This window comes from Chlamydotis macqueenii, chromosome 10 (genome assembly GCF_036417535.1).
Source record: "Chlamydotis macqueenii isolate bChlMac1 chromosome 10, bChlMac1.mat, whole genome shotgun sequence".
NCBI lineage: Eukaryota > Metazoa > Chordata > Aves > Otidiformes > Otididae > Chlamydotis > Chlamydotis macqueenii.
In genome coordinates this window covers 2,749,408-2,983,404 of record NC_141565.1, presented here as the reverse complement: position 1 = coordinate 2,983,404, position 233,997 = coordinate 2,749,408, and the positions used below count along the sequence as shown (strand labels likewise).

At 41.7% G+C, this 233,997-nt stretch overlaps 2 protein-coding genes and 1 long non-coding RNA gene across 6 annotated transcripts; all 3 read left to right on the top strand.

The window, feature by feature from the left end:
- The first annotated feature begins 95,706 nt into the window (after positions 1–95,706).
- LOC147599455 (uncharacterized) lies at positions 95,707–106,771 on the top strand. The gene is made up of 3 exons (XR_015259531.1): positions 95,707–95,843; positions 96,398–96,566; positions 106,645–106,771. It is a non-coding gene; the product is annotated as an uncharacterized LOC147599455 (long non-coding RNA).
- A 1,199-nt stretch (positions 106,772–107,970) lies between these two features.
- Positions 107,971–111,274, top strand: HRH1 (histamine receptor H1). Its single transcript, XM_010116503.2, has one exon. It carries the CDS (start codon positions 108,480–108,482, stop codon positions 109,905–109,907), a length of 1,428 nt encoding a protein of 475 aa, XP_010114805.1. The 5' UTR covers positions 107,971–108,479; the 3' UTR covers positions 109,908–111,274.
- Positions 111,275–117,871: 6,597 nt separating this feature from the next.
- ATG7 (autophagy related 7) lies at positions 117,872–221,619 on the top strand. 4 transcript variants are annotated; one of them, XM_086755704.1, is made up of 19 exons: positions 117,876–118,994; positions 121,237–121,447; positions 121,674–121,728; positions 123,509–123,626; positions 124,902–124,979; positions 125,563–125,679; positions 126,440–126,589; positions 128,775–128,863; positions 129,956–130,077; positions 131,123–131,213; positions 132,636–132,780; positions 133,404–133,562; positions 139,202–139,396; positions 144,364–144,567; positions 144,803–144,918; positions 145,648–145,723; positions 148,376–148,456; positions 163,260–163,382; positions 219,394–221,619. In XM_086755704.1, the coding sequence occupies exons 2-19, from the start codon at positions 121,270–121,272 to the stop codon at positions 219,424–219,426; spliced, it is 2,130 nt and encodes a 709-aa protein (XP_086611830.1). In that variant the 5' UTR covers positions 117,876–118,994; positions 121,237–121,269; the 3' UTR covers positions 219,427–221,619. The 4 variants fall into 4 exon arrangements, with proteins under 4 accessions (XP_086611834.1, XP_086611832.1, XP_086611830.1 ...); XM_086755706.1 differs by lacking the exons at positions 163,260–163,382; positions 219,394–221,619 and adding an exon at positions 149,374–149,779 and having other exon boundaries at positions 117,873–118,994; XM_086755707.1 differs by lacking the exon at positions 117,876–118,994 and having other exon boundaries at positions 121,398–121,447; positions 121,674–121,732.
- The last annotated feature ends 12,378 nt before the right edge of the window (positions 221,620–233,997 follow it).

Here is a 233,997-nt window from a genome sequence, read left to right as displayed (position 1 = left end):
GACACTGCTGATTCCTGCACTGCCAGCTGCTCGTTGCCCTATCTTCACTGCTGCTTCCCATCCCCTCCCAGCAGCCCCAGTGCCTCTTCCAGGGAGGCTGAGCGGTCCTTTGGCCCATGCACGGACAGACAGTGATGAGGAGAAAGCACAGCCATCATGATCGTCTTCATGCCAAGTGGCGCTGACAGAGTAGAAAGATGTTTAAAATAAACCAGACAAGAATGGGGCGGGAGGGACGGGTTAATCCACATAGAGTTTTTCCTGTTATTTTCCAGAAGGGGAATTAAACAGGGTAAAGGGAAACATCCCTCCACAGAGATTAGGCTTCTTATGAATGTGGTGGCAGCATTCCCGCTTCCCAGCCCTGCCTCTACAGGCTGGGGCCAGTCAGTAACTGCCACTCCTTCCCGGAGCAATTTCAGGACAACGGGCCATTTTTCCTCTGTTTTCAGAGAAAGCCAATTAATTCTTAGGACTGCAGAGCTGTATTGTTGGGTTTTGTTCTATTCTTCTGCCCAAGCACAGAAGTCACTAACTCGAGCGCTCGCTGCACGCGTGTCCTTCAGCAGGCAGGTTCAGCACAGCGAACCAGTAACCCCCAGTGCACTCATTCAGTAATTGCCCCCTGTTTTAAGATTTAGAATCATAGAATGGTTAGGGTTGGAAGGGACCTTCAAAGGTCATCTAGTCCAACCCCCCTGCGAGGAGCAGGGACATCCGCCACGAGATCAGGTTGCTATTTATCAGTTGGTAGGGGAGAACTGACTCACACTATTTTGCAACAGAACAGCTGAGTATTTTTTTTTCCCCCAAGTCTGTAAATGGTCTCACACCAAAATCAGTGGCAGATACGCAGTTATGATTTCTGCACACCATGCTGGCTGAAGTAATCGGCTGAGTTAGTCGTGAGTCATGAGTGTGCGGCGGTGCTGTGGCCAGCACTGCCTAAGAGAAGGACAGGATGGATCAGGCACTGTCACAAAGACAAAAATTGACGTGTTTTGCCAGCTCTGGTGCTGCAGTCAAACTGGCACAGCTGCCATACGTGTCTTTGGAGATAGCAGCTGTTTAGAAACACGTTAAATAACAGTGAGTAGGAAATAGCCAAAACGTACATGTTAAATGTGTGTCTGGTCTCCTCTTCCCCTTACCAGCCTGGATACTCCCCTCATGCTGGAAGGAGGATGAAAGTGAATGGCAGCAGTCACTGCCTTGTGGCATTACATCAACGCCATTTCTGTTCATCATCATGCTTCTGGAGCAACTCAGGAACAGCTAAACAAGCTTAACATGGGGGGGAAAAAGCATAGGAGGCTGGTTTTAGTCTACAAAAGGATTTCCAGACATCTCTGGCACTACCATAAGCAAATATACAGCAACTCCTCCACCCCACTCCTCCCGGCAGAGCAACAGCCAGCCCCAGACGCAACCAGGTAAAATTAACTACAGCCACCACAGCCGGGACTGTGACCCCCGCTCAGCCGCCTGGTCTGGCACCCTGGCAGCAGCAGTAACGCCAGTGAAAACCAGTAGCTTCCAGCCAGCCAGCAACAGCAACCCCTCAGAGCACCCCAAGGTTCTGGTGTTGCCAGGGCTGATTCCCGAAAACCAGCTGCAATTCCTGCTGGGGCCGCACCTCTGGGCAGTGTCCCAGGGGCTCCTCCGGAGCTCCACCAGCAAAATGCCTCTTCCCAACACACTTGACTTCTGAAGCAGGAAGCCACTAAATATTACCCTGCATATATAAATTACCAATTGTTTATCTAAATTACCAACTACCTCGTGTACATAAAGATAGCTGGTACGGTAGGAACGGAACCAGCTCCCCTGGAATGGCTGAGGAGCGTTTTGATGAAGATCTCCTATGAGTAAAATACTAAATCTCTCTCTGAGTATAAGCCAGAGCGTCAGGTTGTGTTAGGGAATTATTTCTAGGTCGTTTCAGTTCACTGCACTGCACTGCAAATATTTCACTAAATGACTGACCAAAATAATTAATCAAACCAGAGGAGAGAAACACCAGCTCACACTGGAGGCAGCTCGCTGTGCCGCAGAAGTGGCAGAGCTCCGTGGGACAGAGCTACCCTGCTTTTCACCCACTGTCATACAGCAGCAACGCGTGACCTTTGCTGCTGGTCCTTCCCCAGAATTTGGTAGGTCTGGGGACATGGGGTGACCTTTCCCAGCCTGGGTGCTCTGCTGTGGGCAAGCTGTATTGTGACAGACCTTGCCTGTCAGGATCTGCTTCAAAATTAGACTCAGATTTTGGTTAAAGACCACTCTACAGCAACCCTCCCATGCTACTTAGAGTAAATGACTCCCTCCCTCTGTTCCACTTGCCACTGAAGACACCGAGCTTCCAACAAGTGACGCCAATGACCGATCAGGCCCAAGGTCCCATCTGAAGTAAGAAAGTGCAAGCTGGAACAAGTCAGAGACAAAAGATTTGCTCTTTGTTGTGGTTTTGTTTAGTGAGGGGGGCCTAAGGTGGCAACTTCTGTAGGAAGCTGCTGGAAGTTGTTTCCCCTTTGTTCAGTGGACTTGGCTGGGCTCAGGGCGGACCTGCTGCTGGCCGGGGCTGAGCCAATTGGTAGCAGAATGTTCCCTGATAACGCCTCTGCCATAACGGATTTAAGAAGGGGACAACCGGAGGGGGAAAAAAAAAAAAAAAAAGAGATGATGTGAAGGAGCTGAGCAGGGGCAGAGAGGGGGAGGCGCGAGCCTTGTGGGCCTTGCACCCCTCATCCTCTGGCCTCCCGCCGGGCGGCGACTGGGCCCGACTCGGCCCGGCCCGGCTGAGAGAAGTGGAGAGGAGATGAGATGTGAAGAGACCCTGAGAGGCGTCTGCCTGCCCGTTGTGAAGGATTTCTGTGAGAGGAACGGCTGCAGACGCCAAGGGCAGTGCAGAAGGAGGGGGAGCAGTAATGTGGCTCCTGGCCAGAATTCCCCTGCAGCCCCTGGTGCAGCCCATGGCGAGGCCGGCTGTGCCCCTGCAGCCCGGGGAGCCCACGGAGGAGCAGAGATCCCCCCGCAGCCCGGGGAGCCCACGGAGGAGCAGAGATCCCCCCGCAGCCCGGGGAGCCCACGGAGGAGCAGAGATCCCCCCGCAGCCCGGGGAGCCCACGGAGGAGCAGAGATCCCCCCGCAGCCCGGGGAGGACCCCACGCCGGGGCAGGCGGGTGCCTGAAGGAGGCTGTGGCCCGTGGAGGCCCCGCTGGGGCAGCCGTTCTGGAGGGGCTGCACCCCGTGGAAGAGATGACCCACGCCGGAGCAGTTTCACGAAGGACTGTGGCCCGTGGGAGGGACCCCAAGCTGGAACAGGGGAGGAATGTGAAGAGTTCTTCCCCCAGCCATGAAGCAGCAGCGTAAAACAACGTGTGATGAACTGACTGCAACCCCCATTCCCTCTTCCCCCTGTGCTGCTCGGCAGGGGAAGGTGGTAGAGATAATGTTAAGCTCGGGAAGAGGGAGGGCTGGGGGGGGAGGTTATCTTGTTCTCTGTCTCATTATCCTGCTGTTTGTAGTAATAAATGAATAGTTTTCCCCAAGTCGAGTCTGTTTTGCCCGTGACGGTAACTTTAGGGATTTTCTCCCTGTCCTTATCTCAAACCTCGAGCCTTTTTCCTTATCTCATCTCCCTCTATTCTCTCGGAGGGTGGGAGGAGTGAGAGAGAGACTGTGTAGTCTGGTCCTGAGCAGGGCTGAACTACGACACTCTTGCAGAGCTGGATCTTCACGGTTATGGCTCACTTGTGGGCGAGGTCTGGAAAAAAATTAATGCCCTGTACAATTGTTCATTTCAAGAACAATGTATTGGAAAGGATAGTTCAAGGTTTCCAACTCTGCTCAAGTAAATGAGAGTGTGAACAAGATACTGGTAATCTCAAGCAGTGAGTGAAATGCCAGGAAATGGTCCTGTTAAAATGAGAAAATAAAGGGGGGAAGGCCTTTTAATCAGCTAACAAAGGAGTTAACAAAGATTTATTACAAATCTGCAGTATCTATTATATTAGGGTATCTATTAGGATCTATTATATTTTTCTTCTTTTTTTTTTTTTTTGAAGGATTTTTGGGCTGCTTAAGATAATGCGGAGAAAAACCGGAGTGCAGCATGACAGGGTCTTTGTCCCCAAAGCACTATTCTGGGACTGTTGGTTGGGGTTTTGAGGGGAAAAAGGACCTAGGTTTGAATGTCTGCAGTTCAGTAATAAAATGCAAGTTTATAAGCACAGGGTGTAATAAAACAGCTCCAGACAACACCGAGGTACCCAGCTACCGGCATTAGGTGACAGAGAACGGCGACTGGACTCAGTTCCGTCACTCAAAGTTATTCGGCTGTCAGCGTGAAACGCTCTCTGTGTCACTTTTCAGCTTCTCACTTTCACAGAAAGCCTCCATAAATATGCCCAGAAAAGTTTTTCCCTGGTTCTTCCCAGACTGTGCATTACTGACCAGTCAATATTTGATGATACGTTCTGTTTTCAGCTCATCCCTTTCCTTCACTTCTCCCGGGCGTTCTGGCAAGCTTAGCTGGTGTTTCCACATTCTGCTTTGATTTTCTTTCTCTTATGAAAATAACTTCTCCAAGATTGTGAAACTAGGACTAGTGGACGGGGGTTATTTTTTATTTACTGCTGGCTTTTCAGGAAACATTTAATTTAACTTTTTCCAAGATAAGTTACTGCTATAGGAATAGCCTCATTAGCAGCTTAGATAACGAGCTAAACCGTTATCCCTTTGAAAAGATCTTTGTTTGCACCAAGAGCACACATTTATGTGGCCAGCCTAATCCAGCTGTTTATTGTCTCTTTTTTTAGCATGGTTGCTAGCCTAATTTCTGTAAAAGCCCCTTTTCCTTTTCCGACACTGCACGCTGCCACACGCAGATTCCCTTTGGCGAGGCGGCCGGAGCTCCTTCCCGCGCTGCCGTGGCCGGCGGCGTTGTGCTGGGGGTGCCGGGGGGTGGAGGGGAGGAGGGAGCGGCCCACGGTACATTAAGCAGGAAAGTTTGGAAAGGCACAACCCAACGGGCTGTCAGAACAATGTTCCTCCAAGGCTCTGTGCAGGCCAGCATTTTGTCAGCGTAAGTACAAATGCCAGAGCTGGCTGAGTCTTCAAACGCGCCGTGCGCATTGTTTTAGTGACTGATGTGGGTAAGAGGAGACAAAGGAGGAGGAGAATTCATTTTCCTTAAAGTCACTAATAAACACCTGTGCTGGAAAGCTGGGCGGCCCGCAGCCCGTAGCTTGTCGTCGCCTCAGCGCAGCGAGATGGGCAGTCCCAGCTCAGAGCCGGGGGACAACGGTCACCATTTGCACCGACCTCGTCCAGGCCCTTTCGGCAGGTGCTGCCCTCACAGGCCCTGGCAACGTTCTCAGGAATTTTAAAGGGAAAAAAATCCCCATAACTTGTGTGACCGTATTAGTTGTACATATTTTAATTTTGCAATCATTTCTCGTTACTAAGGCAGTTCCCTATCCCTGCTCGATGCGGTTTGCCATTGTTTCTCACTGCTGCTGGAGCAGCCCTGAGGTCTCGGCGAGGCCAAAATCTCATTATTTTGAACACTGAAAAAAAACCAAAGAGAAGAGCAGCACTTTTTCTATCACCTTAGCTTTCCAGATAGGGCAATGGGTTAATTTACCAGTGTCTATTTATCTGTTTGTGGCTGCTGTGAGTAACGGGGTGACCAGTGGATTCCCATGGCAGTTGTGACATCTCTCTCTGCAGGAGCAGAGGTTAAGGCGCCATTTTAATTTCACAAGCCTGTGCTTCAAGTTGCCCCTTAGGAGCTTCCAGTAATTCCTCATGTGCCCTATGAGGCGTGGTAACCTCCAGCAGCTCAAACCAGGCTCCGTGCTGGAAGACTCCCCTGCTATGCTGGTGTAACTTGGTGGACCTGGCCCAAAGCTGTAATGGAAACCAGATGAGACTCCGCTTCTCCATTCATAGCTGTTCTACAGCGCTGTGGAGAACTCGGCAATCTGCTCCTAACAGTCCAGGCGACCACCTCTGACTGGGTGCAGCCGCCCTTTCCCAGCCTGGGATGTGCTGGTGGACTGCCCAGGAGAGCCCAAAGGATGCAGTTTGTTAATAAACCTGGTCTGAACTTTTTCAGAGAATCATAGAATCTTCAGGTTGGATGAGACCTCCAAGATCATCAAGTCCAGCCATCAACCCAACACCACCATGTCCACTAAACCATGTCCTGCAGTGCCACGTCTGCACGTTCTGTGAACACCTCCGGGGATGGTGACTCCACCACTGCCCTGGGCAGCCTGTTCAGTGCCTGGCCACTCTTTCAGTAAAGAAGTGTTTCCTAACATCCAACCTAAACCTCCCCTGCTGCAACTTGAGGCCATTTCCTCTTGTGCTATCACAAGTCACTTGGGAGAAGGGACCAACACCCACCTCCCTTTTAAAGCATCCTGTCGTATTTTGACTCAGGCCTGTAAGGGAGCACTCAGACCAGCAGCTCCACTGGCAAATAAGTGGGACGGAAAAGCTCCAGTTGTGTGACACGCAGCCGCAGCCAAGATCCTGGGTAGTTACTCTTCCCCCAGCTCAGCTATTTGATCACTGCTTGTCTGTTTGCAAGCTTTGAGTTGACTTGATTTCCATTCCCTGCCCATCAGATAGTGCAGTCAGGTACTGAGCGTGAGGGAGGCATCATCTTCACCACCCGCCCAATAAATCTTGTGAAATCCACCAGGTTTGTGCCACCCGTAAGCGATAAATACTCAGTATCACTGCACAACTCTCAACAACGCGTCCTTCCCAGGGACATCTCTGAACTATGTCCGTGACAACTCGACTGGAGCGACCTCCTTTCTCCTTCTTGCCGTCACTCTGAAGGGAACATCAACTTCTTCTGCCCGCTCAGGCTGCCTAGCAAACTTTGTTAAAAAGTTACCAACATCTGACCCCTAAATTAAGCAATTAACAATGACTCTACAGCCTGATTATTTTGCATACAACATGAAAAAAAATTGCTTTGGGGTCAGCGATAGGAACTCTGCCAGAGGAAATAGCGAGTGCACTATGTCTGTTGGAATAATGTTAGTGTCCTCCAGAAAAGATGATTTCTAGGTAATCTTATTGATTAGACAACGGCTAAAATACACTCTGCACCAACACCTTGTGTAATCACTCTGTCCATCTCCTCTCACAACATGAAAAGGTTGGTAGCACCAGAAGATAGCTTAATTTTTAAGACAGATAATGCTTTTCATAAAGGGAAGCTGGGAACCAGAAGCAAAGAAAGAATCCATACCAGAAATCGTCAAGAAAGTAATGATAAATAAATTAGAAGTGCACTGTTCTCCCATCAAACAAGCACCTAAAACTCATCAATCCTAACCCCTGCTAAAAACATTACTGCGGCAGTTAGCATGCTTTACGCTGTCTCCCATCGGCCACGTCCCAGGTATACCTGATTAAGCCGTGATTTTAATACGCTAAATTTACTTTGCTGCTGAACATTAAGCACAATCGCCTGGCGACACAGGAGAGATTATGTTCAAAGAAAAAATATGTAGTCGTTAAAAAAGTAGAGAGGCTAAAGAAAGCTTTGCTAGAGTTGAAAGCCATCAATTTAGGCTCCCTTTTTCAAGTCTGAGACTATTTTATTTTTTGAGCAGAATTCTGCTCTATAGTAAGAGTAATTTAGAAATAATTTATTTAGATTACATTTTGTATTTTTCAGAAGAAATGTTGATATGAAGTATTTTCCTACGTGGAAAATAAATATCAGGAAAACAAGAGATCCAGCCTGGATATTCTGCACTCCAGCAGCAGCTGGGAGCCCCAGTCGTTAACCAGCCCGTCACTGGGTACGTATCAGAGGCAGACAGGCAGTTCAAACAGTTTCTGTCTGTAGCCCACAGGCTGATGAGGCAGCAGCTACTGATTTACACTGAAACCACCACAGCTGCGGTTCAGAAGGCACCTGAGGATTTTTTCCCATGTATGAGAACCTCACAGCAGAAGTCGCTTACCCGCAGACCCCTGGCACTGCTGATCTGCAACGCAGGCAATGGGAACTGAAGTGGATGTACCCACAAGCACTGCACCATGCCCAGAGAGCTGCCCACCTGGCACCATTCTGTTCCAAGACTGAGCTGCTTCAGGGCCAGGAGACAGCCCCGAACCAACTGGCGTAAAGCCAAAGCTCAGCTCTGTCGAGAGCAGTAAATGGGTGGCTACGCACTACCAGCGGTGTGCTCCCTTTCTAACGCCCGGGCACTGGAGGGAGAGGAACACCAGTGAACAGCACGTCGGTTCTCACTGGTGGAGTCTTCTCTGGAAAGCTGCTCTTCAGTTGTGTAGCACAAGATGTAGTTTGGGAATTAGAGATCCTCCAATGCTTTTCTCTGTCTATCAGTGCCGGATTTGCCGTTACCACCTTATTTTTTTTTCCCCCCACCTTTTTTTTTTTTTAATAGAAGTGCTTGGCCATGCTTTTAATCAACAAGCATGGGGAACAAAATTCAGCTGCTATAAACTTTCATGTGAAGCTAACAGTAAAGCCACATGAAACATGGGACTCTAGATTTGTGTTGGTTAAGACACACATGTCAAGAAATTCTTGAAGGAGCAGGCAGTGAAGAAAGGCAGACATCACATGAGTTATCTCCAGACATCAGTTATCCTTCTGAACATTTGTGCACCTCTCCAACTTTGAGACTCCAAGCTAGCTTCAGGTAAGTTATTTGGTCCTGAAAGCAGTAAAGGTGGAAAACATGAAACTTCTCACAAGGACTAATCCACCCTACCCAAATAGTAGTGCTGGTGTTTCTGATGTGCAGAACAATCACCTCTCGCAGGATGTTAATAGCACGTTAAAAGTCAACAAAAGAATAAACTGTCTTAAAAGCCCAGCCACTCTTCTAACCTGTAGGCACCTACTGAACTTAGGACAATGTAATGTCCACCTAAACGACCTCACGAGTCTTTAAGAGTAATAATCTTAGAGAAGCATCTCCTGCCTGCGTAGTTACCAACACAGCCTCAGAGCACACATTCCTGTGTGCTGAACACACCAGGGATGTTTTCGGTGCTTTAAAGTCAGTGGCCTTTCATATACAGTCCAAGAGGGGGGGGGGAAAGTCTTTTTTCATATTGTTACCCATATTTATCTCTTAGTTCTAAAACCTACTGCTACTAAAACTGATAAAAAATTAATGATCAAGACCAACTTCTAAGTAAACATCGGCACCGATTCCTCACGATACTGAGCTAAATAGCAGTGTTTAATTACACTGCTACCTCACCTGCCTTAAAAATGCAAATACAAAATAATGGCATGTGTTTCTGGCTCTTGCACCAAAAAGCGTGGTCCATCTTGTCTGACTTCTTTATTTGCCTGCATGCCAGGGTGAAAAATCCCATTCGCTCCCCTTAATGAGTGCCCATAACAGCTGTCAATGCCTTCATTTCCCACCGAAGGACGCCAAGTGGCAATGCCAAAGGCTTAGGGAGAAGCGCTGCCGCATTCACGTGATGAGGTTCTCCACACCTTTCCCACTGTTAGTGGTGGAGTTTTGATCTGGCCTCTGCAAATAGTACAGAGAAACAATCCATGTCCCTTCTCCCCAGGCTGAGAACATCCCCCAGGCAGCTCGATGTGAAGCGCACTTATTCCAGAGCTAAGAATGGCAGCATTTATGATTGAAAACGAAAGCTGGTTTGATACAGAAGAATGGGTATTAGATCACTTTGTACTTCTTACTAATCATTACATCATGAGCGGGTGATTTTACTTTTACATAAGCCGTAACTACAAAGATTTTCTCCTGCAACTATTCCCTCTCTAACAGCTTAGAAATTAATTATTGCAGATGGCACACATTTTTTAAGATGCATTCATGGTTAAAAAAGAGGCCCAGAAGAGCCTTCCTCCACGGTGAAGTCTTCCAGTACTCCAGCCATGAGCTGGGCCAAGCGCTTGACTCCTCCATGTCAGCCAGCCGCAGTCGGTGGCATCTCCAGTCTGCTGAGATCACGTGCCGTGAGCTTGACAATGCTAATTGCGGGAGTATTTTTTATCTCTATTAATCTGTGAAGGTGCGTTGGGGACAAAAACGGTCTGGTAGTCTTCAGATGTGATGGAGCGGTGGGATTTTCCTCTCCGCTTAGAAATGAGGAGCACTGTGAAATCATTAATTAACAAAAATTGTATTCTCAACTTCAAGCACTAGCTTACAGAGCCTGGTGTGCTTCTGGGGATACAAAACATCTAGCACTGTTTGAAGAAAAGGGGCTAAAGGAAAAATGCTGTTACAGAGTGGAGAGAAAGAGGCAGCGCTTAGTTCCGAAGTTTGTGGCAACTTTCCTCTTGACAAAGCTGACACCTGAGCTTTTTCACCCATGCTTGAAACAGAGCTCCTGAGGGTAGAGCAACGAGCAGCAATTCAAATGGGCCCCAAATTCCCCCATTCCGAGGAAGAATTTTGTCTCTGCTAAATGAAAAAGATCCACTGTGTGGGCAGGTGATGGCAGTTAAATACAAACACAGGGGAACCATCTCTCAAAAAGCCGCTTGAAAAACACGAAAGCAATGGAGCTCCTACTCAGTTCAGGGATTCTCCTGTCTGGTGACAATACTGAGGAAATGTCACTCATTCACGTAAACCGTCTTGTGCCTAGAGACTATATGCAAGCAATACTGTGTTAGGGGTTTCTTTAGGTTGAATTGTGTCTAATTAAAGAAGATTGCTCTGATTTTTTTTCCTATATCCACCAGTTTTGTTTCCTTTTAGCCTGAGTTCACACCTCAGTAGTGTTGATTGACTGCAGGAGTCCAGCAGGATATAGTGCTTGCTCCAATACACCGGGGTTGCCAAGGGTTTGCTTGAGGCCTCTGGGCCGTTCCCATCTCAGAATCAAGACGTGCCTGTTCCAGTTGTGATCCAGTGAGACCACGGACATTACAGCGTTCGGCCCGGTGGCAGAGCTGTGGTTGAACCGAGTTTGGAAAGGACACAGTTGGACAAGGACTCATTTGGTTGAGACACTTCTGCTCTTTGACAAAGTGGAACACAGTGCTGGCAGGCCGCAGCATGTACCCCTGTCATTTCAGGGCTGGGAAGTGCAGCTTTTCCACTGGGCTTGACTGAGATCCTCCTTACGATTTCAAGTCCAGGCATCTTTAGAAGTTACGAATTTCTTGTTAGAAAAACAATACTGTCTGATGCGTCTTGCTCAAGTGTGAGCAACCCTAAAACATATGTACAAACAGCAACATATGCAAACAGCATATGTACAAAAAGGCCTCTTTAGACCTAATTTACAAGGAACTTGTGAAAAGACACTGGCAGTTTTGCCATGCAAATTGTGGTCCACCAGCAGGAAGAGGGCTTAGGAACTGGTTTTTTTGAGTAGTTAGCCATGCTAGTAACAGGCCATACATTGTGCAGGGCTTGCAAGGCCTCAGAGCTGTGGTCTGGCAGGGCTGTTCTGTCTGAGCTTCTCTTGACCTGCCCACACCTTCGTTTTACTTGGTTTAGCTGTGACAGCAGTTCCTCTAAATGACCAGTTATTTATAGACAATCTGTTTTGTTTTTGTTATCTTTGTATGCTATAACCATAGTTTTACAGAGACAGCAGTAGCAAGCACTAATTCTATGTAAAATAAGATTTTAAATGACTGTAACACCATGATGTAATGTAGAGAAATACAGGCCAGTAAGTCACAGGCATCAGCTTCCTTGAGGATCCCATGTCATGCTTTGTGACTCCTTTCTGAGTTCACACTAAAGCATGGTCACAACAACACGTCACCGCCTGAAGGACAGGGATGAAAAATTCCTCAAACTGCTGGGAGCAGACAAGGTATTCCTTTCCATATTCACCCCTCCTAATGAAAAATGAGGAATGCCTGGATATTATTATTTCAAAATGTGTTATGGGTCCCTACAGGATTAAAGTTCAGAAGGAATTTGTGGGGCTGAGGGGTGGGAATTTAAGCAAAGTATAGATCTTTTCACATCACAGTCATCTCCAGATGCTGAGTGAATCCATTTCCCACAAAGTATGTTAAACTAGCCCCTGTAACATCATAATTTACTTCATTAATCTGTCTTAGAGCCATCTTGTTTTGCCTGCCAATCAAGCTAATAACCATGTCATATGAGCTTTGCAGCTGGGACAAATTTGAGGTCTTGGGAACCAGCTGGACTTGAAAACCAAACGCTACAAAAGGATCCTTAAAGTATATGCCTCCATCAATTTTGTCCTGGAGTTTAAAAAATGTCCAAAGGGTGAAGAATTTCCATTTCCTCATAATTTCTCCCAGCCTGCTACAGAAGGTTACTAGATGCAGTTGCATTCATCTCACGTTCTTGAGGGGAACAGAGAATCGTACTTTGACCATCAGATATTTTCTGGAATCCCAGTCGGTCGTGCAATATTTCCCCCCAGTCCTATCCTCCTTGGATCAGAGATGAGAGGCAGGAGTTAAGAGACGTGCTGAATAAGGTACTATAATCAGTTCCAGCAGTACATCTGGACTTCAGAATTCGAGAGATATGAAGGTATTTCCCTCAATAACATTTTGCTGCAATCTCTGATGCACAAGACGGAAGTCATCATCCATTCAGAGAGTGGAGTGGGAGTGCTGTCGTAGACAACACTAAGCATTTTTGCTATGTATGTGTCTATTCAACAGTATTTTTGTAGTAGCAACTGAGTCACGTAAACCACTGATATTGCTTTAGAGATTTCTACAACCCACACTCGCCCAGTGTTCAAACAAGATGCCGCAGTAGCTCTAATACATCAGTGACCAGCCAACTCATTGATTATCTTGGCTCTATCTTCCTCTCTGTCAAAAACCGTCACAAGTTTTTCATCTAAATTAGGAATTTTTTCCTGGTGGAGCTGCAGTTTTTCAGATAGATAACAGTGCTTTGCTATGTTGCATTGCATTTCATATTTATAATGCTGAGCAATGTGCAATACAAATATGAACGCAGAAACAATTTTCTGAGGAAGGACAAAACTACCGAGGTGCAAGATTTCTATCTGTATGCATGCGGGCTTTGCGTGAGTTTCTGAGAGCAAATATGAAGTGATGCCATCACTAAAGTTAAAGAGTGACAATTAATTGTGCCTACATAAATCTTTTCTTTACTGCTTCTTTAAAGCACCTACCTCTTCTCATTAAAGCATGGTCATGAGGACTTGGGATCCCATTTCTCTTCAGAAATTCTTTTTGCTTCTCTTCAGAGATTTTTACTTGCCGAGCTTGAAACTGAGAAAGTAGAAAAAAACACTGGTCAACATGTTTTATGCTGAATTCATAAAACTCCATTAACTTCACTCCTTTTGAAACAAATCTCAGGTTTGAAGTCAACATCCATATACAGGAAAGAAGAGATTTTGAACTCCTAACAAAATATGGAAGAAACAAATCTAAGAGGGAAGTCTAAGGCTTCCCTGGTTCACTCCTACTGTTTCACACAGGATGTAGTAATTTTCTGTGTAAAATGCTCAGCTTACAGTGACTCGGTGCAAGGGTACATAAAGGAAGCCACCGTAGCTACATGACTCTTCAGACATTGTTCAAGTTCCACTAATGTTTTTATACTTGTTAACATTCATTTATTTCAGCAATATTTCCCTGTGTTTCCGAAAACATGAACTCAGTGCTTTCAGAACATAAGACTAAGATCACAAGAATTACCCATTGTGTTACCCTGTACAGAAATCCTTGCAGTGCACCCATAAAGGACTAACATGCATGGGTGCGTAATGCAGAGTACAGAAGACCCATCTCCTTTCCAAGATCCGCTGTGGATAGTGGCACAACACTGCATACTTGGAAACCTATCGTAGCAGCACAGAAGAAATGAGGCTGGACAGGAAGGATGGAGATGCCACAAGACCAGATGACCAGCTCCAGTGTTATCCACTCTCATTGTGAAGACTGGTGGGTTCTCAAGCATATACCAGGACAGGTTTTACCTTACATTTCACAATTTAAAACTTTCAGCCTTTGGGCTGGTGTTCCTAATTACACAGTCCCAACCAAAGCTATTTTGGAGCAAGGTGGTAGGTCTAGCTACCCAGCTTCACAGACTGAGGCACCGGAATATGGTTCATTGATATGATGCATTTAAAACCAGTTTTCCCCATTACAGAGGACACAGTCAGTGGAAACTAGACTGCAGAATTAATTTCAAGAAAATAACCTTACAAAGCATCATCTGGCACCCGCAACTCAGGTCCCAGTGCCTCAGTTTGAAAGGAACATTCCAGTCCTTTCCCTAGCACACAGCTTCAGCTGCAAATCTTAGGCCAAACCCACTGAACTGTCTGTATCTGCATCACATCACTCTCTGCACGCAGGCAGCGTGGCCAAGTAATAGGCTATAAAAATGACTTTAAATCATCTGTGCCCTGAGTTCCTCTGGAAATACACACCCTGTGTCCCGAGTATGCCTTCTTTTTGCAATAGCTCTGGAATTACACCAATTAAACAGACTGTGTTTGCTTATGCTGGCAGCCAGGGCAGCAAAAGTGCATGTTGTAAAAAAAAAAGTGTATTCTGTTCAGTTTCCTGTTCTTGCCAACTCTGCAAAATTCAGACACAAGAGCTTTTTCTCGCTGTCATTTGCGGTCTTGCTCATGAAGACAACTTCACATAGTTCATCACAAATTAAGGCTTTCACGTTATCAGAAACCATCTGGATGCTGAAATGAAAATAATTTGGTTATTTCATAGAATATACAGAAGTGATACCATAGAGCCCAGCATTGATAAGCACAACTTCATCTAAACTAAAATGAAATTTCAAAAAAATTTCCTAGAAAGCTTAAGGAGAAGCTAGACAGCGCCCGTATAACTGATCTCTAAGGGATGATAAATTCCACGCGATCATAGACCACAGGCAGCCTTGATGTGGAATTTATAAAATCTACTGACATACGGCTTATGTTCATGCTTCTGATTTTAAACCAAAGTATTCTATTTTTCCTGACAACCCTTTTGTTTTAGGTAGAAACCTTAATATGACAACGTGACGTGTATTTAAATAAATGACAGATTTAATTAATCCAAGGCAGGTTTACGAACAGAGCAGATCACACTTTTTAGCTCTCATTATTTGATCAGTCAACTTAATCTGAAATAACAACACTGGCAGCTTCTTACTGCATCTCTTTTTGTCTCTTTTTTAAATTTTTAATCACAAGCCTTTTGTGTTTTTATAACACAAAATACATTGTAGAGTAATTTCAAATCCTTCCTTACCAATCTTTTCTCTCACTGTTCCCATTTTGCCACTGATTTCCTCCTTCCTCTCAAAAAAAACCTCAATGACATCCAAAACCCAGCAACAGAAATTTTTGTTATTGCAAATGAACATTTTTCAGAAGGTCCTTCACAGCCTTCACCTTACGAGCCTCCTGGCACAGAGCTGACATCAGACGCACACGGGGTCCTTCGCTGAGACGAGCCTCCCAGCCATTCAACAACACTGCCAGCAAAGCTTAAGGACAGACCAAGGTCAAAAGAAAGAAGAAAAAAGAAAAAAACAAACAAAATATTACCAGTGAGGCACTCTCTGTTAAAAGACTTAACTGTAGACAAACAATTCTAAATCCAGGACTAAATAAAATATATCTGGATATTATCGGATGCAGTATGCCTTGCAAGAAAAATTTTCCACACTTAATTATTTAAAATGGAAAAGGCAGTTTAGATAAAGCACAGTGACTCATCTAAATCTCTTAATAACATCAGCTTCAACTTTAAACACTATCTGTTTAAACAGAACATACTGGGGATTAAGCTGATACACTGAAATTATTCCTGAAAATACACTGGAAAAAATATCTTAACAGCAAACATTTGTGACATCAGACGCTAATGAAACTTGATGTCACATCACAGCCGTTAGATCGCCCAGAGTTACCGACTGCGCCCTTTTGCACGTGCTGCTCAGCCGTCTCATGCTGAGACAACAGGACTTTAAAAAATAATCTCATAAATTCAAGTAAAGCTCTCTAGGAGCGATAGTCAGCTACAAGGAGCCTTTCTTCCGCCCAGTACCTAAACTCCTCACCGCTTTTCAAAGCTCTACGGTTGCCTCTGCTCCGAGATCCAAGGCAGCAACAAACCAATGGTACAAACCAAATGGGGGGTCATCACCTGGGCCTTCCAGCCTCTTGCACCCTCCCCTTCCTCACACACAACCCTACCAACCCAGTAATTTCCTCTTAAGTCCAGTAATTCCCAAATCAAATGGTTCCCATCAGTGAGAATTTTCCTGGTGTTGACCAGGTGTCAAAAATCAGCCTGTAAGAAAAAAATTGTGAGTGAGAGAGAAGGCAAATGGCTTGGTACGGACATCTCCAGCAGCTGCCTCCTCAGGATGGGGAGCTTCGTACAAAATTATATCCTTTGAAATATTTTGGTGTGGATTTTGCCTTATTTTGGGGCCATCCACTCAAACGCAGGCACTAGCCTCTCTGTTTAGAAGCCCTGCTAAGCTTCTCACAAGAGCTAGCACTGAGCTTTCCTCACAAGACGACGACTTTGAAATAACAAGCAGACTGTTTTCATAACTGCAGGACCATTCCTTTGCAGTAAATAAATAGAGTGCAGTATTCCTGCACTGCACCTAGTATCACACGGCAACACAAACATTTTGCACACACACCGTGCCGCCAGCCATCAGCTCGTCTCTGTCCAGTGGCAGCTGTGCCGCCACACCAGTAACTGACACTAACCGAGAGCAAAAGAGAACTGGAAACTCACGGGCAGTCGCCCTGGAACTGTAGGTTCCTGCCACTTCCACACGAGTCAGCAACCGGCGAGCCCGCGCACAGTATGTGTTGTAGTAAAAGGCGCTCTCAGCTCTTCCTGAGTGCATTTAACCACAGCCGCTGGCAGCCATGCGATGCACCTCATGAACACACGGTTTAGAGGGAACGGTAAGAACATCCGCTGGGTATTTGCAATACCAAGAGTCACAAAATTCCCCCAGTGACCAGGAACAAGGCTAAGGTTTCCACGTGCCCTTTGCAGAGCTGCCAGCAGAAGGTTCTTTGGCTCGGATCATCAGAATTACATAGGTGCCCAATCTCTACTGGAATCAATGTGAATTCGGAATCCACCGGGTTTTATGGAATCCAGTGGGAGCAAAGCTCACCTGGCTGCTTACTTGGCAGTGATGCCTGCATGAAATACCTAACACTAGCAGGTTACAGCTTTGCTCTGTATTTGATATAATGTTTCAGTGCCAATTCACTTCAGACTTGCTTTACAAAGCCACCATGAGAATCATTAGAAAAAGACAAGTATTTATTCTGACATTTTCTAGCAGGCAGAAAGTAATGAGCCTAATGCCACGGGCTGGTTACGCATTTTGATCTCAGCATTAGGTCATCCTGCTTTACGTCCACGACATGCATGGCCAGAGCTAATTAGCGATCTGTTCAGCGCTATCACAAGCTCTGCCAGCAAGCGTTTTGCACAGAAACACTGTTTGCAGCCTCCTTCCATCTCCTCTTTCCATCCACTGAGGTAGAGGACATGTGCATGTCCAGGGAAGGTAGCTGTTCCAGCATTTTTCCACCAGGTAACTTGAACTGTGGAATCACATCTTAGACAGTTCAAGTTACCTGGTGGAAAAATGCTGGAACAGCTACCTTCCCTGGCTTTTCTCCTAAAATCCATAAGGGATGAGATGACTGTTCTCCTCTGCCCAGAGAACCTGGCAGTGACACGCCATCCCTCTTCATGGTTCGTAACACAAAAGAGAACAGACTGATGAGGATAATTTCATGAAAGCCAGATCCTGGGAGCAGACTCTTACTAGGGGACTTTGTTAACAAGCTCTGTCTCCTCCTGCAGCCATTAAAGGACTTGTTCCAAAGTCCAGCCTCCCACTTCTTGATGATCTCCCTCCCTCTCTACCCCAGTTCATTCCAGACTTTGCAGAGTTCAGCCCAAGCAACGTGACCTTTGGCGTTCCAGCAATCCAAATTTCCTCCAGCGCATTTTTGCATTTTATTCACTCTGGCGATCCCAGATTTTCATGGTTTCCAGATGGCCAAACTCCTTTCCCACAGCGATGCAGCAGCCAGGTGCGTCCTGCTCGGTGAGAAAGGCAGAGAAAGCACTTGGTTTGGGGAAAGAAACATGGAAAAAAAGAGCCTCAGCTAAAGCTTTCCTGTCTCATTCCTAAAAGCAGCAGCCGAAATAAGGGCTATCTATGTTCATCCTCCCTCCTCTTCCCTGCCGTTATTTCTCCGCACAGGTTGTTCACCTCCAGTTGCTACGCAACACGCTTGTCTCACATGCTCCACATCCTCGTGCACAGGGAAAAAAAAAAAAAAAAGATACTGCAGGGGCAAAATTATGCTGACAAGGAGGGAGCATAAACTTTTTCCTCCCGTTTCTCCCGTGCTCAATGTCTCTCACACAACATTCCATCTCCTCTCATCGCTCTCCACCACAGCCAGCAGCACAGCCCTTGGTTAACCGGGGCGTGCTCCCAGGAAGGCTATTAAAGCCAAAGCAGAAGAAAGGAGATCAGTTCATGAACCATATTCTTTTCTGCGGGGAAGTATTGAGATTTCCTCCCAACAAACAGCGAGGCTCCCAAAGGACGGTTGCTGTTACGGATGTTTAAATCTGGCACATGCCCCAGTAATCTAGGGCAGGTTATAGACACAGAACATTGTGCATTCTGCAGCAATGTAAAATCCATTTGCTTTACTTTTCTTATTATCAAAGGCTTAAAAATTTGACCATAAAGCATAACTCCTCCAGGCTGCAATTTATTTCTAATTCAAGGTTTGAACTCCTTTTTTATCCTGTTATCCACCCACACAGACTATGAACATTTAAAAAAAAAATCACAAAAATAAAATTCACTTAAGCTATTCAGCAAATTTGAAAAGTTAACATCTTTATATGCTACACTGTTCCTAAGCAATTCAATTATTTGAGACAAATCTCATAGGAAAAAGATTTTGGAAAAAAAAAAAAAGTTTACAGTTTCATGTTTGTTTAGAGAAAAAAAAAACATAACTCTTGTAGATCAGCTGCAACATCCTGCTCTCCGTGATCTATACTGATAGCCGCTGGTTTTGGCCCACAGCTTACTCTCAGCCCTCACAACTTCTGATGAGCCACCGTCGCATCAAGCTTTCATTAACCACACCGGGAAATGCAGTACAGTACTGCACTTCAGTTCGTACCTGAGTTTTCAGTACTGCTCCATTCTCCTCGCCTCACAGACCAACCGTGGTAAATGGATCCCAGTTTGGAAACAGGCTGGGACATGGGGCTGGTTCTGAGCCTCAGCTTTCCATGGGTAGAGTGGATGGAGTCCGTGCCTCCCTACTTCAGCGGTGTAACTGCACAGTGGTCAGCCCCCAGGATGCCTTTGCTGTTACAACAGCGACATTTCTGACAGACAATACACATTTGCCACCCAAACTATCTGTAAAACAGAGTCAAACTTGGTGATCAGTTTCTGCCAAATCAAAATCAAGATTCAAAAGACCCAAACGTTCCAACTGAACGAAACCTCAAAGGCAAATTTCTCTAATTCAAACTAGAATTGTCTAATTCAACTACAAGATTTACAAATCTTCTGAAAATTCAAGACGGAGACATTCACAGTTGAATGAAACATTTTGTTTGGCTCGAAGTTCCTTTCTGAAGAGGAACTAAAGAGAGGGCTAAAGGTCTCAGGAGTTCACCTCTCCCAACTTCACTTTGCCTCACTGGGTCTTCTTCAGTCTGAAGTTCCTCAGAAACAAGCCCCAGTTCCAGGCATCTAATCCTACTCTGTGCATGCACTGCCACACAAATCTTAAATGGATTTACAGTTCATGCGACTGTGCTCCGAGAGACTTCAGTAAGGCTATTCATAACCACTCCTCTGTGACAAGACAGGCTTACCTCTTGTAACCAGGTGGCATCATCACATCAAAGCAGAGTAAATATAACCTTGTAGTGATCCACAGTATTTTAAAAAAATATATCTAAGCAACAGGAAATAATTTTGTGCAGAAAATGCACAACTGTGAATCACAGCAGACACTTGATTTTCTGTGTAACATGAGCGATGGGAAAAACAGAAGATTCAGGGTGTTTTGCCTGCAGTTGTAAAAGTAATATATTTTGGTTTCAGCTCTAAATAGCAGTCTCGGCCTGCGGGCCCAGAGAAACATCTAGCTATGTAGTAGTGGTCGTTCTTCAATACAACACCGTTCTGTTTCACCTGCTTGTTCAGGGAGACAGCAACATAAATCTCACCTAAAAGGACAGAAACAGGCGTTCAGTTCTGATAGTCTAGTGGTTAAAATTGATGTGTGCAGGAAAAACGTGTTTTCACAGCCAGTCTTTCAAAACAGGAGTGCACTCCTCTTCGCATGTTCTCTAAAAGCATCAGAAGAGCTCGGTGGAGAAACAAGACCTTTACAGCTCATTTAAGGTGATTAGAGGATTAGTGGGTTTAGGCTGAGAGAACTGTGAAATACAAAAAGCAGACTTTGAGGGAGCAAAATTATATCTTAAAACTATCACCTGTATGAGCATAACAAAAAAATGAAAATCTTTCTGAGCTATTCTATAAATTTTTGAGATCTGCTCCTCACACAGACCTCTCACCAGCAATGAAAAAAAAACAACTTAGAAGGCAAAACAACTGCTCTCTGCTGAATTCCTTAGGGAAAGCCACTCCTGCAGTATCTGACCTCTACAAGACTCTTCTGGAAGGGCACAGCTTCTGTAGGAACCGTATCAGACATAAATTATCCAACAGGAGACAAGCGGGTTTGCTGACAGTCATTTTACAGACCAAAGCAGCCAAGCCAGAAGGTGCCTTCTATCTCATATTCCGTATCAAAAAACGCTGAAGGAAGGCACCTTTACTTACGCATGACATTGCCTTCTCTCTACTTAACTCCATGGCAGAGTCCATTTTAACCACATCTTGCTTAGCAAAGAACGTATTGTGTTCCAGACCTACAATACCTGATTGAAGCCAGGAGTCCTTGTACCCAGCAATCGATAGCTGGTGGGTACAAGCCAGTAACCCAAAAAGAAACAAACCCAAACTCCCTTCGGACGTCTGCTACGCCAACCACGGTGACTGCAAACAGCCTGTTTCTGAAGCCCACATGTAATATCCCGTCAGGCAACGCTCATTCCTTGCGTCCATTGGGGGGTAAGCCCAGAATTGTCAGGGCCTGCAAATTTGAACCTTTAATGAGTTAAGATAATTATTATTCCCAGACAACTTTAGTGCAGCTGTAGTTGGGATATATTTGAATTCTCTTTATATCACTGAGAAACTAGAGGCCAACTCTCCCTAAATATATATCTGTGACTTTATTCACTTCATGTAAAATCATGTACTGCTCTCTGCATTCCATACTCCCATGCAATTATTCCATTGACTTGAAAAAAACCCATGTGGATCATTTGGGAAAGCTTCTCCTCAGGTTCCTTCAAGCCTTTTATCTTTGTCTTATTCTGTTGTACTGTCGTATGCGTTACTGGATTTACGGCACTATGCAGGGACAGAGAGCGAGGGAGTGCGTATAAAAAAGACATATAGCATCTCCTAAGGATCATCAAGCAACGAATGTAGACAGAGCTAAAATCTCACAAGAAATGTCACTAACAGATGAATGCCGAGATACAACAGGGAAAGGTGAAAATGCTCTAAAAATAATTAACGCTTGGCAGGCTGGCCAAGACAATTAGCAGCCAAAATGTTCACTGGCCTTTGATGTACTGGCTGGCAGTTTTTAAGACTGTGTTTTAGCTCTCACCTTCTTACCTCCCTTGTACCCAAATTCCAGTGCAAGGAAAATGAAAAAGTACAGGAGGCTGCTAAGCAGCTTTTCAGCACGTGCATAGAATCATAGAATCACAGACTGGTTTGGGTTGGAAGGAACCGTTAAAGCCCACCCAGTCCAACCCCCCTGCCAGGAGCAGGGACATCTCCAACCAGATCAGGTTACTCAGAGCCCCGGCCAACCTGGCCTGGAACGTGCATGTCTCCCTTGGCCTACAAGCAGGCAGTACTGATTGAGGCACAAAGACAATGAAGAAGAAAAACCTTTGGAACAAAACTCCAGTCACAATCAGCACAAGCTCCAAGCATTAATATGTTTTCCTTTCAAGACAGCATTTTAAATTGGAGCTTTCATTGTCGCAGTGAGAGATGTCACAGCCCAGTCAAGGCTGGGTGATGATGGTGTAGTACCCAATGGGCAAGGGTCGCCCTTTCATTCACTGATGACACTTTATTTAATACCAGCTATTAATACATGATGGCATTTCCTATCAAGGGTGTCATAAAAAGGTCAGATTCCATTACCGCAACTCGTATATATGAGGACAGGCTCAGCCCGCAAGACACACTAATATCCTGCTGCTTCCAGCCAGCTCACTCCACGGATGGCTTCACTCTTCCCAGCACGGCGTTCAGGTAGAAGGACACACCCAGCCTTGCGGGTCTGAAATCAGGAGCAGGGTGGAGGCACGAGGAGCACCCAGCCACCAGCAGCCAGTCACAGATGAGATTATTTCGACAGCATTTTCTTCTTTCTTTAATGGCTTTTTAGGTAAATAAACATCTGCCACTACAGCACATCTGGTATTTCCAGAGCAGGTCTGGGTGATCGATGTCCCAAGGTCAGGCGAACTGTCCCTAGCACTGCCAGTTCTAATAGTCTCTTCTCAAAGCACTGCTGAACGGCTCCTGATTTTCTTTGTCTCCCGATTTTCTTTGTTACATTGATCTGAAAATGGCTGAGATGACGAATTCCCAGTCTAAAGGTTGTGTGCTCTGTGCTCCTTTGTTTACTCTGAGTTCTTCAGCTGGTCATTTAAGATCCCACAATACAGTGGGACCAACACAGGTCTTGTTCTCTTGGTCGAACGCTGCTTTTCAAACAGCAACCTGAAATACTCAAAACTGGTTGAAATTAGTAGGTTTTTAGGACTATTATTCATGCTAAGTTGAACAAAACATAACTGATCATAAGTACCAAGTACGTCTTAGTATGCAAATCAGAGAACTGTAGAACAGAAATGCAGCTCAACTTTCATGCACATAAATATCCAACAAGTTTTTCATTTTTAATTGAATTATTTCATTCGTCAATAAATGTCATTAATAGCTATTTTGACATTTTGACACTTTCCATATTCTTCTGTGAGCTCCACAGTAGTTTTTTCTCAGCTCATCCCATTCATTCATTAACTAATTCCAGCTTCTTACTTTGATTCTCTCTGATGAGGTCCTGCTGAGAAAAGATGATTTGTACATACAATGGATTCAATACTAAAGACAAGAAGTTGTGGTGGTTTTTAATATTTAGAGAGCAACTGGAAAACCAAGAACTCGCTAAAGCAAAGCAAAGCACTCGGATGTTGATACGCACTAATTTGCAATTTATGTCATACGTTGGTAAACGTATTGGTACTGCAGGGCTGCTGACACTCACTGTAATTTATGGCAAATTTCTTCAGCTAGCACAGCCAGCCAGAGCGAGCATCCCAATACGGCACATAGGGAACAGCAGTGAGTGTAACAGTGGCAGCTCTCCCTCTTCAGGGGCAGCAATGAACTGGCCAGGCTTGTGCCATCTCCAGCATCCCAGCGCAAAAACCAGGATCCAGCCACCACTGCTCCCACTGTGCTTGAGAGTGACACCCAGGAGCACGATCCTCCACATCTTGCGTGAGGGCAGTCCTCACTCTGCCCTGCCTGAAGCAGGTTGGTTTTTACCATTGCTGAACCCCTTGCAAAAACAGCCGAGGACCACTGCCTTTTGGGAAACTCAAGCAAGGGGGTAACAAGCAAGCATTAAGAAGGCTAATTACTTAGAAAGATTGGCTAACAAGACTGTTCCCTACATTGTGGCCTCAAGTTGCCGCAGGGGAGGCTTAAGTTGGATATGGGGAAAAATTTCTTTACTGAAAGAGTGGCCAGGCACTGGAACAGGCTGCCCAGGGCAGTGGTGGAGCCACCATCCCTGGAGGTGTTCACAGAATGCGCAGACGTGGCACTGCAGGACACGGTTTAGTAGGCATGGTGGTGCTGGGTTGACGGTTGGACTGGATGATCTTGGAGGTCTCTTCCAACCTGAAGATTCTATGATTGTCAAGTTCATCAAGTAGCTAAGCTGTCTAGAGTTGGAGAAGCAGCCCACTATAAAGGATCGTCTCTTATGACACAGTGGCACTACAGAACTGAGGCAGTGTGCTGAGGCTAGGCTTTCTCTAGGAAACTAAAATTCATAGGCAGAATTTTTTTTTGTACTAAATACGCCCTGGTTTGACCCCTTGAAGACAGCAAGAGAAGGGCTCTGCAGTTCCACACCAGCTCAAGGAGACATAAAGAAAGCGGCGTGTGCCATTTTGCAGGGGGGCTCTGGAGAAGGGCTGGGAATTCAGCACAGAGCAAGAAGCAGCGTGGCGGCTTCAGGAGAGGGAGACGTGACAGCACGTCATTTCTTCTGACCTGTTTGCTCTGCCCTCCTCTGTCAGTGACAGTTATCCAGGCACCGAAGGGGAAAAACCCACGAGCAAAGAAACTGCCTCCGCTGCTCACAGAAGACAGCACGTTGGTAAGACGGCAGCTGCGCCAACAGGTGAAAACGAGCTCTATTTGCTGCATTAAAGCTCTGATTTAATTTGGCAGAAAATCACTTGCAAATCAAGCAAATGTGACACAAGCGTTGTCCCTTGTGTTTGGCTGTGGCCAGAAACTACAGGCACAGCTGTTCTGTTTGCCGTGCACTACTCTAATGCAGCACCAGTGAAAAACAAAACACATTTTCCATGCCTACGCTAGCTTACTAGCTTCTCCTAAGACTTATTTCAATTTTTCTTCCATTCAGGCTCAGTCTTCCCTGCTAAGAACAATAATCCTGATCAGTGTCTTCACCACAAAATCTGAAATTGCCGCACGATCTTCCCGTACAACACAAACTCTGTGTTCTTTACAATCTCAGCTGTTTCATTTTAAGCAGTGCTCATTTGCAGACTCCCATTTGCGTGACCCACGAGTACGGTGCGTTGTAGAAGGCTGCCGCTGCCCACCGCCCTCAGTTCGTGTTTAAGGAAAGAGTTCTGAAGTGAGGGCTCACAAAGGATTCTCAGCTTCTCAGGTTTCAGCACAATCTCTGGCACCTGATGAAGTCTGACGCTGATACGTATACGTGACATTCAGATTGACGGATGTCCCCAAAATGACACGGCAGATGCAGGCCGTAGTGAGACGATTTTAAAAGCTAGGACAGATTTACTCGTAAGTATTGATATTGTATGCGTTTGTATGTTAAATAAATGTATTTTAAATATCAACCCTCATCTGGATTCTTCTGGCTTGTGTGTTACCTTGTCTTTGAACTCTCTTCTGCGCGGCTTTTGCTTAGCTCACTGCTGGAACTGACCTTTTACTGCAATGAGAAACAAGACCTTGGGCAAGGGAAGTACAGAATAAATGGACCAAAGTAAAATCTGATGGATTGCTTGAGTTATAACATCAAATTGCTAATGCAAACGTTATTCCTCATCAATCACTTTACTTCCCTAAACTTTCTCCACATAAAACTAGCCTCTACATGCCACAGGTTACATTCACTGACAACTTAGACATTCCAAAACACAATTCCAGCCTGACTCTTCTGAGGGTTGGTTTAATTCTTCCAGAGAAACTGTGAAAGCGTTAAATTATTTCTTCAAATACATGCTATGTCCTCCTTCCATGACCCTAGAAAAACAACCTAGAGCTACATAGCTACATGTCACTGATGTGCGTGCACGAGGGCTGAGCTACGAAGCAGCAGCTTCAAAGTGGGTACTGATGAATACTGCTAAGTGGGCAGTTCCTCTCAAAAAAACCCCAAAATAAACTACCAAGTGATTTTACCAGTGTCTTTGTTTCTGAACCAGTGAATAAAAGCCATCCTGGTCATAAATTTCTGTCAGCACTGCATCCCAGGAATTATGGAAGTGTTGTATCAGATGGTTCAGGCGTTACTTCACTCTTTGGAGATGTCGTTTCACAAAGCTCGTGGGACAGGTTCAGGCTGGCAGGAGTGCGTGTAGAGAAGACTGCATGGCAGTGCCCACATAGGACATCCCGTTATTCCATGTGCTGATCCTCACGCTATGGGGAGCAGGGGCAAGTCCTGCTGGTGCACATTACAGCAGCTAAGTCATTCTCCACTTCAGCAAGTCCACATGTATGTGCTGAACAAAGCAGTAACACAGCCTTCATTAATTATGCAGAAGCAATATGTTAGGTGCCATCTTTTATATCTTGTTAAATCATGGGGAGGGCAGGAAGTATGTCATAGAATCTCAGAATTTAAGTTTTTAAGACTGTCTTTTAGCTCTCACCTTCTTATCTCCCTTGTACTCACATTCCAGTGCAAGGAAAATAAGGGAATCATAGAATAGTTAGGGTTGGAAGGGACCTTCAAAGCCCATCCAGCCCAACCCCCCTGCCAGGAGCAGGGACATCTCCAACCAGATCAGGTTGCTCAGAGCCCCGGCCAACCTGGCCTGGAATGTTTCCAGGGATGGGGCATCCACCATCTCTCTGGGCAACCTGGGCCAGTGCCTCACCACCCTCAGTGTAAATGTCACTATCATGCAGAGCTTACTAAGTAACTCCTTGCAGGCAATGCAGCAAACTTTAAGAAGGTTTCAGGGGGAGCATCCCCTAGGCTGGATCCTGAAAAAGCAATTTTAATCATGCTAAAAAAAGAGCACCAAATGAGCTCTATGAACAGGAATCTGCAGAAGGTTTAGTCCTCCAGAGGAGACTCTGCTCAATTCCCTTTGCAGGATTTAACAGAAACGAATTCTGAGTCTCCCCACAGGACCACAACAGCTCCCTTTGCAGCCAAGCAGAACTTCTCAGCTGGGAGCTTTTGAGTTCAAGAGCAGCTCTGTAATAGATCCAGTGTTGCAAGACCAGATCTCCTTGATCTCAGGAGAGTCACTTTAATAATTAAATCCATTCCATGTGTGCAAAAGAATGTAATCACTAGTACCACCGCTTACTCAGGGCTACGTGCACTGACTCTTGTTCTGGACACCTTTGGTTGATCTTTCTTGCTCCCATGACACACGAATGTTTGGGAGCTGGCATAAGCAGCTACCTGTAATGGGTTTTCCAGGCAGGATGACTATGGGATAGCAGGCACTATCCTTGTCAGGAGTCAGCTGCAATTTGTGCAGAGCCCACCACACAACCCTCATCCATCTGGAGAGGCTGCTTCAGCCATCACGGGGTGACACCTGCACTGGAGTAACACAAGCTTTCGAACAGTTCTCTGCCTTGTTACACAGGGGGCTTCTGCAGCCCGATAGCTGCGATAATCATCATTTACACTCAGGAGCAGTGGAATGGTTTATGAGCTGTGGCAGGTAACTGCAGCATCATAATTGTTCTTCCTCTAAATTTACTCTGAACGATGAAGACACTAATGGTCTCATTTACCTAATCTTTCCTTAATGCCTGTATTATGTTTTGGGCAGACCGTGCTTACTTTTCTCACTCAGTTGACCCCTCTTTCTATCAGACGCAGCCAGCTTCTCACTTGCCATCACGTCATCAGCTCTTGGTGTGAATACTGTGAAGAAGGAAAACCACTGTTGAACCTTATGGAAAAGAAGTTCTAATTAAGTGTTTGAAAACCCTAGTAACTGTGAGAGTCAGAGTAAGACAAAAATTGGACCCAGCTTTTTCTGAGTTACTGGTCAGAGAAAGTTCCCTAATTATATTTTACTTCATGTCCCTCCCTCTCTACATACAAAGAGCCATATGCATAAAACTGAGGTGTGCTTACAGGTAGGCATACAGTAGAATATCCACTCCAAAGTTTTAAGGGATTGAACTGACACAGTAAATGAGCAAAAGACAGAAAATGGCCTGGAAATGAGTAGTGGGAAATAACCAGCTAACTGACTGCTCGCTTACAGGTACAAATCAAGTAAGTGTGAAATAACCAGTTTACAGAAACTTTGAATTATTAGCTGATGTCAGAGTTGGTAGCTTAGGTAAAAAACTTTAAAAACTCAAACTCATTCTTAGATGATGCACAGTCAGTAAGTTCTTCTTGATGCTGGAAAAGCAAAGTGCAAAATTCACTAGCAATTGGATAATAACGATTTAGTCTGGTTTGGGTTTTAGTCTGTTTTAGTTTTAAGTCTGAATTTTTAAATTGCTGCTTTAGAGCAACTACTCAAAATCAGACTGATGACATGTGATCTCCTCCTCTAGAAAGCCCATAATGCTGATATAATAAAGTTGTTTCATCCATGATGATTTAAAGGCTTAAGGAAAGCAAGGATTTTAGGGAGAGGTACTATATATACTTTTTTTTTGTTTGGTTTTAGACCAATAGAGTTGGAATAAAGAAAAACGCTCTTTTTGTACATCTAAAGCCTTCTTTAAGGCTGGAATAGAAGTCATCTTCAGAATTAACTTCAAATCAAGAACACTTGCTGAACCTCTTATTAGCCAAAACAATTCACTCTCTTCTTATTAAAACAACCCCTTGAATTTCCCACTAAAAAGAAGAATGCAAGGTGCCTGCCACGCTTAAACAAGGGCTAGGGTTAGTCACTGGTCTCTGCTAGGTCTTTAAACAAAGGATAATGAACTTCCCCAGGAGCCAACAAAGAAAATGTCTCCTCTACCACACTTATAAAGCCAGGGGTGGGGGAAAAAAGCCCAAACAAACAAAAAAACCCAACCCACAACCCAAACTTATTTGTGTTTTTTCTCTCAGGACTGCTGCAGGAAGCCTAAAGGGCTGAAGCGCTCTGCAAGACGTCACTCCTGCTGCTGCTCAGTCCTGGGCATGCTGTATGAGCTCAATCACTTTTTCTTCTCTTAGTACTACTTAATGCACAGATTCCTTCAATCAACCTCTTTGACATGCTCTTCCAATTTCCGCATCATCCTAAACATGTCTCAGGCTATTGCCATCTTTTTTTCTGGATAGCTTTGGACTCTGACAAGTCCTGGCATATATAATAAATTTATTTCCTGTAATATTGGAAATGCTCCTGAAGCAATTACTTCCAAAGGCATTCAGATGTCTGGCTGTATCTTCGGTGAATTCTTAGCTTATTAAGGTAGAAATACATGTGAGCTGCTGTCAGGGAACAGCAAAGCTAGGCCTGCCCTTAAACTGCAGATTTTCAATGACCAGAGTCGGTTTCACTGCTGAATTGTTTTGCCAACCGTGTGCCTTATTCCTGAGTCTCTACTTCCACCAAGCAGAACTCTGTTAATTGATTGTCCTCCTGTGGTCTTTACCTTGTACAGTATTGCTACCGTTGAGGCTTTAGAGCTCTGAATAGATTTGTTCTTCCCCACAAGTGATTGTAATTATAATTTTTCAAGTGCTAAATAATACTGCTGCTCGCTGTATGTTGTTTAAGCTGGGAGACTAAGAGCTATCTTGTCCTAAAAATCTGTCTCCTGGCAATCCTCAGCTGAGTCACGCAAAGTATGGACTGGATATAGTCACACTTTTCCTCATGTGACGTCAACATCAATGCCAAAACGAGAGAGGTGAGAGAACGCATCTGTCTGTGCTGACGTAAAGACAGGCTGAAGATGGGCTTTAACCATGAGAGCTGCCCCTTTATATACAACTCTGATGAAAACCAATTTTGTTATCACGCCCAACTTATCAAAACATCCCAGAATTAATGGCAGCAGATATTGTCAAACCTTCTCAATGCCTATGAAGTTCATGACAAGACTCCTTTTGTATCATCGTGGTTTAACCCCATCCGGCAACTAAGCACCACACAGCTGCTTGCTCACTCCCGCTCAGTGGGATGGGGGGAAGAGAACCAGAAGGGTGAAAGTGAGAGAACTCACGGGTTTATATAAGAACAGCTTAATAATTGATGACGATAATAATAATAATAATAATAATAATAATAATAATAATAATAATAATAATAATAATAATAATAATGAAAAGGGAATTAAAACCCAAGAAAGACATTTGAGGATCAATATCAACAAGCACCAGGTCTTGAAGTGAATCTGCCCTCTTAGACTTTAGCCAGAATGTTTCCAAGAGTAACAGAAGAGACTGATGACTGACAATGCTGTATAATTACATTTAGATATGTTCTGCCCCCAGAAACCTATGTGCACATGTTACAATGGTTTGCAGATCTCCAGCAAGAGGATGTTCAAACACTTTGCATGGGTAAATAACCACCACCCACAATTTTAGGCTTTCAGAACTATGTTCCTTGAAGTTTTCATTTCTCTAGTCCTTATTTCAATTGAAGATCGCATGTTAACTCCAGCATGTTAAAAAAAGAAGGTTTTTTCTTCACTGTTTCACCTCTTTCTTGGAAGATGAGGGAGAAAAAGAAAACTTAGATTTGATTAAAATTCTGAAATTTGACTTTTCCTTTTAGCCCCTTTACTCCCTTTTCTGTCAGGAAAAACAGCTAAGTTTGTCTTTCAGGACAAGGATTTTCAACATCTGTCCGGTTAATAGCATGGGGTTAGTCTGACCCTCATTTAGGATCTCTGTAAATCATGCCTGAGCTCTGAGATGATCTTATTTTCTCTGGTCACCTCCTTTTAGTTCTGTATTATTTTCCAATTCAGTTTAGAGAACATTTCCGGTAGCCCGGCCCCAGTCTCTCTTCCAGTGAGATGTAGACTTGTAGACTTTTTTCTTCTTCAGTGTTCCACCTTGACCTTGCTCCCTTCATGGCAGCCCTTTAAGACAGACGTAGCTTTAAAGATGTATTTAACTGAAGCCTGTAGGTCTGCTCTCAGTGTTGTAATTCAGCTCTTTTTTCTTCTTTGGAAGCAGACTGAACTTTATGGCCTCCGTTTTCAAAAAGCCTCTGAGCTTCTAATTAGGCATATCATGTAAGCTGCCAGAATTTCACAAAAGCCATGCACGCTTGAGTCCTGAGCTTCTGAAAATCTACCCATCAGCCTCATGCTAGCGGCCACCAAGTCCTTAGGATGTTTGTTTTTTTTTTTAATCTAGCCCTTATTTTAGTAGCAAAATATCAGTACCATTGGACGACGGATCTACTGTGACCTTTCAGGTACTTGTGCAAATGCATGCACTAACGGTATGGGATCTAGGTACAGTGTTATTCTACTTACGTCCTCTTTTATATCATCAGCTGCAAAGACTGAACTTAACACTCTCGGCTGAAGCAACAGAATTAAAGCTGTGTGCAATAATCACTCCTGGGATACCGTCCGTATGCTTGTCAACAGACAAAGCGTGGAGGCACACAGCGAGGGAACTCAATAATTAGACTTTAAACAGGAACGCAGAATTTGTGAAAAGAGCAAGACATCTGCTTGAAGCAAAGACAGAACATAATAATAAGAAATCTTCTATAAGAGAGGGATAATCAGAAGGATGAAAAAGAGGATTCTATTGCCCTACTAGACTTGAACATCACCTCCGAGGAATTCACTGTGACCTAAGAACCACACACCATATTCCAGCTGACTGACAAATCCTGGGTTGCTTTGCTAAGGAAGATTTGTCACTGCAGCATCTGTTTCTTGAAAGAAATTGCTAAATTAATAAAGTTAACAAAAGACGGATTATTTTTTTGCTAGCTAAATGAGCTATGGGGTGACGCAGTCGTACTGCCCACTTTTGGGTAACAGAGAAGGAAACCACTTTGAGCGTACCAGTACTGCACATAAATGCATATTGCTCAGCTCCAAACAGGAACAAAAAGCAAATTCACATTTAAGAGAAAAGTTCATTGTGCACTATATGGCTACCAAAAATGCATGCAGAGTGCTCCCTTGCAAAATAAGAAACTTCACCTACCTAGTTGGTGAACCATCTACTGCATGGCAGGTCTACAGCGCAGGAAAAAGCCCAAACCAGAGATTGTCCGGGCGGCCAGGGATCAGGTGAGGCAGGCTGAAGCCCTGACAGAATGAAGTCTGGCCAGGGATATCAAGGGCAGAAAGAAAAGCCTCTGTAGGTACATTGGAGATAACAGGAAGACCAGGGAGAATGTGGGCCCTCTCCAGGAGGAAATGGGAGACCTGGTTACCCAGGATATGGAGAAGGCTGAGGTACTCAACAACTTTTTTGCCTCAGTCTCCACTGACAAGGGCTCTACCCACATCACCCAAGTCACAGAAGGTAAAGACAAGGACTGGGAGAATGAAAAACTGCCCACTGTAGCAGAAGAGCAGGTCCAGGAACATCTAAGGAACCTGAAGGCGCACAAGTCCATGGGACCCAATGAGATGCATCCATGGGTGATGATCAGAGGGCTGGAGCACCTCTCTTACGAGGACTGGCTGAGAGAGCTGGGGCTGTTCAGCCTGGAGAAGAGGAGGCTCCAGGGAGACCTGAGAGCGGCCTTCCAGTGCCTCAAGGGGGCCTACAGGAGAGATGGGGAGAGACTCTTTAGCAGGGCCTGGTGTGACAGGACAGGGGGTAATGGCTTCAAAATAGACAGGCGTAGATTTAGTTTAGATATTAGGAAATTTTTTTTCCACTGAGGGTGGTGGAACACTGGCCCAGGTTGCCCAGAGAGGTGGTAGATGCCCCATCCCTGGAAACATTCCAGGCCAGGTTGGCCGGGGCTCTGAGCAACCTGATCTGGTTGGAGATGTCCCTGCTCCTTGCAGGGGGTTGGACTGGGTGGGCTTTAAAGGTCCCTTCCAACCCAAACCAGTCTGTGATTCTCTTTCAAGATGGATAGTTCCCACAAAGAACTGCGTTTTGCAGTATTTATACATGAAAAAATCAACTGCTATTGCTCCTGTGGGGTGTACCAAGAGGAGGCTTGAGGCTTGGATGACTTAGCTAAAGAAGCCAGCTGAGATTTGGTTAGCGATGCCTTCATGCCTGAGGTATTGTGGAGACAGAACAAACAGCTTGACTGACCCCTGATAACACTGGTGCATCTTGTCACCATACACCCCTACTGAGCTAATAGTACATTGTGTCTTTATTAGATTGGATATCTTTGGAGAACAAATTGTTACCTGTCATGTTTATCAGTGATAGACAACCACCACCGTATACGCTTGAAATTAACCTATCAATGTGGGGCAGATTAATTAGTGATTTTGGGCTTCAGCTGGGAAAGGGAGGCTGACCTCACTGGAGCCAGTTACAATTCGCTGTTCTGCAGAGAGGTTAACGTTACACGACTCTGATCAGGAAGACCTCAGATACCACGGGAAGCAGATCTCCGACATGCTCCTGGACTTGCCAGAGGTAATTCAAAATGGAAAAAAAAAAAACTCAGGACACCTGGATTCTGTTTATTGGCCTCCCCCCTATACAGCTTTACTAATCTGTTTCCACTCTGTGTTCCCTATCTATCAAACAAGAATAATTCCTACCCACTGGTGAATAGTAAAGTTTAATTAACATTTATAGACTACTGACTAATATTCTTGTGGAATTAAACAGAGAAAGAGCTAATAGTGAAGAGAATATACAATTCAGAACAAAGCCGAATGGAAAATGTAGGGCATGTAGACATGAATCTCATTTTCCGCTTATGCATAGCACAATTTAAAGGACATTTTTAGCCTGCCGTTTGTGTAGATGAGGACAAATACCACACAGCTTTAAAAAAAATACAAGTTTTTAAAATAGGTATCTGTGAGACCAGCTGGCACGTTATCCAAGAGAGAATACAGTGGCCATCTCTACCCTTTCATATCACTTTATGTCTCCACCTTCTGTTTCCATACCACTTTATTGTCCGTTTCTTTTTCCCACAGTCTGTATGGGTACGTCTGCTCAACCAGCTTAGAAAGCTCTGGTCAAGTCCACCACGTTCCACAGGGCTCGGCCAAATGGGTTCGACTATTTCTGGTGACCTCACATGAGAAACACGCACCATGACTAACCAGCGTTCCCGGGTTTTGAACGTGAACGTGTCAAGACAGATACGAAAGGCAAAATCAAAGGCACTAAATGTGGGATGTAAGTTGCTAACTGTTGCTTAGCAACGCTACGCTGATGTCACACAAATCATGACCCCAGCATCCCAGTCAACACCATTCACGCAGCTCTCTGCAAGCAGATCATCTGATATGGCAGAAAACAAACAAAAAAACCTCATCGTTTTATGCCGGCTTGAACACGAATTGCAGACGCTCGAATGCCACTGACGGGCAAAGAGCACGTTTGCCTCCTGATAAGCTCAAAGAATGCATATGGTAATTAAAGGAATAATCTTCTTAAATTAATAAATTCTGACCTCAAAGAAACAAACAGCGGCTGGAGTGAAATAATTGGGCCATGACTGAATCAGATTTGCATGGCAGATATTAGAATTCTATTGAGAAGCAAACTTGGACAAGGTAGACAGTAAACTTTTTACCTCCTTATGCATCAAGTCTACTTTTTTCTATTCCTCATGCAACATTTCTCATGTTCTATAATTTCACTCTTTAATTATATTTATGAACATATTAAATTAGGGAGTGCAAACATTTTTTCCTTTCTTTCAAGAGAATTTCATAGTCTGTGTCCTTCATTAAATAGCAATACTCAAAAACCTCTGAGACATAAAATGCAAACTAAATTTCTTAGTAAGACAAAAAAAGCTTAAATAATTCATATCATATGTTCTACATATATATATGATGTTCTAATTTAAAAAAAAAAACAACAATAAATCACATTAAATTTTCTCTTTTTTCCCTTTAACTGAAAAGGACTTATTTCATTCCATGTCTATTTCTTATTCGGTGTGACAAAGAAAAGAGAAGGCCAAATTTAATCCTTTATTGCAGATTTTTGAGCATGGAAAGCACTTAATAAAGCTGTAAAAAAATTCTACTCAAGGCACCCACCCAACAAGAGTGTTCTTGTCATTAGGCTAAGGCAATTCCAGGATGCTGCTGAATAGATATTAACACAACAAGCTATAGAAGGTTCATGAATATAAAATGCTCTCCACCTCTGGGTTTTCTAAATGAAAACACAAATTTTCGCTTCCATATTCTTCAGAGATGTATACCAAAACCGGAAAATGTGTCCTCTACCTACCAACCTGCTCCCAGTGGTCTTTCATCCTTCTTTTTACAAGTCCTAGTGTTTACGCAGATATTAGTGTACCTGGCTGCAGAGCTTACACATGGAACCTAAATGATCCCTTCTGGTCTTGGAATTTTTCCTACTTTTCCAATCTATGTAGAATCCAACAATAACGTCACCTGATCCATGCTTCCTTAAATAGTTATTTCCCAAACTTTAACACTGACCCAGTACAAGTCTTGTGTTATGCATACTTCAGCTATGCAAAAACAGAATCTGTCTCTGATCAAGCACGCGGCAGAAGTCAATTCTTTAGTTTCCATAATAGATAAAAAGGAAAAACTGGAGCAGCTGCCCCCTAGCTGGAACACAGGCCTCAGCAGATACGAATGACAAAACGGCAATTTTTGAGTGGTGGTAGCTTGAGTCTGCCAAACTGAAAAGGCTAGCCTTTGGGAGGTAGCTTAGGAAAAAGGAGCTGTCCATGATGTAGCTCCTTCTCCATAGATCGTTTCCTGTTCCTTGCAACAGTAAAAATATTAGAAACTTGATGGCTATTTCTAGCAGAATATTTATTGGAGCATAATGGTTTTGTGGGATTTTCATGGAGCCTACTGCCCAAAAGACACGTGAAGGTTTGCCAGGATATCCTCAAAATATCACAGGCCACAAGGTTACACCAAGATAACTCACGTTAAATGCCCTAAGTGGTTAGATCAAAGTGTGTTAGTCCTCAAGAAAACCAGCATTTACATGCCACAGTAGAAAGTGATGGAGACCAAAACTCCACCAGTGCCCAAGGCCCTGCAATGGTAAGTAACTGATTTGGTGAGACACGTTCAAGTGGACTCAGAGGCTAATCACACCCTGTATTGTAGAAGAAGCCCATTCCTAAGTGTCTACCAAACTGATCTGAGAACAAAAACTAAATAAATGAAATAAAAATACCTGTTTCCCTGTCCTCCAATCCAGAGGTCATCAGTGATCTGAGGGCATGACGCAAGGTCCTCCAGCCAGACATGCAGAGAGAGGATCCATACCAGTGGTTCACCCATTCATTTTCTTCCTCTGCACACGAAACGAGAGCAAAACCTTCATCCATTTCTCCTGGGTACACCTTCTCCAGATAAACTGAGAAATGTTAATTTCTTCACTCCTAAAGGCTAGCCATCTAAGGTCTTGATGCACACAAAGTGATGGTACACACTGGTTTACTGCACGCTGAAAGCAACGTGTTTAATTTATAACAATAGAACATTTTGTAGAAGATGTGTCCCTACAAAATAATAGAACAAATAATAAGAAAAATAAAAATACGAACACTCAGAGAGTAATGGAACCGTGTTCTGTTTAGTAAGGACTAAAGAATCCCACGTGCCTCTTACCCTTCAGAAGAGCCAAGCAAGGACTGCCAGAAAGTTCACTGCTTCAGCTTGGTACTGTTGAAAAAGTCAATAAAAGCCACTATTGTGTTCCAAGCAGGATCTGAGAAAACTGGGAGTTGCTAACAAGAACAATGGTTTTGGTCTCTGCGCTCAGACCGGCGTTGTCTCAAGTGTTCAGTGGTTCCTCTGACGCTTGTGCTGATTTGAACACAAGTGCTCTGTGAGGTTCTGACTACCCACAGGCACAGAGCCCTGAGGACATCTCTAGGAGGAATTAGGGTGTTAATGCAAATCCCAGTCCAGTTCATCTCATTGAAAGGCTTCTTCTTGTACCTTTTGGCTTCACATCTGACAAAAACCCAACATTACTGCCGTGTTTCCTGTCAGATGTGACTGAATGTTGCTCGTTAATGACGTAACCTGAGCATAATGTGTGAAGTTTAATTTGCAAAAGTGAAACCTCAAGTTTCTTATGCCGCTTTAAGTCACGACGATAATATATGACGATCTTCAACAATCTGATGAACTTCTGTCACAGAAGTACCTTTAGTAGGAAACGTGCTATGCAAGCAGAAGACACAGAACTATCATAACACGCCTCTAACTTGCACATTTCAGTTAATTCTACTGTAAAAGCCCCTGTAGAACAACTTATTCTGAACTTTAAAAAAAAATTCTGATCTAATAGAGGGAGGTTGTCCACCACAAATCTGAATGATGTTTTCGAAGAAAAAAGCCCACAACAGGCAATTAAACTGTACGTAATCTATTCCCAAAGGAAAAAAGAGCATTACCAATGCCAGCAGCTCTACAACGGCTAACGCAGCATCTGGTGGTTTTCAGAAAGTTCAGGCTTCTGAAGCCAGGATTCGAATAAAAACAAAGCTAACTTGAAACAAGGTTTAGCTTCAGGCCAGTGATGTGGAGTGAGCTTTAAAATGTAATTTGAGCATTTCTTGATGGCTCAAACACAGAAATAAGTAAAAAAAAATTATCATTTTAATAAGAATTTCAAGGTTGAGTCTCAAGTCATGCTATTAGCACTTGAGTTGGAAACTGTGAAGCTATTTTTTATATACTATCCCCATGAACATAATGATTTATATATCACAGCTATCTTGCTCAAAACGTTGCAGAAAGGAAACCTGCACGTGCCCTGAAAAGCACCTTTCAGACACCTAACACTGTCACGGTTACCTGCCGTACCTCCAGCCGACCAGCTCACACTGACGGAGCCAGCTCTTCATAAATCTCAGGAAAACGAAGTCTGCTGACAGCGTCATTCCTGGGCCTCGCTTCCCAGGGATGACAGCTCCTTTTTGGCTCCCCTGCCTATCCGAGCTGCCTGCTTAATTGCTGATGTACTGCTCTGTACTCTGTGGCTCTGTCATATTAATTCATCCCTGTTACCCCTCTGTCGCCCTCTGCTTATCGTCATGGAGACCTCATCTTACCGCTCAAGGTCTGGCACACCTTCTCATACCCTCATGAGTTCTCTGACATTCTGATTGTTTCTCCTTCCCTACCTTTCCCTATTCATTACACCCACTGCTGCAAGACTGAAAATACGGAGAGCCCCTTGCCTTGCCAGTCAACTTCTAAATAACATAGGACCAAACTCTGGAGGATTGTGCAGTCTGTGCTCAAATCTAAAATAGATTGCTGTGATAAATACTGGCGGCAGTGATGGGACTTAAAACGATAAAACCATCAAAGCAATCTAAAAATAACCAACTGCAGCTTGCAGATTTCAATTCACAGTTTGAATGACTGAGGGTTCCAAATACTTGCAGGTTGGATGCTTGATTTCCTGCTTTTAACACTATTGCAGCTCTCGTGACCAGAGGAAAGGAGCACTACCCATCTGTCAATTATCTAAAGGACCAGGAAAAGAAGTGCTTCAGATGTTTGCAACTCCCAAAGCCAGTCAGAGACCTGGGAGGGGGGCAGGGAAGAGGGACCCCTACCTTCTCTGCTAGATGCCTTTTCCTACGGTAGTGCAACGGCTCTGCTTTGTAGCAGGAAGTGCAGAGCGTTGGAAACACGACATCGCAGGGGTCTAGGTTCTGCCTAAGCAGCTCCAGCAGTTTAGAGGGACGATGCGCAGTGGTCTAAATGCTCGCTGATGACTCAGAACACCCAGCCTGCTGTCCCACGCAGCTCTTCTGCGTCGTAGGGCACGTCCACATCAACAAGCCGTGGAAGCAACGGGGTTAGCAGTGAGTAAGGCATAAGCGTGCACATGAATAAAACTAATATTGCCAGTTCACAGCCTAAACCACCATCACCTAATCCTACCTGGGAACACATCTTACCTCGTACACAGAAGTTGCACAATTTGTAAATCTGTTTGTCCACTACTTGCTTTGTAAGAGAGAAAGGGAATCTCTAAACAGCCTCTCTCTGCAGGTTCAGCACAGTGCTCATTCCATTTTCCCCAGCTCTACAGTGTTTGCTATGAGAAAGGAGACGCCACGCCGACATCACGCAATGCCAGCAAAGAGCTTGGATGCGGCAGATGGAACGAGACACATTCCAAAGACTTGGCATCTTCTACGATGAAAATAATGCATCCTATCGCTACTACTTTTTATTATTTTTAAGACCAGGGTCTGCTTTTCTGTATCACTTTGCTGATTCCCGAGAGCGATGTTTTCCACGCTAGCATGTCTCTCCTCTGCCATAATCACAGGGTAGAATTTGCGCATCGCAGTTGCCTGCCCTTGAACAGGAACGGCAGCCACAGCCTCATCAGGAATTCCACTGAAGAAGTGAACAGCTCTCTTATCAGCGCTCTTGACAGCTACTGATAAGCTGTCTTGTTCCCCTTGTTGTCTACAGCACAGCTCTTTTTTTTTTTTTCCCTGTACTATCAAGCACAAAAAAAACCTTCTTCCTGAGCTTCCAGTTGTGCCTTTTGACACCATGCTGGCACACTTGTATTTGTTTCGAGACCATCTAAGGAACCTGAAGGTGCACAAGTCCATGGGACCCAACAAGATGCATCTGCGGGTCCTGAGGGAACCAGTGGATGAAGTTGCCAAGCCACTGGCTATCGTATTTGAGAAGTCGTGGCGGTCTGGTGAGGTCCTTGATGACTGGAAGAGAGGGAACATAACCCCCATTTTTAAAAAGGGGAACAAGGAGGACCCAGGGAACTACAGGCCGGTCAGCCTCACCTCTGTGCCTGGCAAGGTCATGGAGCAGATTCTCCTGGAAACCATGCTAAGGCACATGGAGAGCAAGGAGGTGGTTGGTGACAGCCAACATGGCTTCACCAAGGGCAGATCGTGCCTGACCAATTTGGTGGCCTTCTATGACAGGGTGACAGCATCACTGGACAAGGGAAGAGCAATGGATGTCATCTGCCTGGACTTGTGCAAAGCTTTTGATACTGTCCTGCACGACATCCTTCTCTCTAAACTAGAGAGGCATGGGTTTGATGGACGGACCACTCGGTGGATAAGGAGTTGGCTGGATGGCCGCACTCAGAGAGTGGTGGTCAATGGCTCAATGTCCAAGTGGAGACCGGTCACGAGTGGCGTCCCTCAGGGGTCCGTGTTGGGCCCGGCCCTGTTCATCATCTTTGTTGGTGACATGGTCAGTGGGATAGAGTGCACCCTCAGCAAGTTCGCCGATGACACCAAGCTGTGTGGTGCTGTCGACACGGTGGAGGGGAGGGAGGCCATCCAGAGGGACCTGGACAGGCTGGAGAGGTGGGCCTGTGCCAACCTCACGAAGTTCAGCCAGGCCAAGTGCAAGGTCCTGCACCTGGGTCAGGGCAATCCCAGGCACAAATCCAGGCTGGGCGGAGAATGGATCGAGAGCAGCCCTGAGGAGAAGGACTTGGGAGTGCTGGTGGATGAGAAGCTCAACATGAGCTGGCAATGCACTCCTGAGGCCCAGAAGGCCAACCGCATCCTGGGCTGCATCAAGAGGAGCGTGGCCAGCAGGTCGAGGAAGGGGATTCTGCCCCTCTACTCCGCTCTGGTGAGACCTCACCTGGAGTACTGTGTCCAGCTCTGGAGCCCCCAACATCAGAAGGATGTGGAGCTGTTGGAGAGGGTCCAGAGGAGGCCACACAGATGATCAGAGGGCTGGAGCACTTCTCCTGTGAGGCCAGGCTGAGAGAGTTGGGGCTGTTCAGCCTGGAGAATAGGAGGCTCCAGGGAGACCTGATAGCGGTCTTCCAATACCTCAAGGGGGCTCCAGGAAAGATGAGGAGAAACACTTCAGTCAGACCTGTAGTGATACGATGAGTGGTCATGGCCTTTAAAGGTCCCTTCCCACCCAAACCAGGTCTGTGATTCTATGATACGGAGCCTTCCTTTCCTCCTACAATTTTCACACTCAGAAGGCAAGAGCAAGTGGCTAAAATGCTTACTTAGAATCTTAACAGCTTTGGACTGATCACTGTTGTTCTCGTGACTCTCCACCTTGCTCCCACAAGTTTTCAAAGTAGCTAGGTTGAGACAACCACCTGCTCATTCTATATTCGGCAAAGAAAATTATTTAAGTCCCAGCTAAAATACTGCAACCCTTTTCTACAGACCTTCAAGTCAATCTTTTAGTATGGAATCTTTTCCACACTTCAGCAATTCTGCAACGACTTCTACCTCTTCCAATTAAGGCAGTACCAAAGCCACCAATTCTCTATTTTTTTCTGGAACACAGCACAGCAGATCTGTTGCAACATTCAAGTCAGAACATTTCCCTAGAGTGGCATACCCATCATTGTCCCATACCTTCCCAACTTATTATCATCATTTCATCAGCTCTGCTCTTCCCTTTGCGTGCATAACTCACCCTAATGTAACATGTCACATCGCACAGCCATGGCTTTGTACGCTTACGATCCGCACGAGTAAGAAATGTACCAAGAAGGCAGTGAATCAGGACACAGCTGCAGGGCCAATAGAGATGTTTCACATCCACCATTCTGTCAGAGATGGAAGGAACATCAAGGAGATGGCTCACATTAACAACAATGGACAAGCCTTTTTCCAGCGGCTCCTTAAGCCATCCATCGCTGGGCTGCTGTGTCATAACTAGATCAAAACTGATCCTACCAAGATTTTGAGCCCTCTGAATTATTATAATCTCTAACATGTGCAAATCGTACATAGGATAGCAAGTGCTGTGGCTGGGATTTTTCTTTTTTAAAGATAAGAGTGCACGAATACAACCCCAGAGCACATTTTTAATAGGAGACCTCCAAGTACAGGCAAATGTGACTTTGCCTTCAGTTGCACCTGCCTTGATGTATTCCAAAAATACCTTGATTTGATGAGTAAGTCCCAAAAGCTTTGCCCCAAGGAGAAACAATCGTCCAAGAACTCCAAATTCTGACATGAACTCCTAGAAATTACATCTTCAGGAACTCTGCTTCTGGGAGTAGTGATGATGGGGTGACATTTGCATTAGCTCTGGCCCATAAGCAAGAGCAAGACAGGAAGAGTGAGGAACTTCTTTCTTTCTCTAAACTAGCAAGCATATTGCTCCGGCACACAAAAGGGCGGCAATATTTGTCATTTTCCTCTTGGTTTTCTCCTTCACTCCACCTTTCAGTCCTTAAAAATTCAAGTTGGCACTTGTGCAATGCTTACCTCTGTGTAAACGTCTCTGCTAATTACTGAAGTTATTAGTGTCTAAACAGAGCCCATTAGCTCTACAAAAAGTAGCAGCCTGTCAGCGTTGTGTCAGGCACTGAGATAGTGCACTTCAGAAGAGGCTGATCAACGGAGAAGACATACTTGGTTTCTGGACTGGTAAAAACACAGGCTGGTTGTTTAGGGTGTTGCCTCATTCAAGATCCCACAAGTCATCCAAACATCTGGATATATGATATGGATGTGCTGACAATTACAGTACTCCATCGAAGAACACAACGGTGATTTCCGAATGATTTGGTGGCCCTAGTGCAGAGCCTGCTGGAACAGATTCACTTCAGAATCAAGTGTTCATTGCCCAGATGGATTGAAAGATGTAGGTGTTGTCCAAAGGCAATTTCAGGTTCCACAGCAGTAAAACATCAAATGAACATATACAGTATAGCAAGATTCTTCCAAGCAACTGAAGCATGGATCTCCATCAAAAAAAAAAAAAAAAAAAAGGAAAAGAAGCAAAAAATATATTCTGCAGGTGAAGGTTTAATATAGTATGCAAGACTGAGAATGCTGTCTTTATTTATAACTATTAATGGGAGATGAAAATGAGGGAAAATATAACTGAAGGACAAAATAAGCTGCAAAAGTAATCCTTCCTAAAACTTTCTCTTCGTGCTCTAGCTGTTGTTTTCTGTGTCATATTTCCCTGTCCTCTACAGCAACACTTCCCCAAAAGCACAATTTTTTGAAAGGATTTTTAAAAGTTACATTAGACTTATAGAAGGTCAAAAGTAGTTATGTATCCTTGAGCCCCGTCCAACCTGGCCTTGAATGTTTCCTTGAATGCGGCTTAATGAAGCCACAGTCTGCCAATAGAGGAGCCAAGCCCCAAGGCTCTCTGGGATTAACAGTTCTGTCGTTTACACAAAGCGGAACAGGGTCAAGAAGAGAAGAGTCTGTTGGCTAAGGCGCTTACCTGGAAACTATGAGATACTGGTTGACATACCCTCAGACAGAAGTGGGAGCTGAATCCAGGTCTCCTACACGACGGAAAACATGAGCTGAGAGGTAGATTAGTCCCAAAATAAGGGGAAAAAAATTACAGATGAGGAACTACTACTCAGTTTTGTAAATTATATTGAAATCTACCTTGTTCATTTCCTTTCTATGTTCCTCCTCAGATTTAAACAGAAACATTAATTTAAGTATTTTGTTTTGGAGGAGCATCATTTATCACCCCTCCCTAATATTTTCAATTCAGCCCTGAACTAAAAAAAAAAAAATAATAAAAAATTAACAATTATTCACATGCTATGCTTATAGCTGAGGAACATGTCTGCTGAGCTGGAACTGCCCTCAGCCCAGAGGATGCAACGCCAAAGCGTTCCTGGCTGACATGTTAACTCATCAAAGCGTTACGTTTAAAGGTGGGGATGGAACACACCAGCAACAGCTCTGCATTCCCTTGACTTTTCGAAAGCTGTACAAAGCGACCCTGACCAAGAAAGCAGAGACGCACCCAGGTGGGAGGAGCCCCTTGGGGCAGGGGTCGCGGGGCCTGGCCTTGTCCCCTTCACCACCCGCTGGCCCTGGCCCCAGGCAGGGAAAGCGTGGCCGGTGCAGTGTTCCTGGTAGCCGCGTGCTTTGTGGTAACGAAACCCACCGCCATGCGGTCTGGGCAGCCATGGCAGACTGCGTTTCTGTTTGGTACCGTCTGCCACACAAGACCACACGCTGCAGACAAGTCGCAGCAGGAGCATTTGATACTCACCCCTCTGCAGGAAAATTTGTATTCAAAAACAACCAGACGAAAGGTTTGCTCCCTTTTGAAGTGAGAGGTGCAACGGCAGAGCAGAGGCTCCCACAGAAGGGCCCAGGGAGGGGAGTGGGTTCCTCTGTGTAGAACAGCACCCAACGCATCTCTTGGCACCTTCTGCGGCACTGCCCACAGGACACTCCAAACCGCTCCAAAACAATCCAGGAACAACAAGGCCTCCCATCTCTCTTCCAGTGAAAAAGAGGTAAGTAAGTGGTTTTTCAGCACCTCCGAGACGTTGTACTGCAAGGTTGAGTAGCGACTGCAGTAACCCTAAGGACAACGCTCCTCTATTGACGGGGCGCACAGGGAGGGGAAGGGACTAAAAGGTGAAGGACCACAAAACACTTCACCCTCACACTGATCCAGACACATTGGACAGTGGCAAAGAAGTAACCCGCAGCCTCATTAGTGTCAGGTCTCCAAAGACATTAATTAACTTGCAAGGAAAACAGATTTATTGAAATATCTGAAGTTCTGGTATATTTATGTACAGAATGGAGCAAGCTAGCATTGCTAACGTTGGGTTAGGCCTCACACACACACACACGGTGTAGGAAATTACAACCCTCCTGAGAATGCAATTAACTAAAACAATAGCATTTCCACCTGTATCCACACACAGGCCCACATGAAACAGCACAGCCAGACCATCAGGACTACGTGCACACGGATAGGTCATGCTAATATATCACTCGTATCGCTAACCTTTTGCTATCCAACAAGTTTAAAGTCTCCAGATTAGGTCTTGTTTTCCAAACATTAACTTTCTTAAAACTATTTTAAAATCATTCTTATTTTTCAGTAGTATGTTTTTTTAAAAAGAGGCACTTACTTATTCTTAGACACCAGTACCACTCCCTAGCAATGTCACACCGTGTCACCCACTACACAGGGCTGCATCAAATTGACATTTTTTTATTCCAGTTTATTAAATAAACCCAGACATCTGGAAGATATATTTCATGTCTCTTTGTGTATGCTCCCAATCTTTAGAGATACCTCTTAGCAGGTGCAGGAGTATCTCTCAGCTTGACTGACAAAGGGGTAATTTTGAGAATAAATTAGTGACAAGTTCTAAAAACAGCTCGAACGACCCCATCACAGCCAAATTTAACTGCTGAGACTTTCCATTAAAACATTATTTCAGTTCTTGGATAGAAGGTCACATTTTATTCTCAGTTACCAGCACTAACTTGCAGAACAGGCATCTGAGGTAACATAACTCAAGATCACACCATTTATAACAATTATGTAGGTGTAAGAAACTGCTGTTTCTTCCTCCTTTTCATACCTTCCCCTCACGTACTCTGTAGCCAAACAAAATTTCAGGAGTCTGGAAAGAAAGATAAGAGACTTACCTCTCCAGACTGAGACACCCAGATTCAACTGAAGTTGAAATTTACATTTCCTTGGGGAAATGATTAGTCAGGTGAGTTAACCGATCTTTAAAAATAAAAAAAACCCCACTCCATAACATGAAACAAACAAACAAAAAAAAACAGAATAAAAAACCTAGTCAGATAACTCAGTTGTTTGCTTTTTAATGGCAATCACATCCCCCAGAGCACAGCATTACAAACAGCCATGCTAACAGTGCTGCGAGCAGCACAGGGGGACGGCAGTCAAAGTACCAGCCTCCTTCCACCGGCTTCGCTGCCAAGCCCCGCGTCGCACGGGGGGAACAGTCCGACATAACATGAGTGGTTAAGGAGCTCTGACACTTCTCTTCTGCACCAAAATGGATACCTCAGACGTTCATTCAACCTGTGATTTATGTTGCACAGAACATGTATTGTCACACAATACACACAATCACCCTTCAGCATAAACCCTTTTGCAACACGTCACTATTCACCCTACCAGCCAGCAGAGATTTTAATCAAAGGTTGCAGAGTTTCCAAGACTTCAACTGCTTCCTTTCCAAGTGGGCCTACAAATATGGCTACACTGCCAGCTGAAAGATAGGAAAAGTCTCCCTTCGGCGTGAGGTGAAGGAAGGAAATGAACTCACTACTGCTTTTGGCATGGACGGTCTCATTGTGTGAAATCCAAAGCCATCAGCCACCCCGCTCTGCCCACTCATAGCTTGTAGCCCAAGTTTTCCCCCATGTGAGGTGAAATTTTACCGGTTTCACCACAAGTGACAATAAAAGCAGAGTGAAGTAAATTTTCCTTAAGATAGCGCCTTGCTGTCCAGACAAACAGATTTAAACATCACTGTCACATTTAAATACAGAGGTGCAGATGCTCAGGAAATGTGTTCTATCAGACCTCCACTGAGTCCGTGAAGTTGTGTCCTTTTATCCAAAATAACAGCCTTCCCCAAACACTTTCAAGACCAACGCCTCCTAACGACCATCAGGAACTGCTGATGGAATCCAGTTGTGGTTCAACATTGGTCTGATCTATAGCAAAGCTGAGCAGTTTCAGAAAGCAGATCAGTTCAGTAAGTTTGAATGCAAAACTGCCAGAATCCAGTTCCTGGAATATGATTCCCTGCTGCTTTATTCATTTAGTAAAGTTCACTGATTGGAAATGTTGTAAATCTTACTTGTCTTAATAACATTGTTGTGACATTGGTATGAACGACTCTCTTTGAAGAAAGTAATCGACTAGGTAAAATGTAAATCCCTGCCCTAAAACAGGAAGATACGCCAGATAATTTAACATACTGGTTTGCAACACAGAGCATGATTGCCAAGAGAAACATTCCCAAACACCCTCTGTTAAACAGACACAATTTCCTCATCTACTCCATGAAAGACACACACGGTTTAGGACCGGCTTGACCTCCAGTGTAGCACAGGCTATCTACACCAACCAGCTACACCCACCTAGAACCCAATAATCTGGTCCCTTCAGCTGCCCCTCAATGAGTTCATTTTAAAAATATTTAAAATATTGCTTCAGAAAACAATTTTTTAAAAAAATACAGCAAAACAGAAAAGAGCAGCACCATTATACGCTGATATACACTGCAGACCTCTTGGAATCCGTTCAACACTTTTCATTGTAAGAAAAAAAAAGAAGGAAAAATTAAAAATAAAAGGAATGCAGGCTTCTAGGGATGAGGAAGAAGGGAGATACAGCACTCCCAGTAGCAGCATGAATACATATGACAGAAAAGAAGTGGGGAGAAAGTGCTGTTCGCTGTTATATTCTTCCGGTATCCATGTCCAAGCAGTCCACAAGGCAGCCAAACATCATTCCTTCTGTTTATAAACAGGAAATCTGAGACAGGCACTACAACACAAAACCAGAAACCCGCTCTCCCACAGCCTGGACGTTTTCACTGTTGCTTACAGTGCCTTACAACATAAAACTCCAGGAAACATCACAGACATCGCTTCGTCCTGGCATTACCCAGACAGCCTGAGCATACGTACGTTCTTACACATTCCCTCCCTTCACTGGTGTCTGGTAACACTTACGGTTCCTTGTTACTAACATGTCCAAACATTATAAATATATACTTAAGTTGGAATTAGCTCTCCTTTATGTGTTTATGAATCCCTTCATAATCCTTTGGAGATTTGCCAGGACTCACAGATGACTGCACTTCAACGCTTCCAGTCCTGAAACAACTTCATCGCCTTTTACGTATTGCCTCATGAACTCTCTTCCACAATTCATAACAACTCTGGTAGAGGGAAACGCCTAACACACTCCTGCACTGATCCATTCACTCTCCTGCTCAAACACTGCCCAGCGGTGGCAGCATCGGTGTCAACTGCTCCACATCCCATTTGCCCCAGAGGGCCAGGCAGCCTCTGAAGTACTGAAACCAGCCATAGCCACCCTCCTCTCATCCTAATGACTACCTTTGTCCAGACCAGCAGCCGAGCTGTGTTGTATAGATGCCACTTCCCTCTGTTAGACAGAATATCTATTTATTTTCAAATGTTATTAGATCTTTACTGGAGTTACTTGGCTGCTGCCATGTGAAGTTAAATACCTGAGTTTTGAAAGTTAGCCCCCTTAAGAATTCGTTTGCCCAAAATGAAATACTAAATTTAGAAGACTAAGTACTAACCCCTAATTCGGAATCCTATTTGTAATTATTTCATGGGCTAGAACCACTACAGAATGCCAAGAATATTACGCTGCATTTTAATATCCATGACATTAGGGGACACATGACAATCAGTGTTTTGATATATGTGTAAAATACAACATAAACATCACACAACAGAAGTAATCTTTTTAGTGGGAGGTATGAAATCATATAAATAACTTCACTGCATGGGTGAGCTTACCTAAATCTGACCGGGTTGCTTCATCTCTGCTCAGTTTTCAGAAAGATTCTACCAAAGAAAACGATGCGGTAGGAGATAGCAACAAGTTAACGAGAGGAGATCCCAAAGCACCACTACTTTCCTTTCCTTTACCTAAGTTACAAACATCTCCTTGTTGAACGTCTGTGATGTTTACAACATGAGCAGAGTTTTGCTCTCACCCAAACCATATATTATTGTGTAACAGAGCATTTTGTTAGCACAGAGACTAGCACGGTGCAACAGATAAACATCAAAGGAGCTACCTGCCAGTAAGGAGCCTTTGATATTCAGCAGGTTCCCAAATTTCCTTCTGGGCTAGAAATACTTACTAAAACAAAAAAAAAAAAAAAAAAAAAGGAAGAGGAAATAAATCTACAAAAAGGACTGTTAACCAATGCTCTCCACATTGTACAGTTATCTGAAGCAAATAATAATTCTGTCATTGCTTGAATTAAAGCAATGAAGACAGCGTGCAGTTACAGTACTCAACGTGAGAGCTGCAGAAAGAGCTGGAGCAATCTTTGACCAGAGAAACGGCTAATGGAGCGCTCAATCGTATTTTCAAATATATTTCTCCACCACAACTGTCAGGTATCTTTGACGTTCAGTGGCATGTATGAAACGAGTTACAGGATTCCCTCCAAATTCCCTGGCAGAAACAGAAGCTGTGTTAGCTTTTTTTTTTATTTTTTAAACATTGCTACGAGTCTTGAGCTTGTCTCAGCTTTCAGCTGCCAAGCAAAACACATTCAAAGCCACTACACCTTTTCAGCCAAAATACTGCATCAAAATGACTAGAACTTTGGAAAATGAATAGTGTCTATGAAGTTTTATGTTCAAAATGCAGAACAAAAAAACCCTACAAAAGTTTCAGCAGTTGCTTACATGTGAAAGAAGAGATGCTAAAACGTATTAAATTATCTTCCATGCTCTTAACTGAGAGCAAGGAGGCAAACCAGGGCTAAGCCTGCTGAGACTACGAAGCTTATGTTGGAACAGTTAGTAACGCAGGCGCTGCAATACATTACTTTTTTTCCCCATGAACCTTCCCTTTCAAAAGTCTACAAGACTTTTAAAATTATTTAATTAAATAAAAATCCCATATGCAGCATAGCCACTGGTCTTGTTTTCACGTGTCTTGGACAAGTCCCACTCTTCTTCTGAAGACTTTCAAATCTACAAGGTACAAAACCATTTAAAAAATTAGCAAACAGAAAAACTCAACCAGGAAGAAGGTGGATCCTAAATCCAGAAATTCTAGGAGTGCAAGACTAACGTACACAGCAGAGATCTTGTTCATCCTATATTGCTGTCACGGGAATCAGGTAAACAGAGGGGTAAACACACACCTGCCTGACCCTGCTGTGGAACACGGGGTCCACCTGGATCCGCTCAGGGCCCGGTCTCTACGCAGGCAATATTCTGTTTGCCTTGCCCTCCGTAAAGGCAAAGCCTTCCCTCAGGCATTTGGAAAAAATTGAGTAGAGGGACTAGAAGGAGCAATTAGACACATCTGTTGAGTGTTTTCCTCTCTCTTTGTGCTAAATGGGAAAACGCTGCTCGCGTTTGTAAAGCTGTAGCACTTGTACCATTTCAAATGTCTTTTCTTTTGCCAAGTGAACTCTCAAAAATTAGATATCATTGTAGAAAGCACTGCCTAATGAGCCAGTGTCATTTAGAATATTCAGATTTATATTGCTACCATCCAGTTTTCAAGCCCTAAAAATGCCATTAATAGGCTTCAGAAATACATGGGATGGTCACAGGGACAATGGACCCGGGTTACAGCTGTTCCCGCAGCTGCCGAAAGCCTCACGTGCTCCGCGCTGACAGTGATTGATAGGCAAATTACACTGCCAGCGCTCTTCTGGGTCAGGCTCATTATTAGACACAATGCCTCGGCTGCTCTTGGGAATTTGCTCCATTTAGCTGTTCCCAAGAAGAATTCTCCCACCTCCAATAAAATAAGTTCACAAATATAGATCAGAAATAAACACTTGGTGTGGTATGAACAATACAATCAATAATATTTCATAATGAACAAACAAAACAGGATTAGTTGCAACCACTGTTGAAGAATCTATTCTTAGGGTGGCAAAACTTCTAACGAGCTGCCTTTCTGTACTGCTCTGGTTTCTCCTTTTAAAGATGACTTTTACTATGTTCATAGTACACTTAATGGGGTGTTTGTAACAGATTCTCACATTCACACCAATGTTCCAAATACCCTTAGCCAATGTTTCTCATTTTTCATACAAAGGAAACAAAACTCTGTTCCCACACGACCAGTGAAGATGAGGAGCGAACACAGACCTCAGCCAAGCCGATGACCAACACGTAGCAGCGCAACTAAAAGCTGGTCAAAGAAATGTTAAAATTTTCACAGAACCCTCCAATATTTCCACGCGTACAATCGTAGAGACTGTATTTGGTATTTACAGATCACTAGTTTCAGATTATTTGTAACACCAGTAAATCCTCACTACACAGCTGTGATATAAACACTACGGGAACAGCAAGAAGCGACACCTACAGAGATTTCCTAATTAAATGTTTCCATTCTAAGGGTTCAGTCAGCTCTTTAGCGATTTCTTCATTCTGTTTTTCTTGACTGAAATTAAGCAAATTGAGTCTTTGCTTAGGAAAGGTTCTTTAAAAAAGTTCTTTTTTCCCCTCTTTGGGAACAGAGTTCAGAACAAATAAATTAATAATGGCCCTAAGAAGGCTACTGAAGTTTGGAGAAGGGACCTACCACTGTTATATTGCTCTGCAGCAGAAAACCCAGCGCTACTGGGTACATGATGGGTTCAAAGCTTGCCCTTCCCCAGGTTAGAAGCCTGTACTATTGATCAAACTGGTAAGGTAGATGTTCCCAGCTCCTCTGAAAAAAAGGTAGTGAGCAGAAAAACTCATAAAAAGACATCAAAAGCACTACTTCAGTACGGGAAACGTTATCTCAGTCCTTCTCTGCCATTCCTCCATCTCATCTAGCACTACAAACACGATTGCCAGCGCTCTGCTTCCCCTACCTCACGCTTCCCATATTCGCAGCCAAAATGCAGTTATAGCTTAGATAAAGAAGGAAGGGGCAAAAAAAAAAGTCTCCACGATACCTTGACACCAAGGAGGGGACCCGTACAAGCTGCAAATAATGCGACCATAAAAAGGACACTTCATAGCACTGCAGGCAGCATCCACACAGAGCAATATTCTGCAAATACCATAGCGCTTTGATCTGGACAGGCACAAAAAGAAACAGATTAAAATAAATCCAAAGGAATAACATGCCTCTGATCTTCATTAGCAAAGCTATAATTAGAACTTCAGAAGTAGTCTCCTCTTCCTTGCTCCATAATTGCAGTCATCTTTGAGCATCCTATTGCAACGTCTTCACAAGTTTCTCTTTGCAGTGTGAACGCGAGCAAACTTTAAATGGAAATATAAAGGGACCTAACCTCCCACCAAGGAAACAAAAAGACCCCCCACAAACCTCTGCTATTTTACCAAGTACATTTGAGCTGCAAAGGACACAGGTGTAGATGTACCTGGATTAACATGATTTAAACACTTAAAATGCTTTTAAAAAAAGGGACAAAACACAAATTCAGTGTTGTTATCCTTCATGCTATACCTTTTCTTTTTCTACTATTTTCCTGTTCCAAACACCTCTGATTTCAACCACAAATGTCACGGTGGTGTTATAGTACGTAGCAAATAAAAACTGTATCGCTTGCCCTTTCTTTTCTTCCAATTCCCCGCTCGGTGTCTCGGTAACTACACAACAACTGGGAGAGGCAAACGAAAGGAGCCTCTGGCACGTATACACTGGATCATGCTTGGCACAGATGGAATTTTAAGATGATTTAGCTGTCCAAACCTCCTTCTCTCTACCGAGACTCGTAACTCAGCCATATTTGAGCAGAGTACTGCACGGATGGGAAAAGGCCCTGGCGTTAAGGCTGCTTTTTAAAGGAACTACAGGTCCTTGCACGAAAGCATTAGGGTGCTGTAACTTCTCCATGAAAACAGTGGTACAATTATTTTCTGTAGACAAAACAATATATTTCCCCTCAATGGAAGTCACACTTGCACATGGGTTGATTACCCTATTTTATGTGAGTCCATATCCTACAGGAAATTGCAGCGTCAAGCTTATTCTTTTTTTTTTTTTTTCCCCCACCAAGTTCTAGGCAACTAACTTGCAAAGGGAAGCACGGAACCATCTCGAGCATACAGAGCATCTTCTACTATTTCTTACTCTTAGCAGCCAGGTAACATATGGATCTGTTTTATTTAGCACTTATTTTGTTCCTCTGTGTTTCCACCATCAACCTGGATCAATTTTATCCGGAGCCACCACCACTGTGTTGCTGTACCTGTACGATCACTTCTGCAGAAGTTCACTGTAGACACCGGCTCCGGGATCACAACCGCTCTTGGCAGCTTGCTCTTTCCATGTTTGGATTTAACAACAAAAAGGTTTTTCCTTTACTAAAGCAGGCTTCAGCACTCTGCTACGGGGTACGAGGGGGATCTGCCGTTTGTTTGAATGAAAGAGAAAAAAATATTTCCATTTTAGAGAGAGAAACAATGTCTAAATCTGAACCAAACACTCCAGATAGCGAGTATGTTTCTATCAAACCGACTGACACCCCTGCCAGATTACGTCAGGTTACACATTACCAAACATTTATGGCACCATCAGGACTGAGAAAAGCAGAATGTCAGAAAAGCAATGTGCAGAAAGAGGAGAAAAACAATCAACCAAAGAGAAAATACAACTTGCTGGCAGTGGTGTGTGTTTACCAAAGAGCTCTGGATACCACTTCTTCCGCAAAACACAGCACAGAGGTGTGCTGAGAGAGCATGCTTGGGACAGAAAACCACTGCACGTGATGGCTCCAGTGTCCTGCTCTTGTATCAATTCTTGCCACCAGCCAGTAGCTGGTCTGGGTTCTGCTGTTCTGTGAAGGGCCCTGGAAGGCAGGAACACCCAGGTGGGCACTTCGTGAGGGCATCGGCGCGTATCTGTGCACTGCCACGTTACATCGAACACTGCTGGAACGCAACCTCAGAAATCAGTCTGTAAGCTGTTACAAACGCCTTCCACAATCAGCCCTTCTCAAAAGTATGAGCTAAGTGAGAATTTATTCCATGAAACACATTTTTATAGTGCAAAAACACGAGACAGTAGGGTCTGGATGTTGGCCAACTCAAGGAGAGCAAGCCTGCTTTCTGACAAACAGGACTGGAAGCACAGCATCATCAAGTGTCACCAACATCCCGCACAGTCAGGTGGTAGGGAGAGGATGTGCACTCCACCAGCGCTGAAGACTTGAGAGCTTTCAATGATAAATACATCTGAAAATCAATGTTGAGTTGGCAGGTAAAAGTCAGGAATAAAATACCATAAGATTCAAAGCAGCAAGTGAGGAAGAAGAGCCCAGTGTTTACTTGCAAAGTGTCTTTTGGCCTCCTGGAGAGATAGACTGGATTTTTAATTTTTTTTTTTTTAAAATGTCTGTAACTGGTCATTTTGTACACACAAAGGCTTAGACGGTGAGTCCAGATGGTTTTGGAAAACCTGGCAAGTTTTACTGTCTTTTTGAAAAAAACACAATAGCTGTAGAATGATCATAGATCTTCTGTATCTCTCTTTCTCCATGGCAATGAAGTATATTACACATCAAAGATTCATAAATGACAGATTTCTCACGTGCACTTATTGCCGCCCAGTCCTCCAGTTTGTCATCTCTGGGGCCTCTTTCTTTTTTTGGACTCAAATTATCACCATTCTCACTGAGATGATTTCCATTCTTCAGTGACTACAGTCACAACCTGTTATAGGATAGCAGGAAAAAGAAAGAAGAAAAAAAGGCACATCTTTCTCCCCTTTACATTCCAGATTATTTGCCAAAAGGAAGTGCAACCAGCAGAAACGGAGAGAGGAAGCAAAATTCCTCATCTGCAGCAGGTCAGCAGGGCCTAGGAGCACAGCTCGGAATTCCTGAAGCACCACTCCCAAGCTCTCCGCCGCAGCGCCTCTCCCGACCCACGCTGCTGCCACAGCTCAGGGTTCAAAGCTAGAGAGGGGGAGTTTATTTATGGGGAAAAGAGGAGAAAGGAATCTCAGAAAAGTAAAGCTTTCAGTGCTTTCACAGTGCAGCATAAATCCTAAACTGCTGTGAGGGTTTACTGCAAGGGAGAAAGGAATTCTGTCTCTGACTAAGACAAGATTAGCCTTAAATGAACCAGCCAATAATGATTTTAATGCTGAAAAAGGCTCCTGGTGCTTTATTGGGAAGGTAAGCAACACCAGTTCCAGGATTTGCGTTCTGCTGTGCACACGACGACACACTGACTGCCAGGACCGGCACTTCCACAGCGCGTTCGCGTACAGCCGGAGGGTGGCTGCCTGAGGCAGGATAACCACCGGGACCACAAGGACCAAGACTTTCCTGTTGCTGAGCTCACAGAGAACCGTCCGCAACCAGCGCTTCCGTAAAGCCACTGAGGTCAAAGCGTGTCAAGGATTGTCACACACACAGAGCATGATGTTCACAGAGACATTCCTACTTCTCCTAGGCTTGATAGCTGAACAAAAAGTTGGGAATATGCTCTGACCTAGTGACAATACTACTCAATCTCCAGCTCCCAGAGCTGGCTGAACCACTGCCTGCATCACAAAGTGCGACGTGCAGAGCTGCTTGCGGTTGAACAGGGCAGCCAGAGGCGTTTCAAGTGTCTCATCTCAATTTTCACGCCAACACTAAGAGAACACCTCACCAGCATCATCTTCACAGTTACAATTAATATGCAAGTAGATAGTTATATCATAGTTGACAGAATTTACAAACTTTTGTTTGCTTTTTTTTTTTCTTTTAACAGCTTGGTATATTTTAGAACACGTATTTCACTGTAAAAAAAATTGCTCAGATTTAGAGTCTAACATTCATAACCTTAAAAGAATCTGCTTCTTAAACAAGCTGGGATACAGTGGAAGTTATTGAATTCTCATCGGTACGGAATGATTTGCATACATTTTCTACAGCACTGAGGTTCAGAGCCCAAGAGGTCTCTCAGCCCTATCAGAATAATAACAACAACAATAAATAGTTAGAGCAGAGAAATTTGGTTCAGTTTAAGACAATATAATGTTTGCCTCCTCTTCAGATTCCAGAAAGCCGTATACCCAAAGGAAGATGTGTACCTCCTCTGCCAATAAAAGAGGGAATCAGTGTCCTGTGTTATTAGTTCCTCATATTTGGTTAGGGTTTTTGGTCAAACATTGCCATCCAGTGGCTGGAAGAACAGTGGTGTAAATGCCAACTAAAAAATCCCGTCCATTTTTCCAGTACCATCTGGCCTCAAAAGATCACGGGCAAATTAACAACTTGATTTTGTTTCCTGCTACCACAATCACTTCTAATTTTACAAGAAACAGTGGAATGATTATGTAGGCATGAAAGCTCCCAGCTAGAAGTACCTCATTGGAGTAAATGTTGAGAGTTGAAAGGCATTGTTTAAATTTACCTCATAACTGAAGCTCAGCTAGTGCTTTCCTGGTTCTAGTCTGACACTTGACGTAGCTTGGAGTCTATCCCAGCTTACACTCAGGGCTGGAAATACGAAATGAACACTTGACCACCAGAAGCAGACTGAGAATTCCTCCTCAACTACTCACAAGTCATCCCAGAGAAGATCAGTCTCAACCTGACGGCTTGGAAAGCACAGCCCCTGAAACCTCAGCTGTTCTCAGCCATGTACAATTACATTGGACTCTGAACACTCTGCCAAGTACACTAGCCCTTTTCTTCCCACTGGGACTTGGTTTTTCCCACCCTGAGAAAACAAGAGACTACAGGAAACAGCTTACTCAGCTCTTGCTAAGCTCTTGGTGACGCACGATGATCAGCTGTGGTCAGAGTCCTTACCGTAGGTGCTTTTCATAGAGTCTTTACCGTAGGCGCTTTTAGCACCATCACAGTCACAGGATGTGCTGGACGTTATCACCTTCACCACCCTGTAACCTGCAGCTCTAGACTTCTTTTTTCTCGTTCAGGTTCTACAGTTCAACCACCTTGCAGCTGACCCATTTTCCAACTGTGGTTGTAATAACAAGTCTAGTTCAGCTTTCCCCCCCCTCCAAGGAAACCTTCCCATGGAACATCTAACCAGTTGCTGACTAGAGGGACTCAAAACAACTTCTTTAAAAAAAATTGGGGGGTGGGGGAAGCTATATACTCTTGTAGATATTCTTCTGAACCTAAAGAGTCATGTCTTGTTGGTACACTTCCAGGAAAAAGATGCAGGAGGTGAGACTGTTGAATAGAAACTGGGAAAAAAAATTCCATGAGCTTTAGAATTCCCAACAGTTCTGCAAGAGTTGCTAACCTTTTACCAGAATCCTCTAATTATCCCCATTGTCATTGTTAAGAAAAGATCACAGGGATGGAAAAATTTGCATCTAATCTCTCAGAACAGGGCTCTCAATCACAGCACCACACTCAAACATTCTCATAACTAGCCAAGCTAGAAACTATTACAGACATCAAATCTCTCGTTCTGGTTTGGTTTTTTACAGAAGATCTTTGGAGTAGTGAGAGCCACCGTTTCAGTCAAATAATTTGAATTTCATGACTACATCATCTTTCCTAGCATACAACTCTTGTTTAACAATCTGAATGCAGTTTAGAATCCTTAAAATTATTCATTACATATGAAAAGAATGAATAATTTTAATGAATTTTATGAAAAAAAAAAGTGCTGATCAGCAGAAGATGGAGTAAGATGGAAGTATCTCTTAAGCAGGATAAGATTAAATACCTTCCATATCACAATAAACTTACTGGGGCATTTTACTGCTAAAACAAACAGTGGTTGGTTTTCCTTAGAAGGAAATTATTTTAGAAATAGCTGAGAGAGAGGATAGTATGTGTTCAGTTTGAGCAGTAAGGTGTTTGTTTGTCTTCAGTTTTCATGACACCTCTATGTACATCTCACATCCTAGCCCTGTGTGATTTTTGCTTGGCTGTTATTTCAGTTCACAAAAAAGACTTCTCCTGAATTGAACTGGAATTTCACATGCAGCAGATTCTCCTGCACCATTAGTAGTCTTTAGCCATAGCATGGAACCTTTGTTTGATGGCAATTTTGTAAAAATTTACGTAGAAAGATGACCTCCAAATAATAAGGCTAAAAATGCCCGTTCAAGGACCAAACCCAATTACAAGTGGGTTTGCGCATTGAAAGGAAAACTAGTTTTTACAACAATGCTGGCAGAGGCAGGTGCTGTCCTAGTAAAGCTCACACTTACATGCTGCAGAACCTCGAGTGAGATCATTGATTTCACACACACACACAAAAAGATAACAGTATAACTTGGCTTTCAGGGAGGGCAGAGGGAGGTAAGGAAGGGAATCATGAAGGGAATCATGCGTTCTGCTGAGGACTTCTAAAAAGCTTCCTTTCTTCACAACAGCCTGGAAATGGAGTGTATCTGCTCACCACATGTGGAAGCCGAGGAGAGTCAACTGCTTTCCCCAAAATCTCCAGTTGCACAGAGTTCAGCAGTTCCTCTGACGCCGATCCGTGCTGTGCGCAGGATGCATGGCCAACAGACGGGTCAAACTTTGGAACACGCTGCAGATAGCTTTGGAAGACCGTAGAGGGGCTTTAATCAAGTAGATGAGGTGACTGAAGAGATGATGTAAAACTCACACAGTCAGTGACCCGTTTCATTTGTTCTTTCACCATTTCAGACCCACTAAATACATGCTGATATAGACAGCTTAAAAATACTTAGGTGGTGGTTTTTTATGGTTTTTTGTTGTTGGTTTGGTGCAGGTTTTTTGCCAGCAGAGGCTGCTGTTTCCTTTTAGCTCAGAAAACACCTGCAACAGTTGCATAAACACTAAAACACAGAGAATCAAATAGTGTGGAAATGGCTTCTTCTAGTGAAATCAGTAACACTTGGAAGTCAAGCAAACAAACAAGTAATTCAAGTGCTACACTCCTCATTCATCCTCAGTTGCTTTTCAGCAAAAGTCCATAATTTCTGTTCAGGTCAAAGAACTTGAAAGTTACAAGAAGCCTACAGTTGAACTTCATTCAACAAATATATTAAATTTCCATAATACTGACAGACTTTTCTTCAATATTTATCACCAAAACACGGACCTATATCATTTTCATTTAAATAGCAGCTAGTAACACTAGAAATTGCTTTGATCTTGGGTAGACTTCTAAGAAATCAGGACTTCTACAGCATTTAAGGTATGCTGGTCTGGCTTGATGTAACTACCAGATCAAGATATAATAAACCCATGAGAATTGACTATAGAGCAGAAAAACCTAACTTCCCACATTTAACTCCTTTCCTTTTAGTAACAGAATACAGATAGATACAGATAGCCTTCAGAGAGAGGAATTCCTAACAGGTTTTCAGTGCTTTAGTCTTTAGGTGAAAAAAAAATTTAAAAAAAATGCTAACAAGGGAAAGGGCCCTTTAGCTTCCTTATACAGCAATTGCCAGGCTGATTGGAATCTGCATGGCTACACTTCTGAGAGAACTTCCTTTCATTAGCAAAACCCTCAAAGATTCAAAGAACTTGATTTTATTTCCTCTCTCCAGCTCTTGACAGATTCATACAGTGAAGGACGTTTAGTCTACATATCAGTGAAACAAATCACAGTAAGATGACGAGCAATGAGAGTGACAGTGGCCTGAACAAGACCTTTCAACTAGTTTTCTTGCGTTCTTTCTAGGATTCATCTGGCTTCTTTGTTCCCAGTAGACCTTTGACAGCGTGCGTACTGACAGCAGATCCTCCGCAGGAAACCAGCAGCAAAATAATCACATCAGCCTACCAAATCAGCGTTCCTCGAGGAACACCTATTACTGCTTCTGCAGCAGAGGACACATCTGGCTGTGTTCTGCTGGCTGCTCCTGCTTCTCGTCAGCCCAGACATCACTGACTGCACTCTGACTTCCTCTGGAAACATTCGCATCAACTGCTCACCGGCTCACTAGGAGTATGAGTTGCTTTGAACAGAAGAAAGCTGGGTTTATCTGGAAGTCTTACAGCAAACATGTCGAGCACCTCTTACTAAAACTAAAGTGGTCCTGGCTCACGTCTACAGCAACTGGTGTTCAGTTAAGGATGGCACAGAAGAGAACGCTCCCTCCAGAACCATCATCAGTTGTCCCAGAGTGCTTTCCTGGTCTTCAAATTGATTACAGGGAAAAAAATGCAAAATACACTTCAGAAAATGGTCCATGCTCAGAAAAGAAAACCTTAAGAAAATCCAAATGTTAAGAACATTTCTTATGACGCAAAGATTACACAGAGAGGAAAAGTCGTTACTGAGCACACAAAAAACGTAGAATGTGCTTGCAAAAATTGAACTGGAAAGCATTTAAAATTGGAAAATCAGGAGAGGGCACAGGAGGGGGACAGGGAGGAAGAGATCCCCAGGACTTAGATCATAAACTATGTCCATGAGATACAGCTGTATTGTACAGGCATCAGAAGAGCAGTTCAAAATACTTAGACCAAGCAGCTGCAAATCATCAATACTGTATTTATTATGCATGCTCTGTGGTCAGATTATCATATAAATCAACCACAATTGAGTTTTTCAAGATTAGAATAAAAATGTAATTGTTACTTTGCAATTCAAGAAAGGCACTGTTGCCTGCATACCAACTAACCAACCACTTGAGAACCATGAGTTATGTAACTTCCGTGACTCTCAGACAAGAAGAACCACACCACAGTGGTGGAAGCAGTTAACTCACTGGAGCATAGGGCTGCCTGCTCAGAGAGATCTTGACAGCCTGGCTGATGGAAACCTTATGATGTCAAGAAATATAAATGCAGAGTCTTGCACCTGGAATGAAATAGCATCACACAACAGTACACGCTGGAGGGCAGCTGCCCAGGCAGCAACTTTGCAGAAAAGGACCCGGGGCCCAGCAAATGACAAGCTGAACATAAGGCAGCACCGCGTCTTTGAGGCAAGAAAGGCTTGCCACATACTGGCCAGTACTAGCCAGAGTGTAGCTAGCAGAACACGTGAAGAGATGTACTTCTGTGAGTACTGAGGTTTACTGGGTCCTGGGTCCAGCCTGGGCTGCCTGTTACACAAATAACATTGAAAACCACAACGAGTCCAGTGGAGTGCCACTGCAGATAAACTGCCTACGGTGATAAGGCCTTAAGATGATTAGGGGACTGAAGAAGACGACTCACGACACAAAGCTCAGTGTGCTGGGTTTGTTTAGAGATGAGAAGGTTAACGAAAGGGCCAATTAGTATTGCCAACTATCTAACAAGCTGTTAAAGAGAAGACAGAGTCAGACCCTTCCTTTCTCAGAGATGCTGTACAAAAGGGTAAGAGCCAACAAACACATGAGGCAGCAAAAGAAATTTGAATTACATATAAGGAAAAAATATTCTTCATAATGGAAGTGTTCAAATACTGGAACAAGCTAACAGAGATATAGTGGAATTTTGTCATTAAAGATACTGGGGACAAAAGTGTCAGCAGGGCCTGTAGCGATAGGACAAGGGGTAATGGTTTTAAACTAAAAGAGAGGAGATTCAAACTGGACATTAGCAAGAAATTTTTTACTCTGAGGGTGGAGGAACACTGGCCCAGGTTGCCCAGAGTGGTGGTGGATGCCCCATCCCTGGAAACGTTCCAGGCCAGGTTGGCCGGGGCTCTGAGCAACCTGATCTGGTTGGAGATGTCCCTGCTCCTTGCAGGGGGGTTGGATTAAATGGGCTTTGAAGGTCCCTTCCAACCCAAACCAGTCTGTGATACTCAAAACTTAACTGGACAAGAACCTGATCTAACTTCAAAGATAGATCCAGATTTTGTATTGGCCCTATTTTGAGTAAGGGACTGGAGCAAATGACCAGTCAAGCTCCCTTCCAACCCTAACTATTATGTGAGTCTACAATGTTTATCTTTCACATTCACTGTAGGAACTGAAGGCCTTAAGTGGCAGCACTCTTCAGCAGAGCTGTTAGAAGCTAATTACTGGAAAGTGTTTGACAGCTTAGAAAGAAATGAAAAACAGAGGGCTTTTTAGAAAAGGAAATGGCCTACTTTATCAATGTGATTTAATCTTATATTACCCTTAATGAATTCTGTTTTGGATGATCAATGCACTGCATGACCTTTGTGTAAAATGCAGAAGCAAGTCAGAAGCTGACAGGAAGAAACCAGAGTATTTGGCAGGCACTGTCCAGACTTCTGGCACATGAGACAGAGGCTGAGAGACTATAGAATAAACATTCAGCTAGATGTTTATGGTACAATTATTAGAAGTAACATGGAAAATTAGGTGGCAAGATTATTATCAACATAAATCTCAAACTTAACACTTCATAGTTTCAAACAGGTGATCTTTGTGACTGGATTATGAATAGTAATTTATCATTGTATGATTAATAACAATAACGTAATAATTAATTCCCTACCGTTTTTGTTTCAGACCCTCCCTACACTCACATACAGGTCATTATGTAGACCTATTTTCTTCTCATGTTTGGAGGGTTCTTGTTCAGAAGCTCTAAGTGCAAATTTCTAAGTTTTCAGAAAAATGCCAAATTGAACAATGTCAAGTGTAAAAGCACCCCTAAACCAGGTTTCTCTGCAAAATCCTCATAGGAACAAAGATCTGGGGGTTTTCCACATACATATTACTCACTACATAAGTAATAACTATCAACCTGTCTCCTGATGTTATCAAGGGAAATAAAACCAACTTTGCCCTTCTCCATCACGATTTTACACAAATAAAGCCATGTCAACACCTTTACAAGGAGAACAAAGCCTTACAGTCTTTGGCCCAATCCAGAACAGACGACTCTTCCTCTAATCTTGGGAAATGTGTTGGTGAAAATCTTTAAGAGATAGAGGTCCCTTCCAACCTCAACCACTTCATGATTTTGTGATCTTAAAGGAAAATCCATTTCTGTTCAAAAATAAAAGAATCACATCCTTCGCTTGATTATCTCTCACAAGAAGGATATTGCAGAGCAGGGCAGAGCATTTCTGGGGGAGGGAAAAAACAAACAAACATAAAAAACTCAACAAAACAAAAAACCAGTTCCTCAGATTCTTGCAATCCTTATAATAATGTGTAACATGTACACAGACAAGTGTCTTGTTTGCTCCAACATGCCAAATTCCTGGAAGAAGTGAAAAGGAAAATTAAAGACCGGCAGGAGACAATTCAACAGGCCCTTGTTTTCTGCAGGTGGCAGAAGTCCGTAAGCCACAACCCTAGTTAAGCCCAGGGTGTAGCTAAAATTCAAGTGAGCTATTTGTTCATAACAACAGAACTGCTCTGTTATTTGGGTTTTTTTTTCATTAAAAAGTATAGCTTACGGCACTACTGCTCAAGTTTTCCAAATTATCCACATAGGATACAAAACTTAATTTTGTATTAGGTTGCCGCTTTTTTTCCCTTCCATTTTGTACATGTCTGTGTTAGAAACTGGACCCTTCATACTCTGTTCCTAGCTCCTGTTGGAATTAAACTCATAGAAATTTCTAAAACCTGTGCAAGTTTCCACAGAGCCTGTCACATTTTAGGCCTAGCCACACAGTGCTTGCTTAGGCATAAGTTTGCCCATATCAATTTTCTGTTAATTAAAAAAAATATTTTAAAACATTTGAAAAGATAGTTCCAAATAAGAACAAGCTTGAGATACTCTACGTTTAAAAGAGGATCGTAGCTAAATGAAAGTCAACACATTGTTGTGAAAATGATAAATATAACCATGCAAACTATAAATAAAAGCAAGTCCGTAAAACCTATGATCTAGTTTTCACTCTGTTCAACTCAAGGACATCAGATTGAGCCCTTACCTTTGTATAAAACAGTCCTGGAAAAATGCAAGTCAACCGGACAGTACAGAGGAGAAAACTAAGTGTCTAAATGTCTCAGAAATACAGCCTAAGATAGAAAAATTGGATTGTTTAATGATGAAGCAGCAGCGGAATCCATCTCTAGAGAGGCAGAATGGCTTTCTCACACCATCCATGACAAACAGGAGAGGTAATAATGGGATTAAATGGTGGAAGAAAAATGGAAACTTTTTAGGTCTCAAGAAATACTGTCTTAGGCAATTTTGAAAATTTTGCCAAGGCTCATACCCACAAAATCTTGCATACAAAGGCTGACAGGCACTGGGTACTGCAATGAAAGCTGTAGTTACAGTCCCATGGATTATTTACCCTGTCCTTTGTCAGCCTGGAAGTAGTTTACAGCAAGAGTTCAGGCCTGCCTGCCCAGCAAGAAGTGAAGTCGCTCAGAATTCACAGTCCAACTGCCCGCATGCATCAACTCCTACATCAGTCACATCAGTCGTGTTGTTATACCTTTCCTCAGTGTCAGAGTCAGTTTTTTCACTGACTCAGCAATATGCAATGTCTGGGATATAAACATTCACACCTTCAATTCAAATTCCATCCACGTTAACTTACCATTAAAAAGGTGCATATCCAGGTACCAGACAGAGGCAGTAGATGGAGCGGTTCTGAAGACAGCAGAGATTATCAAAACAGCTTCGAGCAGACTTCTGAATTGTTTCTTGAAGTTTGGAAAACTTTGCTCTAAGAACTGTTGAAATTAATTCTGAAATTATTATTTTGCAACATCTTATCATTATTTGAAATAAATAACATACAACATTTAAACCATTTTAAGACGGATTTTTTTTCATAACTTCAAGAAATTACTTCAGAAATATGCTGTATGCTTCCTCAGAATAACAGAGGCATTTTACAAACCCAACAAAATTCCAGGTTAAAGCCAGGCTCGCATCAACAGTTCTGGACAAACAGATTACATTATCCCACCTGCTCATCAACAAATCCTGTAGAAGATCATCTTTCTTTTAAGCACTGACAGCCAAACTTCCTGGCCTTAAAAAATTACACGAAAATACACACAGTCAAAGGATGTGGTCCCACATTTACAAGGCAGCTGTGGGAGCTCACGGAACGGCTCTCAGATGAGCAAGAGTGGCAATGCTGCCTGAAACTGCCACTCCTGCCCTGTGGGGTGCATCTCCCACAGATCTTCAGAGCAATTTCAGAGTTCAGATTATCAAGAAGTTCCAGCCCTACTTGTACCTCAATTGCCAGTCACATAATACATATCCCTCTAACAGTAACCAGACACTAACGATTACAAGATACTTGCAGCTCCATAGCCCATGTGTTTGTCGTCACTGCTCCAGAATTTCAAGCCAGGCGAGTGATATCAGTTTGTTGTCCTTACAATGACAAGTTTCAACATTTCAAGCTCATAGGTCTAGTAAGAGTTAAACAGTAAAAGAGTAATTCAGTAAATTCACAGCTCACTTGAGTGTAAAGGTAAGGTTTCCTTTACTATCAAAGGTGTACACAACCTCTGAAAGAAGCTATATGAATAGAAGTGTTACTTGGCAGTCATCCTCCCACGCAACTCTTGGATCTCTCCACAAAGAGGTGAATGATTGAGTTGTCACAACTCAGTTTCCATAAAAGACTGTATCAAAGATCAACAATTTTTTTCATAAACTGCACTGTGAGGTGTTACTATTTCTTGAGCTTGAACGAACAGATTTGTCAAGAGGAATAATATGCCATTGTAAACAAGTACCAGATGGTAGAACGATTTCTCTAACAGCCTGTGAAATTACAAGTAACCATGAACACAGGAAGACACAGTCAAACAAGAAGCAGAGGATATGTTGCTACATTAAACAAAGTTCATGATCTCAATTCTATTCTTCCCCAAAATATTTCCGAGGACAAACCAGAAGGAAAATAGAGTTCCTCATTTTCAGAAACCAGCATTTAGGTATCGGCAATTAGCACTAGCTCTTCTTCACGGTTTTCCACATCATAAGCCAGATTCTTCCATCATCGTTCATGCTATCACCCAACATCACGAAAACATCGCTTTTAACTGTAAACGCTCCCAGCTAAACTGCCTACTCAAAATTCCTAGCAGCAGGGCCTGGACTCATTATTTCACATACTGGAAGGTGTTTCACAAGTAATGAACTTTATTACTTCTGCTTCCTTGGCTCTCGATCTTGGCTGCAGCGGCAGTGCAGAATTCCCATTTGTACGCCATCATCGGGGAGGTCTGCCATCCAGCTCGGTATCCGCTCTGTAGCAGTTCAGGTTAGGAGATAAAGCAGATGGCGAAGGAAACAGCTGCAAGGGGAAAATGTGCTATATCCATGTATGTTAGCTTTTCTCCCTTAACTTCCCAACAATAACAATACAAAACAAATATATGATTCCTCATCTAAATCCTGAAGTAACAGTTTTCTCTAAGAAATTGATTGTGAGGCTCTAGCTTACAAAGAAGTAAGTGAAAACCCATCCTTTGCAACTTCACAATGTATTGAATGTTCTCGTCTCAAAGTCTGTAATTAGCACAAGCATTAAACATGTAGCTTTTTGTCTACAAAAACGATGACTGGCTAATGTAATTCTGTCAACAAGACATTTACTATTAAGCAGTTTCTCAGTGAACTTGTAAAAATTTATTAGAACACTTAACTACTTCCTCTTTTCATTGTAATAAGCCAACATACAACAGTTACCAAAAAAAAAACAAACCCAAAAATGAAGAGGTAACAGAGATGGGGTTATAAAAGACAACCCGCAGTTCCAAATGCACAAACAAGTGATACTTTGCAACTGCATGATTGCTTTTCCTTCTCAGATTCTCCATACACAAGCGTAAAAGAATAAACAACCCCAAACAAAATGTTTCCTTTGGGAAATGCTGTTAATTTTTCATTTCAATGACAAGCCCTCTCTTCTCTCCCCCACCCGTAACAGTTCCCTTTCCATTTGAGACAACACCTTTCCCTCAAATGAGAAGCAAAAGACTTTTTAAAGTGAACAAAGATCCTTATTTTATAATCAAGCTACGATCCTAACAGAAAATTACAGTAGATGTTATACGGTATCAGGACAGTCAGGTTGCCATTTCTGCACCACCTCACATCTATGAACACAAGTTCTGTCCACCTTTTCTGCTCATAACTTGCACAGAACCTTACCCCATCCCCTATCGCAACAGTGTTGTGTAAAGCAAACAATGCCAATTTTCTTGACCCCATTGCTTTTTCTTACCTCCCCTCTATAAAGAGCTCTGCTTTCTTTCCCTTTCCCTTACGTTCCTCTTCCTTTCCCTTACTGGCTAAAGCAGCACATGAATGCAATGTTTTAGGACCCAGCTACCCTTCATCCACTCTCTCCTTCTGTAGGTACTCTGGTATTTTAGAAGCCAAAGTTGTTGTTACCCAGCCAGCTGAAAATGAAACACAAAAGAAGGATTAACACCATCCTGGCGCAGAGCGCCTCAGTGCTGCTGCCAGAACCCTTCCACAGACACAGTGTCTCATGAGGGAGCTTAGAAGCCTTTGAGATCCCGATAAGGAGAAGCACTTCACAATTTCCTTGTTTCTACCACTGCAAAACAACAAGAGCTGAACCATCTGCTCCTGCTGAAAGTACAAGCTGGCCACAAACCGCTGCCATAGCGTCTCAACAGGCACCCTGTCTGCCCACCCCACACTGACCTTCATTCTCCTCTGGAGCAGCTTCTTGCAAAAACTTTTCAGTTTATGAAAATGAAACCAACACTATTGAAATAGGTTTTTTCTGCATTTTTTTCTTTTAGTTTGCCTTTACATTTAATACAAGTGCTAAAGGACCACCCATACTTACAGTAAGAAGTGTCGGTTATGCAACGTGACTGTGACAGCTTCAGGTCAGTGTCCTGACAGAGCCCTCCATCTCATCAGCAGCATGGGGTAAACGAGCCCCGAGGGAGCTGTAGGCACAAGGAGACGGAAGAATACGTGTCTAGATAGCTACATAAGTCAACTGAAGACAGAGTCAGCGGCCCCCATGGATGCTCCTGCACAGCTCGGTTCTACCATCAGCATCAAAAATATTTATGCCAAAGCGCAAAAGAGTTTGAGAACGTGGAAGTCAGTAGGATACCACAGAAATCACTCTGGGAACAGATCAAGGTTAATCTCACTGTCTCTGTGAAGCCAGACCTAGGGTGCATAAAACAAAATAATATTTAATACACTTCATATGTTTAAAAGAAATAATGTATTACATCCTAGTTACAGTGAGAGCATCTCTGTCACTGGTTCTGCAGCATTGCTCTTATTTAATGCACTCCTGAGTGCCTAGCTCATCTTCAAGTTGGAATTTACCATGATTGTTCTACTTTCTTTGCCTTAACTATGACCTCTCTATTTGCCTCTTTCACATACCTTCCATGGTATCAATATGTATTTGCTGAGATTAGAAATAATAAATCACTACATGAAAAATAATAACTAGAGGGGAGAGTGCTGTGCATCACCCTTGGATAACAGACGGACAGACTGTCTGAGTGGACAGCATCTGCAAGCAACACCATTTTCTCTACTGGAAGGATTGAAGAAAAGCCCAGATCACTGAGGCCTGCAGAACAGCGTGACAGGTTAGCCGGGCATGAGAAGTCCCCACGCTAAACAAAGCCTTGTTTGCAGCATGTCACCATACAGAAGTAAGTGTCTTACACTGCAAATGCCAGTGGATCTGCGGTCACGGAAGAAGGGTGTCACTCCTGGCATTTCTTTGTGGACTCTGACAGAAGTAAAATGTTCCCATAGTCAACAGGCTCTAATATAAGAGTTCAGGTTTTCGGAGAAAGCATTTATTCAATGGGTAAGCAAAGTGTCATCTTCAAGAGGTTCTGTCCCAGCTTGAGAAAAAACAGTAGCTGAAGAGTTGGCTCACATTTGTGTTCTGTCCAGTCCCCAGACTGTGAGGGACGGGATGGTGCGGGCGGTGCCAACAGAGCTCTGAGATGGCTGGTTTTCGGGAGGGAGACAGTCTGCTCTTGAACAGTGCTTATCCCACACCACTAGCCACACTGAAAGTTTGAAGTCTGAACAAGACATACAGACCAATACCTCATATTCGACAATGTTATATGCTGGCAATTTTTTCCATATACTTCCAGCTTGTTGATACCTTTTTTCCTTGAGGCTGAGGCTCTCTTCTCCTTCTTTACTTTCATAATTCAAAGCCCAAACCAGAGATTCAGTGAGTTAAGCTTAGCTCCTGGCTTCTCTTGTAACGTATTCTAGGCTAATTAGACTGCAGCTCTCATTCAGAGAGTTCTCCTGTGCCCCTCCTAGTAACAGCCACAAACATGTTTACTGGCAACTGTACCATTTTTCTAAAACTGTGTTACTGGAAAACAGTTGTATTCTTGCCTTCTCTTCTAAAGCTACTGTTTGCTAGACAATGCCTCCTCACCTCTGCTCCCCTCCCGCCCCGGTACACAAAAGCCAACACATTATTTTCATTCTGCATTACAACCGAGTTCCATTTCCTATCCAGACTGAAGAAATCATCCTGGAAATAAGGCAACGTGGCACGAAGCCAAACGTACTGACTTCACTTCCCGACCAAAATCAACAGCGTTGCACAGACTACGAGCACTTCCTGCTAATGCCATCACTAAGGAGATCAACACCCATCCGAACAAAGAAATCATTCCTTGCTTTCATCAACGGGAGAAAACTCCAACTTTATTCCTTTCGTAATTCTTTCACATTCCACTTAAATGAACCGAAAATATTTGTAAAACCACTAATTAAATCAGTCCTTTAGGTTATGTTGCAACTTATGTTAAATTTTGGTAACATTTTTGTTAGAATACTTTTAGTATTACAAAAAGTCAGCCTCCAAGGCAACCGAGATAGCCTGCCTCCAGCAGTATAGTTGCTTCTATAATTCTATGTAACTCTGTAGATACAAAGATGCACTCCAGTTGTAAAGTTGTACTTATGTGTGCTGGTGAAAATCAGAGCAAAACCATCATCTGGTGTTGTCATCATCATCTTATATATTCTGCCTGAAACATAGGATTCCTATAGAAATTCTTCAAAATGCAGAGTGGAAAGGTTGATTTTATACAGCAAAATATATTTTGCACAATAGTATCAGTGAAAAATATTATAGTATAAAAGTAGACACGGTGTATCTTCCAATTCTGCCACTGTCAGTAAGAAATACCACCACAAACCTACCTACCTCCTACTTTGCAGACATCCATCCAGGCAGGGTCTCAGGCATTCAGAAACTCTGATGCTGGCTCTGCACGCCTGCAAGTGTGCTACGCCTCTCAAGAGCAAGAAAACTGACCTGCGTCGAGTAAACTGGCGTCACAGTACACAGAACAGAAACCTGCATGGAATCAGGAACTGTAACATTGGCTGGAACTTTAAAAGTAAATGTATTTTGCCACTTTAATGCTTCCCCCTCCACAAATATTTGAGCAAATTAATAGGCAGTGTGGGAGGAGGAGCCCACATTAATAAGCAGAGATGCCTATCACAATCTTAAATTGCAAGCATCTGCTGAAGAGTAGCTTAGTAAAACCCTCATTGTGACGATACACTGTCAGATAACTCATCACTCAGAAACAGGCCAACAGATTGTTTGGGTTTCTATGACGAATATTATTCTCCTTATACAAAAAGCTATAAAGCTGGAATTCAAAACTGCATTGGAGTCAATTTGTCACTATGCATTTTAAAATTACATTTTTCAGATCTCAAAACATTCCCTGAAATAAAAGGGATGGTGAAGATCAGAGCAAAAACATCACCTTAACCAGCTCTGATGGTTATGCATGCTCAGTTCTTCCAGCTATTCCACTATTCCCCATGGCCAGCACCAACAGGGACTGCTCCAAGGCACCCAGAAATGGTGTTTCTTATCCAACAACTGAGTTCCCAAAGACAAGTTCATCACCATGTCCTGCCCAATGATTTATTTAAGGGCCTATTCTGCTCCAGCCTCAGTTGTTCTCTTCAAATTCTGCCTCAGACAAGCCTGACCACTCCTTTCCTTCTGCACCTCAAGGGCCAAAGTCACTGCACAGCGTTACTGAGCCCACATTCACCTCCTCTTATAGCGGCCTTCCAGTGCCTCAAGGGGGCCTACAAGAAAGATGGGGAGAGGCTGTTCAGCAGGGCCTGTTGTGACAGGACGAGGGGTAATGGTTTTAAGAGAGAGGGAGGTAGATTTAGATTGGATATTAAGAAAAAAATTTTTACAATGAGGGTGGTGGAGCACTGGAACAGGTTTCCCAGAGAGGCGGTGGATGCCCCATCCCTGGAAACATTCCAGGCCAGGTTGGCCGGGGCTCTGAGCAACCTGATCTGGTTGGAGATGTCCCTGCTCCTGGCAGGGGGTTGGGCTGGGTGGGCTTTGAAGGTCCCTTCCAAATCAAACCATTCTATGATTCTATGATTCGTGAGCCTGGGGCACATAACAGATGCCTCTAAAAATCCCACTTTGTTCCCAACACTTTCTCCATGCAGCAGTTGATATTTCTTTGCTAGGAAACAGGTTCTCCCTCTGCTAATCTGTAGCTATATTTTAATCACGTTTCCACAGCGTATCAGGATTCTGCCTCATCATCCAGATCATTAATAAAGACACTGAACAGGATGTGATCCAGTATTGACCCCTGGGGTGCACTGCTAGTTACCACCTTCAACCAGACTTTCCACCAATCACCACACTGGAGGCCTGGCCATTCAGCCAGTTTTCAGGCCACCTCCCTGCCTGCCCATCCAGCCCATATTTCATTAGCTTCTCTGTGAGGATCTTACGGGAGACAGTGTCAAAAGTCTTACTGAAGTCAAGGCAGACAACATCTACTGCTCTCCTCAAAGACTGGTCTCTTCTAAGCAGACCCTTGAAGAGGCCGAAGTCTGCTCTCCTGAACTCTGGGGTTGTGATCTCACCATCATTATTAAAAAAAAAAAAAAAAAGTCAATACTCTTTACCATTGCAAGTTATTAGGAAACTGTAAACATCAAACTTACCACCACTGCCCCCAGCTAGACTGTACGCTCTGAAGCTCGGCGCAATTCAGTTCTGGGTTAAAACGTTTGGTTCGTTACAATCTGTTTTGACTTTTGCTTGCCTTAAACTTGGTATGTGCCTCTGCTTTTGCTACTGTACTTCCCCAACTGCAAAAACTGTTTGCGGACACATCAGACCTCGTTTTCTGTGCAGTTCATCACCTGCCTGCAGAGCCCAGTGAGGACATAATTAAGTGAATGACCCTCCGCACTCTCAGCAGTATCTGATCCTGTACACAGAGTGGAACCAGCACACAGTCAGAAGTTCGCGCTCCCCCGAGCGCAGTGCAGTTGAGTCACTATTAATAACCTTGGCTGCGCTCGAGCCTTTGCTGACACACGCTTATCCAAGAGCAGTGGCTTGAGTTCAGCTTCCTCCTTATTCTGCAGGGTTTCGTATGTCTACCCTCACTAACTGGCCACCATGTCAGCGTGCCAGCAGACCAGTCTCTCCGCAGGGCTAGCGGCTCTTTCAAGGGGCAGCAAGAGGTGAAACTTTCAGCGAAGCTGTGCTAGATGACAGATGAACAGGAACAGATGGGAAAAAGTGAATGTGTAGAAGGAACTTCTACATCTTGGTTTGTTTTAATTGAAACATGAATAAGAAAACACTGCCTGTGCGTAAAAAGTTTTAAAAGTATTCAGCTAGATTTTAAATTAAGAGAATCCCTACGCATGTTTTTGTCTATTTTCCCTTTGTATGAATATTAGCAGGGAAACCTTTAAAGTTATTTCTTCAAACGCTTTTCTCCAGAGTTGAATTTATGTATAAACTTAGAGGAAAAAGGGCTAAAACAGGTGAACATCTCATTTTTGCAATTAAATGCCTTGCTGTCTCTTCATTAGCTTTCCCATATCTACCTGCTGCTTTAGCCTGTGACACTTCATATGCTCAGCTTTTCATTATCAGCTTTTTGCAGGAACAAAATCAGTGCAGCTACCCCTCTGCGCACACGGGCTGGCCTTCAGCATACCGCCGACCTGCGTATAACACACCTTGAACAAGCAAATGAAAGATGTCTTCACACACTGGTTTCTAGTTCCAGCCCTTCACCCAGACCAAGCATCCTCAGCGTTACAGTACCAGACGCGTACCAGTTCTGCGCGTTTTATAGGTTTCCCTCGTTTGACTCAAGTCGGCAGTGGCAGACAACATTTCTGCAGAGAGTACAGTGTGGTTTTGTCTGACATTATTTCCTTTTACTACCAAATGGTTTGCTTGCTTCCTTTAAAAACCAAACAGCCCTAGGTTGTTTCTTCTTAACTTGAAATAAAGTCCTCAGCCACTCTTCCTTACAGATTTGTCTCCCCAGTAGAGCTGTTAGTTAGAGACTAAAATGACCAGACTACTACTTACAACTGTATCTTCCGTTGTATAAATTCCACTAGCTAAAGCAATGTAAGCCAATGTAGTTTTCTCTTTCTAAATTAGAGTCCACTGCAGCTAAAAAGAGCCATAAAATGTGAGCAACAAGGAGTCTAAATGCCGCGGAGATGACAACAGTGCCAGGTCCAGCCAGACACTGTACTGCCCAGAATCGAAGCCTTTCATCCTCCCAGAGAGGTGGAAGCAGGAGGCATGCAGTCAGTAGGAGATGAGAGAGATGCTGTTTAACATTTATCTTCTAACTGCAATGAGATATGAGTTTATATCTGTTGTCTCAGATTATCAGAAAGTTGTAATTTTTTTTGTTCTTTCATCCCTTTTTTTCTGTACTCTCTAAATAGGGCGCATTTGCCACTTCCAGGTTAACTACAGTTATTATTTGTAAACTTGGAAAGTTTAATGAACCATCAAACATTAGTCAACACAAATACATTATTATATTTCTGTTCTTGATGCTTCCTGTAGTTTTCATTTTCTCTGCTTCCAAAACCACATTTTCTTTCTTTCAGTTCCCTCTGCATTCCTATCATTCTTCCTTCCTCTAATTTCTTCACTGTTGTTATGGCAAGGGAAATGGAGAAATAAAGAAATCAAGTCCATTAAAAAGAAAAGCAGAAAGCTCCTTCTTCACTGTAACTCATAAACAATCATTTTCCATTCATTTATTTTTGATTTTTTTTTCCAGTAGTCAAAGCTAAAGAGAAATCCCAGCATCACTGAAAGTTATGGTCAGTCCCCTTCCTTAACGGATGCTTACACTGAGTATAGACTTTGGTCAGAGAGAGCAGGGAAGGAAAAAAGTAAAAAAAAAAAAAGTAAGAGTGAAACTTATTTTACTTTTCTATCTTTCATATTTATCACTGGCTTGATATTTTATTTCTCTGAAATTATTTCTTCCTGTTTACACAGAGCAAAAGATCATGTAAAAACTTTAAATTTTTTTGGTCAAAATTTTAGATTAGCATCTAAGAGCAGATTGGGAGTTAGGATACGCACGTGTCCTTGAAGAACAAGCATAAGAAGCAAAGAGGCTGTGGCTAAACCCTTTGTTGGGAGGACATGGCCTGGATTACTCTGTCAAACAGTGCTAACAGGTGCCAGGGGAAACAACACCACAGAGATGCTACAGTTTCATTACAGTTTCATTAAATACCTTGAAAATCTACTCCCAGTTGTTTGGCCAATTTGTAATTATTTGTGCATCCAAAAGTAGCTGAGAATAACCCATTTTATGTATTTTGAATATGAAGTCTTCAACACATAAACAAGACCATGTAAGCCTTGGTCACCATCCCTGGAGAAGTTCTGAGGTAACTCAGGGGCAGTGTTTTTGTGTTTCACTGAACGTAGTTCCCACTGCATGTGGGAGCAGCAGCAAAACTGTTTCTAGGCAGCCCTGACCAGGATTATGTCTTTATTTAAGTTCTTCCTGATGACTTCCATGAGGTACATAGGAATCTATCACCTTCCACAGATATAATTTATATCTTTATTACGTAAATCTTACAAAAAAGTAATTTGTTAGTGTAAATCTTTCATCATCTCAACCTGGACAGCACAAAGGTTCCTGCCTCTGCTTTATGGACTGCTCTTGAGAAAAGGCCACATCATGCTTCTTAAAGCTGGTAAGACCCTTTGTTTATGTATTAAAAAAATGCTCTTCCCTGTTCCCTTTTACAGGGGTGCTAACATCCTATTACCCCTTCTATTCAAAAACCCCTTCACAACACAAAACGTTGTACACAACCCACGCAAAGCTGGTACTGCTGGCAGAAGATCGTTGGATAAGGCTTCACACGGAGGCAGAAGAGCTGAAGAAAGAATGTAAGGTTTCGCTGCATGCAGCCCATGATGGACATTAATGCAATAATGTCCAGGTGCACACCTGTGAGCAATGGACACAATAGTTTATTTAGTAGCTTTTTTTTCCCCTTGGATCTTTTCCTACTTTGTTGCAGCTTACTATACATAATAAACTTGTTTCCAGGCCAAGCTTCTGTATGTTAACTTATTTTAAGTAGACTGTTAACAACAGTGCCATGTGATGAGTGCTACAAACACCGCAGCCTTGCATAAAACAGTATTAAAATACTTCAACAATTTCTGAAGCTATTCTTTACATTTTTCAAGAGTATAATGCATTTGCCAGTGTACTTTTTTTCCTCACTTGAGTACAACTCAAGTTGTTTCCCAGAGATTCTCCTGGGTGGCCTAATTGCTGCTCTTTTTTTTCATAAAACAGAAAAACAAAATCAGTCTGATGATCAGTCTGACTAATTATGAGAACAGTTTCCAGATATAGTCAAGATGGATGCTATCTATTCCTGTTTATCCTAAAGTTAACAGTTATTTTACTGGAAGAAGTCTTAAATCAATCAGATTTATATGTCCCTGTAGCACAAGGATCTGAAACATCTTCTTCCCAGCAGTGACATTAGGCATTTCAGGAAATTCTGCAAGAACCAGTAAGGATGTCAGACAGGTTTTTAGTAGCCCCTTCAGCCACACCAAACAGAACTGAGCTCACACAGTTCAGAATATGGACCACATTTGGTATCTCAGTATTCATCAACTTTCATCCCTGAAAAGCTTATGAGGAACAGCTACGAGGAGCTTGTTGTTGACATTAAGAGAATATTACCAAAGACAATACTTCTAAAAGAACTATGAAAACTGCTTGCCAAACCCAAGTCTCAGGATGATTTATAGTCCCTCTAAGACTGCTTCAAAAACAAAGGGAAAAAGCTCCCTTCAAAAATTCCAAAATAACTTTAATCACGAGAATAGTTGAAACTCATGCTTTTCTGTGAGGTAGTTTAATCCTGTTGAAAAGGGATTTGGAGTTTTTATCAGCTTTTGCTTCAGTGTTCTTTCATACATCTGCTATAACTCCAAGCACGAGTAAGTATCACCATCCTTAAGAAGCATTGATGCTGCAACATTTCAAACATCACGCCTATGGGAGCTCCAGTTTGGTTTTTTCCTCTCCCCTTCGAGCATTTCTAAGCCATAAGCGTGTGATGACACAAACACATTTACTCCTCTGTCACAAACAGCATAATGGAAAACTAAAAGACAGATATTTCCTTCTGGTTGCCAGGCTTTGTGCTATTGCTTCTTCAGATCCAAGTTAATAATTAGGAAAAAAATGAATTTTAGTGGGAGTGTAAATATGCTGGATCCATCTCAAAGAACTCCAGCCAAACAGATGTAGCCATTATTTCTTTTCAAGTAGCTTCTTCATATTTGAGATGGGTTATTAAGGCACTGCTAAATTCTAATCAGAAAAGGAGCACTGGGTTGCAAACCAAGCATTACAACACTGCTAAATCTCAGCCTGTGTTTTTTGAAAGTGTGGGTAGCTCCATGCGATGGCTCATATTTTGAAAAGAGCACATCTGATGCATGCCATGAGATGTGCAAAAAACTCCAAATAACAAACCCAAGCCATGACAATCTCACATCCCAAAACCTTCCAAAACCAGACCTTACTTAAAGAAGTAGCTACTACTTAGTTACACCTTCAGTACTTAAACGGGACCTAGGAGAGAGATGGAGACAAACTTTTTAGCAGGGCCTGTGGCTACAGGACAGGACTATATCTCCCCTTTTAAGAGGGGAGATTTAGACTGGACATAAGGAAGACAATTTTACGCTGAGGGTGGTGGAACAGTGGCCCAGGTTCCCAGAGAGGTGGTGGATGCCCCATTCCAGGCCACGTTGTCCAGGGCTCTGAGCAACCTGATCTGGTTGGAGATGTCCCTGCTCCTTGCAGGGGGGTTGGACTGGGTGGGCTTTAACGGTCCCTTCCCACCCAAACCGGTCTGTGATTCTACTAGATAATAACGAAAGTTACTCAAACTGGCAAAAGTTTTCTCCTGTGACTTTCCAGCACATGCTTTAGTGGTGCTCAAAAACATGCACATTGTCTTTCCTTCCATCAGAACATAAAAAATGTTGGATGTGTCTGAACTAAAAGCAGAGAAAAAACAAACAACCGAAAAAAAAAAACTGAAACAAGGGAAAAAAAGAAAATGACAATTTAAGTAGTTCAGGGTTTAGGCCCCGCACTTATCACACTTCTGAAACCACACAGTAAGTGTTTGATCTGACATAATCCAGAGTGCTTCTTTTTAATAAGGCCTGTTGCAGCTATGGCATCTTTTTACACAAGTGATCGTATTTAGAGACTCTATAAAAGAAAATAATCTTCCTCACAAAATTTGCCAGCTTTGTTAGGAAGGCTTTAACTTTAATTCTTAGTGCAGGCAGATTTCACTTTTTCACTGAAAATATCTGCGAGCTTTTGGAACAAAATCCAGTGTAAAAGCAGAATTGTTAAGTCCAGCCAAATTTGAATTTGAACACTTTTGGAAATCATCAGATTGAGTCAAGTCATATTTTAAAAATATTAAAATATTAAATATGTTTGCAAATTGATGGATATTTTCTGTGTTACAAGGCCAAGGGTCTCCTGCCTGGAAGCGTATTTACAAGAAAGCCAGTCTGATTTTAGCTGAATCGTCTGGATCACGTATCTTTAAAGCTTTGTTTATGGAAAATAAATAGCTAACGAGAAAAAAATGAAAATCCCAGCAGTAAAAGACCAAGCACACTAACACTCGTTCTCAAGAAAAGAAAGCTGCATTCAGTCTTAGAATAATATTCTCTCCACTTTTCAGATAAATTAAAAGAAGCTGAGGCTTTAATTCTTGCAAGTGAAGCAATTTCAGTACATTTTCTGCTTTGAAATTGATCCACCGTTCAAGCCACAAATGCAGACCTTAACAGCAATTCGTTACTTTGAAGCTCATTATGATACCAGATATGTGCTGTATTCCCACAGTATTTTCTCCCCGCAACATCTACTAATTCTAACAAAAACTTGTTTTGCAAGATACAGAACTGTAGATGAAGCAGTTCCCTACTCCAGTTGAGAAAACATCTGTCTCTGGTTTTCATACCATTAAAGAGACACGACAGTCAAACTGGTGACCAATTATCAAAATACACTCATCCACTTGAGGTTCCTCCAAGTCGCAGCTATTGCATCAGGGTTAGTTTCACCCTCCGTTACATCTGTGCAACCTTGACTACAGCACTAAGATGTAAAGTCACTGACAGGATTAGAAGACAACCAATCTTGGCGTGTTAACGCTGCAGTATGCAAAGATTCGCCGATTGGCTTTAGTATAAAAGAATCGACAATCTTTTGGTTCAGACAATGAGAGGTGTGTAAAAGATGTCAAAATCCTGTAATGTTCACAGTTCTAATACTTGTGGGAGAGATACAGTCTTAGACATGAAGCTATATACCTGTATCTACGAGTGAGCATTGCTGGCGCCTTCAGGGTCTAACGTCAGTGTCTCATCTTCAGTTAAAAAGTTCGGTTTAAGCTATGTTTACATCTGACTTGAGCAGCTGTGGCAGTTTAGCTACAGTCAGCAATCGAGCACCACACAGCTGCTCAGTCACCCTCCCCTTCCCCAGGGGACGGGGCAGAGAATGGTGTGGAAAAGAAAACTCATGGGTTGAAATAAAGGCAGTTTACTAGGATAGCAAAAGAAAAGATAGCTATATATATACATATAATAATGATAATAATACTAATAGGAAAAAAATAATAATTTAAAAAACCTAAACAAAAAAACCCAATGAATGATGCACAATTTCTCACCACCTGATGACCCGATGACCAATACCGCCTGTCCTGAGCAGCCATCACAGAATGAAAAAGAAACTGTAAATGATCCTGGAATTATTCCAAACAGTGAGAGAGGAAAAAAAGTAGAGAGCTCACTGCCTCAGCCCCTCACTTAAGTACTGAGCGTGACATTTATGGCATGGAAAACTCTCTTTGGCCAGTTTGGGTCAACTATTCTGGCTGTATCCCTCCCAGCTTCCTGTACCAGCACATTAGGGAAACCTGGGAAGCCAGACAGTGACCTTGGTCTCTTTAGCAACAACTCACAACATCAGGGTGTTTATCAACACTCTTCACATCTGAAATCCAAAACACAGGACTGAGCTACAGGCTGGAGAGGTGGGCCCGTGCCAACCTCAGGAAGTTCAACCAGGCCAAGTGCAAGGTCCTGCACCTGGGTCACGGCAATCCCAGGCACAAATACAGGCTGGGCGGAGAATGGATGGAGAGCAGCCCTGAGGAGAAGGACTTGGGAGTGCTGGTGGACGAGAAGCTCAACATGAGCCGGCAATGCGCCCTTGCGGCCCAGAAGGCCAACCGCATCCTGGGCTGCATCAAGAGGAGCGTGGCCAGCAGGTCGAGGGAGGTGATTCTCCCCCTCTACTCTGCCCTGGTGAGACCCCACCTGGAGTACTGTGTCCAGTTCTGGAGCCCCCAACACAAGAAGGACATGGACCAGTTGGAGAAGGTCCAGAGGAGGCCACGCAGATGATCAAAGGGCTGGAGCACCTCTCTTATGAGGCCAGGCTGAGAGAGCTGGGGCTGTTCAGCCTGGAGAAGAGAAGGCTCCAGGGAGACCTTAGGGTGGTCTTCCAGTGCCTCAAGGGGGCCTACAAGAAAGATGGGGAGAGGCTGTTCAGCAGGGCCTGTTGCGATAGGACAAGGGGTAATGGTTTTAAAATAGAGGGAGGTAGATTTAGATTGGATATTAGGAAAAAATTTTTTACAATGAGGGTTGTAGAACACTGGCCCAGGTTGCCCAGAGAGGCGGTGGATGCCCCATCCCTGGAAACGTTCAAGGCCAGGCTGGATGAGGCTCTGAGCAACCTGATCTGGTTGGAGATGTCCCTGCTCCTTGCAGGGGGGTTGGACTGGGTGGGCTTTGAAGGTCCCTTCAACCCTAACCATTCGATGATTCTATGATTCTATGATCCTAGCTAAAACCAGGACAGCAGCCAAGATATTTAGATTTAATTCTTAGTCATCTGGAGTTTAAGGAAACAAAATAAAACCTAGTGGCCATAAGATTATACTAATTTATAATACTTTCAACAGAAATTACTGCCAGAGATAGCTACGATTACCCTTAAACTATTTGATGCTATTAGTTATTACTACACATCAAAAGGAAGCCTCAAGCAAGATATGCCAGCAGCACTTTCCAAACGCTAAGCAGCACAATCCAGTTACAGTTACACGATGGCCCCTAGATTTCTCTTAACAATACGGGGATTGCCAAGGCATGCTTTGAAGTTCAGTTTGCATATAATGACATCCTCCAAGAGCCTTCTTTATCTTATGCTATTAACAGAAGCAAAAACAAAATCACTCTTAAAACTGTGTTGTCACAATCTTTGTGAAATTTAGAGCCAGATGTAAATTTTAAAGGCAGGTATTTTTGTCCTTCTAAAGTCAGATTTGCTGACTTCTAACTCATCTTCCTAAGTTTCTTCTTCTGCCAGAGCTGAGGTTGGAGCAGTGAACTGACAGGCCAGACAACTATGAGTGTGCACACACGTACACGCGTGTGTTGGGGGGTAAGCAAGGAGGACAGGATCTCTACCTCCAACAGAAAAAAAAATAAAAGCCATCTCTCACGTGGGTAACACTTGTCCTATCTTCACAGCCCGAGACCTCAGTATAAGTGCTTCCATACACAGTCAATAGGTTGTGTCACTATTCAGCAGAGTAAAAATCACCTTGTATCGCAGGAGGGAAAAAAAAAAGTAATACCAAATCCAGTCCAAAAATGTAGGACAATTACAGGGTAATCCATAGGGAGGCTGAGTGTAAATAATCAAGCTGATATAGCACGCTGGCTGTTGTTAGAGAAAGTGATAGGAGATTACTGGCCAGGACTTTAGTTTTCACAATTTATCTGCAAGGTGTGACCTAGACAAGCCCTGTACCTATCAATCACAAAATGAGCTCATCAGTGACTTTGCTTAAGGAAAACCCAAAGAGAGACAGCGGTCTAGTGAACCAGAAAGGAAACTCAGGAGTATTCTGCGTAAGCAGCTCTGCTGGTTTTATCCACCTGGCATGGATAAGGCCGGCAGCACGGCTACGGCAGCAGTGCCTTAGCCACGGTTTGTCTGTGGAGGCATTGGAGAGCTTGTCCGCCAGCTGCTAGCTTATGCTAAAGCCCACTTAATAAAGGTAAATTAAATGCAGGTTAGTTTAACTGCATCACTAACTGCACTTAAATTAATAACCATTGGTCTTCTCCTTAAGAAGTGTCATCAGTAAAGTCTCTTCTGAATAGAACAGTAACTGATATTAACGACCATATAGTTCCTTCCTCTTGGTTTCACTTGACACAGTTTCAGTCTAGAAGAACAATAAAACATACAGATGTGTAAGAAACTCTGTCCTGGAACTCTTTATAGAGTACACCAAGAGAAGCACACTGAACTGGTAGCAAACAAAGGGAAAATACATATTAGATAGGATATTTTAAATGAAGAAAATATCTTTGTGGCTCTCTTTGATTTAATAATTCAGGGACACGGGCTGCTGTTGCTCCATAAGGTCAGCTGCAATAAGTGATTTTCTACGTTTAAGCCCTGGAAGATTGGCCTTTTCTTCCAAACTGCTCCTTAGCAGTGCTGGCAGCTCTCACTTCAAACCAAGCGAGACCATAGAGACAGCTCTTTTATCTCCATTCCACCCTTTAAGATCCAACTCCAGGTTGAAAAGAACATCATCCAAAAGGAAAAGGAATTACTCTGAGTAAAGGCTTCCATGGCAAAGCAACATCCTTCCCTAAGGAATTCTATAACAGCAGGTGATCACTGTATTTTGCATGTATTTGTTTCTGTCTGCAAGTATTCTGGGAAACAGCACACGATTTAGGGCAGGGCAGTTCTACCCAGCTCCAGAATATGGGAAAAAAAAAGCACGGGTAGAAGTTTCTCCACCCTGTTCTGTGTCCAACAGCAGACTGAGAATCAGGCCTTCTCAGCTTCAGCTTGCATGCATCACTTTCTAACCCTGGGAAGCTAGGTTCCGAGTGCTGTGGAGAAACACGGTATACAAGAGCCAAAAAAGCACATTGGAAACTGCAAACATAATTACTGAAGGAAAGAGCTGTGCAATCACAGAGCAATTTGCTGGCACTCAGCTTGGAACCGGAAAAGCAAACACCTCCTCCAGGGTAGGAGTCCTAGAGGTGTTACGGACTGGGAATTGCACAAAGCAAGAAGCCAGAGGATGCTGATCATTTGCCAGCCTGCGTCTTCAGAAGAAAGAGGCAAGGTAAGCCCCAGCCCACAATAACATTTTTTTTTCCTGCTGAGCAGCACTGCTGGCTTTAGGAAGGAGCAGCACGTACAATCACACTGCAACTCTTCCTCTTCTGCTGTTGTGTGCTGCACTCTCCAGATTTCTCTTTTACTTCAGTCCATATAAACAAACTTCAGCCCACAGTCTGGTCAACAAAAAACCCACAGGAATTAAATACAACAGCCTGGTTCAGAAGATGTCTAATAAAAGGCAGCTCTCTATCAGTCAGTTGTTACTGAATATAAACCTGAGATCAGAATAATAAGAAATGCAGCAAAAAGCAGAACAAATTCTAGAGATTCACCAAATTCTGCCTGGAATTCTGTGCCTGAACCAAGATAAAAGCAGAAGCAGCAATCAGAAAATCCGGAGAGATGTCTGGAATCCAAAACTCCTCTGGTATTTACAGTTCAGAAGTGTATCGTGGGATGATAGACGAGGGACAAAACTGAGAATTCTTTAATTTTTTTTTTACTGAAAAAGCATGTTTTCAGGCATTCTTCCCACGATTTTAATACAGTTTTGTTTTTAAAAGCCCTAATATCTAATTTAAAAAGTTTTTAACTCTCTAGGACATACCTCTTAGATTACTTCACTGTATTGCATTTAATATAACTGCAGTGCCCACTTCTGGAAAACATGATTCACTCAGAACAAACTATTTTCGCATTTACAACAATGGGGAAATTCAGTGACACATCTGACTTGTCGTAACACTGTTCCTGAATCTGCTCTGGACCACACAGTGTCCTTACCCCATACCTCACACTGGAAACAGGGGTTCCAAGAAGCTATGGAATCACCATTCTCGGAGTTATTCACAACTTAACTCCTCGAGGCCCTGAGCGTCCTGATCCACACTGCTCCTGCGCTGAGTGAGACTGCTCTTTAGTAAGACTGCCGAAGGTTTCTTCCAATACAAGTTACTCTATGGCTCAAATCTGTAAGTGCTCACAGGCAGGCATAAGAAGGCATAAAAAGTATCATACACACTTTGCAAAGCACAAACATGAAAAATGCAAATGATAGTTACTTTGGAAAAAGGGTAAAAAGGTCAATTTGGTCCCAAACTATGCTAACAACTATTTTTGTCTCTAAATTTTGCTAAGAATTGACAGGTACCCAAATAGCTTGCAAACAACAATTAGTAAAAAAAAAGCTCACGATTTATTATTACCCATTTATTGCGAAAAGTTACGTTTTGCTACCTTCACTGTCTGATTCTGCCACCAAAAGTTTGTTTCCAACATCAAGACTTTTTCCCCAGCATACTATAGCATAAAACCATTCCATAAACGGTACAGAACTTACACCTCTGCCAAAGCAGAGGAAAGCACCTGTTAGAACCACTATTCATTTTCACAGATTTTATGTGTCTGTGTGAAAATGGGGCACATACGAAAATACAGTTAGGAATCAATAATCAAGAGAATGAAGAATACATGACATAAGTCAGTATAGGCAGATTATTAAATACTTTGTACAGAAGTATTAGCTAAGTTTACTAATCTGCAATTTTAAATTAATACACATAATAGTTGCTTCTTATTTTACATACTGAGCTTAGAAAGAATTTAACTAAGAAAAATAGGATACTATGGGGAAACAGTAATGGAAGAATGACTACATCATTGATTAACGTGTATGGAAAGAAAAGCATGATTATATTCTAACATTACTTAGGTCCATATAATTAACCACATGTTCATTTCTGAATGTATCCATCAGAAACAACGTGTGCATATGTATGTATCTGTCTCAAACATACTGTAAACACACACACACCTCCCCATGATACGCTGAACTTCCTGAAGTAGTTCCTGGACTATCTTGCAATATTCAAGATGACCAGCTTTTCAGAAACGTCATGAAGAAAAGCAGGGGGAGGAAGCAAGTGCATGGTCCTTTTCATCTCTAAAACTCAATCTCATTTGAGAAAACAATTCTGTTTCCCTTACTGAATTCAGTCAACAAAATTGAATTCAAGTTTCCCCTCCTCCAAGTCCCTTCAGGAACTAAAATAATTTCCTTTCCTCTTAGCACTGGCACTGTGCCACTGAAAACCAATTGGATTGTCCTCTCTCACAGAGAGGAAATAGAGGCAAAAATGATTCAGCTTCCCTTATCTTGAAGATAAAAATCTTCCTTTTTCCTTGGCAAAACACAGTCACCAAACCTCAATAACTTCCCTAAACATCGAAACTAGACTTAATTTTTCCTTGTCAAAGGCACTCTCTCAAGCTTACACATTCCCCCAGGCGGCTTTTCTAGTGCAGGAGCTATTTTCTAGTATCAGGTGGGAGTTCAGCTGCGCTCAGGACCAAGCTATGCAGTCTGTCGCTCACTCTCCCCACCTTCCAGTGGGATGGGGAGGTGAATTAGTAAAGAAAAGAAGGCAAAACTCGTGGGTTGAGATTTAAAAAAAAAGTGTTTAAGAGAACAACAGAAGAAAAGAAAACAAACAAACACACCCCACACCCCCCCCCCAACAGAAAATACTTACACACGTCATTTCCAGTACAAGAGCTCACGGTGGATCCCGATGCCCAGCTCCCTGCGGAGCAGCAAACCCTGCCCCTCAGCACCGTCCCCACTTTACACCCTGAGCGTGGTGGCCCCTGGGATGGAGTTTGGGTGACCTGGCCCAGCTGTGGGTAACCAGTGACCTGGCCCTGCTATGTCTGGGGACACAGGGGCCACCAGCTCCAGCTCCTCTTCCAGCCCAGGTGAGAATTAACTCTGTCCTAGCCAGAACCAGGACATATCAATAAGAAACACACTAAATTAATTAAAAGAAAATGTGAGCACCAGATGGTGGCCTATGAGCACTTTCATATGGTCTTACTGCTGGTTAATGGCTAGAAGGAGCTCTGTGTTTCACACACAAAGTGTGCTTGTTGTGGAACAATCCTCACCTTTCAGCTCCAACCAAAACCAATCTCTTTCTTGCAGATAGATCTAATTACAATACAGCAGAGGCCTCTCACTGCCTAGGTTATATTCATCCACAGAGACAAGCGGGCCAGCAACAACCAGCAAGTCTTGTTAAAATTCCTGGAGAATTACCTACATTAAGAGTTACAGTATGGAGACAAGAATGTAAATATTTATGTTGCAAATTATACTAATGTAAAGCCACCGTTCAGTTGACATGCATCAAAAGTAAAGAAATACAGTGTGAAGCAGCATTCTGAAGTCAAGCACTGCATTTCTGGAGATACGTTTCCAGCAGAGCCAACCTTTAGAAGCTCAAAGCAGATATGCAATTTCCTGCTGGTATGCTGGAACAGTTCTTACCAGAAGCACTGTTAGGAACCATCTATCCATATGGGTGACTCAACACTAGCAAGCACAAATGAACCAAAAAAACCCAAAACAAATGTGTCCCCCCCTACAAATTTGATGTAATTTTAGTTTTCTCCTTTCAGAAACTTCCACAATGTTTCTGTGCTTTGGAAACTGATTTTTCTTGCATCTTCTGACTTGGCCTGAAAAAAATAATCTCATCTCTGTCGCAGAAAACAGAACACATCAGCTGTGTGTGCGTCTATACATACATGTATGGAAAAAGTGAACTATTTTCATTAGGAAATATTTATTTTAATTGTGCTAGAAAATTTAATTTTGTTTAGTTGATTTGTCGTTAATGATAGATGTGATCTTTTAGTTTTGGATGATGTTACTTAACAACAGAAAAGATAAAGGGTGTGGAAGTAAAATTATGTGCTTTTGCACCAGAGATTCTGCCCCTATACTTCATATCCCTAAGCGTTCCACATGATAAAGTTCAGAATGAGCTGAAAGATGCCAAAGAAACTAACGGCAATGAAATTTTGTTCAGCCTTCCCAAAATGGCCTGTTCTGCGACTCAATCACATGTCAGGAGACCATCACGATTTGTAAGCTAAAAGTGTTGCCTGGCTCACAGCTACCCCCAAGCTATGCAGATTTCCAACACTGAAATAGTGAGTTCATGATGAAAGCATGGTTTTGAGCACCGTATTTAATGCTTAACCACACAGATAAGATAATCAACTACATACACACATACCAAATGTTTTTCAGCTTTTTCTTTCTCTCCATCTGATTTAAATTTACTGAAATGCCTTTGCTTTCCTAGGTAGAAGGGACTTATTTCCCCCTCACCATGAAAAATATCTGTATTAACGAAGTTATTCTTTTACTTGAGTAACTTGCTTTTTGCCAATGGATTGCAGTATTTCTTTTTACACCTAAGAAGTAGTGGTCTTTGCTGAAGTCCATGCAGCATTTCACCAGATTTGTTTGTTTGTTGTCAAGCATTCACCACTTTCACTTGAACATAATCTACTACAGCTGACATGTGTGGACTTCAGCATATCATAGTCTTTCAAAGAACATTTATCCAGTGCTCACATAACAAAGTTTTAACATACACATATATAATGGGAGCAGTTTCCAAACATCATGATAGTATTACCATACCTTTGCTTTTATTTAAAACCAAGAGTCTGACTTTTCTCATGTGTGATGAAGACATACTATAATGAAGGTCTGCAACACTGCCTCAGAATTATTCTAACATAATTTGAGTATAACTTTATTCCAATGGCAAAAATTCATCTTTTCATATTTAAACTTAATAGTATTGATAGAATTTTTTAAGGGCATTCGCAATGACACTCCCTTTACCTTACTTATACAGTTTAAATGTGCAAGTTTTGTTAAATACAGACACTGACAGAACATATTTATTCTCTGGTATTAAAAAAATACATGTTCAAAGTAAAATATTTCCAGGCTACCTACTTCATTCCTTCCCTCCTGCCAACCCCAATATGACCACTTAAAAGACTAAATAAATAGCCTTCACAGAATGTATCATAACTATTTTTAATGTCCTGCACCATCATCTCTTTTGTTAAGTGCCTGAAGATTTGATTTCTTCACAAAGTTCACACTAGGAAAACAGTGCAACACTAGAGCAACCTCCCCACATCGGTGGTGGAGTCTCTATCCTCAGAAGCTTTCAAGACTTAGCTAAACAAAGCCATGACTGACCAGATCCAGGAGTGCCAGTAGTCCCATTTTGACAGGAGACAGGGCTAGATGACCTCCAGAGGTTCCTTCCAACCAACACTTCTATGAGTTTCCTTTCACCTCAGCTGTACAGAACACAGAAAGCAAACAAGACAACACACTTCTGGTTCTGACTTGCAAAAGCTAGTGTTGAGACTAGGGTGTAATAGCTCAGTCCAGTTACCATCTACTGTCCATGGGGCGGTGGATGACCGAGTACTGGGAACGGGCAGACCTTCCTGCCTCTAGAAGGCTCTGAGTATCCGTGTATCACACGGAAGGCTCTGAGTATCTGTGTATCACACACAGCCTTTGCCCTTCAGCACATTGCTTCCTCCCCTGTTCCAGAACCCACGGAGCTTTAGAACGTCGACACTCCCTTTCATCTCCCCTCACCCCGCCTCCACGGCTATGGCAGACACACATTCAACTCTCGTGACACAACATAGCCCTTTTGAGGGCTAGAAGCCTGTTTCTTATCTAAATTGTTTTATCTTTACTACTCAGTTTCCCTAACAGCTCTGTTTTATCCTGTTCCAGAATAAATCATCCACTGTAAGCATAAAGGAACACTGAACGTACTTGTAAAATAGAACTAATTTTCCTCTTTATCATGAGAAGTGCCTGTCATGATCTACAGGACAAAAATCATGCAATTTCACAGTCAGAGCAGCCAAGTTCTCAAGTGTTTTGTGAAGACGACTATTTTGAGATTTTCAAGGGAAATTTTACATCATAGAGCTTTAAGACCATAAGCGTAATTTCTGACAATATTCTTAGGAACTTTAAGTTAACTTTCTGACTCGAATCTGCTTGACCTATAGCCAAAAAAATGACCAGCAAAGTATACACTACCTACACTTAAACAAACATTTCCCAGATATATCTAGCATGTTGAAACTATAATGGGACTTCTCTATTTCCATCCCAGTGCTCTGTTTCTCAGAACCTAGCACTCTAAGACTGTCCAAAAATAAATCAATCTTAATTATAGCGTGATTAGCAAATAGAACAAACTTAATTCTAACTATCTGTTCTACTTTATTCCCCAGTACTCTCCAGTACTTTATTACTGGAGAGAATACTATAGCCACAACTGCACCATTCAAACATCGAGCCATCGACATAATGGAACATGCTCCTTGTGCCACCCAGTATTGGAAACTAGAGTGATCCTCAACAGGCAAAAACCAGTGGTTCCCCTTAGGTAAGGGCATGCTAGAATATATGTTATACCTTTATTAGCTGGCCACATAGGCTGTAACGGAAAAATTGCCCTGTATTAAATACTCCATGTTTATATAGCAATTTCATTGCTCCATTGATATCAAACCAACCTCCTAAGGACAAAAGTAGCACTTAGCAGATGAAGAATCTATGAAACAGAGCAGTGATTTGTCCAGGACAAATGGGAAAACATGAAGTCAGAGCCTGCATCTTTTTACCTAAATACATAACTCCTGTTTTTTATCCAGCACGTTAGACCTAACATGCCTGCCTCATTTTCCCTCAGCCACAAGCTGAGGGAAAGGGAATAGGGGTGGACCCAGGGATCTTCATGGAGAAGCAGTCGTAACTTCAACAGAGGTCGCACAAATGTTGCTGAAACTCACGTGTCCCCTCCTTCAGCTATGGGAATGCCTAGAATGTTCTTAAGATGACATATTACACCTCAGCTTTCGTTATGCAGAAGAGGTTTGATTTGAGACTAGGGAACACAGGCTTAATTGTCCAGCCTCAGAACGGCAACTCGGCATTTTTATAGGCACAGAGTTTCATGGTTATTGCGCTCGGTCAGGAATAGTCATGGTTTGAATCAATGGATTCCTCTGAAGCCAAGGTTACGCTTCAAGTCTTTACACCTAGTGCACATCCACACAGATAAATAACAAGCAACACCTTTTACCTGTACCTTCAATGTGTTTATTGCTGTATTCCAGGATAAAATGCTAAAATGCACGGAGTAAAACTGAGTTCTGCCTAACTAATGGAATTAAGTCCCTCTACCTAAGTACTACTCCATGTTTCATTTCAAACAACAAGACATGAACATTGTCCCAACAATGTGAGTGAAAACATTTCCACCCTTAAAAGAGAGGCACATCTAGGTACTCAGTTTCAGAAGGGCTAAATTATGTTAGAGCTGATACTGTTCAGGAAGCAAATACATTGCAAAGGGAAGGTATCTCCACCGTGGGGCAGAGCCAGTTTTGTTAACACTGTTTTCCAAAAGTTGAAGGAAGTTGGGGGATGGGGGACAGGGGTTGGTGGGTGTGTGTGGGCGGCTGTTTGCACAGGTATGTAAGTAGATCTGGAGGCAGGAACTCCAGAATCCAATCTCAACATCAAACTGATAGCGATAGCTTTTTACAGCTTCTCTGTCCATAGTTCGTGCATACCAGTCACAGGGTGACTAAGAAAACACCTGCGCTGCAGCAAAGTCGAGAGGGAAGAGTCTCTCCATCTAGCTCAGGATCAGCTGAAGAGGACAATGGTTCCCAAGTAAATTTATTCACACAAACAGAGGAAGAACCTACTGTCTGCTGTCACAAATGAGAGGCAGAGAATGCTTTACAGCTTCTTAAACCTGTTAGGAAAACTTGTAATACCTTGAAAAATTATCACCTTACACACACAATGTCACACTCTCTCATCTGGAAATGGCTTCAGTCTAACATCTCTTCCTTAAACCGTTGTTACCTGTGTTGTTTTCACATTCTATCTGCTTTTTCATAAATGCATCTGCCCATCCATTACTTTAATCATATTTCAGAACTGCAGTTGCAAAGCTTACAAAGTGAAACTTGTAAAGCAGTGGATCTGCTCCAGACTTTTTTACCTTGCTTCACAATAGTCAAGTTAAAATTTGGTCAGCTCATCTGTTGTTGAATTTCAGAAACAGGTAAACTTCATATTGTCTAAACCAGAGGTGAATAAGTAACTTCAACTACATAACGGGTCTTACTTTTTATTCTTCGGCCATAAAGTAGACTTTTGTTACGACATTATTAGCTTGCTGAATGCTACATGCACCAATGAATAATATTGACAGAACAGCAAGGAGCTAGTGACAAAATTTAGACCACTCTTACTTGACAGCTTTTTAACTATCAGAATGATGTTTGTCGTTATCCAAACCACAAGAAAATCTATTACCGGAAGTACTTCCAGTAGCAATTCAGTAAAAGTACTTTTAATAAAAAGCATTCTGATGTAATATCACTTACAACATAACAAGAGAAATTTTCTGAATTGTAACCAGACCATTTATACTGCATATGTACCCAAGGTACGTAAAATGAGATTTCAATAAAATAAGTAGCAGAAAAATTGCAAGGAATAATAGAAAGTTTCTGAAATTCTGCAGAAGGGAAGAGTTATTCCTACAACACAGATGGCACTTAACTTCAAAACATAGCTCCATAAGTTGCTGGATTTTCCAGAATAATATTCAAATCTGTAGTGCTGCAGGGCACACTGTCATCTGAAAAGACACACGATAAACACTACTAGGAAGCAACAGTTTTTAATCAGAGAACAGATTACTACTTTCAGTACTATTTGTTAAACTGTTAATGTTCTTCTGAATGTATTTTGGTTTGTTAACAAAGACCAGATTTCTTTGTAGCATCACTGTTCTCTTGTGAACAATAAAGATCTAAAATCCAAGAACAGACACACATTAGGGTCAAGGCATGTGACAACCAGCGTTGCCAGTATGTCATGGTGCCGCTGGAACAGGTTCCACTGCCAGGCAAACACGGGGGGACCAGTACCGGAGAAGTGGGGTGGCAATGATCTCACATACTTGACTTTTCATTAAAATCACCCAGGGAACTGTTCCGTTAGTGTTTTATAGTAAAATAGCTATTATGCACTTCTTACTTAACAGAGCTCACTATTCCTGTTCTTAGCAGTTTAACTAACTCTTTAGCTCAAATTTTATTTATGTGAAGTAAAGTCCTGTGAAGACATTTTCATACACTAGCAGATTGCGCTAATTCTTATCAGGGAAGCACAGAGCCAAATTACACTCACCCACAGAATCCCTCCCACACCCCGAGAAGCTTTAAATACAAGCAGCAGAAGACATTTTGGTTCTAAGAAATGCTATTAAGACACTACCCTTGGTCACAGGTTCCCAAAACTGTGAAATACAGATATACGCACATATATGAGGCCAGTGGAAAAATAAAAGAATCCTCAATTTCCCTGAGAAGCAGATTAAGAGTTAAAGCACCAAACCTGGAGGTAAGCACGTTCTGGAATTATAATAGTAAGGACCAGTTTGATTTACTTCGTTAGTACTTAATGCCATTTTGTAACATCTATAGAAGCCACAGTTTGAGTTTTCCCTTGTTTGTGCCTGCACTTTCTTACAGCTCCAATGCCTGCCCGTTCCTCTCTTGATTAACTTCAGTGAGATGAAAATTCACAGATATTAAGCTCTTACTTACAAGTTTAGCGAAGTCTAGGCTCTCGGTAGAGAAGGTATTCAAACCAGCATCCTAACTGAGGGAAAAACTGCAGAACACTGTCAGAAGTTTCCTCTTGCCCAGGTGGTAACTGTAGACACAGAAGAGACAGGGATGAAACGGCCAAGGAGCCTTACACAACAAGACAGTTGCTACATTAAACTTTCAGTATCAGTGGCACTAGAAGAAAAACAGATCATTATTTAAGAACATTTAAGTCTTACTGTGGAGAATGTCTCTATAGGCTCTTTATGCAAGTCCTTAAGACTCTTCTAAGTAAAGCTTCTTATTTCCACTGAAAGTGGGAGTATGCATGTCAACATTCTATAGCTATATCAATTTAAGTTTTGTTGAAACCATAAGCTCAACAGGCTAAATCCTCGTAACTCATACAGAGCACTCAAATGGTTACGTTCGAAAGAAGGGTAAAGTGAAATCTGAACTTATCTGTAAAAGAAACAAGATTCATTGTATTTTCACGTTGAATATTAAACCAGAAAACCAAACTTTGAAGAGTCAAATTGGATTTAAAAAATAAAAATAAAATTTAAAAAGCTTCTAATTTTACTGACCTTGCAAATAAACATGGCAAGTGAACCTGAATCCAAACAGTTCTGAGCGTTCACTTCTGCTCTTGGATACCTGTGACAATTGAAACAAGCTTTCAATATTTTGAAGTTTATCTTTCAATAGACTACTTTTCAATCAGGAAAAAAATTAAGTGACTTTCATGACATGAAGTGATCTTCCAAAACCTTGAGTTATGCAGAATATAAGATTCTTAATAGGCTACACACACTGGAAGCAGCAAGAGTCATGGCATATCCCTAAAACCATAAAGCTCACCATCATTTCAACGCTGATAGCTGAAGACTGCTTGTGTTCAAAAGAATCAATGGAAGCAAAATTGTAAGAAAATACAGAAAAACAACTGTCAAACAGCCCAGTGCAAGTTTTAGCCATCTAGCACATACTACTACTTTTTACACACCAGGCACCCACAAGAATTTGCAAAGATTTCTCATATGCCTGAGCAGATTTGTTTATTTGGTCATTATTTACGATAAAGCTGAACCTGCTGTAAGCTACATTAAAAATGCAATTTCAGGATTGCTTGCAGCACTCTGAGGTCTAATCTGCTGAATTCAAAACAGGAATAATGGTCATGCAGCCACTTAACAGATAGCTTTAGATATAATTGAAAACCAACGTTGACAGACACGTGTACTGTTATTAGCCTGGTGCTCAGCTTTCCCCAACGTAAAACTGATGGTGGTGTAAATCAGTAAAACTCTGTATCACAAACCGTAATCCATTTGGTTTGTTTGAAATGCTATGAAAGTTTGTTTGAAAGAACTTTTTTGACAGAAGTAACCCAAGTAATCTGAGTTGAAAGTTCATAATAACAGGAGGCTCAAAAAGCCTGCCAAGTTTTGTACGAGTATTTTTATGAAGTTCTTTTAAACAAGCCTCTGTTCCTGAGAACCTTTGGTAGACATATGTTACAATACCTTTTGTAACTCTGTCTGCCTAGCACTACAAGAGTTGTAATTTCAAAAGAAATGCAGAGATATATGGCATGACACAACGGAGGCGCATCTCACAAGCTCCTAATGAGAACTCTAGTTCTTCAAGCCATGGCGTGCAGCCCAACAGCACCCTAGCCTCAGTTTTCACCTGCAGCACTGCACACAGCAAGGATTCATTTATTTGGGTCCTTTCTATCTAAATGGAAATGCCACATTCTACCTTCAACAGTGCAAAGCCCCTGACATTCTAAAGGAGGTTACTGTTTGGTACAAACACCTTTGCTGCGAGACAGGAACATCTCTGCAGTACTGGTTTAAGGCTTCCAGTAGATCTCTGGCTTCCAGAAAACATTGTTTGGATGGAAGAGATCCAAAGGAGAGCAAGCACACAGAACAGTTGCAACTTGTTATACGGAAAGTTATAAACGTTACTGGCTTTCAATGTTTTTTCCAAAGGGGCCTACATAAAACCTATCTGCATGTATGTCGTAGTTCAGCCCTGATCAGGACCAGACTACGCAGTCTCTCTCTCACTCCCCCCACCTTCCGAGAGAACAGGGGGAAATAATATAAGAAAAAAAACGGCTCAAGGTTTGAGATAAGGAAAGGGAGAGATCCTTAAAGTTACTGTTACGGGCAAAACAGACTTGACTTGGGGAAAACTATTCATCTGTTACTAAAAACAGCAGGATAATGAGACAGAGAACAAGATAACCTCCCCCCCAGCCCTCCCTCTTCCCGGGCTTAACATTATCTCTACCACCTTCCCCTCCCGAGCGGCACAGGGGGAAGAGGGAATGGGAGTTGCGGTCAGTTCATCACGTTTTATGCCGCTGCTTCATCGTTAGGGGAAGCACTCCTTGCATTCCTACCCTGTTCCAGCGTGGGGTCCCTCCCACGGGCTGCAGTCCTTCGTGAAACTGCTCCGGCGTGGGTCATCTCTTCCACGGGGTGCAGCCCCTCCAGAACGGCTGCCCCAGCGGGGCCTCCACGGGCCACAGCCTCCTTCAGGCACCCGCCTGCCCTGGCGTGGGGTCCTCCCCGGGCTGCAGGGGGATCTCTGCTCCTCCGTGGACCTCCATGGGCTGCAGGGGGACAACCTGCTCCACCATGGTCGGCACCACAGGCTGCAGGGGAATCTTGGCCAGGAGCCGCATCACTCCTCCCCCTCCTTCTTCACTGACCTTGGCATCTGCAGCTGTTTCTCTCACAAGAAAAGTTCTTCACAACGGGCAGGCAGACACCTCTCAGGGTCTCTTCACATCTCATCTCCTCTCCACTTCTCTCAGCCGGGCCGGGCCCAGTCGGGCCCAGTCGGCTGCCTGGTGAGAGGCCAGAGGGTGAGGCCTGCAAGGCCCATGAGGCCTGCGCCTCCCCCTCTGCGCCTCTGCCCCGACTCAGCTCCTTCACATCTTCTCTCCTCTCTTTTTTTTCTGTTTTCCCCTTCTTAAATACGTTATCGCAGAGGCGTTATCATGGAACATTCTGCTACCAATTGGCTCAGCCCTGGCCAGCAGCAGGTCCGCCCTGGGCCCGGCCGAGTCCACCGGACAAAGGGGAAACAACTTCCAGCAGTTTCCTACAGAAGCTGCCACCTTAGGCCCCCCCTCACTAAACAAAACCACAACAACGTAACAAATAGGTGAAAACAACAGCAAAGGAGGCTGAGCAAATGAAACTGCTGCAGAAGCGAAGCTAAACGTTATTAAGCAGGGGATGGGCAAGTATGCGCTGGTAGCACAGAAGCTGTTCTTCTAGCAGCTGTGCACAGGCACAAACAGGAAAGGGCCTTCGTCTCCTGCAGAGCTGCTTTCCAGGCTGCAGCCCCTCAGCAGACTCAGGCACTGCCCAACACCAACGAAGAGAAGGGTCTTGTACGGGATTGCTCTGACCACCTGCAGGGCCAAATGCCTACGTGACAGGGCGATACAAACAAGACTCAAGCATACATTTGTTAAGGAATTGGTTTTACCATAATTGTAATGGGACAGTTAACACTTCAAGAGCAAAAAGACTGCCTCAGAGGCATCCAGAAAGTAGTTCATGACTGTAACACTCCACCACTGAAAGAGGCGCACTTTTTGGCAAAGAAAATCATCCTCCTAGATGGAGTGCAGGAACACAGGTGTTTCCCTCTTTTCCCGTTAGCCCGTGGCGGGGGGGAATTGTGCCGTTCACAATGCCCTTCACCAGTTTTACAGACAATACGGTTACTAAGTGCCTAACAAGACTGTTTGTAAAAACATCATTGCATGAATTCTTTATGACTTACATAAGATACAAGAAGATATTCCACAGGGGTTTGTGTAACAAATTTCTAAACATCTTTAAAAGAGAGGGGGGGGAAAAAAGCATGATTTTAAGGAAAAGAGTGAAAATTGGTAAGCTTTCCTTTGAAAAAAAAAAACCAACTCCTGTGTGCATGTTTAATACAGAGCAGAGGTACTGGACACGTGGAATTCACAAAAAAAAAAACCCAACTGTTTAGCTAAGATGTGCAGTAATGTGTTCCACATTTGAGATTTTCCAGGCCTTAAAACGAGTTTTGTAAGACGTTTCCACGGACAGAAACCGCCACACGCCGAGCCGTGCGCACAGGTGCTCCTTGTCAGGGCAAGGGCCTGGATGCCCGCACGCCGGGGCTGACCCGCTCCTCCGCAGGCCCCCGCGTTAACCTCCCATCCGTCCACCGCTTCGCCCCGCGGGGCCGCCTCCCCGCCGCAAACGGAAGGAAATGCCCGTGTCCGCAGGTTTTCCGTGGACGGGGGTGCGGAGCCGAGCAGCGGCGTCCCCGGGAATTGCTCGGGACGGGCCGGGGCGGGGCGGCGGCGGCGGCACCTGCCCCGAGGCGGGGAGCGGCGGGGCCGGATCCCTGGGCGGGCGGAGCCCGGCTCTATCCGCGGCAACACGGGAGCTGGGGCGGGCGAAGCAGCTGCCAGCCGCGCTGCGGGACAGGGCTCCCGCACCCCCTCCCCCGGCCCGGCCCCGCGGAGGGGCGCGGAGAAGGAGAAGGAGAGCGACAAGGGGCCCGCAGCGACCGGTCCCCGCTCTGCTCCGCGCTTCGCCGGTGAGTGAACGGGGCGCGGGGCGGGCGGGGAGCCCCGGCTGAGCAGCCACAGCGCCGGGCACGGGCAGGGGGACGGAAAATAAGAGCACCCCCCTCCTCGGCACGCGGCAGTGCTCAGGACCCCTCCTAAGCGGTAAGGAAGAAGGCTCGCTCCGCAGGAGCTGCAGCTCACCCGAGTCTCCCCGGCGCACGGCCGGCCGTGCCCTGGCTGCAGGCACCTCTCTTGGGCCAAATGCTAGTGTCCGTGAAAGGGTCCGTGGCTGAGAAAAGAGGGGAGGAGTTGTTTCCTTGTTTTAAGGAAGAAAGAGTGACTTGGCTGAAGGAGGAGGAAGGTTTGCCTGAATGTTAACCCTCATCCCTCTCTGAAGGCAACCGAACTTCTGCAGGTGGGGAAATAACCCTGGATGCATTCGTTTCCTTACAGATCTTGTGGCTTCGCTCAAACACATAAAAGTCCACTGGCTCCTGAGGGGGGACACTGGGGGGAGGGGGGGGGTGTAACCTGTTCTAAACCCACGCCGTGGGCAATTCCTCACATAGCCTTTCCTTCACAGACACCGAGCAGGAACAATGGAGAGGAATCCAGCTTCTTGGATGAGCTACTTCTAAGTTGTTTACTTGCACGGTGCTGGGCTCTCTAGCTGTAAGAGACCTTGTGCTCCACCCGTTCATCTTTGCCATCGCTTTAGTTCAACAAGCAACATTAAAACCGCCTGGAGAAAGGTAGGAAGTTGTTTAAGTCAGATACATATTCTTTTTTTTTTTTTTTTTTTTTTTTTTTTCAGAAAAAGGAAAAAAAAAAAAGGGCAAAATTTCAGGCACTTAATGTGTTATTGCTAAAATATGAAGGAACTCATCACATCACTACAGTAAGGTTCCCAGATGTTTAAAGAGACGGCTGACTCAATAGGTATGCCAAGTTAGAGACAAGAGTTGTTCTGTACATTAACATCTTTGCGTGAGCTGAAAGCAAACCTTTTAGTCACAAAGTTTACTTTTATTAACAGTACAAGGAGACAGTAAGTCCTCACACGTGCTAGGACTTCTAAATTTGTGCATTTTTGTGATGAAGTGTTTCTTACAGCTGAAAAGCACCAAAAGTTCACTTGGGTTGAAATTAAAGTTCATTTTGGTAAATCCCCAAAGCAATTTCATATTGATCAGCACTTCAGTAGCTTTGGGGCACAGTGAGGAAGATTCACAGCACTTATCTGATTTTCTTTGACCCTAAAGGGTCAATCTGTTTTAGAAAATGTTACAAACACTATTCTGTACTCTTTTTAAAAAAAAAAAAAATAGATCCTAATGAAGTATTAGGAAAACATTTTCTATTCTGAATTGTAATATTACTGTGACCATGAACTAGTCTGTGCTCATCCTGACCAGGCTCTAACTCTGGGGCAAGGGGAGTGCCAAGATTTTTTCCTTCTTTTGAAGAATAGCAACATGGGATTCTTCAATATCTAGATTAAGAGCTAGAGAAAAGAGAGAACACCTCAAAGAATGCGAATCTGAACTTGAGAAATCCATCTTTGTTGAAGCTAAATGACTTTCGTTGTAAAACAGTATGTTTACTCCATAGCGAGCACTTCCTCAGAATTCAGAAAAGTTATTCATAGATGGGTTCATCAGGCTTCACAAGTGGTTAACTTTCTATCGGACAATGAAGTTTCCTTTATCCAAACCCAGTTCTTCCTATTGGAAACCATTAAATGGCATAACAAACAGCAGATTTATTGTTGGGGTATGCAACCTCAACATTTAAAGGACTAACAACTCTTGTTTACATAATTATTTTTTGGCTAGTGCTTCTCCAGTAGTGACTCAGAGTCCCTTGGAAAGACACAGACAGATCTTGGTATTTGAGTAATGGGCTGTGTTATACTGTAAAAAGTTAACTACACTTCTGATGCAGAAAGATTAAAACCAGCCGGTTGTACAGTTCGTTGAGGGTTGGAGTAAGTGGTAACACAAGGTGGAATCCAAAAAACTCTAAAGATCTGTTGCTGTCCCTGTATGAAAGATGTTGTGGTTTAGTGGGTTGGATTAATGGATTCCAATAACAGAACAGATCCCCAGTGAGAAAGCACCACTGTGGCTACTCAGCTTTAAAGGCATCACAACACTGAAAAATTCCGCTCATTTTAAAGAGATTTTACGGCTAGCGATTTTGTTTACTACATCAAAGCACAAAGGAGTTTTCCTCTCTTAAAACAGTTATTTAATAGGTCTAAGACCTATAGCAAAAGTCTCTTTTTACAGATAGGTAATGGAGTAGAGAAGATAAGACTTCTCCAGCACCGCACTACTTAATGACAATGATGGTTAAATAACGGTTTGTTAAGAGATCACATTGATAATGGACTAGATGAAGCTGATGACATTTAAGCTAGCAGCAAAAATTAATACCATATCTGGAAGCTTTGGGATTCTAGTCATGATGGGTTTTTCCCCCAGTCTCTGGGCAAAAATAATCCATATATAGTAAATACTACCACAGGGACAAGACTGGTTTTTTGTCATGGAAAAAACTGATATTTAGTACGACTTAAACCATAAAGTTGAGCCACTGGAAGAAGAGTTTAATAGAAATCTGAGCTTACATTTTGAAGGCCAGAACATTCTTTGGAATGTCTCCATCTTCCATTAGCTCTTTTGGTTTCAATGCTTATGAAATATAGGCCCAGCGTTAAAGACAGTTGTTCACAAATGCCAGACAGAGGACAAAAAAGGGTGCATCTGTCTCCTGATAATTTCAGGTTAAAACACAGACTTAATATATTTCATCAGGAAAAAAAAATTGTAAATACATGTCATAGTACAATAGTATCTATAAAATTGTTTAATTAAGTAGTCAATTATACTGCTGAAGATATGTATACATCAACAACAACTTACACTTAGGAAGGTTCAGTGTTAGTATACAAAAATGAAGGTCAATCATCAGAAGGCAGCAGCATTATACAGCTGCGGGGGTGAGACAGGACATCAGAATCAACAGAAATACCCAGACATCCAACAGGTTTCCAAGTCTCACTGCATGCAACCAGCACCTGCAAGATACTGAAGCTATGCTTTCAGCCTACCCTGGTGTAGGTGGCACTATTGGAAGCTAAAACATGGTATTTAAGATCTCTGCCTACTAATACAGACTCTGCTAAGGACACTGAATATAAGAACACCCTCTGCTCCACGTTTGTGTTCTTCAGCATGGATTACAGCTGTCAGTGATAGACGTTCATTGACAGCAATCTTTAAAAAACCAAACCAAAACAAACCCATCAGCTTTCAGGTGGCTAGGACGACACAATTTTGCTGAGGATTCTCCAGATGGGCTTCATTTTAAACTTCAGTATGTCAAAGAAAAAAGTTTAGCTGCTTTCTTAGGATGAACAGATTCCAGTAGTAATCTAGCTGCATATAGCCAGATACGGACTCCTACAAGGTTAGATGAGATTTTCAGGCTGCTTGTTGGATATTTGCTCATGCACTTTTTTCACCGAGTCAAAGGAAGTGGATCTGCTATGATCCATGTACTAGACGAAATTCACGTTTATTTTAATATTAAATGTAACTTGATCACTTCCATTTTTATATGCTACTCCTGGAATTCGCTATTCCATTGCTGGGCTTCCCTACCTGCTTCTTGTCAGTTAAGCAGCTACACTTTCCATTTGTTTGTTTTTCCTTCTCTTAAACTGTTTTCAGAATGTGCCTAAACAAACAGCATTCACTTGTTCTGCATAGGAGTAACGAGCCTGCAACTGTATTCCTGTAAATCCAGGCTCACTAGATTATGAGCCACATCCAAACATTTTTTCTTCTTAAATAGTTAGTGCTTCCCTAGCCAAGGTTCTGTCACTAGTTGAATGCCAGGGGATAGCTAATAATTTTTCCTGATACTATTCCTGTAGCTCTCACATTAATCATGCAGGCCAGCAATTAAGTTCTCCTCCCCACAGAAGAAAGGGCGGAGGGAGGATCAGGAAAGACCTGGTCAAGCTCAGGGAAGCTGAAGTAGAGGACTGAAAACAGAGAACATCACGGCTTTGGCACAAAGCAGGATGTATTGAAATACACAGGAAAATACATTTTCTTATACTCTTCCTTTGCTTTCCATGCCTGCTTTCAACTATTGATTTATGTCTCCAGGAGTACAAAACACAGCTGAATATGGATCAGGATTGGAACAGTGAAAATTTGGATAAGCAGAATGTGATTTGGAGTATACAAACTCCAGTGTAGAGATATTAAAGCCATAGACGTGCTGTCCTTAACTATGCATGGAAAAATAATGCTCTCAAAGAGTCAATTCTCAGTCTAAAAAAGACCATTAAGAACCCAGAACAATGTCATTAATGAGCAGATAACTGTGTAAGCCTGCGGAACTCTGCAATTAACGTAGGCTTTCAACACTATTTGAGAGTTCTAAAGAGAAGAAACAGAAAAAGAGATGGCATGCAGTGAAATTGGCACCACAAATACACCAGGAAAAAACTTTCCAAGGGACTTACGCATGAACAGTATGTGAAATCTGAGAGTATTACCAGTGAAGTGTTTACAGGTAAGAGCATACCCAGAGTAAGATAGTATTTTCTTCTTTAAAGAACGATTACCTTTTGCGGCATACAATCAAGAGTACCTTTCTCCTTCACTACTAGTCACTACTTTGACTAGTTACACACATTTTAGGAGAGCGTTTCAGCTCCTAACCACTCTGTATCAAATCAAACTTCACAGGACTGAATTTGGATTTCACGTTTAGCTTCCCATCTTGGCATGGCCTCTTCATGTGTAAAGCACTACATAGCATTAACTTGTATGCTCATCTATGCAAATTAATTAGAGCATGCATCAGTTTCATGCTCATGCAATTAAACGCTACTACTGCCAGTATTGTCTATTCACACAAGGATTTCTCTACGCAGGAAAGCATTTTAGACGCACATTAAGCTTCACTTTGTGGGTGTATGTAGAACGATATACATTGGAAAACAACCTTAAGATCATTGAGTCCAACTCTAAACCTGACACTGCCAAGTCCTCCACCAAACCATGTCCCTAAGCGCCAAGTCTACACATCTTTTCAATATCTCCAGGGACGATAACTCAGCTGCTTCCTCGGGCAGCCTGTGATAACTGTCTTTTTGAGTACATATTTGACAGTGTGCTGTACATTGCATATTACTAGTTATGTGAATGCTTCCTTAGACTAGCACGTTTGTATTTTGGACTCAATTTCCATTTTTGACAGATTGCTACTGCTCCAAGAATACGCCTTCGGATCATCACCTTCAAGTTTAGTGGAGGTTTTTTGTATACTGTAAACGATATCTAGTATATACTTCTGGGTTCACAAATTCCCAGCATCACATATAGAATCATAGAATGGTTTGGGTTGGAAGGGACCTTCAAAGCCCACCCAGTCCAACCCCCCCACAAGGAATAGGGACATCTCCAACCAGATCAGGTTGCTCAGAGCCCCGGCCAACCTGGCCTGGAATGACAGAACAATACTTTTAAATGACCTTTGAGAAATCTCACAGTAGTAAAATGAGCATGTCTGTTCTCACTGCACAAAATCAAAAGCTGAGTTTTCCTTCCTTGCCCTCCTACCAGAAATCCAACAGCAACACATACTCTTAGTAGTTACCCAAAGATATCAGGCTGCAAAGCAAGAAGAAGATTAAAGATAGGATCCAGTCCAGTATTCTTAATCCAGTGAAGAGAACAGTACCCCAGTAAGGGGGTCGTGGGGAAAAGGTCAGAACACCAGAGGAGACAGTTATTTCTGAAAGAGACAAGTCTTCACAAGCAGACACAGTTCAGCAGCTTCATCAAGATTTGAGCTCAGACAGCACACTGGTGACTCAGATTCAAGTACTCGATTTCCTCGGAAAGTTCAGTGCTTGTTGTAAAAAGCTGAGAACTCAGGATGCATGTATGCAAAGAAGGATAGCATGACTGTAATAATTTGTGTTATTCGTACTAAAACTATTTCAGAACGCTGTGGAGGTCTAAACTTTTTGCTGGCAGATAGCTAAAACTGGAGATAATTTCATTCCTGCTAAAGCCACGACCCCCAGCCAATAAAAGCATGAAGATCAGCAATCAGAGAAATCTGTGTTGACAGCAGCACGTAGCCTGCTGATTTGATTGATGCATCTAGCTGTAAAAGCAACTGCTGTGATTCTATAGAAACTAAAACATGAAAATATCAAGTACAATACAAGCCCCAAACTGAACTTTCACTTATATTTTCAAGTCTTTTAGTTTGCCCAAACATCTTCTTGCTCTTTGAATTATGCCTCACTTAAGGAAATTGGATGCAATATTTCCTCAATTAAATAAAATTTATTTGCAAAATTTATTTGCAATAAATAAAATTTATTTGCAGCCTGTACCCTAATATCAGATATATAAATATATAAAAAATACCAATAGGACAGTAGAATCATTGGGCTAAAAATCAAATAACCCTACAAAAGCAACTTACAAATTCAGTATATCATACAGTTATAATCATACTCTTCTCCTCCTTGAAAGGCTTCACAAAGTTACTTAAAAACAAGTTCCCTTCACAACAGACTCTGCGTTCTTTCTTTGTGTTGTTCACAAGGTCTGCTTGCTATCCTTAGAACATCACGTTCCAAGTAATAAGGATAAATTTGGTGTCACGGACCAGGCCACAGCTGAGTGATGCAGCTCCTGTATAGAAGGGCAGGAGTGATGACCTTGCCCTAGTCCCTTTGCAGTACTGCAGGAAGTGGTCCCTCTATCCGTGAGGACCATTCACAGCGTGCTGCGTGCTCAGAACAAATGGATACATGAATTCAAGGAGCCTTCAGTTAAAGTTGTTTAAAATGAGTTGTCATTCCTAGAAATAATTGAATAAATATGTCTTAGGAGTGCAGATGTAACACATTACTCCTTCTATTCTGCTTTGTTCTTGCTCTGAAACTGTACAGCCTATTCAGGATATTCTTTAGACAACTGACTGAACCAGGAGGGGAAAAGGAAGGGCAGTAATTATAGCCTTGGACCATCCATTCTCTTTGGAAGTAAAAGCGTGGAGAAATCTTCAGAAGCAGCCTGCTTGCCTTTACCCTCCCCCAGAACGGTACTTTGCCGATCACCACGGGCACACCAAAGGCCTGCACCATTTCTGTCCAGCTCCTGTAATCAGTACACAGGTCACCCACCCAGCACCTCTGGCAACAATTTTCTCTCTGCAGTCTAGCCTATAGATTTCAGCACGTCTGCAGTAGTGTCCAGCTGCTACATTAGTTTGGCCTAATTTTTCCCCAAGACAGCATTTACATCAAGAACCACTGAAAATCCTCTGCAACCAAATGAATGCAAGTTTATGTAAAACTAGACAGCTAGATGTCCAAATATGTTGGTTAAGAGTTTCTTCACACAAAGGAAGAGTCACGCTATAAACGAGGAATGAAAGTATTTACAAGTCAGGCTGAGTTGTTTGTTCACATAGTAAAAGATTCATTTATAATTCTCACTGCCCTTAAAACAGATATGTGGGGGGAAGAAGGCAATTGAAGAGGACTGACAAAAGTTGACTGGTCAGGCACTAAAGCTTCAGATTATGTAAGTCTTTTCATTTCAGACTAACTAGAAAAGACAACTCAAGCATAGATGGAATCCAGGCTTTCCTTTGATAAGGAACGTGCTAGATGTTTTTCTGGAGAAAAAAAAAGAATGTTAAAAAGCTGGTCCTTCCTGGACTGAGACACTGGGCCATTCGAATAGGAACAGCAGGCAGGTTATCAAGTTTTTTTCATTTACTATTTATAAAAAAAAAAAAATCACTAGAAACAAGTAGGTTTCTTAAGTACAACACAGTCAACACAGGCCATCTGAAATAAAATTTTACCCTCTGCCTTGAACTTAGTCTGATGAACAAGAATTTTGTTTTAGTCTATCCTTTTCCTGTTACAGCTGCAGTTTCTTTAAAACCCATCTTGAGAGAGAAATGCCAGCATCTGTTTCTAGAAACTTACTCCCACTTAGGACTTAATAGGTTGCACCTGCCTTAATGAGTCAGTAAGGCATTCACTTAGCATCTCCCAGTAGATTCTTCTTCCTTGGAAGAATTAGACAGATACAATAACAAACAAATCACAATTGCTAATTTTCCTTGCAGAAAAAGCTCTTTGCAGACACTAAAAACTAAAAAAGGCATTTCTTGCTGAGGTCAGGGTTTAGAAATTCCAAAGAGCTAACCAAGAGCTTCGGCTGATTGTTTTCTTTAAAATCTGTTCTGTATTAGCGACCTTTGGCTTGGTGTAACGAGCGTTAAACCATCCAAATAATAGAACTGATTTATTCAGTATTATTACACTTGCTCTGTTGGGCACTGAGTTAGAGATAAGGAACTAAACCAGTAGCTCCTGAACAGAGGTACATATACCACAAACAATCTACAGCCACTACAAAATGGTGTGTGCCTCAGTGAAGAGCAAGGAGCTGCTATTGCGAACCGCAGTGCCCTCAGGATCGCTAACTGCTGATGATATTTGGTACCATCACTACTAGAGGTGATGGTTGGAACTGTAAGGAAGAAAAAAATGTAGATGACAATCTTCCCTAGAGCACAGAAAAGGCGATCAGTGAATTTCATAATGTGGAGTAAGGCTTATTATTTTCTATTTAGCTTCCACTGAACAAAGTTGTGTGGCAAAATCTTCTAGCAAAGAGTGGCAAGCTTGTGATACAGTGGCCAGAGCTCCAAATACAGAGCTGTATTAGAGGGCACTGACCAATAACATAACATTTCTGCAACTAAATGCAATTTCTCTGCATGCCATTTTCTATGCAGCCATCTTCGCTGCTGAGGAGAAGCTTACTGTTTTCTCTTCTAGCATTCTGCTGCCCTGTGTAGGAGAGAGAGGTGTAGGCCCTCTGCAACTTACTCCTTCTCGAAAGAGCATGGACACTGATGGGTGCAAGATGCACAAAGGCTCCTGTGTTGGAAGCTGCCTCTGGGCCACTAGAAGACTCAAGAAAGCCACCAAATTGTCTTTCCTGAACAGAAATGAGTGTGGGTTGGCAGTATGTCTGATATGCAGCCAAATGCCTATCGTGACTTACTGTTAAAGAGAATTCTGTGTGATCTGAAAGATCTCAGACAGAAACAGCAGCAGCGCACGGTGTCGCAGGCTAGGGACTGCAAAGAGACAGTTGCAAGGACTAGATCACACAAAAGTAACATTGCATTTCTGCTCTGCTCTAAGCATTTTGTGGCCAACTCAGTCCCTTGGTACAGCTTTTTAATGGATTCAGAGGTGCCATGTGGTTTCAAATGAAACTAGATAGGTAGGAAGTATGTGTTGGGCATACAACTTCCATGTTGAAGGTATGGAGACCCTCTTGCAGTTACCTCTTAGAATGGCTTCTTCTCTCATCAGCACATTCCAAAATATAAATTACCCGGAGCCTTACAATACTGTCTTTGGTGGGAGAATACACACAAAGTCAGGGTTGTAAAAGATCATTACATAGGTAAAAACCAGAAATTGTTCAATAGGGAAAATGCAGTGTTACTGTAAAGCTTCAATATCCTAATCCAGCCTCAAGATCTACTCACTCTAGACCAGGGGAAATGGGTCTGGCAAGCACATTCCAGCGACTAGTACCATAGACGTTTGTTACTGGGTATAGTCCCACTCCAGCCGTATCAGACCCTATCAGGTAAGTGGATTATTACAGTGGAAGATGTCAGAAGGTCAATGCCAGACTAAGTTGCTTGCACTGCATGAAAGTGAAAAAACAAAAAAAAATTCTAAGTCAACATTGCTTGTCTAGAGTGTCTGAATGACTACAGACCCAACGTCTAGACAGAAAAAAAGCAGTATAGCAGCCAGGACGCTGTTTGGAGAACAAGGGAGTCTTGGCTGGTTTTAGATCTAACATTGCTGTATGACGTTTAGTAGCTCACTTTGACCTGTTCCTCTACTTAACTTTAAAATGGTACAGTACATAGCCAGCTCTCTATAAAGCAGAGAAGATAAAATCCATCAGGAACTACGAACTGCTTAAATGACATTGCAATGAAAATTACAGTAGAATTATTATAAATATGAAGTGCCTCTTAGCATGTGTATTTTTAAAAGAGCAAATGCATTACCCTCATATTTTCTTGTTCTTAGCGTTCTCAAATGATTTGCATCTTCTGACATCATTCTTGGATTTTTACAGCCTCTATAAGCTCTTCCAAAAAAGAAAAATGATAATTTAATGTAATTTGATTTTTAAAAAAATTAATAAAAGTGGAGCGTGGGTTGAAAAACTAGATGTTCGTGCCTTCTTTGGAGCAGTACTCCAGATCAAGTTCTGCAGGCTGCTTCCTACATCCTGCCCTATCTTACTGTACCAGCGCTAAAGAGAAAGTTTGAGAAGCAGTCAACACCACTTATTGTATCCTGTTCTGTGTTTTATTCCATATGCAGCTCATAAATAACTGAGGAGAGCTGTCTAACAGGATACTGTGCTGTTATTCTTTATCTTGAAGATTCAATTAAAGTTGCCTTCTCTCCCTTTATTTTGTCATAAATTGAGACGAAAATATGTGAGGGTGAAGATCAGTCATTTCTTTATGAGGTCCCTGAAGGTGAATTAACATCACCCTCTTGACTTGACCATGCCCCATGTACTTAACTCCAGCAGAGAGGTTACAGTGTGTAGCTGTGGAAAGACAGTGACAGATTGGGATATAACCATTTCCTGTCACCAGACATCTTGGTTTAAGATCCCTGGAGTAATTTCTGTTCTCGTTCTCACACAGGAGATGCTTGAGGCCTCTCTGATCTTCTGACATCTGTGACGAGCCGTCACTGAAGAACTATGCATGACAGAACCCGAAGGCTGTACAGAACACAGAATTACAGAACAGAGCTCACAGCGTACGTATCTCCTCTGCCTATGGACGCTACTGCCACCAAGCACACATCATCTTTTGTAATACCAGGCACTTGTAAGTAAAGCTTAAGAAGAAGGAATTTGACCTATTGTAAGAAAGCACAGAAACATTTTAGCTTCAATCCTGATTACTGGAATAAGAGATAAAGTTAGCATGAAGTATTGGATTAATGAATTATTGTATTTCAATATGAAATACTGAATATCGAATAATCTATTGCATTGTATTATTTTGACCATGTTTAGAATAACAGGGTTGAGACATCTCATACATATCTCTCAGTGTTAGTTGTGTAAATACGTTGAGCTAATACCTCAACAGTCTTGGTTTCCTTCCTCATTGCTTTAAGAGATTTACCAGAACATAAGCTCAGACAAGCACTGTAAGAAAAAAATGGCAGAAAATATGTATCACCCTCACAGACATTTTTCTTATATATCCTGGAGACAGAATTGGTCAACTGACCATAAGCTCCAAGACTTAAAATATTATTAATCATTTTTAGACTTTAGATCAACTCATGAAATTACCAGTCGGGAAGGAGAAGATACCAAAGGCATAGAGAATTTCTAGATCATGGAACTTAGAAAAGGTGCTTTTCTTACCTCTACATTCCCTCCCTTCCTTTCCCCTTTGATTGCCAATATTTGAGTAAATGGAAGAAATAACACATTTTACAATTAAGGCTTATGACCTCAATATATAGCCTCTATGTTCACAAGTGAAGTTATGCACCTACAGTTGTTTCCCCATGCAGATCAAGTACCCATAGAGCTACACCCCACTGTGTCTGTACAGATGCAATCTGCCGCTCTGTGATAACACCTGAAAATGAAATGAATGTGACTAGAAAACAAGCCTAACTGCGCAAATGTGGCCCATTGTAAAACAGGCTTTCTATATGCCATGGTGAATGTTTAGTCAGTTGTAATTTTGGTTTTTTTTAACTGCAGTGCATATACTAGAATTCCTGAGCACTCCAATTGTGAGGATATAGAAGATCTTAAAGAATTTTCATTCTAAAGGTTCTACACGTGGCTCATGCCAAAGTTCTAAGCAAATAAAGACAGCTCATTTCTTAAAGATTAATTATAAAAAAATTATGAGGCATAAAGGAAAGGTTTGCTCTGTGTTCAGTCTGAGCTCCTCTCATTTCCAATTTACTTTCCACTTTAACGCAGCAAACAGCTGCAAGCATGCAGAAGTGACTTGGCTTCTGCAGGTTCCTGGAGAACAGCTCTGGCATATGTTTCTTAGGCACCTGAATGACTACTAAATGTCAGGCTAAAAGAGCCTATATTTATGTACAGGTAGTTTATGTTATGGTTCATGATCAGCTATTTAATGAGATGTAATTCAAACAGTGAGGACCGAAATCTCTTCTCCAGGTTCTGGAGCCAGAATTATATGAAGCCCCATGAAATACTTCTGCAAACCATTTTGGATTGGTTCATGGAGCTTGCTCCAGTACTCTTCATAGAACACATCCTAAATTACCCATTTGTAAAATGTTGTAAAAATCAATCATTTAGGGCAGTCCACTACAGTGATTGAGCCTATTTCTTTTATTTTCTTTTCTATAGTTCTGGAAATAAAAATCACAAAGCAATCCACCATGTTTTCATCTAGGAGTGAAAACCAAGACACACTTTCCAAGGCTTGAACATCTCTGATTTTCATTCTGTGGTCTTGAGCAAAAGATGTCAAAAAACACAACAGAGGATTCGACTAGCCCTCACTCAGCTCTTCTAGGTCTGTTCCTGGGGAGCATTTCACTCATCACTATTGTCATGAATATATTAGTACTATGTGCTGTGAAAACTGAAAAGAAGCTGCAAACAGTTGGCAATTTATACATTGTCAGCCTCTCTATTGCAGATCTTATAGTTGGTGCAGCCGTTATGCCCCTGAATATTGTTTATCTCCTAAGTCCTGTGTGGACTCTAGGCTTACCAGCCTGTTTGTTCTGGCTGTCAATGGATTACGTGGCCAGTACCGCGTCCATTTTCAATCTCTTCGTGTTGTGCATTGATCGTTATCGTTCAGTTCGGCAACCACTGAAATATCTCAAGTACAGAACAAAAATGAGAGCATCGCTAATAATTTTGGGGGTTTGGTTGCTCTCTTTCATGTGGGTCATTCCAATCCTAGGATGGCATGTTTTTGCTAATAATGGGAAAAGGCAAGTAGAGGAAAAGAAGTGTGAAACTGAATTCTCTGAAGTCAACTGGTTTAAAGTGCTGACAGCTATTTTTAATTTCTATCTGCCCTCTGTCCTGATGCTATGGTTCTACTATAAAATATTCAGAGCTGTTCGAAAACACTGTCAGCACCGAGAGCTCACCAACGGATCATACCGGTCTTTCTCAGAAAAAAAACCCATACATCACAGTAAGATGAATGATGAGCAAAATATTAGCCTCCAAAAGCAAATCTTAGATGAGGACACCCCTCTTGAAGACAAGCAAAGTTCCCCTCAGCCCAAAAATATGGAGGCAGATCTTCATTTCAGTAATCCTGACAAGTCTCCAAAGGCGCTTGTCAGCAAGAGTAATAGGAAAACCCTTAAATGGAGCTGTTTTCCTCTCACCACTGCCCAGTCTGAGCCAGGCCTGGATAAGGCAGGAGAGAAGTTTGTATGTGTAACAGAAGACAATGGAAATGAAGAGGAGCCTTGCTCACAAGACAGTGACTTAAGCGATCCATCAGAGCACCATACTTTCACACAGGAGGTATCCTCTAGAGAGCACTCCAGTCCTAACCCCGAAAGCGCCAGCAGCCCTCAGGAAAAGACGGAGAACAGGGACTTCCGAGGACTGACTTACCTGAGGAAAACCTGGCAAAGTCTGCATACCCATTCCAAAAGGCACATTCGAGGACTGCATGCGAGCAGGGAGAGAAAAGCAGCTAAGCAGCTGGGGGTCATAATGGCAGCCTTTATGCTGTGCTGGATTCCCTATTTTGTATTATTTATGGTAATAGCTTTCCGTGGCCATGAACAATTTTCGAAATTACACATGTTCACCATATGGCTCGGCTATGTGAACTCCACCTTAAATCCATTCTTGTATCCTCTTTGTAACCAGAATTTCAAGAAGACATTCAAAAAGATCCTTCACATTCACTAATATTGGTTTGATTTTTTTTTGAGCTAAAAAGCAGCTGAAGAGTTCAACCAAACAAAATGCTCCAGTTTCAAAGACAAACACCAGGGATAAAGTAGAAGATGCTGGAAAACTGTAGTTTATAAACAACTGTTAGTAAAAGCAGGAAATTTACATTTAACAGTTTTAACACCTTTTGAAGAACTAATTCAGATCAAGAATCTGAAAAACTCATGGGCAATCACAGAACTATTACACTGTTGTACACATTTTACATTTTGAGATTACCTCTTACATCATGTAGAACAAAAACTGGAGATACGAATAGAGATCTTCAGTGATTATAAATTCAACTACAGAAAGGAAGAACAGAATAAGGTTTCTGTGATTGGCAAAATATATTTTTCTCTTTCAGCTTATTCCATTAAACATGGTAATACATTGCTCATGAAGGAAGATCTGCAAGAGGAGGTACTTTACATAGTCAAAGAAAGAAGCTTCAACTGTTAAAAAAACCCTACCCCTATTTATTTATAGCTTCCCCCAAATCGCAAACTTTTAAAAAATGTTAAGGCATATTGTAACCTACCGTATCTCTTTGATATCATGCTTGCTTCATTCATATGTGTACATGTTAACTTCACTGAAAAAAAAAAAAGTATTTTTATGTCCTAGAAATTTTGCTAAGACTTTCCATACTCAGCACACCACCACGATCTATTCAGGAAGGGTATGCTGTTCTTTCTAGACTTACAGAATATAGTTGATTATAGACTACACATATTTTCTTCTTCCTCCAAGTTGGCAAATAACCTAAGCGTGCAGTGGCAATATGAATGCATATATCCTTATCTTGTAGTAGGCAAACACTTCCTACTATACTGAGGCAAACTCATGGGCAACAACTGAAGCTTGCAAACCAGAAAATAAAATATATGAAGTATGTTTACCTCTTCTATCCTTTATATTTGATTGCATTTTATAAATCATGCTGTAAATGCTGGAAAATATTTCAGGAGAAACACACAATGACAGAATACTTAAGGTTGGAAAGGATCTCAGGAAGTCATCTATGTACAACCTACAACTCAAAGCTGGGCTGGCTTTGACATTACATCACGTTGCTCAGGGCCTCATCCACAGCTTGAACAACAAGCACCTGTAAAAACACCTTCATCTGGAAGAGCTGGGAGGCAGACTTGACAGAGAAGTTTGCAGCTGTTTCCAGCTGTTTGCAATTGTTTCCACCAACTTTGAACGTTCACTTGCTCAGCCATTGATCTAACTGTTTCTAAGTACTAACTAATTCTCAAAAACAGACATGCCCTGTTATACAACAGGAATCAATCCCTTCTTCCCAAGTGCAGTCAGGTATAGATTTGTTCCCAAAGGAAGAACAAATGTTCTTCTAGCACAAATGTTTTGTGCTAGTTCCCCAGCACAAAAGTACAGAGTGGCATATGCACATGGCATATGTCACATGAGCTAACTTATCAGGAAGCTTATACCTTCACAGAACAAGTACACCAAAATAAAATTAAAAAAAAAAAGAGTATAGAGAGTGGGGAGTGGGAGGGAGAACCGAGGAAGCAATCTTGGGCCCATACTAGCTGAGTATATCAAGACCATGTACTGCCTGGTTTGTGGCACACCAATAAACCATTTGTGATGGTTTAGCCCAAATCACCACACAGCTTCTCGCTCACTCTCCCCCTCCCCAGGGGGATGGGGGAGAGAATTGGGAAGGAAGGAGAACTCGTGGGTTGAGATGAAGACAATTTACTAAAATAAAAGGGAAAACTACAATAATAACAGAATATAAGGATATTAAAAAAAATATACAAAGTGAACAATATGTGTTTTCTCACCACCCGATGTCCCAATGACCGATACAGCCCGTCCCGAGCAGCGATCACGGAAACAAACCCGAGCAGCAAGCAAAGGAGCAAAAGGGAGCCAGCAAGGTAGGGGGAACGATGCCAGCCAAAACAAGCAGGAAGGATGGATGCCAGGAAGGCAGATACCCACCCTCGCCTGCCCCCACTTATATACTGAGCATGACGTTTATGGCATGGAATACTCTCTTTGGCCAGTTTGGGTCAATTATTCTGTCTGTCTTTCTCCCAGCTTCCTGCATCTGCAAATTAGCGAGACTCGGAAAGCAGGACGGTGTCCTTGGTCTCATTCACAACAACTGGTATCATCAGGGTGTTTATGAACATTCTTCACACACAAAATCCAAAACATACCAGCTACTGAGAGGAAAAATTAACTCTATCCCTGCCAAAACCAGGACACCATTCATTCCTATTCTTCTGCTGTGGAACTAAGTAAGAGAAACACTTTGAGCAAACACTGTGGAGTATGTTAGTTTTAAGAAGAAATCCCAGAACCAGGTAACTTCAACAGCTAAAGCCACATTTGCATGCAATGGTGAGTTTATGTCTTTTCCATACATTTCGGTAAGGATGATTAGAGAGGCATCCTGAAGGTTTAATGTAAAAATAATTTATCATGTTGTTCTGATGAATTTACCACTTCCTTAAGGTTTTCTTGCTTCTGAAATTGCTCAGTTACCTTAACAACAAAATTCCGTTGGAACTGGACCTCCTTCAACTGAGTACTGTCAAGAGTTTGGCGGGATGAGTTGAAAGGATGTTCTGTGTAATACCTTTATTATATCAGAAGTGAAAATGGTAGTTTAATGGTTGGAGAAGAAATTCTGAATTCTACGTTCTTAATTAATGATCTTGAGCTACTTAATAGTCCCTCTGTGCCATTTCATAAAGTGAATATGACAAGACTTACAGTAACAATGCAACACTCACCATAATGTTTGCATGACACTCATGAATTTTTGATGTAATACACTAAATGCAAAGTATTATTATCCTCTGTCAGTTTTATTTCTCTGAATTAAACACCTGAATGTCCACAGTTGTATTTAAAGTATTAAATATTAAATAAAGCCCTAATATCTCTCCATTTTAATAAACTGGAAAAATATGTTAAAGGAATAAACTTAAATTCAGTCTATTTCAGTGTAACAAGGTTCGGAGATTAGTTGACTTTGGTCTCAAGTAGCATGCAGAAAAAACTGCAGCTGGGGAATTCAAATCTAGGAGAAAAAAAGGCAAAATACAGAGACAGAATATAGAAGCAGCAAAATTCATTCCAGAATTCGGACAACTTTTTCACTGCAGAAGAAGTATCTGCATTAGTAGTAAAATACACCTTCTTTTGGACTTCAAAGCAGCATCTTGTGAAACATACGCTCTAGTCCAATGGCCTTCCCCAAACAATTGCTCAGATTCACAGCCATTATGATGTTTTTTCCTCTTGTGATATACAACAGCAATTCTAGCCAAAATGGACAGTAATTTAGACAGTCCTTGAGGAAATAAAGAAAGCAGCATACTAAGTCAGCCACAGTTATTAGTGTACACTGCTGAAACATGCTCACCCAAGGGCTACTTAGGATTATCAGTAAGTCTATCCTCCTGATCATGACAATCGGCTTTTCTGACTTTAAAATCTATTAATACATGAAACAGCAACCGAAACAAAATCACTGAAAATTGGTCTAAAAATTATGATGAGTACAACAAAGAATACCTCTGGCACAATTAAAGAACATTCAAAGACAGAACAGCTAAGCCTAGCCAAATAAAGCTGCTTGAATATTTTTTATCTCACTTCACTTATCCATAATCTTAGCATAACTGTGTTAATACCAAAGACGGGGGAAGTTATCAGAACGGGCTCCTCTGATGTGATAGCTATAACAGATAATAATAAAATAGGAAAACAGGATACTTCCAATTAGCAAGGCACCTAACAGGATTCATCAGTTTATTTTACTGAATAGGCAATTCAAGTGGCTCTGGATGTAAGAGCAGCAGAGGACAGTAAATCGGGGTAAGGAATGGAGAAGCCTAGTACCACGTGGGGCCGAGTCTCAAGAGAATACTCCAGGTGTGGTTTCCTGCAAAATATTTTCAGTGTTTTCAAGTTAATAAACAAGGTCAGAGGACGCACAGCTTTAAGAGAACATAACAATTTTCTTGTAGTTTTTTGGACTGGAGTTCTACTTTGATTAAGGTCTGGTGAGAACAACCAACTTCGCTTTTAAAAGGCAGAAAAAAAAAAGATACTCTTACATTTCTTTTCTGTGTCAACGGTGACATCTAGTGGGTAATGAGAAGAATTCTGGGCTTCTACATCAAATAGTGCATATCACGGAAGTTTATTAAAAGGAGAGGTGCAATTAGCAAGTGGATGGTGCCATCTAGTACATGTTTCTTTTCCCATACGATTTTCAGGAAATGTGGCACTCAATAAAGGCAACATTAGTGTAGGTGCACATTTTGGCTTCATTCCATCATCTAAAAGGATTCCATTACATTCTCTGTGAGACTACTTTGTGGTGCACTTTGTGATAGCAAAATAAATGAAAATAACTGGAAGATTCACTTTTAAAATGTATTTCTAATCCCAAGATATTAACACAGAAGCACCATAGACACCTCTGAATAGTTCTAGAGCAAGTCCCGAATTCTGCAGATTGCTGTATCTATCAGAGATGCCAGAGGACTAACCTCCTAACTTAGCTGGGATGGCTTAAGTTCCTAAAGACGAAGTCTAAGGATACACTTAAATGTTTCAGTCCATGCATTCCCTCCATCAGAATGAGTTCATTTGGAAATGCCAAGTTAAGTTTAAATACTATGCGCACACATTCACTTTCGTTTATTCACTAAGTACAATGACAACATTCTTAATTTTCATCAAATTATTTGTCTATTGAAGAATTAGAAGGTAAAAAACCCAGAAACAATTAATGCTAACACTGCATGAGAAATAGCTCATGAAAAATAGTTTACACTTCTGATACCACATTCCAGATTATCTTTGAAAATGATACATACCTGACACCAGAATAAATAATTTCTACACAGTCGTCTGACAGCCTAAAATAGAAATACAAGAAAATCAAATGTGAGAGGTACACTCTATACATACACAGACACATGAGCACAAATACAGGGTTACTACAACATTGCCAGTGAGCTCTCCACCAGTTAGAAAGTGTAACAGTTCCCACTGACAGAGATGTACTTTGTGTATGGTAAATCTGCTAAATCTACCAATGTTTCCATTTTTAACATTTGTATCCCTCATCATTTTGTTTTGTCTACCAACTATCCTGTCTGTAAATCTTTACATTTCAAGTAAACTGTGCTTTAAAAGGAATACCCACGACTGTAGGTTGGCACCGTGTTGTTAAAGCGAATGCCTACTCTTCCGTGACATTGAATACCTGGAGTGAGATCAGATGCTTTTTGTTTTGATCAGGCATCACTAGTCTTCAAAAACAACACAGACCTGGGCAACTGCAAGAGGATACCTTTTCCAGCATCCTCCTACTTTCTTCCTCTACTGATTCCAGTATTCATTGCTACAACAGACTTTTAATTTTGCAGTGTTCCCCTCTTGCAGCAGTAACAGGTGTACAGCACAGGACTAGACCACTTTTGACAGTGGTTTTTTGTAAATAAATTGATAGGCTAGTTCTGCCAGGTTCTGCCTGTATTCTGTGATCTTGTTCACTGAGAATGTTGTATAAAATTAATGTAAATCCTTAAACAGAAAGCACTATATAAACCTAAATAAATATTATTTTTATTAAAACTTAGGATCTAATCTGAACTAAGTAGTTCTGAGAAGTTACCTACTCCAAATCATGTTGAGTCAATATTCCCCGAGATGGATGAGTTTGAATCTGCTTCTATTTTATTCTCATCTTCAATTCCAGGACGATTTTTCCTTGCTGTGAGATTTTACTTGGGGAAATTGAAAGTCCTAGCTGCAGAAGTACATGCCAAAAACACCCTTGTTTTTAAAGAGCCTGTCTTCTAGTTTTAATAGATTACTCTTCTCATGTTTGTTACAGACGCCTTTATTTGCTCATAGCAAGATCTCACAAGGTAAACCATACCTGCAACAACCAATCAACTCCAGCCTAAATCCCACATTAACTTCGTTACAGCCACTTTCCTGAAGATCCCAGGCTCAAGGAGAGCTTTGGCTGAAGCTGCCTTTTTCTCTTACATTGTAAGACATCACTGCGGTGTGCTCATATGTATATGTCAGCAGTGTAAATCTCAAGTTTATTTCCCAAGTCAGCTAGTTCACATTAAAAATGATAGTCCAAGACTGCCAGCCTACCAGACGCATCTCCCATTTCCCTGAAGCTAGAACCGTTGTGCAGAGACCTAATTCCTAGGGTCTGACTTCTTTTCAGGCATGACATGTCTAGTTGGGACGTATGGGGATGTGGGCTCACAGGAGAGTGTCCCTCTGCCCTGTACTGGTATTATTTCTCCTGACCTATGTTATGTGCTGACAGCTGTTTCATAAGCCACGTTATGAAACTGGAACTGTTCAAAGACTACAAATCCATGCTAGGTTACAGTTGTATGGAGACAGGGTAACAACATTCCAGCTATTTTTATAAGATGTCATCAACGTTCCCTTTATATTTCATGTAAAAAGAGAATACAAAGACCAAAAAGTGATAAAATAAAATCTTTTCCAACCTTGGGGAAATAAACTGCAGCACTGAGTTTATGAAGTGTCCAACAGAGTAAAGGTATTGCCAATACTAATAAAGTGAGCGGCATGCAGAATGAGGAATTGTACAATTTTACGGAAGTAATGCAGTTACAATCAAAGAATAGCATCTATAGCAAACTTCCCAAGTTTATTCCAATTTGTTTTATCTGTGAAATTCCTGGAAGGTCTATTCAGCCCATGCTCCACAGCAAGGTCCTCTCTCTAAACATCAGGTCTAAATTTGCATAACTGGCAGCATTGAAAATTTTCCCCTAATGCTGCCAGAACAATTGACTTTATGTGACCTTATCCATGCTTATCTGGCTGGCGGCTTTTCCTCTGAGGCATGCTCCCAATTTTGCTGGCAGTTTCTGTGATATGGGGGTTACTGCAGCATTGCGTGCTCCAAAACAGAAGGCAGCTCTGGCAAATGTTTTTCCCTGATAGGTAAATGACATAAACTATCTAAAAAGGTAATGTTTGTTTTGTAGAAAACAAACTTTGTTTTGTATTTTAGATCAGCAAAAATCAATACAGACTAATTTTGAAGGATTAGGTTGGAAGAGACTTCTGGATGCCACCTAGTCCAACCTCCGTCCCGAAGCAGAGCTAACATCAGCGTTAGACCACGTTGCTCAAAGGCCGCTGCAGCCAAGTCCCCAAGGATGGAGTCACCCCGAGAACCTATTCCAGTGCTTAACCAGCCACGTTAGGGAAATTTTTCATTTGGAATTGTCCTTGTTTTGACCCATGCCCTTTTCCTTCCCCTGTTTGCTGTGCATCTCTGAGAAGAATTTGCCTCCATCTCCCCCACTTCAGCTTACACAAGACTTCCATTAGACCTCCTTTAGCCTTGTTTTCTCCACACTAGGCAAGCCCAGCTCCTCCAGCCTCCCGTGCCCCCTCCTCCAGCCCCCAGCCCCGTTCAGCGACCCTCCGCCGGCCTGGAGCTCTCCCGTCTCCCGGGGAGGGCGGCGGGGGACGCGGCCCTGGCCACGCCACTCCAGAGGCAGTCACCGGACGGCTCGACTAGGGCAGCGGGACCATCTGCAGAGCAGAGCACCCTGGTGCCGGTGCCGGGAACGGTGGACCCGGCTGACCGGATCTGACCGGATCTGACCTGACCACACCGGACCGAACTCCGCAACCCCTCCCCACCTGGCGGGAACCGCGGCGCATGCGCACCGACCGCCGCCTCGCACCGCCCTCACCTCCCGCGCTCACGTGCCCGAGGCGGGCTGACGTCACTCTGCCGCGCCGCCAGGCGAAGCGGGAAGTGGTGAGCGGTCCCTGCGCCTGCCGCTTGCGCCGAGGGTCCTCCGCGTTCCCGCCTCCGCGTTCCCGCCGGCCTGGTGTGTGCCGGGGGCCTGGGCGTCGCTGGGGCTCCGGTCAGGAGTGGGCGGGTGGAGGCCGCCTGGCGCAGTCCTGTGCCCTGAGGGGCCGGGAGCCGGGAGCGTGCGGGGCGGGTTGGCCCCGGGTGCGGAAGGCCGCCCGTCGGTGTCAGGAGAGCTGTCAGAGGGAGAGGCTTGGGAAGAAAACGGGCTTGGTAACGGACACCGGAGGAGCTTAACGTCCTTCCGCCCCAAACCAGCTTTTTTGAAAGTGCCCCTCGCGTAGCGGGAGGAAAGAGGGATTTTCTGTGTCACCTGGATGTAGAGGTCTTCAAAACAGTCAACTCTGGATAAGAGTAAGAAGCTGTGTAGGAAACTAGGTTTTAGGGGCTTATGTGAATTTGTTTTAAAGCCTGTAACTTTGTTATAGTTTTAAAGGCTGCTAAACAGCTCATCGTACTTCTACAGCAGATTAATTAAGTCTGTCAAGGGGAAGACAAATGCTGTTTAAAGTCCTGGTGTGTTTTTCCACTTCGTATATTCCTCCATCAGATCAGTTTTTAATGCCTGCATATTTAAGAGCAAGTGCTAGAACTTAGACTAGTGGTAGTGCATCTGTGCTTTGGGTTATCCCTGCTGCGTGCTTGTTAGATTTCCTACCGGTCACTGGGCTCAGGAGTGCCTGAAGCGTACTGGTAGATGTTTTCACTTCAAGCACATTTTTCAGCTGGGCTCTTTTGAAACTCGGAGTTTGTTCTGTATTTAGCATGGTATCCCAGCCCCTTGCGGGGGGTTGGACTAGATGACCTTTGAAGGTCCCTTCCAACCCTAACTGTTCAATGATTCTAAAATTTTGGATATATTTTTTTTTCTTTATTTTATTCTCCTAGTGACACTTACTACTATTAGGGGCTGTATGTGAATTTCTGTATGCAAGGTCTACAAAATGTATACATTTCTTTTTTTATTCCAGCATTCTAAAAACTGTTGCAGAGGTTTACCTTGGCTTGTGATCTTACATTAAGAAAACATGTGAATATTTACATCAAAGTACATTAAAGAATATTTTCAAAAGTGTCAGTACATCAGAGGTTGTATATGCTGCCCTGCATAGCATAGTGAGGCCTCCTGTTTTTATTCCTTCAGTTTTACAATAACTCTTCAGGTACAATAGTAATGAAAATAAATAGGGTGTTAAAACAAACGTTGGGTATATCACATGCTTACGAGGGGGGAGGGACGGGGAGCGAAATGAAAACTTTACCTGTTTGAAAAGGTGAAAAAAGACTTGACAATTGAAGGGAGGGGGAGAGAGACTACAAAATGGCGTATGTGCAATATACCAGTTAAAGCAAGACATCATGACAGAACTGAAACATATAGCTTTCACTGTGAAAAATATGGAAAACCTCAAATCTATACCCAGAAAACCACATTCCACAACTTACCAGCAAGTGAGGAAAACATTTACACTAGAAGGAGATAAACTGTGTAAACTGAACGTAGAGGGGATAGCTGGATGACACTGAGGACTTTGTTTAAGGAAATATTGTGTGAGGAAAAGCGTAACTGTGTCTTTCTCAAATCAGCTTTGACATATTTCAGAAATTCTCTTGGAGAATATTTGGCAGTTATTAAGAAATTAAAACCACCTCTCTTTCCCTTCTCCCTGTTCCAAAAAGCATGTAAGGTCTCTTTCTTTTGCACAAGTGACCTCACAGGATGGTAAATTTGGAACTGTTCAATTCAATCCAAGCTACAGTACAGGAAAACTGCGGTGCATCTATTTAGATTGGTGTCAGATAAGTTAGCTGTGCCAGGAACCTGATTTTGGCTTTTCTTTGTGTAAAGTCCTACCATTGATCCATGTGAAGAGGTAACAGGGGTGTTGTGAAGGGTCAGTAACAGAAGTCAATCACTTGCGGTTATGTTCTGCAAACTAAAAAATTTCATCTTTAAAATTAGTTAATTGAAGGAATAGTTTCAAGAGTGTGTGAGTTCAAATGGTTGATTTAATGAGCATTGCAAACAAAACCTATCAATTCACATAGCTATCGAGCTCCCTCCTGGACTTGGAAAACAGCAGTTACTAGCTTGGTAGATGGATGTGTTGTGTTAAATAGATATGAGCATCTGTTCGTATCTTTGTGAGGAGTTTTAAAACTACAATTTTAAAATCTCGTTTTTAATGTGTAGCAAACCCTTGTTTTGTGACATCTATGCTTATCTCAGCTAGACAGTCAAAGACAGAATGGAATGCTAAAACGGAGGACTTTCCCTCCCTGGTTTTCTATTTGAATACTCCATCTCATGGACTGTGTTTCTGAAACTTGCATCTTGATGTGTGTAGGTACAGACACGAAGAGGAATACTAACAGTAAGTAAAGGAGATTATTGAGGGCAGCATTTTTATTTGGTAAGTTTTCAAGAAAGCAAGCAGAGTAAGCTGAATCACCTCAGAGTGAAGTGAGTGCTGCTGCTAACAACGTGAGCAAGGGGACTGTTATGCCTTGTTGAAGTAGAGACTTCTCATAGCCCACTTTAGATGTTTTACTCCGCATTCTGGGGTAGAGTCTAAAATTCTGAAATTTGTAAGTGGTGTGAATTGAAGACTATGTGCTTATAGGAATACCATTCAGCCAATATGGAGTAGTGATTAGGATTATTTAAAAAAAAAACACTCCCCATATGCAAAGACCTTTAGGAGAGAAGAACTAATCTAGAAATAGAAATAATCTAGACTTGTACATCACGTTGACTTTCTAATGGCTAGTGCAACTGCTCAGAAAGTTCTAGGTTCTGTTTCCAGCTTTGCCCTTTGCTGGCTGCAAGAGTTTTCCTGGTTTTAGTTTCCCTTTGCTAGCTTTACGTGTTAATTTGTAAATGCTTTATGAGTGTTTAGCTCTCACCACAGGCTGAGAGTGAAGACATAGCTAAAAAAAAATGTTAGTTTGGATTTTAAATGCCATCAGAACTTAAATAGTACTAGTAGGGTTTTAGATGGATAGTTAGATGTCAGAAGGAATGCAGATACAGTTTTTAGCATGTTGTTATTTTTATCTGTGGCAGCATAATACAAGATCTAACTCAGAAGCACATAGTTCAGATTTAGTATCCTAAGTAATAGGAGGAATCATGGAATGTCTGTCAGGAAATCAAACCCTTCTAGGCAGCTTGGCCAAACAGGACATATACTTGCCTTTTTATCTAGAAGAAATTGGAAGGGCTTTGCTTGAACTGAAAGGACCTCTGGTCAATTACTTTTAAAATTGGAGTTACTTAGATATTCAGAGGAATAAGGCTTTCTACACTTTAACCCAACAAAATGTATTGAAAAGAAGTGTTGAGTAGTTGTGAGTAATATAGTCAATCGAGTATGTACTTATCAGGCATATCTACTTCCACAGAATTCTGTTTAACAGCCGTCGTTGACCAAAATCATGGCAACTGCCAGTAGTGAGGCGCACCATCCTGTAGATCCTGGGATCTCAAAGCTGCAGTTTGCTCCCTTCAGTTCTGCTTTGGATGCAGGATTCTGGCACGAACTAACCCAGAAGAAACTCAATGAGTACCGGTTGGATGAGACCCCAAAAGTTATCAAAGGATACTACTACAATGGTAGGTGGGAACTGAGCATCTTGCTCAGTTTGCGTTTCTCCTGTCATTCCTCTGAAGTGTTTGTGTGACATATTTCAGGTATTTTGCTCAAACAGTAGAGAACACGGCTGGGTGAGCTGTGAATTCTGGTGTGTCTGTGGGTAATTTATAACTTAGGTTAACAAAAAGAGGGAGGTTAATCTATGTATTTCAGTTTATAAGAAGCATGTTACTGCTTTTTGTCCAGGTGATCCTTTGGGTTTGCCAGCTCGCTTGACATTGGAGTTTAGTGCCTTTGATGTGTAAGTACGTACTGTGGTTTACTTAATTCGCATGTGAAGACACTTTCCTTGCGTAACAGTAATGCTTTGATGTGTAATATTACTTAGACAAATTCTACATGAAAATAAATACACATTTCTGTGAACTCTGTAACAGTGGAGAGACTGCTCTGAGTCACAAACTTTAACTTCCTGTGTCTGAAGTAGTATATTCATCTGAAGGGCCGAATTTAAAATACGTTGGTAAGTCTCAAATTCACTCACTGTGAATTAAACATATGTGTCTTTATAAAATACTTTTTTTTTTTTTTTTTTTTCCCCCCGTTTCTTCAGCCCTTCTGTGTAAGGGAGGTCTTCTGGCTTCTGGTCAAATTTTTCCTCAGATCATTGTTTACTGAGGGTTCATCATTACAACTGGGAGCTCAAAATAGTTTTTATAATTCCTAGTTGCTACTTCGTGATACATTCAAAAGTGTTTAACCTTTATGGCTGGAATTCTGTACTTTTCTTTTACTCTCAAAGTGAAACATAAACCAAAGCTACTTGGTGTACAAAGCAGAAAGTTAGATGAGAAGGGAAATATTTTTTCCATATGGTTTTAATTACCAGCAAATGCCTACGTTAGTATAACTAACATCGGAACAGACGTCTTCATAGTTAATGTCTTGTTTGTTTTAAACTGGTAGATTATAAAGTTGTAAATCACAGAAGTGACTTTCTCTGCCTTGCTTGGTGAGGATGTTAGGAGCCTAGTGAGGCTTTGTGCGCTTTGAGGTAATTTCTTAGGAGATATTGTTCCATTAATTCCTATGTAAGAACTTCTAGGTACAATACTGAAAGCATATGCAGCAAAGTGCAATAGGAGGAGAGCCGTGATATTGAGAACAGGAATTTCAGATTAGGAAAAAATGGATGGTACCGTGGTATTTGAGCTCTCGAACGTTATGACAAAAATAAAATTATGAAAGATCCATTTATGTAGTGTTTAATTGTTCCTTCTACTGTGGTAGTTTTCTGTGCTTCTGTTTCTGTACTTTACGTAGTCAGCTTAGATTATCATGAAGAGTTCCCTTTTAGCTTTAAAAATTTCTGGAAACTACATCTTTTGTATTTATTATGTAACTGAAACATTTGCTGTATTTGAGTTTTAGCAGTGGTCAGAAATATCAGTTTGGGAGAACAGTGTTGAAGGAGTCAATGAAATCAGTCAGATCTGTAAATTAAGGGAATGTTGTAGGTTTTTAACCTAATTTGCATTTTAAAAGGGAGAAAAATATACACTGTGTTTGCAAACAGCAGCTTCTCCAGCTGATAATGTTACAAACTATGAAAGCCACTCAATCTTTTGTCTGGTTTAGGGTTCCTTTGGGATGTTTTTTAAACATAAATTTTTAACTGAGTAACTATGTGAATGAAATACTGACATCTAAATTTCAGTCTTAATATTTTTTTTCTTGGTGAAAATCACATTTGTCATGGGTACTTTATATTTGAACAGAATTTTAAAATCTTCAGTCTATGATTTAATGCCACCTTGCTTAGAAATAATACAGATGCCTAGTATAGTTTTGAAGTCATAATGTAGATGCGTATTTGCACAGGTTCTTGTACAAATCCACGTTCAATAAAGCATTATGATGATAAAAATGTTTTTGTTAGAACTGTTGTTAACTTTTGTACTGTGCCTCATCATCTGGCAATTTCAGGGCAACCTTGCACCGTAGGATAGCTACTGCTGCTACCACTGATCATTTTAAAGGCACTGGTATCCAATTCCCAGAGGTTTCTTTCTTTTATTCAGGAATGCTTCAATACCAGCACGTTGCTGTCCTGCTTTCGGAACGTTGTATAATACCAACACTTTTGAAACTTTCAAATCCTGTGATAAGAAATTACTTCTGGAAAAAGAAGCAAATGAGGTGAGGTTAAAAATCAAATCAGCTGGTAGAAAGGGTTTGGAAATAGCCAGTGCAGCGCTCACAGTCTCTGCCCCAAATATTGGAGATGCTGTCCATACTCACCCGTATAGTAGCCTCAGAATTTAACTTATTCTGGAAGGAATAGTTTGATGTTTGCTTTTTACTGTTCTGCACAAGAGAGTAGAAAGTAGCTAAATATACTTGGAGGACTTCATTCAGCATTCTACTAGGCCAGTAGCAGTGCTGTTGGAGCTACCAGTGACTTGAATTCGGTAGAGCGCATTTTAGAAGTTTATCTTGACACCCAGAAACCAGCAGGTGCCTGGTTTAAACTTTAGATTACTGCAGTACATCTGTGTGACAAAGTGATGGGAAAGCTCCAGAACAGCCAGGAGCCTGAGATAAAGCAAGAAAAAGGGGGCTGTCCAAGGAAGGGGCTACTCTCCTTGCACTGTAACTAGCTAAATTAAGTGTCATGGTTTGGGGAGAAGTGAAAATCAAAGTAAGGCAACCTTTTTCTTCTTGAGATACTTCACTTTGACCAGCCCTTGATTCCTTTAATTAGCTTGATTGTCTGCCTGGTAGCCTTGCATAGCAAAGTTTTCATGCATATCTTCACTCAAGGCTATGGATTTTTTTGTGTTCCTGTGGCCTACTGCTTCCCTGCTAGCGGTAGGTACAATACAGTTTTTAACTTTAGGGACACCGGGAAGGTCAGAATGTGTTATTCACTGTTGTATTTATTGTTACTTTGTTTGTTTTTTTAAAGACAAAGATCAAACAGATCTGCCTCATACAGATATTATAGCTTCTGTTTTCACCGACATGCAGTGTACTGTTTTCTTGCAAGTCAGCTTTTCTGGGCCAGATTTCCTAGTAGCTTGTTCACATATCTCGTATCTATAGATCTCATGAATGTAAAAGATGAGAGTACAGCAAAAGGTTCTTAATATCACAGTAGGTTCTAGTTTGTGCTGGTGTTAGTAGTCCATGTACATGAGGGGCTGTTCCTGATGATTGTTTGCTGCTCTGTGAACTAATGTTCCTCTTGTTCCCCAGCTTCTGTAATTTTTTTGTGTGAGAGAGTACATGTTTGTCTTACCTTTAAAATCCTTTTAGCATAGGTAATAGCATGGATGAGTTTAGTTAGGAAAAGATCACAGTGGATGACTGGGGACGTTAATTTCAGTATTTTTAAGGTAGCTGGAAGAATTAAAGATTTCTGCAGCTGCTCTCATGCTACCTCTTCCTTCTTGTCCCCGCAATGAATGACAGATATGGGAATCAATAACATCTGGAGCTGCTCTTGAAAACCCTATGCTCTTGAACAGGTTCCTGCTGCTGACATTTGCAGTGAGTAACAATAATACATCTCATACTTAGAGCACTGGAGTGGAAATGATGTAGTTTCTTTTTAGGAGATAAACTGTAGCAGTATTAGCGTATTAATGTTACCAGGGTCATTCTTGGACATTTTAAAATGTCTGAAAACATTTTAAGAAAAAACTAATAAGCCATGCTCATGTACAGATATAAAGTATTTTAGGATGTATTCTTTAAAAAATGCTGGTGCTGTCTCATATTCTTTTCTACAAATGTGTAAGATTATCTGACAGCATTGTAGCTGTTAATAACAGTAGAACAACGGTTTCATGTTTAACAAATTGAAAGTTTGAATAAATACTACTCCAGCTAGCAAAACCTGAAGTATTGTACGTACATTATCTGTTTAAATCTTAAATAAAAACATATACAGAGAAGGGAAATCTACTATCTTTTTATTATTTTCTAAAATCGTAACACAGCACCTAGTGAAGTAAAGAGAACTATGGTTAGTGTGGTTAGTGTGATCAAACATCAATTACGATTAGTATTCCAAATTGTAATTTACTTTGATCTATATGTTTATTATCTAATTTTACGTATTTTTTTCTAGGATTTAAAAAAGTATCATTTCTATTACTGGTTCTGCTACCCTGCTCTCTGCTTCCCTGATGGAATACATATAATTCAGAAACCAGTGTGTCTTAGTGACAGATTCCCATTAAATCAGGTATTCAAAATACTAAATGTTCTGAATTCTGTGGCGCTAAGCAATTTTGTGGGCTGTAAATCTTAATGTTATTGTTAGCACATACTGAATTAATGTGATGATCTAATTTCTTTTAAAATCTTCACTCTTCCATGTGGGCTTTTTGTTTACCTCTTTTCTCATTATTGAATATAAAATCTCTCAGGTTAATATCACTTCAGCTTTATTTATTTAGATGCAGATGTGGCAGACAACTCTTGAAGAGGTGTTTATGTTCTTTTTAACTTTTATATACAGCTTGTTGGATATATAGCTATGTTTTTGAAACTCAGTATTTTTTTAAGAAACTTTTAAAAGGGACATCTCCTGGGAGAGCTAAGTCATTAACAATTACAAAATTGCTAACAAAGTGCGTGATTGGGCAAGACAAAGAACTGGATAGGGAAGGTTGGTTGGTTGGTGTTTTTTTTTTTAGGAGAAAAGTTAACAATTTTTTGTAGGTTCGTTCGTATGACAACGTGAAAGGATGGAAAAAATCAGCTTGTCCGCATGTGCCTTTGTGGTTTGACAGAAGTTAATGCAAAACCTTGAATGACTTTTTAATGGCATAATAATCAGTGAGAAACAGTTTGGGTTTTTTCAGTGAAAAATGCTTAGTTCCCTTCTCAGAAGACCCTCGTTAGTTCTGTAGTGATAAACAGTGTACAAGCTCCTGCCATGATCCAAAGACAGAGTTTCAACTGAACACTGAAAATTGATTCAGTTGTCTTTTTGCTTTTAGATTCAAGGACTTCAGAAAGCATATGATGAACTTTGCCAGAAAGAGGGGGTTACAGCCTTGCCTTATTTTTTGATCAAGCATCATGACAATTCTATCGTGGTATCTCTACTGAAAAACTGGGACTGCTTCTTCCAAGATCAAGGGGGAAAGGTAATGAGAATTTTGTGTCTTTATAATCTACAAATGTTTAATTTACAAATGATTTAAAAAGTAGCTATAATACTGAGCTGGACAGAATGGTTGGGAAATGAATAGACTGGGTAAATAGCTGAAGGCCAACAGCTTGGATTGATTTTTGTGTCAAGTGTGTCTAGTACTTACGCAAAAGCCCAGTTCCATCAGATTAACAGTCAGCGTGAAAACAAAGTGCTTCATGCTTGATCTTCCTCATTATCAAAACAGAAAGAACATAAATTTATGAAAGAGTTAGCATAACGATTAAAGTTTTCCAACCACTTTACCTATTATGCAATAATAATGCAAAACACTTCTTTTATTGTTTGTGTACTAAAAATTGGTACTCATATATTTTGTGTATTTGTTGGTTGTGGTAACAATAATCGGGGAATACTACATGGGAGTTCTCCTCTTTCAACATCTCTTTTGCCACATATGCATGTTATAAGAATGTTCAAGGTAAATGCTTTTTAATTTTGGAAGATAGATGGGTTGTGCACCAGAAGACGCTGGAATATTTCTTCTTGTTAACTGCAGAGATCACGCATGTCCTTTGAGTGTAAAGTGACTACTGTCAGTTGCTCTCAGTTAGGGAAGAATTATAATGATACATGAAGCAGATGTCGTCACAGCGAGAGTTGGCTGGTTGGTTGGCTTTTGTTCATGTACTTTGCATTCTGTTTTGGATCATGTTGCTCAGTTGCTGAACTTCCCTAGGCCTTTCTGGAAGCTTTACTGTCTTTATTTTTTGTGAACTTTAAACTTTTTTTTTATCTTACATGTCACTGAAGTGTTAGGAAACAAAACTCCGAGTTATGGTGAAGAGCTAATAAGTGCAAAAAATACTTTTTGTTTGTTTGTTTGTTTCAGGAGGTCTTGTCACATCTTATAAAAGTAATTTACTTCTTATTTACAGTACTTGATTTTCAATTATTTTTTTGCTTTTCCAAGTTTGTTTCTCTGAAATTAAGACCTAGGTCTGCAGTGTGTTGTAAAACACGACTGTGGAGTTTAAGATTTTTAAATGGTAGTATAACTACAATAATAGGTCACAGGTAAGAGTATACTTATTTAGATAGGGATGTTCTCAATATGAGAGAAATCAGTAATCATCTGGAATATATTCCTTCCTTAACATTTACTTTGGAGGGAAGTGCCAAAATTTTAGAGCTGTCAGACAGAATTTATTGCATCAATACTGCCTGTAGAGTTTGTTTGTATTTCAGTGAGCCAACTGAATTTGCTTCCCTGGAAGAAAAATATGTTTTTGCTATTGTTGAATTAATTTTCTGCTAGTTCATGAAATTGAGTTGGTTTACTAAGGGGTCTTACGCCTGCTTGAGCCTGCTGCAGTTGCAAAGCAGCAGCACTGTATAGCTGGGAGGAGGGATGGGGAGTGGGCCCCTGTTTCTCCTATCTGCATCTGTTAGATTGGGACACCTCAGTGACTGGTAAAGTTGAGACCAATTGCTCTAAGTCCATCTACAGTCAAAGAAGCAGGAGAGAAGAGCTCTGTAGATGTGAGAGACACAGATATCGCTAATGATGGCCCAGTTAAGCTTTTCAGCATATCTAAAGGTGCAGGTGGTGGCATCTTTCTAGTCTCTAGATGTGTTTTGGTTCTGCATTGACTGCAAAGTAAGTTCCTAGTTTAGAAGCCACAGTTACGAGCATGACGCTACATCACTTGAACAAGAGACAGAACGTCCAGTTCCTTTATCTAGATACCATCTTGAAGGCTGACTTTACAAGGGACTTTTATGCTGTTTTTCCTTTGGCTCGACATCTGCCAGCCTGTCCCCTTTCACTTTTTGATCATCCCAAAGTCAATACAGAGTTTTGTTTTGAGAGCAAGGCTTCGGAGGTTGGGCTTCTCCCACGATGGTGCGTTTAAGGAGAGTAAGGAAGGTGCACATCCGGTAGTGACAAGTGAATGTCCATAAAGAAGCTAAATTGAAAAATCTCAAAGCTGTCACAAACAGTTGACTGAAATCTAGTGTGACCATGTATTAAACATTTGTAAATACATAAAATGTGTATGTATGCCTTCTTTGTCCAAAAGTTTTACATAAAAATGGCCAGATAACTTTTACTGTGAACTGAATATCACTATGGATAGACGATGACTTCTCATTTACAGCAATTTTATTTATTGCAGGTGACAGTTGGAGTTTATGATCCATGTAATTTATCCCACTACCCAGGATGGCCGCTGAGAAATTTCCTGATCTTGGCAGCCCACAAATGGTATCTATTTTATTATTTCCAACATAGATTATTTATTGGTTGATATCAAGTTAGACATTCCGCCCCCCCCCCACCTCCCATGGCACTTTACTCGTATCACTCAGCTGAGATTTAACTTTCAGCTTTGACATGACTCACCTTCAATGATTCTAATTTTGCATATTACTCTGTTTTTTACTTCTGTCAGTCACAAGTTTCTACTATTCCTAATCCTCACATGCTTGCATGTACCTGTAAGTACTTGCTTCAGGCCCTGTCAATACCCTTTAGCTATTTCAAATATTATTTAAAATATTATATGATTTTATGTAATTAATCAGTGCCAAGTAATAGTAGACTTAAATTTTGAAAACATGCTCTCAGATTTTCTTGTAGTGTACCTTCTTGAATTTTTTGTTGGGCAGATGTTGGGAAAATAGGACATAGTTTTAAACTCTGGTATTTGAAAAAAAAAGATATCATTTAAAGTATCATATAAAATTGAGTTGCTGTAACAAAAATGTAAGTGTTGCATTTTCATGGTTTTGGCTTATACATTTCATTACAAAGCACAGAGGATGGAGAAGAAATGTTCATTTAGGTAGCTGAACTGTAGTGTAGAATAATGTGTAAATGCCCAGAGACCTTAACACACCCTGAGATGCAGACGTTTTTAGACACTAAAGTTCTATTTGTTTTATTTGGGGATTTGAATCATAAGGAGGAAAAGTGATACTGTATTGAGAACTAAGAGCATCTTGCTTGGGCCATGGCAAAGTGCATCATGTCACCTGATGTGTGCTTTAGTGCCTCCCTGCTTTTTATTCCTCTACGTATTCCGTTTGTCAAGCAGCATTGTAAAAATGACAGAGGACAAGCTGATGGTGTCATTTTTTAGGGCTGTTTCACAACAAACTAGTAATTTTCACATACTAAGCAATTGTTTGTATTTATACCTGATAAGAACAACAGGGTTCTGGTACTAACAGAAAAAGCCTTACTCAGAATCTGCAAGTTACTAAGCCTGGATAAAATAGCATTTGGAAGAAGTCCCTTTCCTATTAAAGAAGTTACGTATCTGTCTCTCTCTATCTTTTTTTTTTTAAATGGCAGGGGCAACATTCTCCAGTCGGTTGAAGTGCTCTGCTTCAGAGACAGGACCATGCAGGGGGTGAGAGACATAACACACAGCATTATCTTTGAAATAAAACTTCCGGAGAGCACCCTTGGCCCAGGTAATCCATTTAAAAAAAAAAAAAAAGAAACAACTCTTTTCCATTTTTTTTTTCTCCCTCCTCAATCACTCTAAAGATGGAAAAAATAAATTAATACTACAAAATCATTGTTTATGCTAAGTTATTGCAAATTGATTTTACGTTGTTTGAATTTCTGTTAAATGGTTCCTTCTTCAGAAAAGGAAGAGGAGAGCATATTCTCTTTTGAATTTTTCCTCCTTAAATTGTGTTTCAAATTTAAAAAAAAAATAGTCAAGTCCTCCTGGTGTTGTATGAAATAAAAACCCCAGGCAATTAGCAATTAGTCTCTTTTTTTCTTGTTAAGTTTGCACATAGTCCCTCAGGTAGAAAAAAATGCCTGTGGTAGTGGATTTGTGTGATGCAATCTTTTTATTTCTAAAATGGTAGAAGCCTGCTGCAGAGTGGAATTGGTCATTCAGTCCCATAGTGAGGCAGGCAGATGTATTTTAAAGCAATAAGCTTGTAAGATTAGAACATAAACTCAGGCTGCGTACAGGACAGTAACACAAAATTTCTCTACCTCATCCAAGAAGTTCTGAATACTTTACATATTGTTGTTGTGAATTGTTGAATTATTATATAATTAGGATATATCATTCTCAACTGAATTTACACATGGGGAACATAAAGAGATGATTGAACTTGGCAAAATTTACTGAGTTCTGAATTATGAATTTACTGAGTTCTGAACACTGCAGTCTGTTTAACATTAACGATCCGGAGGCTTGATGAGGAATGATGCCATCTCTGTCCTAGGTTTGAAGCAAGCTGAACAGACAGAAGCAGCACAGTGGACACCTGGGAGTAAAGCACTTCTCCAAGAAGCAGTGCTTTCAGTTGATGTAAACCAGCAAAATTTGTATAGCAGTATGTACTAGGTTGTTAAGATTCAGATTATTCACTTACAGGTTTAGAATTTGCTTTTTTTCCCCCAAGATTAAATCCAACAAAATTTCTTTTTTCTATCTTGTGATATTAAGGCTTTCATTCTTTCCCTATTTTTTTTTTTTGATATATCAAACAGGTTGTCCAAAAGCTGTTGGATGGGAGAAAAACCAAAAGGGAGGCATGGGTCCAAGGATGGTGAATCTCAGTGAATGCATGGATCCAAAAAGGTTTATTATCTTTTAAATTTCTGTAGCTTTCTTTACTTGAGCTTAAGCCATAACTAGTTGAAATGTGAAATGCAAGGCTGGTCTGTCTCTGTTAGGTAAGAGTGTACAGTAACACGTACACTGTGTATACTTTGGGCAGTCCTGTTGGGGGCAAGGATCTTAATAGAGCAGAGTGCACTGCATGCAGCAGAAGTGTTTGCAGTTTTGACTCTAGTGTAAGATTTCAAATGCGTCGTATTTAAAGCTGAGTGGAATGTAGGCCGTAGTGTTACAGGCCTGTGATTTTCATTGAAAGGCCTGCAAGTTGTCAAATATAATGAAAATAAGCCTGTGTAAAAGTTCAACCTTTTGGCATTGTTAAGGTGTAACAAAAAGCTCAGGAAACATGACGCTAGTATTATTTCTCATTGTGCACATGATGTACGAGCAGTGGATTGCAAACAGTCTAGTTACACAGCCTGTTGGCTCGTCTGCTTTCACTGACTCCGTGTGTGTTCTTGACTCTGCAACACTGTAGGAGTCTGTTGATCTAATGGTTTAGGTTAACATATTTTACCTATGAAGCTAAGCCATTTTTGTCTTGCATTGTGACAACTCAGAGTATGTTCATAGACATTAGAGAAGGTTTGTCTGAGGGCTCTTAATTCTTTACATAAGTGTAGCTTGACCTTTATGTGTGCTGTTAATTCCTGTAGAGGCTGTTGGTAATATGCCAGCCTTGGAAATTGTGATCTTAAATCCTTGTGTGACAAATAATTTACTGGATACTGCAAAAATTACATTTATGATGTATAAGGGAGTCTGAGAACTTACTTATATACCTGATTTGAAGACAGAAAGGCAAAGGAATTCTACAGAGTTGTATGAGAGGGAGTAGAGGGATAAGCATTACCATTCTGTGTGATGCAATATACTCCTTTGGAAAGGGGAAGCAGGAGAGTGAATGAGATAGTCATGCTCCGGTTGTTTGGTTTTGTTTTTTTTTTTTCTTCTGACATTTTCCTCTGCCAGTTAACATTCTATGGATGATTTGTGATGGTCTGACTTGATAAGAGTTTTAACACTCTGTATTCTGATGCATAAAAAAATCTGACATTAGGTGGAGCATGAATTGCCTACCTCATTGTCCTTCCACAAAGGTCTGACTCCATTCCTTAGAGGGCAAGTGTAATATTTCCTGCTGAGGACAGATGTAACTGGATGCAGGAAACTATTTTTTTTTTTTCCGATCTCCTTGCCATGCACCTTTTTATTAGGTGGAAGTATGCTTGGGGGACTTTGTTTTCGTATTACCTGTATGTTGAGTTACTTTCTCACCTGAAAAAAAGAAAAAAGTATTGAACCTCAACTGAAATAAAAGTAATTGCTTTGGAGAAACACAAGAACATTCAGCAGTGTGTTGCTGTTTATTTTGTGGTATAGGTTAGCAGAATCATCAGTGGATCTTAATTTGAAATTGATGTGCTGGCGATTGGTACCTACTCTTGATTTGGAAAAAATTGTGTCTGCAAAGTGTCTGCTGCTAGGAGCTGGTACACTGGGTTGTAGTGTTGCAAGAACCTTGATGGTAAGTCCTGAGTTAATCTTAAAAATAATCTACTGTTTCTCATAAATTATACTTTTTTTTTTTTGAGCAGCTGCTATGGCACGTAAGAGAAAAGTTGTATTCCTCTGTATTAATCTACACATAATCCCTGTTAGTTGATGTTATAAATGCAGAGAAGAGGTAAGATATATAGCCAATGGAAATAACTTGAAGTTCTACTAATGGCAGAATAGCAGCAAATAAGAGAACCTTAGCAGAATAGTAATTTGTTTTGAATTTACATGAGAAAAGACTGAATAAGAAATTCTGGAACAAATTATCAAGCTAAAATGATCAAATTCACGGTGAAGCACTTGAAATAAGTAACTGTGGTCATATTTACTTTCGGGAACGTTTATCACATCCCACTGAATTCAGTAGGGTTTTGGGGGATTACTGCGAAATGATGTATCTGGACAGACTGAATTTTCTTTTCTCTTAGTTCAGTGCAAGTACAAGGTTGTTGCTGTGAATAGCATAAAGCTTTTGTAGCTTGTTCTTTCTGGAAAAATTGGACAAAACTCCTCTTGAGTTTCTGGCGTTACTCAAAAGTATATGGCTAAGTCCATTGCACTTATCATTATTTAAGTTACTTTCTTGTTTAGGGTTGGGGTGTCAGGAAGATTACATTTGTGGACAATGCAAAGATCTCCTACTCCAACCCGGTACGACAGCCACTGTATGAGTTCGAAGACTGTCTTAGCGGTGGGAAGCCGAAAGCACTTGCAGCAGCAGACAGACTGCAGAAAATCTTCCCAGGAGTGGTAAGATCAATATTTAAAATGTGTTACTGTATTCCTTGGAGGAGCAGCAGTGACTTTAAATAACTATTCCAAGTTCTGGTAGTTAATCATGAGTGGGAAAAATACTACACAGGCATTGCATTGGTTACTGACAAATCTAGAGGTGTTTTACTTCAAGTACTCAGTTCCTGTTAAAGTTTGAGACGATGAATATTTGTAATAATGAAATATAATTAAAGATCACCTGAAACATCTTGTAACTCATTGATGATGAAGTAAACTTTTTTCCTGTCTAGTGTGTCCTAAGGAACTTTGAGTCATGGCTGCTTTCAACACTGTGTTTTCCCGCTCTGCTCTCAAATGTGAGTTGAGACACGTTAGTTGTCTACTATGGGAGCAGAAGGTCTTGAAGGTGGTAATAAATGTATTGTTGAGATTTCCTGTTGTGTGTTACACACAACATTTGCAATCTGGTTTAAGCCGATTTTCTACATAAGAGGCAAATATTTAATTTTTAACTGGTTATGCTGCTGTTGGAATGAAATCACCAAATGTTGTTTTAGAAGCTTTATGTTGGAAGGCTCACCAAGGGCAGACTTTATGCTCTTTGACTCCAAGGATGTGTATCACACGCACGTTATTCAGTGCACGTGTTTAAACACACCTAATTTTCACTGCTGAAAAGAAGTAGATTTAAAAAACTCGACTTAGAAGTGTTTGCAGTTCTCTTAAGTTTCATCCTTTTGGGAGAAGAATCAATATGGCCTGTAATTTCAGAATAGACATGCTCTCAGCTTGCTCTGTCATGAGCACAATTTTTTTAATACTCATTTGGAATGTGATAGAAGCCACTCAACTGTTCATAGTTTTTGTTTTGGAATTGAGACTGTCTTACAGTTGGTAGCTATAGTTACCAGAGCTCGGCTGGCAAACAGTATCTTAACCACTCAGTGTCGTAAGCACGGGTTCTGTATACTTACAGTGAAATTCTGTATTTAAAATGTTTCTGATGGTGTTACTAGTCGTAATATTATTGAGAGGTGTGAACAGTGGGATGTAGATTTGTTACTTGTTGGTGATCAGTGTTGTGAACAAGCTTTACAGAAGATCGTTTCCAAACATGTTTAGGTTTGACCCAAGGATTGCTCTGTGTTTTTGTTCTATTTTTAGCTGTGTTCATCCTATTATTGTCATTATTTATGAAATCAATATTGGTACTAAGCAGTAATTCAATGAGTATTTCACTTTATGAACTTTTAATAAGTAAATCAGAAGACACTCTCTGAAAGTTCCTAGAATTGTATTTAACCTTGCTGCACTATAGTGTTATTGTTACTTGATAACATTAATTTGGTCGTAGAAGTTTTAAACAGTAGGACAAGTACAGAAAAGAAAGCATCTTTGCAGCATGACATAGAGCACCAACATGGTGCTGACTAGCTTTTGTGTCACATGGCATTGTGTTGCTTTTTAAACTTGAGAAAAATGAAAATAGGAATATTAGGAAAGAATGAGTAGTTTAATTAGAAGAAGTAAAAGCTGTTTGGGGAATCTTGATTTATACAATTTTGCGCATGTAGAGACAAAGACCGAAAGTTAGTGTTATGAGTTGTCTTGTCAGAAACAAAGACCAGACTGTGCTACGGAATCTTGAGATTGTGATGAAACTTAAAAAAAAAAAAAAAAAAAAAAAGACTTGAAGAGGCACTTCCAGTAATAAGAAGGAACCAATAGCAGTGCTTTAGTGAGCCTATATCAGTAATGGTAGGACATGTGGTGCCCATAGGAAAAACCCAGTTTTCCTATTCAATAATAGCATATACTGTGTGCAACCCGTACTCTATATGTAAGGAATTTTTCCTCTACCATACAGCTCAAATCTTCTGCATCTACCACTGTTTTCTTAGCACGTTATCGCCACCAGTGTTATGCATTCTCTGTTGTTTCCTCACGCCGTGGGTCACATACTGATCAGCCTTCAGTGGGACTCCAGCCTAGTTTCATAACTTTGTGGCACGAAGGATGAGACAGTTGCACAGATCCTGTGTGCCCATGTGATAGAATGTTTCTAATATTTTTTTCGATCAAACTCATTTCTGCAGTAGAAATTGTGGAGAAGAGATATCATGTTTGACCATCAGTAAATACACAGAGAATCAACTTGCTAGCATTAACAAGAATGAATAGGGCTCAACAGTAAAAACTCTGGTTCAAACAGTTAATACTGTGGTGACGGCACGTGAAAGTGGTGAGGTTTAAGCAGCGGGCCAAGCACATGGACTAACAGTAAGTCTTTAATTAGCCTGGGTAAAGTCTTGGTGCTTTGGGGTGGTTTGGACAGTGTATCTAGAGATTTTTATAACCCAACGGATTTTGCTAGACTTCTCAAAATAGAGCTGGACGTGTTACTGCAGACTACACTGTTGCTTGTTACCAAAACCCGTACTTATCAGTATAAACGTCTTTGAATAAAAAGATGAGTGTCCTGGATTTTGAGCCTGCTCGTTTCTCTCGTACTGAAGGAGCAGCCAAAGCTGTCTCTTGCTGTTTGGAAACCTACATGGCCCATTCAAGCCTGTGGGAATCCAAGCAGTCGTGCTGGTTCTGAAGGCATTTCTGTGCAATTCACTTGCAATCTAGTGTACTTTCTTTGATTTCAGTGTGAGTAGTATTTTGCACACAAAATGCAGTTTCTCCTGGTTGACCTTGAAATGCTTGACTGCTCTATGTAAATTCTTTTTTATTTTTTTTATTAATTTTACATCCTTTCTAGTTGGAAGAGTAACCACCTCATCATTGCAAATGAAACAAGAAGGAATGCTTTGGGAAGGAGCTTTGAGTTGTTCTATTCCACTTCTAAGATTATAATTAACTGTAGCTTAGAGTTTTATAATAAAAAAGAAGGGAGGACCCGGAAATAACAGACTTTACGGATTCACAGCCTTTCGTTGCAAGTAGGTAAAGCACAGAGTCATTCATATAGTTGCTGTGGAATTTAACTCTATTGACTCTTTTATGCAACCATTTCCTAAGTATTCAGGCATGGAACTCCCGTCAATGCAGCATTTTGTCATCCTTTGTATTGTACTGCATGGGGGGCCGCTTTGTGTAGGTATTTCCAGTAGAACAATTTAATGATGGCAGCGTCCTGTTTCTTTATTTTCTGTGTACCTGCCCACAGCACACATCCGTTCAGGTTTAATATATTGAGCACCAATATCTTCCAAGTGACCTGAGCTATGGTTTAATAAAAAATACAGAAAGTTAATAGAAATGTGAATTAAAATGAGAGAGAAGGTTATGGTAGCGCCACAAATTGCAGTGTTTTACTGTTGGTCTGATTTACAAAAAAAAAACTCCACCAAAACGAAAGCACTGGAGCCTCAAGCACAGCTTTGGTCAGCTGTCAATGAAAGTGTTGAAAAGTGCATTATCTTTTATAATTTTGCATATGTCAATATGAAGTCCCTTTTTTTTTTTTTGTAAATAAGAATGTGATTGTAATACTTTATGGAATGGTAACTAAATAGGATTTTGTTTTGGATGATTTGGAGACATTTTAAATCTCCTGTTAGTATGAAGGTTCTGGTCTTAAAATCTAAGTATTTTTGTGAAGCAGTCAAGCAGAATTCTTTTTGTCATGTAGAGACTCCTTGAGGAAATTTGGAATTCTGTGGAATAAGGAACATCTGTCTCTGGGGATATATACACATTTGCTCTTTCTTAAAATACTGTGTGTGCCATCACAAGGCACCCCTTTAGCTATTTTTGCCAGCGTTTGGCTGCAAAAGTGTCTATCACCCACTTTTGCAAGTGACTGGTGTCTTTTTTTTTTCAAGGGACATTTATTCAAGTAAAATTGAAGCTATTGAAGCTGCTAGACTTGTCTGTGTTCCTACAGCTACAGTCACTGGATAGATTTTTTTTTTTTTTTTTTTTTTTTTTCCTGAATTCGGGTAAGATTTAGTATTTTATAAACCTTGTTACTGTATTTCCGTGCAGCTAGTTTTCAACCTACTTGTTTACTTGTTCGTTTTTGTTTTTTGAATGAAAATCTACCTCCTAAGTCACCCACTGTGTCAGTTGTACTTATCTGATGAATCAGCGCTTGTATGCAGTACATGGACTTGATGAGTTATCCATAAATACAATATGGATTAAGTTTTGTGTTCCTGCCACGGCTTTTTGGAGGAGATAGTAACAGTGAAGGTAAAACCTGCAGAAATTGTGCAATGCCTGTGCTGGTGATGCAGAACCCGGGCTGTCCTCACTGGGACACGGTGGAGCTGCCTGTTAACAGCAGAGCAGCCATGTGGACTCTGCGTTTTTCCCCTTGGAGATTGCAGAGGGGGCAGGGAGGAAGAAGGGGCCAAAAGAAAAAGGTACATCCTTTGGTATGGTTAGTGCGGATATTACCCAAATTAGTTTTCCCAAACTGCTATTCGTGTCTGTTTCTTTTTATCTTCAGGGATATTTGTGACATACAGAATGTATTCTTCACCCTTCCGGCTATTTGGCTGACCTGGATTCATGAGTTGTGCATGTAATTGGTCTATACACAAGCATGTTCCACCAATGTTCCTTTATTCTCTTCCCATGAAATTTTATATTTGGTTCATCCAGCTTTTAAATTTTGGCTTAAAAAATTTTGACTTTTAAATTTTGACTTAAGTTGTTAGTTGCTTACAGCACAGTGACTAGCAAGGAGACTTTGGCAAGACCTGTGCTTCTGTAACATACATGAAGGGTCCATTATTCCCTTATGGCAGATGGCTGGCAGATTGTGTTAACGTATTTCTGAATGAATGAGTTAATTGTTTGCATTGCATATGCATTGTATATGCTTATTTGGCTCTTTAGCCGTTTTCTGCTCAGTATGCCTTGCCCAAATACGGAGTTGGAAGAGGCATATGTTTCTGCAATAACAGGCTGTTTCAGCATCTGCATAGTGCAGGCCTCCAGACATCCAAGCACTGGAGTAACAAGTCTCAGAAGTTATTTTCCTCTATATCAAGTTCACATGTGGCTGGTGGAATTACATGAAAATCACTCGAGACTATTGTTCTTCTCATGAAGAATTTAAGACAAACAGGAGAATATGTGATACTTTGCATCTGTCGTACTGTAATTGAGCCAATATTCAATATCAGAAATATAAACTACGTCCCGTTAACATTGTGTGTGAAGTGACTGCAGAGATAATCCAAGACAAAGAGTGTATCTGAGTTTAACAGCATGATCATAATCATGTATAAGATCTGTCTGCTTGCTTTTGTAAAGATGTTTGTTACCTCTGGGATTAGGAGCGTTTCAGCGGTTTTCTTGTACTGATTTGCCAGGCCTAATAAGGCCTTTTGAGAAACTGGTCTTGTTAGTTCAGGCACCGCACCACCTGTACGTGGTTGGTCTGCTCTCGTGACCCAAACTGGCATCTCTGCATTGAGCTGCTCTGTTCCGCATAAATACAGCGACCGAGACTGCCATTCCACCAGAAACTTTAGCACTGTGCTTCAGTGCACAGCACTCATCTACAGAGAGGTTTACAGAAGAAAGTTGCCATTCTGCCAAACAGTAATTGAATTTGTACTCTGCAGTTTTGTATTGAACTTTTTCGTATGTTTATCTTTTTCATATGTTGTTTTCTGTCTGACTCCATCTAGAGTTCTGAAGGCTTTAACATGAGCATTCCTATGCCAGGCCACCCAGTGAATTTTTCTGAAGTAACAATGGCACAGGCTCGGAAGGATGTGGCTAAACTTGAAGAGCTTATTGATGCTCATGATGTTGTTTTCCTGCTAATGGACACCAGAGAGAGTCGGTGGCTTCCTGCTGTCATTGCAGCCAGCAAGAGGAAGGTATTCTGCCATACCTTGCTAATAACCTTGTCGCTGTATTTCAGCTCTTGCATGTCAGCCAGCTATGTATACCTGAAATAACTTTATGGGAAATTGAAATATTTGACCAATCTTTCATGATTGTGCAGAAATTTTTTCTTGTTTTCTGTAGCCTCAAAGGTTCTGTGAAAGACAAAAAGAGAATGCTGAAAGAAGGAAATAGGAACTTGTATCACAGTATGGTAAAGGTTGAAAGAAACCTCTGGAGGTGACCTGGTCCAACTCCCTGTTCAAAACAGGGCCAACTTGCTGCATGTTGCTCAAGGTCTTGTCTAGGCAGCATGTTTTGAGCAACTCCAAGGACACGTATTTCAGGGTAATACTAAGAGGGTACTAAGGGTGTTATAATAAAGAGGACTAAAGTCATTACAGTAATGATCGACTGACAGGGGATGTGAATTGTAGAAACTTGTCTGAAACCACGTTTTCAAAGTGTATCTCAAAAGTGAAGAATTAGAAAGTGAATTCTGAAATTAAAGAGGTATGCCAGCACTGTTTTGGGCAAAAGTTGTTTTTTCTCATTGTCTTATTGGAAAACATACTGTTGAGCGAGCCAGTGCATCCAAACTCTGCCTGTTACTCTTATTACAGTAGTGTTGAACGCTTCAGCTGTTTCTGTAGCTTAAAAGTAATATCCTCATGTTATAGGCAAAGAAAAGTGGAGAGGGCTGCAGTACATGAAATTTAGATTCTACATTCTTATATATATATATATATATATATCTTAAAGTATCTAGAATCACAAAGGGTTTGGATTGGAAGGGACCTTCAAAGCCCACCCAGTCCAACCCCCCTGCCAGGAGCAGGGACATCTCCAACCAGATCAGGTGGCTCACAGCCCCGGCCAACCTGGCCTGGAATGTTTCCAGGGATGGGGCATCCACCACCTCTCCAGGCAATCGGAAGCTTTATCGATTATACTCTGTATATGAGATCAGAGAGACTGTATGCATAAATACTTTTGTAGTCAGAATGTTAAAACCTCTTTTGTGGCCAGTATACAGATCTGGTTAGATGAACCAGATTGAGAAATAAAACGTGAGCTTAACAGAATTTTTCCGAGAGAGTCAGGAGAGTGTATGGGGAGAAGATTTTGAGGCATTTTTTCCTGTTCTGCAAATCTTACTGAGGATTAGATAGGAACGATAGAGCCTTAGTATGGCATCCAAACGCTTCCTGTGAAAGAATATTCTAAATCACACAGGGTTTGGGAAGCAGCATCTTTCTCCAAATTAATGCAGTGTTGAAAATATGGTTTTGCTGACGAATCCAACTAAATTATCTTGAATGTTTACTTTCCTTGCTGTCATGATGTAGACTTTAGTAAAACACCCTCAAGTGATCTTGATATTTTTAAATTCATTTAAGAATTGTGCAGCTTCATGTTTGCTCAGTTAAAATAGCACAAAATCAGCAATTGCAAGTATTAAGCTTTTAACCTGTCAGCTTAACGCCAGTGCACATCCTGTGTATTTTGTGGCCGTATTTTTATGTCCATAGCAACTTACTAGGTTGTGAACTTAACACAAGAGAGTAAAAGAAAACATACATATTGCACAGCTGAGTCAATGTTGTTTCTCCATCTTTGATTTTTGTATTTCCTGACCTATGTGTTTTTTGTTTTTTTTCCCAGCTATACCAACTCTAGGTTCCTAATAGTTGTTAGTTGGTTGTGGTTTCTTTTTTGTTTCTATTTCTTTCCAAAAAACTGTACAGTAGAAAGGAGAGAGAATGAAGATTTGTGGTATTTGCAAACTAATTTTATCTTAAAAATTCCAAGTATATTCGCCTTTCTGCTGAAGCTCATGTTCATCTGAACATAACTAAATTTCCTCTGCACCTGCTTTGGAAGCAGGTTTTTTCCAGATCAGACGGTTCTCTCTCTTTTTCTTCTTAACCTGAGGTCCTAAACCATTTTCTTTTCTTTCATTCTTTCCTTGTTTTAAATTGATTTCTGATCCAGAGCAATAGGTTTGTATGTCTTTGTAGCTCAAAGGCACTTCCCTTTGCCAGTGAAAAGATCAGTGTGTCCCTTTAGCGAGAACTTCACTGAAGTACAACTTCAGGTGTAACTGGCTGTGTGGAACTGCTCAAGTTATCTAGTTAATCCTACTGTCTTTTCTGCACTTTGCACCTGTGGTCTTTCAGCAATCTTTTGTCTGTTTAAAACCAGCACAAAAACCACGTAAAAAAAGCAAGTTGGTAAAGCTGGGTGTTGAAACTGGAAAGTGCCAGCCTACTATTTTGGGTGTATGATGGTTGGCAGCTGTAAGCAGTATCTGCACTTTTATATGCAGCCCTCCCATCTGGTTCAGTCAGGCCAGGGTTGTTTTAATGATCTCCAAAACTTTTCTCCCTACATTTGGCTAGCGAGCGGTCCCTCACTGTATTTGCCTTACAGTAATCAATTCATACTTTGAGGACAAATTTTGTAATTTTTGTGACGGTTCTCTGATATTCAGTGGTGTAGTGTGTCTGCATCACAGTGAATTGATTTTCATAAGTGTCCTGGTTCTGGCTAGGATAGCGTTAATGTTCACCTGAGCTGGTAGCCCCTATGGCTGGGGCACCCAGCTGGGATAGTTAACTAATTAGCTAACAGCTGGGGTTAATTTACCCAAATTAGCCCAAGGGCTGTTCCATCCCATCTGACATCGTGCTCAGTGTATCAGTGAGGAAGGTGCTGAGTGGAGCCTTCTGCTACTTGGAAGAAGCTGGCTGTGGAGATTTGTTGTAAGCCATTGTACTGTATTTGTCTTCCATCACTGTTTTGTTTTCTTCTGTTATTGCTGTTAAATTTACTTTTTGTTCAGTCTCAACCCACGTGTTTTTGCTGTTTTTTTTGTTTACCAGTTCTCCCTCCTGTCCCACTGGAGGGTGGGGGCAGTGAGAGAGAGACTGTGTACTCTGGTCCCGTTCGGGGCTGAACTGCAACAATAAGATCACTTTGATGTGAGGAAATGGAGTTCTCTGTCACTGAATAAGCACAGCACTGAAATCTCAAGGCATTCAAACTGAAATGCTCGGTTTCTGCTTTTCAATGTGCTTTATGTTGATGAACACCTAATGAGAGCTCTACTTCAAATGTGAATTTGTATGGCAGCTGTAAATCTGAAGTACTGCTGAGGTTTGGACCCCAAGGTCTCAGAACAGGCACCCAGAAAATTAAGACCATAGTGAGTGGTAATCTGTCTAAAGTTCTGTAAGGGGTACGTGGGTAGTAATAAGAGTTGATTTCCCCCACGTAAACATTCAGTTGCCTTGGTCTTTGCTCTTCCTGCAGTCCTTTCTCCCAAAACAAGTATCATAGACAAACACAGAACTCAAATGTTAAATCCCTATTCCTGCTGAGCACTGGAACTGTCAAAATTTTGCTAGATTTTTTTTTAAGACATGTCAAAATACATTCTTTTCCATGTCTCTTTATCAGAAACAGATTTTTTTTTTCTTTTCCTAAATTAAGAGTCAATCAATTAGGTTCAAATAGTTGCTGGACCGTAAACTGAAGAGAGAGAAACAGTTTATTGTAGTGGAAAGTGTTTAGCAGTATTAATAATTTCTTATAATACCAGCTGTGCCATGTTGTTCCTATTTTGAAAATGGAACACCATCTTCAGGTTTTACAGGTAGATGTAGAGAGAAGATGCAGTCTTTTAGTTGTCTGCTGTAGACCTGGCTGTGCTACCACACAGATTCAGCAGCGTGGTTCGACTTCAGGACTTAGGAGGGAATTAACTGCAAGGTTGAAAGTGAATATCCAGAAATTATTTGGAATACCAAGGATGATGATGAAACTCACAAACTTACTAGTTAAGATGGCTAATTCTTGACAGCTTCCCTCAAAGTCCCTCTTTTAAATAATTCCTGGCTGTAAGAATGAAAAATGACAAACTGCTGTACTAGAATTTCTGTCTAAAATATCTGCGTATGAAGCAGTATGTCTTCCTTTATACTTTACTGGCTACAGTCATTATTGTGTAATTGGTTTTACTTTTTGCTGTATCTAAATCAATGGCTGTAAGTTTAGTAAAATCTGCTAGTTTAAGTGTTGGGTTTATTATATTTTGGTCATAACGTATATAGCTTCAGACTACTCTGAGCACTTGTCACAAACTGGAGAGAAAGGGGAAAATGGTGACAGTGTAATTGTGTACCGCAGCTGCTTGTGCTCCCCATGTGACTAAACAGATGCATATGAAGACTGTAAGTAATCATTAATTGCTTTCCTCACTGAGCAGAGGTTTTCTTTGGATAGCAGACTTGCATTTCATGGCTTTGCCACACAGGAGTGACTCATTGAACAGGAGTTACATTTCAGACACCGTGAACTGAAAAGACTACACAGAGCATTTCAAATGAGGTGAATACTTGTTATCGGTAGCCACTGTTGTGCTTAAATGGCTCCTGGAATATTTTGGCACTTAGACAGTACGAATATACAGAACATGCAGCAAGCTTCAAAGTAAATTCTGAGCTGGAACCAAAACACATTTTTCCAATAACTATACTAATCGTTGTATGAATATTGGGGCAAATTTGGATATACAGATGTTATTTTTTTGTTGTTGTTGTTAGCAAGTACACATACATTTGTGTAACAATTAGAAGGAGTCAGTGATTTGTATCAAATTTCCATGACAGACACACCAAAAAAAAAAAAAAAAAAAAAAAAGATAAAGGTTTGTGGACTTCTGAAACAGGCTTCTGTTTTGGTGTTGTTTTTTTTCTGAAAACTTGACAACTGGGATTTCACACTTGTCAGAAAATCCGTTGTTTATGGCTAGGGTGATAGGTACACAGGTTGGTCATCCATTGACAGCATGTGGGGTTTTTTGACATTTACAGTGCATAAAACCTTGAGGCCTTTTTTTTCCCCCCTCCTCTTTTGGCTTACTGAAAATTTCTTGTTCTCTCTTCATTGTGCACAGTTGGTCATCAATGCTGCGCTGGGATTTGACACATTTGTTGTTATGAGACACGGACTAAAGAAACCAAAACAGCAAGATTCTGGTGAATCATGTTTCAACAATGCCTCTGCTTCTTCTGATCTTTTGGGATCATCACTCTTTTCAAATATCCCTGGCTATAAACTGGGTTGCTACTTCTGCAATGATGTTGTGGCACCAGGGGATGTGAGTAAACCCTTATGCAAGCAGCGATTATGTATCTCTTTTGTTGTGACTTGAATTTTTATTTCCTTTAAATGGTGTTTCATAAAGGGTTTTGTTTTATGTTGATGTACACGGGGTTAAGAAATAGCTCATCTTTTGTTCAGAAGATCAAATAAATTAATTGCACAGAACTGAAGATGTGTAGTAGCGCAGCTAGTTACTTTTTTCTTTCCTTTAGAATTGTCTGTCTTTGTAGTCTACCAGGGACCGGACCTTGGATCAGCAGTGCACGGTCAGTCGGCCTGGATTAGCCATGATAGCTGGAGCGCTTGCAGTGGAATTAATGGTTTCTGTTTTACAGCATCCAGAAGGGTGAGTCACTTCTGGATTGGTGTTCAAAGGTGCTCTCTGAGAAATAAGATTTGTTTAATATGATCTTTTGGGAGAAGGAGGAGGAAGTACGCATTAAGCAGGACAATTTGTAAGGTATGAAGTTGCTTATAAATTAGTGTAACGTATAGGATATACCTCCTATATTACTGTCATTTAACGGTGTTTAAGAGAGAGCTGATACGTGAAATCTGAAGTTTTTATCTTGGAAACCCCGAGTTTTCTCTCTTTCTGGGTTTCTAAGTAGAAAAGTACTGAGAATATCTCAAAAGAAAAAGTATTCCTGTTAGTGGATCTTGGCATTCCTTTGCTCAGGAGAGTGTTTGAGTGTAATGAGAAGCTATCATAAGTGCTTTTGTGACATGAAGGGCTTCAAGATAAGCTAAATATTGCAAAATCTTAATTTTAGTTAAGTGAGTTTGATACAGAAATTACTCTGAAATTCTGTAACCTGAAAATTAGGCTTGTTTTCTGTCTTCAAAATCTGAGAGGAAAAGTGAGTTAGGAGTTGGACATGAGTATGTGACCAGTCTCTGATTCTGAAAAAGGGTTTTTATATTCCCATGCTGAATCTTAGTTACTATGAAACAGATTTTCCAGATAAGTTCCTTTCCAGATTCTAAACTGTAACAAAATGTCTTGAAGCTTACTGGAAATTTTGGCTGTTCAGTGTGTTGTCTTGTTCTCATTTTCCTTTTTGGATTTTGGCAGTGGTTATGCTGTGGCCAGCAGTAGCGATGACAGAATGAATGAACCACCTACTTCCCTTGGACTTGTTCCTCATCAGGTAAGTAATTTCTGAGTAAATACTTTAGTTAAAAAGCTAGGAACTGGTACAAAGCAAGCATCACAAACTTTAGCAAAAGCATGTTCTATGCTGATTTCATACCGCGAAGGACCGACTCTGTTTGTTTAAAAAAAAGTATCTATACATCTATCTATCTGTCACACAGACCAAAGTATTTGTGTTCCTGGCGTTGTGTCTGTCCTAGTTGTGGACACACAATTCCTGCTACCCTACTCAGCAGGAATGTATTTGGAGCAGATATTATGTGAATAAGGCAACCTCTGACTTTTCTATTCCCCATCAGAGCTGGCAATACAAACATATCAAAGTTACTTTTATTCACTTTTTAAATCCCTTCTGAGTTAGAAAAAAAATTTCAAATCTAGCCAACTCACAATTATTATATTCGTGTATTTCTGGTACAATACAGCAGTCTTTATTCTTCTGCTAAAGTCAAACTCTAGTGGCAAATGTGTTAAGGATATAATTTTTCAGATTACTGGGTAGATCACTGCTTATCTTTATTTGTTATATTGATAGAGTCCTTCAAAAAGCTGCCTGCTGATCTTATCCTCATAATCATATCCCCTGTGATATTATCATTGGGGACTGAAAGTATTCTGTGCCTCTTCCTTTATGTTGCTTGTCTGAGAGACTCTGTTTGGAGGCTTCCATTGTATAAATCAATCTTTTATTTGTTTCTGAGTGGTATTTTTGGATTCTATTGATATTAATGTTTTTTGTGCTAAGAATGAATCTTAATTCAGAAAAAGGTAAAGCTACTAGCGTGTTTTCTTTGCAACATCCAGGTAATCACAGCATCTGGTCTATATCAAATTAGTCTAATTTTGTTTATCATTTTGTGTGGTAACTAGTGTTTACACATGGCTAATTTTATGCCATGGGGTCCCCCTAGATTTTCCCTGAGTTCTCTCTCTCTCTAGTTATTCTGGAGTCTCTCCTGTTCTCTCTCCCCCTTGGAGATTTTCTGCCTGTTACTGTGGACAGTGTCAGCTGCAGGGTTGGTGGGGAATATCCAGTTGTTGATTGGCGTCTTCAGGTACCCTCGGTACAAGGCTTGTGTCCTCGCTGGCATTCATCGTCTGCTCGTCTGGAGCAGTTTCTGACTTTGGCACTAATTTGTAAGTTTATAATTTTCACAATGACAGAAAGATTGTTTGGAGTCAAGAGTCCTTTACTACAACCCCTGTAGGGTTGTCTGTAGTTAACGTGCTCGTGCTGTTGTCAGCCGGGCCCGGCCTGTGCCAGCTGCTGCAGTGTATCTGAGGGAGACTTGTCACCTCTTACACCTCAGTAGGAAGGAAAAGCCAAATCTAAATCTTATTCATTTGATGACCCAGGTACTCCCTTCTGATTTATCTTTGGAGAAGTTTTTGGTTCCTTAGTTGAAAAATGAATGTCAATTTCCAGAATTTCTGTAATTACCTGAATGTTTCCTGTGATCATATGGGATGATAACATGAAAGAGATTTTACTTACGCTAGGTGAATTTGCTTCTGAAAATAACTTCAGTAATTCTGACAGTTGAGTCTTTGTGAGTCTTACACATACACAGTCACCTTGTTTCAGACTGGTGACTATGGTCCAGAGCTCTGGAAAACAGATCTGTAACTTGAACTTTCTCTTAACATCTAAAAAGGGATGGTGAAGAAGTTATTCCACCCTTAACAAAAATCTAAGAATATTACATTATGGAGTAATATTTTTTTAGAATATTTCCCAGTAAACTTTAGAAATCTAGTTTACTGTTTCTACTGGAAAAATATGATGATCTCTCAGTTCACAGATTTCCTGATGATGATACTGTTAACTGTCCAGTCAGTCCTATCTGATTTCTTTTATACCCGTATATGATTATACTTGCATTATTGTTCTGCTTTGGGCTATGCTTTGAGATATAATCCATATCAAATAAGGATTTTAATTGAAAAACTTTTCATTGAATTATAACATCTGTCAACCCTCACACTTACATTTAGTGACTGTCATGAATGTCTTCTAACTCAAACGTAACTACTCAAATGTGAACTACTTAAGTTCTGTTCTTAGTGACGTCTCTTTGTTGCAGTAGACCTGTAAAAGCACAGAATAAAAAAGATGATCAATACTCCAAAGAGTTCATAGTCTGAATGGTCAAACCCTGCTCCAAAGTGTTTCCAGTGCGTTCTCTGTTACCAGAAACAATGGGCTGGAGTTTAAAAATTATGTATCGGTAATATCGTATTAACAACAAAGTTTAGGAATGCATGACAGTGAAGTTTTTAGATTATATGTTATAGAGATGAAAAAAAAAAACATATTTAACTGGTTATACCATGACTTTTTTTTTTTTTTTTGATTGAACTTTGCAATCAGAAAAGTCAGACTGCAGGTGGTGCTGTGCCTCTATTGGTGGTTAAGTAGGGTTGCGTTTAGATAGTTGGGCCGTTATCTGTATACGCAAAAACTGTAATATATATTGAGTATAAATTTACTACAGGTGTTATTGGGGGTCACTGTGTTAGAAGAGTATTACCCCAGTTGTAGCCGTTCTTTATCGTTTTATTGAACCTGTGTGTCCAGTTCATGTGACATTTTGGAAATGTATTTTTGTAATTATGAAATAGTATTGTAATTTTTTTCATCTTCCAGATCCGTGGATTTTTATCAAGATTTGATAATGTTCTTCCAGTCAGCCTGGCATTTGATAAGTGCACAGCCTGTTCAACCAGAGTAAGTGTGAGTTTGTACTTTATTTATGTGTACAGAATGGTCTGGCTCTAGGTCAGTCTTGGGTACTGAGGACTGTTTTGTATTTGACGTTTTCTCTTACTTCCTTAGGGCTTGAAATCTGTGTTCTCATCAGCTAAAGTTCTTTTGCCCTCATATCCTTCTTTTTTAGCTTTTTTCCAAATTTCGTTGGCATCACCTATTTGCATGCTATCTCCACGTAAACATTCTAGTCATAGCTAAAGAAACCAGGGAGAGGTTAGGGCCAACACGTTTCTGAAAAATTTGTCATTATGTGCTGTCAATATCTTTTGTCTTTGTAGGAAGGAACAAAATCGTTGCTCTTTTTAGTTGTTGAAGAAATTATTTCTGATGTCTGATGAATAAATATATCTTTTTAGCTTTCTTGAACTTAATATCGCAATGAATATGCAAAGTTGTCTAAATTTCTCTTTTATGATACAAAACAAACATACAAAGGACATTTAAGAGAAAAAAATTACTTTCGTTACATTTCTTTATTGAAAAGATGTTTCATTTTGATGCTAGTGTTGACAGTCCTGAGTCACCTCATGGATTTACAGCTGTTGCTTGGATCTGTTGCCTTGCCAGAACACTGGGGCAGCCCGCTAATGTGTCTGTGTGAGGCCTCCTCTTCAGTCTTGGATTGTTTTCCTCTACTGTGGCCTTGAAAAGCTTGCTTTTTTTTTTTTTTTTTTTTCCTGGCAAGTTTTCTATGGCCATGTAGTGCAAGCTCAAGAAATTCTGACTGGGATATCTCAATATCCCAGAGAGGTTTTGACTCATGATTTGGCCTGCCTGGGAGTGCCATTAATTTAGTTCACTTTTACGTACTTTGAGACTTAATGCAAGATGTTCTTTCCGTTCTTTTCACTGCACTTGTTCTTTCTTTCAAACAGCCATCAAAAACTCCTAAGGCACTGTCATTTTTTTGAGGACTTGCACAATTTCTTTTTCTGCAGTATTCCTGGTATTTCTCTAGGCTATCGAAGTACGTTTGACAAAGTTGGAAGAACTATTAACGTCCATTTTCTCCTCAACAATTGAAGCACTAGACTTAAAACCGCTGTTATATTTAGAAACAGGTATCTACCCTCTTGAATAGCTGAAAGCTTAGCGGTAGCTAAGAGTGATTATTTTCTCATCTTTTCCAGAAGTATGGTTTGCAGAAATACTGTATGTATTACCTAAAGTATTTTACTCCACAAAAATACTTATGTTAAAAAAAAAAAAAAAAAAAGCTTTATGATGATGTTAAACAGTTAGAATACACTTTTTTCTTTTTTCTCCTTTTTCTCCTTTTTTTTTTTTTAAATTTTTATCTCCCATCCAGGACATATTGATACATAAAAGCATACATCAATGTAGATAAATTAAATGCAGGTATCAATTTTTTTTAGCAAATAATTTCCTCTCGGAGGTCATTTTAAGAGACCCCTGTTTTACATAAACAGACTTGATGATTTAATAAAAACTGACTTGGATTTTAGCAGCTGTGCTATTCCCAGAGAGATCACTTTTCACGTGGTTTGGGTATTAAGTTACTTCTCTGCTGAAAAGGTTGCTTCATTGGCGCGTGTATTTCCTTACAGTAGAAACACAGCGTTTGTTTACTTTGCTAGCTTTCTATTTATTAGCATAAGAGTATGTCACCCTGTATTATCTGGAAATCTGATGCTAATACTTTGAAATGACAAATCCAATTACAATTTAATTGTACTCTGTTCTGTATGTTGGTTTTTTTGAAATACAGTGATTTAGCATAATTTTTTCCTGACCTGTGTCAGATTTACTGTAGATTCAAACTTTTAGCACTGGAGAGAAGTGGCTTTTCTGATATAATTGAGTTTGCTGTTCCCTTATTTATTTTCTTCTTTCTTGTGCCAGCATTCTCTTTCTTGAGCTCTTGTCACTCTATAACTCTTAAAACCTAAAACTAATGAATTAGAATTCTTTACAGAAATTCCAATACATTCTTCAGCCATCCCATACAGCTGGATGACCTAAGAGAAGCTGCTAATGATCCGCATGTTTCGAGATTAGATTCCTTTTCATTTTGACTCTGTCATGACTTCATTTCTCTGGCTTTGAAGTCGAAGAGACCAGACGTCCAAGCAGCCAGCTATTCCTTACCCAGAATTGTCCTAAACAGGCTGCATGCCGTAGAAGCTTCCCACAGGCAATTGTTCAGGAATTTTGGGATGGTCGCAGCAGGAAACCAATCTATTTTTATTCTGGGCCAAATTTTCCTGGTATGATTTCCCCCTCTGTCCTATTCTGGTTCTTCACAAGCATGTGCTGGAATGGAAAGCATCCTCTGTCAGAGCTAACGGCACTGCGCTGCCAGTTGGGTAGTAGGTCAGGAGCAGCGTGAGCTCTTCTGGTGCACTTCCACTTCCATGTCAAACTGCTTCTGTCACTGAGAAGGGAGAGTCCAAGTTCTTCAGTCTAGATATTTATTTGTAGAAACCGCTTTGCTTATGGATCGAGAATGTTAAGCTTGTTGCTTACTGTGCTAATTAAGCTGCTTACCCTGTTGGGAGCAAAATGAAGATATTTTCTCACAATACTATGGTGAGAAGGTGTACAATCCCATAGAAAAGTAGAGTGCTCCTGATTCTGTACTACCTGATCCTTGCAGGCCTTGAAACATGAATGTTAAATAAATGTCTGTCTTAGAGTTTAAGTGCCAGTGTTTATATTTTACTGAAGGTAATGGAAATTTTCCTCTTATTATACCTCATTCCTCCTGGTGTGTCGTGGAATGAACCAGGAGAATTCATAGATTCAGAGTTTAATACCAGAAAAGATTATTGCTACTAACCAGCTGGGATATGGAGATGTCCCCTCTGGTTTTATATACAGCTTACAGATCTCATTTCCCCCAGACTTCAGATTTTCTGCCCGTGTTCTAGAAAGCTAGCTTATTTTCCTTAAAGATATTTCTCTCCCTCCCCTACTGAAATCGGTCTGATGTGTAATTATCTCTACTATCAAATTGAGAAAAAAAAAAAAAGGCAGCGTAAGAATCTCTACTAATTTTCAAGTTCTTTCTCAATTTTCTATTCGGTGTGCTGAAAAATTCAGCTGCTTCAGCTGTAGGTTTTTAACCACTGAATAATTGTACTGATTTGCCTCCAGATGTTTTTCAGTTTCATTGCGTTTCATGAAGGGGTAGACACTAGGATCAGGACTGGTATTCTAGGCATTATGTTACAATTTCATTTTGCAGCAGAAATATTTCCCTACCCTTGCAGATGTTTTCCCTTTTTAACATCCCAGAAATACATTAAATACTTCTACTGTGACATTTACTGAGTGCCTGTGTTGCGTAAGTTATTTTTGAGTGTTTCAGTTTTGAAATCTATTCTCATGTAGACATAACAATGCTTTTACTGTTCTCATCCGCTAACTGCTCTGCAGACATTTTTACTTTAAATGGTTCTAATCAGTTATGGCAGTAATCTGCACTATTCAGTAACTTACTGATTTCTTTCACTTGCCATAAATTTAGTTTTGATTCCAGGAAGACCCTTCATATTTGCCCTAGCTGCACGAGAAGACTTTCACATTTGCTTTCTCCCAGTGATAGCGTGTTGTAAGATCTGTCAGTGAAATTGGTTTTAATGTTTTTGTGTTATACACTTCTCAATTCAGGAATTGTGTTGCTGTTAAATAGAGATGGCGGGGAAAGTCCTTGATCTTTCCTGGACTAAACAAAACAAACTCTTGCTTAGCTTGCAGAAATTATGGAGGAAATGGGGAGAAATGTTTGTCCTTCAGGAATGAAGACTGCAAAAATTGAAAAGAATGTTTAAAAAGAGTTATTTCTGTAGCTGTGTAACATTCAGTCTATGTAACTGCGTCAGTTTATAACTTTCCTTATTTCCTGACTTTACATATGTTAGCATTTGACACTTCTGTGTACAGTGCAGCCTCTGTATTAATGCTGGATAGATTTCATTCGGACTTGAATAATGCATCATTAATATACCCAGGCATATTTTCAGCATACTGAGTTAAATGTAATACTTTTCTTTCTCTTAAGGTGACATAGAAAATTGCTTTATGATAAGTGACCTAGAGAAATTTGTCACTTGCTTTCCCTCTTTGATAAAATGTCATTTTAACTGAGGGGAGCAGAGGGCAGGATTATCTTGCCCATAACTTTTGAAATCTCAGGCACTCTTTACCTCTTTGGATATCTATTTCCGTTCTCTCACTGAATTTAAAATTATATATATTTTCAAAACTAGTCACAGTGAGGGTGGTTTTACTGCTGGTTGCCTGAAAGATGCATATTCTTGAAAATAATGCCTCGTCCTACTATTTCAAAAATACTGAATTTTTTATAATAAAGTCAACACAGTATCATGTAGATTTTCCCAGGTAAAAGGATGCTAACAGAAGGCAGCTGGGATGTGTGCTAAGAATGCCACATCACACACTAAGAAATGATGACCACATAATGTGACCATTATGATGGAATTTTGTTCCCTTAGAGGAGGGCGAACGTGATGAAGAACGCAAGAAATCTTTAAAATAACATTAGCTTTGAACACCCTGTTTTGTGAACAGCGAGAAGGGTATGGAATCAGTGGGTATTCAGTTTTGTGCATTGGAGAAGGTCAGGAGGCGTCTGAATGGACAGGATGGATGAGAGTTGAAGAATAGAATTTGAAAAACCAACAACACTGACAGGTAATAAAGTGGGAGAGAGCTCATTATCCCTGTCCTGTATCAGAAAAAAAAAAAAAAAAAAATATATATAATGTTAATGATGTATGTCTAGTTCAGTGGAGAAGTCTTATGTCTTGCTGCTCCTTGCTTAGTCCATCGTGACGTCTGGGAACATCACAGCTAATCCTGTGTGAAGGCAGGAGTGCCAAATAAACTGCCTTGCACGTAACAGCGCCACGGTAAAGGCTGTAAATGGAAGGAACACAGGGAAAGACAGAACATTATGCCATTTACCCGAATTCAGAAAGCAGGTTGACATTCCCATGTCTTAGCAGTGTTCTGGCTGGACTGCGAGAGTTCCAAGTGATGAGTGTTTTGCAGCACTTACTCAGAGTTGTGGGGTGTAGGTCTAGTGACGTTTGATCAGTAACATAGGTTGTTGACACCAAACAGCCTCCCAAAGTCAACAGAAGACAGGATTTTTTTAAAAAAGAAACAAAAACTTGATGCTTTATCTTATGATACTGAAGAGAAGTAATGTTTAAAAATTCAGTCGGATGGCAAGAAGGATAGTTCAAAACTTTGACCAGTACTGCTGCTGGCAGTGTTTACTTGTCCTCTTCTCTGCTCCCTCGGATGTGATGATGGTAGAAATCTTTAATGAATAATTGCTCTTAGCCATTCTATTGTGTCTTCGTTTCAATTTTTAACATATCTGTGAAATCACTTCTTAAGCAATTTATTGTTTTGTTATGTTTTCTTCAACTAAGAGAATTGTAGCAAGTATAAAAGAATTTAGGAAACTTTTTTTTTTCTTTTTGAGTACTCTCTTACTCTCTGTTGTAATTTAGTTAGCGTTACAGCAGGGACTAATTTCTTGCTGTTATTACTTACGATGTCTCTTAAGGAGAAGGAACTAGTGTGCTTCTCCACAACGAATCGGTAAGACATTATTGCATTTTAGCTTACGTTGTTAAGGTGTTTATCTGTATGAAGAATTGACATGGTTTATAAAAAGTTAGAGATCAATTTGTGTTTTGTGCGACTCAAACACCCACCCCAGTACTTTCACACGGGTGAGGATTTGTTTTGCGTTCAGGGCTCTGAGAGGAGGGTGCATTTCCAAAACTGCAGACATCAGGATACGGAACTCAGCCTCTCAGGAGCTGGCAGCTGTACATGCAGTATCAAAATGTTTGTTGTGAGTGTGGGTGTTTGCTACTATATTGAAATGTCGAAAACTGGAGGTTTGTGTCTTTCATGTTTTGCTGAGCAAACCCAGTTTTCATTACCCAGCCCCCTACCGAAGATAGTTATCTTTGTTCTAGCCGATCCGTTTGTCTTCTTCATGTCCGACACTTCTTCCGGGATGACCCATGCAACCGTTAGATATCTTGGGGAGATTAGACGCAACTTGGCATAGAAAATGTGTTTAAATAACAAAGTAAAACAACATTCCTCCCCAGATCATTATGGTTTGGGGCCTTGCTTTTGTGGCACAAGGGAGCAGACAGCTACGGCTTACTGCAGAGTGGTTTTGGGAGCCGTTCTTCAGTATTGTGTTCTTTGCAATGGAAGTTTGGAACTCCGCTGATTAGATGATCAAGAGGATTTCTTGAAAGGGAGAGTGAAAGAAGGGGAAAAAAAAACAACATAAAACTCTCTAAACATTATCTTATTCCCTCTTTCTTTTGCTCCAGAAAATCAGCAATTCTGTTGTTACTGCTTTTGCTTTCGGAATGGTGAAGTTGCTCGATTAAGAATCCCTTTCTGGTAATAAGTAACACACTTTTGCCTTTCAGAGGAGAAATCCAGTTATTTTATTATTCCATATTTCTTCTGTTTGGTGAATTTTCTAAATGTTTCCTGAGGTTTAAGTGAAATAGTGTGTGGATTTCTGCTGGTGTGGCAGTGTACCATGTTAGACAATAGAGTTGAAGGTACATTGCAGAGAATCCCAAAATTTGGTCCAAGAAGCAGCTGACGTGACTGACTGGTCCATGGTATTGACTGGTTTACTTGTCTCCAAGTTAAATAGCATTAAAAGAGGTAAAAATGTGTTTCAGTAATTGTTCAGTGACCTTAAATGGATATAAGATATTATTCTAAGCAGTTGTTAAGTGGGAGAGGGAATCGTTTATGAAATCTGTCTTAAATAGAAATCTGTATTATTTGTACTAAAAGAAAAAACAGAATTAATTGACGTCTTTAAGTGAAAATACTGCACTTACATAATATAGTTTGTGCACCATTAATGAAATCAGTTTTCCCATTTTCAAGTTGACTAGCTTTAAAATACTGTTTTTAAGAGGAAGAAGAAACCTGCCATTGTTAAAAACAATTGGTTCATGTTTCTGTCATGTTTCTGACAGGTTGTATTTCTGTTGCATTTCAGGTAAATTCTGTGGGTCTTAGAGTGGTTTTGGGTTTGTTTTTTCAATATTTCTTCTTCCTCCTGCTCAAGTACATTTTAACTACAATTGGTAGAAAGTAAAGGACCATCGATCAGTAGGAAAGAGGTAGCATCACCACAATTTCCTGGTATTGACATGCTCAGTATCTGACTGTGTCTAGAATACCACTTTAAATTATTTATTATAATGGCAACTTAATGCTCTCTGTGCAGCTGTTACAGAATTCCTTTTGTGTCAGTAAAACCAAAACTGAACTAAAATACTTTGACTTAAAATATATACTTAGTGACAGATTCTTATGTAAGAATTGCAAAAAAAAAAAGTTGGAGAATACTGAAGTGAATAAAAACTAGGAACATGCAGTGTGTAGTGATGGCATGGCGCTGATGCTCGCCCTACCACTGCCGAATGCAGAAACAGTTCAAACCCGTAGGTTTCTGTCTGGAACTGAAAAGGTCGGTTGTTCATGTTCCTGGATGTGAGTAATTTGTAATTATTCTACTTCCATAAGATTTTTGTGTCCTCGCAACCTAGTGCCTTCTATTCCTTTATTTATTGGTCAGTTATTCCACGGATTCTGTGCATATTCATCAAAGAAAATACACTCACAGCATGCTTCATGTCTGCCACTTACACCTGGATATTTTTGTTTGTAAGCTGAGGAATCTCTTCAAGTAAACAAAAGCCTGGCTACATCTGTCCCTGTTTTTTTGGTTAAACTCAGTGAATCATCAGCCTCACTTTATTGGGCAACTGTTCTTTTGTTTGCAAATGCCATATCGGCATTTTTCAACAGTTTAAGTTTAACCTTTATTCAATTTTTCCACATTTTTACAGGGTTGCCTATTCCTCTGTCTTTGCAGAAGTGCTTCTGTTTTCTTTGAAACTGGAAAAATGTGAAGGAAATTACATTTTAAAAGAGGGTAAAATAACTGAAACTGATGAAATCCAGTAAATATGTGTGGTTTTGGTGAAAATGCTGCTGTTCCTGCAGTGTGCTGTTTTGCATAAGTCTTGTAGCGCATCCAGATGACAAAACCTGCTCTGGAATAGTCTACAAAATACAGATTTTTAAGCTAGAGATCTGGATTTGGGAACCACTGAGCAGCTGAAGTTTCTTCTTAAGGTAGAGATAGTTTTGGGTGCTTCGGGTCTGACAGTTGGTGCCTTGTTGTAGAACTGCTGGTGGCAGGTGAGGGCCACGTGGAATGAAGGACTCCATGTGCAGTACCCAGTCAGTGTTGCCTTTTTGCTTGCTTAAGTCAGCCCGTCAAAGATGGACTGCTCCAGTCTTTGTGGAATCAAGTTGTGCAGACAGCCAAAATGCTATTCAGCGTAGGACAGCTGCTTTTCTGCGAGAAGAATGATTTTCGTAGATGCTTGGGGAAGTGACCTTGCTTCACTCCCAGCATTAGGGATTGCCTGTGGAAACTGGATGCCGCTTCTGGACTGGTTCTTCAAGGCAAAAATGAGGATTGTGCTATAGATTGTCCCTGTGTATGGGTAACGAAGAGATTGTCCAGCCACACATCGTCAGTAACCTCAGAGGCGACTGGAGAGAGAGAAGGGCTTTCTGCAGTTGCTGTACAATAGATGGTGACTCATGCCAGTGTGAACTGGAGCCAAAAAATGTTGTAACTGCTGGTGAGCTAATCAGCGTAAATTTTGGACAGGAAGCAGAATGGGGATAAATAAAGCTGTAAATATCTGTCAAGTGTGAAATGTGGAGCGAGCAAGAGATGGCTACTAGGGGACTGAAGGATATACCCATGTATTAAAAGAGGTCGGGACAGATGATCTCATGATGTTGTCTGCTTGAAAACTCCTTTGTTTCTCTGTTCTCAGTCTCTAGAATGGAGATGTTTATTTTCTTCTACTCTCCCTCTCTCTTTATCTCTTTCTTTCTTTTCATTTCTATTTACTAATGCTTTCAGAGAAGGAATGCCTTAAATTTGTACGCTGTCCCGTAGAAAGTCCTTATGCTGACTGTAATCTGAAGATACCATTGTGTTTCAAATAATTTGTGGGGAACATTTTTGAAAGGAAAGAGTAGCTAAAATAAAAATCTCGCAGTTCTGTCTGTATTATTAGGCAGTCAGCTCATATCAGGAAAAATGGCTACGTGTGTACAAAACACATCAAGATTATTTCAGAAAAGCTCAGAATGCACGCAGCTCCCAAGACTTAGTGTAGACAAGACCAAGCTTCAACTGACATCTCTTAAATTTCTATGGACTCTACTTTCCTTCATTTCATTGTTCGAAAGAAGAAACTGGAAACTCCTAAGCCAAGAAAAGTCTTGTGGGGACCTTTCAGGGCCTGTTCTGCAGCGAGTCGATACTCCGTTCTCTGTCCATTGCAATTCAAAATCAGTGTAGGTAATGGCAACAGACCGAACACGTTGGGATCACTGCATTCCTACTCTAAATTAAAACAGCAATCTCTGTCTTAAATGATTTTTCAGCATATTGTACCTGAATTAGGTAAGGTTTTATACTGTTTTGCTGTCATTTTTAATACTGATTATGGGACAGTAAGGAGAAAATTGTGTACGCAGAGGCTGTTTTAGTTATTTGGACATGAGCCAAAAATGACGCCAGTTTTGCCTTGTGATTTATAACCTTCCAGTATTTTCAGAATAGCCTTCTTCAGCTTGCACCTGGAATACAACCCTTTTCAGAGCTTTGTTTCATGATCTTGTTCTTAAAACTTAATCGTGTGTGAATGCACAAGTATGTATGTCCATTCATACACGCGTTAAGACCATACTTGCAGTATTATCAGAAGATGAAGTGTCGTAGGAGTCATCTTTGTGCTCCTGTGACATTGTCAGACTTTTCTGTTCCAATATCATGAACTGAGTTTCTGAAAAATCCTTACATGATCTTCAGAAAAGTTCCGTTTTGTTCCGTTCTTTTTTGTAGATATGATACAGGATCACCTTATTAGCCTTTTCTTTACAGCGCTTTAGGACCAAAAGGCAATACAAATTGAAAGCTTCCTGAAAAGGCAAGAGTCTAGGAGCTGAGGAATTTTAAGGAAACCAGAATAGAGTCTCGTGATAAAATTCTGAATGTTAGCAGTGCTACCCGTGCAACTGCCTAGACCCAAGGTCCCAGTGGCTCACGTGCCTCGTCTTATTCTGGTCTCACTCCGGAGAATTCTTCACAGCATTGTAGTCTTTCACTGCCCTTCCTGTTTTAATAGCAGATACGGTGAGCTTTGAAAGTTTAACTGGCAAGATTTTACATGTCTTCCTTATTTTCCAAGCAGCTGTTGAAAGTGAAATGTCTCTTTTCAACATGCTAAAGCTCCCAGTAGTTTTCTGTTTGTTCTGCATTGCCTGTGATGACTGGATAGTTAGCAGTGTGCAAAAATACATCTGGGCATGTAAAATTCCGAAATAGAACATTGAATTTTGTGGTTTTTCTGACTCTGAAATGTTTAGTGAAGTATCTGTCTGCTTTGGGGGGAGGCAGGGTGGGAGGGGAAGTGTGCTGTCTTCTTGGAGTGGAAAATGTTTGAAGCCAGGCAGTGTCACACACAGCACCCGCGTTGTTTCGGAGGTAGGCTACCCATTTGTCTTATCTACTGTAAACAACAAATCTGGTAGCGTTAACTTCTTACTTTATTTTTCCTGGAAAGTAAACAATACTGTTTGAAGCTCTACAGCTGCTAACTACTTAGAAAACAAAAAAGCCAAAACAAATTTAGATACTGGTAAAAAGTTTAGAAATCATGTGACCGAAATGAGGCATAAAATGTGAGCCGGTTTTACATCAGTGGCCAAGTTCTTAGGATTTAGAGCTTGGTTTTTGTATTTTTACTTAACCAGATATTAACTTTTATGCTATAAAGCAATCCTGGAGCCAGCTTCTCTTTCTAAATGTCTTTCTACCCAGCAATTGAGACTTCTTTGTGAAGAATGCTGTTAAAAAGAATATAACACCAAGGCTGCACATCTGTTTCTCGTTTCAAAACAAGTTCTCTTACTCTAAGCCTCTATTTTTTTCTTCCTACCATGAGATTATTTTTTTTCCTTCAGTAAACAGACAAGAATAAGATTGCTAATAAAATGAGTTACCATGTATCATTTACACAAAAGACTTTAGCAATACAGCAGTTTGTCCCTGTTGTGATGATGTGCATCCGCAGATTCGTTTGTCCTATGAAAATGCCATCATGTGAAAAATCAATTGTACCTCTGGCTCTGTCAAAGGGAGACTGGAACCGAGGTTGGAGCACCAACCCGTGGGGAGATTTACGTGCGTCAGAAGAGACTGTGGGTCTAAAATGTGGGTTCTCCCAGCAGTGTTTGTAGCAGACATGAAATACGGAAGGTGTGCTGCTTTCTGGTTCTGTTCCTCAGCTCTGAAAAGTGATCTGCAAGTGAGAAAATGATAAGAGTTCCATAATAAATCTCCATTGCTCCAGCTTGCCTTGCTGGGCAGAAGAAATACATCCTTCTGGTCCTTTCAGTTGCTGCTTTGCAGTTCTTTCTGCTTGAGAAAATTAATTGCTCTGTAGTGACACGTCACTGAATGACTAGACAGTGACACGGTTATTCCCAGAAAAAGTTCATGAGGGACCTTTTTACATCTGTGATCAGATAGTAACTAATCTGAGATCAGTAATGATCAAAACTGTAACATGTCTCAAGTGTTTTCCTCCTGTAAAGCTGTTGCTCAGAATGCTGAGGTTGGTACCAAGTACGGCGTTAGCGGCAAAGAGAATTGTTAAGAACTGAAACACCAACTCCTGCCAACCGTGGGCCTTTAGACTCTGCTGGACACGATTAAGTAGGAGAAAATTTCCTTTCCACACAGCAACCAATTGAGCACTTATTAAACCTGGAAACATTTTTGAGAATTATTTTGTGCCTGTTTGATGTCTAGACTGGCTTTATTCCTGATGACCTGCAGAGTATTCCTGTGTGGTCTCCTGGCACAGGAATTTGAGATGAGTTTTGTTTTGCCTCATTCTTTTTTCTTTCTGAGGTACGTTCAGTGGCTGCTGAACAAATGTTTGCCACGTTATGTTTATAAGAGGACAGCTGTTACTGAGTTTGTGTAGTAAAGGTTAGATGTGGGCAAGTTAATGGTGTTCATTCCTTCCGCGGCATTTTTTGTAAAGTTTTAATCAGCTGAATTGGGAAATAAAGTCCCTGAAGGTGGCAAAATGTTCTTTCAATCGCTGTTTGTATTAAAAGGGTTTCGTTGTGGTGTATGCCTTCTGTAATGGTGCCACCACTGCTCAGGTACAAACTGGGGGATGCTGCCAGGTCGGTCTGTGGCTCCCTGATACGTTGTTCTCTGGGCCACGTGGCCGGAATTTCTGTTTTAAAACTGGTTCATGGATACCTCTGTTCAGCAGGCTGCTCCCATTATAAAAATTAAGTAATGACAATGAGCAAGTACACTTTTTGATAAAGTTTTTTCAGACTTCTGTGGGTACTAATACAAGAAAAATATTCTATATTGTTGTACTTCAGGTTTAGGTTTTTAAGATACTGTGTGTGTAGTCAGATTTATTACCCCAACCTGAATTTGCTGTTGTAGTGCCACGGAAAGTCTAGCAGTGTGACATAATGGAGTTTCTACAGGGGAAAAAAAAAGAATTTTCTCCCCCACCACGTTACCCAAAGAAGGGTGAATGGCTTCTTCAGGGGTAGGGAGAGCAGGGGCTGTCTGTTTATTTTTAAACCTCGGAATGAAGCTCACTTGCTTGAATTGCCTGTTTCACAACAGAGCAAACTCGGTGATTTTTTTCTCCTTTTCCACTGGTTGCAGGGAACTTGTCTGCCTAGTAAGAGTGGATGTGTTTAAGGAGCACGTGAGCTGTACAAATTCCTCGTATGCTTCTTTCCCCACATAAGGATAGAATATATACAGTGAAAGGTTGTCCATGGCCCCTGCCACAGTGTTCTGTGTAAGAGCTTTGTGTCCTGCTTGCGCTTGTTCTGCAGGAGCTGTACCAAAATGAGACGAGTTAAAAATAGAGATGCGTGATGTGTGTAACTTGCACAGATAAGCTATAAGAAGACTTAGATGGGCACAATATTGTGATTTTTGGAAACTTATGCATCAGACAATGAAAAATGAGGTATTTCTTTGAGCACAGGAGCCCTGGAGCTGTATCTTGTTGGCTCATTTTGGTACTCCCATGGGTGGGCAGTTATAGAGATGCAATGGTTTGTGGATTCCCTGGTGTTTAGTAAGTGTTGGGCTTCTGCTGGAGCTTTCCTCGAGGGCAGCCATACCACGCTATCTGCAGAGGATGTGTTTCTGAAAAGCGTGATATGACAGCAATGCAGCATTGCTTGTCAAACTGTTGTGGTAAAGAGGGGCTCATGCAGGGAGGTAAGACATGCACAGGGCTTAAACAGGCAGGAGCAGTGTGTGCGGTTGGGAGGGTGAGAAGCAGGAGCAGGTTATCAGAATCAGCAGCTGGAGGAGGTGCTGGCTTTTACAGATGCTGGGTTTTGGAAATTGTCATCATTCTGAAAAATAACAGCCATTCTGAAAAATAACAACCATCTGTGAAAGTGCCCAATCATTAGTGCCTTTTTCTGTTCTTCACTCTTGAGCTGATGTTGATTTGTCTGAGGAAGATGATGACTGAGCTGAAGATGTAAGGGTTGAGAAAGGCAGCGATAACTTTCACAGTAAAGGGTTTTTGGCAGGCATTCAGCTTCCTAAATGAAGCCGTTCCACGGACCCTTCTGAAAAGCTTGCATCTCCTCTCTGCGGCGATACTGATGATCCTCCCCCTGCCCCTCTGTCGATGTCGTATATACTGCTCCTTTGCGTTAAAATATTGTGTGCTTCTGAAGTCCCTGCATACATCCTGCTCTGCTCCATGAATTTCTGTAGGAGAAGTTGCTTTGCAGTCTGTCAGGCTCAGCTGCTTCATCTGTGAGCCTGACAACAGCAGAGCAGGCTATTAATGATCAGCAGTAAAACAAAACCGGGAAACCAATGGACACTGGGATTGCTTTGTCATGAGTTCCTTCCATTTTCTTCCTACCTGCTTTCACAAGACTTGTAGAATTGTGTTCATCTTTGACATTTAGCTTTTGTTTCCTCACTCTCCATCATACTTGATTGAAATCAGCCTGCCAAATAGTCATTTAAGCTAAAGCTGCATGAAATAAAATTCTTGTAAGAGTCTATACAGTTCTCAAAATAAAAGATAAACTGGGAAAAGCAGAGGAGAAGAATAGAGAGTGCTTTAAGATACAATAGTCTCAGCACCATGAATCTCTGGAGAGAGGGAGGATGTTGGACTTGGACACTGACTCGGAGAATTTTTCAGACTGCCCAGCGTGGTTCTTTCCCTTAGCTGATGCATTGGAACAGTCTCTTACTGTGTTTTGTGTAATGTCCTTTCCTGACTTTGCAACTAAGTTTTTCTTCTTGCCATATCATCTGTCTTGTTATAAGCTTAAAAATACGTTTGAAACCAGGAATTTTTAACCTCGCTTCTCTTCCCTTTTACCTCCACTTTTCCCCACTTCAGAAATTGAATTGGGAGAAATACTCATTTTCTCTGTAATTTTTACCTGTTTAGAATACACAGTTATTTTCTGAGTGTTCAGAAAGATTATACTTGTATTGTGTAAGTGGGATATGATGATGATTCACATTATGGGCATCTTATTTAAAATCCTTTTCTGTTTGTTTATTTGACAGGTCCTTGACCAGTATGAGCGAGAAGGGTTTAATTTCCTAGCCAAAGTTTTTAACTCTTCACATTCCTTCTTAGAAGACTTGACAGGTCTAACTTTATTACACCAGGAGACACAGGCTGCTGAGGTAAGAAAAGACACTTTGGATGCTGAGTAAAAAGAGGTGGCAGTAAAAGGTGCTTGGTTTGATGTTCAGCTGTACAACCAGGTGACGAAATGAATCACAAGCATGACAAGTACTGATAATAGCCCAGAGCCCAGTATGGGCTAACAACCGCAGTTTTTACACAGGTTTCCAGGTAGGTTAGACATTCTCTTAACTTGATTGTAACTTTTTGCATCTGAGTTTTCAAATATTGCACTTAAAGAAAACAAGTGACTTGTGTTATGTGGTGTAAGGAAATAAACTATCATTTTGGGTCAATCTAAAATGTAATTATTGTACTGCTTGGTGGATTATAATATGGGGAAAACAATGCTGTTTATTTGTCTAGTGACAAAAGTTGGAATGTGGAATGAAATTGGGGTATGTTTTGTTCTCATGGGAGATAACTAAACGAGTTGTGATATCGAGTTTGTCCTGTAAAAAATGAAACATATCTGTCTTAATATTGTATTTTAATAACGGTTTGTAATCCTTACTCTGCAAACGTCTATACTGTTCTACATCTATAGCTTTGGGGTAGTAGGATCACATGGATGTTTCCGAAGTTGGTTCTGAGAAGCGATTATTCAGTTGCTGCAGCCTGTGTAAATGGTATAGCTGGTTTTTCAGCTGGAAATGGCTCAACGGTGTTGCATAATAAGGTTGGGGGCGGATAATGATGGTTTGGCTCTCCATTTCGTGTTTTAACCTTTTTAAATAATTGGAGCAGACGCTGGAGACATTAAACCGTGAGAGACCTGATACATTCTTAAGTCAGCCTGGTAATGCCTAGAGAAGATGTAAATATATAGATGAGAGGGGTCCAACAAAGGAAAACAAATACCCTTTAACAGGTCCTACTCCTTTGCAGTAAGAGTGATTGGAGTCTGGTTTCCATACGTGACTTTTAGGCTCCTGAGAAGTGTCTAGTCTGCTAATGACAGCATTGAAAACTGTTACAATTGCCCTAGTTAGTACGCTATTATTTGCATATGTTAATTAATAAATTTATTTTTCAGCTTGTGAATTTATACAAAGTGTGTGTTTACAAAGTTTTAGATATTCTTTAGAAAACGTAGAGTCTGGTGTGAGTTTACTACAATTTACTGAAGTTCAAAGTTTAACATAAGTTGAATCAGCGTGCTTTCAGAAATCTTTGGGCTCAACAATGAGGTTTATACAGTGAAATCGTTGCTTATAGGTGGAAAAAACTGATGTACAAAATATTTGCAAAGCTTATGCGTTCAAATTAGCCCAACTACCACAGAACCAGTGACTTTTCTTGTTTGCTTCCCTGTAGCATTGCTATATTTTTGTAAAAAATCATCTGTTTAGTCATGGTTAACTATTTTAATGGTCTTGATAAAGTTTTGTATTTATGAAGGCAGATTATTTGCAGATTCTGGAGCATGCTGGCTTTCTTTGGATTGAAAGACCTATTTTTTTTGTTACATTTTGCCACTGTTGACTCTGAAAATTAAAGAGATGGTTTTGTTGTTCTTCACTACTCCCTCAGTACATAAACTGGGGCAGCTGTAAAAATTTTTAGGTGCATGAGGTATTTTTGTTGAATTGTTCTTGTGTTTTGAGCTCATTTTTCTCAGGCAATGCAGGTGATGTAATTTATATTGCTGTGTTTGAAGACTGGGAAATGGCTTTTCAGGTTTCTGGGGGCTTTTGAGCTGCTGTTGGCAGAACGTATTCGCTAAAATGGAGGCGTTGGATTTGTTAACATTGATGCTCTTTAGGTTGATTTAAGGTATTCTTGATACATGGCATTCGAAAAACTGCAACAAAGGTAATTTGGTAATTAGAGTATTTGATTGTTCTGTTGAGAAGTTACTTGTCCTTCTGCACTCAGACTCTTCAAAGAGATTTTGTAGATGGCTGTTGGGTTTGGAGACCGTAAAAGTGGCTTCTAGTAACTGAAGATTTTCCTTTCCTCCTATCTAGTAAAATTTGACCGGTGCCATTGCTCCACTGCAGTGAAAATAGACCTGTAAAGTTGCATGTCGTCCAACCTTAAATTTTCTGCAGGGATGTCATGATTGTGTTGTAATTGCATATGTAAAATCACTGATATTAGACTAATAAACTTGCATCTGATAGGGAAACTACTCAGTCTTGTTATTTTTTTAAAAGGCTCACTCTTTAAATGTTGATTCATTAAGAGCATTTAATTGAATGTTTTGCTCAGAAATTTCCATGAAAACCTTTCATGCTTAGCACAGGCTGCGTTTGCCCAGGTTAAAGCCATACAATTTGCAGTAAGACATGGAAGAATTTTCACTTACTACATATCTCTTTAGCTTGCATTGTTCACTTTCCTCTTCCAGGGCTGTGCTTTGACCTCAGTATTAATACCATCCTGACACAGGACCCTTCACCTTCTCTTTTTAAATGGCTGAGAAGAATATAATCATCATTCAGTGTGTAAGCAGAGTAGGGATCGTAACACAGATTTAGTTTATGGCTCAAATTTGATACCAGTTGCAGAGGTTTTAGTCAATAGAGCATTATAGAATTTATAGAAATTAGAAATGTTCTACATGACTTCCTTAGCATGACAATTTACTCAGTAAGTAATAAAATTAGCAAGTGTTTCTGTTCTGTTGTGAAATTACAGTAAATTTCAGGCATCTGCTTTTTCCACATCTGGCTTTAATTTAGGTTCTGTGGAAAAAAAAAATATTTTTTTTTAACACCGGTTAGATATTTATGTGCAGCTTCCACAGGAGACTGATGACACGCATGGCTTTTAAGGCCAGTAGAAGCTGTGGGAAACTCCCACTTCAACCCTAGACTTTGTTTCTTCTGGACATAATTCACTTTTGGAGCTGCCCAAGCTCACATAAAAATTGCACTTCTGCTTTCCAGATCGCTTGGTCTTCTTACTCCTAATCTGAACTTTTAAACCTGGTGTTTGTTCAATGTGTAGTCAGGTTTAAAATAGAGGAAGCCTATGCGCTGAATTATTCCTCAGAAGCTAGGGGCATTGATTTCGACACAGAGTAACAACAAACTGAATTACCTCCAGTTCGGGACTTGGCTGGGGTGCCCAGCGGTGGCTGCGTATCGCAGTGGGTCTCTAGAAGCAGCTGACTTTCTCACCACACAGGCCGGACTTAACTCTGCGGAGTACGTTGGGTTTGGCTAGTGTGGAGAGCTCTTTGTATTTGACGTAGTCTGAAACGACAGCTTTCCTGATACGCACCTGACTGCTGTGTCAAAGAGTAATTTTTACACTTCTGGAAGTAAAAACTGACATATTAATAGAGCCCATAGTCAGGATTATTCTGTAGTTGTGGAAGAACCATTCCCATTTGTAAGATTTTCTAAGAAACTTACTTACTCATTTATTGTTGCCCTTTTTCTTCAGAAATAACTGAACATATGTCAGTGCCTTTGAAATTGCTGGGAGTGAGGCATCTACGGAAATGTGTTGATAGAAGGAGGAATAATAGTGGTAAAGTGACATTTTTGCATGAATTTGCTGTAGGACGTGCAGTTGAATTTCTATACGAGACGTTTTCAGCTATATCAATTTTCAGAAGCGCAGAAACTTAGTTTCTTTCTGTTCTTAATAAGACTGAAATGTAAATACACTTTCTTACTTTGGATTTCAATTCCTAAATTACTTGGATGCATTAGGAAGCGTTACTCTACTTTCTGCTTTCATCAGGATGAAAGAGATCATGGAATGTGTAAAAGAAATGAAATTTTTACTTTGTTTTATGACTGATTAGAACGCAAGAAGTGGTAGAACTCTTGCAATGTAAGAGGAATTCTAAAGAATTTTGGAAGAAATCAAATCCAGACCAGAGTTCATCTTGCTGAATGTGATTGTAAAGGTCAGATATTGGTGCCAACAAGTCATGATGTCTGTTATTTTACTTCAGCAATTTTGTTCTTCAGGTTTTTTCTCTCTTATGGTGTGATGCACAGTGCCTGTAGTTTCTGTGACAAGTTCTTGTGCTCAGTGGATGAACCCTATTTGGTATTCGCAAAAACCCCTTGCTGTGCTGGTTCTCTGTATCCCAGACCATGCAGATTGGAACTCTTATCCCATAGAAGGGTTGGATTAACTGAAAAAAAAAAATCATGCTAGCAAAATACTTTGAGCTCTTCAAATAGGAGAAAATACAGAAAATCCTTTTTTATTTTGATTCTGCACTTACTTGAGGTTTGTGCCTGGCAATTTCAGCCATTTCTTGGAGAACAGGGCTTAGTTGTGTAACAGGCAGCTGGTATCAAAAGTGAACTTTGTGCTTATCCAAATCTGGAAGAAAATTCAGAATTTCCAGTGTGCTTTGCTATTAAAAATATCCTGCTTGTTTCTGATTCTGCATTATATTATGCGGTGGTTTTGATGCTGAAACAATAACGTATGAATAGCCAAAAAAAGCCCATACAAAACAGGAATAACTCCTCTTCAGCAACATAATAGTGAGTTCTGTAACTTAACAGTTATTTTTCTGTTGAGCAGGCAGTATGCAGAATTGAATTTTACTTGATGTTATGAAAATTTCCCCCAAAAAACACGAGTGAGGAGTACATCAAAATTAGTATTGAGACTTTTCTTTGTTGGTGGTTTTTTCCTTCATGTTTTTAATCTGATGCGTTTCAGGAGAAACTCACTGTGACAGATTCAGGCCTGCCCTGGAATCTCTTAAGAGTTAATCTATTTTCTTTCAGGAGATTGATTCATTTTTTCTTTTTGAGTTTTTTCATTATGTCAGTTAATGCCATCATTTTTCTTCAGTCATTAAGCAATATTTCCCAGATCTTCAAATAATGGTACATTTTTTTTTCTGCACAAAAATTCCTGTTGAACACAGTCCAGATGAGAAATGGTTCTCTGTTAAGGTAGACTTTAAAGGGTGTTTAAATTTCCAGTGCATTCTGGTTATTATGCTTTGCTGTTACATGCCTAAAACAGACTTAGTAGGTCTGTCCTTCACCACAACGTTCTGCTGAAGCTCTGGTATTTCTGCTGTTGACATTTTGCCAAGGAGAGGCACTTGCTACATCAACGCAAAACAGTCCAAACTGGGTTTTAGAGCCTTTGAACAAGCCCAGGAACGGTCTGTTTGCTGGTACTTTATGCTGCTCTTTGAAGAATTCAGAAATACCTGTGAAGTGTTTCCTCTCTTTCATACCAAACCATGACCTCTGTCTTTCCCCTGCAAACGTTACTGAGAACTTCCATTACTATTACTTAGAATACTCAAAGGCTCCTTCTAGGACTTCCATCGGCAGCTGATGTGCACAAATGCTTGTGTTTCACGACGTATTTGAATAAACGTCTGTTTGTCCCTTCAGGACAGGGAGGGCCGCATGCGGTGGAAGCCAAGGGAAGGGAGGGGGAAGGACAGCCTATTGTAGGGTGTACAGAACAGAGTTCTGTGAGCGTACCGTGCCACGGGAATGCTCCAAGGAAGATCTCAAGGGTGAGAGCCTGCTGGTCTTCTGAGCTGAGAGACCTGTAAGACCAGAGCTTGGGGTGTTACAGTTACCACCGTGTTTTCATCACTCAGCCCTCACTCGCGTTTGGATTCCAAAGAGAGATTGGAAAAGTGAGGACAGCTATAGAAACACTGCCCTTGTGACTTAAAAATGAATAAATCTACATCGTCATAAATGTCCTCCGTGACCTTGTCTCAAAAACATGAAACAACCTTACAAAATATTTCTACTTGCAAATTTTGACTTCTCAATGTTGGCATCCTTCAATAAAAGGTGCTACTAATTAGCTGCATAGGTTGATAGATCATTAAACTAGCGTAGTTATTAGCCAAATGAAATTAAACTCTGTAAATTCAAATGTAAGAATGAATACTTGGGTGCAGAGGTAGAGGAAATTATAACTATTCAGTGTAAAGATGTTTGTTTGTTTTTAATTTGAGCTGCTCTTGATATCAAGCCATCATTTTTGTTTGAAATTTCAAATATATGGAAAAAATTTAGACTAAAATCAGGGAAAGAAATGGAATAATGGCATTTGGGTTAGCAATAGATGGTAATTTTTTAAAAAATCTGTACCGATTAAACTGTGAATTGCTGCTACAGTGCCAAAACATTGATAGAGTTTGAATCTATCTGTATATAAAATTTCACAGTGAATCTTGCATAGCTATAAATGGAAAGTACTGCTTTCAGTTTTTATGTGAGGGGGAAAAGCTGTGCAACAAATAGCAATCGGTGCCTCATTTTATATGAGCTGTGAAAAACCTCGGCCTTAGCAATACAGCGCCTTTCCAGCTGCTGTGGAATGGTTGTAGCGTTGACATTTACCCTGTGTTCTTCATAGTGCCTCTGCAGCTTTGGAGTAGTGGCTTGTGGTGACAATAATTCAGTTGTTTGTCCTCTTAATGAACAGTGTTGATCAGGTGAGCGCTGGTCGATAGCAGACGTTCTCTGCCAAGGGGACTCAAAGTGTCTGTGCTTTCTGATGTTTCCTGTTTAACAGTAACAGCTCCTCAAGTACCGGTGCAAAGGTACACTAGGGTTTTTATGAGTTATTTTAGTTGCTCTCATTAGATCAGTTTCTAAACAGGGAGTGTTTGAACTGATGAAGTAAAGCTTCAGTTTGTGTCATGACAGTAAATGATATTAAGTTGTACTTTATTTACTATTTAGAATATTTTTAGTTAGTGATGAACATAGCATCCAAAATTTTGAAGTGAACTGCTGTACCAAAGCAGTAAAATCAGAAAAATGGGTTTGTTGATGTCTGTAGAAACTGGTAATGACTCTAAGGCGCTTTAGTACACTTAATTTTTTTACTATTGTCTTCCATAAAGCAGAGGAAGACATACCCCCAGTTTTCATATGTAATGATCCATCGCAGTCAATTATCATTCATATGACAGAACAGGTTCGATATTCTGGCATAATTTCTTTGCCAGTGCGTGACATTACAGGGTAGAGATGTTACAAATGACTTCCGCAGCTGCAAAGGCTGAGCTACTGAGTGGGGACTCGGTACTGCTAAAGCATCGCCACAAGCTAGGCATACCCTCCTATGGCGCTGAGGATGTCAGCGATTTGAAGTCTGTGAAGCATTCATAAAAATTATTCACAGAATTTATTCAGCAGGTAATGAGGAAGCAGTGAGGACCCAACTGTCAGACATGGTAGGGGAGGACTGGAAAAAAGTGGTTTCCTGGAATTGACTAGAGATAGGGCATGAATCGTGTGGAAATGCAGCACAACACTATCATCATGTTCCCTATCCCTCCTTCCCCGTCCCCCCCGCCCCTACTTTGGACAGGTGAGTCCATTTTTCCCTATTTCTCCCTGTCTAGAGGAGGACTAGTACTTCACAACACTGACCATGAGTTTGAGGTGTGTGTTACCTGGCTGGTGACAGCCATGCATAACTTCAAACCTGCACTAGATTTAATACTCAATCTTATCTTCCTTTAAGTGGGAAAATATCTTCTCCATGTTCTCAGCTATGCACTTCCGCAGCCAGATTGCAGCAGTCCGTTGCTAAGAAGGTAAAGTGAGTGCTGCTCATGACTTTTATATTTAATACAGGATCAAAGTTTATAGTAAGGGAAGAATGTGGTAACAGACAGTAAGAATAATGATGTGAAAGTCTGTCTCTGACACTTTCATTACTGTGTGTATACAGAAGTGTGCCCTGATACATGCAGAAAAAGAGGTCGTAATATATATTGTCATTTGTAATTTGTCAACATTATTCTCCAGTACTTGTATTTATTTATATTATCCTAATATTGAACTCTCCAGCTACCTTGACATAGAAAGTGATTTCTGGATTTTGAGTTTGTTTTGTTTAAATGCTCACTCAACCCTGTATTCCCATCACCTGCCTTTGTTATCCCTCTGCGCCTGTCTGAAGGAGAATACTTGAGCTGGTTCAAATGGCACTGAGCGGTGCTACTGTCAAATCCTTGCATCCCAGCTTCTTTAAATCATCTTTAAATCTGCTTTCAGCTTCTTTGTCTGATGCTCCAGATACTGGTGTTACTGAAATAGGGTATTTTTATGCACACAAATAAAAAAGTGATGAGACATTAGCTTCTTAAAATTCAAGTTGTGTAAAGGGGAGGGCGGGGAAGGTTAAGGCAGCTTAGTGGTGAACCTCTCTGCCCTAAAAGTTCAGTTCTTCTGAATCTGCTTGCACTTCCCCTTGGCGGACACTGAGACAGCCCTAGCAGAGGGGATGTGATATCAGACATGTTTGTCACCAATGCAAGTGAGCTCATTGGTGACGTCAAGACTGGAGGCAGCCTGGGCTGCAGCGATCGTGCGTTGGTGGAGTTCGCAGTCCTGACAGATACGGGTCGGGCGAAGAGTAAAGTCAGGACTCTGAATTTTAGGAAAGCAAACTTGCAGCTGTTCAAGGAGTTAAGTCAATAGGATCCCCTGGGAAGCAGCCCTCAGGGACAAGGGAGCAGCAAAGGGATCGAGAGCTGCCCTGGCAAGAAGGGCTTGGGGGTACTGGTGGACAAAAAGCTGGACATGAGCTGACAATGTGCAGTCACAGCCCAGAAAGCCGACCACATCCTGGGCTGCACCCCCAGCAGCGTGGGCAGCAGGTCGAGGGAGGGGATTCTGCCCCTCTGCTCTGCGCTGGTGAGACCCCACCTGGAGAACTGTGTCCAGTTCTGGAGCCCCCAACATCAGAAGGATGTGGAGCTGTTGGAGAGGGTCCAGAGGAGGCCACGCAGATGCTGAGAGGGCTGGAGCACCTCTGCTGTGAGGCCAGGCTGGGAGAGCTGGGGCTGTTCAGCCTGGAGAAGAGGAGGCTCCAGGGAGACCTTAGAGCGGCTCCCAGTGCCCAAAGGGGGCTGCAGGAAAGATGGGGAGAGACTCTTCAGCAGGGCCTGGTGTGACAGGACAAAGGGTAATGGCTTTAAACTAAAAGAGGGGAGGTTTAGATGAGACATAAAGAAGACATTTTTTACGCTGAGGGTGGTGGAGCACTGTCCCAGGTTGCCCAGAGAGGTGGTGGATGCCCCATCCCTGGAAACATTCCAGGCCAGGTTGGCCGGGGCTCTGAGCAACCTGATCTGGTTGGAGATGTCCCTGCTCCTTGCAGGGGGTTGGGCCGAATGGGCTTTAACAGTCCCGTCCCACCCAAACCAGTCTGTGATTCTCTTCCCAGGATGCTGACCTTTTCTTTGCCATTTGCAGTTTTCCCTCCTTGTGGGGTTTGGGATTAGATAGATGATGAGGACAACAGTTGTATTTTCCAAAATACCTAGCTAGCTTTTGCAGAGGTGGCTTTATACAAATAAAACTGTCTTTTGGGCTAGGCCACAGTTTTGAATGAGATGTGTAATTACTAAAACAATATTTGGCAAATTAGGATTATTACCTGCGTTCTCTTTTTTTTGGAGGGAGAGGGGGAATGATGGGTGGAGGGGAGCAATTCTCTTCTAGAAGGATTTTCAAACTATGTTGACTCCTTTTTCTCTGAAGTAAAAATCTCCAGTGAAGAAGGGAGAAGTAAAATAATGTAGGGATTAAATCTCTCCCATTCCGATATATTTTATTACAGTGAAGAATGACTAGGCTGTTCAAGATGCATTCTGTTATTCTCCTGTGAAGAATAAGGCATTACGCAACACGGACAAACATGCTGGTAAACTGGGTTTTATAATCAAGAACATAAATTATACACTGTGCATCTTGGTGCAGGCGAGCGGTTGCAGAGTGTATGGGCCCCTGTAGATCATCGGAGTGAACAAGGGAAAAAGCTTGCTGCTGGACAAATTGCTACCAGATGCAGATTTCAATAAACACGTACTGCTGTAGCCTTACCCAAAGGTGCTGTGAATTTCTGGAGGCAATTGGCCTCTGCGTTCACTGAGCTGGTGAGAGTTTGAGTGTTAGTGGAGTTACTGGGGTATGAATGGATGCGCTCCGTTCCCCTGGGTTTTAATCCCCCCACCCCCAGTCTTCATCTTGTAGACTGTTACATGTTGTCCACAAGAGTATTTAATTGTTAACCATGTTTGCATTCTTCTGACAATCTCTGTTTCCTCTGAAATGTCTCCAAAACTTCTCTTAGGGCGGTCGTGTTAGAGTTGTGCAAGAGAACCTGTGCTGTCAGTTATCGCCTGTACCGAGTGCGTGGGAAATTCAGTATTGCCAACATGTAATTTGGGCTACAGGACCTTTCTGTACAACCAGTCGTAGCTTTTGTCCCAGCTTTGTAAACTACTGATTTTCCTGTAAATGTAGGTGGAACTAGGATGTGGCAGTAAATGAAGTTGATTACAATGCAAAGAGTGGTTGAAAAATCATGCAGATTTGCCACGACTTCTCTTTAATGCCAGTGACTGCAAATTCACATGAAAATCAGAGGAAATTAAGCATCACACATTTTGATAACAAAGCATAAACATTAAGACCTTCTGCTATGTGAGAATCTCATATGGAAAACCCTCTGTAAACTACTTCTCAACTTAAACGTTCACAATGTCTTAGGGTTTGTTTATTTATGAAGTGTAGAATAATTTTACTGGCATGATTGCTTGAAGATTTCCGTCCGTATTGCTGCTATAATGCAGATGATGTTGGCTAAAGTTGACGCTGATTTTGCAGAGACTGATAACCGGGCAAGTTTGAATAGCCTTTTGAATTGGTACTAACCTAGTTCTTAGTGCCTTGAGTTTTCTTTTGTTTGATTCTGGATATTTTCCTGGTATTTGCACTTTAATGAATATCTGAACATAGTGCTGGTGTTACCTGAGCCTTATTCTAGTTCGGATTCTCCTGAAGTTTCCTTTTTACAACCTCTTTTTCTTGAACACATTGTAACTTGGCTTCTAGCTGAAATCTGCTCTGCAACATACTTGTTTTTATGGAGTTGGCTGGAGTCCTAGAGAACCCACCTGGTAGCTTAGGAGTAATAAAAATTAATAACCAATTCCATGGGTAGAACCCCGATTTGATTCCAAGATTAGCCTGTTTGTGCCTGAGAAGATGAGGATTGCTTGTCTTATCACTTCGATAAGAACTTTTCCTTAGCAGTGACTTCTCTTAGTTGATTTGAGTACAAAGTGATGGGAAGTCATCTTGTGAATTAAAGTTGCGTCTGATCTCATGCAGAGACATCAAAAAAAGTCTGTGGTGTTGTGTACACAGTAAAAATTCTGCCCAGAGAAAAATGTTTAAGTTTGGAGAACGTAATGTTTTTTAAAAACATTTTCAGGATAAGTTTCTGTTTTCTTGGTTTCTCAACCTTTAAAAACCTCACTCGAGATATGAATTCATTAATGTGCTCAATTAATGTGATGAGTTGTTGCATTCTCTAGGTATTGAGTCTCAGACACTGGAACTGTACTTCACATGTCATATTGCATGTGACTTACCGAGTTTGTTATGGTTTTTTTTTATAGGCAGGAAACCTTTTGTCATTCTACAGGTGTGATGATGATTTTAAGTCATTTAATTGTTATACAGCAACCTTAAAATAACACAGTTTTACTGGATAAATATGAATGGCTTTGATAAGGGGAAAATGCTACACCTTGAAATCTAACAACGTACTCTTAAAAAAGTTAGGTTGTGCTGCAAGCCTTCCCTTGAAGTGAAAAGCATGGCTAAAACATGAGTAAGAACATACATGAAGCAAACGTTACTAGTTTTGTCTTTAAGTTTCTTAGCTTGTTAGCACTTTGTCACTGAAGGCAGGAAAGCAAAATGCAAGTCCTCAGACCTTGTTGGTAATTCTTATGCTCTTTGAGAATGAAAAATGAAAATCAAATTTAGCATGGAGCCGTTGGCTTTCAGTAGGAAATGGCTGTCCATGTGAGACTTCAGGTCAACGGGTTGCCCAGAGGCCTCATGAACTCTGTGTCCTTGGTGATGCTCAGAAGCTGTCTGGGGGTGGGCCAGGGTGCTGTAGGTGCTGCTGCTGGAGCAGGGCCTTGGACAGGGTGACCTCAGAGGTCCCTTTGAACTCAATCGCCCTAGGATTCTGAGAGTTACCTGTCTTCAGCCTCGCAAAGCCAAGAGAGCAGATGCAGCAGTCAAAATAAGCCAGGTTCCAGAGATCTGAAGGAACAGTTATTATTAGCTCTAAAAATGGGACTGGAGAAATGACTTCTCAGTTTGCAGGGAGAAGGGGAACACACACATCTGATCGGCAGGGTGTGCGTGTGCCCAGTTAAAGAGAGCCTGAGAGCAAGCGGCGGCATCTGAGAGATTCTCGTAAGGTCAAAGAAATAAAACCGTGATTCTGCAATGCATGAAAAGAAAACTGCATCAGACTCAGATAACTTTCATAAAATAAATTTATTAAAATTAGTCTTTAACTTATCCATGAAAGTCCTTTTCACAGTTATTTCCAGTGTAGACATCGGCGTTGTCCCCAGTCCAAGCACCGTGCACCAGTGTCTCTGTCGGCTCTCCTGGGAGCTCAGGGGGCCCAGACCGCGTAGCGGTTACGCTGGAGTCTCTGTGTATGAAGGTGTGTTTACTGAAGTGAAAAATGCTGCAAAATGATTATTTCGTGGCACGTGAGGCTTTCATAGCAAATTAAGACACGAAGTGAATGGACTCTATTCCAGTTAAAACAGAAAAGTAAGCATAATAAAACTAGTCTATTTGAACTTAAAGCAGTGAGATTACAGAGGTGATTTTGGAGAAGTATTCTGTATGTGCAAGCACGGTCGTGCTTTGTCATCTCAAAATAGGGGTTCTGCTTAAGTACTTACTATGCATGAAATAAATTTCTGTAATTTTAAAGTATGACTCAAGCCTACCTGACAATGAATATGGTCGCCTGCAAGTTAAGTGTGAAATTATGTAGGTTAATAAATAAATACAAAAATACATAGCTGAGAAAAAGATACAAACTGTGATTTACATGGAGAGAACTACTAAGATGCGTACTTGTTTCGTTATAACTGAAGTAGAAAGAAAAGTCACAGAAACAGAGAAAGGATGCACAAGTAAACCTGTAAAGAATTAAGCAGTTCTTTTGCAGCCTCTCAGGGAACAGGGGTTAAGAGGCACAGCTTTAACAGGGTTTCTGCTGTTGAAAGGTTTGTTTATCTGGTGTCTGCTGAGGCAGCGCGCCAGTAACAGCAAACCCCAAATGCGAGTCAAAACGAAAAGAGAAAACTACTGCTAGAAGAGAATATGAAAGCGTAACAAAGCCATTTAAAATTATTTCGGTGCGACAGCTGCTTTTGCTGATGTTTCTCGGTTATTTTTTTTTTAAAAAAATCATCTCATTCCCTTTGTCTTCTCACTTGGAGTAACTGTAGCGTCTGAAGTTTGCTATCCTATGACTCATTCTTCCCACACATGCAGTTTCTTTGAATAGCCCTTGTGAAAACGTGCATCTCACATTAATTGTCTTGGTTGGCAATTGTGTAGACTTTTTTCTTCCTGGGTGAGTGATTTATACGTACTGATCTCCGGGTCTGCGTCTGCCACACAGGGTGCGTACCAGGACAGTGGTGACACCGTGCCGTACGGCTGGACCTGCGATGGCTCTGCTCGCGTTTTTGAAAGAACAGTGCTGGCTGGTAGAGTGTATCAGTCGCTGAAACTGGGCTTACGTCTTTCTCCACTGGCACTAGTCTTGTATCTAATAAATTCTGAGATCTTGTATGTATCTTTAGGGACAGACAGTCATGAAATGGACACTTGATTTTAATTCTTGGTAGAATTTTAAAAGATAATGGGCAAAGAAGGGGCAAATGCACAATAAGATGTTATCTCCATCCTCCAAAAGAAGCCTCTCTGCCTGAATTTGACTTGCTATAAGAAATGCTGAAAAGAATTGTGGAAGCTCAATGACTGAGATAAAGAATTAAAGAGCATCTGTTGTAGCTTTCATGTGTGAATGGCTGCTGGGCGGTCTGTTTTAACTTTATCACTGTAAGCAGTGATGGCAGTGTTCTAAAGAACAGCCTTTCTTGCTGATTTTCTTGCTGCTTTCACAACACTTCACATTTTCTCTGATGGCACAATGGCAAGCTGGTATGAGAGCATTCTGAATTAGATGTACTCTGTACTGAATTAGATGTACTCTGAGTCCGCCCACTGTGCTAGCACCCCTTCAGCCCGGCGGCGCTCTTGGGTATTGATATGGTCATCACCCTCTCCATTCTTGGTTCCCCAAAGAGAGCGGGGATTAGCTGGGACCAGCCTTTGGGTTGAGTCCAAACGGTACCGCACAAGGTCCCGCCTTTAGGTGGGTAATGAAATCCCTGAAACCCTGCCTTTCTTGGAATTACAGGCTTTGTGTAGGTTGGGGCTGCTTTTTTGATATTTCTGCTTTCTGGATTTAATGCAGAGTTTAGCATTGGATCAATTGTTTAATGCATTTAATATGAAATCTAATAGTTTAATGCGTGTTTAATTAGTAGATTTGTGCTTGCGGATTATATTTGGATTATTCAACAAAGTATAAAACCTTGTTTATAGCTGGAGCGTGTTGATAAAGTTCAAGGAGCTGACTGAGTTTTCTTTTACAAAGAGGAAACGAGAGAAGGGTACGGGAGATTTGGGAAAAGAAGGTTATGCTTGCCGTTAAGTATATTTTTAGTTAAGCTGAGGTGTAAAGGTCACAAACATGATTTTTCCACTAAGTGAGGCTAAACTCAAGCAAGGTTGTTCATTAAAAAAATCATTACTTTTTATCAGGTAGCATTAGTAACATCCTTATCTCATACGTAATAGCTGGTGGAGGATGCTACCTGCATTTTCAGGGCAATACTAGAGACAAGTTAGTGTATTTGGAAAACTGCTGGGATTTAAGTTCGCTTATGAAGGAGGAAAATTTTGTTTTCGTAAATTAATTTATAAATTGATGAATATTGTGATCACTGAGCCTTTGCTTTCAAAGGAGAATGATGTTCACCAACTCTAGCATAAAATCTACTGTCCATTCTGATTGTAAAGTGGGATTTTTCTTTACTTTCTTCTGTTTAAAAGTAGGAGGAAAGAGCTTGTGGCAGAGAAGGTTGCTTATGGAGTAGACTGCCTATGTGGAAATGTTCTTTTACTGAGAAGGGATGACGTGATAGAGTAAAGCAATAACCAGAGTGCTGCAATGTTTGGTATCAAGACCAACTTCACAGTCTCTTTATTGTACTTCAAAAAATGTTAATAAAATGATTAATACTTCAAGCACATGAGAGCTATAAGAGGACTGCTGTTACTGTAGCGAGATGCTATTACGGACACCACAAGACTTGTTCTACAAGGAATGGTGATTGCTTTGGATTAAAGGAGTTGCCAAAGGCTTGAAGGATTTATAGGTGCTGCTGCTTTGAGTTGTATATAACTTCATTATTTTGCTGAAAACGTTTAGATCTAGGATTAATGAAGCACGGTAAATGCTGATGAAATGAATCAGCATGTTTGACAGCTTTTAACGGATGCTGAGCGGATGATTAATATTATTGGAGTGTTCTTTAAGTCTCAAAATTACTAGATAATTTACAGAAAGGAATAAACAGAGCATTTGCACAGAGAAATGAAACCAATATTCTTTATAGCTGGAGTGACGCATCAGAATTGACATGATCAAACATCAATTTAAATGTTGTTTCTTAAATGAGTTACAGTTCATATGTGTGAGAGGAAAGGGTCTGCTGCGTTTGTGGAGGAGGTGACTGCTCTGGGAGACAAGAAGTGGTGAGGGCAGTCAGTATCTGCAGAGGTGTCAGGAGGAGGCACAACGACAAGTGAGGGCGATGCCGATGCGTCGGTCACGTCTGTCTGAGCAGGACAGGAGCTGAGGACCACCGGGAATGGAGCTGTGCTGCCCTGGGACAGCCGAGGGGCTGGCAGCCGTTGTGGTTGGAAGGGGGTCTGGAGCTTGCTGAGGTGCCAGCTGGACTGGGTGAGCGAGTGGTCTGAGTTTAGGAGGGGCGTAGAGGAGTTCAGAAGAACAGAGATTGCAAGCCTGGGGCAAGAGGAAGTGGGGAAATGTGGCTTCAGAAACAAAGGACTTAAATTTGGCTTTTTTCTGCGGCATCTCCAACATTTAGCCACGGTTAGTGTAATTGGAAGGGCCGACGAAATATAAATTCCTAGCAGCACTGTGGTGTGCTGGGCTGCTGTAAGTCTCTTTTTTTTTAATGTGAATTAAGAGTTTGTGAATGCATATCATGCCAACTTGATCATTCCATTAATCTTGGCTGTATAAAATTGGCTGCGCAGTAACATTTTTTCATTAACTCACCAGTGTGACATCCAGTAACTTTTTCTAGACAGCTGCATTCCATTCCATTGCATGAAGTCTGTAGTACTGCAAAGATGTTTCGAAAGGTTTATTATTTTAACAGCTGGTTAATTACAAATTATTTGTTGGGTTGTTAGAGTTAGCTGAGCAGTCATCATTGCTCTTGTTACCAGGGTGCAGAATTAGCGTTATGTGTATTAACGTGAGTGTGTGTCAATCTGAATGAGAAGTGGGCAATAACTGATGATGAAAGGCTTTTACATTTTGAAATAGTCTTACAACATTTTTGTACTATAAAAATAAAATATTTAGTGGCAGAAGTTGTTCTTGCGTTTCATTTGCCTCTCCCTCTGTAATGTGACTCAGGAATTTAGTTATGTAGAATATGACTAAGTGCCTTTTGCCTTTGAGGTATAGACCTGGATGAAATCCAGTATGGGATTGGGTTTCAGTAAATTGGAAAAGTTCTTTCCTGGTCTTTTTAACTCTGAATTTGGGACAAAACTACATCAAAAGCTGGAATAGATTTCTCATCTAACTACTCCATGGTCAGGTGGTTGGGTTTTTTTCTCTTCAAATAGTGTCTGATGACTAAAATAAGCTCTCAGCATTAATAAATCACTCCCCTGCAGAATAAAACCTGTAATTTTTCATATACGTTGTCTTTACCTTTTGAAGTATAGCTCTTACGGCTATGGAGCGCAACTCTGGGTAGACAGAGCAGAGAGAGCAGAGAGGAATCCAGGCGCGTAGTGTATGGTTTCTGCGGGGGACGACGTGCTCAGCGTACCCCAGAGTATTTGGAAGCGATGCATTCCTTCCTGGTACCAGTCTGCTATTGGGTTATTTTTTAACATAATGAAAAGTCAAGTGTGGTTTCTGTCACAACCTGCCCAAGTGACTGCTTCTCTCAGAAGTCTCGTCTCCCGCGGGGTGTGGTGCGTGTGGGACACACCAGTGCCGCCTGTGTTTGTCCCGGCAGTAGGCGTAAGGAGGTGGGGAAGCCCAGAGGAGGGTCATTCAGGGCTGCTTGAGCACCAAACCAGACCGGGCCACCTGACCGGCCTGCGCTTTTAGTTTCTTGTTCTGTGCTGCACAGGGCATCCCAGGATCAAAATCTGGAAAACACTAACAGTCCGTTCTGTCTGTCTTTAGAGAGGGAGGACAGAAGGGAAGGATGGAAATCATCTCCTTATCAATATTATATGTTAGTGGCAATTGGGAAAAATCTGTTACTGCACAAAACCAGCAGCTGGAATTTATCTTGTCTGGCAAGCTTTCAGCTAGTTTTTCACTGTATCCCACCCAAAGGTATTTTTAAAGCTGTTTGGATGAAGACAGCTCTTATTCTCTCCCTTGTGCTTCTGTTGACATAGTCACAGTTGTTACGATGCAAAGCACTATTAGTATTTTTTGTTTTTCACTACTTTCCTGGTTTGCCTTTTGCTGTGACAATTTTTTTTGTCGTTGTTAGGAGATGAAACTATTTCATTCATGGGTCACAAGTGTTTTCTTTTAAGAATTCAAAACATCTTATCCTGCTATTGTGTTTTTCCAGTTTACTGTAAAACACTGTAGTTCTATTCCAATATAGTTGTGTTTAAAACTTCCATCCCAGTTATTTTTAAAATTTTCTCACTATTGCTTTAGTTTGCCAAGATATATCCTCACTGGCATTTCAGCGATGGAATTCTGCTTTCCTATTCACATCCTTAGATCCCATCTGTAGTTTGTTGTGCCTAACGATATCTTAATGCTTTTTCTCTCCTGTCCTGTCAGCCCTAATTTCCCTGATTCACACCTGTTTGCATTAGCTTTGAATGTCTGCCTTGTGTCATCTCTCTTTTATTTGAAGTGTGCATCTGCATGACTTGAAATAAATATGATAATCTTTCAATTTCCAGATTCACAAACATACGTCGTATTATTTTATGGTAAGCTCTCTGAATAAGCAGTTCTAGATTCCCATTATATTTGTATTATTTTATTGTAATAGTAGTAGTAAGTTGACACAGGAAAGCTTCTAAACAATTTACTTCTTGAGAAAGGACTTGGTTTGCTGTCAGGATGCTGTATGAAAATCCTGTTCATGAATGGTTCTTGCTTGCGCTTTTCCTGAGCAGATTGTCATCTTAAAAAAATTCAGAATTTCTCTTCCATCTTTTTTTCTTTCACAATAATCTGGGTAAATAATTCGTGTGGAATTTATTCCATTTATGCTTGCAAACACTTTCATTTTCCACAACTACTTGATGATTTAATGAATTACTTTAATAGTTACTGTGAAGCTGTTAGCTGCTTTATATTTAAATTTTTTTTGTTTGTATTTAAGTACTTAAGTTTGTTCTTTGCAAAGACCAGTACTTTAGACGGGGATCCGGTACTGCGCTGGTGTTTCATTTGTGTTCCTTGGTTGCTCTGTGTGACCCGGGACGTGTGCTGTTCCTGGGGTTGCGGTTGCCTTGCCCCCGTTGGTCCCATTTCACAGGAGCCTGGTTGATGTCCCGCTCTTCATGTACAAACATGTATCTTCCAATAATTGTGTTGCCGCTGAGCAATCAGAAGCGGTGAGTACCTTCTCTTGGCTGTTAGCTGTAATTTAACAGCCATTTTGGGGAAACATTCTTTCAGTCCGTCGCCCCGGCAGCAAGCTCACTCAGCTGTGCACACCATGGGCCTATGTATTTGTGTTACTCTAACGCACGTCTGTTACCGAGTCCTATCAATTCCTAAATTTGTCAAGGTTACATCTAAGGTTACATTTTAATCACTAACATTTATATAGAAAAAGCTTGCTTTCTCTTTTTTTTTTTTTTTTTTTTAATCGTACTTCTTCCTGCCTGAGGCTAGTATTTGATCTAATGTAATTTCAAGGGTTCCTCAGGAAAATTTAAATCTCTCCACATAACGATACTTACTGCCTTAGGTGCAGAGCAACCTTTATCTTTTTTTTTCCCCCCAATGTTTTATATGCATCGTCAAAAATAGATGTGTGCCCTCACTGGTAGTGAGTTCAGACAGGAGTCTGCCCGTCTGTTTCTGGCCCGTATGTTTTCTGTCAAGCTTTTGTATTAGGGCTTCCTATATTTTTATTGGAGTTTTTTTTTAATGTTACATTTTGTGTGTGTCTCCTAAATAATGCTATTACTTCACCAGAATTCTATGAAAGAGTGGAGCACGTGAGAAAGCTGGGCGGAATCTGTTGCATTGCAGTTGTGGAGTCTTTTGTGTTAAACCTGTTGTCGGCCTCCTGGGTCACGAGCTTTGTTCTTTTGTTACGAGCTGGAGCATGTTGACATTACGAACAATTCCCATACACACTTTCACCCCCACAGGCAACCAGAAAGGAGGAGGAACCCCTTCTGTTACTGACTGCTCCTATGTTCAACTCGCATCTTCATACCCGGAGCAGAGCAGCCCAGTCAGTGACATGCCGTGGAGAAGGTTCTCGTTGTTGTTCTCACCGTTGACTTAAGCACACTTTACATCTAGTTTTTCTCTCTGGCAACTGAGCATCTCTTCACAGAAAAATACTGGAAGTTCTTGGAATTGCAAAGATAGCAAGGCACTAGCCAAAGTTTCCCTGGCTAAGCGGTGAGGAGAGCTGCCAGTTGATCCGAGTTTTATGTGGTGTTTTTTCTGATGAGAACTACTGTTCGCTCTGAGATCATCACATCTGATTTCAGCTCGGATTCAGCATTAGATGGGAGTTGTTGTTTCCAGAGTTAGAGTGTGAACTCTCAGTTGTGGAACACTGATCAGGCTGAAGTTGCTCATCTTGAAATTTTGCAATTAAATTAAATTAAATCCCAGCGTATTAGTAATTTTAGCAGAATGTTCTACTCCAAAATGAAAATCAGATGTTCTTCATGGAAATAGGGAAGTCCAGACAATGGGTATTGTATTTCGGTTACAAGACTTGTCCTTTTTTTTTTTCTTTTAATTTTCATTGTTTACATTGTAGGGAAGTCTTTGCTCATTTTAAGGAATAAAACTATTAGTTTAGTAACATTTTTTAAATTTGTATCCAAAAATATTTCTCTTGAGTTGTATAAAAAATCGGATCCTCTGGAAATGCATTGCCCTCATGAATGGACTCCTGGTGAGGGAGGAATTTTTATGGCTCCCTTAAAAAACAATTGCAAGCATTCCACAAATAAACAATCCATTGATTTGGGGGGACATTTTTATGAGTATTTCGTAGTAATTTGTTCTTCAACATTTATTTCAGGCTGGTGTTTTGCAATTTTTAACTTAATTATAGGAAGAATTCTCTTGTAGCAGGGGAGAGAGTAGAGCTCTGGAGCATGAGTCAGTACTGCTCCAGTTAGCGCGTGCGGGTGGAGGACCAAGTACGATGCTGTTTCATCGATTTCCGAGGGTTTGGGAGGAAAAACCAGAATAGCTCCGTTAGATAGACCAGCTGCTGTCCTTTTACTTCTTTTTGCATTTTGCAATTATTGTGGCAAACTTGATCTTGTTTCCTCAACTAATTTTTCCTCCTGTATTTTTCATTAATAAATTTCACATGTGATTTTTTTTTGTTGTTTTTCTTGCTTCTCTCAGGGCTGTTTTTGATGAATAGCTGCCCATTGGAATAGTTACGCTGGCGCTGTGGCTTTTCCTGCCCTGTCATATGTTACTGGCAAAATAAACCAGCGCACCATTAATGTGACAGTGGCAGCTCTTGGTACAGCAGAAACCCTGATGTTGCTGATATCGCTGAAGAGTTTTGGTTGAAAAATTTGGGAGTAAGGGGGAGCTGACATCGTTGGATTGCTCATTGCCCCAAGGGGATAGCAGTTGCATGTCTGTAAAAAGCTCTCGTTGTTGCTTTTGGACAAGGTTTACTTTCTACTGCTCAATCTGCAAATAATCCCAGAGATTCTGTTAGCAGCAGAAGTACAATTTTTAACTCGGATCATGTTCGGTTGCTGCAGTCTTTTTTCTGATTTTGATTCGTGTCAATATTTCACTAACCCCGAGTGAGCTCGCGGGGAAGATTACAACATTTAGAAATGGAAAAATGTTAGGCAGCCAGTATGAACCTGTTGCCTGGGGTTTCAGACAGGAGTTTCCACTCTTCTGTCAAACCTGTGTTTATCACGTATGTTCTCAGCGGATTTTTCTCAGCTCTTTCATCTGCGGGGTAGAATTGAGGAGTACAGAAGCATTGCGGTGCTGTGCTGCCCTGCGCATGCAGGTGGAGCTGCCGCTGCGGCTGGGAGCAGGAGATGGGTTAGCAGAGATATAACTAAAGCCACCTGTCATATCTGCACACGGATAGCAGAAGTGTAAGGCATAAATAAGGACATCAGTACAGGGGCATACAGATCTGGAAGGTTCTTTTCCATTTAAGAGAGCCTGGCAGGCTTTCAAAGGTTACTGCTGTCAGAAAATGACAACATGGAAAAATACAAATCAAAGATACTGTGATCTCCTTCCGACTAAAACTATCTTAAGCAAGAGCAAAAAGTCAGTCTGTCCAAAGCCAGATCGCTTCTTGGTTCCCCAGAACAGCGCGGGGATGCCATCGGGCTGCAGGAGTGACGGACCGTGCTCTGGTGCTCCCAGGGCTGAGGGAGGAAAGAAGATGCGGTGCAGCAGTGCCGCTCCGAGATGCGGGGATTTGCCCGCTGTCTCTTACAGAGATCCTCGCAAGGATTCCTTATGTTTGCGTCTGAATGGGTGTTCCTAACTCGTAACTGTGACAGAGTGATTGATACCATGGCTCAGCACTGGTTTGGCCTCGGCAAAAAGATCAAAGAAATGTGCATAAGCGGCAGAAGTAGAACAAGGAGGTGTGCAAAATGGGTTCTTGTTAGGTGTGCTCAGGAGGGCAAAATGGCGCTGGCTTTTTGTAAGTGCAGGCTTGACCGGACTCCCTGATTTCTAGTTCATTAACGAATATTGCAGAGGTTTTATATCATTAAGGTAAAAAACCCTTGCAAAAGATAAGGGGTTTTATTATAGAGGAGCTGAGGAATCATCTTCTATGTGTACTTCTCCTCTTTGGTGTGTGTATAAAACTTGCAGAAGCAGAAAGTGGGTCATTAAAAACCAAAATCTCTCACTCCTATATTGCTCTATTAAAAAATGGTATTTTTACCTTTTAGTTGCTACAGAAGAATTTTCAGTTTAGGGATTTAGAAATACACAACAATTCCTGGCTATAAATGCCCTCGTAGCGGATGATACTGTTCTGATTCACGGAGCCGGACAGCAAGCGGCCTGTCCCGCGCGCCCGGCGAGAGCTCTGCGGTGACGAGCAGGCCCTCCGGCGTGGGCTTGGGCAAAACGGGAAATGTCGCGTCCTCGCCGCTGGCTGGGAGGTGGCTCGGGGAACGCTAACGTTCCTCGGCAGCGTGTCAGCAGTTCCAAGTGAGTGAAGGAGAGGAGAGCAAGTCGAAACCTGGGTGTCTGTATGGTTAATGCAGTGCTGACACTGAGGAGCTGTTCAAGTTTCTAATTGCAGTGGCTGTCGTTTACTCGGCTGTATCTTAAAACTATGTGTATACCAATCTGAAATAATTTGTAACTAAGGTTGCAAACTGCTTTAAAATTTTATTATCTAACTGTCTCAATATTTCCCCAAATAAATGCCGGCGAATAGATTTCCTCCTGCTGAACTGTTCTGCAATTTTGTCAAGAAAGGCAGTGGATAAGTGAGTTATCACAGAGAAAGCCGCACATCCGTACTGTATTTTCCTCCAGGTTCTTCACATTACAAAACGAACGTGCAACCTCTGTTTGAAATAATCAGCTGTGGTTTACTGGGGGAATTTTGGTACTTTCATGTTGTGCTAGCTTTTGATCAAAACTTCCCTGTGCTGCCGTGTTTAATTCTGGCCATCTGGATTAAAAGGTTCTCTTACTCTTACATACAGATTGTAACTCTTTCTTTTTGAGTGCACCGCCATAAAGTTCTGGCACGCTTCCAGCTCTCTTCATTAAAGCTTGCTTTATTACAGTTTTTCGGCCATTAAGTGATTGTTGGGCACAGTGGGTACTTGATTATAATTTGCTGAAACTGGGAATCGGTTACAACAGTAATCCTGTTCTGTAATGAGAAGGCAGCGTGTTTATACCTGCTGGGATCTTCTGGGAGCTGCCGAGGGTGAGGGAACAGAGCTGAAAGGCGGCAGTTTCTGCCGTAAGACGTTTAAGCCTTTGACACAAGTCTTCTCACATCTTTTATTTTTTGTTTGGGTTTAGGAAGGAATGTGCCTTTCTAGGAGAAAAGGAGTGATGGGGATCCTTGAATCCGATCCAGGTTTTGTTCCTGCTCTTGTATGGATTTTGTCAGGGAGTTCAATCTCCCTTTCAGTGTTTGCCCACCTGTAAAGGTTTGAAAAATTGTGAGACAATTACTAGCTTTAAAATGATTTTAAAAGTATTTCCTAGGTTGTGCATCATTGACTTCTGTATTTGGGCTGGTGCAGAGTTGAAAGATGTAAATCTTAGGTGCAGAGTTGATCTGCTATGGACAAGGAATCGCATGAAATAGCGGCTGGTATTGTTTGATCTGATTCTTGGCAGCACGTTGTTGATAATCTGAAGTACTTGCATGATAACTACAATAAACTTCAGAACAGTGACATTATGTAGCAGCTTTGCAATACTTTTTTTCCCTAACTTGTGTCTGCCCTATCTACTAATGCTCCATCTTTGAGGTTCCTTTCAGAAAATCTGCACTAGAGAACTTTTCTGGAACTGAATCTGCAGAAGGTTGGTGAGATGAAGCTGCTTAATGAAATAATTAAAAATTTTACAAGCATATATTTGGCTGAAAACAATTTTCTGCCACAGCTGAGAACTAGAGAGGTGCAAACACCGGGTGTGCAAGATTCATGTCTTGAAATTAGCTATTAGTCTGCAGGGAATCATACATACAATTATGTTGGAACTTTGCTTTTTAATATATTCTTTCTCTTGATCTCTCAAGTTAAGGAATTGCAGTGTTCCTTATGGGCTGGAATGGGTTATGTTGTAGGCTATGGTCTAAGCAAGATGGAATAAAAATTAGTGAAAACTGCGGAATGTGAGTGCTCTTTCCACAAAATCCAATCAGAATAGTTGATGATGTCATCAGGGGTTTTCAGTCTTGCTAAACAAATGAGGAATATAGACTTGAATAAAAACAGTACTTCATCATTTTCTGGCGTTACTCAGTGTAGTGAACCCTTGTGTTCTAGTGAGCGTACAATTGAAACGTGTCAGTCTTCTGAGGGTAATTTAAATCTCTTAGAAATTCAGAATTACCTGAAAAATCCCTTCCCCTTTCATACAAATCTTTTCCTTTTTATGAGGGTTTTTTTTTTTTTAATACGTTTGTTGATTTTGGAAAAAGTAAAAGGCGTTTCTTGTGAATCTAATCTTCCCAATGGCAAGCCCTTGCACTTCCTTTGCCAACAGTTTATTTCATATGTATTTGGTCCAGTTTTCTTTTCACATATGTGAAATAACAGCTTGGCAAGTGATAAACAATATATACAGTGAATTAAAAAAGACTTGTATTTTTTTAAGTGAAAAGATTTATTTTATGGAATAATCCTTTCATTGAAGTGAATCATTAAAGCTGAAATAAATAAGATCTTATAAGAGATTGCAGAGTAATTATGTAACTTAAGAAACAAGAGTTCATGGTAATGGAGTATTTTCATTTTACTAGGTTTTTCTTGGAGAAGTACAGTATCATGTGATGATATACCACAGTGTGTGAGAGCAGTTTGCTGGTACAAAATCCAAACATCACAAAGCCATTTCCAAAGACCAGATGTTTATCAGTTCCCTCTTATGGAAGAGAGCAGAACGGTTCTTATTTCAAGTTTGTTGACTGGAACTCCAGTGTGACTTGATGGCAGGCTTTCATACGGAGTGACGAAGCACTCGTGTGTGCCCCGTAAAGGGTTTACTTTTGGGAGAATTGCTTATATGCCTACATAGTCAGTAACCAGACCACTGCCCGTTACAACTGTGAGAAAAATGAGGTAGTTCTGTTTCAGTAAACATTTGCTTTGGTACGCTCTTGCCCGTGCAAGGCTTCTTTAGCTCCTGTGAACGGAGAATTAGTACACCTTTGGTGTTTAGAGCAATGGTGACAAGACTTCCTCACTCCTCTTTCCTAACCCTCTTCACTAAGCAGTATTTTTAAGATCTATTAGAGGTAAAAGGCGCAGTGGGATTCTGGGCTTTCTGAAACAAGACTTAGGATGCAGCCAAACTGATTAAAAAATGAAACAAAAACTCTCCTCGATACGATACGTATTCCCTAGAGCTGAGCCCTGTAGGAAGAGAAAGATCTCAGAGATGGCAGGGAAGTCTCTTGCTAGAAGTGTGTGCAGAGGGCTGCTGAGGAAGGAAAGCGGTTCCGCAGCTGGCACCACTCTGAAAGCACGTCTGTGGGAAAGGTGGGTTGCTCTTCGGTGCGTTGTTTGAAGCATACACCGTTTAAAGCAGGTGGGTATTAACTAACTTGGAGGGACAGACTGCCTCAACCTAGGTAGTGAAAAGTCATTTCGCAACACTTTCACAGGTTTTAGATTTTTACTGGTACACAACACCACTGGGAGTAAAATGGAAAACAGTGATTCCCAAGGCAAGATGGAGAGGCCATTAGAAAAAAAGCAGGCCACCTTATAGCATTATGCTGAATTTTTCTAAGCATTCTAGTTGCACGTAATCAGCTCTGCCTAACGGGAGGTAGCACAGTTCGGAGTCCTGAAAGCTGTGCTCCAAAAAGCCAAGTGTCCCACCGGGTACCAACACCACCGGCTCAGGGCAGGGGTAGTCACTCCTGGCTGCTGAGCTGACAGGGTCATGGAAAGCAATGATGTCCAAAACAAAATCTTTAGCCGGCAAACCCGTATTAATGCTTCCCCCAGCCAGCCAGGCAGCCAGCTCAGCCAAAATAATGTTTTGTTAGTGCGAGTTCTTGTACCCAGCTGAACGAGCATGACTTTGATCAGCTCTGGTTTATCTCCAAATATCTGTTGTTATTGAGTGTTACGGTGATTACTGACCTTTTTTATAGCTCATGAGGTATAATTGATTGTTATTTATAAATAGGAAGGCACTGAAGCTCATCTATCGCATCTTCATATATACTTGTTTAACCAGTTATAATATGTAATAATTTTAACACTTCATATAATTAATTTATATCATTTTGGTGAATTATATACAAAATCAAATTTAGTTCACATTCTTTTCATTTTTTCGTGTTTTTTGTGTGTACAGATTGTTACGTAGGAACTCCTTACAGACAATAAAGCAAATGTAAAAGAAAGGGTTTAGATCAGTGCCTTTGCATTTCCTCAAGGACTGTTTTCTACAAGGTGATTTACCTCATCATTTCCCTTGCTGCTGGGATGTTGCGGTCTCAGTGTGTATGGATTCATGTCTTTGATGTGCGTGTATTCTGGTTGTTCTTCAGAGTTCATTGTATATCATTCAAACTCTTGTTTTTCTGTCTTTTTCTACTTCTCAGCTTTTCTTCCATAGATTAGGATTTGGAAAATAAAATATTTCCCTTGTCTCACCCAGTTAACCAGTGTGATTGATGAGCATTCATGTCAGCTTCACTGGGGTGCTGAGGTTTTGTCTTTTTGAACCTCTTGAAGAATTCGACCCCACATCTGAAACTTCATTATTTTTGTCCTATTATGGAGAATACAAACTGAATGAAATAACAGGTGTCCCAGCGCGTTTATCTGACAACCGGACACCTTCTCAGGCGATATTTGTTCAGTCAGGTATGGGTGCAACGTACTGTGGACCAGCAGCAACGTGGTACTGGCCACGGGTTCAAACACAGCTGTGGTGCTCTCCTGTCCTGATTTTCACTGGGGCTGCGTCAGTGCTCTCTGTGCCCTGTCTGTGCTGGGTTTTTGCATTACAAGTCATTTTAATACAGCGTGTACCAAAACTGCGTTCTTAGTAATTACTAGGTACATTGTGACATAACCGAAGGGCAATTGGAAGTGAAAAAGTGAACTACAACAGCATACAGGATACAGTCAAAGGGATTTTAATCACGCATTGCCTGGCTGCTTTCACAGAATTGGTAAGAGACTCAAGGTGGTGTAGGTTTCTGTTGTGACCAGATAACATGAGAAGTGGCCAAGGGTGAAAGGGGAAGGCTAGAGAGAAAGCAAACCTATTTAAAAAAAAAAGGGCGGGGGGGGGGGGCAAAGCAAACCTGAATGCTGATTTTGATTGTTACAAAACAGCCAGCTTCTGACATGGAACTGCATATTCTTGGCTGGGCATGCATGCTTTTTGAGTTGCCCTCTGCAGTCTGGCAGAGAGGTGTATTTTTATTTTTGCAGTGAGCTTATTTACCATCTATTGCAGTACTTCTTTGTTTTCTGTGCCAGATTATAAATGCCTGGGTACTTGATTTGACATGGGGGGTTAAGTTCTGACAGTAACGTAACAAAAATTCATGGGGAATTCAATGCTATTTTGGTTCATTTTAGCTCGGAAATGCGTGTGTCAGTCTATAATTTTAGGAAGCAGCAGTGTTGTTTGCATACTAACATACAGGATTTTGCTGCTGATCAAATCATGCTAAGGTCACTCCTGTGTGAATGTTGTGTGGCTTTGGAGGATCTTTCGCACAAAGCTTTTACCACGAGCCCTCTTCTCTCACAAAGACTTACTGAGGGACTACAGCTAGCTGAGTAACGCTCATTCCAAATTTCCTGTTGCGATGTGTTGATAATAACGTCAGGTTTTTAGGGATGGTCTTTTCACGATTGTAATTGTAACACTAATTTATTCCTGCACTTCAGGATTTCCCTGTTCCTGTTACTTGGATTTAATTTAGGTATTTGTATTAACATTCAAATGCTTAAATTAGAATTTAGCAGTATTCAGTGGTATTCCCCTTTTATGTCAGCGGTTACAGTTAGTGTAGTTACTGTGCAGCCATGGTCCCACTTTAAGGGCTGTGTTGTTAATAATTAAAGACAATATACATTTTTTGCAGATATCTTTACAAAATATAGCTTCATATGATTTGTTCTTTTGAAATGGGAAGAAGATTAGAGTTGATTACATCTGAAGTATTGATATGGTGCTTATAGGACTACTGTGTATTTCTGGAGGTGAAGGATTAATTTGAGAAGTGGAGCCTCTGAGGGATTTTCAATATCCATCAGAATTCTCACACGCAGTGATCTTCTCTGAGATCTTAAACTCCTTGAAGTTACGCAATGCCAGTCAATATCTCCAGGTTATAAGTTAGTTCATAATAAACATAATTGGATTTTGACAGAAATTCACTTCTTGAAAGCTCTTGCTTGTGTAGCAGACTTTCCAGCTATCCTCAGTAACTTCTCTTGGGAAAACAGGAGAAATTCAAAGGTAATAACACAGATATTACAAAATTTTGTTCTATTTGCATTGTCTTACACTTGGCACTTCATCAGTTACCATGTCTGGTGTAATTGGTTCCACAGTGTTCTCACATTCCCCTCCTCACAGATAGAGGAAGAAATAAATTTTTTTAGAAGTACGTTCAGCAAACGGGACCCCTATATTGCCGCTGCAGGGCCAGGCCACTGACTAACGCTCTTTCTTTTGGAGCACTGTCACGTTCAGCTGACCATTCGAGAAAAGAAGAAACTCCAGCAATGAAGATAGAGGTAATAAATTAACTGTGTATTTATGCTTTGTTGTGTTTTGTTGCTAAGGAAGGGATTTAAAAGATCAGAATATAAAAGCTGTATTCGAAGCGGCTTAAATCTATTTTTTTCCTCCGTTCAACAGTCAAATTTTGTTCTAGTCTATTAAAATACTCATCTTCAGCTATTTGAACTGTGGGATAAAAATAACACTGAGTGCAAATTTGGACAGTGGCTTTTGTGTGTGCTTAGCTCCTCAACTATGCTACTCCGTGGGGCTGCGCCTGACGTGTTTTGCTGCTGGTATTTGAAGGGAGGTTTTGTTGTTAATACTTCAGCCAAGCTGATGTTTGTAGAGTGTTGTACCGTGATTTAAACAATGTATTGTGAGTCTTTGGAAATGTTAGGCAAATAAATGGAACCTGAAAGAAGCGGGTTATCTTGCCCTCTGAGTGGTTGGTTGATTCAGAGGACTGAGCATTTTCAGAGTGCTGATGTTATTATTCATCAAATATTTGAATAAGAGAAAAAAGAGGAGGGATTTGGCTTGCCTTCACAGATGTCTTCCAGCTCTCCAACAGAACAGTAGCCCTTGCTTCTCTTTGTTTCCACGGGTGCGTAAGAGTCATAAGAAAGCAATTTTAAAAAATCAACCAAGTAAGGACATAGAACTGGGAAGTAAACTTACTTACAAGCCTTGCAATGAAGTTATGAAAAATTTTCATGGATCTATCTGGCTCGTGTTGCCAGAGGAGCCGTGCTGCTGGACAGGCATCCAAGCTGACATGGAGCTAGCGCATCGCTCCCTCCTCTCTTCTCCACAGTGTGTCTGGGTGTACGGCTGAGACTGCCAGGAGGTGATCGGGCTTGTGCTGGGTTGTTGGTTTTTAGTTAATTGGCTGACTCCCTGTGAATCAGAACTGCAGCTGTGGCACCACGGGCCTTGCGAATGTGGCGTAAAGATGGAGCCCTGTGTGGAAGGGGTTGGGTTTATGTTGCACCCAGACAGCTGTGGAGAGACCTCTCTGGCCACCTGTGAATGCGAAGTCATACAAGGTGCTGACCGAATTCTAGCATATTAGAATATATTTGCATGTGGAAACTCAAGCCTCTATTGTCTGTGATGTTTTGAAAATTAAGAGGTAAAACCTTTGAAAAGGCTCAGTAAGTGCTGGATTTTGGAAGTATTTATGCTTTCATGCTGTCTTTGTTGTCTTAAATAGAAAAATATTTAGCAATCAAGGAATAGTTCTTTATACTGTGTGCAAGTTGTCTTTTGGGTGATTTTCCTAATTAAATGTGTTGGATATTTTAATATTTCAAGAAAAAAAAATCAAATGTCTTTTAACTTTAAAGATACTATTTTTCCTCCTTGGAGGAAAATAATCTTTAATTGAGAGTGTGTCTTTGCTTGTTTGGACTTGTTAGTCTCAACTGAATAAAACTCTTAACTGTTTGTTTTGACTGAATTTTTCCCTGTAGTCATAGTGAGATTATACCTGTCCATTGTTTCATTCACTACAGTGTTTGTTATGGTATTGTTTATTGGGAAGTTCCATCTTCGAATAGGTATTGAAATCTGGTTTCTAATGAAGGTCAAGGTTAGCCTAAAGAAAAGGGGCATGTTGCAAAATGGCTCTGATTGTAAGAGATGCAGGCTTCATTTGTATGAAGCTGAACAAAAATAAATGCTCTGTTGTGAAAAAAAAAAAACAAACAAAAATAAAACAAACCCAAACCTTTAGCCATAAACATTTGTAATTTTACAAGGTGATAATCTTGACCATTGCCTCGTCAACAAGAATGTCGTGAAGGGTCGAGATTTTTACATTTGATTACCAATGAAAACAGAGGTCTTCATCTTCAGTCTAAAAGAACTTTTCATAGAATTCTAAGGAGTAAGTTTGGTGTTAAAAGTTATTACGTTCCACCCTTTCATTCTTGCATCTAGTGTAAGAGATTTTTTTAAATAATCCCCCAAACCCAATAATGGCGCTGCACTTGGAACACGAAATTTCTGTCTTTCTAAGGATGCAGTGCGGTGAAATGTGGGAAGGCAAAAGGGTGAATTTAAGCAATGGGACACACAGTCATTATTTTCTTACTGTCGGTTTGCACGCACAGTATGGACATGTACGAAGACCAGCCCATATCATACATACTGAGGGCTAACGTCTCAGAGGTACCAGATAACTTGTATCCAACAGGTAAATACTCGTGCCTCTAGCCTTGGTTTGGTTCTTGATGTGTCAGAAGAAGTTACAGAGCTTGCAACTGGTTCCTTAAAGTAGGAGTAATTGTTTAGAGAGTGCAGACATCGACATTGGTACAGGCCGAGGCAAAGGTTGAAAACCGGGTGAGTTTCCTTCACTGTTTTTGTAACACTTGAGTAAATGCGACCCCGAGAGAGAACCTTGTGTTCCAGCAGACACCTACAGACTGCTCAGGAGACCTAGGGCTGTTTGGGGTTGACTAGAGGAGAGCCGGTTTTGTCTGCGCTGTTACTCCAGCCGATCTACCTGTCCTACCGTCAGACACTGCAGTGCTTCGCTGGCCATCTTCCTCCAGCTCAGCGTGCTGTTCCCCATTTTGAAGGGGCGGGGAGGAGTTCTCAAGACAGAGTCCCTCTCAATAGCATTGTTTGTTTGCTTGTTTGTTTTTTTATCATGAGGGTGGTCAGATAATGGGCCAGGAAAAGAAAGAGGCAGTGGGATCTTCGTTCTTAAAGATGCTCAGAATTCACGGGGACAAGGCCTGAGCCTGGTTTTGTAGGCCCTGCTTGGTGGGGCGGTTACAGTAAATGACCTCCAGGTGTCTCTAACTTAATTTTTTTCTGTCATTTTAAGCAAAAGTATAATAATTCTTGGAGAAGGACACACAGGCCCTGTATATCATGCATAAATCTGTCATTGTGCTCAGTTCTTGTGTTTTGCTAAAGCTGCGGCTCTTAAAGTTTTAATCACAACATTTGAACTGCACTGCAAACTCATACTGAGCTTACGTGTTTAGCCGTGCTTTTGCTTAGCAGAAATAAGAGTTGCCCTTGGTTGTATTGCTTAACTAAATTTTTTAGTATCTTTTTTTTATAAAAATAACTTTAAGACTTTAATTCATGTGTTTGAATGGAGTTGATGGCATGGAGGGGTAAATGGTTTTGCTACAGTAGAAACAAGATGTTAATTTTGCAGATGACTAAAGATTTGGAAACTTCCTAACTTGGTTGTTTTCAAATATGGGACATGATATTGGAAGACAAGTATCATCATCTGCATCAGTTAGTAGTGAATACTACTTCTGAGAGTGAGGACTGTGTTAACACATGCAAAAACAAAAACAAAACAAAAATCCAAACCCCAAACTACTTTTTGCTGAACTTCAGCTTGATAATTATTAGAGCTCTCTGCGCTGACAGGCCTGCTCTTTCCCCTCTAGCAAAGCTGCTCTTTGTTTTGTCAGGACACAGAGTTTTGGAAAATAATCACTGTTCCAATTTTTTTTTATAAAATGTCCTACTGGACAATGTTGTTCCCATCTCTGTCTTCCTTTTTTGAAGCAGCAATTTATGCTCACAATTGTAGTGGTTTCTACTGCTAAGAGGAGACCAAGAATTTTTATAATTCTTGCATTTCCTCATTAATATAGAATATATGACATATCCAGCTGAGGCCTCTGGCTGGGCATGGTGGGTCTGCCTGGTGCCTGAATCTCTGGAAGCAGAGTTGAACATAACCCTTCTGTGCATGCTTATCATCAAGTGCTTTTTTAAGTTAATAGCCATCTACCATAAACCTAGGTTTTGCAAAAATTTACCTTGAAAATAATTGTTCTAGGCCACACGACTGTTGGATGTAGACAGCTTGTTCCCATGTTGCTGCTTCCTGGTAACGGTGTTGGAACCGTGTTAGCAATGAGCACACAAACCCAGTTGTGATCAATTTGAAAACCTTACAATGAAGCCAAAGGAAGCTTTGCTGTTGACTGAAATATAGAGTAATAAGGTTCAAGCCGTCCCTGATCGGTTTGAAAGCTGACTTGTCTGTGGGGGTGTTTAGGATAAACTAGGGAGGTGGTCTGGCCTGCACGGCAGCAGTTGTGAACGCAGCAGTTCCGTCATTTCACAAGCTCCGTTGTGACCTGCATAACCTGGTTTTTATACAAACCATGTGTGAGAGAAATCATATACTTCAAAACAAATAAATATTAAGGTGTGTGGAGAAACTGATAAAAGGTTCATCATTTAAATCATTACCAATTTATAATATACACGTCTGACTTTATTTTGTGGAGTGTCCTACTGCACTGCATCTTGTAGAGTATATGTCAGGCTCTGCACTTGAATTCACAGTGCTAATTGGTGCGTTGGTTGGAAATCTGACCATTTGCATTTAGCCTCTAAGTGATTAATGCACAACACTATTTTAAAGTTTAGTATGGTGTTATGCAGCGTTGAGCAATCCGTTTTATTTATGAACGCTTTGGGAACATTTCTGAGTTTCCCTTTCACTTGGAAGACTTGTATTCAATACTCAATTTGTGTACCTAAATGCAGAATGTACGCGTACATTAATTAAGTACTGTAACCTTTTTATAATCAAGTGAAAGTGAAATAGTCTTAATTTTCTAACTAATTTTCAGCATGTGTTGCAGTATCATGCTGTGTACCCTTGAAATATGTAAATCTTAAAACCAGTGTTAAAGTCCTTTATTTCTATTTTCTATGTTCTTACTTAACCTAGCGATAGATACACTATTTTGTAGGAACAAATATAATTGACTTCAGCTACTTCTAACTGTTTGCCTCGGGCTACTAAATTAACTTTTCCATTCTCTGCTTAGTTACCCTGAGAAGATGTCTCTGTTTCCCGTGCCTGGTTCTTGCCGGGCTGCGTGGATTAAGCGGTGCGATTTACCATTGAAATGAGGTGGTGGGTGTTCTTTCCCGGTCATAAGACACAGCGCCCCGTTCCAGGAAACACCACCCACTATTGTTTCCAAGCCTCTGCAGATCTTGGTACGTTAGGTAATATAACTGTGATACAGTAATTAAAACCAGAAGTTCTTAGCTCCCCGCTGAAACTGTATTATGTTTTTATTATACATATGCAAATTTAAATACTAAGTAAAATATTAATATATTTGGCAATGAAGAAGTAGACCCAAAAATACATTTCAGAATTATACAGACATTTTGATGCAGCTATATTGTTGATATCTCAAATAGATTATTTGATTCTTCTTGCTGCAGACTGGCTGTTAACGCTAGGTATTCTTAGAGGAGGCAAGCACACAGTTGTTGTTTTAAATTAGCAATTCCTTACTACCAGAGCCATCCCTGCAGCTCTTCAGAATGTTGGCTATTAGTCACTGATTTCTTACTACCCATCAATTTATAGATGGTAAGACTTCTTTTTTTTTTTTTTTTCAGAGCATTTTACACCTCTGACAACTTGTTTTAAATTTTGCATTTTAAGGAAAAAAATGGTTTTGGTTAGTTCTCAACTAAAATGCCTTGTCATAACGGAAAGGAGATTTTAAGATGAATTAAATATTAGCAGCAGAGAATATGTGCTGTTCTCTGTGCCTCTAGTGGAGACAGCAAGACGTGGAAACAGATATTTATCTAATACTTTGAGCTTTCAAAAGGCTGTAGAAATTGAAATTCTGGAGAATTCATGCATTTAAGTAATCCTGCAATATAAAAACAAGCTTACAAGGAATGCTGGAGTTCTATTAATCTTTTAAAAATGTGTTCATGCAAGATTTCTAAGAACTGTGAAATGGTTGCACTAAGGATCTGCTCTCAGTTGATCTCTTCACCTGTGCGCTCTGCAAACGCATCAGATGTGGCTGTAGGAGACATGATTGTTGTCCTTTCTTCCTGGGTGCCTTCAGATGTCCTTACACCTCAGCTTCTAATTCTACCTGTGATTCTAAAAATCTTTGAAATAGCAAGTTATCATAGCATGCTGTGTACTGGAAATATAAGGACATGGGGATAACAAGCCACAGTGGAAAAAAAGTCTTATTTTCCACTTTAATTGTTACTTAGTACTTTTAGAAAGTACTGTTCATGATACCCTCAGCAATTTTTCTTTTTTTTAATGGCTCCTTGTTTTTCATTGAAGCAATAGAATTAATTTTTGGAAAATAAATATTGTAGCTTATCTTGAAAAGAATTCTTTTCTCAAGGGGAAAACCTTGGTAAGTTCATGAACTCCTTCCAACAGTAGGATTAAGATCTTGATGTGCCAGATTTATCAAAGACGTTATTCCGTGAGTGAAGATGAGAAAGAAAATGTGAATGGTATTTCAGTACTGCTGTGTCTTTACAAGCTTCTGGTTCAAATGCTTGCGTGAACAAGAATCTGGTCTAATGAAATCTGTAGAACATGTTGCAGCGCTGCATTACATCTACCAAGGAGCATCGCTGTGTGCTTCAGCTGAACAGATATGCCAAATACTGAGATGAGTCCATGAGTCTGAAAATAAATATTTTGATTGGCCATGTCTTTAAAATGTGTGTTAGTTGATTTTATTAAGATTGGCATTCTTCCACAACTGCTGAACAAACACTCTGGGATGTGATCCTTCATCATTTAAATAAATGCCAAAATTCCACTTGACTTCAAAGAGAGCAAGAATTAATGTCTTAGTCACCAAAAGACACATTCTGATTTTATCTCCTGAGCAGGAGGGTCACATGTGATAGTTTGTCTGAAAGACGGAAATCGGTACCTGAAGGGAAGTGGCAGCTGGGTAAGCGAGTCTTCTGCATTCACGTCGACACTGAAGCCACCTCGCAGTGCAAGTACATAAACAGTTCTATGGCCATCGCTAAAACCATCCCAATCCACAGCATCATGCGAGAGTGAGCAAGCAGAGAGCCTGTTAGGCTGATTTCTCTGCCAAAGCCTACGTCTCACCCAGGCTCCAGCCAGAGTTTGCATTTGTCAGATGGTTGGAGGGAATTAAGTGGTCAGGCCTAAGTGAGGAATGTGAGCTCAGAGGTGGTTTGATTGGATGTAAAGAGACGGGGTGACTTTATCCAGACGGTTCTGTTGTTGATAACTGGATGCTTATCCTGTCCAGACAGCTTTGGGTGCTTTACAACTGTTGACTGTAATATATTTTTTGAAAAATTTAACATGAAAAAACCTGCCGAAATATAGCTTTTCATTAACTTCCTCCTTCCAGATCTCCTCCTGCGTCTCCTGTCCTTTCCTCTGTCCCACTTTCTCTTCGGAATCAATGGTGGCAGTTATACCCGTTCATAATTTTCTAGTTTAAAAATAATTTTCCTGCATTATTCCAAGCCATGCACCAGCTTTTTTTTTAGTTGCACTGATTTAGAAAATGGTTATTCTTGCTTTTTTGTGTTACTGTTCACCACTGAGTTAGTAGATGGAATCTGTAAGAAATTACCCATTTAAGAATCACGGCTTGAAGAGAAAATCACAGATAATTGACACTCCATTGGTTGATGCTCAACTCAAAATATTTTGACTGAAGGGAAGTGTCAATAAATAGGCCAGAACATTCTGTTTGCAGGAAGGTGAGGGCCGAAAGGAGTGCTGCTAACAGTGAGGCCTTACAAGGTGCGCCGGCCTTGGACTACGGCGTGAACGCAAGAAGCAGATTTCTGATCAGCTTGAACATTATCTTAGCTGTGAGACGTTGTGACGGGAGTCCTGGAGTGCTGCTGTGGCACAGTTATTTAATACCACTGAGCACTGCAGAAAAGTAGTTACAAGTAACGCTGATTTCAATGGTTTTACTTTCTGCTGACAGTTCGGGTGTAGTTATTTGATTGCTAGATGGAGTGAGAAGAGGGGAGTAGGGCAGTGTCTTTTGAAGATAGGCCAAAGTTTGCAGGAACACGTAATGTGAAACGGGGCCTTGCTGATTAGCGTTACGAGGTACTAATGAAGACTGCACGTGGAGCTGGCTACCGGGTCCCAGCTAACAGATGGGAACATCTTACTGTGGTAAGTGACAGTCAGGGGATAAAACATTCCTGTTTTTTTTTCCTGAAACCTTGATACACTTAATTATAAACTGTTGAAGGCCTAATTTTAGTACAGATAGTTCAGATAGACTCAAAAACCTGTGGTACACAAGCTTATTTTCTTTCATTTCAAAGTCAGGGTATAATGTTTGTGGGGAGAATGTTCTTAGCATCTAAAGACCCAGATTGTAGGTAAGGCTTTCTGCTTTTTGATGGCTGGCTTCTTTCTAGTTAAACAAACAAACAAAAAAGTTTTCCTTTGAGCCGGAGGAGGGAATTTCACTCAGCTGTGAAAACAGCTGATTTGCCTTGGGGCAAAATGTGTGAAGAAACAGATGTCCAGAAAAGAAGAAGCACTGGGGAATAAAATAACTGAAATTGCCAAATAAGAGCTTATAAATAAAGGATGTGAAAGCTTACTGTACATAAACTAAAATGAAATTTAAGATTACTGCATGTTATGTAGTATCTTCAAAGGCTCATCGAGCTAGGTTACGCTTTCACATTCACAGCCTTGTTTCAGGCTTTGTACTATGACAGAAAATTCGTGCCATTTTCAGTAAATGTACGCACATTGTGTAAATATAGAGTATAAAATTTTAAATTGAATGTTACCTTGGATTTTTCTTGAGGATATTTTGACAATGTTCCTTAGAGCATTTTCTGTCATAAAAAATTAATGACGGCAGGAGTCAAAACATCTCACAATTCCAGTTGACACTGCAGTGTTATGAAATCCCCTTGAATTTCACAAATTCTTGAAACACCCTCTCTACAGACCTTATAATGTCTCCAATTATAAATATTTCTTCTTAGTTAATGGAATAATTCTTCAAGATGAGGTAAGTTACCATTTAGACTTTCTGTTCTGGCTCTTGGTGAGCACGTATATCCATCTCTGTCATAGTTTTAATTGTTATATTTGGAAAGTCTTATTTAGCTGTAATTTGGATATTCTTAGGTACTGTGATAAGCCACTCTAGTCTGTTGTGGTTGTATGTCTGTCTGTCCCTAATTCAAATTTATATGCCGTCAACAAACAAGTATTGTGCTGCTGAAACTGAACATTTGTCCACTAACTTAGTGGGAGAAAAATCTCCTTGTGTAGGTCAGCATGAAACATAAGATTTTGGTTTTGTCTCAGGAAATTATCTTACTTTATCTTCGTGTTGGTTGTTTCTTTTTGCTCTTTCTGAAAAAAAAAAGGAAACGATTAAATTAGCATTGAATGTATTTCAAAGACACAGAATTGTTTCCAGGGACATTTCTTCATCTTTGCGGTGTAAGGATAATTATAATGAATTTGATTTGCAGCTACTGCCAGGGCAATAATTCTGAATCTAGTCAATGTAGAGAAGGTAAAAAATATGGTGGGAGAAGTCTGGGCTTCCACTGGAGAGGAAAACTGTGTTCCTGCTTGCCAGCGTTACCTCACAGAGCTTTCTCTCGTGCCCCCCTCGCCCCGTTTTTCCTTCCTCCCCCGCTCCTGTAGCCGTAAGCACTTGGTCATGTCGACGCTGGCAATCGGACTGTCTTGCTGTGAGTGTTTCAGAACTACTTCTGTCATTTCTAGTACGCAGCCTAGGGCCAAAACAGACGAAGCCATTTGAAAGGACGGGGTTCAGAAGGAGGCTGGAATTCCCACCCTGCGGCCCTTGGGAACATGACTTCAGTAACCAGCTCCGAAGCGTTATTTATCGTAATGGCATCTCTTGGTCTGTCCGACTTAGTCAGCTGAGTTCCACGCTGTTTGATGGCAACTAGCTCCTGAAAAAAGAGAAATGGTTTGTTATGATCAGCTGTCAGGAGACACCTGTATTGTTTAATCTGGTTCTTAAAGTTCAAAAATCTTTTTATTCCACATTTCTTAGAGACATTAGGCTAGATCATGTTTGGGCACTCCTAAAGAAAAACCGAATTTTTCAGGCAAATATAACTTCAATGCTGAAGCCTGCTTTCTCAGAGAGTCTCTGTGTGGCCCAATGTGTGTCCGTGGCCAGGGTTTTCTCTGTTATTAAGTCCCGTACGGCACTGTCCCTACAGACCGTGTCTGCTTTGTCCAGTGTTTTGCCTATGTTTTGTCTTAAGGAATTTTTTTATTCTAGCACCTCTTTGTCCTTTATCTTGTTGGTCACTGTAAGCTTCTTGATGCCCACCCATCCACGGACCTTGTGACCTAACTTTCAGCTTGTCTTAAAAATCATTTCAGTTGGTATCTCTCTTCGTTTGAACTCTGATCGCCACTGCTCTCAGCTTGTGACATGATTCTTTTACTGCACGCTGCTTCCAGTCTGTGGTGATGTTAAAACCCCAGTTAATGCCCTGTTTTGGCCCAGTTTCTTTGAAACGCTTCTGATAAATCTCCTTTAACTCATTTTTCATAGAGCCATCAGCAATAATGAGACAACGCAAATGAGTGTATTCCACAGTCTCTTTGCTCCTTGAGACACATCTAATTTGCCTTTTTGGTGTGGATTATAGATCAAGGTGACACCACCGTTTTCTCAACGTAACGAAGATTACCTTTATTAATGCAAGCATACCATACTGTGTAAGCCAGGGAACATAACAAGATACAGTTATGATCTGCTGCATTGTCCTGCTCATCTAATATTACTTGAGTCCAGTTCACACGCATGAAGAAATGCAATAATTATCCCATTCCTCATTGTCTTCTAAAAAACCGTGACTCACGGCATAATTTTACGTAAGCTTTTATGCTACTCCTGATCTTTGTGCATGAACTTTTATAATTGGAGTAACTTGGAACTTGTTCTGCCTTTTGAATGATTTGTTGGTTTTTGACTTCTTTCTTGTTAGCAGCAATGCCGTAAGTTAAAAATTTTTCCCCTAAATCAAATAATGTCATGTGCCTGCTCAGCTTTGTACTTGATCTCCATAGGAATTCCATTTTTCCTCCGTGTGGGAAAATTACTGGTCCAGAGAGCAATCGGGTTTTGATTGGCTGCTGTAAAGCAAACAGCAGTTGTTTCTAAGCTGTTGTCGCTGCTGTTATCGCTGCCCCGGATTAGAACTTGCCTACAGCTTGGAGACGCCGATGGGGATACATCATTCCTTTTATTGAACCTGTGTGAAAACCAAATCCTACTCAGTTATTTAATGGGACATGAAGCCTAGACATGGTTTTCTGTTCTCAAGTGTTGGAATTTAAAATAAGTTAAAACTATTTATTAAATTTATTTGTGTATATTAATTCAGAATTTGTTAAAATACATATAAATAACTTAGGCTGCCACCTGATGTTGTGTCTTTCTCACCTGCGAGGCTGAATGTTCTCCAGAATGCAGAATTAAGCTGAAGGGAAGAGTATGGATTTCCGTACAAACAGAGCATTTCCTCGCGGTTGCACACGGGCCCTGCTCTGTCCACACCAGCATTGGTACACCCTGGGGCTCTGTGAGCCGTGCCGTACCCTAGGTGAGAGAGAGATCCAAACACAGTGAGATTTATTTGTATGCTAATTTGGATATGGATTTGTAGAATATTTTGCCGATTTTTCTAAACCTTAACACACAGTCTTGTGGAACAAGATTGACCCTGAAGCTGCTCTCGACACAGCTGGCACTTTATTTCTCGTTTCAGAATGAGCATAGAGATTAATTTTAAAACTCCCTTCCAGTAGAAGAGAAGGTTTGTGCTGAAAATTGAGGTGCCACTGCCAAAGCAGGAAAGCAACAGTTGGGTGTTTGTAGAGCACCAGCTTGGGCTTACTCCTCGCATAGCTGATTTACATGAGATCCACATCAGCGGTGTTTCTAAACAGGCCTTTGTGTCATGAAACAGGTTCTGTAGGTGAACAGCTTTTGGCTGTTTGGAACATGGATTTAAAAACTTGCTAGAATCTAGAATATTTTAGAAAGAATCCTTTTTAAAGGAAGAAACCAATTTGAATTGATGTACCAGTTTCAGCTGCTGCCTGTTCTGTGTGCCACGCTGCGGTGCCCTGAGTGGTTAAATACATTACTGCTCTCCTCAGTGGGCACTGCAGCTTTGAGTGCGCTTGTTTGGAAATACTTAAACTCTTACAAAATCCCTGCCAGCCCTCGGTGTAAGTGTGCTGGCACTGCATCTCTACCAGGACTCCGAGACTGTTTCTCTGATTGCTCGCGTGTGCGCGTCCATGAAAAGATCCCTGTCTGCCAGCCAGGGGTATGGCCAGCGCGTGTAACGGTGTCCCTACGCGGGGTTCTCCCTGGAGGAAAGCGGTTTAAAACAGGCTTCGAGAACTGATTGCCCTCTGTGGAAACAGGCTGCAGCGATGTGTTGTAATATCCTCTCCACTTCAGCAGACATGACTAAACAGACGTTGTCTGCTCTGAACAATTAAGAGGTTTGCCAGGGTGTGCAGGGCCCCGTGCGAGTTCCAGCTTGTTCCCAGCTGGGAGAGGAGTTTCTCAATTTGTGCAAAAATATTTTAGCTGTTCGTGTTCTCTTCACTTTAGAGTTTACTCAAGAACTTTAACTTTTCAAGGAACACCTTAGTCTTTGCGCAAATAAAATCACTTCCAGTCCTCGGATTTTCCTAGTTTTCCTAGTTCCCTGGAAGCAGTACTTAACAGAGCCCTAAAAGCAGATCTTGCTCTATAGGAAAACAAAGTCAGAAAGCCCAGTGATGATTGCTCATGACCACAACAGTTTTCCTGTCATCATGACTCATAAAAAGAATCTGAGAATCTCTGCTCAGGATTTTGCCTCTTGAATGTAAGGGTAGAGCTCCTGAGTGGTATTCCCAGGGTGCAAGTGGAGCTGAGGACTGATGCTGTGTGACTGACGTCGGGGGAGCTTCGTGCTGTTGAGTTAAATAAGGCAAGGAACCGGGAAGTCACTACTAAAAGCTCAGAGAGAAATAAGATTGGGTTTATCATGCAGAATAGCATGATCGCGGTGGTGTTGGTTCAGTGACAAGTTATTACAGGTGTGGGACAGGACCCATTGCCACCTCTGAAGGTGTGGCTTCCAGCGGGGGAGAGCTGCGCTGGCCCGAGAGCCGTTAGAGCCGTGTATCTGCTGCGGTGGGCTGCCAAGCCGGATACACACGGTCTGTCCTCCCACGCGGACCCGTTTCCTTCAGGCTTCCTACTCTAGTGTCTGCCTCGTGGCTGTTTGGGAACTAGAGAAATTTTCTGAAGCTGGTGAATTTAAGGTATTGAATGCTCTTCAAAGAAACCATCACAGAAAATGAAGCGTACAGATCCAGACCTGAGATACGATTGTTAATGAGTTGGGGTTTTTTTAATCCCTCGGTATTGTCGTTAGTGTTATGGAACTTTTCTTATTGTGGAAATTTGAATTGAGCTGTATTACTGCAAAGACAAAGGAATACGAAAGTTTCCATGAGCAGCTACTTCCTTACCTCACCAAAGTCACCCACAGCAACAGTATTTGGATATCAGACTGGCAGGAAATGACTGCATCAGGCCGGGGCAGCTAATCACTTGGTCTCTCTGAAACCCTTTGAACTAGAAGACACTTCCGTGACTTTCAAAGGAAGAATGATAAAGCATGCTTTTGTAATATGTGTAGATTATTTGCTCTATATTAAAATAATTAAACAGGATTTGGTTAAAAATTTGCTACGTAGATTTTTCAGCTGGAAGTGGAGCTACGCCGTGGTGCGTACTGAGCAGCACATCAGAAGAAGTGCCGTCCCCTCTTTCCCTTGGTAATCCCCTCGCCTTTCCAGTTCGTACGATTCAGTTCACGTGCTAAACCCGTTAGTGGCTTTAATTGTCCAGGATGAATGTAACTAAGTCATCTGAATAACATAATAATGGTGATACAACTTAAATTATAACGCCTAACGGCCAGTTTGTGGACGTGCTACTCCGGGAGCTTGTGAATCCCTTTCCAGAGCTGGTTATTTGCTGGAACACAGAAAGGAAAGACTTTACCAAGCCGTTACAGAAGTGTCTAACACGGTGACCTTTATATGCTGTTTATCCCCTCGATTTCTTGGTAAACCTTTATTTTCAATGCTAAAAACTAGTTTAAATGAAAGTTGAGCAAAATAAATTTTAAAAATATTTTTTCATAAGGGATTTTCTTCTTGGATGCAGTAACTGAAGGGAATTATTGAACTGATGTTTTATCCTAGAGAAAGAAGGAATTGGTTTTAAAAGAAAATTGTTCATTTAGGTGAAATATGTGACTAGGAAGATTCTTCCTGTTTCTTCAAAGCTTGCCTTGTCTGAAGAGTGCACTGATAGAGCACTGATTTATAAAAATCACAATTCTAAATGAGCTTATTCTCTCAGTTATAGCTGTATATAGCTGGAATAATTTATGAAGGTTGGCTGTGCCAAGTTTTGTTGACTACATAGTCTTTATCAGTGGAAGAGACAGCTCATGACTTTGAAGACGAAGGAAAGCTTTCCTTCATCTTCACAGTGAAACTAGACTGTGGGTCGTTATATTAAATGTTGTGCAGAGGAACAACAGAGTAAGCAGTTCCTACCTTTAATATCCTGTTTTAATTCCCCCCAAAATTGAAATTACTGTCTTTAGTGGTTTGAAGCTGTACTCACAAATTCGACTTCAACAGCAAAATTTTATTGTAGCCCATCCCTTGTTTCTTTGATTGTGGAATGTGATTAATTTAGCTTTCAGGAATATCACAGGACAAGTTATCAACTTGTGACCGTACAGATTTGGTTGGGAGTTTATCCCCTGTGGGTAGGTCAGCGTGGGAGAAAGCCCCGAAGTAACGGATAAAACAGATGGATGGACAGCAGGAGCTTTCCGTAACGGCAGAATGACGTGCGGCCCGCAACCTACGGTGGGAGCTGGCTGGAGCTGTGCGGTGAAATAACGTACGAGGAGCACACACGCAGGTTTACAGTTGGAATAACAGACCTAAAGGGTAGGTCGGTGCTTTGGATGGGATCCATGCAGTCAGCATAAAACTAGGGAATTGAAGGCATAAGGGGATGTGGGCCTTAACAAGGACCTCTGGGCAAACAGGACCGTGTTAAAGATGTTTATGGTGTGGTTTAAAATTGCCTTGGTGTGTAGCTCGGAGAAAGGCAGACTCTGGCATCCAGGATGGTCTGAATTACTGAGAGGAGGAAAAAGGAGAGGATTTCAACGGCAGAAATGACTGGTGCTTAGCTAACGCCTCCCTGCTTACAGTTATGAAGAAACCAGACGTCATTTCTGTCTTTTGAAACTCCTTTTCTCTAATGTTGTTGTTTTTGTAGTGTCTTAGACCACAACCTGAGTATGATACAGCTCTAATTCTGATTTGGCTCCTTAGAAAATATTTTCTGTTAATATAATAATAAAAAACAAAATGGGGAAAAGCATCCTTCTCTGATGTGGAGAAAATCAAGACCTCAGCTCTTAGTTACAACAGAATGTTTTTTAATACTGTTACAAAGAGATAGAACTGTTTCAACAGAACAGTAATTCATTTGTTTGTCACAGGGGAAGAGAAATGTTAGAATTATGTAAGAGCTTTTAAAGAAATGTTGTGATAAAGTAGCAGGCGTTCGAAAGGCTCATCCAGGAGAGGTGGTCAGCTTTACAGAAAACAGAACAGCATCACTTTTCTGAGCTGCCAGTGGGGATGCTTTGGAGGGATACTGCTCCCGGGAAAACCGTACTTTGTGTTAGATGGGTTTTGTGGGATGTTTGGGGTTTTTGTCTGGTTTTTTGTTTTTTGGGTTTTTTTTTGCTTGGGTGTGGGGTTTTTTTTGGTTTTTTTGGGTTTTTTGGGGTTTTTGTTTTTTGTTTTTTGTTTTTTTTTTTTTAAGTGTTCTGCATTACACAAGAGGTGAATACAGCACGGGCATTTTGTAAGAATATTCATGGAGTCAAGCAAAGATTATGAGAATGTGGTGTTCAGTCAGAATGGGTAAGGATGGGATTGTGTGTGGAGCTGCAAGCCAGAATGCAGCTTCTGGTGAGCTCCGCACATCACCCGTGTGCAGTCCACACAAGGCAAGAGCCATGTTTAGGGAGCAGGGTCATAAGTTGCCAAAGCAGAGAGATGCTCAAAATAGGTCTTGTAAGGTGTTTGTTTTGCATAAAATAATTTGCCTGCCTGAGTCCCACTTTGTAGCTATTCAACACAATCTCATCTTTCTCAAATTTGGACCCGAATGTTTAAATTAAAACTACGAGAGTGCTCCTCAGATTTTTTTTTTTCCAGTTTTAAAAGAGGAGTTGCAAATAGCTTAACTTTTCAATGATTTATAGAGTACTCTTTGTGTTTTGGTTTATATTAAATCTTCAGTTTTCCCCTGTGCAGTATCTGTAATCACCTGTTAATTTCTTTTTTTTATCAGTTCGGGAAGGAATTGAAGAGCTTTATAAACAGAGTAAAATGAATCATTTTCTTCACTACTGAGAAGAAAACCGGTTTTTGAAGTGTAATATGATCTTAAATGTTTATAAAAGAGTGTGGCCTTGGGTTTGAAAGGTGTCACTGGCAGGATTTTGTCAAACTGCTGCTGGAGCCTGCTCCCCTTGGCGCAGAGGGAAGAGCAGAGCCCGATGCGGTGGCAGCACGGCTTTCTGCGGCAGGTGGCTGCGCCGGGGCCGTCCCCGCTGAATGCTCCTGCGGCCTGCCGGGAGTCACAGCACCGAGGGGATGTGTCCCTGCGGGCCCTGCTGTGTTTTACAATTTTCCGTTTGAATTTAAACACTTAATTGTTCAAAATTATGCAGAACAACCTCGTAAGTGTATTCCAGTCCTTTCTTTGGGTGGTGAAGTGAAAAGAATGGGATATTGAACATAATGTAAATTTAGTGCCGTGAAGAAGCAAAGTATGTTTTCACAGTGCGGGAGACCTGTTGCTTGTTTCAGGGTGAATTTTATGGCAAATCCATTTGACAGCCTTGGTTTCTATTCCCATTTTGAAAACACACTAACTGTATTTGCTGCCCCGCAATCAAACTTTTCGAAGCAGCTTCTTGCTCTGTCGTTCACAGTTGGATGAACGTGTTCTTTCTGCCGTCCCTGTCGATCCCATAAACTCAGTGTAATTGCGATCATTTAATAGACACGAAGATCAAAGCAGTGCCACGTTGGGGGGAAGGAGCGCTCGGAGCCAAAACAGGCTGCTTGGCTTCTGAGCTACTGGAAGCCTGCGCTGTAGCACATCTGCGGTGTGCGCTGCCTTGCAGAGCTCCGTGGCCTGGCGTGCTGCGCGTTCTCTGGTACTGCAGAAACGCTGTGGCGCTGCTTCGCTGGGCTTGACTAGGGTAAGCAGACCTGGAATAAAGTGATTATTTTGTACCAGAGGGGCTGTGTTTATTTCTCCCCTGTTTCAGAGCGCTGGGTTACAAATAGTGAGGTGGGACAGAACGGGTTTGATCTGGAAGCAGGGAGCAGTTTGCTGCGCTCAGACCAGTCACTTGGCCTGGTCGCACCATCTTCCAGCGATTTTGTGCCGTCAGGCTGAACTAAGATTCCTCTCCTGTCAGGAACCTGTTAAACCATTTCTTTCTTACTGCCTCCTGGGAATGAAAAAGAGCAACGGGAGAGCAAGCGGGGCTCCACTTGGTTAAAGCAGGTGTAGCAGGACAGATAAAGAAAGGGAAACAGTGAGAATTAAATAAGAACTAAATAAGGAGAGTTGATAGCTGGGACACAGACGGGTACTCACAAACGATCTGTTGGTCCAACAGATGTTGAAATTATGTGGTCAGAAAATCCAAAGCAATTTTGAAAAGGGTTACAGAATCCTGAGAGTCATGCAGGGCCCTCCTAGCACAAAATCCTGCATCAGAATCCTTGTTTCTTCTGTTGTTTCCGTCTTAACGGAAGTGTTATCATAAAAATAAACCTGACACTTGGCAAGCGTTCAGCTGAACCTGCGTTGGACCTGTAGTTGCCGAATTGTTTCCGCAGTCACTGCCGGGGTTTGTAAGTGAAGCCGGGGCTGCCGCTATGATTTAGGCAATTGTGTGACGTATGGGCACAGCAAGTGTTTGAGTGAGGCAGTGTGCTCGGAGAGGTCTGCTGCTGCTGATGCACCTTGAGCTTTTTCCTCTTAATTTTCTGTCCATTTGGAACAGGAGGGTTTTAGCAGAGCTAAAGCATACACCTCATCTGCCCGTGGTGTTTCTAGAGCATCTTTGCCTTTAGTATCTATGTATTTTACTAGTTGTGCTTGCAATTTTCTGTGTAGTATTTATTTTTGTCCTGTTTGATAAACATGAAAAAAGTGGCAGGCAGGATTTTAATAATAACCAAGGGGGAAACTGGCAAGTAAGATTTTAATATGCTTTTATCTTCTCCAACGTTTTGAACTGTATAACATGAAGTAAATCTGATTATTGCAGTATCATGTATGCATTTCATGCTGGGAACCATCTTCCTTTATTCATTTAGTTGCAGCTGATATCTTCAGAAATTATTTTAGTTTCTAACTGTATGGAAAGCATTCTTTCTGCACAAGAGGAGAAAGTTTTCCTTAACTTCTTGGTGCCGCCTCCACGAGATAGAGATGTTGTGTACACACCACATGTATCTCCATGGAAGCAGTGATGAGATCAGTGAGGTCACTGGATAAATCAAAACTGTAATGATTTAATATTTGATTGCTTTTCAAGTTTTCTATTACTTATGTGTTACATAGAGTGGACTAGAGGAAATATGTTTGTACTACAGATGTGTACAAAATCTGTGTGTAAGGTGACATAACTACGTGTGGGAAATCTGTGTCAGTTTTTTCTGCCAAATCTTATTTTCTGACAATGGGAATTGAGCTGAAAAGAATCCATATTATTTATTTTTGAATTATTTAGAGTAATAAATGCTACATTTGTCTTTGCCAGCTACCCTTTGTGGAGATGGAGTGTGGTTGATTAAACAAGAAAATACCTTAGGCGTAGGGTTGGAATGTGGCTCTCATCTGAGTTAGGTGACCTTCCAATAATACTTTTTGTTAAAGCTATGGGATTCTCCATCTTGTCTGGAAATGGTCTATCCGTCAGTCAAGACAACTGCAAGGATTTCTGCGGACTTTTACTTGGAGAAGTTTAGGGGTTTTTTTGAAATTAAGAGGGAATTTTTTCCAGTTCTGAAGGGCCTTCATAACATTTAGCAGTCTGCCTTTCTCATATGACATGGTTTGCAAGTATTGATCTTAGTTCCTTCCTCCACCCCAAATCTCTCTCCGTTAAAAGAGGCAAGATCCTTCTTCCATCCCAGATCTCTCCATGAAGAGTGGCGAGATGATTGATTCTTCACACAGACTCTGAGAAACCACACCCAGGAATGTGTCCGCTGACTCACCAGCCATGTAGCTACCTTCTGAATTTCTTTTGAATGTAAGGGTTATCCAATTTGTGAGGTGACTAGAACTGTACCTTTATAACTTAGCGTCTTTAAGCTGTTGAAAAAAGACTGGAAGTAGATGAGTCCTCTGTTCCTGTCAGGAGGATGTTGCTCTGCCAACTGCAGAGCCATGTGCAGGCGCTACAAAGAAGTGTTGTGAGGATGGTAATGATAGAGGGCATGTTTATGGGTATGTGATGGGTATGGGCTGATTTGACAAAACTGAGCGGTGGTGGATGCCCCATCCCTGGAAACGTTCCAGGCCAGGTTGGCCGGGGCTCTGAGCAACCTCCTCTGGTTGGAGATGTCCCTGCTCCTGGCAGGGGGGTTGGACTGGGTGGGCTTTAAAAGTCCCTTCCCACCCTAAACCAGTCTGTGATTCTAGAATTATGTTTGGAGCTAAAGTAAAACAGTGGAGCAAGGTTCTTAGCAAGGCTGTGAAATCTCAACAACGTTTAAAACTCAGCTGGACAACCCTGAGCAACCTGATCTGGCTGGCCCTGCTTTGAGTGAAGGAATGGACAAAATGGTTTCCAGAGGGATGTCGAGCTCAGTCTGTGGTTCTGTGACCCCATGTTAGAACACTGACTGTACCTCAGGTATCATGGTTTGTCATTTCTGTATTGTTTCTGAATTGGTTATTTCTGGAATTCTGTCGAATAGCTTGTGTAGTTAAACCCCTGCTCTTTTTTGATCAGTAACTATCAAATGTTTGATTCTGTACGACCCGAAAACTGATTTACAGGTCTTAGACAGCAGTTATGCATCACCGGTGAATTAAAAAGATGTAGTGGAGCATGACAAGCTATTGACTTACAGAAAAGCAAATGAAAGTCTGTGTAGTCAGAACGGCATAGACTCGGATTAATTAAATGGTGTTAATTACTCTGAGAGATCCAATTCTGTATATGATCCAGATTGCCTGCACAAGGCTGTGAAACCCTTGAAAGTAAGTGTGGCTTTGCATCTACATTGTGGGTTTTTTGCAGAATTTAGAAATAATGAATATAGGCTACACATATTGTTATTTTTAGTGTTTAATCTGGGCACATCAAAGGAGGAAGATGATAGAAAGATTTTAATGTATACTTTTATGTAGTGTAATGTTTTCGTTTCAGTCGAAGGGTTTGTATCAGATCTCATCATTACCGTGACGGTATTTACATTCATTGTGGCTCTATTCAAACACATCTTCTCTTGGATAGCTGCCTTTTGCTGGTGGTAAAATGAAGTTTAGGATCCCACACAAAATTAGATAATGGCAATCGTAACACCTGCTTGGGGGGGTGGGGTGGTTGGTTGTTTTCACACTTTTTGTTTTCAAAAAGAGCCTGAGGAAAAAGAAAATAATAGTAGAAACTGTCCTCTTAGTTGTACGTCATTCCAACAGCTCAAGTGCTGTGCCTGAAAAATGGCCTTTGCAGCTCCAAAGTGCTTTCAGAGGGGGAGGGAAATTGATTTTGTATTTGCTTGTTTCTCTGCTTTGTTTTTTTTTTCCCTCGTAAAACAAGAAACAATGGAAGGAAGTGTCTGAGGCGTTCTTAAACCCAAAAACCACTAGTATGCATTTTTTTGTTTCTTTTATTGTATTGTTTCCTTAACTGTTCTTCATGTAAAAAAAAAAACCCTTCTTTTTATGAATATTTTCATATAAGAATCTGATGAATACCTAGGAAAATGGCTATAAAACCAGAAGGCACTAATACTGTCCAGTGCTACTATTTGTATGTTTTCAGTTTATTATTAGAGGATATTTTAAAGGCTTTCTAGTGAAAAGTTTACACTCTAAACAAATACTTTCTGTCCTGTTTGCTTGCCTTTTCCTGTTTTGTTCTTAAATATCTCTCTCAAAGTATTTGGAATCTTCAGGTGCAGGTTCTACAAGATATTTAGAAAACGGTCTGGTTTCAAGTGCAGGAGCCAAGTAAGCCCGTGTGCGAAGGAGCTTGCTGAATTTATGCATTGACCAACCGTTGCAGTAATAGCTCAAACGCGTAGGTAGATCAAACACAGTATAAAGCCCATCTTGGAAGAGGACATTTTCAGAAAAAGACTGTGATCCCTCTATCCCAAGCTCCTAGAACATTAGATGCTGGATAAAAAGGATACAAAAATTGAGTCAAGGGAGAGAAAATCAAATTCAAGACACCTCTAGCTTGATAATATGGAGAGCATCAGAGATAAAAATAAGAGATATCCTGAAAGGTGATGGCAGGATTCTTAAACGTACTGCAGTAGGGTGATTTTGAGAGGAGTAATGTTTGCAGTTTGTGCAAAAAGTACGGCCACTCGTGAGAAGTATTATACATATATTAAAGAGAATTGCACAGAAGAGGAACTCGAAGAAGAATGGTTACTGTTGGTTGAGATCAAAATGAGGATGCCTCGTGACCTCAGCCTAGATTTTAAGCTGTGGTTATGGCTAAAAATACAGAAAGGCTATAAAGGGAAACCAAGCATCAGCCAGGGACACCATCATTGAAAAGAAGTACAGAGTTGACGGACGTGAATTTTATTGCAAGATAGTAAAGCGTTCAGACAGGAAAGGCTGTGAAGGCAGAGACAGAAAAATAGAACTTGTGTAAGTGCTAGGGATGCCAGGAATTTGTCAGCTGTGTCAACGAGCTAGGGTAGGACCATTGCGTACAGGGATCTGGAAAAATTATCCACAATTTTCTCTACCTGCTGTTTAAATAAAGCAGCCTGAAGAAAGAAATGCAGTTTTTATAATACTTGGCTTTGATATTTTTTTAAGGTTAATTTCTTTTTGTACATGTTTAAGTTTGTACTTTCTGTGTCAGCTGAAGTAAGAAGTATTGGATAGTCCATAGTTAATTCTGCAGATTGTAGCCAAACTTGATTTTAGCTGCAGAAAGTTAGAGGCCACTTCTGAAAAAAATTAAGTATATCCTGCTGCAGAAACAGAAATGTGTCGTAGAAGAGCAGTTAGGTGTGGACTGGATGAACAGTTGTTATGGGAGAGCCTCTGCGGCTGTTGTAGGAGCTCTTCCCACTGGGAGCAAGAGTGAATCCTCGTTCAAGTGCATCACCTCGCTTTCTTAGACAGCAGAGAAAATGCGTTACCGTAGAGTGCACTGTGCAGGCTCTGACACGCATCTAGAGTCAATCCTGCACAAAGCTAAACGCTCACCTTAGCACGGGATACTGTTCATGTCGGTTGTTCGTGTAGGGCTTTTTTTCCTGGGGGAGTGGGGGATGTTGAATATGCAAAATGCTTGAAGTGTTTTCAGTTTCAGCAGATGAAGGGCAGTGCTTACGGAGCATCAGGTATCCGAGATGAAAGGAGAGCACTGAACTTTATAATTAACCCTCAGTCTGTACCATGAAGTCTGAAAAAGTTATGTGTTAGAACTTGCAGGCATTTAATGAATTTCAAGTTACAATTTCATTTCTCTTGCCGTTCCTGGAAGATGCAGCCAGTGGACCAAGAAGAACACTGAACAAGTCCCACAGGGAGTGTTAATGCAGCCTGCTATGTCCAGTTAATTTCTAGTGTATTGAGACACACATCTACACGTATTTTGTAAAGTAATTTAGGCTGCCCAAAGTTCTGATGTACTGCCTTTCTGGTACAGCATAGCACAAAACCATGTTTAAGCTAATACCTGTGAAAAAGCTCACATTTTATAGCTATAAAATAATGTAGTTGCTTTAAATTTAAACATATGTTTGAATGCATTCTTTTTTCATTTGTTTAGATTTCCTGAGTACGCTGCTAAATCAAAGGCTAAGATCTATGATAAGCCGCAATTGATCTGGGAAGCCGTGTGTTCTCATGTCAGACTCGGCTGTGCTGTTTGATGTATGTAATGTCTAATTTTCTGCCCTTGCCTCTGCCTGTACAATGTTACTCTTTACTTATTCTTCACCATATTTGGAGCATTTATAGCAGAGTAAAGACTGTGATTTGCATCATAAAACTATTCCAGGTTTTTCTAAGCAGAGTGCTTTGGTACACGTGTATGTAAATTCAACTCAGTTGTGTGTAGAAAATAGCATTTGTGGGGGTGGGTTGGTTGGTTTGTCTCTCTTAACGAGGTAGCTGGTTTTGTGGCAAATCCTGCTAGGTCCATGCTGGCAAGAGACTTCTAAGAATCCCCTAAGGGTAAATTGATTTTTTGCAAGTTTATTTGTAAGATAAACAGTAGTTATCTCTTTGAATTACGTATGTGAATTCTGAGATGCAAAACCGCTGCCTGCTTCGGTAGGTGAGCACCGGTTTTGGAGCCGTCGCCGAGGAAGTTAAACTCCAGGTACCAGGCGTCATTGCTGTAAGAAGGAAATGCAGAACTCTCTTCAGCAGGAGTTCTTGAACATGCAGTCTGGAACTGTGTAAAATCAGTCGCTGGGAACTTGTGAACAGTTCAGTTAATACACAGAGGGCTTTTTTCCCATACTTCCTATTAGGTAAGAAAATACTACTCGTCATTTCAAGAAAACAAGTGCAGGGATTCCTCTCTCATCCTGAGTAGACATAATTTGCATCTGAAATTTAAGAATCTCTACAAAGAAGTTTGACTATAAAAGCATGTATTTGAAGAAGCAGGTGCATTCAGATAATCTGTCCAGATTTGTACAGACTGGGTTGCTTTTGACAGCTGGTTTATTATCTTCTGATTTTATGACTTCTCCTGCCATTGCCTGTGGCTGGATTTCGGTTGGAGTCACCCAGGTGTGCTGCAGGACAGAAGAGAAGTGAAAACCCAAATTTACAGCTTGGTCTGGATATCAGATTCCTGGTGTGACAGTCATTTTACAGGCTGTCTTTCATGGCTTTCTGGATTCGTGATTTCTACTCTGACAAGTTGCGGTCTTTTGAAAAAATAACTAAAGTTTGTGTACTCACACTCTGTGTAATTAACATGGCTTGTCGTGGGAAGTTGTGTTGCTATGAACTACGAGCCTATGCTGTGTTAGAGTTCAGCTATCAGTATCGACATTTAACACAACTTACTGTGCGCGGTATTGCGTAGCTTGGTTTTTTTAGGTTAGCATGCAATTGTGAACTTTGTAGTGAATTTTCCCCTCTTGTTTCATGTTCTCTCCCCTCTCCATGGGATTTATTAAGGTACTACTACTTAGTTCTTTATAAACCTCAGTAGGATTCAGCACGCGGTGCTGTGGCTGTGCTGCCCTGACGATTAGAGGAAGCATAAACTGCCTGTTCTTCTGGAAGTAAAATAATAGCGTACTTCTCAAACGTTTAAAAATAATCTTCCTCAGTCCAGGATGTTTGCACAGTAGCTAAATACCTGTGAACCTCAGTTTCAGTCTTTTTTGCTTTAGATAGGAGAGAATTCCATTGCCATTCCTTTCTCCAGGCTGTCAGCAGTGCTCCCTGCCTCACCTGGTAGGCCCTGCTGCGGGCTGCGCGGGGAGCCTGGGCTGTCAGGCCTGGAGGTACGTGAGGGCCGCTGCGGGTTGCTTGGCCTCCACGATTGAGGCCAGATACAGAGAAATGCTTTCTTCCCTTTGGTTTCGACAAAAATCACAGCGCAGTTGGAGCGGCTGCGTGTGGGGTGTTAGAGTAACGCATGCGTCGCACGTTGGCTGCACAAAGCGAAGAGGCTCTCCCGGCTTTACGGGAACCGGGGAACAGCTAGCCAGTTCCTGGATGGAGGTATTCTCGTATCACAGGATCGCTGATGTGACTGGCGCCCCTGCCAGCCGTTCTCTGTAAAAACAACCAAACAAAGCGCAGAGTGTGTTTGCCTCCTCACCCACGCTGCTCGGATCAGAACGTGATGGGAACGCCCGGCGCAGGGCAGCTGGCCACACTCCCGGTGTATCTGTTTAGTAGATAAAGATGATTTTTTTTTTTTTTAATTTTTTTTTAGGGCTGTTGGTTGGCTTCTTTCACTTCTGCCTTTAAAATACAACTTGTGGTGTATTTAAAAAAAAAATATTTGTTGTGCTGCTTTGGCACAGAGGTGTGTTTGTGGGGTTACGGTCTATGGGCTTTGTTTTCAAAAAGGAGAGTGGGCTAGACAAAGATGGACTATCGGTCTGAACTTTGGATTTCTTGCTTTTTGCCAGCTTGAATCATACCATAACCTCTATTTAAAGATTTTGGGTTTTGTATTTATTTTCCACATCCTTGACCCTGACTGGCGAGCTGGACATTTGTGTTTGCCTTGGCAAGCTCTGAGCTGCTCATCTAGGGCAGGATGAAAACTCTTTTTTCCTTTTGTAAACAAACTGTTCCTTCAGTATTTTCCATCAGGATTTACACCACCATTTTGCAGCGCTTCTAGGAATTGAGAAAATCCTGCCGTTCAGAGTTTTCATTTTACACAGCTTGTAGCGCTGCATAGAAATGGTTGGGTTTGTTTTAGAGCTTGGATTTGAAGAGCTTTTTTCAAAAGTTTTCAAATTCCAGAAATACTGCGTTTTGTCTTGAAGGGGTTTATTAAAGCTGCCGGTCAATACTCACTGCTGCCTCTCTAGGAACGGGGTTGTTTGTGGTTTTGGTTTGTCTAACGTTTGTGCATGTGTGTTAGACGAGGCAGCTGTGAGCACTGCCCGTCGCGCTGGACACCGTATACCTGTAAAATGCTCTTTTGTGCCCTGAGGGATTTACAGTCTCCATAACTGTGCGCGTTCTGTATTGCTTTGGGTAGATTTATTTTAATGGTCAAGTGTAAAATGAGAATAACGTACACACTGGTTATGTTTTGGAACAAATGAGCTGAATTTCATTTTGCAGAGGGACAAAGGACGGATGTTGCTCCTTGTCTGTTGGGTTGTTTGCAGTGAGGGCTCATGGTTTGGAGTGCCGTGTGCCACAGAAATGGAGTTCTTGTTCTTGTCATGAAAGACTTGTCGTGGTACGCCAGCAGTGTTGCTGCTAGTTTAGGTGGGTTTGAAATGCTCTAGGTTGGAGATGAAGTTTTGTGTCTTACAAAATTGAGATTATGATGTTGTTTAGATCCAACTCAAAGCTGCGTACCCATGTTAGTCCTGGTCCCGAGCTACTGCAGACCCTGCCCGCTGGAAGGAGGGTACTTGCCGTGAGCTAAACTTCCAAAAAAATCGTAAAAAGCCTTTTAAGAGCACTCAGGTTTCTCTGGAAGAAAAAGCTTGCAGCGTATATTCAGAATATGTTCTGTCCCCCTCCCTCCCCAGCAGTAAATAGCTGTGCTTGCAAGTCCCTGTATTTTTCCTCTGATGATGTGTTCTGCTCCCTGAGACGAATCCGTAACGCTCATCACAGTATGGTCACAAGGATACCCGATCCCTTGATGTTCTGTGAAAATACTCACTTTTTGTCCCAGTCTACAAAGGCTTACTGAACACGGGCAAGGAGCAAAGTACAAGTCCAATTATATTGTACTGCAGAAAAAATCCATGCAGTTTGTAAATTTCTTTGAACAACAGGACAGTACAAATTTCCAGGTAACTCATTGTCTTTATGCTGCTATTTATGAGATCTAATATTCGGGTGCAAAATGAAGTCTTGGAGAACAATTCTTCATTATTGTCTTGAAAAATTTCTGCAGTGTTTAGTAAAATATGCTATTTATTATAAGTTATAATAAATGTCTGGGGTTTGGTCTAGGGCTTGCTGTAAATGATAATAAATAGCAAATAACCAAACTGACAGTTCAGGACCAACTGTTGAAAAGTGTCTGTTGACAAGTACCCCCAAAATCATAAATAATGAATGGTGTGTAGGTTGTTAACGGAAAAATACTGAATTTTATGTACAGCTCCATTGGTGCTAGTCAACAGTCCATAAATGTTATGTATTTCTCCTTTTAAATAGAACTACTAATTGTACAAAGATACATTAAAAACATATTTGAACTCCACAGACTGAAAAGACACTTCCCTTTCTGTTGCAGATCTGGGACATGAGTGATGACGAAACAGTCTGAAGATCGGCTGAGCAGGGTGGAAGATGACCTACTTTGGACGGCGGCGCCGCCTTTGAGCTGCGATTTGACAAGTTAATGATTGCTCACCCATTCCGACTGCTACAAATGCAAACAAGTGTAATCAACATTTTGACATTAATATCTTCACCTTAAAAGCAGTCTGTTGTGGATATAACTCTCCACATTTTCATTTTTATTATGTAAATAACTAAAGCAATGTTATGATATTTAAAACTCGTCTTCCTCTTTTTTTTTTTTTTTTGTTTCTAAATATGGCTAACATATAAAATATGCTGCTTAAGTGAACTTTGATGTTTTATTTGTGCCTCTTTTTATTTTGCCTGTCAATGGGCGTGTCCAAGCAGCATGTCTAAATGTCTTTTTCCATATTTCCCAGATTTGTGCCGCTTTAGTTGGAATGTATTGTTCAGATTGAGAATGTTCTGCTGTTGGGAGTTAAACTGCATTTTAGAGGAAAGCAGGAGTAGGTAAGAACGTACACCTGCTGCCTGCACCACGTTGCTTGCTTTTCCAAGTACACATTGGTAGTACAATCGATTTGCCTTGCCTGTGTGGATGGAGGTGTTACTCTCTGTGAAGATCCCATAATTTCATGCTATGGAAAAAGCATGGTTTGATTTATTTTTAGACAGGAAAGACCAAAATGCATTGGTATCGTGATGAGGCTCCCCTGAAGTTTAGAGAAGGCTCTGTTGTATAGTCAAAATTGCTTTAGGGCGGGTGGAGCGTTGATTCAGTCAAAACTTGTAGAGGAAGGCTAAACTGCAATAAGAAATTGGTTCTCTGACGTTGCTGTGCTTGGATGCTGCCGTGCAGTACTTTACAGGTGTTAAAAACCAGCAATGCTGATTTTCATTTTTGCTGGATTTTAAGTCTTTCAATTTTTGCAGCATCAGCAGTTACTTCAGAGATTACGGCTGAGCACAAACGTAGTTTGAGAATCCTTGAGTTTAAAAGATAACAAGAAAAAAAGATTTGTAAAATATCAAAGTACATTACTACAGAATTGAAAGTGAATCTATTGTTTTTTATCTTGGAATAGGTTTTAGAAGTATATTTGAAATCTCTTTTATGGCTTTATATCGTGGGGGTTACAGACTAACTCGCTCAGAAAAAATGCCAATCACTAGTAGGCTTTACTTCCCACGTATGTTATGAAAATTAGTTGGTTAATCCAAATATTTTAGTTCCTTCCTTAACATAAGCTCTGAATATTGGTGTAGATAATGTCACAGCTTTTCTCTTGTGCCACATCCAAAGAAGTTCTGTCAGGTCAAATTTCCCTTATTCTAATCATAAAAGATTTATTGAAACATGCTGAGGTTTGTGTCAAGTGTCTAAAATTGTGATTATTTCTGTTTCTTTTAACTCTCATATTTATTATATTTATGTGATTTCTTAAGTAGCCTGAAGGGAATGTCTTGCTTAGCTGACTTCATTGTAATATAAAAATATCTATGAATGAAATATATTTTTTGAAAGACTGGTAATTATAGGAAACTGATCTGTTGGTGGTCAGGCAATGAACAATAGGATGGATACATGCCCTGTCCATTTTAAAGCCGTTCGTTAATGTACATAATTACTTACAAACGCAAATGACTCCCATTTTGTTGGCCGTGCTGTAGTCCAAACGGAATCACGAGTCAAGACCAGGGCAGCCTGAAGGGAATGACCTGCAGTTTTGTCTTTTGGAGCTGCTGACTGTGAGGTGTGAAAGTCTCGTTGCAGTTTTTGGTTATCTAAAACTGGAAAGCTAGACATCTTTCTGAAATCTGGTAAACATTAATAATTATTTTAGATATCTGAAACTCTGCTGATCCTGTTAGAGTTCCATTGCAGCTTTTACATTGAAAGTATCTGTTAACTGCAGAAGATCCACAGGTTCAGAACTCAGGGTTAATGCAATGTTTCCTTACCTCTGAAATTTCAGTAACGTGGAACTCTCGCAGGCTGAGCTGTTTCCTGCACATATGCTTCCCAGATGTCTCTGGTGCTCAGAAACACTGCAGTTTGACTTGGAATAACTTCCGTTGTCTAACTATAATGTTGTTTTCTTTCTCCTTGCAGACCAGAATTGTTCTTATTTTGCTTTTACTCAATTTCTAGGCATTTACTGAGTGAGAAATCATGAGAATGGGTTCAAATAAATGAATGCATGTTCAAATACTATTAACAGTTAAACACATTTATTTACTGGCTTGTATGCACTTCACGGCAGAATTTCGACACAATCTTCAGCTCCAGTTGATGCTGTTTAATGGAAGAAGCGAAACTTTACCTTTCTTCATGAAGGAGGTAGGATTTAAATTTTATTTGTGCTACCATGAACTCCTAGGCATCAATGAAGAGCCCATACTCATACTTTGATTGTAGAAACCAACAGCTGCCATGACTTCTCAGGTATAAACCAAATCCGTTGGTAAAAGGGAATAAGCAGCCTCGGAGGAACCAGCTCTTCCTCCTGAAGTGTCTAACAGAAATGTAATGGCGTTATACGGTAGTGTGGGTGGGACCGTATCTGGCAGAAGGCAACTATTACGCCACATATCACATCTGGGGACACAGAATAGTGTTAGAAGACACAGATGTCAGTGGAGAGCTGTTGACATTTTTGTGCTTGAGGATGGAATGGAGAATGGAATGATAGCCTCTGTTTTGCTTTCACACTTCAACTGACTAGAATTTTTCTTCAGTGTCATCCCTGCAATGTGTTTGCTGGCTGAAGTCCAGAATTTGTGACAGAGTGCTACCACATTTGTGAAAGTGAGGAACTTTCTGTATAACAGTTGTCTTCTTTAAAGCCCTCACTTGCTCTTATCCTTGCTTTCACAATCTACTGTTAACTCCTCTTCACCCGTGTCATAGTCTGTCGATCGGGAATGCATTTCATTTAGGGCATGCCCTTTATACCATCTGTCCATTGGTTTTGCCCCATTAAAGCCAGCAGAATCGTAGCCCGTAGGTGGTTCAATCCATGTGAGACTGTTCTGTGGAGCATGGGCTAGTTTGAGTCTTAAGCCTGCAACCCTGGGCTCTGTAAGGGAGAAGGGGCACCGTGGTGTGCGGGATTCCCGTTAATGCCAGTAGTGTGTGAAAAGACCACTAAGCTCACTAAGCTTCTGTTACCAGCTTTTGGGCTGTCGATCAAGAGCAACTCTACCTGTTCCTTACAGAACCATTAAGAGCCATGGCAGAATCCCTCAGGATATTTTTATGTAGTTTCTCTTCAGAGTATAACAATCTCTTATGAGTTCAAGGAGAGTCCTAACTCTCAGTTCTTTTGGGAATAGGAAGGATAGCTCGCATTCTTTCAGAAATAAATATGTTGCAAGCTAACACATAGTCAGCCTTTCTTGCCGTTCTGCCAGCTGTTCTGCAGTGCGAGTCCAACCAGTGCTCCAACCAGCTCTTCAGAAGGGATGGGCAAGGAAGGGGAGGCGGTGGGGTGGCTCTGTGTCAGGGAGTGTTTCCCTGGCTGCACAGGGAGCTTTTGCTAGAACTCAAGGAAAAAAGGAGAGTCTGCCACTCTTGGAAGAAGGGGCCGGCAACTCAAGAAGAGTACAGGGATCTTATTAGGTCATGCAGAGAGAAAATTAGGCAAAAACCCAGCTAGAGCTCAATCTGGCCACTGTTGTAAGAGATAACAAAAAAAAATGTTTTTACAAATACGTTAACAACAAAAAGAAAGCCAAGGAGAATCTCCATCCTTTATTGGATATGGGGGGCAGGGAACCTCCCCACCAGGGAAGGTGGAGGTACTTAATGCCTTCTTTGCCTCAGTCTTTAATAGCTGGACCAGTTATCCCCAGGGTATTCAACCCCCTGAGCTGGAAGACAGCCCCCACAATCCGGGAAGAAGCAGGTATTGACCTGCTATGCCACCTGGACACGCACAAGTCTGTGGGGCCGGATGGGATCCACCGGAGGGTACTGCGGGAGCTGACAGAGGAGCTTGCCAAGCCAGTCTTCATCATCTGTCAGCAGTTCTGGTGAACAGGGCTGATCCCTGAAGACTATAGGGTTGCCAGTGTGAAGCCCATCTACAAAAATGGCCAGAAGGAGGATCCGGGGAACTACAGGCCTGTCAGCCTGACCTCTGTACCGGGGAAGATTATGGAGCAGTTCATCTTGAGTGTGCTGACCAGGCATGTGCAGGACAACCAGGGGATCAGGCCCAGCCATCATAGGTTCATGAAGGGCAGATCTTGCTTGACCCAGCCTGATCTACAACCAGGTGACCTGCCTAGTGGATGAGGGAAAGGCTGTGGATGATGTCTACCTGGACTTTAGCAAAGCCTTTGACACAGTTTCCCACAGCATTCTCCTGGAGTAGCTGGTGGCTCATGGCTTGGACAGGTGTACTCTTCACTGGATAAAAAACTGGCTGGATGGCCAAGCCCAGAGAGTTGTGGTGAACAGAGTTAAATCCAGTTGGCGGTCGGTCACAAGCAGTGTTCCCCAGGGCTCAGTGCTGGGGCCAGTTCTGTTTAATGTCTTTATCAACGATCTGGACAAGGGGATCGAGTGCTCCCTCAGGAAGTTTGCAGACAACACCAAACTGGGCAGGAGTGTTGATCTGCCTGAGGGTAGGAAGGCTCTGCAGAGGGATCTGGACAGCCTGGACCGATGGGCCGAGGTAAACTGCAATGAGGTTCAACAAGGCCAAGCGCTGGGACCTGCGCTTGGGCCACAACAACCCCACACAGCGCTACAGGCTTGGGGAAGAGTGGCTGGAAAGCTGCCCAGAGGAAAGGGACCTGGGGTGCTGGCAGACAGCGGCTGAACAGGAGCCAGCAGTGTGCCCAGGTGGCCAAGAAGACCAACAGCACCCTGGCTTGTGTCAGGAACAGTGTGGCCAGCAGGACCAGGGCAGCGATCGTGCCCCTGTGCGCGGCACTGGTGAGGCCGCACCTCGAATACTGCGTGCGGCTTTGGGCCCCTCACTACAGGAAGGACGTTGAGTTGCTGGAGCCAGAGAAGGGCAACGAAGCTGGTGGGGGTCTGGAGAACAAGGCTTATGAGGAGCGGCTGAGGGAACTGGGGTTGTTCAGTCTGGAGAAGAGGAGGCTGAGGGGAGACCTCATTGCTCTCCACAACTGCCTGAAAGGAGGGGGTAGGGAGGCGGGTGTTGGTCTCTTCTCCCAAGTGACTTGTGATAGGACAAGAGGAAATGGCCTCAAGTTGCAGCAGGGGAGGTTTAGGTTGGATATTAGGAAACACTTCTTTACTGAAAGAGTGGCCAGGCACTGGAACAGGCTGCCCAGGGCAGTGGTGGAGCCACCATCCCTGGAGGTGTTCACAGAACGTGCAGACGTGGCACTGCAGGACACGGTTTAGTAGGCATGGTGGTGCTGGGTTGACAGTTGGGCTTGGTGATCTTGGAGGTCTCTTCCAACCATAGTGATTCTGTGATTCCAGCAGTGCAAGCAGCCATTCTCGTGCTGTCCGTTGATTCAGCGTTTGCTGTTCTGTAACTTGGCATTCGGAGTACACAAGAGGGCAGCCAGTTGGTGGGATTTTTTCCTTGCTGCTTTTCCAAATTTTTAACTCAGTTTTTTAGGGTTTTTTAAAAATAATAATGCAATACTTTCCTTAGAAACAAATAAGCATTGACACTGCAAAGAGAGCCATTAAAGCAGGATTTGCAACATGGTAAACTATCTGACTTCCTAAGAAACCTAATCTGCAGGATGACCTGAGCCTGTTACCATTTTTTTCCTGAATCTTTTGACATGGCTTCATTAAGTCCTTTTCTTCTGTCTTTTTTTTTTTTTTTTTTTTTTTTTTCTCTCTCCAGATTTCAGTGCAGATGATGTGCTTGTGCATATCCTGCCCAAACAAAGCTTTGGATCCAGAGGGCGTTGTGCACCTTTCCTCTTTCAGAGCACCTGCATCAACTGCTGTAAAAGGCAGAAACACCACACGGGAAGGGCTTTGGACTGTTCCAGCTCTTTCCCGTGCAGCTGCCTGGACCTTCTCCAGAGCCCTAATGGTGTTTAGAAACACCGTGGCCCCACACAGGTAATGCTGTAGGTTCGAAATTAATTCAGCCGCTCCCCCCCCAAGAATTTTTTTTTTTTTTTTTTCCTTATTTATACAGCACTGGATAGATTTTGGAATTAAAAACCCCAGCAGTTTGTTGGCGGTGTTTTCAGTCTCGTTTTACTGTTGTTGATACCCTTTGGTCCACCACCGCAGACAACAGCGACTTTTGGTAGCGAGCAGTGGTTGACGAAGGACTGATCGCAAGGCTCCTTGCTTTGTGCTAGCCCTTCTCCTAGGCTGACCCAGACAGGTTGACACTCCCTGCTTTTTTCCTTAAACTTTTATTTAATTCCTCAGCTGTAAAATGTATGGAAATTGGATAGATGTACTTAGAATCATAGAATCACAGACTGGTTTGGATGGGAAGGGACCGTTAAAGCCCACCCAGTCCAGCCCCCCTGCAAGGAGCAGGGACATCTCCAACCAGATCAGGTTGCTCAGAGCCCCGGCCAACCTGGCCTGGAATGTTTCCAGGGATGGGGAATCCACCACCTCTCTGGGCAACCTGGGCCAGTGTTCTATAACTCACATTGTAAAAAATTTTTTCCTAATTTCCAATCTAAATCTACTCCCCACTATTTAAAAAAAATAATTTACTTGGCAAAGAGTACCTATGCTTTTTGTTCTGTTTTCCCAGGTCGAGGAACCTGGTCTGTTCTCCAACCGCTGTTTTGTTGAGGTACCGTTGGCTATTGTTGAAGTGGTGCAGTGTTAACCAGGCTGGGGCTTGGGCTGCTTTGTAGCCGCTTTTCTCCTCAGCAGGGTGGGCGAAATTCAGCAGTCCGTACTGCTGCGCCAGCCCACGGCTGGTGTTCTGTCCGGGTCCCAGTGCAGTCCTTGCGGCGAGTCACCCGAGGGTTGTTTCAGCCTGGCCGAGGCAATTGGCACTGCGGAAGGGAAACTGCAGCTACTCCCGGGAGAATGAATGGCAATAAACTGGGGCGGCAACGATGTGAAGTACCTTAAGGTATTCTCTATCTTAAGGCAGCAATGTTTTCACCTGATTTCCCAGTTCAAATGGTCTCGCCCCGGATAAGGATGCAGACGAGTGCTCCATCTGTAATTTCCAGTCCTAACTGTTGCCCTCCACAATTGACGGTATTGCCTGCCTGCTACAAGTTAACCACAGCGTTTTTTCAGATCCGGTGGAATTACTTAGGACTTTCTCTGAAAAGATTTTTGAGAAGCCGTCAGCTGTTTGTCTGGCCCGTGCAGCTGAAATGGCGTGGGTTTTTCTGTTTAACCAGGCCAGCACTCCCCTACCCTTACCGCTTCCTTGGGCTGGGGGGTAAAACGGGGCAGTCAGGAGTTTTGAACGCAAACGTGTTGTGTTTCATGGCCGGCGCGGAGTTCGCGCTGTCTCTCCATCTGCTGTGGCAGTTAAGTGCCTGTCTCCTGTTCTTTGAGTAGATGTTTGTGTGGGACACGGATATGCGGTACAACGGGCTCTGCCTTGGAGCTGGCGGTCACATGCGCACGTGCGTTTCATTTAGCTGCTAGAAATTTCAAATTACTTCTTAACAAAATATTTGAGTAAGCTAACGGGAATAGACAGATGCGTATGTATAGTGTTGTACTGCTGCAAATCAAAAGCACAATTTAAAAAAAAATATCTATTCTTTGTAACTCCTTTCCCAAGGACAGTTACTTTATGTCCTCGCGTTCTTTGGCAGGGGATTGCAACTTCAGTACTCCTTGAGCATCCAAAAATGTAGGCTTGTGTGTCACTTAGCTTTGCTTTTTGGCAGCAGGACGTTTGATTTTGCAAAGATCTCGGCAGAATGATTCATTGCTTGATGCGTTAGTGAAATACTGTTATGTACTATGTAAATACGAAAGGAGGGATACTGTCCTGGTTTCACTCGTACGGAGGTTCAGTGGTACTTTCCTCCATTTCTCCTTTGGTCTAACACGCGCCCCCTCGGTCGATGCGTGCCTGCGAGGCAGCGCTGCAGGAGCCCGGTGCAGCAGAAATGCAAGCTGGCGTCTCGTTTCTGGAATGGTTTTACTGGCTGAATCAGAACCAGTACGCGCTAAAGCTGTGTGGAGAAATGCTGCTGAAATCGTTCCCCATCATGTCAACAGGCTTGGAAGAAAGGCGGGGGCTGCGGAGGCTCCAAGCCTGGCCCGCTCTGAATGCGTTTGGACTCCGGTTTCTGACAGCTGGTGGCTTGGTGTCCTCTTTCCCTCCCGCCCTCTCTTCTCTCTCCTGTGGAGCTCTCCTCCGTGCCCCCAGTGCCTCACTGGTAAGGGCGGGATGCGGATGAACAAGCAAAGTCATTTCCAGTGACAGACTTCTTTGAAATTAGTGTAAGGAGGGAGGAAATCTATCAAGTAGGCACGGTTTTGCCTGGGGGTTTTGTTTTGTCTTGAAGAGCCTTTATTTTCATGTCACGCTCCAAAGCCTGACCCTCACCCAGTCACTCCATAGGTGTTCCCGCTTCCTCAGGAACCGGTGACTCAGGCAGCGTCGGTGCAGTGACATCACCGGCAGCGCCTGTTTGAACTGCCTGTTTCCCAAACAGGGGCTGCTGATTTTTCTTTTAATACTTCCAGCTTTGTTTTGGGGTTGGTTGTTTTTTTTTTTGTGAGGGAGGGGACGAGGGCTTTTAATTCTCCGAGGCGGCCTTGCTGCTATGAGTAACCACCTTGCGTGTGCTTTATCCTTTTGAGTCGGTGACATCGCCAATACTGAAGTTTACTTAAAACAGCAGATCCGCGTTTCTGCACGAGCTATTCATGAATGAAATAATTGTAGTTAGATCTTGGTAGAGCTTCTGTTGTTGTAAAGCGCTCTTAATTCACTCCTGATCCGGGGGGGCGGAGGGGGAGGAAGGAAAAGGCCTGAGCGTAATTTTCCGTTATTATTTTGGAAGTAACACAAACAAAAGAAACGTGTTTTCATACTGCGTGGTTTTAATGGCTCTCCCCGGCTGCTCCCCATAGCGTGTCTTCGCACCACGGAGATTCTTGGTGGGTTTTGGTGTTTCCTTTCCTGCAACTGATACTTTTCAATGGTAACGCGGTGTGAATACATGGCTGAGCCAGAGCCGGAGCAAAGTTTGCTTTGCGGAGCGTCTCCGCGGGCGGCGGGAGCCGCGGCGGCAGCAGGTGGGCGCGGTGCGGGCGGCTGCCGTGTCTGCGCGACGCTCCTGGACCGAACCCGCAGTGATGTCACTGCAGGGGCTGGCGGCTGGGCTGCTGCTGAGGGGAACGGCAGGAACTCCTGTCATCCAAGGAATGTGGCGCGCTGGGTGTCTGTCCGGGTCGTTTACTCACAGTGTTCACAGGCAGGCTGTGAAAGTGTCCTGTGTATTTGTCACTGGCCTTTTGTGGGAACAGTAGCAGGTTCTGGACTCTGTGGAACTCAGTGCAGCAGAGACTCCAGATGTGTCCTCTCGGTCATGCTTCGAGGGTACGGGTTCTCCCTGAGCAGGCCGTGCCGTGGTTGCACGTTGAAGGAGAACTCAACGTGCGTGTGTTCCGGGAGTGGTATCACTGAGCGATACCTGGTCTGTCTTCCAGTTATGGCAGTCCGTGCCGAACCTTGGTGCTGTTAAGAACCACGTAATTAAAGTTATATTGCAGATCTCACACTAAACCAAGGTCCTAGAAAAAGGCTCTGTATCTCTTTTTGTTTTCTTTATAATAATATATTTATTTATTTTTATTTCATCCTATCTTCTTAAAATTACTGTTCAACTTCCTTTGGCTCCTTCATTTTCTATCTGACCCTTGTGCAGGGCCATGCCTGTGTGTAATGAAAACCTCTTACTCCAGTCGCACCCAGGCCAGCGGAGCAATTCTAGTCTGTTTTTACTGGGACGAAGTGGAGAACGCTTTGAGATGGTGGACGGTACAAATGTAACAGCATTACGATTCTTCGGTCACGCAGACGTTTACCTGCTAGCTGTATTGTGTTGAAGGAGTTCAGTAGTGTTTCGCAGTCCAGCGTCACAAACTGAAGCCAGGCTGCCTCTGGTTTGCAAGGGAGGAGCGGGGAGCAAGTCAGAGTGGTGGCTGTTCAGCAGTTCCCTGTCGCTGGAGATACTCTGGTTTCGTTTCCGCCAACGGTAGCATCCGTTACTTAATTTAGCTTCCTGTTACTGGTATTTGGAAATGTCATTAAGAGGTTCTGATAGATAACATCAAGATATCCAGTGCTTAGAAATCAGCTAGGAACAGAGAGTAACAACATCCCAGCTGATCTGAGATACTGGGAAAAGGTGGAAGAGAACGTGATGTAAATGTCGCTTGGGCTGATTCTTGTGCCACGTTGTTTCAGAATATGACCAGCTTACTGGTTTTAAATCTTCTTGTTGCTGTAACAGTAGGTGATTGTGGCTTCAGAAATGTTCTAAGCCGAAGTGTTATATTCCAGCTGTCACAGTTTGGAGATGAGTGCAATTAATTATTACAATTTTTAAAAACACTGCTTATTTGAAGCAACTTTGTCCTCAGCGTAATAGTCATAGACACGGGCAGCTGGATTGAGGCAGAACGCGTGGGCTGTGCCGCAGAGCTCCGGTGAAGCCAGAGAAATCACGTCACCTCCGCCTGCCGCCCCTCGTCTGGGCTGGGTTTGGTGGAGGCTCTTGCTGAGTAAGCGCACGGTACCGCGAGACGCGTCTTGGTTGAGTCAGCTGGGCAGTAGAACGGTACGCGTATGAGGGATGAGACAGGAATGTCTCATCTCTACCACGGCTATTGATGCCTTGCATTTAATCACTTTGGACCAGGGGTTCAGGAGCGGTTAGTGAAATCCATTTGCCTCAATTTTTGGATGCCCAGCTACGGGTGCTCTAAGCCAGACTTTGATCATGTCTTCGGCTGGGTGTTCTAACAGGAGTCTGATTTCAAACGTCAAGACAATCTTACATCAAGCATGTATTTTAAAACTTGATGTATGTAAAAGCAGATTAGGTAAATCTATCGTTACCTTTTAAATGCTTGCTGTTTCAGTTTGCTCTTTCTTGCATGTATATACTGGGAATTACGCTTACCAGGATGAGCAGGAACAAATCCGCTAAAATAGCGAGGAGTCACGAAACAGCCTTGTTATTCTTGTGGAAAAGAAATACAGCAAAGGAAAAAGTTAGTGGAGTGCACTTTCTTAAGATGAGCTTCTGGTTTTGAGGCTTGTGTTGTTTGTCTGGCTGCTGGACGCTTGCCTCCGTGTTTCACTCTTTGTTTGCTGCTCCCGGGGATGCAGATCCACGCTGAGCTGGGGTTGTTACCCGTTGGAAATCGGTGCAGTGTAACTCAGCAATCCGCTCTGAGAGCGGCTGGAGATAACACTGGTTGTGCTCTCCAAGGCCCGCACTGCCGTTTGAAGTTTCTGTCCCCTGGCGTTACAGGTCTGGAGCCACTGGCAAGAGGAAGGTGTGCTTGGGCTTTGGTCGTGGGAGAGAAGAATTAAGAAGCAAGAATGGATCTGAAAATGGAGATCCAGGGGTAAGACTTGGACTTGTTTGGTTTTTAAAATTTTCTTAATCAACAAACATTTCTTGATTAGTTCTGACCATATATTACAAATGTACTCCAGAGGAGAAAAAAAACCCTTTTGTGTCCATTTCCTGACTGGAATACGGAGAACTGTTCATGAACCAAGTGCAAGGTGGAAATAAGTTGCTGTGACCTGTAATTTGTTGGACTGTGTAGTGGTGCTAGTGACGTTTTTGTGTTTTACTGAACTTTCACAGTGTGGTCATTGGCTGTTATCCCCAGTTCAACTTTTCACAAAAAAAGTACAAAACGTAGTTACGACAGAAGAGCAAATAAATGTTGAAATCCTTGCCCGCTGCCCCAAGTCCCTGTTGTAATGAAGCTGCAGTTATTCCTTTGTCCTACCACGCTCATATTTTCTTTTCTTCCCGTTTCCATTCTAGATGGGAGATGGGAAGGGCCAGAAGAGGAGGAACCTGGAAGAGAGCCGGGAAAGACAGCTCTGCAGAGACTGGCGTCCCGTTTGAGGCTTCGGGAGCAGTGGATCGCGGCTGCCCCAGTTTGGGAGCCTTCCCATCTGAGGTGATGTCGTTGGCTTTGCGTAGCTTACTGCCTCCTACGAGCTTCGGTTCGTTTCCTTGGCTATTGACAGGTGTCAGCACGTCCCTTTCTCTGGGCAGGGCCTGTCTGTCTCGGGGAAGTTCTCCTGAGGCTTAGCATCAATTTTCTTCTGTTTTGGGGCTTCCTCTTGGGTTGCTCTAGCTATAGGGTTCCAGAGGATGGGGTTAGCCAGCCAGCTTTCTACTTCTCCCTTTCATTCTGTGGCAGAAATGAAGTGCTGCTTCTCTTTTGTCACCCAGCTTTTCTAGCACGCTCAGGAAGGGGAGGTACCTTCTTCGCTTGTGCCTACAGAGGAAGTAACCAACACACATCCTCAGGCAGACCTCCCACCCACAAGTGAAAAATAAATCAATATGGGAGCTTCATGGTGTGATCCTGTACCTTAACGAAGGGAAGTTCCCTGTGCTCCCGAAACACCATCCTGTGTGGAAGTTCTCGCCGTGGTTTGGTTTGTGGTTCTAGCGTAGCCAGTTCCCCCATCAGGGCTGCAGAGCTAAGCGGTGGGGGTTTCCTGAGGAGAGAAGCTTTGCTTTTCATCAGTCTGACTACTTGGGTTGATAATAGCTTTCTCAACTCTTAAAATGTTGTTGCTGGCCTCACAACACTGGGGATATTTTTTTGGTTTGTGTTTCTTCAATTCCCAAGAATCTGTTTTCTTTTTTCTTTAATTTAAAAATGAACACATCTGTTTTGTGGCTGTATAGAAAGACTTGAAAACGGGAAGCTAAATGGCCCAAGAGCAGAATTAATTCCAAATGTAATTGTTTATAATAACCTGATTTTGATTTTGTTTCTGAAAAATTCAAGTGCAGTGTTTTCTCACAGAGTGATTTCCGCGAGTTGTGTGAATGCAGAGCAGTTGTGGTGAGCTGTGGGTGCTAACACCTTACAATTGTTATCGCCAACATCACCGCATGGCGAGAAAGCTTCCTGCTCACTGAAGCACTTTGACAGTGTGCTCTTCGTCGTGCCTTGGTACCTGCGCAGGACAAGCAGCCGAGAGGTCAGCTGAGATTTCTGCAGGTTATAAAAGCAATTCCTTTCCTGAATATTGTAACTGCAGAAAAACCAATTTTTTGAATGGCTGTGGAGTAAAGAAGTTCCGAAGTCCAAATGCAGTTGGTTCCCCCGTAGCAAAGCACACACTGGGCAGCGGCGGTGCCCGTTCCTTGGCACACCAGCATGGGATGGTACGTTCTGGGCAGCCCGTCCAGTTGGATGCACTCGTGGTTTTGTTGAGCTCTGGAATCGCCATTCCCAGTATAGACTGCGATGTTATTAACAGCTATGGGGCAGCACTTATTTTGTCATTTACAGCTGTCTGTAAGTGTTGCAGATTTCGCAGCCTTGCGCACATTTTATGTTTGTAGTCAGGGGCAGGTTACGCCAGGTTCAGGCCAGACGTGGGGCGCGTCGTGCCGGGTTCCTGCGGCGTCAGCCAGCCCCGCGGGCCGCCCCCGGTCTGCTCTGGGAGTGTGCCACAGGACAGAACGGAGAGGGGCTGGGGTCTGTCACGGGGCAGCTGTTAAAAGGAACAAACTTCTCCTGTCAATAGGAGAGCACCTTCCTGGTGTGTGATGGGTGGGTCTGCTCTTGGCGTTACCCCTCAGCCTTCGCCCAGGCGTTTTCACTTTTCCCGTGAGAATCGGCAGGAGCAAAGCTGCGTCCAGAGTTCGGCTGCAACAGCGCAGAGCAGGAGGAGAGTCCCACACTCCTTCTCCCTGTGTTTCCAAGCAGAAATGGTTTATTTGTTGGATTAATCACTAAAGCTACAGACATGTCAGCGAAGTCACCGCTCGACGTGTTACGCTGATTTTGCGTCGTCCGGAAGGGTCGCAGCTTGACTCGCGCTACGGGCTGCGTTGGTCAGCCTGGCAACAACCAGAGCATTACTTTTGTGTGAGGAAATCTTTTCTTGCCATGAAAATCTTTAAAACAAGAGCCCTAGCATCACACCGTGCTCTGCGTGGCGGTGGCTTTGCAGGGCTTGACTTTTTCTTTATTTCCCCACCTGACAGCTCACCGTGTGAGGTATTGGCGGTCTTTGACAGGTGGGGTGCATTTTACATTTCTGTGGCCGACCACGCTGCACCCCGTTCGCAGCCCGTATTCAGGCAGCCACGTCCTTACCACAGCAAAGACAATCCCTTGTGTGCTCCTAGGTGTTACTTCCCTCTGGAGTAGCTAATCCCGCTTTCCTGATAGATCATCACGGCTTTCCCAAAGCAAAAGGTAAATTGTGACGTATGCATGCGCGCGTTTCAGGGGACAAGATGAGAATATCGCTTGCTTTTGAAGAAACAGCTTTACTGGTTTCAGTTGTTACTTTACTGAGTTGGCCCTGCAGGTTAAGAAATGACTTTTTTTTTTTTATTCTGGATTTTCAAATTCCTTGGGGAGGTGTGAGAGCCGCTGGGAAGGAGAGATGTGCAACCA

What these genes read in the sequence shown, in the direction of transcription:
- HRH1 (XM_010116503.2), top strand. Translation starts at nt 108,480, where the DNA reads ATGTCAAAAAACACAACAGAGGATTCGACTAGCCCTCACTCAGCTCTT.
- ATG7 (XM_086755704.1), top strand. Translation starts at nt 121,270, where the DNA reads ATGGCAACTGCCAGTAGTGAGGCGCACCATCCTGTAGATCCTGGGATC. An exon ending in TTGCAGCCAGCAAGAGGAAG is followed by an intron (nt 139,397 to 144,363) that starts GTATTCTGCCAT and finishes CATTGTGCACAG; the next exon opens with TTGGTCATCAATGCTGCGCT. An exon ending in TTGGACTTGTTCCTCATCAG is followed by an intron (nt 145,724 to 148,375) that starts GTAAGTAATTTC and finishes TTCATCTTCCAG; the next exon opens with ATCCGTGGATTTTTATCAAG.